Source organism: Anolis sagrei, chromosome 3 (assembly GCF_037176765.1).
Source record: "Anolis sagrei isolate rAnoSag1 chromosome 3, rAnoSag1.mat, whole genome shotgun sequence".
Lineage (NCBI taxonomy): Eukaryota > Metazoa > Chordata > Lepidosauria > Squamata > Dactyloidae > Anolis > Anolis sagrei.
In genome coordinates this window covers 5461526-5749883 of record NC_090023.1, presented here as the reverse complement: position 1 = coordinate 5749883, position 288358 = coordinate 5461526, and the positions used below count along the sequence as shown (strand labels likewise).

The 288358-nt window shown below is 44.0% G+C and overlaps 8 protein-coding genes across 10 annotated transcripts in view; 4 read left to right on the top strand and 4 right to left on the bottom strand.

Annotated features, from left to right (window-relative positions):
* MRPL48 (mitochondrial ribosomal protein L48) overlaps nucleotides 1–17178 on the top strand; it is a 26442-nt gene extending 9264 nt beyond the window's left edge. Inside the window, exons 5-8 of the mRNA XM_067466451.1 lie at nucleotides 1772–1944; nucleotides 11463–11565; nucleotides 13481–13570; nucleotides 16928–17178. Of these exons, the coding sequence (XP_067322552.1) occupies nucleotides 1772–1944; nucleotides 11463–11565; nucleotides 13481–13570; nucleotides 16928–17002 (441 nt within the window). The 3' untranslated portion in view covers nucleotides 17003–17178. The remainder of the gene's footprint in view (nucleotides 1–1771; nucleotides 1945–11462; nucleotides 11566–13480; nucleotides 13571–16927) is intronic.
* A 3408-nt stretch (nucleotides 17179–20586) lies between these two features.
* On the bottom strand, nucleotides 20587–22311 carry COA4 (cytochrome c oxidase assembly factor 4 homolog). Its single transcript, XM_060771278.2, has 2 exons — nucleotides 22228–22311; nucleotides 20587–21039 (listed from the first exon to the last, which is right to left on the bottom strand). Exon 2 carries the CDS (start codon nucleotides 21027–21029, stop codon nucleotides 20763–20765), a length of 267 nt encoding a protein of 88 aa, XP_060627261.2. The 5' UTR covers nucleotides 21030–21039; nucleotides 22228–22311; the 3' UTR covers nucleotides 20587–20762.
* PAAF1 (proteasomal ATPase associated factor 1) lies at nucleotides 22301–43097 on the top strand. The gene is made up of 12 exons (XM_067466450.1): nucleotides 22301–22384; nucleotides 23748–23788; nucleotides 24127–24230; nucleotides 25858–25947; nucleotides 28685–28783; nucleotides 31039–31189; nucleotides 31444–31638; nucleotides 33573–33664; nucleotides 35893–36008; nucleotides 38019–38101; nucleotides 40985–41067; nucleotides 42574–43097. Exons 1-12 carry the CDS (start codon nucleotides 22305–22307, stop codon nucleotides 42649–42651), a joined length of 1212 nt encoding a protein of 403 aa, XP_067322551.1. The 5' UTR covers nucleotides 22301–22304; the 3' UTR covers nucleotides 42652–43097.
* A 1421-nt stretch (nucleotides 43098–44518) lies between these two features.
* DNAJB13 (DnaJ heat shock protein family (Hsp40) member B13) lies at nucleotides 44519–60481 on the top strand. Of its 3 annotated transcripts, none has more exons than XM_067466449.1 (8): nucleotides 44519–44769; nucleotides 48202–48305; nucleotides 50786–50947; nucleotides 53414–53571; nucleotides 54243–54356; nucleotides 54623–54736; nucleotides 57067–57143; nucleotides 60263–60481. In XM_067466449.1, exons 1-8 carry the CDS (start codon nucleotides 44759–44761, stop codon nucleotides 60414–60416), a joined length of 894 nt encoding a protein of 297 aa, XP_067322550.1. In that variant the 5' UTR covers nucleotides 44519–44758; the 3' UTR covers nucleotides 60417–60481. The 3 variants fall into 3 exon arrangements, with proteins under 3 accessions (XP_067322550.1, XP_067322549.1, XP_067322548.1); XM_067466447.1 differs by having other exon boundaries at nucleotides 44525–44740; XM_067466448.1 differs by lacking the exon at nucleotides 57067–57143 and having other exon boundaries at nucleotides 44524–44740.
* Nucleotides 60482–65625: 5144 nt separating this feature from the next.
* Nucleotides 65626–83862, bottom strand: LOC132772312 (dicarboxylate carrier UCP2). Its single transcript, XM_067466446.1, has 7 exons — nucleotides 83585–83862; nucleotides 77477–77710; nucleotides 74974–75181; nucleotides 71838–72032; nucleotides 70275–70376; nucleotides 69072–69252; nucleotides 65626–66708 (listed from the first exon to the last, which is right to left on the bottom strand). The coding sequence occupies exons 2-7, from the start codon at nucleotides 77600–77602 to the stop codon at nucleotides 66594–66596; spliced, it is 927 nt and encodes a 308-aa protein (XP_067322547.1). The 5' UTR covers nucleotides 77603–77710; nucleotides 83585–83862; the 3' UTR covers nucleotides 65626–66593.
* Nucleotides 83863–104539: 20677 nt separating this feature from the next.
* UCP3 (uncoupling protein 3) lies at nucleotides 104540–124470 on the bottom strand. Its single transcript, XM_060771283.2, has 7 exons — nucleotides 124291–124470; nucleotides 117909–118123; nucleotides 112994–113204; nucleotides 109215–109412; nucleotides 107714–107815; nucleotides 107434–107614; nucleotides 104540–104902 (listed from the first exon to the last, which is right to left on the bottom strand). Exons 2-7 carry the CDS (start codon nucleotides 118032–118034, stop codon nucleotides 104788–104790), a joined length of 933 nt encoding a protein of 310 aa, XP_060627266.2. The 5' UTR covers nucleotides 118035–118123; nucleotides 124291–124470; the 3' UTR covers nucleotides 104540–104787.
* Nucleotides 124471–140021: 15551 nt separating this feature from the next.
* On the bottom strand, nucleotides 140022–235845 carry C2CD3 (C2 domain containing 3 centriole elongation regulator). Its single transcript, XM_067466445.1, has 33 exons — nucleotides 235666–235845; nucleotides 230944–231213; nucleotides 228408–228565; nucleotides 227345–227559; nucleotides 225079–225302; nucleotides 222654–222786; nucleotides 220968–221084; nucleotides 218041–218185; nucleotides 216336–216478; nucleotides 214388–214615; nucleotides 210787–210899; nucleotides 205632–205750; nucleotides 204916–205038; nucleotides 202038–202511; nucleotides 199696–199847; nucleotides 197396–197639; nucleotides 194517–194697; nucleotides 193205–193391; nucleotides 189663–189835; nucleotides 189410–189533; nucleotides 187098–187366; nucleotides 186461–186550; nucleotides 185578–186204; nucleotides 183790–184101; nucleotides 180138–180276; nucleotides 177392–177456; nucleotides 173680–173885; nucleotides 171024–171127; nucleotides 168505–168657; nucleotides 165672–165880; nucleotides 162970–163924; nucleotides 154854–154953; nucleotides 140022–142662 (listed from the first exon to the last, which is right to left on the bottom strand). The coding sequence occupies exons 1-33, from the start codon at nucleotides 235739–235741 to the stop codon at nucleotides 142495–142497; spliced, it is 6996 nt and encodes a 2331-aa protein (XP_067322546.1). The 5' UTR covers nucleotides 235742–235845; the 3' UTR covers nucleotides 140022–142494.
* Nucleotides 235846–236351: 506 nt separating this feature from the next.
* Nucleotides 236352–272000, top strand: PPME1 (protein phosphatase methylesterase 1). The gene is made up of 14 exons (XM_067466444.1): nucleotides 236352–236495; nucleotides 240162–240256; nucleotides 244197–244288; nucleotides 250635–250692; nucleotides 251855–251906; nucleotides 255883–256037; nucleotides 257464–257554; nucleotides 259952–260017; nucleotides 260919–261057; nucleotides 263989–264118; nucleotides 267740–267784; nucleotides 269690–269754; nucleotides 270751–270818; nucleotides 271567–272000. The coding sequence occupies exons 1-14, from the start codon at nucleotides 236395–236397 to the stop codon at nucleotides 271583–271585; spliced, it is 1176 nt and encodes a 391-aa protein (XP_067322545.1). The 5' UTR covers nucleotides 236352–236394; the 3' UTR covers nucleotides 271586–272000.
* The last annotated feature ends 16358 nt before the right edge of the window (nucleotides 272001–288358 follow it).

The window sequence follows — 288358 nt, the reverse complement described above, 5'->3', positions numbered from 1 at the left end:
GTCTTTGGTATCCCTTGTGACACCCCCCTCGCGACCCCCCCCCCCGGGTCCTGAACCCCAGGTTGAGAAACACTTATTTTAGTGCATTGTAACCCTCTCGCCCTGTGACATCTTGCACAGATGAAACAGCTATTTTCATGTTAATAATTTGCCAGTGAAATATACCTGTTGGCAACAGGTAGAGGAAGGAAACTGAAATCAGGTTTCTCCCCACGAATAAATAACATCACAATGCTTAAGATTTTTACATAAGATCCAGTCAATAAAGTATTTTGTCCTGATTCTGAGTTAGCTGCTATTTCTTGATTTCTTGATTTATTTTGTGGTGTATATTGGGTTAAAATCCATTTTGGCTGCCTGAATTGAGTCGTGCGCTGTTGCTCAGCAGTAGTAAAGAGAAAACCATTCCAATACTATTCCAGGGATCGTGCTCTCTGAAAAGAGGCCCTTTTAATTTGGAAAGATAATGAACCAATAATTCATCCGGGCAAGGTGCCTTGAAGGCAAAAGCCGAAATAGGGGCTATTTATCCTGGCTTGTCAAGAATCTTCTGGGGGAGAACCCTTTTTTTAGTTCTGCAAAGACAATTTCTTTCTGCCCCAACAATGGGCTGTGTTGAGTCCTCTGCAAGTGTCAGGCTTTTGCCCTTGGAAACCTCGGTTGGGAACATCACAAAACTGCAGTTTGGAACAGTGCAATAGCCGAATTATTAAGGAAGCAGAGGCTATATTGTGGCAAAGAGCCATAGCTCAGTGGTAGAGCACATGCTTTGCATGCAAAAGGTCCAAATCTCAATCCCCAGCCAAAGTTTGCATGGTTGTTTTGAATAAAAATGATTGTAATGTATTGTCGAAGGCTTTCATGGCCGGAATCACTGGGTTGTTGTAGGTTTTTTCGGGCTGTATGGCCATGTTGTAGAGGCATTCTCTCCTGACGTTTCGCCTGCATCTATGGCAAGCATCCTCAGAGGTAGTGAGGTCTGTTGGAACTAGGAAAAAGGGTTTATATATCTGGGGAATGACCAGGGTGGGGCAAAGGACTCCTGTCTGCTGGAGCTAGGTGTGAATGTTTCAACTGACCACCTTGATTAGCATATAATGGCCTGACAGTGCCTAGAGCAAACTTTTGTTGAGAGGTGATTAGATGTGCCTGGTTGTTTCCTCTCTGCTGTTTTGCTGTTGCAATTTTAGAGTTTTTAAATACTGGTAGCCAGATCTTGTTCATTTTCATGGTTTCCTCCTTTCTGTTGAAATTGTCCACATGCTTGTGTATTTCAATGGCTTCTCTGTGTAGTCTGACATGGTGGTTGTGAGAGTGGTCCATCATTTCTGTGTTCTCAAATAAAATGCTGTGTCCAGGTTGGTTCATCAGGTGCTCTGCTATGGCTGACTTCTCTGGTTGAAGTAGTCTGCAGAGAGGAAACAATCAAGGACATCTAATCTCCTCTCAAGAAAAGATTGCCCCAGGCACTGCCAGGCCATCAAATGCTAATCAAGGTGGTCAGTTGAAACATTCACACCTAGCTCCAACAGACAAGGGTTCTTTCTCCCACCCTGGTCATTCCTCAGATATATAAACCCCTTTTTCCTAGTTCCAACAGACCTCACTGCCTCTGAGGATGTATGCCATAGATGCAGGCGAAACGTCAGGAGAGAATACCTCTAGACCATGGCCATATAGCCCCAAAAAAACCTACAACCACCCAGTGATTCCGGCCATGAAAGCCTTCAACAATACATTAAACCATCTTTTCTGTTCCATGTTTTCACAGGGTCTCAAGAAAAAGAAGGAGCGATTGCAAATGAAGGAGATTGACCCCGGGACAGAACATGAATATGGGGCCATAAACATTGTGATGACTGGCTACGACATGACCGTGGTGGAGCACTATGCTCAGTACGTCCACAAGCTCTGCAACCGGCTGTCCGTCAGAGTGGATGAGAGGTAGGATGCTCATGCACAGGTGTGGCTTCATACTTTCAGGCTGGGATCCCTGTGTAAGTGGGAGGTTGAGTGTTAGGGTATTGGAGGTTTTAAGGCAGGATTCGGATGGCCATCTGGAGGGAAGTCTTGGATCATGAATTCCTGCCTGGTAGAAGAGGGTCAGATTGGATGATGGCCCTGGGGGTCTCTTCCAAACCTGATGTTTTAATTCTACCATGCAGAAATTCACAACTAAAGGTTAAGGTTTCACCTGATATTAAGTCTAGTTGTGTCCAACTCCGTGGGGTGGTGCTCATCTCCATTTCTGTTGCACTCCAGGACAGGAAAAGCCCTCTGACTGTAAACACCACACCGTTGATTGGAAAACAAACCTTTTATTGAAGATAGTTAAAAAGCAGCAAGTATTTATTTATCGTGTCATCAGCAACCATACCATTGTATTACATTTCTAACAGAACAAAACAAACAGATAAAAAAACACAAATTTTGCAAACTTGGTAGTTGATTAAATGTCACTTGACCAGTATCTGGCCACTTGGAGTGCCTCTGGTGTTGCCACGAGAAGGTCCTCCATTGTGCACGTGGCAGGGCTCAGGTTGCATTGCAGCAGGTGGTCAGTGCTTTGCTCTTCTCCACACTCGCATGTCGAGGATTCAACTTTGTGGCCCCATTTCTTAAGCTTGGCTCTGCATCTCGTGGTGCCAGAGTGCAGTCTGTTCAGCGCCTTCCAAGTCACCCAGTCTTCCGTGTGGCCAGGGGGGAGTCTCTAACTGGGATCAGCCATTGGTTGAGGTTCTGGGTTTGAGACTGCCACTTTTGGACTCTTGCTTGCTAGGGTGTTCCAGCAAGTGTCTCTGAAGATCTTAGAAAACTATGTCTTGATTTAAGTCGTTGACGTGCTGGCTGATACCCAAACAGAGGATTAGCTGGAGATGTCTCTGCCTTGGTCCTTTCACTATTGGCTGCTACTTCCCGGCGGATGTCAGGTGGTGCAATACCGGCTAAGCAGTGTAATTTCTCTAGTGGTGTAGGGCGCAGACACCCCGTGATAATGCGGCATGTCTCATTAAGAGCCACATCCACTGTTTTAGTGTGGTGAGATGTGTTCCACGCTGGGCATGCATACTCAGCAGCAGAGTAGCATAGCGCAAGGGCAGATGTCTTCACTGTGTCTGGTTGTGATCCCCAGGTTGTAAAGTAGCAGCAAGTAAAAAGCACTTTAAAGAAATAGGTAAATCCAATTAGGTAAGAAGGTAAGCAGGAGCAAAAATAGTCCAGGGGAAAGTTCAGCAAAAATCCATAAAAACAAAGTCCCCACTTCTCTAATATATTGTATATACTCGAGTATAAGCCTAGTTTTTCAGCCCTTTTTTTAGGCTGAAAAAGTCCCCCTCGGCTTATACTCGAGTCAAGGTTATTTATTATTTTCCTCTGTTATTATTTTTATTACATTTATAATTTTACTCTATTATTATTACATTTATAATTTTACTCTATTATTATTACATTTATAATTTTACTCTATTATTATTATTATTATTATATTTATTATTTACTCTATTTATTTTTGTTACTACATGAATTATTTTATGAAATTATTACTGGTATTATTATTATTATTACATTTATTATTTTACTCTATTAATTATTGTTATTGCATGTATTATTGGAGTGAGAAGGGCGGAATATAAATACTGTAATTAAATAAATTAACACAAATATTCACAATAATAATAATAAAAATATTCACAAAATATTCCAATAAACATTCACCAAAACATTCACAGAAATATTTGTATAAATATTCCTCAAAAATATACACAAAAATACTTGCATAAATATTTACTAAAATATTTGTATAAATATTCTTTAAAATATTCACAAATAATATTCTTTAAAATATCAGAAATAATATTCATGAAATATTCACAAAAATATCTGTAGAAATCTTCACACAAATATTCACAAAAATATTTGTAAATATTTTCACAGAAAATATTTATAAAAAGATTCATTAAAAGAATCATAAAAATATTCACAAAAATATTTGTATAAATATTCATGAAAAGTATTCACAGAAATATTTGCATAAATATTTACCAAAATATTTGTCTAAATATTCTTTGAAATATTCACAAATAATATTCACAAATAATATTCTTTAGAATATCAGAAATAATATTTATTAAATATTCACAAAAATATCCGTAGAAATCTTCACACGAATATTCACAAAAATATTTGTAAATATTTTCACAGAAAAATATTTACAAAAAGATTCATAAAAATATTCACAAAAATATTCGTAACAATATTCACAGAAAATAGTCTTTAAAATTCAGTCTAATTGTTTTATTTAGAAGAAACCGCTTTCCGTTCTATTATCCTGAAATCCTTTTCTTTAAAAAAGCATCCCTCTTGCTTGCATCTGACCTCTGGGTACTATTTGGAACATCTGAAAAAGGGACAAAAAATGTGGCTCACCTTTTTCGGCCCTTTTTGGATTCTGATTTCTGCCTCCTTCCCGAGTTCAGAGGCAAGGTCTCTGCTCCAGTCTGACTCTGTTTCCTCACTTGAGCGCTTCAAAATCCCAGGAGCGATGCTGAGATCAGAGCAGCAGCCTGGCTTTGTTCTCCCGGAAGGAGAAGCTTCCTAAAAATAGGACAAAGCAGCCTTCAAGAAGTAAGATTGAATGAATTTTGTTTAAAAGCAGCAGAGAAATTCTGGACAAAGCCCGGTTCAGGAGGAGTTGGTCTGAACTGAATGGGAAATTTGGCCTCTTCATTAAGTAAAATGCCAGTTTTATACTCATCTCTCTGTATCCACGGAGTCAGCATCCACTGATTCCACCTACCAGGCTTAAAATATCTTTTTAAAATCCAAAAGGCAAGCCTTAAATTTGTCATTTTATATAATACTAGCCGTATCTGCCACGCTTTGCTGTGGCCAAACTTCCCTCCCTCTTTCTCTCCTTCTTTCTTTCTCTCCTTCCTTCCCTCCCTCTTTCTCTCCTTCTTTCTTTCTCTCCTTTCTTTCTCTCCTTCCTTCCCTCCCTCTTTCTCTCCTTCTTTCTTTCTCTCCCTCCTTCCTCTTTCTCTCCTTCTTTCTTTCTCTCCTTCCTTCCTCTTTCTCTCCTTCTTTCTTTCTCTCCTTCTTTCTTTCTCTCCTTCCTTCCCTCCCTCTTTCTCTCCTTCTTTCTTTCTCTCCTTCTTTCTTTCTCTCCTTCCTTCCCTCCCTCTTTCTCTCCTTCTTTCTTTCTCTCCCTCCTTCCTTTTTCTCTCCTTCTTTCTTTCTCTCCTTCCTTCCTCTTTCTCTCCTTCTTTCTTTCTCCTTCCTTCCCTCCCTCTTTCTCTCCTTCTTTCTTTCTCTCCTTCCTTCCCTCCCTCTTTCTCTCCTTCTTTCTTTCTCTCCTTCCTTCCCTCCCTCTTTCTCTCCTTCTTTCTTTCTTTCTCTCCTTCTTTCTTTCTCTCCCTCTTTCCTTCCCTTCTTCTTTCTTCCTTCTCTCCCTGTTTCTTTCTCACTTCCTTTGCTCTTTAGTTCCATCCTTCCTTATCTCTTTCCTTCCTTCCTTCCCACCCTCTTTCTCTCTTTCGTTTCTTCTCTCCTTCCTTCCCTCTTTCTCTTTTTTATTTACTTCTCTCCTTCCTTCTCTACCTTTCTTTCTCTCCTTCCCTCCTTCTTTCCCTCTTTCTCTCCCCTTCTCTCCCTCCTTCGCTCCTTCCTTCCTTGTCTACCCTTCTTTCTTTCCTTCTTTCTCTCCTTCCCCCTTTCTTTCCCTTTTTCTTTCTCTCTTTCTCTCCCTCCTTCTCTCCTTCCATCTCTACCTTTCTTTCTTTCCTTCTTTCTCTCCCTCCATCTCTCCTTCCTTTCTTCTCTTCCCTTCTTTCTTCCCTTCTTTCCTTTTTTCTCTTCCTCATTCTCTCCTTCCTTCCTTCTCTACCCTTCTTTCTTTCCTTCTTTCTCTCCTTCCTGCTTTCTTTCCCTTCTTCATTCCCTCTTTCTCTTTCTCTCCCTCCTTCTCTCCTTCCTTCCTTCTCTACCCTTCTTTCTTTCCTTCTTTCTCTCCTTCCCCCTTTCTTTCCCTTCTTCTTTCTCTCTTTCTTTCTCCCTCCTTCTCTCCTTCCTTCCTTCTCTATCCTTCTTTCTTTCCTTCTTTCCCTCTTTCTTTCTCTCCTTCCTTCTCTCCCTTCTTCTCTCCTTCCTTCCTTCTCTACCCTTCTTTCCTTCCTTCTTTCTCACCTTGACCTGCTTAGGTAAACAAGGGTGCCTATGGTGGAGGAAACACATAAAACGTAGGATGGAAATGTCCCCCTATGAAAGCCTTCACTTGGGTGGTGGGCAGTCTGGTGTTTGTGGAGGCCTTTGGCATGTTCAACGCGCTCACTATAACATGCAATGTCATTGGAGGGAGGGCCATTGGTGTCTCCGGAGTAGTGGGAGCTAGAGCTGTTTGTAGAGGCAGGAGCTCGTCTGTGGAAGTGGGCATCCCAGCCACACACACACACATACATATTTCCACTTTTATTATGTGTATAGGTAGATTTTACTGTACTATACACATAACTTGAGCATCCAAAGATTTTGGTATCCACGAGGGATCCTGAAACCAGGGTCAACATACTTACTTACTTACTTACTTACTTAGGCGATCCCTCATTGGCCGAATAGGATAGTCTTCCAGGATCAGTGTTCTGGTGGGTCCATAGGTGACTGTGGAGCCCTCTTCTTGATCTGTGTCTTCTCCCGCAGTGAGGGCATTGGTTTCCAGGTGGAAGGCGGTCCCGGTCAGGGTTGGGTTGATGCACCTTCCTCTTCGCACATTTCTCTCTTTTGCCCTCTATTTGTGCCTCTTCAAATTCTGCAGCACTGCTGGTCACAGCTGACCTCCAGCTGTGGCGCTCAAGGGCCAGGGCTTCCCAGTTCTCAGTGTCTATGCCAGAGTTTTTAAGGTTGGCTTTGAGCCCATCTTTAAATCTCTTTTCCTGCCCACCAACATTCCGTTTTCCATTCTTGAGTTCGGAGTAGAGCAACTGCTTTGGGAGACGGTGGTCAGGCATCCGGACAACGTGGCCGGTGCAGTGGAGTTGATGGCGGAGGAGCATCGCTTCAATGCTGGTGGTCTTTGCTTCTTCCAGCACGCTGACATTTCCCCGCTTGTCTTCCCAAGAAATTTGCAGGATTTTTCGGAGGCAGCGCTGATGGAATCGTTCCAGGAGTTGCATGTGACGTCTGTAGACAGTCCACGTTTTGCAGGCCTATAGCAGAATTGGGAGGACAATAGCTTTATAGACAAGGACCTTGGTATCCCTACGAATGTCCCGGTCCTGAAACACTCTCTGCTTCATTCGGAAAAATGCTGCACTTGCAGAGCTCAGGCGGTGTTGTATTTCGGTGTCGATGTTGACTTTGGTGGAGAGGTGGCTGCCAAGGGAGCAGAAATGGTCAACATTTTCTAATGTTACACCCTTAGGCTGTATCTCTAGCATTGGAAAGGGTCAACATACTAAGGACCTATTGTATATTGAAATATGAGCCTAGTTTTAATTTTTCACCAATCTGAATGCTTAAGGTCGTCTATTTTGCAGACCTTTTGTGTGTAAATTAGACCATTTTCCAGAATGCAAATGGAAGATGTTAAAAGTATACATCTGCAGAAAGTGACCGAAGCCATTGTAGAATGGACAGGACATAAACAAGCATCCATCTCTCTTTATTGACAAATTGTTGTCAATTAGGCACAGATATCTATATCAAAATACTACAAAAAATGGTATGAGAGCATCGACTCTCTAGAACCACTTTAACACTGTAGTGTGAACTAAAAATTGTTTTTGAATTGTTTATTTCTATTGTTTATTTCATAGAATCATAGAATCCTAGGGTTGGAAGAGACCTCTTGGGCCATCCAGTCCAACCCCATTCTGCCAAGAAGCAGGAATATTGCATTCAAATCACCCCTGACAGATGGCCATCCAGCCTCTGCTTAAAAGCCTCCAAAGAAGGAGCCTCCACCACACTCCGGGGCAGAGAGTTCCACTGCTGAACGGCTCTCACAGTCAGGAAGTTCTTCCTTGTGTTCAGATGGAATCTTCTCTATTTCTAACAATTTCTATTGTTACCATTTTCATAGGATTGTTGTCAATTTCCATCAAGTTGACCTTGAATGAATGCAATCCGATAAATGAGAGCTTTCCAAATAATCCTGTTTTCAACAGCGCTGCTCAGGTCTTGCAAACTCAGGGCAGTCGCCACTTCCTTGATGGAGTCTGTCCAAATAGAGTGCAGTCAAATATAGTTTCTTTTCCAAAGGGCCTTCAAAGATGGCGAAAATGCCCTGCACGTTGCAAAGGGGTCAATCTGAAGCAACAAAAAAAGTAAATAAATTTGCATCCTTTGTGCAATGGATGTGGCCTAAGGCCTGAACTTTGCTTTGGAGCTTTCCCACTTGAATCACAACTATTTACATTCTGGGATTTTTGAACTATGTCAAATCAGTATATCTATTCTTAACGCTGTCAAGAGAGCCTATGTCATGACTATGTCCCCACGACACCAGGAAAGGAGGTCATGTCAACCAAGTTGGTCTTTCAGACCAAGGTTTGTTGGGCAGGGAATAGGGTCGGGTCATATTAAAAATGGCAGGAGTACAATCTTCTTTTGCATCTCCTCCTTCACCCCCATCATAACTAGAAACAGGAAAAAGGTTTGTAAAAATGTATAGAACTCTGTATCCTTTGTAGAGAAACTACAGTGTCTGGACCAGGCAATCATACCACACAAACAGACAAACATCCCGAGCTCTGAGGATCACCTGGGAAGGAATCCCACGGGAGCATTGCAGCGCACCCAAATACCTGGGAGTCACTCTGGACTGTGCTCTGACCTACAAGAAGCACTGTCTGAACATCAAGCAAAAAGTGGGTGCTAGAAACAATATCATATGAAAGCTGACTGGCACAACCTGGGGATCACAACCAGACACAGTGAAGACATCTGCAATGCGCGATGCTACTCTGCTTCTGAGTATGCATGCCCAGTGTGGAACACATCTTACCACGCTAAAACAGTGGATGTGGCTCTTAATGAGACATGCCGCATTATCATGGAGTGTCTGCGCCCTACACCACTGGAAAAATTACACTGCTTAGCCAGTATTGCACCACCTGACATCCGCCGGGAAGTAGCAGCCAATAGTGAAAGGACCAAGGCAGAGACATCTTCAGCTCATCCCCTGTTTGGGTATCAGCCAACATGTCAACGACTTAAATCTAGAAATTGTTTTCTACGATCTACAGAGACACTCACTGGAACACCTCAGCAAGCGAGAGTCCAAAAGTGGCAGGCTCAAACCCAGAACCTCAACCAATGGCTGATACCAAATGAAAGACTCCCCCCTGGGCACACAGAACACGGGGCGACTTGGAAGGCACTGAACAGGCTGTGCTCTGGCACCACGAGATGCAGAGCCAACCTTCAGAAATGGGGCTACAGGGTGGAATCCTCGGCATGCGAGTGTGGAGAAGAACAAACCCCTGACCACCTGCTGCAATGCAACCTGAGCCCTGCCACATGCACAAGGGAGGACCTTCTTGCAGCAACACCAGAGGCACTCCAAGGGGCCAGATACTGGTCAAAGGACATTTAATCGACTACCAAACTCGCAAATTTTGTATTTTGTCTGTTTGTTTTGTTCTGTTAGAAATGTAATACAATTGACTGGTTGCCCTGACACGACAAATAAATAAAATCCCTCAGAAATCATTTATAAACTCTTTCCTGACTCCAAAACTGCTAGGAACGGATTCTTTCTTAGTTTCAGTTTATAATCTATCTTTTGTATTGTCGAAGGCTTTGATGGCTGGGATCACTGGGTTGTTGTAGGTTTTTCCGGGCTATATGGCCATGTTCTAGAGGCAATTTTTCTCCTGACGTTTCGCCTGCATCTATGGCAAGCATCCTCAGAGGTCTTGGAACAGTTTCACCCCGTAGAGATGTTCAATGTATCGTCGAAGGCTTTCATGGCCGGGATCACTGGGTTGTTGTAGGTTTTTCCGGGCTATATAGCCATGTTCTGGAGGCAATTCGACAATACATTGAACATCTCTACGGGGAGAAACTGTTCCAAGACCTCTGAGGATGCTTGCCATAGATGCAGGCGAAACGTCAGGAGAAAAATTGCCTCCAGAACATGGCCATATAGCCCGGAAAAACCTACAACAACCCAATCTATCTTTTGTTGAAGCCTAGCTGAGCGTCTTAATTGCTGAACAGACTGTCTCTGTTTACTCAAACTTATTTTCCTGTTCAAGGTCTTGCTCCCATCATTAACTCCTGCACCTGATACCTCAAAATCAACTTCATTCTCAGATAACTGACCAGGGAACTGCGGTGAAAGGCTTTTCCCAAGCCCGGGACCTTGAGAATCCCCTTGCAGCAATTCAGGCCCAAGCAACTCCTCATCCCCAGACCCTGGCCCAGGAACCGAATCAACATCCCCATTCCCTTCATGAACATTAACATGAACAAACCCAAACGATCTCTTCATTCATCTGGAGAGGCCCTGCTCTCGATCCCACCAGCATCGCAGTCGCGATTGGTGAGGACGAGAGAGAGGGCCTTTTCGGTGGTGGCCCCTCGACTCTGGAACTCACTCCCTAAGGACATCAGGCAGGCCCCAACTCTGGCAGTCTTCAGGAGGAGCTTGAAGATGTGGTTGTTCCAATGTGCCTTCCCAGAATAATGATCCCATAGCACTTTGTCCCTCCAAAGCACTTTATACTTTTAGGCCTGCTCGTATGTCTTCCACAAACTCCACTATCACTTTTTCATCCATGCCTCGGCACTATTCCAATTTTAATTTTCACATTTGGCCTTCCCACAGTTTTAACTGTATGTTGTCTTATTGATAATGTTATATGTTTATTGTTTATGTTCTATTTTAATTGCTTGTATTGTTGTGATTATTGCCTGTATTGTTGTGTTTGGGCTCGGCCACATGAAAGCCGCACCGAGTCCCTTGGGGAGATGGTAGCAGGGTACAAATTAAGTGTTGTTGTTGTTGTTGTTGTTGTTGTTGTTGTTGTTATTATTATTATTATCATCATCATCCCCATTCCCATTATGAATATCAACATGTACATCAGACACAATCACAGGTTGAACAAGCTGATATACAACAGCAAGTATTGAAAAGAGTGCGCCTTTCGCTGATGCACATTACATTTGGAAATTGAGTTGCTCAGTAGATTGGATGGCACATTAGACTAGAGTCAATATGGGTATTTAAAAGTTCAAGATTCAGTACAAATGGACCTCTTTGGAAGAAGGAACTTGGGCTCATTTGAACCAAGGCAGCCCATCTTATTTGCAAGGCTGACTTGCCGCAAAAGCGTCCTCAGTTTGCTCCCTGAGTCAGAGAGTTCATTCCCCCTGCTTTCCTGAATCGCACTGGAAAGGCTCACCCCTAGCCTCGTTGTGATGTCTGGACTGCTGATGTGGAGTTGTGTCTCTCTCCACAGCTATGCCATGCCCACCAAGACCACGGAGGTGATGCTGGTGCAAGAGCAAGGGTCCAAGATGAAGCTGGATGCCGTCCTTACGACCCACCAGCGTGTGGTTCAGGTAAGGAAGGGGTGCTTTGATTGTGCTTTTCCTGCATGGCAGAATAGGGTTGGACTAGATGGCCCATGTGGTCTCTTCCAACTCTGTTATTCTATGAGGAAGGGCCTTGCCTGCCTCTCTCCTTTCCCTTTACTCTGCTCTTCAAATCGCATTGTGACAACAGGTGATCTTCAGCTGGAATTAAGATTCCCACTTACACTCTGCTTGTGTTGGAAATCGCAACCTTCTTCAAGCCTGCACTAGTAATTTGTTTGTATACGATTCTGTTTGCTTACTGTATTGTATATGCATGTTTTGGTATGCAGCTTTCCCTTTATGTTTCTTGAGTTTGTGGAAGGGGATGTAGACCACATGATAGGATCTGGGACTGTTCTGAGCTCAGACTCTATTTTAGAATACAGAGATGCCATGAGACTTTGGACCATTAAGAGCAAACTCGTGTTGATTATAAGATGCCCCGTGTTATCTGCACAGAGAAATCACTTCAAATCTTTATTTGTAACTGGATTGACAAGTTATGTTACTTACTGACTTACTGACTTATTTACTTGGGTGATCCCTCGTTGGCCGAGTAGGATAGTCTTCCAGTGTTCTGGTGGGTCCGTAGGTGACTGTGGAGCCCTATTCTTGATCTCCATCTTCTCCCGCAGTGAGGGCATTGGGTTCCAGGTAGAAGGCGGTCTCGGTCGGGGTTGGCTTGACGCGCCTTCCTCTTGACACATTTCTCTTTTTCACCCTCCATTCGTACCTCTTCAAATTCTGCAGCACTGCTGGTCACAGCTGATCTCCAGCTGGAGCGCTCAAGGGCCAGGGCTTCCCGGTTCTCAGTGTCTATGCCAGAGTTTTTAAGGTTGGATTTGAGCTCATCTTTAAATCTCTTTTCCTGCCCACCAACATTCCGTTTTCCATTCTTGAGTTTGAAGCAGAGCAACTACTTTGGGAGACGGTGGTCGGGCATCCGGACAACATGGTCAGTCCAGCGGAGTTGATGGCGGAGGAGCATTGCTTCAATGCTGGTGGTCTTTGCTTCTTCCAGCATGCTGACGTTTGTCCGCTTGTCTTCGCAAGAGATTTGCAGGATTTTTCCGGAGGCAGCACTGATGGAATCGTTCCAGGAGTTGCATGTGACGTTTGTAGACAGTCCATGTTTCACAGGCATATAGCAGGGTTGGGAGGACAATAGCTTTATAAACAAGCACCTTTGAATCCCTACAGATGTCCCGGTCCTCAAACATTCTCTGCTTCATTCGGGAAAATGCTGCACTCACAGAGCTCAGGCGGTGTTGTATTTTGGTGTCAATGTTGACTTTGGTGGAGAGGTGGCTGCCAAGGTAGCGGAAATGGTCAACATTTTCTAATGTTACACTATTGAGTTGTATCTCTGGCATTGGAGAGGGATTGGCTGGTGACTGCTGGAACAGCACTTTGGTTTTCTCGATGTTCAATGACAGGCTGAGCTTCTCCTATGCTTGTGCAAAGGTGTTTAGAGTGGTTTGTAGATCTTCTGAATGCGCACAGATGACGTTGTCATCAGCATACTGGAGTTCTATAACAGATGTTGTTTTAACCTTGGATTTGTACCTCTATGTTGAATACATGAAGGTTGTGAGTAAACCAGGTATGTTATTCTTAACAAGTCTATTTTATTTTTGTCTCTTGAGAGCATGATTTAGAAACAAGATGTTTTATGGGAGAGTAGATGATTGGGGGCACTGAAAAGAACACTTCTGAACAATTGCTATATTTGGTGCATTGGCATAATTTCTGTTCCTAACAGATCAGAGACAACCAGCTTATCAGTCTAACAAACTGAAAGCCAAATTGCCTTGCATAAGCATATGTGGATATATACCACTGAAGAGACGATTTTACTCAAACGAGTTTTCCATTCCTTTTTTCCTCTCCCCAAACCCAGATCCAAGGCTTGAAGGCCACCTTTGCTCCCGTCCTCTTAGAAATCATTCAGAGTAATCAGCCCGAAGGAGTCCATCTGCTAGTGAAAGAGGTAAGTCAATCCTTGCTGAAGCTTTCACATTTTGCAATCCTGGCATTGGCTTTTTCGCTGCCGCGACAGCAAAGCAACTGAAGTGTGCAGCAATCCCTCAATATACACAACATACATCCTTCTTAGCATATATTTGGGGGTGTTTTTCACCTCTTTGCAATCAAATCATCTGCACGCATGGCAGGGAGACCTGCTTGCCATACAGTGAAACCAGTTTTGGGCTCTGAATGCACACCTGGGCTTTTCTCCACACCTCAGAGAAAAGGTCAAAGATGTGCCATAATGCTGGAGGGACACACCTGAGTACAGCTACCTTGTGTTCCATGCTTTCAAGAAAAGCAGATATAAATTGCACAAATGGATGGATAGATGCTGTATAGACTCGTGCATAAGTCAATCCCATGTATAAGTCAACGGCAGGTTTGATGACTAAAATTATGGCTTTTGATATGATCTGTGGTGAAGTGAATAGTCATGCCAGTGAGATGGGAAATGGCAAGCATTTCCAAAAAGGCCAGAAGTAATGCCACAACAAAGAAAGCAGAAGGGGTTGGTGTTAAGGTACCCTACTTGCACTGACACATGGATAAGTCAACTCAGTTTTGGGAGGGGGGCTTAATATTTGACCAAAGTTTCTAGCCTTATGCATGAGTATATACAGAATGTGTCTTCAGATTTCCTGTTGACTTGTGGCCTCCCCATGAATTTAAAAGAGAGTGGGATATAAATTCCATGGGTGAGTTGGTGAATAGAGAGAGAGAGATGAATTTTGCCATTATTTTTTATAAACTGCTTTGAGTCCCCCCAGGGGTGAGAAAAGTAGTATATAAATACTGTAAATAAATAAATGGATGGATGGATGGATAGATTGATAGATAAATGGATGGATGCTTGAATGCATGGATGGATGGATGGATGGATGGATGGATGGATGGATAGATAGATAGATAGATGCATTGATGGATAGATGAATGGATCAATAAATAGATGGATGGATGGATGGATGGATGGATGGATGGATGGACGGACAGATAGATTAATGGGCGGATAGATGGATGGGATGCATGGATAGATTGATAGATAAATGGATGGATGCATGGATGGATAGATAGACAGAAAGACAGACAGACAGATAGATGCATGGATGCTTAGATGGATGGATGGATGGATAGATAGATAAATAGATGCATGGATGGATGGATAGATGGATAGATGAATGGATCAGTAGATGGATGGATGGATGGACAGATAGATTAATGGGTGGATAGATGGATGGGATGGATGGATAGATTGATAGATGGATGGATGGATGGATGGATGGATGGATGGATGGATGGATGGATGGATGGATAGATAGATAGATAGATACATAGATAGATAGATAGATAGATAGATACATAGATAGATAGATAGATAGATAGATAGATAGATAGATAGATGCATGGATGGTTAGATGGATGGATGGATGGATGGATGGATGGATGGATGGATGGATCAATAGATAGATGGATGGATGGATGGATGGATGGACAGATAGATTAATGGGCAGATAGATGGATGGGATGGATGGATGGGTAGGTAGGTAGGTAGATAGATAGATGAATGCATGGATGGCTAGATGGATGGATGGATGGCTAGATGGATGGATGGATAGATAGATAGATAGATAGATAGATAGATGCATTGATGGATAGATGAATGGATCAATGGATGGATGGATTAATGGGCAGATAGATAGAATGATGGATGGATGAATGGAGAGATAGATATATAGTTGAATGCATGGATGGCTAGATGGATGGATGGGTGGATAGATAGATGCATTGATGGATGGATGGACTGACAGATTAATGGGCGGATAGATGGATGGATGGATGGATGGATGGATGGATGGATGGATGGATAGATGAATGCATGGATGGCTAGATGGATAGATAGATGCATTGGTTGATGGATAGATGAATGGATCAATAGATGGATGGATGGATGGATGGATGGATGGATGGATGGATGGATGGGCGGGTGGACGGACAGATTAATGGGCAGATGGATGGATGGTTAGATAGATAGGAGCAAACTTGCAGAAAAGTCTAGAAGGACTAGAGAAATTTCTATGTCAGGCAGGAGAGGCCAAGAGAGGATAAATAGCAACTCCAGGTCACCAACAGCAGCATCTCACCAAGGTTATGCTTTTGCTTGCCATCTCGTAAGTGCTGCCTGGGAAGAGGATCTAAGGAAGAAAATGGTCCTCTTTTCTGCACAAATTCTCCTTTCTGTGCAGCTCAAATTGCAATGTCTGGAAGTCTTTGGTGCGGTGGAGCTCACATTGCAAGGGGACTAATCCTGAGCAACTGTTACTGGTTTCAATGGGTTTCCCTCAGGAAAAGTGTCTGCGAGGGCAGCATTTTTGTAATGTATTCTCCCCTCTCTCCAAGAAATTGCTTCTTTGGGATTTTGCTGGCTAGATTTTTTTTGCTTGGGAAGGCATTTCTTGTTTCCTAAGCAGCCTCAAATGCTTCGCGACTTGCCCTTCCTTTCCGTCTGTGTGTAATTTATGCCCCCTCAGGTATCCCTTTTCCGCATAAATCCTGGACTGCCCTGTGAAGCAGAACCTCAGCAGAGCTTTGGGAACGGAGCGTTTGCTGAGCAGGAAAAAAAAAGCATAGAAGCAGCAATTGCATGACGGTTCCATTCTACTGGTTAGGCTTGAATGTATTCTGCATCTGTATGCATTTGCAGAGATCTTTTATAGACTATGAATTGCAGAATGCTCCACTGCCCATGCTGGCTGGGGAGTGATGGAAGTTGTAGTCCAAAATTATTTTTCAAAGTAGCCAATTTGAGTCCCTTTTGGGGAGATAAAGTGACGTATAGTAAATAACAACAACAGGAAAAGTTGACACGATATGAGGATTTAAAGATCGAACTGCAAAGACTCTGGCACAAGCCAGTCAAGGTAGTCCCAATGGTGATCGGCACACTGGGTGCAGTGTCTAAAGACCTTGGCCTGCACTTAAAAACAATCAGTACTGACAAAATTACCACCTGCCAGCTGCAAAAGGCCACCTTGCTCAGATCTGCACGTATTATTCATCGATATATTACACAGTCCTAGACACTTGCGATCAAATACATAAGCGAATACAAATGTCTTCACTGTATCTGATTGTGATCCCCAGGTTGTGCCTATCGGCTGTTAGGAATTGTGAAAGTTGAAGTCCGAAACACCTGGAGGGACAAAGTTTGCCCATAGCTGCTGTATATGCTTTTAGGAATCTGTGAGCCCATTCTCCATTGGTCACTGGATGTCCTCAGAGGCCTGTCCTTAATGTTCTGCTCTCTTTCTTTCTTCCACAGCACACAGAGGAAGACTTCAGGAGCCGACTCAAAGCCCGGCCAGAGTTGGAAGAGCTGCTTGCCCAAATGAACTGAGCTTGCTGCAGTAAATGTCTGTCCAGCAGCAGCGTTCGGCTTCCTCTGGCAGATTGCCTTGCATTTTTCCTTTTCTACTAATTTTTATTCAGAAACTAGCTGTCCCCTGCCAGGCGTTGCTGTGGCCCAGTCTGGTGATCTGGAAAATAAAGTAATGAGAAAGTGTTGGTTTCTAATATATGTAATTCCTTTCTGCTTGTGAGTAAACAGTATTTCTTGTTGTTTCTTTGTCAGTGTTGATGTGGAGAGTGTCTGGTTTGCCTACTCAGGAACACACAACATATCATAGTCCTTCTTTAAGGGTCTCTTTCAAATCTATGATACTATATCTGTGCGTGTGTGTGAGAATCATATCTCTCTATCTATATTTATGACTAGATGGCTCTTTGTCAGGAGGGCTCTGATTCCATTTTCTTGCCCTGGTGAAGAGAGTTGGACTGGATGACCTTAAGTATTTTCTATTGGTCATGAGGGTTCCGTGTGGGAAGTTTGCCCCATTTCTGTCGTTTGTGGGTTTCAGAATGCTCTTTAATTGTAGTGAACTATAAATTCCAGTAACTACAAATCCCAAATGTCAAGGTCTATTTCCTCCAAACTCCATCTGTGTTCATATTTAGGCATATGGAATTTTTGTGTCAAGTTTGGTCCAGATCCAACATTGTTTGAGTCCACAGTGCTCTCTAGATGTAGGTGAACTACAACTCCCAAACTCAAGGTCAATGCCCACCAAACCCATTCCAGTGTGTTCTGTTGGTCATGGAAGTCCTGTATGCCATGTTTGGCTCAATTCCATCATTGGTGGAGTTCAGAATGCGCTTTGATTGTAGGTGAACTATAAATCCCAGCAACTACAACTCCCAAATGACAAAATCAATTTTTTTTTTGAGTTAAGGACATACATTGGGTAGTTAGGTGTATTGTGTCCAAATTTGGTGTCAATTCGCCCACTGGTTTTTGAGTTCTGTTAATCCCACAAACAAACATTACATTTTTATTTATATAGACTAGCTTATGTACCTGGCGATGCCCAGATTGGGCTTTTGTAAAGATAAACTTTAGAACTGGTCATTATTTGGCTTTGGGTTTTATGAATGGACCCACTGCAAAGTGTGCAAGGATATGAGTGAAGTACAACTCCCATCATTCGGCATCAGTTTGCCCCGCTTACTAATATTTACAGCTCAGCCGTTCTCAACCTGGGGGTCGCGACCACCAGGGGGGTCATTTGGCCATTTAGGAGGGGTCATAAAGCTATCTCCTTTGGCCGCACCCCCTTCACCTGCTCAAACTGGCCGCCTCCCTTGATGGCTTTTGCTGCGTGCCGGCCGACAGGGGTGCGAGCAAGGCGAAGGCTCCACACAAGGCACAGGAACAGAATTCAAAACGATCTTGACAGATTAGAGAGATGGGCCAAAACTAACAAAATGAAGTTCAACAGGGACAAATGCAAGATACTCCACTTAGGCAGAAAAAACAAAATGCAAAGATACAGAATGGGGGACAATGCCTGGCTCGAGAGCAGTACGTGTGAAAAAGATCTTGGAGTCCTCGTGGACAACAAGTTAAACATGAGCCAGGAATGTGATGTGGCGGCAAAAAAAGCCAATGGGATTTTGGCCTGCATCAATAGGAGCCTAGTGTCTAGATCTAGGGAAGTCACACTACCCCTCTATTCTGCTTTGGTTAGACCACACCTGGAATATTGTGTCCAATTCTGGGCACCACAATTCAAGAGAGATATTGACAAGCTGGAATGTGTCCAGAGGAGGGCGACTAAAATGATCAAGGGTCTGGAGAACAAGTCCTATGAGGAGCGGCTTAAGGAGCTGGGCATGTTTAGCCTGAAGAAGAGAAGGCTGAGAGGAGATATGATATCCATGTATAAATATGTGAGAGGAAGCCACAGGGAGGAGGGAGCAAGCTTGTTTTCTGCTTCCTTGGAGACTAGGACGCAATGGAACAATGGCTTCAAACTACAAGAGAGGAGATTCCAACTGAACATTAGGAAGAACTTCCTGACTGGGAGAGCCGTTCAGCAGTGGAACTCTCTGCCCCGGAGTGTGGTGGAGGCTCCTTCTTTGGAAGCTTTTAAACAGGGGCTGGATGGTCATCTGTCAGGGGTGATTTGAATGCAATATTCCTGCTTCTTGGCAGAATGGGGTTGGACTGGATGGCCCAGGAGGTCTCTTCCAACTCTTTGATTCTATGATTCTAAGGCCTGGCCTTGTGCGGAGCATCCTTCACCTGTCTTTCACCACATGCCAAGCCAGCACGGCCACGAGCCAGGCAAGGGCTTCACACAAGGCCTGGCCTTGTGCGAAGCCTCCCTTGCCTGGCTCTCTCCGTTTGCTGGCTGGTGGGGCCCCGAGCCAGACGAAGGCTCCTTAAAAGGCTAGGCCACGTGGTGGAACCTCCATTGCCAGGCTCTCACTGCCTGCTGGGCTCAGCAATGGCGTGAGCCTCCCCGCCAGACCCGGGCCCCTCCAGAATGCTCCAAGCAACTGCAACTCCCAAATGTCAAGGTATTTATATTTTCCCCAATATTTTCTGTTGGTCATGGGAGTTCTGTATGCCAGGTTTGGTTCAATTCCATGGTTGTTGGAGTTCAGAATGCTCTTTAATGGCAGGGGAACTATAACTCCAAGCAACTGCAACTCTCAAATGTCAATATGTATTTCACCCAAACTTCTCCAGTATTTTCTGTTGGTCATAGGATAATAATTAGATTTAGCTAAAACTAAGCAGCTAACTAACCACTACAACAGTGTTTCTCAACCTGGGGGTCGGGACCCCTGGGGGGGGTTGCGATGGGGTGTTGGAGGGGTTGCCAAAGATCATCAGGATACACAGTATTTTCTGCTGGTCATGCAAGTTCTGTGTGGGAAGTCTGGCCCAATTCTATCGTTGGTGGGGTTCAGAATGCTCTCTGATTGTAGGTGAACTATAAATCCCAGCAATTACAACTCCCAAATGTCAAGGTCTATTTTCCCCAAACTCCCAACAGAGTTCACATTTGGGCATATTGAGTATTCGTGCCAAGTTTAGTCCAGATCTATCATTGTTTGAGTCCACAGTGCTTTCTGGAGATAGGTGAACTACAACTCCCAAACTCAAGGCCAATGCTCACCTAACCCTTTCATTATTTTTTTGCTGGTCATGGGCGTTCTGTGTGCCAAGATTGGGTCAATTCCATCTCTGGTGTAGTTCAGAATGTTCTTTGATTGTAGGTGAACTATAAATCCCAGCAACTACAACTCCCAAGGTCCAGAGAATGAAAATACATTCACCTGTCAGATATTTACATGACAATTCATAACAATAGCAAAATTCCAGTTATGAAGTAGCAACAAAAATAATTTTAGGGTTGGGGGTCATCACAACATGAGGAACTATACAAAGGGGTCGCAGTGTTAGGAAGGTTGAGAACCACTGCTCTACAACTTACAACAAAACTACATCAAGTGAACATATACAACAAAATTACATACAGCTGTTAGGAACTCTGTGAGTTGAAGTCCAAAACACCGGATGGGCCAAAGTTTGCCAATGCCTAGTGTATTGCATAAAGAAAAGCAAGAAAATACTACTTTCATGTTTGTTTATTGTGCAAGAGAATATATCCTATTGCTCCTTTTGGAATCAAATATTGTATAATGGTATGCATGATAGAAAAAGAGTGCACATTTTGCCAGGATTAGGCCCCACAAGTCTCTGTTTGAAATAGGCACATGTTTCTGGTGCCTTGCGAAAGAATGTCTCTTCAGCCGGGGGCCTGGTGCATCTCCCGCCGCCTCCGATACTCTTCCGCTTGCTTCTTCTGGTGCTCCTTCATGCATTCCTTGAAGCCCTGCACTTGTGGCTGGCATTTCCTCCAGTCTTGGTGCTCCGCCATGCACTCCTGCACTGCGTAGTGGAAAGAGGCGCATCCGGTGCGGGCAATCATGCTGTCAAAAGCATCCTCCTCGCCTTCCTCCTCTTCTTTCGGTTTCCGGCTCCAATTGTGACCAGGGGGCTTGGCACCGGACATACTATGGAATCTGGAGGACACAATAAAAGTTATTAATCATCACCAACCACACTCTGTAACATGATTTTTGTTCCTAATTTCATAATTGGTTCTATCATAAAAACATGGAGAAAGTTTATAAAACTGCTAAAACTTTGTTTCTGCGGGAGGGACATCCTGCAGCAGCACATTTTGCTCTAGTTTTCCAGTGGATCTCATAGCATCTCAACCAATTCAACCTCAAAAAAGTTTCTGGAGTAGAATTACTAATTTCAAAGTAAGGGCCACACAACTAAACAGGAAATAATAACACGTTCAAACCAGGAACAGAAACGTTTTCAAATTTTGTACATAGTGTGATAATAATAATTCTCTCCTTCACTCACTCTGTCTTTATATAGGCACATTCAAGCTATCTGTCAGGTTATGGTATATTTTATATACATATAATATTTATAATATTTTAATGTAATACAATATAATACTAGTAAAAATAATTCCAATTTTGTGCCATCTACAAATCTGATTAGCATTGGCTTGTAAGTTTTCTGGGCTGTCCGGCCATGTTCCAGAAGCATTCTCTCCTGACGTTTCGCCTGCATCTATGGCAGGCATACAATATAATACTAGTAATAATAATTCCAATTTTGTGCCATCTACAAATCTGATTAGCATTGGCTTGTAAGTTTTCCGGGCTGTCTGGCCATGTTCCAGAAGCATTCTCTCCTGACGTTTCGCCTGCATCTATGGCAGGCATACAATATAATACTAGTAATAATAATTCCAATTTTGTGCCATCTACAAATCTGATTAGCATTGGCTTGTAAGTTTTCCGGGCTGTCTGGCCATGTTCCAGAAGCATTCTCTCCTGACGTTTCGCCTGCATCTATAGATGCAGGCGAAACGTCAGGAGAGAATGCTTCTGGAACATGGCCAGACAGCCCGGAAAACTCACAGCAACCCAGTGAAATCCGGCCATGAAAGCCTTCGACAAAACACTGATCAGCATTTCTATTTAAAAGCATTATTTCCCAATCTTTGCTCCTCCAGGGCTTTTGGACTTCATCCCCCAGAATCCCTCCTTATTGTCCGCATCAGCTGAGGCTTCTGGGAAATGAAGTCCTGGAATAAGAGCGCTTGGGAGCCACGGTCCCTTTAAGCCTTAAAGGGACAGGAGCCCCTTTTCGGCCTTCTTGATTTGGCTGAAAGCCGCTCTCACCTTCCCTTCTTCTAGACTCAGCCGTGAGCGGAAACACTGCGGGGACTACTTCCGGGGTGGGGCTTTCCGTGACCAAGATGGCGGACGCCGCTTCGCAAGGCTTTTCCTCCGCTGCCGCCGTGGTCCGGATCCAGAGCGACTGGGACCAAGTCCTGAGGTGAGCCAGGAGGGGAGTAAGCCACGCCCCTTGGTCACAAGCCCCTCCCACCCAGGGAGGGCGCTCTGCCTAAAATGCTCCCTGTGTGCGTCGATTCTATCCTTCCCCCGGAATTGAGTGCTCCTGACACAAGGTTCCGGCCTCTTTTATACCCTCCTTTTTATTATTATTCGTTTTCTTTTTTCAGTTCTTTAAAGCTCTCAAACCTTATAATAATCCTGGGCCATTTGAAATTAGGTCACAGTCTAAAATAATATAAACATATACAGGGTTAGTCAAAATGCATAGGCCAATAAGCCATTCAATTGAATGGCTTGTATATATATTTGTCGTGCCAGGAGCGACTTGAGAAACTGCAAGTCGCTTCTGGTGTGAGAGAATTGGCCGTCTACAAGGATGTTGCCCAGGAGACGCCCGGATGATTTGATGTTTTTATCATCCTTGTGGGAGGCTTCTCTCATGTCCCCCGCATGAGGAGCTAGAGCTGACAGAGGGAGCTCATCCACCTCTCCCCGGATTCGAACCTGCAACCTGTCGGTCTTCAGTCCTGCCGGCACAGGGGTTTAACCCACTGCGCCACCGGGGCTCCACAAATAATATTATCATCCGATTATTGTGTCCAATTCTGGGCACCACAATTGAAGAGAAATATTGACAAGCTGGAATGTGTCCAGAGGAGGGCGACTAAAATGATCAAGGGTCTGGAGAACAAGCCCTATGAGGAGCGGCTTAAGAAGCTGGGCATGTTTAGCCTGAAGAAGAGAAGGCCGAGAGAAGATATGATAACCATTTATAAATATGTGAGAGGAAGCCACAGGGAGGAGGAGGGAGCAAGCTTGTTTTCCGCTTCCTTGGAGACTAGGACGCAATGGAACAATGGCTTCAAACTACAAGAGAGGAGATTCCATCTGAACATGAGGAAGAACTTCCTGACTGTGAGAGCCATTCAGCAGTGGAACTCTCTGCCCCGGAGTGTGGTGGAGGCTCCTTCTTTGGAAGCTTTTAAACAGAGGCTGGATAGCCACCTGTCAGGGGTGATTTGAATGCAATATTCCTACTTCTTGGCAGAAAGGGGTTGGACTGGATGGCCCAGGAGGTCTCTTCCAACTCTTTGATTCTATGAAATGTTGTAATTTATGAATTTGTTTTATACGGGTTAGGAACTGTGTAGTCTGTTTCTTTTTGTCGAATTTTATGTTAGTAATTTCTGCTGCTTTTAACTCTGTATGCCACTTTGAATCCCACCCATGGCAGAAAATCAGGATGATGATGATGATAATGATAGTGTCAGAAAGATTTGTTTATCCTTAGCCCTAGGAGTCCTATTGTGATCCTTTATACTGGTCTTTTGTTGCCATTGTAGGAAGAACGAGGAAGAGGCTTGGCTGAGTTGCAGGAGCCCAGGTGAGCAGTCAAAGAAGCTGGAAGGGGCTGCAAGGAACATCTAGTCCAATCCTGTTCTGCCATGCAAGAATGGATAGCCACAGTGCTCCTGAAAGAGGCCCATCCAAAGTTGGTTTAAGGGCCTTCAAGAATGATCAATTCACCGACTTCTAAGGCAGTCTATTCTACTACTGAACAACTCTTATAGTTTTTTAACCATAGTATAACAGTCATGCTTATGCCTTTAATCAGGCTATGCAAAACATGGATTATATGGCAGTATAGATGCAGCCTTGGTTGCTTAATAGTGCTTCACTCATCTCCTCCTCTTCCTCCTTTTGTGTGTTATTGTGATCTAGGAAAAGCAACTCTGTATGGCACGTTGACCTGTCGGGGAATCAACTCAGATGGAATTCCTGAAATCACAGCCTCCGAAGGCTTCACTGTTAGCGAAATAACAAAGGTACTTTCACATAGAGTTGGAAGGGACCCCCCCCCCCCCCCCCGAGTCATCCAGTCCAACCCCTTTCTGCCAGGCAGGAAGACACAATCCAAGCTCTCCTGGCAGATGGTCATCGAGTCTCTGTTGAAAAGTTTCCAGAGGAGAATCCATAAGACTCCCAGGCAGCAGTATGGAGACCTTGTTGAAATTCAGTGTACCTCTTAAATTTGCAAAAAGATAATACAGCACAATAGTGAAGGGACAAGTTCCCTCTTTGGATTGGTTAATGGGTTGGTTGCCCTGCATCCAATGGATAAAATATTGTTTTCTGTTGTTCTGCTTCTTGGGATTGCTTACAGTGCTAGTGTGCTGCTTACCTATTATTGTTAAATTCCTTCAAAATACTCTTAATTGCTTTATTGCTCAAGACCATGAGAGGAGAGCCTTCCTTGCATGTCTGAATGTTTGCCTTATATGTTGGAAACCACCCTTTGTGTGAGTCCCTTTGTGGAGATACGGCGGTATACACATAATGTTTTATTATATTAGAATCATAGAATCCAGTCCAACCCCATTCTGCCAAGAAGCAGGAATATTGCATTCAAAGCACCCCTGACAGATGGCCATCCAGCCTCTGTTTAAAAGCTTCCAAAGAAGGAGCCTCCACCACACTCCGGGGCAGAGAGTTCCACTGCTGAATGGCTCTCACAGTCGGGAAGTTCTTCCTCATGTTCAGATGGAATCTCCTCTCTTGTAGTTTGAAGCCATTGTATTGTTGAAGGTTTTCATGGCCAGAATCACTGGATTGTTGTGAGTTTTTTGGGCTGTATGGCCATGTGAGAGGAAACCACAGGGAGGAGGGAGCAAGCTTGTTTTCTGCTTCCCTGGAGACTAGGACGCGGAACAATGGCTTCAAACTACAAGAGAGGAGATTCCATCTGAACATGAGGAAGAACTTCTTCCAACTCTTTGATTTTATGATTCTATGTTCCATGAGCATTCTCTCCTGACATTTCGTCTGCATCTATGGTAGGCATCGTAGTTTCCAACAGACCTCACAACCTCTTAGGATGCCTACCATAGATGGAGGCGAAACATCAGGAGAGAATGCTCATGGAACATGGCCATACATCTCGAAAAACTCACAACAACCCAAAGTTGTTGTTGTTATATTGCAATGTTTGCCAAACAAGGATGATGCTTCCTCCTAAAGGAGTCGGAGCATCAAAGGTGGGAGTGAAGGGATTAGTAAGATCATACGGACATTTTCACTTGCATGATGTTTATTTGAGACAGTAGGTGACGCCATGTGATCAGGGATTGAATAGGATTTGTTTATTTGTTTATTTACTGTATTTGTATACCGCCCTTCTCAGCCCTTAGGAGACATGCAAAAAAGGGGGATCCTTTGTGTACTTCACAGAATCCTAGAATCAAAGAGTTGGAAGAGACCTCATGGGCCATCCAGTCCAACCCCATTCTGCCAAGAAGCAGGAATATTGCATTGAAAGCACCCCCGACAGATGGCCATCCAGTCTCTGTTTAAAAGCCTCCAAAGAAGGAGCCAGATTAATATAGATAACTTACTTTTGGTAAAAAGAAAGTTGTTTCCTCCTTTCTTTCTTTCTTTCTTTCTTTCTCATTGCAGAAAAGTGTCCTTGTTTCTTGTCCTCGTGAAAAGGCATCCACCCGATTCCTCGCACCTTATACGTCCTTCTGCAGAATCCATCAAAAAAGTGTAAGTGATTTTTTTTTTTTTTTGCAACTATGGATAGGTTTTTATTTGGGTTTAAGGGCTTTAGCGGTTTTATTTTTAATACAGTATTGTGCCATTAATATTTAATTCTGTTTTAGTGTTTGTGTATTTTTAGGTTTTAATTTTATTGTATTGATTTTATTGTTAGCCATTTTTAGTCTCTTTTTTTAAAGAGAGAAATAGCAGGATTCAAATAATAATAATAATAATAATAATAATAATACACCGGACCTCATGATTGTGTTAAAAAACAGAGTTTGAATTGTCGACGTTGCAATCAAAGGCAACAGCAGGATTGAAGAGAAACAACTGGAAAAGATGACACGATAGGAGGATTCAAAGATCAAACTGCCAAGACTCTGGGACCACGAGTCAAGGTGGTCCCAGTGGTGATTGGCACACTGGGTGCAGTGCCTAAAGACCTTGGCCTGCACTTAAACACAATTGGTGCTGACAAAATCATCTTCTGCCAGCTGCAAAAAGCCACCTTACTGGGATCTGCGCTCATTATTCACCAATACATCACACAGTCCTAGACACTTGGGAAGTGTCCGACGTGTGATCCAATATAACAAAAGGCATAGTGATCTTGTTTGCTGTATACTAACCTTGTTATGTATCAAATAATAATAATAATAACAACAACAATAAAAATAGTAATAATAATGTCCAAAGGGTCCAGAGTGATCTTGTCTGCTATGGACTTGTTGTGTTCTAATAATAACAATAACAATAGCAATAATAATAATAATAATAATAATAATAAGAAGAAGAAGAAGAAGAAGAAGAAGAAGTGTTGGGACTTGGGAAATGTCCGATGTGTGATCCAATACAACAGCCAGCAGAGTGTCTGCTGTGGACTCATCTTGATGTGTTGTCGAAGGCTTTCATGGTCATAATCACTGGGTTGCTGCAAGTTTTCCAGTCTGTATGGCCATGTTTCATAATAATAATAATAATAATTAATAATAATAATAAACTTTATTTGTACCCCACTCGATATGGCTTATAAAGGCCAAGGCCTCCACAGAAGCATTCTCTCCTTATGTTTCACCTGCATCTGTAGCTAATGGCATCTTAAGATGCCTTTCATGTTCCCCACCTCCTCCAAGATGAACTGAACCACCTCAACTGGGCTCTCCAGGCCAAGGGAGACTCCACCTCAGACCTCAGAAGAGCTGCAAGACCAAGAACAAGCCACGAGAGTCAAGACCAAGATCCACCCAGAGGAAAAGTGTTCCTGCCATACATCAAGGGAACCACTGACCGCAGAGGGAAGCTGGAGAGGAAACACAACATACAAACAATCTACAGACCCACCAAGAAAATCCAACAAATGCTACGTTCAGCAAAGGACAAGAGGGATCCTCTCACCTCTGCAGGAGTCTACCATTGTATTCCATGCAGCTGTGGACAAGTCTACAGAGGGACCACCAAACGCAGCGCCCAGACACGCATCAAGGAACATGAAAGGCACTGCAGACTACTTCAACCAGAGAAGTCAGCCATAGCAGAGCACCTGATGAACCAGCCTGGACACAGCATATTATTTGAGAACACAGAAATGCTGGACTACTTTCACAACCACCAAGTCAGACTACACAGAGAAGCCATTGAAATCCACAAGCATGTGGACAATGTCAACAGAAAGGAAGAGACCATGAAAATGAACAAAATCTGGCTACCAGTATTAAAAAACTCAAAAATTACAACAGCAAAACAGCAGAGAGGAAACAACCAGGCACAGCTTAACTCCTCTCAACAAAAGATTTTCCCAGGCTCAGCCAGGCCTTCAAATGCTAATGAAGGTGGTCAGTTGAAACATTCACACCTAGCTCCAGCAGAGAAGAGCTCTTTGCCCCACCCCAGCCATTCCACAGATATATTAACCCATTGTCCTAATTCCAACAGACCTTACTACCTCTGAGGATGCTTGCCATAGATGCAGGCGAAACGTCAGGAGACAATGCCTCTAGAACATGGCCATATAGCCCTAAAAAACCCACAAAAACCTGGTACTTGATTGTTTGCTGTCTGGATTTCCCCTATTTCTGAGTAATATTATGTGTATTGACTTGTTGCCTGTAAATCGCCTTGAGTCCCTGAAAGGCTGAGAAAGGCGGTATACAAATACAGTAAATAAATACATAATAATAAATAAATAATGAAAATAAACCAAATCTTGTTGCCAGTATTTTTTAAAAAAAACACCAGAATCAAGACAGTAAATCAGGAACAGAAACAGGAGAACTCCAGACAGGAAGCAATCAAAGGCCAGTTAACACCTCCCAAACAGAGGGTGCCTCTAGGAAACAACAGCCAGGCCACCTCAATGCAGGTTACCCTCACTGACTGACTTCGCAGCTGCAAGGCTACTCAGTGCTAATCAAGCTCACTAATTGCAACATTAACATTTAAATAGACAAGGGTTTTTTCTCCCACCCAGGACATTATTCCATATGTGTGTGTGTGTATACACACACACATTCCACCTGCCTCACTGCCAACGGCACCTCTGAAAATGCTATTAGTCACAGATGCAGGCAAAAGGTCAGGAGAGAATGCTAGAACATGGCCATACAGTCCGAAAAACTTGCAGCAACCCAATAATAATATTAATACAATGTGATTTAAAGTGAGCAGATAAGTTTTAGCATGTTAACTATGAACTCCTATCATTTGTAAAAAAATATATGTCCTCCTCTTTCTCTGATTCCAGATCACTTGCCTTGACATTTCCAGTGGTGGCGGACTTGGGGTGTCGACCAGTGCTGATGGGACTATGAAAATTTGGCAGGCTGCAAACGGAGAAATAAGAGTAAGAATCAGATTCATTTGGGGGATTTCAAATCTTGCTTTTAAGAAATTAGAGAATTAGAGGTCTGCTGTGTCTATCTGTGGCCGCTGTGTCTCTCTGGATGAGAAAGAACAAGCTGAAGATCAATCCTGACAAGACAGAGGTCCTCCTGGTTGATCGCAAACCGGATTGGGGTATAGGGTGGCAACCTGTGCTGGACGGGGTTACACTCCCCCTGAAGCCACAGGTCCGCAGTCTGGGAGTCCTCTTGGATTCATCGCTTACGCTTGAGGCTCAGGCGTCGGCGGTGTCCGGGAGGGCTTTTGCACAATTGAGACTCGTGCGCCAATTGCGACCGTACCTCGCGAAGGCTGATCTGGCCGGGGTGGTCCATGCCTTGGTCACCTCTAGATTGGACTACTGTAATGCGCTCTACGTGGGGCTGCCCTTGAAAACTGCTCGGAAATTCCAACTGGTCCAACGGGCAGTGGCCAGGATGTTAACTGGGGCTCCTTACATAGAGAGGTCAACCCTTCTGTTCAAGGAGCTCCACTGGCTACCGTTCATTTTCCGATCCCAATTCAAGGTGCAGGTGCTTACCTACAAAGCCCTAAACAGTTTGGGACCATCCTACCTGCGTGACCGCTTCTCCGTTTATGAACCCACGCGCTCACTTCGTTCATCCGGAGAGGCCCTGCTCGTGATTCCGCCTGCATCACAGGCACGTTTGGTGGGGACGCGAGACAGGGCCTTTTCTGTGGTGGCCCCCCAACTCTGGAACACCCTCCCAAAAGATCTTAGACAGGCCCCTACACTGGCAGTCTTCAGAAAGAACTTGAAGACCTGGCTGTTCCAATGTGCCTTCCCAGAATAGGAAATCTCCAATACCAAGTCCCAGAAGCACTTTATTAGAACTAAGATTGCGGCACACTGCACACTGCACTTACCCTATAATCCTTACATATCACCTCTCACATCAGCACTTTTAATCTTGTACCCTTCACTCTGGCCCGGCCCAGTTTTATAGTGTCTTGATGTATTGTTTATTGTATTGTCGAAGGCTTTCATGGCTGGAATCACTCAGTTCTTGTGGGTTTTTCCGGGCTATATGGCCATGTTCTGGAGGCAATTTTTCTCCTGACGTTTCGCCTGCATCTATGGCAAGCATCCTCAGAGGTAGTGAGGTCTGTTAGAAGTAGGACAATGGGTTTATATATCTGTGGAAACAGAGGGGAAGTAATCAGGGACATCTAATCACCTCTCAACAAAAGATTGCTCCAGGCACTGCCAGGCCATCCAATGCTATTCAAGGTGGTCAGTTGACACATTCACACCTAACTCCAGCAGACAAGAGTCCTTTGCTCCACCCTGGTCATTATTCCACAGATATATAAACCCATTTTCCTAGTTCCAACAGACCTCACCACCTCTGAGGATGCTTGCCATAGATGCAGGCGAAACGTCAGGAGAAATGCCTCTAAAACATGGCCATATAGCCCCAAAAAACCCACAAGAACTGAGTATTGTTTATTGCTTGTTGTTTAATATTGCTTTAATTGTTCTTAATTTGCTTTAGGGTGTTGTATTGTTATGTTGTGTTTTGAGGCCTTGGCTTTTGTAAGCCGCATCGATTCCTTCGGGAGATGCTAGCGGGGTACAAATAAAGTTTATAATAATATAATAATAGGTCTTAAATTGCATATTGTTTTTATATCAATATAATAACAATAACAACAACAACAACATGACACTGTGGATTTACACAGTCCTACTTCAGCAGTGTTGGTAGACTATTGCACTGGAACGACGTCCGTTTAGGAGCCTATTTAGGGGTTTCTCTCATGAATCAAATCCGATGGCCAAACAACAAGGGGAACCTTATATTGGGCAATTAGAATCATAGAATCATAGAATCAAAGAGTTGGAAGAGACCTCCTGGGCCATCCAGTTCAACTCCTTTCTGCCAAGAAGCAGGAATATTGCATTCAAATCACCCCTGACAGATGGCCATCCAGCCTCTGTTTCAAAGCTTCCAAAGAAGGAGCCTCCACCACACTCCGGGGCAGAGAGTTCCACTGCTGAACGGCTCTCACAGTCAGGAAGTTCTTCCTCATGTTCAGATGGAATCTCCTCTCTTGTAGTTTGAAGCCATTGTTCCGTGTCCTAGTCTCCAGGGATGAGAATGAATGTGTGTTGTTAAATTCTCAGAAACGCATGCCCCAACATTGATGCGATCATGTCCTGTGTCACTAGCAACCCATTCTGTGTCGTTCCAGAGGTGTTTGGAAGGCCACGTGTACGACGTGAACTGCTGCAGGTTTTTCCCATCGGGCCTTGTGGTCTTGAGCGGAGGGATGGACGCCCGGCTCAAGATCTGGTCAGCGGAAGACGGCAAGTGCGCTGCGACGTTTCAAGGTCACAAAGCAGGTACAGAAAGGTCACAGTGGATAGAAATGCAGTTGGGTGGCTGGCAAGTGAAGACCATAGAAGTGGCATGAGCCAATTTGAGCCCTCCAGGTGTTTTGGACTACAACTCCCACAATTCCTAACAGTTGAAATCCAAAACACCTGGAGGGCCTAAGTTGTCGCATGCCTGGTTAACACAGTTCAAACTATATTACATTGCAGTGTAGATGGGGTCTGTTTCTTTCCCTGCTGCTTATCTTTCCTCTGTGTTGCAGGAATCCTCGACTTGGCGGTTATCGACCGCGGGAGGAATGTGGTCTCCGGCTCTCGGGACGGCACTGCCCGCCTCTGGGACTGTGGGAAGTCGGCCTGCCTAGGCGTTGTGGCGAATTGTGGCGCCCCAGTAAATGGAATTGCCGTGAATGACGCCGACAACACCTTGAACCTGGGCTCACCTGAACAACCTCCAAGTAAGTGGTGCAGGTGTCAGCCTTCGCACAATTTAAACTTGTGCGCCAACTGCGGCCTTACCTCGTGAAGTCTGACTTGACCATAGTGATCCATGACCTAGTTACCTCTAGGCTGGATTACTGTAATGCTCTCTACGTGGGGCTACCCTTGAAGACGGCCCAGAAATTACAACTTGTCCAACGTTCGGCAGCCAGATTAATAACTGGTGCTCCTTACAGGGAGAGGTCAACCCTCCTGTTTAAGGAGCTCCATTGGCTGTCGTTCATTTTCCGGTTCCAATTCAAGGTGCTGGTGCTTACCTACAAAGCCCTAAATGGTTTGGGACCTGCCTACCTGCATGACCGCATCTCCGTATATGAACCCACATGATCTCTCTGATCATCTGGAGAGGCCCTGCTCACGATCCCACCTGTGTCGCAAGTGCGTTCGGTGGGGACGAGGGACAGGGCCTTCTCTGTGGTAGCCCCCCAACTCTGGAACTCTCTCCCCAAGGACATCAGACAATGTTGGCAGTCTTTAGGAAGAGCTTGAAGACCTGGCTGTTCCAGTGTGCCTTTCTAGAATAGGAAACTCCTAGCATCACGTCCCAAACGCACTTTACTAGAGATTAAGATTGTCTGCACTTATCTCCAAAAACCATCCACCTGTCATCTTCAGCATTTTAAAATTTTAATCATTACATTTGGCCCGGCCTTAGTTTTAAATGTGTCGTGGTGTTATTGTCTAATGTTTATTGCTGTTGTTTTAATGTTTATTGCTTGTTTTATGAGTTTATTTATTGTTGTATTTGTTATGCTGTTGTTTTATTGATGTGTTGGGCCTCGGCCTCTTGTAAGCCGCACCGAGTCCTTTGGGAGATTTATTTATTTTTTTATTTATCAAGTCATCAGCAACCAGTCAATTATATTACATTTCTAACAGAACAAAGCAAACAAACAGACAAAATACAAAATACAGAATACAAAATTTGTGAGTTTGGTAGTTGATTAGATGTCCTTTGAACAGTATCTGGCCACTTAGAGTGCCTCTGGTGTTGCTGCAAGAAGGTCCTCCATTATGCAGGTGGCAGGGCTCAGGTTGCATTGCAGCAGGTGGTCAGTAGTTGGCTCCTCTCCACACTCGCACGTCGAGGATTCCACTTTGTGGCCCCATTTCTTGAGGTTGGCTCTGCATCTCGTGGTGCCAGAGCAGTCTGTTCAGTGCCTTCCAAGTCACCCAATCTTCTGTGTGCCCAGGGGAGAGTCTCTCATTTGGTATCAGCCATTGGTTGAGGTTCTGGGTGTGAGCCTGCCACTTTTGGACTCTCGCTTGCTGAGGTGTTCCAGCGAGTGTCTCTGTAGATCTTAGAAAACTATTTCTTGATTTGAGTCATTGACGTGCTGGCTGATACCCAAACAGGGGATGAGCTGGAGATGTCTCTGCCTTGGTCCTTTCACTATTGGCTGCTACTTCCCGGCGGATGTCAGGTGGTGCAATACCGGCTAAACAGTGTAATTTCTCCAGTGGTGTAGGGCGCAGACACCCCGTGATAATGCGGCATGTCTCATTCAGAGCCACATCCACTGTTTTAGTGTGGTGAGATGTGTTCCACACTGGGCATGCATACTCACCAGCAGAGTAGCACAGCGCAAGGGCAGATGTCTTCACTGTGTCTGGTTGTGATCCCCAGGTTGTGCCAGTCAGCTTTCGTATGATATTGTTTCTAGCACCCACTTTTTGCTTCTATGGAAGAGATAACATTGGTGTGTGTTTTTGTTCTTTTCATCACTTTGGCTTACCGGTGCTGGGTCACACTTCTGCTAATAATTTACTCTGCTGTACATTTATGGATAGGGTCTTTTGTTAATAAGCCCATCCACCCAACACACATCACATACATTAACTGCAGTCTACCTGTCTGTTGTGAGCCTAACAGTGTTCCTTTCCAACCCAGGTGAGCGCGAAGTTGGGACAGAAGGGAAACTCTTGCTTCTGGCCCGAGAAGACAAAAAGCTTCAAGGCGTGGGATTGCAAAGCAGGCAACCGGTTAGATTTTATTTGTTTACTTGAACCTTATATTGCAATCACATTTACCTAAATGGAAGCTAAGAAGATGTACAGAACTTTTTCACAAAGCAGCTCAGAGCTTTCTGGTAAACCTCTGTGGGACTAATTTTGTTGGTGCTAATTATTATTATTATTATTATTTGAAACACAACAAGATGAGTCCACAGCAGACAAGATCACTTTGCTGGCTGTTGTATTGGATTTGCAATTCAATCTTTAAATCCTCATATTGTATAAGCTTTTCCTGTTGTTGCTGCTGCTGCTATTATTATTATTATTATTATTATTATTATTATTATTATTATTTGAAACATAACAGGATTAGTACATAGTAAACAAGATCACTGGCTGTTGTATTGGTTCACACGTCGGACACTTCCCAAGTGTCTAGGACTGTGTGATGTATCGGCGAATATTGCGTGCAGATCCCAGTAAGATGGCCCTCTGCAGCTGGCAGATGGTAATTTTGTCAGCACCAATTGTGTTTAAGTGCAGGCCAAGGTTTTGAGGCACTGCACCCAGTGTGCCGATCACCACTGGGACCCCCTTGACTTACTTGTGCCACAATCTTTGCAGTTCGATCTTTCAATCCTCATATTGTGACAGCTTTTCCAGTTGTTTCTCTTCAATCCTGCTGACACCTGGGATTGCGATATCGACAATCCATACTTTGTGCTCCAGAACACTGTCAGTCAGAATCTGGAAGTCCCAGAGGAGTTTGACGTGTTCATTCTCTGTAACATTTTCCGGCTTGTGATCCCACCAGTTATTATTATTATTGTTATTATTCTTCTACTACTACTACTACTACTACTACTACGAGGGTTGAATGAAAAGTAATGCCTCCACCTTCATTACTTGGGTTTGGATGAGAATATTTTAATAAATCAAACACAGAATAATCCTTAGAACATGCTCTTTAACCACCACTATTTACTCTTCCACATAATCACCAGACAATTGGAGACATTTCTGCCAACGATGAACAAGTTTTCTAAAGCCGTCACAGAAGACGTTGACATTCTGTTTCCGCAACCCATCATGCACAGATCTTCTGATAGCCAAGCAAAGCAATAATGTGACCCACGTGTTCTTGTGAAATGCCAATTATGATTAAAATTTCTCTCTGAGAGATACGATGATCATCCTGAATCAATCTGTCAACCGAGATTGTGGCACAGCTGGCTGAGTGTCAGCTGCATTAAGATCACTCTGACCAAAAGGTAATGAGTTCGAAGCCAGCCCGGGTTGGAGTGGGTTTCCAACCAATTGTGTAGCCTGTTGTCGACCTTTGCAACCCAAAAGACAGTTGCATCTGTCAAGTAGGAAAATTAGGTACCACCTTAAAGTGTGGGGAGGCTAAATTAACTGATTTATGAGGCCAGTAAAAAGTATGCGGAGAATGCGGAAGTACTTCATCAGTGTCGCAGATGGACGATGAAAGTGACAGCTCCCCTGGCGGCCAGAAAAAGTTAAATAGCCTCTGTGTATGTCTGTGTATGTTGTATGTCAAAAATTGGCATTGAATGTTTGCCATATATGTGTACACTGTAATCCGCCCTGAGTCCCCTGTGGGGTGAGGAGAAGGGCGGAATATAAAAGCTGTAAATAAATAAATAAATAAATAAATTTGCTTGTGAAACTTGGTGGTTGCTGTCACAGGACATCCAACTGTTCGTTTGTCACGCAAGTCAGATGTTCCCACCTCAACATCTTTAAACTTTCTTGCCCAACAAAGCACAGTACTCACATCAACACAATCGCCATAAACAGCTTGCATTCTCTGATGAATCTCCTTTGGGTTGACACCTTCTGCTGTCAGGAATTCAATGACTGAACGTTGCTTAAGTCGGATTGACTGACCGTCTGCTGAGGATTCAACACTTCAACAACACAACCGTTCAATGCTAAGGCTTCCCGCCAAAATGGAACTGTAGAGGAGAGTCTACTGAACAAGCCAGTACCTGCCCCATACCAGTACTGCCATCTGTTGAGGAGTTACGAAAGTGGAGGCATTACTTTTCATTCAACCTTTGTATTTATATTCATACCCTGTTTTATCTCTCCTGAAGTAGACTGTAAGCAGCTTAACATAATTCCTACTGGCTGTGAGGAATTGTGGGAGTTGAAGTCCAAAATACCTGGAGGGAGGGCCCAAGTTTGCTCATGCCTGCTCTAACTTATTTTCCAATTTGCTTCTTCCTTAGGTTTTCCTTTTCATTGGCTCTGATGCATTCAACTGCTGCATGTTCCTCTCCGGCATCTACTTCCTGGGAGGGACTCAAGATGGAAATATATACCAACTGGATGTGAGAAATACCAGGTGAGCAGGATTTGAACATGGCTGTTGCATCACCCAAGCAGAACGATTGCTGCTTGCTCTGCAGCACAAATACCTGGGAGTTACCCTGAACCATGCTCTGACCTACAAGAAGCACTGCCTGAATGTCAAGCAAAAAGTGGGTGCTAGAAATAATATAATACAAAAGCTGACTGGCACAACCTGGGGATCACAACCAGACACAATGAAGACATCTGCCCTTGCGCTGTGCTACTCTGCTGCTGAGTACGCATGCCCAGTGTGGAACACATCTCACCACGCTAAAACAGTGGATGTGGCTCTTAATGAGACATGTCACATTATCACGGGGTGTCTTCTATGTGCAGCACATAGAAGATGGCTTTGAAAGGCAGCAGATCACAGGAGCTGTCTTCATAGACCTGTCAGCAACTTATGATACTGTGAACCACCGCCTCCTCCTGAGAAAAATGTATAGTATCACAAAGGACGACCACCTCACCCGCCTCATAGGAAACCTGCTACAAAACAGGAGCTTTTTTGTTGAGTTCCAGGGCCAGAGAAGCAGATGGCGGAAACAGAAGAACGGCCTGCCTCAGGGGAGCGTGCTTGCTCCATCCATGTTCAACATCTACACAAATGGCCAGCCACTGCCAGAAGGGACAGAGAGTTTCATCTATGCGGATGATTGTGCCATTACTGCTCAAGCAGGGAGCTTTGAGATGGTAGAACAGAAGCTCTCCGAAGCTCTAGGTGCTCTTACTGCCTATTACAGGGAAAACCAGCTGATCCCTAATCCATCTAAAACACAGACATGTGCTTTTCACCTCAAGAACAGACAAGCATCCTGAACTCTGAAGATCACCTGGGCAGGAATCCCACTGGAGCATTGCAGCGCACTCAAATACCTGGGAGTCACTCTGGACCATGCTCTGACCTACAAAAAGCACTGCCTGAACATCAAGCAAAAAGTGAGCGCTAGAAACAATATCATACGAAAGCTGACTGGCACAACCTGGGGATCACAACCAGACACAGTGAAGACATCTGCCCTTGCGCTGTGCTACTCTGCTGCTGAGCATGCATGCCCAGTGTGGAACACATCTCACCATGCTAAAACAGTGGATGTGGCTCTTAATGAGACATGTCACATTATCACGGGGTGTCTGCGCCCTACACCACTGGAGAAATTACACTGCTTAGCCGGTATTGCACCACCTGACATCCGCCGGGAAGGAGCAGCCAATAGTGAAAGGATCAAGGCAGAGTCATCTCCAGCCCATCCTCTGTTTGGGTATCAGCCAGCACATCAATGACTTAAATCAAGAAATAGTTTTCTAAGATCTACAGAGACACTCACTGGAACACCTCAGCAAGCGAGAGTCCAAAAGTGGCAGGCTCAAACCCAGAACCTCAATCCATGGCTGATACCAAATGAGAGATTCCCCCCGGGCACACAGAAAACTGGGCAACTTGGAAGGCGCTGAACAGACTGCGACCTGGCACCACAAGATGCAGAGCCAACCTTCAGAAATGGGGCCACAAAGTGGAATCCACGACATGCGAGTGTGGAGAAGAGCACACCACCCTGAGCCCTGCCACATGCACAAGGGAGGACCTTCTTGCGGCAACACCAGAGGCACTCCAAGTGGCCAGATACTGGTCAAAGGACATTTAATCAACTACCAAGCTTGCAAACTTTGTGTTTTGTTTGTTTGTTTGTAAAAAAATGCAATACAACTGTTTGGTTGTCTCCTGACACAATAAATTAATAATCATCCCATTTTTATCTCTCGGTTGAGATGCAAAGCAACTCACAACATTAAAAAACAATGCAATTTAAAATACAGGTAGTCCTCAAGTTATGAACAAGATAGGTTCTATGTGTTGTCAAAAGCTTTCATGGCTGGAATCACTGGGTTGCTGTGAGTTTTTTAGACGAGGGTTCTGTCCCCAGTGAGTATATATTGAAATATAATACTGATCAACATGTCCCTTTTTTGATTCACGTTCCTTCCTTGCTGCTGTTCCTAGGGCTCCAGTTCGAATTATTCGTCGGTCGGGGGCCCCTGTCCTCTCCCTGATGCCTTACAAAGATGGATTCATTGCCAGCCAAGGTAACGTTACTTTTTTGTTTTCATGTTGTCGTTAATTGCTTCCAGGTCTGCTTCTACTTTGACTGGGATACTCCCAAGGATGCATCTACACTGGAGAATTAATGCAGATTAACCCCACTTAAACTGCTACAGGGCCATGGGATTTATAGTTTCACAAGGCCTCTAGCCTTCTCTAATAAAGTACTAAAACCTCAATAGACTCCGAATTCCCAGGGTTCCATCACATTGAGCCATGGCAGCCATGCTGGCTGACCTACATTACCAGCTGCACATGCAAAAGACACACAGGCAAGAGGAAAAAGGAGCAGAGTAGCATAATGCTTCTCCAAACTGTATTCTAAAATCCATACAGTTATACCCCACCGGATGTGGCCCAAACATACTGGCTGACCTACATTACCAGCTGCACATGCAAAAGACACACAGGCAAGAGGAAAAAGGAGCAGAGTAGCATAATGCTTCTCCAAACTGTATTCTAAAATCCATACAGTTATACCCCACCGGATGTGGCCCAAACATACTGGCTGACCTACATTACCAGCTGCACATGCAAAAGACACACAGGCAAGAGGAAAAAGGAGCAGAGTAGCATAATGCTTCTCCAAACTGTATTCTAAAATCCATACAGTTATACCCCACCGGATGTGGCCCAAACAGGCTGGCTGGCCTACATTACCAGCTGCACATGCAAAAGACACACAGGCAAGAGGAAAAAGGAGCAGAGTAGCATAATGCTTCTCCAAACTGTATTCTAAAATCCATACAGTTATACCCCACCGGATGTGGCCCAAACAGGCTGGCTGACCTACATTACTAGCTGCACATGCAAAAGACACACAGGCAAGAGGAAAAAGGAGCAAAGTAGCATAAAGCTTCTCCAAACTGTATTCTAAAATCCATACAGTTATACCCCACCGGATGTGGCCCAAACAGGCTGGCTGGCCTACATTACCAGCTGCACATACAAAAGACACACAGGCAAGAGGAAAAAGGAGCAGAGTAGCATAATGCTTTTCCAAACTGTATTCTAAAATCCATACAGTTATACCCCACCGGATGTGGCCCAAACATACTGGCTGACCTACATTACTAGCTGCACATGCAAAAGACACACAGGCAAAAGGAAAAAGGAGCAGAGTAGCATAATGCTTCTCCAAACTGTATTCTAAAATCCATACAGTTATACCCCACCGGATGTGGCCCAAACAGGCTGACTGACCTACATTACTAGCTGCACATGCAAAAGACACACAGGCAAGAGGAAAAAGGAGCAGAGTAGCATAATGCTTCTCCAAACTGTATTCTAAAATCCATACAGTTATACCCCACCGGATGTGGCCCAAACAGGCTGGCTGACCTACATTACTAGCTGCACATGCAAAAGACACACAGGCAAGAGGAAAAAGGAGCAAAGTAGCATAAAGCTTCTCCAAACTGTATTCTAAAATCCATACAGTTATACCCCACCGGATGTGGCCCAAACAGGCTGGCTGGCCTACATTACCAGCTGCACATACAAAAGACACACAGGCAAAAGGAAAAAGGAGCAGAGTAGCATAATGCTTCTCCAAACTGTATTCTAAAATCCATACAGTTATACCCCACCGGATGTGGCCCAAACAGGCTGGCTGACCTACATTACTAGCTGCACATGCAAAAGGCACACAGGCAAGAGGAAAAAGGAGCAGAGTAGCATAATGCTTCTCCACACTGTATTCTAAAATCCATAAAGTTATACCCCTACCGATGTGGCCCAAACATGCTGACTGACCTACATTACCAGCTGCATATGCAAAAGACACACAGGCAAGAGGAAAAAGGAGCAGAGTAGCATAATGCTTTTCCAAACTGTATTCTAAAATCCATACAGTTATACCCCTACCGATGTGGCCCAAACAGGCTGGCTAACCTACATTACCAGCTGCACATGCAAAAGACACACAGGCAAGAGGCAAAAGGAGCAGAGTAGCATAATGCTTCTCCAAACTGTATTCTAAAATCCATACAGTTATACCCCACCGGATGTGGCCCAAACAGGCTGGCTGGCCTACATTACCAGCTGCACATACAAAAGACACACAGGCAAGAGGAAAAAGGAGCAGAGTAGCATAATGCTTTTCCAAACTGTATTCTAAAATCCATACAGTTATACCCCTACCGATGTGGCCCAAACAGGCTGGCTAACCTACATTACCAGCTGCACATGCAAAAGACACACAGGCAAGAGGCAAAAGGAGCAGAGTAGCATAATGCTTCTCCAAACTGTATTCTAAAATCCATACAGTTATACCCCACCGGATGTGGCCCAAACAGGCTGGCTGGCCTACATTACCAGCTGCACATACAAAAGACACACAGGCAAGAGGAAAAAGGAGAAGAGTAGCATAATGCTTTTCCAAACTGTATTCTAAAATCCATACAGTTATACCCCTACCGATGTGGCCCAAACATGCTGGCTGACCTACATTACTAGCTGCACATGCAAAAGACACACAGGCAAAAGGAAAAAGGAGCAGAGTAGCATAATGCTTCTCCACACTGTATTCTAAAATCCATACAGTTATACCCCTACCGATGTGGCCCAAACATGCTGGCTGACCTACATTACTAGCTGCACATGCAAAAGACACACAGGCAAAAGGAAAAAGGAGCAGAGTAGCATAATGCTTCTCCAAACTGTATTCTAAAATCCATACAGTTGCACCCCACTGGATGTGGCTCAAACATGCTGGCTGACCTACATTATCAGCTGCACATGCAAAAGACACACAGGCAAGAGGAAAAAGGAGCAGAGTAGCATAATATAGACATTCCATCATGTGTCAAGACTTTGAAAATAGATCAGAGTTGTTGATTTTTATCATATCCTGTCTCTGTTTCTAGGGGACGGGACCTGTTTTATCATGCAGCAAGACCTCGATCATATTGTTGAACTCACTGGACCAGACTGCGACCCTGTCTATAAGGTAACCCATGTTAGATGTGCCATGATACATTATTTTATTTTTATTTTGATTTTTTTAGTACCTTTTTTAAAATAACCGTCCTATGATTTTTCCAGTTTTTCACATCAACTCTGAACTTCTAATCTTCTAAACACAAGGAAAACTTTCTACTGTGAGAGCTGGAATGGATTTCCTCGAAGTGTGGTAGACTGCACCTGTAAATGTCTTGGAATTAGATGTCCTTGATTGTTTCCTCTCTGTTGTAATTTTAGAGTTTTTTTAATAGTAATAGCCAGATTTTGTTCATTTTAATGGTTTCCTCCTTTCTGTTGAAATTGTCCACATGCTTGTGTATTTCAATTGCTTCTCTGTGTAGTCTGACATGGTGGTTGTGAGAGTGGTCTAATCACCTCTCAACAAAAGTTTGCTCGAAGCACTGTCATAGAATCATAGAATCAAAGAGTTGGAAGAGACCTCATGGGCCATCCAATCCAACCCCATTCTGCCAAGAAGCAGGAATATTGCATTCAAATCACCCCTGACAGATGGCCATCCCGCCTCTGTTTAAAAGCTTCCAAAGAAGGAGCCTCCACCACACTCCGGGGCAGAGAGTTCCACTGCTGAACGGCTCTCACAGTCAGGAAGTTCTTCCTCATGTTCAGATGGAATCTCCTCTCTTGTAGTTTGAAGCCATTGTTCCATTGCGTCCTAATCTCCAAGGAAGCAGAAAACAAGCTTGCTCCCTCCTCCGTGGCTTCCTCTCACATATTTATACATGGCTATCATATCTCCTCTCAGCCTTCTCTTCTTCAGGCTAAACATGCCCAGCTCCTTAAGCCGCTCCTCATAGGGCTTGTTCTCCATACCCTGTCAGGCCATTATATATTAATCAAGGTGGTCAGTTGAAACATTCCCACCTAGCTCCAGCAGACAAGAGTCCTTTGTCCCACCCTGGTCATTCCACAGATATATAAGCCCTTTTTCCTAGTTCCAACAGACCTCACTACCTCTGGGGATGCTTGCCATAGATGCAGGCGAAACGTCAGGAGAGAATGTCTCTAGAACATGGCCATATAGCCCAAAAAACCTACAACAACGCATGTTATAGCTTGATTGCTATCTGTCGGGAGGGCTTGGATTGAGTCTTCCTGCCTGGCAGAATAAAAGGGGTCAGACTAGATGGCCTTTGGGGGTCCCTTAGAATCATAGAATCAAAGAGTTGGAAGAGACCTCATGGGCCATCCAGTCCAACCCCATTCTGCCAAGAAGCAGGAATATTGCATTCAAATCACCCCTGACAAATGGCCATCCAGCCTCTGTTTAAAAGCTTCCAAAGAAGGAGCCTCCACCACACTCCGGGGCAGAGAGTTCCACTGCTGAACGGCTCTCCCAGTCAGGAAGTTCTTCCTCATGTTCAGATGGAATCTCCTCTCTTGTAGGATTGTCTTCCCTTTGCTCTTGTACAATTAGTTGTGGATGTGACATCTATTTTCACTGTGGTGTGACTTGACATTATTATTTCCTTAGGTGGCCACCTGGGAGAAGCAGATCTATTCCTGTTGCCGAGACGGGACCGTAAGGAGATACCAACTTTCAGAACTTTGAACAAAGATAGAAATTATTTCTGAACTCTGGGCATTTTTCCAAATGCTGGGTGTATTTTGAAATTTCCATGGTTTTGTACTGTAAATACAACTGGAGGACACATTTGTTTGGGGACCTCATGAAGACACAATGATCCTGAATCGAACGGCTAGTGATCTTCAACACGAACCACAACCCACATTTATTTGGGTTATGGTCCAGTTTGCCTTTGCAGACAATATGTTGTTGGTCTCTCCTTGTTGTTTCTAAAAGGAGAAGGTAAATCAAGGCGAGAAGATGTTTTTGGTATGTTTTGTCTACCTCTCGACTAGAAAGGAAACCAATAAAAAATTGTTTGAAAACATCATGCCCTCCTAAACAGAAGGATCCTTTTTTTCTGGTGCTCCTCAATAAATATTGTTTCAGTTGTAAATTCCCATTCAAAATAAAGCTGATTTCATCTTGAATTATTTCATTGTATTGATGGCATCAAGAAAAGTATTGACTGATTCCTTTTTTAAATGCATTCTCTTAGCAGTTCTTCATTTATCACTCCGACTATTAATGGTCGGAGTGAGCTCCCGACCATTAATAGTCTAGCTTGCTGTTGACCTATGCAGCCCAAAAGACATTTGCATCTGTCAAGTAGGAAATTTAGGTACCGTTTTATGCAGGGAGGCTAATTCAACTAATTTTTGACATTTATATTATTTTAGACAATATCATATTTTAATAATATTTTATTTATTTATATAAAATATTATGTGTTATTTATTTATCATACTTTTATATGTTTTTTACAGAACAGCATATTTTTTATTTATTTATAATTTATTTGCACTGTTTTTATACAATATGGTATTTTTTTATTTTTTTATGCCTTTAATCATATTTCTATACTATTTATTTATTTTTAATATATTTATCTGTTTGGTTTTCATATAATATTTATTGATTTATAATACATTTATTTACATTGTTTTTATACAATTTAATATTTATTTATACTATATTTCTTTGTATTCTTTTATACAATATTTATTTATAATACATTTATTAGCATTGTTTTTATATAATTTAATATTTATACTATATTTCTTTTCTATTATTTTATACAATATTTATTTATAATACATTTATTTGCATTGTTTTTATACAATTTAATAATTATTTATACTATATTTTTGTATTATTTTTATACAATATTTTTTTATTTGTAATACATTTATTTGCATTTTTATACAGTTTACTATTTATACTATATTTCTTTGTATTATTTTATACAATATTCATTTATAATACATTTATTTGCATTGTTTTTATACAATTTAATATTTATACTATATTTCTTTGTATTATTTTTATACAATATTCATTTATAATACATTCATTTGCATTGTTTTTGTACAATTTAATATTTATTTACACTATATTTCTTTGTATTATTTTTATAAAATATTTCTTTATTTATAATATATTTACTTTCATTATTTTTATGCAATAGGATATAATGTTTATTTATTTATTAGATATTTATTTGAATTATTTTCATATAATATTTTATTCAATTGGCAAGGTCCATTCAGAAAAGATGAGGCCCCGCCCCCGTTTGCCGTAACCATAGCAACGGCAGGCAATGAGTCGGAGGCCCCGCCCCTTTAGCCTAGACATAGCAAGGAGCTTGAGGCCACGCCCCTTCAAGCCTCGACCAATAGTAATGGCAAGATCCATTCAGAAAAGGTTAGCCCTTCCACTGGGTGAGGCCCCGCCCCCTTTTCCCGTAACCATAGCAACGCCAGGCAAGGATCCGGAGGCTCCCCCCCCTTTAGCAGAGGCATGGCAAGGAGCTTGAGGCCACGCCCCTTCAAGCCTCGACCAATAGGAACGAGAGGCAGCCCCGTCATGCTTTGCGGCGGCCTGGGCTGAGGAAAGCGGCCTCCCGTTGCTAAGGCCGCGCGTCCCTAGCAACGGGAGGCCTGAGGCAGGCGGAGTAGGCCCGAGGCGGGAGAAGGAGGCGGCGGAGGAGGAGGAGGCCGGCCGCGATGGGGCAGGACTACTACGCCATCCTGGAGCTCACCCGCAGCGCCACCGACGCCCAGATCAAGAAGGCGTGAGGGCCTCTCTCTCTATGAAGGCGGGGTGGGACTGCAGCTCCCAGCATCCCCGGCCTGAGGGGAGGAGGAATGATGGTGGAGGTGGTGGTGGTGGCAGCACTCTCACTTTGGGGCCTCCTTTAAATACATCAGCTCATTAGATAGGATATTATTAGAATTCCAGTTTCTCAAGTTGCTCCTGACACGACTGACTAACTAAATAATAATAATAAAAATAATAAAATAAAATAAAATAAAATAAATAATAGTAATCACCCCAAATAAAAGCCTTATATGACCATCATCAGAATACACTATATTATGATGATGGTGAGGGACGAGGGACAGGGCCTTCTCGGTGGTGGCCCCCCAACTCTAGACAGCATAGTGTCTAGATCCAGGGAAGTAATGCTCCCCATGCTCTATTCCGCTTTGGTTAGACCACACCTGGAATATTGTGTCCAATTCTGGGCACCACAATTGAAGAGAGATATTGACAAGCTGGAATGTGTCCAGAGGAGGGCGACTAAAATGATCAAGGGTCTGGAGAACAAGCCCTATGAGGAGCGGCTTAAGGAGCTGGGCATGTTTAGCCTGAAGAAGAGAAGGCTGAGAGGAGATATGATAGCCATGTATAAATATGTGAGAGGAAGCCACAGGAAGGAGGGAGCAAGCTTGTTTTCTGCTTCCTTGGAGACTAGGACGCAATGGAACAATGGCTTCAAACTACAAGAAAGGAGATTCCATCTGAACATTAGGAAGAACTTCCTGACTGTGAGAGCCATTCAGCAGTGGAACTCTCTGCCCCGGAGTGTGGTGGAGGCTCCTTCTTTGGAAGCTTTTACACAGAGGCTGGATGGCCATCTGTCGGGTGATTTGAATGCAATATTCCTGCTTCTTGGCAGAATGGGGTTGGACTGGATGGCCCATGAGGTCTCTTCCAACTCTTTGATTCTATGATTCTATGATTAGATAGGATATTATTAATATTGCAGTTTCTCAAGTTGCTCCTGACATGCCAAAATAAATAAATAAATAAATAAATAAATAAAAATAAAATTAATAATAGTAATCACCCCAGATAAAAAGCATTATATGACCACCATCATAATACACTGTGTGTGTGTGTGTGTGTGTGTGTAATTACCCCAGGTAAAAGCATTATATGATAATCATATATATATATATATATATATATATACACACACATATATAATGATTATCATATAATGCTTTTATATATATATAGATATCGATAGATAGATTATCATATAATGCTATTATATATATAATAGTATTAGATAATAATAATCCCCCCAGGGGTGAGGAAAGTGGTATATAAATACTGTAAATAAAATAAAAATAAATAAATCCTCAATATCATCATATAATATATAATAGTAATAATCACCCTAGATAAAAGCATTATATGATTATCATCATCATCATATAATATTATATATATATGTATACATATGTATATATGTTTAATAATAATAGTAATCACACCAGATAAAAGTATTATATAATAATAATCCTCATTATCGTCATATAATATAATATATAATAGTAACAATCACCCCAGACAAAAGCATCATACTTACTTCTACTTAGGCGATCCCTCGTTGGACGAGTAAGATGGTCTTCCGTGATGTGTTTCCTTGTGGATTCGTAGGTGGCTGTGGAGCCCTATTCTTGACCCGCATCTTCTCCCACAGTGAAGGCATTGGTTTCCAGGTGGAAGGCGGTCCCGGTCGGGGTTGGCTTGACGCGCCTTCCTCCTGGCACATTTCTCTGTTTCACCCTCCACTCGTGCCTCCTCGAATTCTGCAGCACTGCTGGTCACAGCTGACCTCCAGCTGGAGCGTTCAAGGGCCAGGGCTCCCCAGTTCTTGGTGTCTATGCCAGAGTTTTAGAGGTTGGCTTTGAGCCCATCTTTAAATCTCTTTTCCTGTCCACCAGCGTTCCGTTTTCCATTCTTAAGTTCAGAGTAGAGCAACTGCTTTGGGAGACGGTGGTCAGGCATCCGGACAACGTGGCCGGCCCAGCAGAGTTGATGGCAGAGGACCATCGCTTCAATGCTGGTGGTCTTTGCTTCTTCCAGCACACTGACGTTTGTCCGCTTGTCCGATATATAATGCTATTATATATTTAATAGTATTAGATAATAATAATCCCCCCAGGGGTGAGAAAGGCAGTATATAAATAATGTAAATAAATAAATAAAATCCTCATTATCATCATATAATATATAATAGTAATAATCACCCCAGATAAAAGCATCATATTATTATTATTATTATTATTATTATTATCATCTGCTGGAAGAAACATTAACAACCTCAGATATGCAGATGACACCACTCTAATGGCCAAAAGCGAGGAGGAGCTGAGGAGCCTTCTAATCAAGGTGAAAGAAAAAAGCGCAAAAGCTGGGTTGCAGCTAAACATCAAAAGAAGACAATTATGCTGGGGAAAGTGGAAGGTAAAAGGAAGAGGGGCCGACCAAGGGCAAGATGGATGGATGGTATCCTTGAAGTGACTGGACTGACCTTGAAGGAGCTGGGGGTGGTGACGGCCGACAGGGAGCTCTGGCTGTGGGCTGGTCCATGAGGTCACGAAGAGTTGGAGACGACTGAATGAATGAACAACAACAAAGTAACAATCACCCCAGATAAAAGTATATGATTATCATCATCATATAATATTATATATGTGTATAATGATAGTAGTATTGTTACATATTATTATTATTATGTTTAATAATAATAGTAGTAATCATACCAGATGAATATTATATATATGTATGTATATGTGTCTGTGTGTGTATATATAGTAGTAATCACACCAGATAAAAACATTATATGATATCATCATCATATAATATTTGTTGTTTATTCGTTCAGTTGTTTCCGACTCTTCGTGACCTCCTGGACCATCCCAGGCCAAAGCTCCCTGTCGGCTGCCGCCACCCCCAGCTCCTTCAAGGTCAAGCTAGTCACTTCAAGGATGATGATGATGATCATATAATGCTTTTATCTCTTTACCAAAATGCAAAATAGCTCACAACTTTAAAAAATGTAATTTAAACCTCACAATAAACAATATTAAAATAGATTTCAATGAAAATCAATTAAAGCACATTAAAATTATTAAAATAATAACCTTACAGTGCCCCTTGGTGCTTTTGAAAAAACATACAAACCCCTGCAAGAACCCAAAGGATGCTTACAATGAAACCCATGCTCCCGAACTGCTTCCTTCACATAAAATAGCTGTGACATAATATGTGATTAAGGTTCTACTTTCTAATGGGACAAAAGGGTATGTGTAGCTTAACTTATTAATGCTTTCTGTCCCACAATGAGTCATGTACCATAGAAGTCATTAAATCTTAATTTGGGAGGTGGGGGGGGAGGGAGAGATAATGAAAACAGAGTGAGAATAAAGACAGGAGCTCCCCTGTTTTGTTTCTCAGTTACCGGAAACTGGCGTTGAAGTACCATCCTTTTAAGAATGATGCGCCTTGGGCTCAGGAGAAGTTCAAGCAAATTGCAGAAGCCTACGATGTTTTGAGCGACCGTGAGTAGAGGCAGTGCTGTTTATTATTTATTTGTTTTTTTGCCGTGTCAGGAGTGACTTGAGAAACTGCAATTCGCTTCTGGTGTGAGAGAATTGGCTGTCTGCAAGGACGTTGCCCAGGGGAACTGATGTTTTTATCATCCTTGTGGGAGGCTTCTCTCATGTCCCTGCATGAGGAGCTGGAGCTGATAGAGGGAGCTCATCCACCTCTCATTATCAGCACAAAAGGAAGACCTGGTTCCCTCCTATTGTAGCAACAGGACAGTTAGAGAATGTAGGGAATTTTACTTTGTAAGAGTGAACCAAGGCCCCTTCTACACTGCCATATAATCCAATTCAAAGCAGATAATCTGGATTTTATTTGGCAGTGTAGAAAGGGCCTGTCCCATCTCTAGTGCATGAAAGTGAACAGGCCCACTTGTGTGTATGTGTGTGTTTATCAATGTGTATGAGAATAAAGCATCTTGAATCTTTTCTATCTTGTCAATGACACTGTGGCCCCTTCCACGCAGCACGTTTTGCTCTAGTTTTTCAATTAATATTTCATAGAGTCTCATACCCCTTCTACACTGTTATACAATTCAGATTATCAAAGCACATAATTCACAGTGTTGAAGGGGCCTCAACCCATTCAAACTAGTTCGTGGCAGCCACAAAAACAAAATTTCTGAAGTAGAACAACTACTTTCAAAGTAAGGTCTGCACAATTAAACAGGAGATAACACTTTCCAACCAAATTTTTGTTACATAGACTAACAAGCCTTATGAGTAACAGCTTAAAGAGCTGGGCATGTTTAGCCTGCAGAAGAGAAGACAGAGACATGATGAAGGCCATGGATAAATATGTGAGGGGAAGTCATAGGAAGGAGGGAGCAGACTTGTTTTCTGCTGCCCTGGAGATGAGGACACAGAATAATGGCTTCAAATGACAGGAAAGAAAGGAGATTCCATCTGAACATGAGGAAGAACTTCCTGACTGTGAGAGCTATTCAGCAGTGGAACTCTCTGCCCCAGAGTGTGGTGGAAGCTCCTTCTTTGGAGGCTTTTAAACAGAGACTTGATGGCCATCCATCAGGGGTGCTTTGAATGTGATTTTCCTGCTTCTTGGCAGAATGGGGTTGGACTGGATATCCCACGAGGTCTCTTCCAACTCTATGTTTCTATGATCCTAATTTATTTTCAACCAGAACAGTTTAACGCATATATATATTGTGGGGCGTGTCGGCTTATTAATAAAAGGCCCTCCTCATAAATGCTCAGCAGAATAACTTATCAGCAGGAGCGTGACCCAGCACCAGTAACCCAAAGTGATTTAAAAAAACAACACACAGACCAATGTTATATCTTCCTTAGAAGGCTTTTCTTTATAGAAAAATAATATGGTTGCAATATTTACAAGAACAAGGTTTCCATGACACAAATAAAGTCCAACCTTCACACTGGAGCTTTACACACAAGGCCTTCTCATACCAAGGCTTACCTCCCACAGAGGCTTCTCTCACAGACTAAGGACTATTTATTTATTTATTTATTTACTTTATTCTACCCTGCCTTTCTTGCCCTGACAACTTAAGGTCTACCTCACAGTGTGAGACCTTCTCTCACAAACTAAACTCTACCTCACACTGTGAGGCCTTCTCGCAGACCAAGACCTTTCTCCCACTGAGGCAAACTAACACAGAGGCCTACTAAGCTACAGGCACATCTGCTTATATAGAACTGCAGTGTTTGTCCGAACGTATCTCCCTCTACGTCCCACCACAGAATTTAAGATCATCTGAGGGGGCCCTGCACTCGACTCCACCGCTTTCCCAAGCAAGGCTGGTGGGGACGAGGAGCAGGGCCTTCTCAGTGGTGGCCCCCCACCTGTGGAACTCACTCCCAGTGGATATCAGGGCATCGACATCACTCCTGTCCTTTAGGAGGAAGGCAAAGACGTGGTTGTGGGACCAGGCCTTCGGGCAATCTGCTAACTAGATAGGACAACCAGGCAATTAGGACCGGCAGGACTGATATATGTGGACTGATAAATGTGGAAGAAGACTCTGAACCATGAGATAGCGAACATTGACTGGCAATAAGGAAGAAGTGGTTTGTATCGGTTTGTATGAAATTTTATTGGTTTTATTGGTTTTAACGGGTTTAGATGCAATGTATTGTTGTTGTTTGCTAATTTGTGTTATTTTGCTTTATTGTTTATTATTGATGTATGCTATGGGCATCGAATTGTGCCTTGGATGTGTAAGCCGCCCTGAGTCCCCTTCGGGGTGAGAAGGGCGGGGTAAAAGTAAACCAAATAAATAAATAAATAATAAAAATTTGTGGAATCATTGTGTCCATTTAACTCTCAGTGCTTGACTCACATTTTTGTAATTAAAAATATCTAACTAATTTTTAATATTTCTAATATATATTCCCATGGAATCACTCTCTTCTTCTCTCCTCTCCTCTTCCCATGCCGTTCCCCCCTTGTTTCTTAGCGGTGAAGAAAGGAGTCTATGATAAATTTGCGGAAGAAGGCCTTAAAGGAGGGATTCCTCTGGAGTTTGGGATTGACACCCCCTGGACAGAAGGCTATGTATTCCATGGAAGGCCCGAGAAAGTCTTCCGGGATTTCTTTGGAGGAGACAACCCTTTTGCTGGTATGTCCACATCCTAATTTTTGTTCAGACAGCTCCATGTATATTGTTGTAGTAGAGTCTGCTGGCAACGATACTACTACTAGTGGGAGTAGTAGAGGAGGGAAACCAGGTGCTCAGGTGTTAGAAAAACAACAAAGGAAGGAGATACTTATGTCTCCCACAGACGAAGACTCCTTCGAAGGTTTCTCAGAGAGTGAAATGTGTGAGGAGGAGGAGGAGGAGGGAGATGGGAGTAGAGGTGTCAAACAAATTACTCAGGAACAGGAATCAGACGAAGAACGTCAAAGGAAAAGGATCCGGGACATACTTACTGCTCCCACTGAAGATGAGGATTTAATGGGCTTTACTGGAAGTAATGGGTCTGGGAGTAGCAAGGATGAAGGGGAAGCATTGGATTGGACTCAAGTGCAAGAAGTCAGGAATGTGTGCATGCAAACCACATCCAGTGATACGTTTGAGGGTTTTTTCTGGGGATTGGCAGTCTGGAGATACCAGGGATTAATAGGGAGACTTAAGTCCTGACAAGAGATGGAAGAGTTGGAGAGATGGGTGTTGGCGCTCAGCTGTAATGGGTAAGACAGCTGATAGCGATGAGGAAATGGCGGAGGGCAGCTTATCAACGGATGATGAGTTGTAGGATAAATGAAGTCACTGAAAGTATGGAACTTTGCAGTAGGCAAAGTGTTGGTTACATGCCTTGGCTTTGTTGCTGCCGCTTCTCTTGTTGGGTTTGGATCCTGGAACTGCAGGTTGCTATATTCTTCGTGTGCTGACTGGCTTGGACTCTCTTAAGTGTGGATTTCCCCTCACCTGGACCACGGACTGTTTCTGACGCTGCCGCTGCCTTTTGGACCTTAATATCTTCAACTGGGACTTCTTTGACTTTGGACTGCTTTTGGACAACGGCTTCTCTTCACAGCGTTTTGTTTTGGCTTTATCTTTGAACTGTGTGATTTGGTGCATTTTGCTAGAACTCTTGTTTAATCCGAATTTTTTGCCAGTTTAATCCGGTTTATTTGCTTAGTTCGTTTTTCAAGCTGCACATTGCTGCAAACTGAGTTTTGGCCAGAGACACTGAAGGAAGTGTCTCTGAGTCCTGTTTACTTTGACTTAATAGACTGTTGATTTGTTTACATTACTGTGTCTGGCTCTTTAAAGGCATCTGAGTTTCGACATATATATAGGAAAGACAGGATACAGTTAAGACCAGGCAGTGACTGTGTATCCTGAAGGTATTTGAGAAATTGGGTTGGTAAACCTGGGGTACATTTACACTGTAGAATTTACACAGCTTGACAATACTTTAACTGTCATGGCTCAGTAGTATGGAATGATTGAAGCTGTAGCATTACCAAGTGTTTGGCCTTCTCTGCCAAATCCCAGGATTATATAACATTGAGCCACAGCAGTTAAAGTGGGTTCAAACTGCATTCATTCTGCAAGTCATATATTGTGATGCACTTGCCTTTTAAAGAGCGACTCATCGTTTTCTGCAACATTATGAGAATAGTTGCACAACCGCATGCTATTTATCATGTCAGAAGCAGACCAAACAGTTGCATTGCATTTTTTAACAAACAAACCACAAAGTTTGCAAGCTTGGTAGTTGGTTAAATGTCCTTTGACCAGTATCTGGCCACTTGGAGTGATTCTGGTGTTGCTGCAAGAAGGTCCTCCATGGTGCATGTGGCAGGGCTCAGGGTGCATTGCAGCAGGCGGTCAGTGGTTTGCTCTTCTCCGCACTCGCATGTCGTGGATTCCACTTTGTAGACCCATTTCTGAAGGTTGGATCTGCATCTCGTGGTGCCAGAGCGCAGTCTGTTCAGCGCCTTCCAAGTCGCCCAGTTTTCTGTGTGCCCAGGGGGGAGTCTCTCATTTGGTATCAGCTATGGATTGAGGATCTGGGTTTGAGCCTGCCACTTTTGGACTCTCGCTTGCTGAGGTGTTCCAGCAAGTGTCTCTGTAGATCTTAGAAAACTATTTCTTGATTTAAGTCGTTGACATGCTGGCTGATACCCAAACGGGATGAGCTGGAGATGTCTCTGCCTTGGTCCTTTCACTATTGGCTGCTACTTCCCGGCGGATGCCAGGTGGTGCAATACCGGCTAAGCAGTGTAATTTCTCCAGTGGTGTAGACACTCCATGATAATGCAGCATGTCTCATTAAGAGCCACATCCACTGTTTTAGTATGGTGAGATGTGTTCCACACTGGGCATGCATACTCAGCAGCAGAGTAGCAAAGCGCAAGGGCAGATGTCTTCACTGTGTCTGGTTGTGAACCCCAGGTTGTGCCAGTCAGCTTTCGTATGATATTATTTTGTATAATATTATAACCGCATGCTGCTAGTCACATAGGGTTCTTGAAATTGTCCCAGGGAAAAAAACAACTTTTCCAAGCTAGTTTGAGGACTGATAAGCATTTTTATCCTCTATGTTTTCCCGTGTTTGTCATCCTCTTCTTCCAGAATTCTACACGGCTGAAGGGGCGGAAGTGAACATGGCCTTTGGGGGCCTGCGAGGGCGGGGAGTGAAGAAGCAAGACCCTCCCATCGAGCGAGACCTCTACCTCTCCCTGGAAGACCTGTTCTATGGATGCACCAAAAAAATCAAGATTTCACGTAGGGTAAGAGAAGGAACTCCACTGTTGGGCAAACCTTAGAGTAGGCATGAGCAGACTTCGGTCCTCCAGGTGTTTTGGACTTCAACTCCCACAATTCCTAGCAGCCAGCAGCCAGCCAAAACACCTGGAGGGTCAACATTTGCCCACACCTGCCTTAGAGTTTGAAGAGACTCCAAACCCCTGCCGTGCGGCTACTCCTGAAGCACCTCAAGAACCAGCTTCGGAGAGCGAGTGTACAGTAGTAAAGCCCAATATGCATCAGGAGCCTCTTGTCCTTGTGCCCCCATACTCATATTTACTAGAGAGGGTTACTTCATGCCCCTACTAGCAAGCTTGTTTTCTGCTTCCCTGGAGACTAGGATGCGAAACAATGGCTTCAAACTACAAGAAAGGAGATTCCATCTGAACATGAGGAAGAACTTCCTGACTGTGAGAGCCGTTCAGCAGTGGAACTCTCTGCCCCGGAGTGTGGTGGAGGCTCCTTCTTTGGAAGCTTTTAAGCAGAGGCTGGATGGCCATCTGTCAGGGGTGATTTGAATGCAATCTTCCTGCTTCTTGGCAGAATGGGGTTGGACTGGATGGCCCATGAGGTCTCTTCCAACTCTATGATTCTATGATTCTGTGATTCTATTTTCTCCTGGGAAACACAAGGGATTGCTCTCTAAACCCTCCAGGTGATGAATGAAGATGGCCACGCCTCCACCATCAAAGACAAAATCCTCACCATTGATGTCCAGCCAGGGTGGAAGCAAGGGACCAGGATCACCTTTCCACAAGAAGGGGACCAGGTAATGACCTGGGGTCCAAGGCAGAGGGCAGGGGGGCTGGGAAAACATCTTGTCCTCCCTGTCAGAGAGTGTGTGGTCCTCCCAAAGCTATTCTAAACCTTCTGCAGCTTTTGCCACCATCCAGTTGTAGTGTTACACCCCCTCCCTGTCCCAGGAATGAAGCTGTGTCTTGTTGATGAGCAGGTGGAAATTCACTGCACGTAATGGATGTCCTTGATGGCACCTGTCTGACTCAACCCCTGGCCTCCTTCCCGCCCTCTTCATAGGGCCCCAATATCATCCCGGCAGACATCATCTTCATCGTCAAGGAGAAGATCCACCCCCGGTTCAAGCGAGACGAGGACAACCTGATCTATGTGGCCAAGATCCCCCTGGGAAAGGTCAGCGCAGCGGGCATTGTTGCTGGAGGAACGTTAAAAAGAGTGGTGGTTCTCATGAAACTTTTCCTTGATTTAAGTCTACTTGGAGGTGGTTGGTAGCTATGCAGTGGGTGGCTTTCACGGTGTTCAAACTTACTTTTCCCACAGTTAGCAGCAACTTCCCATTGCACTTGGGGGGGGGGGGGGGCAATGCCAGCAAACTTGTAGAGTCTATCAACAGGTTTATTTTATTTTACTTATTTTGTATCAAAAGCATTGCATAAATTAGTATAAAACTAATAAAAATAGAAAGAGAGCAGGTGGCTAAATATCATTTGACCAAAAATGGGCAATAGCAACTGCATTGGGTTGTAGGTTTTTAAAATACATTATATTCTGAATTTGCTCCTGACACAATAAATAAATAGGACACATTTGCAACCAAAGAAAAGGAGGGTCATGTTCATGAAAGGTAAACCTCATAGTGAAAATGCAAGACTGTACCTTGGTCTTCCTCGTCCTACATTCACTACATCTCAGAGTGTCTACTGCCAACCTAGGGTCTTTATGCAACTGAATCATTATTCTGGGTTGTTGTAAGTTTTTTCGGGCTATATGGCCATGTTCTAGAGGCATTCTCTCCTGACGTTTCGCCTGCATCTATGGCAAGGATCTTCAGAGGTAGTGAGGTCTGTTGGAACTAGGAAAAAGGGTTTATATATCTGTGGAATGACCAGGGTGGGACAAAGGACTCTTGTCTGCTGGAGCCAGGTGTGAATGTTTCAACTGACCACCTTGATTAGCATTTGATTGCCTTGTCTGTAGCAACTGCGTTGTCTGTAGCCTCCAACAATTCTTCCTCTGTACATGAAGCAGGTCACAGTGGACACGCATACAGATTTGGAGTTGTCCACAGTCACACAAGATATGGGATTCTTTTAGGTAGTGCCATTTTGCCAGGTTGTCTTTTGATCTACCCACTCCACTTCTGAGTCTGTTCAAGGACATCCAAGTTGCCCATTCTTGGTTTGCCCCTGGAGGTAGACCCTCCCTCTTGGGGGGCCATCCACTGGGGATTTCCTGGTTCATCTGCCCAGACAGATACCCTTGCTGTTCCTGGGGGGACGCCAAGAGGAGTGGTAGTTCTCATGAAGCTTTTCCTTGATTTGAGTCTACTGGGAGGAGGCTGGGAGCCATGTAGTGGGTGGCTTTCACAAGGTTCAACCTTATTTCTCTCACATTTAACAGCAACTTCCCATCGCACATCGGGAGGGCAATGCCAGCTAGCTTGTGGAGTTTATCAACAGGTGCAGGTTTAAGACATCCTGTGATTATTCCGCATGTTTCATTCGATGCTATGTTCACCTGCTTTGCATGGGCAGACCTATGCCAAACAGGGCAGGCATACTCAGCAGCTGAGTAAAACAAAGCTAGGGCTGATGTTCTTACTAATTTTGGGTCTGCACCCCATACTGCAATGCCCTCCAGCCCCAGATAGTAATAATATCCTGTAGTAAGTTTCTGTAGGATATTATTGTGGGCAGCTACTCTGTGCTTGGTGTTCTCACCATGTTTCCTAAATGTTAAGTGTTCGATCTAAGGTGACACCGAGGTATTTAGGACGGAAAAAATGTTTGAGCTCTTGGACTTCCCAGGTAACTTTCAATATTTATTTAGTTACAGTATTTATATTCCACTCTTCTCACCCTGCAGGGGACTCAGGATGGATTACAATGTACATATACATGGCAAACATTCAATACCATAAACACACAACATATATAGACAGTAACTCAGAGGCTATTTAACATTCCAGCTACTGGCCACCAGGGGAGCTGTTGCTTTATTGTCTGTGACACGGATGAAGTACTTCCTCATTCTTTGCATACTTCCAGGAGATTTTTATGGCCTCGTAAATCAGTTAAATTAGCCTCCCCACATAAGTGGTACTTAAATTTCCTACTTGACAGATGCAACTGTCTTTCGGGCTGCAAAGGTCGACAACAAGCTACACAATTTTGGTCAAAAGCTCACTCCGACCCGGGCTGGCTTCAAACTCATGACCTTTCGGTTAGTAGTGATCTTAATGCAGCTGACTCCCAGCCAGCTGTACAATACTCTCATAAGCCCTCATGGGGCTGGAGGGCATTGCAGCCCAGCAACATCTGGAGCAGGAGGCATGGGCAAACTTCAGCCTTCCAGGTGTCTTGGACTCCAGCTCCCATAATACCTAGCAGCCTATCTAGTTACAGGTGCAGAGCTACATAAGCACACATAGAGGATCTTGCCTGTCTCAGAAATATTTGCAGAGCAGTAATCTCACTTGAGCCCTCACTCTTCCCATTCTGCAGGCTCTGATTGGCTGCACCATTGATGTGAGCACCCTGGACGAGCGCCTGCTCAACATCCCCATCAACGACATTGTCCAGTAAGTGAGGAAGTGGGAGGTGGGCTTGGCTGTGAGTCAAGAGAGACCAACCGAACACTTTCCACTACTCTTGGCAACAGCCAAGCCTTACTGATGAAAGCAGGTGTCTATTGTGTGTCACCACTCGTGGTCAATCTGTGCTTGGTGCATCATGTCTAGCTACATCCCTGTAGCCCAGGCATGGGCAAACTTCGGCCCTCCAGGTGTTTCTTAACAGACAGCCACTGTGGAGGAGCTTCAAAAACTCTATGATTGGTCCAAGGAGTGGTTAATGATTCAGTTTCATGGCCTTCTATAAGTAAAACAGCTCTTATCTGCTACAACAGTGGTTCTCAACCTCCCTAATGCTGTGACCCCTTCATGCAGTTCCTCCTGTTGTTGTGACCCCCAACCATAACATTATTTTCATTGCTATTCATAACTGTAATTTTGCTACTGTTATGAATCATAATGTCTGATATGCAGGATGTATTTTCATTCACTGGACCACATCTGGCACAAATACCTGATATGCCCAAATTTGAATACTGGCGAGGTGGGGGGGGGGGGATTAATTTTGTCATTTAGGAGTTGTAGTTGCTGGGCTTTATAGTTCACCTACAATCAAAGAGCATTCTGAACCCCACCAATGATGGATTTGAACCAAACTTGTCACACAGAACTCCCATGATCAACATAAAATACTGGAAGGGTTTGGTGGGCATTGACCTTGAGTTTGGAGTTGTAGTTCACCTACATCCAGAGAGCACTGTGAACTTAAACAATGATGTATCTAGGCCAAACTTGGCACGGATACTCAATATGGCGAAATATGAACACTAGTTAAGTTTGTGGAAACTAGATCTTGATGTTTGGGAATTATATTTGCTGGGATTTAAAGTTCACCTACAATCAAAGATCATTCTGAACCCACCAACAATAGAATTGGGTCAAACTTCCCACAGAGAACACCCAATATCAAGAGAAATACAGTGTTTTCTGATGGTCTTTGGTGACCCCTCTGACCTCCCCTCGTGACCCCCACAGGGGTCCCAACCCCCAGGTTGAGAAAGGCTGTGCTACAAGGAGGCCTGTAGTCACTGCAGTGCCTTGGAGGCATTCATGTAGATTTCCTTGAGTGGAGGGGTGGATGACAATGTCAATTACAGTATTTCATCACATAATAGTTGCCACTGTGTAATAGTTGCACCATTTGTGGGGTGTGTGTGGTATTTTTGTGTTCCTCGCATAATGGTCGCAGAGGCTTGTAAAGGCTTGTAAACCACCAAGCCTTTGGAGAAAGAAGGGAGAGAGAATAATAAAGTACAGTAATAAATGTATTGATAATAAAGTAGAATAATAAATGTATTAATAACAGTAATAATATAGTGAAATAATAAATGAAATAATAATAGAGTAAAAGAAAACATGTAATAATAATAATAATAATAATAATAAATATATTAAAATAATAAATGTAATAAAAATAACAGAGCAAATAATGGAAATGTAATAACAGTAATAATAGAGTAAAATAATAAATGTAATAATAAAAGTAGAGAAAATAATAAATGTAATAATAATAGAGTAAAATAATAAATGTAATAATAATAATAAATAGATTAAAATAATAAATGTAATAAAATAATAGAGTAAATAATGGAAATGTAATAACAGTAACAATAGAGTGAAATGATAAATGTAATAATAGAGTAAAATAACAAATATAATAATAAGAGTAAAATAACAAATGTAATAATAAAAATAGAGTAATATAATAAATGTAATAAAAATAATAGAGTAAATAATGGAAATGTAATAACAGTAACAATAGAGTGAAATAATAAATATAATAATAATAGAGTAAAATAACAAATGTAATAATAAGAGTAAAATAATAAATGTAATAATAAAAATAGAGTAAAATAATACATGTAATAAAAATAGTAATAATAGAGTAAAATAACAAATGTAAAAATAAAAGAATAAAATAATACATGTAATAATAATAATAGATTATTTATTTATTTACCACACTTTTATCCCGCCCTTTTCATCCTGAAGGCTATTAAAATAATAAATGTAATAATAATAGAATAAAATAATAAAAGTGATAACAATAATAAAAATAATAATAAATAGAGTAAAATAATAAGTGTAATAATAATAGAGTAAAATAAAAAATGTAATAAAAACAATAATAATAGGGTAAATAATGGAAATGTAATAACAGTAACAATAGAGTGAAATAATAAATATAATAATAATAATAGAGTAAAATAACAAATGAAATAATAATAATAATTTATTTATTTATTTTCCACACTTTTATCCCGCCCTTTTCATCCTGAAGGCAATTAAAATAATAAATGTAATAATAATAGAATAAAATAATAAAAGTATTTTATTACAATAATAAAAAATTATAAATGTAATAATCATAATAATAAATAGAGCAAAATAATAAATGTAATAAAAACAATAATAGGGTAAATAATAGAAATGTAATAACAGTAACAATAGAGTGAAATAATAAATATAATAATAATAATAGAGTAAAATAACAAATGAAATAATAATAATAAATAGATTATTTATTTATTTATTTATTTACCACACTTTTATCCCACCCTTTTCAGCCTGAAGGCGATTAAAATAATAAATGTAATAATAGAGTAAAATAACAAATGAAATAATAATAATAATAAATTATTTATTTATTTATTTGCCACACTTTTATCCCACCCTTTTCAGCCTGAAGGCGATTAAAATAATAAATGTAATAATAATAATAATAATAATAATAATAACAATAATAATAACAATAATATAGTAAAATAATAGTGATAGTAAAAATAATAAGAAAGTAAAATAATAAATGTAATAATCATAATAATAGAGCAAAATAATAAATGTAATAATCATAATAATAAATAGAGCAAAATAATAAATGTAATACAAATATTAATAATAACAGAGTAAAATAATAAATAACCTTGAGTATAAGCCAAAGGGGGCTTTTTCATCCTTAAAAAAGGGCTGAAAAACTCGGCTTATACTCGAGTGTCTATGGTACTCTAGTTTAGTGAGGGGCTTATTTTTTTAGGTTTGCTCAAAGTGTCCCTCTTCTGCCCTTCCAGCCCCAAATACTTCAAGATTGTGCCGGGAGAAGGGATGCCCCTGTCCCACGACCCCACCTGCAAAGGGGACCTCTACATGTACTTCGACATCGTCTTCCCCGCAAGGCTGACCCCGGCCAAGAAGGACCTCCTGCGGGAAGCCCTCCTGACGTGAGGACCACCCCCGTCTGCTTCATCTCACCTCCAAACAAGAAATAAAGGCCGTCTATTTTCTCCAGACCCATTCTCTTCTCTTGATGTTGGACAGAATTTGGAAGCAAGAAGTTGTGAGGCGTGCCACTAATTATATAACTCCTTGCCAAGGGCTCCGTGTAGTGTAAATTCCCTTGTTTGTGCAGTGGTGAATCTGCTCCAGGTTGTTGCCTGAACTTTTAAAAGGGCTTGAACCTATTTAGGAAGACAAGGTTCAGCCAACCTGGATAGTTCTGCATACAATTCAGGCTTAAAACTGGAGTGTATTCAGAGTCATCACTGGGATAATTCCACTAGCCTCTCAATCCAAGTGATGCTTTGTAAAGGTGCGTGTGGTAAAACACCCACTGCCACCTAATCTATGAGGGAAGCCGGGCAACGATCAATATCAACCTAGGAGCTATTTTATAAAGGGACTGTTAATTACAGAAGGCTTTATTCATTTGATAGCGTAGCATTTACTTTCCTGGCTTGACTTTACTTATGCAGGCTGTTCAACTTAGGAGAAACTGTATCAGGCAAGGGTTGAGGAAAACAATAACAAGTTTATTTTAACAGGAGTATAACATGTTTAACTGTTTCTTCACAAGAGGCACCAATCTTGATGGTTACATTGGTAAGGTTTCATGAGTAATCTCAGGCACAGACTTCAAAACGTTTCACAGCAGGCACAGCAGGCTCAAACCCAGCCAAACCTTGATTCTTAATTCAGAATCAACAACCCCCTGTAGTTCTATCACTACCGGGTCCTTCTCTGCAACCACTTTGGTCACCAATTGATTCCCTGAATCTCCACCCAGAGATTCAGTCTTTCCTATAGCACACCGGCTACAGACACATTCCCTGAATCTCCACCCAGAGACTCAGTCCTCTCAGTAGCTCACCGGCGTACTGACTGACTTTTTTTTAAAACAGCTGCCTCCTGAAGAGGCAGTTGGCTCCGCCCCTGTTGCTATGGCAACTCAGCTAACGCCAAGCCACCATCTCCAACAAAACATAATCTCCCATACTTACCATCCCTAAACCACTGTCCAAACTACACATAACCAAAGGAATAAAATTTACACATCGTCACATGCTTGAATTCATACAAGGCGTTGTGTAAATGAGGTTGAGAAAGGTATAACTTGTGCATGGGCAATCCCTGGCTCCCTCTCCAGGTGTTCTGGACTTGGACACCCAAAATTGGGTTGGACTTGGGAGTCCCATAATTTCTAACAGCCAATTGTGGGAGTTGAAGTCCAAAACACATGGAGGACCCAAGCTTGTCCTGCTATTTTGATTATGTGATTTAGCAGCGTTGTAACCCACGTCAAGCTGTGAGGTCAGGCCAGGTAAGAAAATTATCACTATCATCATTTGCAGGGTTGCGTCCTGGGCCCGGTCCTGTTCAACATCTTTATTAATGACTTAGATGACGGGTTAGAAGGCAGGATCATCAAGTTTGCAAATGACACCAAAATGGGAGGGAGAGCCAAGACTCCAGAGGACAGGAGCAGGATTCAAAACGATCTTGACAGATTAGAGAGATGAATGGCCAAAACTAACAAAATGAAGTTCAACAGGGACAAATGCAAGATACTCCACTTAGGCAGAAAAAACAAAATGCAAAGATACAGAATGGGGGACGATGAGGCCTGGCTTGAGAGCAGTACGTGTGAAAAAGATTTTGGAGTCCTCATGGACAACAAGTTAAACATGAGCCAGGAATGTGATGTGGCGGCAAAAAAAGCCAATGGGATTTTGGCCTGCATCAATAGGAGCATAGTGTCTAGATCTAAGGAAGTAATGCTACCCGTGCTCTATTCTGCTTTGGTTAGACCACATCTGGAATATTGTGTCCAATTCTGGGCACCACAATTCAAGAGAGATATTGACAAGCTGGAATGTGTCCAGAGGAGAGTGACTAAAATGATCAAGGGTCTGGAGAACAAGCCCTATGAGGAGCGGCTTAAGGAGCTGGGCATGTTTAGCCTGAAGAAGAGAAGGCTGAGAGGAGATATGATAGCCATGTATAAATATGTGAGAGGAAGCCACAGGGAGGAGGGAGCAAGCTTGTTTTCTGCTTCCTTGGAGACTAGGACGCGGAACAATGGCTTCAAACTACAAGAAAGGAGATTCCATCTGAACACGAGGAAGACTGTGAGAGCCATTCAGCAGTGGAACTCTCTGCCCCGGAGTGTGGTGGAGGCTCCTTCTTTGGAAGCTTTTAAACAGATGTTGTCAGGGGTGATTTGAATGCAATATTCCTGCTTGGCAGATGGTTGGACTGGATGGCCCATGAGGTCTCTTCCAACTCTTTGATTCTATGATATATAACAAGATTAGTACACAGCAAACAAGATCACTCTGCTGGCTTTTGTATTTGATGACACATCAGACACTTCCCAAGTGTCTAGGACCGAGTGATGTATCGGCAAATGATGCGTGCAGTTCCAAGTACGGTAGCCTTTTTGCAGCTGACAGGTGATGATTTTGTCAGCGCTGATTGTTTTTAAGTGCAGGCCAAGGGTTTTCAGGACTGCACCCAGTGTGCTGATCACCACTGGGACCACCTTGACTTTCTTGTGCCAGAGTCTTTGCAGTTCGATCTTTAAATCCTCATATTGTGTAAGCTTCCTCTTCTTAATATTATTATTATTACTACTCATCGCAGCTGCAGGGTGCAAGGCAGGTACAACACAAACTACATCAGGTTTGCTTTCTCTTTCAGCTTTATTTTTTAATATAAAAAACAAGTCATGCAACAACAAGAAATCTTTTTAAAAGGCGGGGGGAAAATAATTCCATCACCACTTTGCACCATCACAGATAGCAGCACAGAAGCAGGGTACAACATATAGGAAACCTCTAGGTCAGGCATAGGTAAACTTGGGCCCTTCCAGGTGTTTTGGACTTCAACTCCCACAATTCCTAACAGCCGGTAGGCTGTTAGGAATTGTGGGAGTTGAAGTCCAAAACACCTGGAAGGGCCCAAGTTTGCCTAGTCCTACTCTAGGGCCATGTTGGTTTGAAGTTTTTAGAAAAACACATATGTTACCAGCACATAAGACCTCCATTAAACTCTGGAGAAAACATTATTAAAACAGGGATGTGGAAAAGAAATAAATACTTACTAGGAGTGTCTAGTTTGCCAGGCTGTGGTCTACCATTTAACTGAGGCAGATGGCACTGTCTCAGCCTCTTCATCTCCAGCTCATTGAGCTGTGAGACCACACAGCTCAATCCCTTTCCTCACTATTGCAAACTGCAGGTGGGTTAGCCGAGAGTAGTGGTTCTCAACCCAAGTGTTTTGACCTACAACTCCCAGAAATCCCAGCCAGTTTACCAGCTTTTTCTGAGAGTTGAAGGCCAAAACATCTGGGGACCCACAGGTTGCGAACTACTGACTTAGAGGGAACATGATACCGTTGCTTCTGGAATGGCTACGAATTACTGTAGCTCTTGTTCACACCCTACATTACTGAATCCAGCCCGTTCCTCGTACCACCAATGACATATTTGTCCACTATAGTACACAAAGGGGCATTGCTTAGTCCAAAGGGAAGAACGTTGCCTCCAAAAACACAACCTGCTTTGGTCAGAGAGGAGAGAGCCACTTCCTCCATTTGCTTATTTCACTCTTAAGCAAAACTTAGGAGGAACTTTTATGGCTCACTTTACTGATATCACCATCCAGATTTTGCCAAACTGCAACTCCCAGCCTTTCACGTCTCTGTTGGCCAGCTGATGGGAGTTGTAGCCCGAGATCATCTATCTGGGAGGCTGCATTTGTGCCAGAACACCAAGTGCTTTCCAAAGCAAGTTGCATTACACGGACAAAGAATTTTCCATTTATTGTCTAAGGCTTTCATAGCTGGTATCACTGGGTTGTGAGTTTTCGGGGCTGTATGGCCATGCTCCAGAAGCATTCTTTCTTGACGTTTCACCTGCATATATGGCAAGTATCCTCACAACCTCTGGGGATGCCTGCCATAGATGCAGGTGAAACGTCAGGAGAGAATGCTTCTGGAACATGGCCTGGAAAACTCACAACAACCCAGTTTTCCATTTATTGTCGAAGGCTTTCATAGCTAGTATCACTGGGTTGTGAGTTTTTGGGGCTGTATGGCCATGTTCCAGAAGCATTATCTCCTGATGTTTCACCTGCATCTATGGCAGAGGTTGTGAGGTTTCTCACAACCTCTGAGGAAGCCTGCCATAGATGCAGGTCAGGAGAGAATGCTTCTGGAACATGGCCAGACAGCCTGGGTTGTGAATTTTCGGGGCTGTATGGCCATGGTCCAGAAGCATTTTCTCCAGAAGTTTCGTCTGCATCTATGGCAGGTATCCTCACAACCTCTGGGGATGCCTGCCATAGATGCAGGCGAAACATCAGGAGAGAATGCTTCTGGAACATGGCCTGGAAAACACAACGACCCAGCTTTCCATTTGCTGTCAGCTTTGCTGAAATAAGTTTCTCCAATTTTGCAAAAGCTTGCAACTCGTATTCCATAACCAAACAGGAGGGCTATTCACTACAGAGTTATCATGCTATTATTTCATTTTAGCAACCACGTTTCCTTCCCTTGGGATGCTGGGGTTTGCAGTCTGGCAAGACACTAGAGCTTTCTGGCTGAGCGTTCCAAGGACCGCTTCTTAAACTGCAAATCCCAGGAGTTGCCATTGGCAGTGAAGTGAAATCATAGCATTATAGCGTTGTTGTAGGTTTTTCGTGCTATATGTCCATGTTCTAGAAGCATTCTCTCCTGACGTTTCGCCTGCATCTATGGCAAGCATCCTCAGAGGTTGTGAGGTTCTCACAACCTCTGAGGATGCTTGCCACAGATGCAGGCGAAACGTCAAGAGAGAATGCTTCTAGAACATGGACATATAACACGAAAAACCTACAACAACCCAGTGATTCTGGCCATGAAAGCCTTCGACAATACATAGCATTATAGTTGTGTAGTGAGTGCAACTAGGTCCAAGGTTATAGGTATCATGAGCAGAAGGACACCTTTTAATCTTTTGCAAAAATGACCATACACTTGATCTTCCCCTTGCATACTGAGATCCACACTCCCACGCCTGGAGATTTACTTAATTCCCAGGATTATGATCTTCCGGCTAAGGCTGACCTTTCGTTATCAAGTGGGATCGAGTCCAGCAATGTGTATTTAATCAGGTGTCCGTGCGGGGGCGCCTCAAGAGCGCCCCTCAGGGATTCGCGCTATACGCAAATGCGTATCTTGCCTATTGCTTCAGCCGCCCCTGGTCAGAAGATACCATCTAATCCAACCCCCTGCTGCCATGCAAGAACACCCAATCTAAGCCCTCCTGACAGATGACCATGCAGTTCCCAAAACATTCTAGAGCATGCATGGGTAAACTGCAGCCTACTAGGTGTTTAAAGCAGTCCTGGGCCAAATTCGGCCCTCCGGGTGTTTTGGACTTCAACTCCCACAATTCCTAACAGCCGGTAGGCTGTTAGGAATTGTGGGAGTTGAAGTCCAAAACACCCGGAGGGCCAAAGTTGGCCCAGGCCTGCTTTAAAGAGTGCAATTATAAAATAATAATAATTTAAAAACAACAATAATAAATTAATGCCAATCGTTTGAGATTCAGGCACAGACCTCCCTTTCCTTCTCAATCACCTCGATCTCCCAACTTTCTAAAACTTTCATTTGGCCCTAATCAAAGCCCTGCAACAACTCTCAGATTATCTAATGCTGATTTTGGGGGATTCTGGGAACTGTAGTCCAAAGTCATGAACAGCAAAGCGATTCTCCAGAAGTGCTTTCTGCTGATCCTTTTGTGCAAATGATCAACACTGCTTTGACAGAATGCAGAACGTGGGATGCGTATGGAAAATCTGGATGGTGCTCGTACCGAAGCCAAGTTTCCCATTCCAGAACTTAACGAAGTGCTTCGACAAGAGGCAAATTTGACGAACACAGTAGAGAGCAGCACATCAATTTTTAAAAATCCACTAAAACGAGCGACCGGGGCACCTGCTCGTCTCGTACTAATGGCAAGACGTTTTCTAAGGACGACGTAAAGAGAACATAAGAGACGAGTTGGGAGAGGATCCAAATCGAAGACTTGCGATGTGCGGACGCATGATGAGATCTATCTGCAAAGTGCGGCTCCTCCTGGCTCAGAAGGGAGATTCCCATGATCCACGGGCCGCCATCAAGGCACGTTTCAGCTGCTCGTAGGTCACAAACATCACCACGTTCCAGGAGCCCAGCCGTAGAAAGGAGGGCGTGAAACTAATGGAAAGGGAGATATATTCAATAGGAAAAGAGTTAGTCCACTGGGTATAAACAGGATTATAGAGTCGGAACCCAGGACGTGCTCTTCCTGAGGGCCTGCGGGAGACCTCTGTGCGGGGGTGCCTCAATAGCACCCCTCGGGGATTTGCGCTATACGCAAATGCGTATCTTGCCTATTGCTTCAGCCGCCCCTGGTCGGAAGACACTACAAGGACCACCCAATCCAACCCCCTGCTGCCATGCAAGAACACCCAATCTAAGCCCTCCTGACAGATGATCATGCAGTTCCTAAAACATTCTAGAGTATGCATGGGTAAACTGTAGCCTACTAGGTGTTTCAGACTTCAACTCCCACAATTCCTAACAGCCTACTAAATCAGGAGTAGCTGCACGGCAGGGGTTTGGAGTCTCTTCAAACTCTAAGGCAGGTGTGGGAAAATTTTGACCTTCCAGGTGTTTTAGACATCAACTCCCACAATTCCTAGCAGCCCACTGGCTGTTAGGAATTGTGGGAGTTGAAGTCCAAAACACCTGGAGGGCTGAAGTTTGCCCATGCCTAGATTAAGACCTAGCAAAACTAGATTTCCCAAAATTCCATAGCATTGAGTGATGACAATTCAAGTGGACTCATAGTACAGGGTGTGACAAAAAAGTCACAAAGGGGTTTCAAATATTTAATAACGCCTTTGTTTTTAATTTACAGTAGATAGATATTGTGTGTGTGTGTGTGTGTGTGTGTGTAATGTTGGTTTGTGGGATTAACATAACTCAAAAACCACTGGACGAATAGACACCAAATCTGAACACAAGACACCTCTCAGGCCAACGAGTGACCATCACTCATAAAAACACTGAAAAACACAGCAGAAGAGACTTAAAAAGCCAAAAAAGAATGCATTACAACACATGTGCAAAACCACATATATACACAAGCACACATATATACACATATACACAGAAATATATACACACATATATACACATGCAAAACACATACACACAGAAAGGGGAAGGAGAGAAAGAGGGAAAGAAGGAGAGAAGAGAAAAAGTGAAAGAAAGAAGGAAAGAGAGGGAAGGAAGGAGAGACGAAACCAAAGAAAGAGTGAAGGAACAGGTAGAGTAGGAAGAAAGAAGGGAAAGAAAAAGAAGGAAGGAAGGAAAGAGGGAGAGGAGGAAGGAAGGAAGGAGAGAAAGAAAGAATGAGAGAAAGAGGGAGGGAAGCAATGTGTGGTGGTACAGCTAGTATATATGTGTGTGTGTATATGAAATAAAATTACATAATATTACATTACGTTATGTGTAAACAGTTTCAAAAAGGTTATCAAAATATAATACTAATACTAATATAATACTAACATTGTGCTGTACTAATAATATATTGTATACACATATAATACTGGTAAGAATATTACAGTATATTGGTATAGTAGAATATAGTAATATATATAATACTAATATTGTGCTGTGCTAAGAGTATAATATATTGTAAACACATATAAAATTGATAATATTATAATGTAATACAATGGCTTCAAACTACAAGAGAGGAGATTCCATCTGAACATGAGGAAGAACTTCCTGACTGTGAGAGCCGTTCAGCAGTGGAACTCTCTGCCCCAGAGTGTGGTGGAGGCTCCTTCTTTGGAAGCTTTTAAACAGAGGCTGGATGGCCATCTGTCAGGGGTGATTTGAATGCAATATTCCTGCTTCTTGGCAGAATGGGGTTGGACTGGATGGCCCAGGAGGTCTCTTCCAACTCTTTGATTCTTTGATTCTAATACAATATAATACTTATAATAATGGACTGGGTTGTGGCACAGCTGATTGGAAGTTAGCAGCATTTAAAATCACTACTGACTGAAAGGTCATAAATTCGAAGCCAGCCTGGGTCGGAGTAAGCTCCCGACCATTTGTCTAGCTTGTTGTCGAGATTTACATCCCGAAAGACAGTTGTACCTGTCAAGTAGGGAATTTAGGCATTGCTTATGCGGGAAGGCTAATATAACTAATTTACGACGCCGTAAAACTCTCCAGCAGCGTGCAAAAGAATGAGGAAGTACTCCAACGGTGTCACATGTGGAAAGTGAAGCAATAGCTCCCCCGGTGGCCGGAATTCAAAAACATACCCTCATGAAGCTGGAAAGTTAAATAGCCTCTGTGTGTCTGTCTATATATGTTGTGTGTCTATGGCATTGAATGTTTGCCATGTATATGTGCATTGTGATCTGCCCTGAGTCGCCTGGAGAGTGGGAAGGGCGGAATAGAAATACTGTAAGTAAATAACTAAAAATAGTATTGCAGTATAGTGGTATAGCCAAATGTTGACATCCTACATCATCGTGGAAAAGATTCCCGCTTACCCTTTGTAAAAAGCCAGCGGCCCTTCCTTCTGGAGCATGGTCAGAGCGCACTTCACGGCACTTCCGTATTGACCGGGCGCAGAGTTCATGTATCTGGTCTTGACGACATCGACAGGAGAGGCGATGACGGTGGTGCAGAAGCCGGCTCCAAACGCAGAGGTAAAGTGGCAAGGGAGGTTGTCTGCAAGGGAGAGAGAAGGAGAACCCATCATCCACCATTCACACGTTTACTGAAAGGAGCCAATCATATCTCTAATATGTAAACATCGCTTTGAATGTTATTAAACCATATTTAATAATCTAGAGCTGGTGTGGTGGTGGTAGTAATCTTTGTGCATAGTCAGCCTCTCCCCTCCCGACATCCCCGTTGCCTCGGCACTATAAGAGGGTTTTGCCAGTCCAGTCCCTCCTGTTGGCGTGTGGTTTCGAGGCAACTGTGTAGTAATGGTGAAGCTGCGGACCATATTTTCGTTCTTGCAGACCACTGGTGGTCCACGGAACACAGGTTGGGAACCACTGGTCTAACTCACCGTGCCACTGTGGCCCTTTCTTTAAACATACTGTACTCAGCCTCAGAGGAAAGCAATGGCAAGAAAGGAAGGGAGGAAAGAAGGAAGGGAGGAAGGGAGGAGGAAGGAAGGACAAAAGGAAGAGAGGGAGGGAGGAAAGAAAGAAAGAAAGAAAGGGAAGAAAGAGAAGGAAGGAAGGAAGGAAGGAAGGAAGGAAGGAAAGAAGAAAACAAAGAGAAGGAAGGAAATAATGACGTTAGGAAAGAAAGAATGAATGAAAGAAGGAAAGAAGAATAGAAAGGGAGGGAGGAAAGAATGAAGGAAGGAAGAAAATGAAGGAAGGAAGGAAGGAGGGAAGAAAAGAAAAGACTATGAAAAGAAAGAAAGAAAGAAGGAAAGGAAGGAAGGAAGGAAGGAAGGAGAAAAGAAAGGAAAGAAAGGAAAGAAAGAAAAAGAAAAGAAAGAAAAGAAAGAAAGGAAAGAAAGGAAAGAAAGAAAGGAAAGAAAGAAAGGAGGGAGGGGGGGAGGAAAGAAGGAAGAAAGGAAAGAAAGAATGAATGAAAGAAGGAAGAAAAGAAAGGGAGGGAGGGAGGAAAGAAGGAAGGAAGGAAGGGAAAAAAAGAAAGAAGGAAGGAAGGAAGAAAAAGGAAGGAAGGAAGGAAGATGCAACCCTTGTTCTGTCCGTCATCCTCACCTGTCATCAGGTTGTATCTCAGGATCATATCCTTGATCAGGTCATAGGTCACCAGTTCGGCACAGTTCACAAGGGCGTTCCGGGTGATATTAGGCGAAGTACCTAAAAACAAAAAATGGGAAGAAATAGGACATTTGAAAATAAGATAATTGTTTATGCAGTTAACAGCCATAATCTTGAATTCAGGCAAAGGAGAAGATGAATTCAGGCAAAGGAGAAAAACTACTCAGTGTTTTTCGGGCTATATGGCCATGTTCTAGAAGCATTCTCTCCTAACGTTTTGCCTGCATATCTATGGCAAGCATCCTCAGAGGTTGTGAGACCTCACAACCTCTGAAGATGCTTGCCATAGACGCAGGGGAAATGTCAGGAGAGAATGCTTCTAGAACATGGCCATATAGCCTTAAAAACCTACAACTCAGTGATTCCATCCATGAAAGCCTTCGACAATACTCAGTGGGGTTTTTTTTGACACACATGAATATTTACCAAGCCTCAATTTCTTTGGTCGCTTTCAAAGCGAAGATTCCAAACATCTTGACTTGAGGAGAAGAAACACAGAAGCAGCAGCCAAGAATCCAGAAACAGATGTCGTATTTCTATGCTGGAGCTGTTTGCAATTTGTAATGTAGATTTCAAAGTATGTATGCATGTTTGAAATGCAGTAGCTATGTGCCGAGTGTATTCCTGTGTGGAAAGAGTTAAATGAACCATGGAGGGAACAGCATTCCTAGAGAGGTCATAAATCAAGTGTATAGAGCAAATGGACGTGTCATGCGTCATACGTCATACGTCACTCTGGAATACAGGAGGTGTGGACTAGTGCTGATAACAGACTGTTCGTGTGTTCGCGAAGCTATGACCTGATGGGAGGAAGCAAGTTTTACGATGTTCTTAGTGTTAAGTAGCTTCTAATGTATATAGCTGTAAATAAAGTAGTTTGTAGCCTAAGGTGGCTGTGATTGATCTGTTTCCTGCCTTGCTGTGCAGACAATGCCACTGACAGGCAAAATGTCAGGAGATAATGCTTCTAGAACATGGCCATACAACCTGAAAAACCTACAACAACCAAGACAAAGAGTTCTTTCTCCCACCCTGGACATCATTCTACAGATATATAAACCCCACTTGCTTAGTTTCCAACAGACCTCACAACCTCTGAGGATGTCTGCCATAGATGTGGGTGAAACCCACAGAAGAATTCAGGAGAGAATGCTTCTGGAACATGGAAAACTCACAGCAACCCAATCCAGAAAGGAGATACTACCTAAATATTAAGTAGAACTTCCTGACGGTGGGAGCTGTTTGATAGTTGAATTTGTGTGTACCTTTCCATGAATGTTGAAATGTAGTACTCCTGCATGACATGGGGTTGGACTAGATGGCCTTTGTGTTTCCTTAAAACTCATTCTAAGTGACTGGAATCACACGAAGCACAGTCTACTTCCCAAAAAGAAGAGTCCTAGATCTTTTCCAAATCCTTTTGCAAGTCAATAACTCCACATACGGGCGTCTTAAGCTCTGCCCTTGACTCAGTGAATCCTATTACTCTCCTTCGCCTACCTTTCCAAAGGCCTCGGATGCCCTCCTCCCTGGCGATGGTCTTGTAGGCATCCAGTGTGCCTTGGTAGCGCTTGCTGCCCTCCATTCGGGCTTGTGCTTGGAAGCGCACTTTCACCACGTCCGTTGGCTGGGCCACTGCGACTGCCATGGCTCCCGTGGTGCAGCCTGCAAGGAGGCGGCTGCCGATCCCAGCATCTGGCCAAGTTAAAGAGAGAACCGTTTGGTTAAGAACAGGCAGCACAGGATCACAACCCACTCACTTACCCACTTGGGAAAACATACATTCTCTCTAAGCATTTTCTAGACCAGGCCTGGGCAAACTTGGGTCCTCCAGGTGTTTTGGACTCTAACTCCCACAATTCCTAACAGCCTATTGACTACTAGGAACTGTGGTAGTTGAAGTCCAAAATACCTGAAATACCTGGAGGTTTGCCCATGCCTGATCTACAGCAATCTATTTTTTCTGTTTGTATAGTTGGATGGATGATTGGGTGGGTGGGGTGGATGAATAGATAGATCTAGGCAGATGGATAGGTAGATGGATAGAGTGAAAGAGATAGTTGATAGATGAGTGGGTGGTTGGATAGGTGGATAGATAGATAGGCAGATTGATAAGAGTGAAAGAGATAGTTGATGGATGGGTGGATGGATGGATGGAGGGATAGGCAGATGGATATAGTGAAAGAGATAGTTGATGGATGGGTGAGTGGATAGATGGATGGATATGGATGGTTGGGTGAGTGGGTAGATGGATAGATAGATCTAGGCAGATGGATGGATGGATAGGGAGATAGATATAGTGAAAGAGATAGTTGATGGATGGGTGGATGGATAGGTGGATGGATGGATGGATAGATGGGTAGATGGATAGAGTGAAAGAGATACTTGATGGATCTGTGGATGGATAGATGGATGGATAGGCAGATGGATAGAGTGAAAGAGATAGTTGATGGATGGATGGGTGGTTGGTTGGATGATGGATAGATGGATGGATAGATAGATAGATAGATAGATAGATAGTTGATGGATAGAGTGAAAGAGATAGTTGATGGATGGGTGGATGGGCAGATGGATGAGTGAAAGAGATAGTTGATGGATGGGTGGATGGATGGATAGGTGGATGGATGGACTGACAGGCGGATTGATAGAGTGAAAGAGATAGTTGATGGATGGGTGGGTGGTTGGATAGGTGGATGGATGGATGGATAGATAGATAGTTGATGGATAGAGTGAAAGAGATAGTTGATGGATGGGTGAGTGGATAGATGGATGAATATGGATGGTTGGGTGGGTGGGTAGATGGATAGATAGATCTAGGCAGATGGATGGATGGATAGGGAGATAGATATAGTGAAAGAGATAGTTGATGGATGGGTGGATGGATAGGTGGATGGATGGATGGATAGATGGGCAGATGGATAGAGTGAAAGAGATACTTGATGGATCTGTGGATGGATAGATGGATGGATAGGCAGATGGATAGAGTCAAAGAGATAGTTGATGGATGGATGGGTGGTTGGTTGGATGATGGATAGATGGATGGATAGATAGATAGATAGATAGATAGATAGATAGTTGATGGATAGAGTGAAAGAGATAGTTGATGGATGGGTGGATGGGCAGATGGATGAGTGAAAGAGATAGTTGATGGATGGGTGGATGGATGGACTGACAGGCGGATTGATAGAGTGAAAGAGATAGTTGATGGATGGGTGGGTGGTTGGATAGGTGGATGGATGGATGGATAGATAGATAGTTGATGGATAGAGTGAAAGAGATAGTTGATGGGTGGGTGGATGGATAGATGGATGGATGGATGGATAGATAGATAGATAGATAGATAGATAGATAGATAGATAGGCAGATGGATAGAGTGAAAGAGATAGTTGATGGATGGGTGAGTGGATAGATGGATGGATATGGATGGTTGGGTGGGTGGGTAGATGGATAGATAGATCTAGGCAGATGGATGGATGGATAGGGAGATGGATATAGTGAAAGAGATAGTTGATGGATGGGTGGGTGGGTGGATAGATGGATAGACAGACAGATAGGCGGATTGATAGAGTGAAAGAAATAGTTGATGGATGGGTGGGTGGTTGGATAGGTGGATGGATAGATCAACAGACAAATAGACAGATGGATAGAGTGAAAGAGATAGTTGATGGATGGGTGGTTGGATGGATGGATTGATAGATAGAGAGATAGTTGATGGATAGAATGAAAGAGATAATTGATGGATGGGTGGATGGATGGATGGATTGATAGACAGATAGGCAGATGGATAGAGTGAAAGAGATAGTTGATCAGTGGGTGGGTGGATGGATAGATGGATGGATAGACAGACAAATAGGCGGATTGATAGAGTGAAAGAGATAGTTGATGGATGGGTGGGTGGTTGGATAGGTGGATGGATGGATGGATAGACAGACAGATAGGCAGATGGATAGAGTGAAAGAAATAGTTGATGGGGATGGGTGGATTGACAGACAGGCAGATAGACAGAGTGAAAGAGATTGACGATGGGTGGGTGGATACATGGATGCATAGACGGGTAGACAGATATTATAGATGAGAGAGAGAGGTGATGATGACAAATAAATAGAATCATGGATTGATAGATAGAATTGGAGACTCCTCGAATAAGAAGGAATCCCCAAAGGGCATCCAGTTCAACTTTGTTCAGCTATGCAAGAAGACACAACCCAATCCTTCCCAACAGGTGGCCATCCAGCCTGTGTAGATGGATGGATGGATAAGAGAGCAACGATAGATCGATCGAGATAGACAGATGGATAGATAGATTCCTAGACTCCTAGCGTTGGAAGGCCATCCAGTACAACCTCCTTCTGCCATTCAAGAAGATACAGTCTAAGTCTTCCCAACAGATGACTATCCAACCTGTGTGGGTAGATGGATGGGTGGATGGATGGAGGGATGGAGGGATGGATGGATAGATGGATAGATAGGCAGATCGATAGGCAGATCGACAGGCAGATCGATAGGCAGATAGACAGTGGAACTAGATGGATGAGTGAGTCAGTGAGAGAGCGATGGGCAGATAATAGAAGGATAACATAGATAGTCCTTTCTGCCTTGGTGCAGTGCAGCATACAAGGGGACTCAACCAACTTACGCTCTGAGCCTTTCGTGTAGAACTGCTTCACCGAATCGTAGAGTCCAATGCGGACTGAAGCAAAACTCATCTGGCGCTGGAGGCCGGCCACCAGGCCATTGTAAAGGCTTTTGGGCCCCTCGTTCTTCACCATGGTGGCCATGGTGCCAAAGACCCCCTTGTACTGGGCCGTTCTGGTGGTGACCGCCTGCTTCTTCTCTCCTTGGATCTGGACAGGAAAGAACAGAAAGGAAGGAGATGCTTCAGAGTGAGTGGGCAACAGAATGGGGCCCAGGGATCTTTTTTTATTCTATTCATCAATTTACCTATCCATCTATCCATCTATCCATCCACCTATCTATCCATCCACCTACCTATCGATCCATCCACCTACCTATCTATCCACCTATCTATCCATCCACCTACCTATCTATCCATCCACCTACCTATCTATCCATCCACCTACCTATCTATCCATCCACCTACCTATCTATCCATCCACCTACCTATCTATCCATCCACCTACCTATCTATCCATCCACCTACCTATCTATCCATCCACCTACCTATCTATCCATCCACCTACCTATCTATCCATCCACCTAGCTATCCATCCACCTATCTATCTATCCATCTATCCATCTTCTACCTGCAAAATAGAAGTCAAAACACATAGGTATGTGTGTATGTTTGCATTTTCCAAAATGGTTTGTGTATCCACAGTGGAACTCTCTGCCTCAGAGTCTGGTGGAAACTCCTTCCTTGGAAACTTTTAAGCAGAGGCTGGATGGCCATCTGTTGGGGGGTACTTTGATTATGCTTTTCCTGCATGGCAGGGGGTTGGACTAGATGGCCCATGGGGTCTCTTCCAACTCTTATTATTCTACGATTCTGCGAGGGAGTTCAAATACCTCCTCAGCCATAGAAATGCACCGGATGGACTTGGTTAAGTCACACTAGCCTCAGAGGAAAGCAATGGCAAAGAAAGAAGGACAGAAAGATGGAAGGAAGGAAGGACAGGAAGAAAGAAAGAAGAAAAGAAAGAAGAAAAGAAGGGAGAAAAGAAGGAAGAAAAGAAGGAAGGAACAAAAGGAGGGAGGAAAGAAGGAAAGTAGGAAGGATGGAAAGAAGGAAGGAAGGAACAAAAGAAGGAATGAAAGAAAGAATGAAAGAATGAAAGAAGGAAGAAAGGAAGGAAGGACAGAAAGAAAGAAAGAAGAAAAGAAGGGAGAAAAAAAAGGAAGAAAAGAAGGAAAGAAAGAAATAAGGAACAAAAGGAGGGAGGGAGGAAAGAAGGAAAGTAGGAAGGACGGAAAGAAGGAAGGAAGAAAGGAAGGAACAAAAGAAGGAATGAAAGAGAGAGAGAAAGAATGAAAGAAGGAAGGAAGGAAGGACAGAAAGAAAGAAAGAAGAAAAGAAGGAAGAAAAGAAGGAAAGAAAGAAATAAGGAACAAAAGGAGGGAGGGAGAAAAGAAGGAAAGTAGGAAGGACGGAAAAAAGGAAGGAAAGAACAAAAGAAGGAAGGAACAAAAGAAGGAAGTAATGAAAGAAAAAGGAAAGAAGGAACCAAAGAAGGAAGGAAGGAAGGAAAGAGTGAGAGAAAGAATGAAAGAAAGTAGGAAGGAAGGAAAGAAAGAAGGAAGGAAAGAAAGAAAGAAGGAACAAAAGAAGGAAAGAAGGAAGGAAGGAACAAGAGAAGGAAAGAAAGAAAGAATCAACCAAAGAAGGGAGTAAAGAGAGAGAGTGAGAAGGAAGGAAGGAAGGAAGGAAGGAAGGAAGGAAGGAAGGAAGGAAAGAAAGAAGGAGCAAAAGAAGGAAGGAAGGAAGGAAGGAAAGAACAAAAGGAAGGAAGGAAAGACTGAAAGAAGGAAAGAAAGAAGGAAGGAAAAAAGGAAGAAAGGAGCAAAAGAAGGAAGGAAAGAAAAGAAGCAAGGAGGGGAGGGAGGGAGGGAGGAAAGGCAGGCAAGCAAGCAATGCCAAGGTCCCACGGAACAAAACTTGCCAGGAAATGCCACGCCACATTCCTCTTTGCTTTGCTGCCTTACAGCTTTTGCAACAAGAGCAGCCCTTGGAAGAAGCCTCCTTTGTGAAAGTTGGGCCCTTGACTTCTGTGCAAATAAGACAAGACAGACCAGAGGGCGGACTGAGTCCCTCTTTCTAGGTCAGAGATGAATGTTGTTCCAAAGCCTCCTTGTCATCATATCCAAAGGCAAGGAAGATAAGGCCAGGCCGTGTTGAATCACATCTCCTGACAATGCTGGCAATGCCGAAATCACTGCTTCTGGGAACTTACAGGGAAATGAATCCAGGTCCTGGGATGGCTCATAACAATAAGCCTGCAGCAATGTTTCGTAAAAAATAGGGGAATGGAGGATTCAAACTGACCTGGCAAGCACTTCAGCCCTCCAGGTGTTTTGGACTCCAACTCCCACCATTCCTAACAGCCTACCGGCTGTTAGGAATGGTGGGAGTTGAAGTCCAAAACACCTGAAGACAACCAACCCCGCAGGAATGCAAAGCTCACCTGCAACCTGACTTTGGCGGTGTCCAGCGGGAAGGTGATGAGGTCCGCAATGCAGGCGGCTGTGCCAGCCCCCACAAACTTCACTGTGGCCGTGGGAGGGACATCAGTGGGCTTGAATCCAACCATCTTTGTCAATCTTCCCGCAGGTTATTTGGAAGAGATGAAGGAGCCAAAAGCAGAAAACTGCTGGGTGCGGATGTAGCAAAAGACGAGACAAATGAACTCTGGCCCTGTCTGGAAAGGAAGGAAGGAAGGAAGGAAGGAAGGAGAAAAGGAAGGAGGAAAGGAAGGAAGGAAGGAAGGAAGGAAGGAAGGAGAAAGAAAGAAAGAAAGAAAGAAAGAAAGAGAAAGAAAGAAAGAAAGAAAGATAAGATAGAAAGGAAGGAAGGAAGGAAGGAAGGAGGAAAGAAAGAAGGAAAGAAAGAAAGAAAAGAAGGAAAGAAAGAAAGAAGGAAGGAAGGAAAGAAGGAAGGAAAAAACAGAAGAAGGAAAGTAAGAAGGAAAGAAAGAAAAGGAAAGAAAGAAGGAAGGAAAGAAGGAAGGACGGAAAGATGGAAACACGGAAAGAAGGAAAGAAAAAAGAAAGGAAGGGAGGAAAGAAAGAAAGAAAGAAAGAAAGGAGAAAAGGAAGCAAGGAAATAACAAAAGGAGGAAGGAAAGAAAGAAAGAATGGAGGGAGGAAGGAAGGAAGGGAGGGAGGGAGGGAGGGAGGGAGTGAGGGAGGGAGGGAGGGAGAAAGAAGGAGGGAAGGGAAGGAAAGAAAGAAAGAAAGAATGAAAGAAGGGAGGGAGGAAAGAAGGAAAGAAAGAAAGGAAGAAAGTAGAAAGAAGGAAGGAATGAAGGAAAGAAGGAATGAAAAAAGAAAAGAAAGAAAGAAAGAAAAGGAAGGAAGGAAAGAAAGAAAGAATGGAGAAAGGAAGGAAGGGAGAAAGAAAGAAAGAAAGAGAGAGAGAGAAGGAAAGAAAGAAAGAATGAAAGAAGAAAGAAAGGAGGAAAGAAAGAAAGAAAGGAGGAATGAAGGAAAGAAAGAAAGAAAGAAGAAAAGGAAGGAAGGAAAGAAAAAAAAGAAGGAATGAAAGACAGAATGGAAGAAAGAAAGAAATAAAGAAACAACAAAAGAAGGAAGGAAAGAAAGAAAGAAAGAAAGAAAGAAGGAAGGAAAGAAAGAATGGAGAAAGGAAGGAAGGGAGAAAAAGAAAGAAAGAAAGAAAGAAAGAAAGAAAGAAAGAAAAAGAGAAGGAAAGAAAGAAAGAATGAAGGAAGGAAGAAAGAAAGGAGGAAAGAAGGGAAGAAAGGAGGAATGAAGGAAAGAAAGAAAGAAGAAAAGGAAGGAAGGAAAGAAAAAAAGAAGGAATGAAAGAAAGAATGAATGGAAGAAAGAAATAAAGAAACAACAAAAGAAGGAAAGAAAGAAAGAAAGAAAGAAAGAAAGAGGTGTTATTTCTCGTTTAACTGTGCAGTTTACACTTTGAAAGTAATTGTTCTACTCCAGAAACTTTGTTTTTGTGGCTGCCACAAACTTAGCTGAGACTCCATGGGATATGCATAAAAAAACTTGTGCTAAAGCAGGATGTCCCTCCTGCAGAAGCAAAGTTTTGGCATGTTTTTAATGATAGAACCAATTAGGAAACGACACTTATAATCCAGGAACAAAAAGCCTGTTACATAGTGTAATACTCCCATATCTCTGGAGAATATGTGCCAGGACTTTGTGTGGACGTGGGAAACCACAGATAATAGCAAAGGCTATTGCAATAAAGTGTCTTTCAACTATAGTTCAAGCCTGGTTAAACTGGGACCCTCCAGGTGTTTTGGACTCCAACTCCCACCATTCCTAACAGCCTCAGGCCCCTTCCTTTCCCCCCTCAGCCGCTTAAGCTGAACTATAGTGTCCGGGCTGATGGGAGCTGCAGTCCAGCCTCATTGCATAAAGAGACTTCCCATTAGCGATACATAATTATATCACACGTGATGGAAAGCGGCAACTCCCAAAAAGCAGAAGCAAGTTTGCAAGACCCTTTCACCCATGAGTCAGCAATAAACTTGGTTGCGCCGCCCAAATTATGCTCAGTGACGCATAGTAGACATTTCATCTCTTTGGTAAGTTTCCACACACTTGTCCTGTCACTGTTTCGTCAAAATACTCCTCCCTATCAATATGTGTTGAGTTATTTTTGCTGACAAGGGCTACTTTTGCATCTACTATGCTGACCTTGAGCAAAGACTCTCGTCATGGAAGATGTCCCACTTCCTTGCGCAAACTGAATCAGCAAAAGACTGGGAACTCTCCGAGTCATTTCTTTCATGCGAAAGATCAAAACCACCGCTTTTCTAGAAGACGTTCTTGAGTGCCTACTCACTAATGCAGTGTTTCTCAACCTTCCCCTTAATATAATTTAATATGATTCCATCTTAACATGAGGAAGAGCTTCCTGACTGTGAGAGCCGTTCAGCAGTGGAACTCTCTGCCCTGGAGTGTGGTGGAGGCTCCTTCTTTGGAAGCTTTTAAGCAGAGGCTGGATGGCCATCTGTTGGGGGTGCTTGAGTATTCATGCCAAGTTGGTCCAGATCCATAATTGTTTGAGTCCTCAGTGCTCTCTGGATGTAGGTGAACTACAACTCCCAAACTCAAGGTCAATGCCCACCAAACCCTTCCAGTATTTCCTATTGGCCATGGAAATTTGGTGGACTTCCATTGTTGGTGGGGTTCAATTCCATCATTGTTGGAGTTCAGAATGCTCTTTGATTGTAGGTGAACTATAAATTCCAGCAACTACAACTCCCAAATGACAAATACTGGGTTAGCAAGTGTCTTGTGGCCAAATTTGGTGGCAATTCCCCCAGTGGTTTTTGAGTTATGTTAATCCCACAAACGAACATTACATTTTTATTTATATAGATTACTAGCGGTCCCCTGCCACACGTTGCTGTGGCCCAGTCTGGTGATTTGGAAAATAAAGTAATTAGAAAGTGCTGGTTTCTAATATATGTAATGTCTTTCTGCTTGTGGGTCAACAGTATTTCTTGATGTTTCTTTGACAGTGTTGACATAGAGATTGTCTGGTTTGCCTACATGTAATTGTCAATCTTTAGGAGTCCCTTTCAAATCTATAATACTTTATCTGTGTGTGTGTGCGAATCATATATATCTATCTATATCTATGGCTTCATGGCTCTCTGTCAGGAGGGCTTTGATTACGTTTCTTGCCCTGGTGAAGGGAGTTGGACTGGATGGCCTTAAGTGTTTTCTGTTGGTCATGAGGGTTCTGTGTGGGAAGTTTGCCCCAGTTCTGTCATTTGTGGGGTTCATTCAGAATGGTCTTTGATTGTAGGTGAACTATAAATCCCAGTAACTACAACTCCCAAATGCCAAGGTCTATTTCCCCCAAACTCCACCTGTGTTCATATTTGGGCATATGGAATATTCATGCCAAGTTTGGTCCAGATCCATCATTGTTTGAGTCCACAGTGCTCTATGGATGTAGGTGAACTACAACTCCCAAACTCAAGGTCAATGCCCACAAAACGCTGCTAGTATTTTCCGTTGGTCATGGGAGACCTGTGTGCCAAGTTTGGTTCAATTCCATTGTTGGTGGAGTTCAGAATGCTCTTTGATTATAGGTGAACTGTAAATCCCAGCAACTACAACTCCCAAATGACAAAATCATAATTTTTTGAGTGATGGTCACTCCTTGTGTTGTGAGACGTTTTGTTGCCAAATTTGGAGTGATTTCGCTCATTGGTTCTTTTGTTTTTAAGGAACGCATTATGCACAGAGCATTTTTATATATATATATAGATTATTATTATTATTATTATTATTTAAAATGAGTCACTAATACTACAAAGATATTGTTCACATTAGTATGTAGTATTATTTCCCCTCTTGTCTGTATTTCTCTATATATTTCTTAATATAGCTTATACATACAATCGTTAAGCACGTAAACATTTTGCATAATAACTAATGTAGAATATGAATGACTATGACAATCCCCTCCTGTATTGTCGAAGGCTTTCATGGCTGGAATCACTAGGTTCTTGTGGGTTTTTTCGGGCTATATGGCCATGTTATAGAGGCATTCTCTCCTGACGTTTTGCCTGCATCTATGGCAAGCATCCTCAGAGGTAGTGAGGTCTGTTGGAACTAGGAAAAATCAGCTCTCAGCAAAAGTTTGCTCCAGGCACTTCCAGGCCATCAAATACTGTTGGAATTAGGAAAATGGGTTTATATATCTGAGGAATGACTGGGGTGGGGCAAAGAGCTCTTCTCTGCTGGAGCTAGGTGTGAATGTTTCAATTGACCACTTTCATTAGCATTGAAAGGCCTGGCTGAGCCTGGAGGAATCTTTTGTTGAGAGGTGTTAATATGTGCCTGGTTGTTTCTACACAGAGAAGCCATTCAAATACACAAGTATGTGGACAATTTCAACAGAAAGGAGGAAACCATGAAAATGAACAAAATCTGGCTACCAGTACTAAATAAACTCTAAAATTACAACGGCAAAGCAACAGAGGGGAAACAATCAGGGACATCTAATCAGCTTGTTTTCTGCTTCCCTGGAGACTAGGACGCAATGGAGCCATGGCTTCAAACTACAAGAGAGGAGATTCCACCTGAACACGAGGAAGAACTTCCTGACTGTGAGAGCCGTTCAGCAGTGGAACTCTCTGCCCTGGAGTGTGGTGGAGGCTCCTTCTTTGGAAGCTTTTAAGCAGGGACTGGATGGCCATCTGTCAGGGGTGATCTGAATGCAATATTCCTGCTTCCTGGCAGAATGGGGTTGGACTGGATGGCCCATGAGGTCTCTTCCAACTCTTTGATTCTATGGTCCATGCTCTTGTTACATCCCGAATAGATTACTGCAACGCCCTCTACGTGGGGTTGCCTTTGAAGACTGTTCGAAAACTTCAATTAGTCCAACGTGTGGCAGCTAGATTACTCACTTTTAAACGGAGGCTGGGTGGCCATCTGTCAGGGCTGATTTGAATGCAACATTCCTGCTTCTTGGCGGAATGGGGTTGGACTGGATGGCCCAGGAGGTCTCTTCCAACTCTATGATTCTACCTCTCAACAAAAGATTGCCCCAGGCACTAACAAGTCACACCTAACAACCGCCAGGCCATCAAATGCTAATCAAGGTGGTCAGTTGAAACATTCACACCTAGCTCCAGCAGACAAGAGCTCTTTGTCCCACCCTGGTCATTCCACAGATATATAAACCCATTTTTCCTAGTCCCAACAGACCTCACTACCTCTGAGGATGCTTGCCATAGATGCAGGCGAAACATCAGGAGAAAATGCCTCTAGAACATGGCCACGTAGCCCGAAAAAAACCTACAACAGCCCAGTGATTCCAGCCATGAAAGCCTTCGACAATACATTAATCTAGGTTCTTGTGGGTTTTTTCAGGCTATAGAGCCATGTTCTAGAGGCATTCTCTCCTGACGTTTTGCCTGCATCTATGGCAAGCATCCTCAGAGGTGGTGAGGTCTGTTGGAAGTAGGAAAATGGGTTTATATATCTGTGGAATGACCAGGGTGGGGCAAAGAGCTCTTGTCTGCTGGAGCTAGGTGTGAATGTTTCAACTGACCACCTCACTACCTCTGAGGATGCTTGCCATAGATGCAGGCGAAACGTCAGGAGAAATGCCTCTAGAACATGGCTCTATAGCCCGAAAAAACCCACAAGAACCTAGTGATTCCAGCCATGAGAGCCTTCGACAATACATTAATACATTAATCACTGGGTTGTTGTAGGTTTTGTCGGGCTATATGGCCATGTTGTAGAGGCATTCCCTCCTGACGTTTTGCCTGCATCTATGGCAAGCATCCTCAGAGGTAGTGAGGTCTGTTGGAACTAGGAAAAAATCACCTCTCAACAAAAGATTGCTCCAGGCACTGCCAGGTCATCAAATGGTAATCAGAAGAGAATGCCTCTAGACCATGGCCATATAGCCCGAAAAAAACCTACAACAACCCAGTGATGCAGGCGAAACGTCAGGAGAAAATGCCTCTAGAACATGGCCATATAGCCCGACAAAACCTACAATGACCTAATCCCCTGCTGCCCATCTCAATTTGAGCTTTCCCCAGACAAGGGATTACCTGGTTCAAGTCTGGCAGGATGCTATCCGTGGGATCAGGATTCTCTAAAGGCGTCCCGTTCTTCAAATTTGGTCAGCAGCACCACCACCACCGCGGTCCCTTGCTTTTCCATAGAAAGACGGGCTGAAAGAGGGCACCGAATAACCATACTACTGATCCTACGAAAGCAAAAAAAGGAACACAGAAAGGGAAGAAGAAAGGAAGAAAGGCCGGAATGCAGAGGCAGCAGAGCAGCTGGCCTCTCTTATAGCCTTCTTCCCAGGGATGATGCCGAGTCAGGATTCGCAAGGTGACAGCCAATGGCTGCAGCTCTGGCCTGGCCTTCCCACATTCCTTCATTTGCATGCAAAGCCAATTAGGCACTCACAGCTGATTGCACTCCAGAGAGAGAGAGAGAGAACCAGTTCAGGCTGGCCAAAGATTGGCCCCTTTCAGCAAAAGTGGCCAGGAGGAAATCCAGACTCATCTTCAGCATCACGATAAGCGAGCCAGATAAGCGCACTTGGATAAGGTGCCCATCGATCACTAGATAAGGAAAGCCTTGCAGGTGAACTTTGGAGCCAAAAGACTTCCTTATGAGGCCATTTCGCTCTTTGGCAAGGCGTTCGTCCGGCTTTCACAAGACCGAGTCTCAAGAGTATTTGTTATTAACTAGCCATCCCCTGCCACGCGTTGCTGTGGCCCACATGGGAGTTCTGTGTGGGAGTTTTGGCCCAATTGTTTTCTGCTTCCTTGGAGACTAGGATGCGGAACAATGGCTTCAGACTACAAGAGAGGAGATTCCACTTGAACATGAGGAAGAACTTCCTGACTGTGAGAGCCGTTCAGCAGTGGAACTCTCTGCCCCGGAGTATGGTGGAGGCTCCTTCTTTGGAAGCTTTTAAACAGAGGCTGGATGGCCATCTGTCAGGGGTGATTTGAATGCAATATTCCTGCTTCTTGGCAGAATGGGGTTGGACTGGATGGCCCCAGAGGTCTCTTCCAACTCTTTGATTCTATGATTCTATAATTCTATCGTTGGTGGGGTTCAGAATGCTCTTTGTAGATGAACTATAAATCCCAGCAACTACACCTCCCAAATTCCAAGATCCTATTTTCCCCAAACTCTACCAGTGTTCACATTTGGGCATATTGAGTATTCTTGTAGAGTTTGGTCCAAATCCATCCTTGTTTGAGTCCACAGTGATCTCTGGATGTAGGTGAACTACAACTCCATAATGAAAGGAAAGGCCCATCAAACCCTTCCAGTATTTTCTATTGGTCATGGGAGAACCGTGTGCCAAGTTTGGTTCAATTCCATCGTTGGTGAAGTTCAGAATGCTCTGTGATTGTAGATGAACTATAAATCCCAGCAACTACAACTCCCAAATGTCAAGATCCTATTTTCCCCAAACTCTACCAGTGTTCACATTTGGGCATATTGAGTATTCGTGCTAAGTTTGGTCCAGATCTATCATTGTTTGAGTTCACAGTGCTCTCTGGATGTAGGTGAACTACGACTCCAAAACCAAAGGACACAGCCCACCAAACCCTTCCAGTATTTTCTGTTAGTCATGGGAGACCTGCATGCCAAGTTTATTATTTATTTATTTATTTACTTACTTACAGTATTTATAGTTTGGTTCAATTCCATCTTTGGTGGGGTTCAGAATGCTCTTTGATTGTAGGTGAACTATAAATCCCAGCAATTACAACTCCCAAACATCAAAGTCTATTCTCCCCAAACTCCACCAATGTTGACATTTGAGCATATTGAGGATTCGTGCTAAGTTTGGTCCAGATCTATCATTGTTTGAGTTCACAGTGCTCTCTGGATGTAGGTGAACTACAACTCCCAAACTCAAGGTCAATGCCCACCAAACCCTTCCAGTATTTTCTATTGGTCATGGGAGAACTGTTTCCCAAGATTGGCTCAATTCCATCATTGGTGGGGTTCAGAATGCTCTTTGATTGTAGGTGAACTATAAATCCCAGTAACTACAACTCCCAAACGCCAAGGTCTATTTTGCCCAAACTCCATTTGTGTGCACATTTGGACATATGGAATATATGTGCCAAGTTTGGTCCAGATCCATCATTCTTTGAGTCCAAAGTGTTCTCTGGATGTTGGTGAACTACAACTCCCAAACTCATGGTAAATGCCCCCCCCCCCCCCAAACCCTTCAAGTGTTTTATGTTGGTTATGGGAGTTCTGTGTGCCAAGATTGGTTCAATTCCATCATTGATGGAGTTCAGAATGCTCTTTGATTGTGAGTGTACTATAAATCTCAGCAACTACAACTCCCAAATGACAAAAATCAATTTTTTTTGAGTGAAGGACATACATTGGGTTGTTAGATGTCTTGTGTCCAAATTTGGTGTCAATTCGTCCAGTGGTTTTTGAGTTCTGTTAATCCCACAAACGAACATGCCTCCACCTTCGTAACTCAACAGATGGCAGTACTGGTATGCGGCAGGTACTGGCTTGTTCAGTAGACTCTCCTCTAGAGTTCCATTTTGGCAGGAATAGTTAGCTTTGAACGGTTGTGTTGTTAAAGTTTGAAGTATGGAACCCTGCGCAGACGGTCAGTCAATGCGACTTAAGCAACATGTTGTGATGCCTCCCAACCATAGTATTATTTGCATTGCTACTTCATATCTGGGGGGGGGGGGGGGGGAGCGTATTGATTTTTTCATTTGGGAGTTGTAGTTGCTGGGATTCATAGTTCACCTACAATGGAAGAGCATTCTGAACCCCCACCAACGTTGGAATTGAACCAAACTTCCCACACAGAACTCCCATGACCAACAGGAAATACTGAAAGAGTTTGGTGGGCATTGACCTTGAGTTTGGGAGTTGTAGTTCACCTACATCCAGAGAGCACTGAGGACTCAAACAATGATGGATCTGGACCAAACTTGGCACAAATACTCAATATGCCCAAATGTGGTGGAGTTTGGTGAAAATAGACCTTGACACTTGGGAGTTGTAGTTGCTGGGATTTATAGTTCACCTACAATCAAAGAGCATCTGAACTCCACCAAGGATGGAACTGAATCAAACTTGGTGCACAGAACTCCCATGACCAACAGAAAATACTGGAAGGGTTCTGTGGGCATTGACCTTGAGTTTGGGAGTTGTAGTTCACCTCCATCCAGGCCTATCAAACAATGATAGGTGTGGACCAAACTTGGCACGAATACTCAATATGCCCAGACGTGAACACTGGTGGAGCTTGGGGAAAATAGACCTTGACACTTGGGAGTTGTAGTTGCTGGGATTTATAGTTCACCTACAATCAAAGAGCATTCTGAACTCCACCAAGGATGGAATTGAATCAAACTTGGTGCACAGAACTCCCATGACCAACAGGAAATACTGAAAGAGTTTGGTGGGCATTGACCTTGAGTTTGGGAGTTGTAGTTCACCTACATCCAGAGAGCACTGAGGACTCAAACAATGATGGATCTGGACCAAACTTGGCACAAATACTCAATATGCCCAAATGTGGTGGAGTTTGGTGAAAATAGACCTTGACACTTGGGAGTTGTAGTTGCTGGGATTTATAGTTCACCTACAATCAAAGAGCATTCTGAACTCCACCAAGGATGGAATTGAATCAAACTTGGTGCACAGAGCTCCCATGACCAACAGAAAATACTGGAAGGGTTCTGTAGGCATTGACCTTGAGTTTGGGAGTTGTAGTTCACCTCCATCCAGGTCTATCAAACAATGATAGGTGTGGACCAAACTTTGCATGGATACTCAATATGCCCAAATGTGAACACTGGTGGAGATTGGGGAAAATAGACCTTGACATTGGGAGTTGTAGTTGCTGGGATTTATAGCTCACCTACAATCAAAAAGCATTCTGAACTCCACCAAGGATGGAATTGAATCAAACTTGGTGCAAAGAACTCCCTTGACTAACAGAAAATACTGGAAAGGTTTGGTGGGCATTGATCTTGAGTTGGGAGTTGTAGTTCACCTACATCCAGGTCTATCAAACAATGATAGATAGAAATCCATCCTGGTCTAGACAGGTCAACAGTCTGACTCAGGATAAATTCCCTTTGCAAGACTTGCTTGTTAATTAAGGCCTGTTGACCAGCATGTGCTAATAATCTCTTAATTGGATCCAAGAAGCATGCAGCCAGGCTGAGTTTTAATTGAACCAGGCAGAGACTATTTAAGGACCTCTAACAGAAATTAATTAAATTGTAGTTGGGTCTTTGACTTGAGCAAACTCAAGTTTTCTCACCCATCTCCTGAGCTAATTTATTAGTTGCATATATATGTGTGTGTGTGTGTATTATATGTGTGTGTGTGTGAAACACACACACACATATATATCACAGCTAACTGAGCCAAAACAGGTTCGACAAAATAAATAAATAACTATAATATAGAAATAACAATAACAACAACCACACTGGGTTGCTGTGCGTTTTCCATGCTGTCTGGCCATGTTCCAGAAGCATTCTCTCCTGACGTTTCACCCAAATCTATGGCAGGCATCCTCAGAGGTTGTAAGGTCTGTTGGAAACTAGGCAAGTGAGGTTGATATATCTGTGGAATGACGTCCAGGGTGGGAGAAAGAACTCTTGTCTGTTGGAGGCAAGTGTGAATGTTGCAATTCCAGAAGCATTATCTCCTGAAGTTTCACCCACATCTATGGCAGGCATCCTCAGAGGTTGTGAGGTCTGTTGGTAACTAGGCAAGTGGGGTTTATATATCTGTGGAATAATGTCCTGGGTGGGAGAAAGAACTCTTGTCTGTGTGCATGTTGCAATTGGCCACCTGGATTAGCACTGAATGGCCTTGCAGCTTCAAAGCTTGGCTGCTTCCTGCCTAGAGGGGATCCTTTGTTGGGAGGTGGGTAGCTGGCCCTGATTGTTTCTTGTCTGGAATTCCAGTTTTCTGAGTGTTGCTTTTTATTTCCTGTCAACCAGAGAAATCAGCCATATATAGGTTTTTTGGGCTATATGGCCATGTTTTAGAAGCATTCTCACCTGACGTTTCATCTGCATCTATATCAAGCATCCTCAGAGATTGTGAGGGTTGATATTTTATTATTATTATTATTATTATTGTATTGTATTGTCGAAGGCTTTCATGGCCGGAATAACTGGGTTGTTGTAGGTTTTTTCAGGCTATATGGCCATGTTCTAGAGGCATTCTCTCCTGACATTTCGCCTGCATCTATGGCAAGCATCCTCAGAGGTAGTGAGGTCTGTTGGAACTAGGAAAAATCACCTCTCAACAAAAGATTGCTCCAGGCACTTCCAGGCCATCAAATGCTAATCAGGAGAGAATGCCTCTAGAACATGGCCATGTAGCCCGAAAAAACCTACAACAACCCAGTGATTTCGGCCATGAAAGCCTTCGACAATACATTAATCACTGCGTTGTTGTAGGTTTTTTGGGGCTATATGGCCATGTTCTAGAGGCATTCTCTCCTGACGTTTTGCCTGCATCTATGGCAAGCATCCTCAGAGATAGTGAGGTCTGTTGGAACTAGGAAAAAGGGTTTATATATTTGTGGAATGACCAGGATGGGACAAAGTACTCTTGTCTGTTGGAGCTAGATGTGAATGTTTCAACTGACCACCTTGATTAGCATTTGATGGCCTGGCAGTTGTTTGGTGTGGCTTGTTAGTACCTGGGGCAATCTTTTGTTGAGAGGTGATTAGATGTCCTTGATTGTTTCCTCCCTGTTGTTTTGCTATTGTAATTTTAGAGGGTTTTTTAAATACTGGTAGCCAGATTTTGGTCATTTTCATGGTTTCCTCCTTTCTGTTGAAATTGTCCACATGCTTGTGGATTTCAATGGCTTCTCTGTGTAGTCTGACATGGTGGTTGTTACATGGAAAAATCACCTCTCAACAAAAGTTTGCTCCAGGCACTGTCAGGCCATTATATGCTAATCAAGGTGGTCAGTTGAAACATTCACACCTGGCTCCAACAGACAAGAGTCCTTTGTCCCATTTTCCTAGTTCCAACAGACCTCACTACCTCTGAGGATGCTTGCCATAGATGCAGGCAAAATGTCAGGAGAGAATGCTTCCACAGATATATAAACCCAATTTTCCTAGTTCCAACAGACCTCACTACCTCTGAGGATGCTTGCCATAGATGCAGGCGAAACGTCAGGAGAGAATGCCTCTAGACCGTGGCCATATAGCCTGAAAAAACCTACAACAACCCAATTAATTATTATTACTACTAGTACTACTACTATAGTAATAATAATTAATTGGGTTGTTGTAGGTTTTTTCAGGCTATATGGCCACGGTCTAGAGGCATTCTCTCCTGACGTTTCGCCTGCATCTATGGCAAGCATCCTACTATACTACTACTACTATACTCCAGCAAAGGATCACCGCCTTGTCGGGGCGCTGGAGCTTGAGCACCTCAATGATGTCATGAGCGAAACCGTGAAGGGACACCCAAGACGGGACGGTTGTGGCAGAGAGGTCAGACCAAGCGTGATCCCTGGGGAAGGCAATGGCAAACCACTCCAGTATCCTTGCCAAGAAAACTAAATGGACCAGTACAACCAGAGATATGTCGGTATGCCATTGGAAGATGGGACTCCCAGGTCGGAAGATGGCCAAAATGCTACTGGGGAGGAGCAGAGGATAAGTTCAACTAGCCCCAGATGTGATGACGCAGCTAGCTCAAAGCCGAAAGGAAGGCTAGCGGCCGACGGTACTGGAGGTGAACGACGAATCCGATGCTCTAAAGATCAACACACCATAGGAACCTGGAATGTAAGATCTATGAGCCAGGGCAAATTGGATGTTGTTATTGGTGAGATGTCAAGACTAAAGATAGACATTCTGGGGGTCAGCGAACTGAAATGGACTGGAATGGGCCACTTCACATCAGATGACCACCAGATCTACTACTGCGGACAAGAGGAACATCGAAGAAATGGAGTAGCCTTCATAATTAATAAGAAATTCGCTAAAGCGGTGCTTGGATACAACCCAAAAAATGACAGAATGATCTCAATTCGAGTGCAAGGAAAGCCTTTCAACATTACAGTGATCCAAATATACACCCCAACCACAGCTGCTGAAGAAGCAGAAGTAGATCAGTTCTATGAGGATCTGCAGGACCTACTGGATAATACACCAAAAAGAGACATTATTCTCATTACAGGAGACTGGAATGCCAAGGTGGGAAGTCAAATGACAACTGGGATCACAGGCAAGCATGGTCTGGGAGAACAAAATGAAGCGGGACGCAGGCTGATAGAATTTTGCCAGGAAAACTCGCTGTGTATAACAAACACTCTCTTCCAACAACCTAAAAGACGGCTTTATACATGGACTTCACCAGATGGTCAGCACCGAAATCAGATTGACTACATCCTTTGCAGCCAAAGGTGGCGGACATCCATCCAGTCGGTGAAAACAAGACCTGGGGCTGACTGTAGCTCAGATCACGAACTTCTTATTGCCCAATTTAGAATAAAACTAAAGAGATCAGGGAAAATACACAGACCAGTTAGATATGATCTCACTAACATTCCTAGCGAATATACAGTGGAAGTGAAGAACAGATTTGAAGGACTAGATTTAGTAAACAGAGTCCCAGAAGAACTATGGACAGAAGTCCATGACATTGTTCAGGAGGCGGCAACAAAGTACGTCCCAAAGAAAAAGAAAACCAAGAAGGCAAAATGGTTGTCTGCTGAGACACTGGAAGTAGCCCAAGAAAGGAGGAAAGCAAAAGGAAACAGTGAAAAGGGGAGATATGCCCAGTTAAATGCGCAATTCCAGAGGTTAGCCAGAAGAGATAAGGAACTATTTTTAAATAAGCAATGCATGGAAGTGGAAGAAGACAACAGAATAGGAAGGACAAGAGACCTCTTCCAGAAAATTAGAAACATTGGAGGTAAATTTCAGGCAAAAATTGGTATGATAAGAAACAAAGATGGCAGGGACCTAACAGAAGCTGAAGAGATCAAGAGAAGGTGGCGAGACTATACAGAAGATCTGTATAGGAAGGATAACAATATCGAGGATAGTTTTGACGGTGTGGTGAATGAATTAGAACCAGACATCCTGAGGAGTGAGGTGGAATGGGCCTTAAGAAGCATTGCTAACAACAAGGCAGCAGGAGACGACGGGATCCCAGCTGAACTGTTTAAAATCTTAAAAGATGATGCTGTCAAGGTGATGCATGCCATTTGCCAGCAAATATGGAAAACACAAGAATGGCCATCAGACTGGAAAAAATCAACTTATATCCCCATACCAAAAAAGGGAAATGCAAAAGACTGCTCCAACTTCCGTACAGTGGTCCTTATTTCTCATGCCAGTAAGGTAATGCTCAAGATCCTGCAAGGAAGACTCCAGCAATACATGGAGCGAGAGTTGCCAGATGTTCAGGCTGGGTTTAGAAAAGGTAGAGGAACGAGAGACCAAATTGCCAATATCCGCTGGATAATGGAGAAAGGCAGGGAGTTTCAGAAAAACATCTACTTCTGCTTCATTGACTATTCTAAAGCCTTTGACTGTGTGGATCATAATAAATTGTGGCAAGTTCTTGGTGGGATGGGCATCCCAAGCCACCTTCCCTCTCTCCTGAGGAATCTGTACAAGGACCAAGGAGCAACAGTCAGAACTGACCACGGAACAGGAGACTGGTTCAAGATTGGGAAAGGCGTACGGCAAGGCTGCATCCTCTCACCCAACCTTTTTAACTTGTATGCAGAACACATCATGCGATGTGCGGGGCTGGATGAATGCAAAGCTGGGGTGAGAATTGCTGGAAGAAACATTAACAACCTCAGATATGCAGATGACACCACTCTGATGGCCGAAAGCGAGGAGGAGCTGAGGAGCCTTCTAATCAAGGTGAAAGAAGAAAGCGCAAAAGCCGGGTTGCAGCTAAACGTCAAAAAAACCAAGATTATGGCAACAAGAATGATTGACAACTGGGAAATAGAGGGAGAAACCGTGGAGGCCGTGACAGACTTTGTATTTCTAGGTGCAAAGATTACTGCAGATGCAGACTGTGGCCAGGAAATCAGAAGACGCTTACTTCTTGGGAGGAGAGCAATGTCCAATCTCGATAAAATAGTAAAGAGTAGAGACATCAGACTGGCAACCAAGATCCGCCTAGTCAAAGCCATGGTATTCCCTGTAGTCACCTACGGATGTGAGAGCTGGACCTTAGGGAAGGCTGAGCGAAGGAAGATCGATGCTTTTGAACTGTGGTGCTGGAGGAAAGTTCTGAGAGTGCCTTGGACTGCGAGAAGATCCAACCAGTCCATCCTCCAGGAAATAAAGCCCGACTGCTCACTGGAGGGAAAGATACTAGAGACAAAGTTGAAGTACTTTGGCCACATCATGAGGAGACAGGAAAGCCTAGAGAAGACAATTATGCTGGGGAAAGTGGAAGGCAAAAGGAAGAGGGGCCGACCAAGGGCAAGATGGATGGATGGCATCCTTGAAGTGACTGGACTGACCTTGAGAGAGCTGGGGGTGGTAACGGCCGACAGGGAGCTCTGGCGTGGGCTGGTCCATGAGGTCACGAAGAGTCGGAGACGACTGAACGAATAAACAACAACAACAACTACTACTATAAGAAAGCAGACTAAGACTCCACATTGTTCCTTTTGCAACAAACAAATACAGGCAGTCCCCAGGTTACGGACAAGATGGGTTCTGGAGGTTGGTTCTTAAGTTGAATTTGTATGTAAGTCGGGACAGGGACATATTTTAAGTGCTCACAAACCCTCTTTCTTTCTTCCCCGGGGTTTTATTTACGTGTATTCAGCTGATGAGTTTCCAGCCTCTTTTTTGCAAAGTTCCTGAACTTCCCACCATAAATTGTGGCTACAACACAAAGCAGGGACCTCCCCTTCTTGCCTTCTTTTTGGACAATCAACCAAAACAGAAGAGGAAACCACCTTGTTCCTCTTATGAGAATTATATACCCAGCTGTCTCTTCTCTCCTTAAGGACTACTGGCCTTTGTTGGGCTTCTCATCCTTTACACTTGCTCGCCATTTGCAGGTCAGAGGGCAACTGAAATCATGGAAAATAGGTTTGGAAAGGGATCCCCAGAGGTCATCTAGTCCGGCGTCAAGACCAGTGAAGGTAATCTACAGGTAAAGGCATCCTTGGCAGGCAGAAGTTGTGATGAAAAACTAATTTTCTCAAAAGAAAGAGAAAGAGCGAGAGAAAGAAAAAGGGAGAAGGAAGGAAAGTTAGATAAGGAAGGAAGGGGAGAAGGAAAGAAAAAAGGGAAAGGAGGAAGGAAAGAGGGAGCGAAGGAAGAGGGGAAGATGTAGAGAAAGAGGGAGGGAAGGAAAGAGAGAAGGAAGAAAAGAGAGACAGCAGAAGAGAAAGAAAAAGGGGGAAGGAAGGAAAGAGATAGAGAAGGAAGGAAGAAGAGAAGGAAAGACGGGAAGGAAGGAAGAAAAGAGGGAGTGAAGAAAGGAGGGAAAGAAGGAGAGAAAGAGGGAAGGTTAGCAACAGCAACGTGGGTACAGCTAGTATATATACATACACACACATACACATACACACACAATTGTTAATTTTATTATATAGAAATATTTATTTGTATTATTACCATTTGTATTATCTCATCTTACCTTATAGTACGTTTTTATATATAAATAATATTTATTATTATTATTATTATTATTATTATTATTATTAAGTTAGAACTTTTATAACCGTGGAGGGACTTATTTATGTTATACACACACACACACATATACACACTGGGTTGTTGTAGGTTTTTTCGGGCTATATGGCCATGGTCTAGAGGCATTCTCTCCTGACGTTTCGCCTGCATCTATGACAAGCATCTAGCTCCAGCAGACAAGAGTCCTTTGTCCCACCCTGGTCATTCCACAGATATATAAACCCTTTTTCCTAGTTCCAACAGACCTCACAACCTCTGAGGATGCTTGCCATAGATGCAGGCGAAATGTCAGGAGAGAATGCTTCCACAGATATATAAACCCTTTTTCCTAGTTCCAACAGACCTCACTACCGCTGAGGATGCTTGCCATAGATGCAGGCGAAATGTCAGGAGAGAATGCTTCCACAGATATATAAACCCTTTTTCCTAGTTCCAACAGCCCTCACTACCGCTGAGGATGCTTGCCATAGATGCAGGCAAAACGTCAGGAGAGAATGATGCCTCTAGAACATGGCCATATAGCCCGAAAAAACCTACAACAACCCAGTGATTCCGGCCATGAAACCCTTCGACAATATATATATATACACTGCCTTTCAGACGCAATGGGACTACAAATCCCATCCAACTTGGGTTTTAAGTAGAGATTGCACCCAGCATGCTGTAAGATAGCGATGGAAGACCCGTCCATATGCCATCATGTAATTGGATTGCATTTCTCATTTTCTTGTACTTGTTTGGAGTCGTTTTTAGGGATGATGGGAGTTGCAATCCCACATCATTGGGAGAATGATGTGGACTGAGTGGCTTTCTGAAATGCAGATACATTAGTCAAAGCATGGATCTGCATTGCTACATAATGCAGCTTGAATCTGCATTATGTGGCCAATGTAGACCCATATAATACACTTTGAACTGTAGTATATGCAATCTACACTGGCCATATAATGAGGATTCAAATTGGATTATCTGAAGTGTAGATCCAGCCTGAGTCTGTTGTTTGTTGTGAGCAAAATCCTTTGGAAGCCCTGGGATATCTGGAAAGTTTTGCATTCCTCTTGCATTGCACAAACCTATGCAAATAGTCACTGATCAATAGTAAACTTGTGTTTTTTCCATGTTTATTCCAAACCATTTGCCTGGATTGCAGACGCGACTGGAATTCTACCGATAACTGATTCAAGAGTGTGTGAAAGGGCATAAAAATAGCTTGGGAAATATAGTTTTCCTTGGACTGCAGATCCCAAAATCCTTCATCTAACACGGTTACACTGGACGAGAGGAGTTAAGATGCCATATAATCCAGTTTCCAAATGCAAATTAGCTTCTTTGAACTGGATTATACGAGACTCTACACCAGAAAATAGATCTTGACATTTAGGATTTGTAGTTGCTGGGATTTATAGTTCACCTACAATCAAAGAGCATTCTGAGCTCCACCAATGATGGAATTGGACCAAACTTGGCACACAGAACTCCCCTGACCAACAGGAAATACTGGAATGGTTAGGTGGGCATTGACTTTGAGTTTGGGAGTTGTAGTTCACCTACATCCAGAGAGCACTGTGGACTCAAAACAAGGATGGATCTGGACCAAGCTTGGCACAAATACTCAGTATACCCAAATGTGAACACTGGTGGAGTTTGGGGAAAATAGACCTTGACATTTGGGAGTTGTAATTACTGGGATTTATAGTTCACCTACAATCAGAGAGCATAGCTGAAGTCCACCAACAATGAAATTGTTGGCACATAGAACTCCCATGACCAACAGGAAATACTGGGTTTGGTGGGATTGACCTTGAGTTTGGGAGTTGTAGTTCACCTACATCCAGAGAGCACTGTGGACTTGAACAGTGATGGATCTGGACCAAACTTGGCACAAACACTCAATAGGTCCAAATGTGAACACTGGTGGTGTTTGGGGGAGATACACCTTGACATTTGGGAGTTGTAGTTGCTGGGATTTATAGTTCACCTACAAAGAGCATTCTGAACTCCACCAACGATGGAATTGAACCAAACTTGGCACACAGAACTCCCACGACCAACAGAAAATACTGGAAGAGTTGGTGGGCATTGACCTTGAGTTTGGGAGTTGTAGTTCACCTACATCCAGAAAGGACTGTGGACTCAAACAATGATGGATCTGGACCAAACTTGGTACGAATATTCAAGATGTCCACATGTGAACACTGGTGGAGTTTGAGGAAAATAGACCTTGACATTTGTGAGTTGTAGTTGCTGGGATTAATAGTTCACCTACAATCAAAGAACATTCTGAACCCTATCAGTGATTGAATTGGGGCAAACTTCCCACACAGAATCCCTGTGACCAACAAAAAATACTGTGTTTTCCGAAGGTCTTTGGTGACCCCGCTGATATCCCCTTGTGACCTCCCCCCCCAGGGGTCCCGACTCCCAAATTGAGAAACACTGCTACCGAACTAATGCAGGTTGGTATCCTGATAAGAGCCATGGCTGAATGCTTTGGAATCCTGGAAGCTGGACTTTTGCAAACTATTGAAACTTCTCTGCCTAAGACTGCTGGTGCCTCACCAAACTACAACTCCCAGGCTTCTTTTGCATGGAGCCATGATAGAGATGAAGATGAAAATTGTAGGTGAACATCTTACATTGCTTTGATACTTCACCTTGTTGATGGGAAGCTTCCCAGCAGAGTGGAAATCATCTATCGGACAGATGGCAAGCTATTTAACCTCAGCAGACTGAAAGCCAAACTAAGGTTACAACAACATCTATTATAGATCTTCAGTATGCTGATGACGACGTCATCTGTGTGCATTCAGAAGAAGACCTATAAGCCACTCTAAACACCTTTGCAGAAGCATAAGAGCAGCTCAGCCTGTCACTGAACATTGAGAAAACCAAAGTGCTGTTCCAGCACTCACCAGCCAATCCCTTTCCAATGCCAGAGATACAGCTTAATGGTGTAACATTAGAAAATGTTGACCATTTCCGCTACCTTGGCAGCCACCTCTCCACCAAAGTCAACATCGACACTGAATACAACACCACCTGAGCTCTGCGAGTGCAGCATTTTCCCGAATGAAGCAGAGAGTGTTTGAGGACCGGGACATCCGTAGGGAGACCAAGGGGCTTGTTTATAAAGTTATTGTCCTCCCAACCCTGCTCTATGCCTGTGAGACGTGGACTGTCTACAGATGTCACATGCAACTCCTGGAACAATTCCATCAGTTCTGAAATATCTGACAAATCTCTTGGGAAGACAGGCAGACAAACGTCAGCGTGCTGGAGGAAGCAAAGACCACCAGCATTGAAGCGATGGTCCTCCACCATCAAATCCGCTGGTCTGGCCACGTTGTCTGGACGCCCGACCACCGTCTCCCAAAGCAGTTGCTCTACTCCAAACTCAAGAACAGAAAACGGAATGTTGGTGGACAGGAAAAGAGATTTAAAGATGAGCTCCAAGCCAACCTTAAAATCTCTGGCATAGACACTGGGAACTGGGAAGTCTTGGCCCTTGAGTGCTCTAGTTGGAAGTCAGCTGTGACCAGCAGTGCTGCAGAATTTGAAGAGGCACGAATGGAGGGCGAAAGGGAGAAACGTGCCAAGAGGAAGGTGCGTCAAGCCAATCCCGACTGGGACGGCCTCCCACCTGGAAACCAATGCCCTTACTGCGGAAGAAGATGCAAATCAAGAATAGGGCTCCACAGTCACCTATGGACCCACCAGAACACTGATCCTGGAAGACTATCCTACTTGGCCAACGAGGGATCGCCTAAGTAGTAAGCTTGTTAAAGTGATATCGAATTGCATTCACTCTACAGTGTAGATGTGTAGCAGTAATGGACTGTTTAAAACTGGTTGTTTAGTATGCCGAAAGGAGTCTCTTTGGCCGCGGTGTGCCATATTTGGCCCATGAGTATCAGAACGCATATTGTCGAAGGCTTTCATGGCCGGAATCACTGGGTTGTTGTAGGTTTTTTCGGGCTATATGGCCATGGTCTAGAGGCATTCTCTCCTGACGTTTCACCTGCATCTATGGCAAGCATCCTCACTACCTCTGAGGTTGATTGCCATAGATGCAGGCAAAATGTCAGGAGAAAATGCCTCTAAAACATGGCCATATAGCCCGAAAAAACCTACAACAACCCAGAACGCATATTTTTCCATGATCCAAGGTGAAGATCCCAAGTTAATGGTTTTTAGTCTGTTCTTATCACTGTTGGAGTCCGTTCCATTGTAGGACCTGGAAAATAACCAAGTGGGCAGTGTTTTGCAAGAAATCAGTGACCTTCATAGCGGCAAGGAGTGCTTTTATTTTTGGCTTTGGTCAAGGTGTTTCTTCTAATGCTCCATCGAATTTTACCCTCCCGTTATTTAAAACTATTAGACTTGATCCGACTCTTAAGGGCAGCAGAAAGCAAACCTGCAGCTTTCCCTTGAGCTATTGGAAGATATCTAAACAGATACAGCAACCCATGATGATTGACATTATCCTGGGATGCATGTATGTCAGAGCATGTGAAAAATGTGTGTGTATCAACTGTAAAATAAGATGCACAAAGCTGATTGATCAGGCTATGCCTGGGAAGCACAAAGCTGATCGATCAGGCTGAGCCTGGGACTTTTGGATACTGTTACATTTTTGTTCAGGCTCAAGCTATACATGAGCTTAGAGAGAAGCAGAGAGAGACAGAGTTTGGCGTGTTCTCTCGTTTCATAAGCTGCTGAAGGAGTTCATCCACACGGACAAAGAAAGACCAGTTTTAAATCTCTCATAAAATAACATTATGTGAGTCACTGCAACTGATCACATGATTGTAAATATGTTCTGAATTAGGAAGAGTAAAACAATGTGTTCTTTATTGTTTACCTGTGTGGCATATTTTCTTTCTCTGGCAAGGCATATTTTCTTTCTCCAGCAAGGAATATTTTCTTTCTCCGGCAAGGCATATTTTCTTTCTCAGGCAAGGTATATTTTCCCCCCTGGCAAGGCATATTTTCTTTCCCTGGCAAGGCATATTTTCTTTCTCCAGCAAGGAATATTTTCTTTATTCAGCAAGGAATATTTTCTTTCTCCGGCAAGGCATATTTCCTTTTTCCAACAAGGCATATTTTCTTTCTCTGGCAAGGCATATTATCTTTCTCTGGCAAGGCATATTATCTTTCTCTGGCAAGGAATATTATCTTTCCCCGGCAAGGCATATTTTCTTTACTTGGCAAGGCATATTTTCTTTCCCTGGCAAGGCATATTATCTTTCTCTGGCAAGGAATATTATCTTTCCCCGGCAAGGCATATTTCCTTTCTCCGGCAAGGCATATTTCCTTTTTCCAACAAGGCATATTTTCTTTCACTGGAAAGGCATATTTTCTTTCTATGGCAAGGCATATTATCTTTCTCTGGCAAGGTATATTACCTTTCTCTGGCAAGGAATATTTTCTTTCCCCAGGAAGGCATATTTTCTTTACTTGGCAAGGAATATTTTCTTTCTCCAGCAAGGAATATTTTCTTTTTCTGGCAAGGCATATATTCTTTCCCCTGCAAGGTATATTTTCTTTCCCTGGCAAGTCAGTGTGTGTGCTGATCAAACATGAACTCCACATGGTTCATTTTACATTATACCACAATGTACACAATGGAAATAATGCAGTTTGACCCCGCTTTAATTGCTCTGAGTTCTCGGAGATGCACATTAGTGAGGTACCAGCCCTCTTTGGTAGAAAAGGCTAAAGACCTTGCAAAACTACAACTTTCAGTATTGCATAGCAGTGAACCCTGGAGATGCCATTATTTCTACCTTGTCAATGCACTCCAGTGCATTCAGTCCACAGTGCAAATGCACCCCCAGACTCTGTTCTAGACCATCACATTCTAATATCAAAGAGACATCTTGCAAAATAGAAAAGAATAACTTTATTGAAAATGGAACAACAATACTAAAAAATAACCCAGGGCTATTGTTGAAAGTCTTGGATGAGAGAAAAAGAGGAATTGCTGTCCTTATTGCTGTCTTTCTCTATAGTGAAGGTTTCTTCGTTTGCCAGAGAGATTTGTCTTTGTGTTTCATGGAAACTACCTCTAAGCAAAGAGAAAGAAAATGGGAATTTGCATTGAATTTACAATGTATTATATCATTAGCATAGCACAATATTAGTATTATATATTATTATATTGTATTATTATTAGTAATATATTCTATTGTGTTACAACATTATTATTATATGTATATACAATATATTGTATTATTAGCCTAGCACAATATTCATATCCTATTGTATTATCGTTAATATTATTTTGTATTACATTACATTATCATTAATATTATATGTATATACAATATATTGTCTCCAGCAAAGGGTCGCCGCCTTGTCAGGGCGCTGGAGCTTGAGCACCTCAATGATGTCATGAGCGAAACCGTGAAGGGCCACCCAAGACGGGACGGTTGTGGCAGAGAGGTCAGACCAAGCGTGATCCCTGGGGAAGGCAATGGCAAACCACCCCAGTATCCTTGCCAAGAAAACTAAATGGACCAGTACAACCAGAGATATGTCGGTATGCCATTGGAAGATGGGACTCCCAGGTCGGAAGATGGCCAAAATGCTACTGGGGAGGAGCAGAGGATAAGTTCAACTAGCCCCAGATGTGATGACGCAGCTAGCTCAAAGCCGAAAGGAAGGCTAGCGGCCGACGGTACTGGAGGTGAACGACGAATCCGATGCTCTAAAGATCAACACACCATAGGAACCTGGAATGTAAGATCTATGAGCCAGGGCAAATTGGATGTTGTCATTGGTGAGATGTCAAGACTAAAGATAGACATTCTGGGGGTCAGCGAACTGAAATGGACTGGAATGGGCCACTTCACATCAGATGACCACCACATCTACTACTGCGGACAAGAGGAACATCGAAGAAATGGAGTAGCCTTCATAATTAATAAGAAATTCGCTAAAGCGGTGCTTGGATACAACCCAAAAAATGACAGAATGATCTCAATTCGAGTGCAAGGAAAGCCTTTCAACATTACAGTGATCCAAATATACGCCCCAACCACAGCTGCTGAAGAAGCAGAAGTAGATCAGTTCTATGAGGATCTGCAGGACCTACTGGATAATACACCAAAAAGAGACATTATTCTCATTACAGGAGACTGGAATGCCAAGGTGGGAAGTCAAATGACAACTGGGATCACAGGCAAGCATGGTCTGGGAGAACAAAATGAAGCGGGACGCAGGCTGATAGAATTTTGCCAGGAAAACTCGCTGTGTATAACGAATACTCTCTTCCAACAACCTAAAAGGCGGCTTTACACATGGACCTCACCAGACGGTCAACACCGAAATCAGATTGACTACATCCTTTGCAGCCAAAGGTGGCGGACATCCATCCAGTCGGTGAAAACAAGACCTGGGGCTGACTGTAGCTCAGATCACGAACTTCTTATTGCCCAATTTAGAATAAAACTAAAGAGATCAGGGAAAATACACAGACCAGTTAGATATGATCTCACTAACATTCCTAGCGAATATACAGTGGAAGTGAAGAACAGATTTGAAGTACTAGATTTAGTAAACAGAGTCCCAGAAGAACTATGGACAGAAGTCCGCGACATTGTTCAGGAGGCGGCAACAAAGTACGTCCCAAAGAAAAAGAAAACCAAGAAGGCAAAATGGTTGTCTGCTGAGACACTGGAAGTAGCCCAAGAAAGGAGGAAAGCAAAAGGAAACAGGGATAAGGGGAGATATGCCCAGTTAAATGCGCAATTCCAGAGGTTAGCCAGAAGAGAGAAGGAACTATTTTTAAATAAGCAATGCATGGAAGTGGAAGAAGACAACAGAATAGGAAGGACAAGAGACCTCTTCCAGAAAATTAGAAACATTGGAGGTAAATTTCAGGCAAAAATTGGTATGATAAGAAACAAAGATGGCAGGGACCTAACAGAAGCTGAAGAGATCAAGAGAAGGTGGCGAGACTATACAGAAGATCTGTATAGGAAGGATAACAATATCGAGGATAGCTTTGACGGTGTGGTGAATGAATTAGAACCAGACATCCTGAGGAGTGAGGTTGAATGGGCCTTAAGAAGCATTGCTAACAACAAGGCAGCAGGAGACGACGGGATCCCAGCTGAACTGTTTAAAATCTTAAAAGATGATGCTGTCAAGGTGATGCATGCCATTTGCCAGCAAATATGGAAAACACAAGAATGGCCATCAGACTGGAAAAAATCAACTTATATCCCCATACCAAAAAAGGGAAATGCGAAAGACTGCTCACACTTCCGTACAGTGGCCCTTATTTCTCATGCCAGTAAGGTAATGCTCAAGATCCTGCAAGGAAGACTCCAGCAATACATGGAGAGAGAGTTGCCAGATGTTCAGGCTGGGTTTAGAAAAGGCAGAGGAACGAGAGACCAAATTGCCAATATCCGTATGCTGGATAATGGAGAAAGGCAGGGAGTTTCAGAAAAACATCTACTTCTGCTTCATTGACTATTCTAAAGCCTTTGACTGTGTGGATCATAATAAATTGTGGCAAGTTCTTGGTGGGATGGGCATCCCAAGCCACCTTGTCTCTCTCCTGAGGAATCTGTACAAGGACCAAGTAGCAACAGTCAGAACTGACCACGGAACAACAGACTGGTTCAAGATTGGGAAAGGCGTACGGCAAGGCTGTATCCTCTCACCCAACCTTTTTAACTTGTATGCAGAACACATCATGCGAAGTGCGGGGCTGGATGAATGCAAAGCTGGGGTGAAAATTGCTGGAAGAAATATTAACAACCTCAGATATGCAGATGACACCACTCTGATGGCCGAAAGCGAGGAGGAGCTGAGGTGCCTTCTAATCAAGGTGAAAGAAGAAAGCGCAAAAGCCGGGTTGCAACTAAACATCAAAAAAACCAAGATTATGGCAACAAGAATGATTGACAACTGGAAAATAGAGGGAGAAACCGTGGAGGCCGTGACAGACTTTGTATTTCTAGGTGCAAAGATTACTGCAGATGCAGACTGTGGCCAGGAAATCAGAAGACGCTTACTTCTTGGGAGGAGAGCAATGTCCAGTCTCGATAAAATAGTGAAGAGTAGAGACATCAGACTTGCAACAAAGATCCGCCTTGTCAAAGCCATGGTATTCCCTGTCGTCACCTACGGATGTGAGAGCTGGACCTTAGGGAAGGCTGAGCGAAGGAAGATCGATGCTTTTGAGCTGTGGTGCTGGAGGAAAGTGCTGAGAGTGCCTTGGACTGCGAGAAGATCCAACCAGTCCATCCTCCAGGAAATAAAGCCCGACTGCTCACTGGAGGGAAAGATACTAGAGACAAAGTTGAAGTCCTTTGGCCACATCATGAGGAGACAGGAAAGCCTAGAGAAGACAATTATGCTGGGGAAAGTGGAAGGCAAAAGGAAGAGGGGCCGACCAAGGGCAAGATGGATGGATGGCATCCTTGAAGTGACTGGACTGACCTTGAGGGAGCTGGGGGTGGTAACGGCCGACAGGGAGCTCAGGCGTAGGCTGGTCCATGAGGTCACGAAGAGTCGGAGACGACTGAACGAATGAACAACACACCTGGAATATTGTGTCCAATTCTGGGCACCACAATTCAAGAGAGATATTGACAAGCTGGAATGTGTCCAGAGGAGGGCGACTCAAATGATCAAGGGTCTGGAGAACAAGCCCTATGAGGAGCGGCTTAGGGAACTGGGCATGTTTAGCCTGAAGAAGAGAAGGCTGAGAGGAGATATGATAGCCATGTATCAATATGTGAGAGGAAGCCACAGGGAGGAGGGAGCAAGCTTGTTTTCTGCTTCCTTGGAGACTAGGACGCAATGGAACAATGGCTTCAAACTACAAGAGAGGAGATTCCATCTGAACATTAGGAAGAACTTTCTGAGAGCCGTTCAGCAGTGGAACTCTCTGCCCCAGAGTGTGGTGGAGGCTCCTTCTTTGGAGGCTTTTAAACAGAGGCTGGAGGGCCATCTGTCAGGGGTGATTTGAATGCAATATTCCTGCTTCTTGGCAGAATGGGGTTGGACTGGATGGCCCACGAGGTCTCTTCCAACTGTAGGATTCTATGTATATACAATATATTATATTATTAGCCTAGCACAATATTCATATTATTACACTGTATTATTGATAGTGTTATATTGTATTACATTACAATATCATACACACACATAAACACACACACACACACACTTACCCATCAATTAGAATCCTTTGGCCAGCTCAGTCTGAATGTGGTTGAAAGTCAAAATAACCTGCAACTCTTCATTCTTTATTTTAGTTTCTTTTTCCCTCTTTTTTGGGGGTATTATTATCAGTTCATTTGTTTTTTTGACAGTCTCCTCTTTTTAGCTCAAATATTACACACCATTGGACCCTGAAGCCTGTGACAAAGCAATTAATATAATTGATTCGTTTCACCTCTTGCTTCCATGGCAAGATCAGTTCCTCAAGGCTTTCCATCCAAAGCCGCACCTCGCATTTTCACTTCGTTGCTCCCCTTTGAGAAGTCCTTGGAGAAATCCAGCCACCCCAAAGTCAACGCCTGTGCTCAGAAAGGGGATTCCCAGGCCACCTGAGCCAGAACCATCATCCTTTTCAGCTGCTCAAAGGACACAAACATCACCACGTTCCACGACCCCAGCCTCAGGAATGAAGGGATGAAGCTGAAGGAGGAAAAGGACAAAACAAAGGAGGAATCCCATTAAGCCACAGAGTTCAGCACCTGGACAGCGCCTTGCCATACTGACATGGAAACCACAATAATAATAATAATAATAATAATAATAATAATAATAATAATCCATCAAAACCAGAATTGAAAAGTTGTCAACAGATCCCAAATGTAGACTCTGCAAGGAAGCAGATGAAACAACAGATCCCATCCTCAGCTGCTGCAAGAAGATCGCGCAGACAGACTACAAGCAGAGGCACAACACCGTTGCTCAGATGATTCATTGGAACTTGTGCCACAAATACCAGAGCCAGAATTGAAAGGTCGATGACAGATCCCAAATGTAGACTCTGCAAGGAAGCAGATGAAACAACAGATCCCATCCTCAGCCGCTGCAAGAAGATCATACAGACAGACTACAAGCAGAGGCACAACACCGTTGCCCAGATGATTCATTGGAACTTGTGCCACAAAGACCAAAGCCAGGATTGAAAGGTCAATGACAGATCCCAAATGTAGACTCTACAAGGAAGCAGACAAAACAACAGATCCCATCCTCAGCCGCTGCAAGAAGATCATACAGACAGACTACAAGCAGAGGCACAACACCATTGCTCAGATGATTCATTGGAACTTGTGCCACAAATACCAGAGCCAGAATTGAAAGGTCGACGACAGATCCCAAATGTAGACTCTGCAAGGAAGCAGATGAAACAATAGCTCACATCCTCAGCTGCTGCAAGAAGATCGTGCAGACAGACTACAAGCAGAGGCACAACACCGTTGCTCAGATGATTCATTGGAACTTGTGCCACAAATACCAAAGCCAGAATGGAAAGGTCGATGACAGATCCCAAATGCAGACTCTGCAAGGAAGCAGACGAAACAATAGATCACATGCTCAGCTGCTGCAAGAAGATCGCACAGACAGACTACAAGCAGAGGCACAACACCATTGCTCAGATGATTCATTGGAACTTGTGCCACAAACACCATCTGCCCGCAACAAAGAACTGATGGGATCACAAGCCGGAAAAAGTTACAGAAAATGAACACATTAAACTACTCTGGGACTTCCAAATTCAGACAGTCAAACAGTTTTGGAGCATAATACTCCTGACCTCACGATCGTGTTAAAAAGTATGGATCGTCAATGTTGCAATCCCAGGCGACAGCAGGATTGATGAGAAGCAACGGAAAAAGCTAACAAGATACAAGGATTTAAAGATCAAACTGCAAAAACTCTGGCACAAGCCAATCAAGGTGGTCCCAGTGGTGATTGGGACACTGGGTGCAGTGCCTAAAGACCTTGGCCTGCACTTAAACACAATCGGCGCTGACAAAATTACCATCTGCCAGCTGCAAAAGGCCACTTTACTGGGATCTGCACACATTATTCGCCGATACATCACACAGTCCTAGACACCTCGGAAGTGTCCGATGTGTGATCCAATACAACAGCCAGCAGAGTGATCATGTTTGCTGTGGACTCATCTTGTTGTGTTTCAAATAATAATAGTAACAACAACAACAACAACAACAACAACAACAACAACAATAATAACTTTATTATATGAGTCTCCACACCAGAAAATAGACCTTGACATTTAGGAGTTGTAGTTGCTGGGATTTATAGTTCACCTACAATCAGAGAGCATAGCTGAAGTCCACCAACAATGGAATTGAACCAAACTTGGTCCTTCTCCTTGAGGGGAGTCATCAGCGCTGCCTCTGAAAAATCCTGCAAATCTCTTGGGAAGACAAGCGGACAAATGACAGCGTGCTGGAAGAAGCAAAGACCACCAGCATTGAAGCAGTGGTCCTCCGCCATCATGTCCACTGGACTGGTCACGTTGTCCGAATGCCCAACCACTGTCTCCCAAAGAAGTTACTCTACTCCCAACTCAAGAATGGAAATTTGAATGGTGGTGGGCAGGAAAAGAGATTTAAAGATGGGCTCAAAGTCAACCATAAAAACTGTGGCATAGACACCGAGAACTGGGAAGCCCTGGCCCTTGAGTGTTCTAGTTGGAGGTCAGCTGTGACCAGCAGTGCTGTAAATTTGAAGAGGCACAAATGGAGGGCGAAAGAGAGAAACGTGTCAAGAGGAAGGCGCATCAAGTCAACCCTGACCGGGACCGCCTTCCACCTGGAAAACGATGTCCTCACTGCGGAATGAGATGCAGGTCATGAATAGGGCTCCACAGACACCTACGGACCCACTGCCAGTACACCGCACTTGGAGGACAATCTTACTCTGACTTCGAGGGATCACCTAAGTAAGTAAGTAAGGTGCTTTTAGAAAGGCAGAATTCGTTTTGTACCCAGAGAATAGCAGCACAGAGCAGCATGGCAATAGTTTCCCTCTTTTCACATTGCTCTATTGTGGAAGTCCAAAATACCTGAAGAGCTGGCATTTTCCCATACCTGCTTTAGATGGTACATTAGAGTCACAACTACCAAAGCATGTAGTATTGCTTAGTGGTTACACTATCAAAGTTCGGGCCTTTCACTCTCGCTCACCCTTTGTAAAAAGCTGTGGGTCCCTCTTTCATCACCATGGTCAGCGTACAATTCAGGGCGTTCTTGTACTGTCCTGGCTTGGAGTTCATGTACCGCGTTTTCACCACGTCCACGGGAGATGCCACCACCGTCGCACAGAAACCGGCTCCGAAGGCAGCAACAAAATGGCACGGAAAATTGTCTGTTGGAGACACGAAAACATGGAATTTAAGAGTTCGGGGACATCAAATCTGGGTGCCATCTCACCCTAGGAAACATCTCCATGCAGAGATCTTCTCACCTGTCATGAGATGGTATTTGAGAAGCGTCTCCTTTATAAGGTCGTACGTTACCATCTCCCCGCAGTTGACAATGGCATTACGAGTGATGTTTGGCAATGTTCCTACAAGGATCGGAAGCAAAAGGGTTAATTTTGGGATTGCCACCAAGATTAGGGAGACATCATCATCATCCTTGTTCTGTCGTGCGCTGGGCCTGTAAATAATTGTCTTTAAATAGGACCTGTGACTTGCCAGGGGCCCCCCGAAGAGAAGTTCTCAGAGGTTTTTCACCACAAATGATCTTTAGATGGCTTGTGAAGTATAGCAAAGTCCTTTATTCATGAACAATCAAACAGAAACTTCTCTTGTCTTCAGTAAAGATAAACAAATGATTCCAGGCTTTTATGCAACTGGTAGCTTCCTAAACTTGTCCACGAAGGACAGGCAATTGTCTTCAATAACTTCTTCTTTACTTTAAAGGAAAACCCCTTTTTTAACTTCTCCCAGGCTGACTGTAATCTAATCTTTACTGATGTGAGCTCCACTACCAGGTCGAACTGCATCTCGATCACCGAGTGGACCTACCAGTAAGGCAAGTAGACTCTCCAGCTGGAGTTCTTTGGTCTTCCAAACTGTTCACCTTCCGAAATTCCTCAAGCTTTGAGGATGTTTCCCTGGAAATCTTTGGAGATCTTTTGATGCTCTTAAGACTATTTCCCCCCGGAAAGTCTTCAGGGTTGAAGCTTTTGTACAGGGGAAGCTTGCACACGTCCTGTACATTAGCTTTCCTTGCTGAGACTAACTAAAAATGGCTCCCTTCCCTTCCCAATTGCCCTGCGCAAGGGGCGGAACCAAAACTTAACGATAATGGACAGGTGACTTGCCCTATGCCTGCAACCAAAGGAAGCCACCTTTCTGCAGAGCCCTGAAACCTTGTACTGCAAGCAAACATTTAAAACAAAGCAAATAGAGTTGGAGCTCCTGGTACAGCCGTACCAGCACAATCCTCCTTCCACCATCAACATCCTCATTGCAATGGTTGTGGCAATGTATTGTCGAAGGCTTTCATGGCCGGAATCCATGGGTTGTTGTAGGTTTTTCCGGGCTATATGGCCATGTTCTGGAGGCAATTTTTCTCCTGACGTTTCGCCTGCATCTATGGCAAGCATCCTCATTACCTCTGAGGATGCTTGCCATAGATGCAGGCGAAATGTCAGGAGAAAAATTACCTCCAGAACATGGCCATATAGCCCGGAAAAACCTACAACAACCCAATGGTTGTGGCAGTTTCTATTATTTTATTCATATATATATATATATATATATATATATATATTGCCATCCTGGAGACCCAATGCAACTCAGCACAGATTTGTAATAGTTGTTGTTGAGTGCCTTCAAGTTGTTTACAACACGATTTCTAAAGTGAGGTTTTCGTCACAAGATTTGTTCAGAGCAGGTCTGCTTTTGCCTTCCTCTGAGGCTGAGAGAATGTGATGGGACTGAAGGGAGGTAGTTTACCTTTCCAGAGGCCTCTGAATCCTTCCTCCCTGGCGATTGTCCGGTAGGCATCCACGGTCCCGTTGTACTTCTTGGGTCCTCCTGCGAGGCTGATGTGTGCTTGGAAGCGCACTTTCACCACATCTGTGGGCTGGGCACATGTGACCGCCATGGCTCCAGTGGTGCACCCAGCGAGCAACCGGGTGAGGATGCTGGCATCTGCGATGAGAAGTGAGTAGGAAAGAAAGACATTTAGATATACTGCATATTGGTACTGGTCTCTGGTGAGACCTGGGACTTCTTGGGATGTGTCCAAAGAAAGGTGGGTGAAATGGTTAAAGGCCTGAAAACCGGAAATCCCTCTGAGGAGCTGGAGATGTTTTGCCTGGAGATGACGAGGGGACAAGACCGGCATGCTTGGATATTTGAAAGGATACCATATGGCAGCAGATCACAGGAGCTGTCTTCATAGACTTGTCAGTAGCCTATGATACTGTGAACCACCACTGCCTCCTCCTGAGAAAAATGTATAATATCACAAAGCACGACCACCTCACCCGCCTCATAGGAAACCTGCTACAAAACAGGAGCTTTTTTGTTGAGTCCCAGGGCCAGAGAAGCAGATGGCGGAAACAGAAGAACGGCCTGCCTCAGGGGAGCGTGCTCGCTCCATCCATGTTCAACATCTACACAAATGACCAGCCACTGCCAGAAGGGACAGAGAGTTTCATCTATGCTGATGATCGTGCCATCACCACTCAAGCAGGGAGCTTTGAGATGGTTGAAAAGAAGCTCTCCGAAGCACTGCCTGAACATCAAGCAAAAAGTGGGCGCTAGAAACAACATCATACGAAAGCTGACTGGCACAACCTGGGGATCACAACCAGACACAGTGAAGACATCTGCCCTTGCGCTATGCTACTCTGCTGCTGAGTACGCATGCCCAGTGTGGAACACATCTCACCACACTAAAACAGTAGATGTGGCTCTTAATGAGACATGCCGCATTATCACGGGGTGTCTGCGCCCTACACCACTGGAGAAATTACACTGCTTAGCCGGTATTGCACCACCTGACATCCACCGGGAAGTAGCAGCCAATAGTGAAAGGAGCAAGGCAGAGACATCTCCAGCTCATCCCTTGTTTGGGCATCAGCCAGCATGTCAACGACTTAAATCAAGACATAGTTTTCTTCGATCTACAGAGACACTCGCTGGAACACCTCAGCAAGCGAGAGTCCAAAAGTGGCAGGCCCAAACCCAGCACCTGAATCCGTGGGTGATACCAGATGAGAGACTCCCCCTTGGGCACACAGAAGACTGGGCGACTTGGAAGGCGCTGAACAGACTGCGCTCTGGCACCACGAGATGCAGAGCCAACCTTCAGAAATGGGGCTACAAAGTGGAATCCACGACATGCGAGTGCAGAGAAGAGCAAACCACTGACCACCTGCTGCAATGCAACCTGAGCCCTGCCACATGCACAAGGGAGGACCTTCTTGCAGCAACACCAGAGGCACTCCAAGTGGCCAGATACTGGTCAAAGGACATTTAATCAACTACCAAGTTTGCAAAATCTGTGTTTTTTTTGGCTTTTTAAAAAATGTGTGTGTTTGTTTTGTTCTGTTAGAAATGTAATACAATGGTATGGTTGCTGATGACACGATAAATAAATAAATATGGAGAAGAAGGCAATCTTGTTTTGAGGCTACAACATGGAGCAATGGATTAAAGCTGCAGGAAAAGAGATTCCACCTAATCATTGGGAAGAACCTCCTGATGGTCACAGCTGTCCATCCAGCAGATAGCCTTCTGTGAGTCTGATGGAGTCTCTTTTTCTGGAGCCTTTTAAATGACACTGGCTGGCCATTATTTGGAAGGGCTTGGATTGTTATCAGACAGATGAGGGTTCGATCAGATGACTCTTCATAGAATCATAGAATCAAAGAGTTGGAAGAGACCTCATGGGCCATTCAGTCCAACCCCATTCTGCCAAGAAGCAGGAATATTGCATTCAAAGCACCCCTGACAGATGGCCATCCAACCTCTGTTTCAAAGCTTCCAAAGAAGGAGCCTCCACCACACTCCAAGGCAGAGAGTTCCACTGCTGAATGGCTCTCACAGTCAGGAAGTTCTTCCTCATGTTCAGGTGGAATCTCCTTTCCTGTAGTTTGAAGCCATTGTTCTGCATCCTAGTCTCCAGGGCAGCAGAAAGGAAGCCTGCTCCCTCCTCCCTATGACATATTCCCCTCACATATTTATACACGAATAACATGTCTCCTCTCAGCCTTCTCTTCTTCAGGTTAAATATGCCCAGTTCCTCAAGCCGCTCCTCATAGGGCTTGTTCTCCAGACCCTTGATCATTTTAGTCGCCCTCCTCTGGACATATTCCAGCTTGTCAACATCTCTCTTCAATTTTGTGGCCCAGAATTGGGCACAATTTTATTTATTTATTTACTGTATTTGTATACCTCCTTTCTCAGCCTATCGGCGACTCAAGGCAGTTTCCACAAAACAGTATACATAATTAAAACATTATAATAGCATAAAACACAACAAGGCAATAAAAACAACATCATTAGCATCTCCTTCTTTGGAAGCTTTTAAACAGAGGCTGGATGGCCATCTGTCAGGGGTGATTTGAATGCAATATTCCTGCTTCTTGGCAGAATGGGGTTGGACTGGATGGCCCATGAGGTCTCTTCCAACTCTTTGATTCTATGATTCCTTATTATCAAGCATTGTCCATTTCCATCGTCAAACTGTCAGATTTCCTGTATCAGTTACCTTTATCTTTTACTCTGCATTTGTGAACGCTTGATCAAATAGCCATGTTTTAACTTGCTTCCGAAACGTTAAGTGGGAGGGAGCAGATCTAATCTCTCTAGGGAGGGCGTTGCATAGCCAAGGGGCCACCACTGAGAAGGCCCTGTCTCTCGTCCCCGCCAGACGTACTTGTCACAAAGGCGGGACCGAGAGCAGGGCCTCCCCAGATGATCTCAAGGTCCTTGATGGTTTATAAGGGGAGATGCTTTCGGACAGGTAAATTGGGCCAGAACCGTTTAGGGCTTTATAGGCCAAAGCCAGCACTTTGAATTGTGCCCGGTAGCAAAGCAGCAGCCAGTGGAGCTCGTGCAACAAGGGAGTTGTATGCTCCCTAAGAGCCACTCCTGTTAGCAATCTGACTGCCGTTCGTTGGACTAGTTGAAGCTTTTGGACTGTCTTCAAAGGCAACCCCACGTAGAGCGCGTTGCAGTAGTCTATACGGGATGTAACCAGGGTGTGTACTACCATGGCCAAGTCAGACTTCCCAAGGTACGGGCGCAGCTGACGCACAAGCTTCAACTGTGCAAATTCTCCCCTGGTCACCGCCGAAACCTGAGGTTCCGGGCTCAGCGATGAGTCCAGGATCACACCCAAGCTGCGAATATTCCAGGTGTGGTCTCACTAAGGCAGAATACAGCATGGGGAGCATGACTTCCCTGGATCTAGGCAGGCCAAAATCCCATTAAATAAGAGACATCATTTCAATACAGTTCTCATGCTCTTAACCTCCTTCTTCAAACATCCCCATCTCCCTAAAGAGCTCCATATAGGGCTACCATTCCTTTGACCATTTTGGTTGTCTTTCTCTGGACACATCCCAGTTTGCCAATCCCAGATGTGACCTGATGCCTTCAGGTTATTGAGGCTTTAATAGCGCGCTACTTTCAAGCATTAGGACATTGTTTCAAAGCTCCCTCTTGTTCTGAATGCAATCCTAGCCATAGGTTATGGGTCCAGGCTGCCCCAGACTTACTGTCGGACCCCTTGGGGGTGTAGAACTGCTTCACGGAGTCGTACAGCCCGATGCGGATGGAGGCGAAGCTCATCTGGCGCTGGAGGCCGGCCACCAAGCCATTGTACAGGCTCCTGGGACCTTCCATCTTGACCATGGTGGTGATGGTGCCAAAGACGCCCTTGTACTTGACATTCTTGACCGCTCTGGAAGACTTGGATTCTCCTTGGATCTTCAAGGAAGATAGAGATTACACTACTACGTAACACAGTTTTTGTTCCTGGTTATCAATGTCATTTACGAATTGGTTCTATCACAAAAACAAGGGAAGAGTTGATTCAACTGCAAAAACTTTGTGTTTGTGGGAGGGACATTATCCTGCTATAGCATATAGCACGATTTGCAACCTCCGATATTCTGGGAGGTCATGTCTGAATCTTTCCTTGGTGCATTGAACCAGTTGGTCAACCTTACTGGTTCCCTTTGAAAGCATGTTAGGGCTTACAGAATCGCATCTCCAACTAGTTGCAATATGTTTGATTGATTGTTTATAGTCTTCTGTTCCTACTGACTTCTAAAAGCATATTGTTTCTACAATGGAGTCTGAGTCTGAATAGTCCCAGATCTGATCACATGGTCTGCTGCCCCTCCCACAACATAGAGTTAAGGAAAACTGCATACCAATACACAAATATATAATACAGTACATAATCTGAATTATTTATTTATGTATTATTTATTTACAGTATTTATATTCCGCCCTTCTCACCCCGCAGGGGACTCAGGGTGGATTACAATGTACACATATATGGCAAACATTCAATGCCAAAGACACACAACAGATATAGACAGACAGTCAGTGGCTATTTAACTTTTTCTGGCCGCCAGGGGAGCTGTCGCTTTCATCCTCCATCTGCGACACTGATGAAGTACTTCCGCATTCCCCGCATGCTTTTGCTGGAGTATTTTTTTATGGCCTCGTAAATTAATTAAATTAGCCTCCCCACACATAGGTGGTGTGATGATGTGTATTTTTATTTCTATGGTTATGTGTTGTTTAAACAGTAGTTAATAAATTGTAAGTATGTAGAATTATATTTTGTTAGAGATGGTGGCTGGCTTGGCCTGAGTTGCCATAGCAACGGGGGTGGAGCCAACTGTCACCTAGCTGCACTGCTGTTTGAAATAGGCAGTCTGTGACCATTAGAGTTACAGGGAAGACTGAAATCTCTGGTGGGAGATTCAGGGAACTAGTCTGTGACCATTAGAGTTGCAGAAAGGACTGATTTCTCTAGTGGGAGAAACAGGGAAGAGTCTGTGACTGTTAGAGTTGCAGAAAGGACTGATTTCTCTAGTGGGAGAAACAGGGAAGAGTCTGTGACCATTAGAACTACAGGGAAGACTGAAATCTCTGGGTGGAGATTCAGGGAACTAATTTGTGACTAAAGGGGTTACAGGAAAGGACCCGGTAGTGATAAAGCTACAGGGGGTTATTGATTCTGGGTTAAGAATCAAAGTTTGGCTGGGAGCCAATTCTGTTAAATAAGCCTTTTAGCTTATTTGTTTTATTAGGACAGTTGTCCAGGAAAGATACATTTGTTTACAGAAACCTCTTAAAGTCTGTACCTAAAGTTACTCATGAAACCTTACTAATGTAACCTATCAAGATTTGTGCCTCTAGAGAAGAAACATCGAATCTGTTATACCTTGCTTGTTCCAATAAACTTGTTACTGTTTCTTTAAGCATTGTTTTGATACAGTTTCTCCTAAGTCAAACAGCCTGCATAAGAAGTAAAACCAAACCAGGGACAGTAAACGCTATGCTATCAAATGAATAAATACTTCTGCAAATAATAGTCCCTTTATAAACCAGCTCCTAAGCTGATATTGATCATTGCCCGGCTTTCCTCACAAATTTGGTGGCAGTAATTTTACGCTCCTTTACAGGTGGTAACTAATTTTCCTACTTGACAGATGCAACTGTCTTTCGGGTTGCAAAGGTTGACAACAAGCTACACAATTGGTCGGAAGCTCACTCTGACCCAAGCTGGCTTCGAACTCATGACCTTGTGGTCAGAAGTGATCTTAATGCAGCTGAAACTCAAGACAGTTGCGCCACAGACCTGGTTATTAATATTTTGACGTCCAGTTACTTTTACTTCCTTGGTAGGCTTTCTGGAATAAGATTTTGCCTCTCGAGCTCCAGCACCAACTGTAACTTCAAACCACTTGATTCTGAACTGACCTGGCAATGTAGTCTGTGTGTATTCAGAAGAAGACCTACAAGCCACTCTAAACCCCTTCATAGAAGCACATTGTCAGCATCCATGATGGTTTCCCTCTGGCCAAAAGAAGGATCCCAAAGGTGCCAATCTGCAAAGACAACCTTCCCTTCCTCCCCACTCTCCACACCAGATCATTATTTGATACACAACAAGAGGAGTCCACAGCAAACAAGGCCACTCTGCTGACTGTTGTATTGGATCACAAGTCAGACCCTTCCCAAGTGGGAATAATGTGTGCGGATCCCAGTAGGGTGGCCTTTCGCCAGATGGTCATTTTGTCAGCTCCAGTTGTTTTTAAGTGCAGGCCAAGTTCTTGAGGCACTGAACCCAAGTGTGCCGATCACCACTGGGATCACCTTGACTGAGTCTTTGCACTTCTATCTTTAACAGACAGTAATTTTGTCAGCTCCAGTTGTTTTTAAGTGCAAGCCAAGGCTTTTAGGCACTGCACCCAGAGTGCCAATCTACACTGGGATCACCTTGACTGGCTTGTACCAGTCTATTCCTAACAGACAGACATTTTGTCAGCACCAATTGTTTTTAAGTGCAAGCCAAGGTCTTTAGGCACTGAACCCAAGTGTGCCAATCACCACTGGGACCACCTTGACTGAGTCTTTGCAGTTCTATCTCTAACAGACAGTAATTTTGTCAGTGCCAATTGTTTTTAAGTGCAGGCCAAGGTCTTGAGGCACTGAACCCAAGTGTGCCAGTCACCATTGGGACCACCTTGACTGGCTTGTTTGAGGACCGGGATATCCGTAGGGAGACCAAGGTGCTTGTTTATAAAGCCATTGTCCTCCCAACCTTGCTATATGCCTGCGAGACGTGGACTGTCTACAGACGTTACATGCAACTCCTGGAATGATACCATTAGCGCTGCCTCTGAAAAATCTTGCAAACCTCTTGGGAAGACAGGCGGACAAATGTCAGCGTGCTGGAAGAAGCAAAGACCACCAGCAGTGAAGCGATGGTCCTCCGCCATCAACTCCGCTGGACTGACCATGTTATCTGGATGCCCGACCACCATCTCCCAAAGCAGCTGCTCTACTCCGAACTCAAAAACAGAAAACGTAATGTTGGTGGGCAGGAAAAGAGATTGAAAGATGGGCTCAAAGCCAACCATTAAAACTCTGGCATAGACACTGAGAACTGGGAAGTCCTGGCCCTTGAGCGCTCCAGCTGGAGGACAGCTGTGACCAGCAGTGCTGCAGAATTTGAAGAGGCACAAATGGAGGGCGAAAGAGAGAAACGTGCCAAGAGGAAGGTACATCGAGCCAACCCTGACCGGGACTACCTTCCACCTGGAAACCAATGCCCTCACTGTGGGAGAAGATGCAGGTCAAGAATAGGGCTTCAAAGTCACCTATGGACCCACCACCAGAACACCGACCTTGGAGGACCATCATCCTCAGACAATAAGGGATCGCCGAAGTAAGTAAGGCCTCAGGAAGAGCCCATAATTGATGCCTTTTGTTGTTATGCACCTTCAAGTCATTTCTGACTTAAAGTAAAGCTATCATAGGGGTGTTTTTTAAATGAGATTTGTTCATAGGTGTTTGCCTTTGTCTTCCTTAGAGGCTGAGAGAATATGACTTCCACAGTGGATTTCAAAGGCTGAAGAGGATTTGAACCTTAGTCTCCAAAGGCTTTAGTCGAATGCTCAAACCACAACACCATGCTGGCAATTTTAATCTTTTTTGACCTTGCTCCAAAATGGTTCTCTCCCCATCACTCTTTCAGAAACTAGGAAATCTCACTTTCCGGACTACAACTCCCAGAATTCTCAAACCAGCATGGCTACTTAGAATCAGAGAATAATAGAGTTGGGAGAGACTCCATGGGCCATCTAGTCCATGCAGGAAAAGCACAACCAAATCTAGGTTGTTGCAGGTTTTTCAGGCTGCATGGCCAAATTCTAGAAGCATTCTCTCCTGACATTTCGCCTGCATCTGTGGCAGGCATCCACAGAGGTTGTGAGGTCTCTTGGAAACTAGGAAAATCATAACAGTAAATAAAGAACAAAACTCAAACACAGGGGAACTCCAGACAAGAAATAATCAGGAACAGCTAATCACCTCTCAACAAAGGATTTCCCCAGGCAGTAACAAGGCACACCTAAAACTGTCAGGCCATCAAATGCTAATCAGGGTAGTCAATTAAAACATTCACACGTCTCCAACAGAAAAGAGTTCTTTCTCCCACCCTGGACTTTGCACAGATATATAAATCCCATTTTCCTAGTTTCCAACAGACCTCACAACCTCTGAGGATGCCTGCCACAGATGCAGGCGAAATGTCAGGAGAGAATGCTTCTAGAACATGACCAACAGACCTCACTACCTCTGAGGATGCTTGCCATAGATGCAGGCGAAATGTCAGGAGATAATGCCTCTAGACCATGGCCATATAGCGCAAAAAAAACCTACAACAACCCACTTCTAGAACATGGCCATACAGCCCAAAAAACATACAACAACCCAGTGATTCCAGACACGAAAGCCTTTGACAATACACAGTCAAAGCATCCCTGACAGATGGCCATCCTGCTTCTGTTTGAAAGTTTCCACCTTATGTGCTTTGGCACATAAAGTGCTCTCAAGCAGCAGGAATTCTGCATTTTTCAATTGCACCTGCTGCATAATAAACCTTACCTGGAGCCGGACTTTAGCCGTGTCCAAAGGGAAAGTGCAGAGGTCAGCGATGCAGCCCGCCGTCCCAGCGCTGAGAAACTTGACCGCTGCCGAAGGAGGGATCTCCGTGGGTTTTAAGCCAACCATCCTGGTCTCCTGAACTGAAGGGACTCAGCCGGAGCTACATTCAGTCTGAGGTTGTTGTGTTAAGAAATAGCTTTGTCCTGGCAATACGTCTGGGAAAATAGAAAATATACATTATCGGTATAGTATAGCTCCAGATCTGCAGGGATATCTTTCCTGGCTTTGTGTGAAATTATGGAAAATTGCAAACCCTATTGAAAAAGAGGACCTCTGATGCGAGAATACTGTAGTGTCATTGTGTTGTCGAAGGCTTTCATGGCCAAAATTACTGAATTGCTGTGAGTTTTTTGGGCTGTCTGGCCATGTCCCAGAAGCATTCTCTCCTGACGTTTCGCCCACATCTATGGCAGAGGTTGTGAGGTCTGTTGGAAACTAGGCATGTGTGGTTTATATATATCTGTGGAATCATGTCCAGGATGAGAGAAAGAACTCTTGTCCGCTTGAGGCAAGTGTGAATGTTGCAATTATTATTATTATTATTATTATTATTATTATTATTAAACTTTATTTATACCCCGCTACCATCTCCCCAAGGGACTCGGTGCGGCTTACAGGAGACCGAGCCCACAACACATCAATATAAGCAATAACAACAGCAGTAAAACAGATTACAACTCATAACAAAAAAAGCAATGGCAATAATACAACACACAATTAAAATCTATGGCTGGGCCAAATGTAATTAGAGTTAAAAATAATGCTAGGCATGAATAAGGTAGGAGAGACGGGACGTTAGTGGGAACATACAACAATCCTAAATCAATGTAAAGTGCATTTGGAGGGCACAATGCTGAGAATTCATTATTCTGGGAAGGCACACTGGAACAACCACGTTTTCAGGCTCCTCCTAAAGACTGCCAGAGTTGGGGCAAACCTGATGTCTTTGAGAAGTGAATTCCTGAGTCGAGGGGCCACCACTGAGAAGGCCCTCTCCCTCGTCCACAGCAGTCGCGCCTGCGATGGAGCACAAGGAGGGCTGAGACGGTGCGAGTGGTGCCATCTATGTGTAGAACTGTTAGTTGCAAGATTTAAACTGTTGTATCATGCTTAATCCTGCCTTTTTCCCTGCTTATGTATAGTTGGATTAATTGGTTATTTTTTAGCTGTCAATCAGTGTTGTTTGCACCAGTTGAATTGCTTTCTCAAGCTCAATTGTTTGGCTCCACCTCTTCCTGGAGGAGGGGAGTGCTTCTCTTTTTTTAATTCATTTTGCCATCAGAGTTTCTTGAACATGAGTTTCTCTCATGTTTCTGGGGGACATGAGAGAAGCCTCCTCGCAGGATTGCAAGACATCCGGGCGTCCCCTGGGCAACGTCTTCGTAGACGGCCGATTCTCTCAACCCAGAAGCAACCGGAGACGACTTGAAGCATGCAAACAAGGAAGCAAAACAACCAACGGTCCTTTTCAGGACCAACCATGACAATAATCGCAATCAACATCGAAGGCATGTCAGCTGCCAAAGAACAACTGCTCTATGAACTGTGCCGAGATAAGAAATGTGACGTGCTGTGTGTCCAAGAAACACACAGGGATGAACGACAGAAACGACCCAAAGTTCCAGGAATGATCCTAGTAGCGGAAAGACCACATGCGCAGTATGGAAGTGCTGTCTTTGTCAAACCAGGCCTCCAAGTCAGCAGTGCCCACAACACTGAAGAAAACAATATCGAGGTTCTAACAGTAGAGCTTAATAACATCACCATCACCTCTGTGTACAAACCCCCAAATGAAGATTTCTGCTTCTCCTCCCCCGAGAACTTTGACAGGCACCAAAGGGCGGTAGTAATTGGTGACTTCAACAGCCATAGCCATGTATGGGGCTATGCCCAAGAGGACAGAAATGGAGAGGCTGTCCTGTCCTGGTCTGAACTGCACAAACTATCACTCATCCATGATAGCAAGCTCCCACCATCCTACAACAGCGGGAGATGGCACCGAGGTTATAACCCAGACCTCTTATTTGTGAGCGACAGCATCGTACAGCAATGCACCAAATCAGTGGGACCACCAATCCCAAACACACAGCACCGACCAATAATATGCCAACTGTTCCCAACAATAAGGCCTCAGGAAGTTCGATTTAAAAGAAGATACAACTTCAGAAAGGCAAATTGGACTAAATTCTCAGACATGTTAGACGACATGATCACATCGGTCGCGCCAATCCCTGAGGAATACGAACATTTTATTGAAATAGTGAAAACCTGCTCACGGGCCTCTACACCGAGAGGCTGCAGAACCCACTACCTCCAGGGCATTACTCCTGAAACAGCCGCCTTGTTGGAAAACTACTACAGGCTCCACAACGAAGACCCACTCAGTGAGCAGACTCTTCAGGCAGCGCAGAGCATTGTGTCCTCCATCTCTGAAGCCAAGAAAGAACAGTGGATCAAGTTGATCACAGAGGTCGACATGGGCAGGAGCAGCCAGAAGGCGTGGAGGCTGCTGAGACGGCTGAGCAACGATCCCTCACAAACTAATACCCATGCCAACATAAAGGCAGATCAGATAGCACACCAACTCTTGAAGAATGGGAAACCCAACCTTGCCACCAAAGTAGGAAAGAAACCAATAGCCAGACAACCAGAGATTGAGAACAACAACCTCCATGAACCCTTTACATCTACTGAATTGGACATGGCTCTCAACAAATGTAAGAATGGCAAAGCAGCTGGCTTGGATGATCTACGGATGGAACAAATCAAGAACTTTGGTCCAAAAGCAAGGCGCTGGCTGCTGGAGCTGATGAACAACTGCACGGCATCCTGTCAGATCCCCAAAATCTGGAGGAAAGCAAGAGTCATCGCCATCTTGAAGCCAGGCAAAGACCGTAATGACCCAAAAAGCTACAGACCAATCTCCCTGTTGTGCCACCTCTACAAAGTTCTGGAGAGACTTATTTTGCATAGAATTATGGAAAATATAGACCCCTGTCTGATCCCACAGCAAGCTGGCTTCAGAAAAGGCAAAAGCTGCACATCGCAAGTGCTGAACCTGACCCAGCACATAGAAGATGGCTTTGAAAGGCAACAGATCACAGGAGCTGTCTTCATAGACTTGTCAGCAGCCTATGATACTGTGAACCACCGCCTCCTCCTGAGAAAAATGTATAATATCACAAAGGACGACCACCTCACCCGCCTCATAGGAAACCTGCTACAAAACAGGAGCTTTTTTGTTGAGTTCCAGGGCCAGAGAAGCAGATGGCGGAAACAGAAGAACGGCCTGCCTCAGGGGAGCGTGCTTGCTCCATCCATGTTCAACATCTACACAAATGACCAGCCACTGCCAGAAGGGACAGAGAGTTTCATCTATGCTGATGATCGTGCCATTACTGCTCAAGCAGGGAGCTTTGAGATGGTAGAACAGAAGCTCTCCGAAGCTCTAGGTGCTCTTACTGCCTATTACAGGGAAAACCAGCTGATCCCTAATCCATCTAAAACACAGACATGCGCCTTTCACCTTAAGAACAGACAAGCATCCCGAGCTCTGAGGATTACCTGGGAAGGAATCCCACTGGAGCATTGCAGCGCACCCAAATACCTGGGAGTCACTTTGGACCGTGCTCTGACCTACAAGAAGCATTGCCTGAACATCAAACAAAAAGTGGGCGCTAGAAACAACATCATACGAAAGCTGACTGGCACAACCTGGGGATCACAACCAGACACAGTGAAGACATCTGCCCTTGCGCTATGCTACTCTGCTGCCGAGTATGCATGCCCAGTGTGGAACACATCTCATCACACTAAAACAGTGGATGTGGCTCTTAATGAGACATGCCGCATTATCACGGGGTGTCTGCGCCCCACACCACTGGAGAAATTACACTGCTTAGCCGGTATTGCACCACCTGACATCCGCCGGGAAGTAGCAGCCAATAGTGAAAGGACCAAGGCAGAGACATCTCCAGCTCATCCCCTGTTTGGGTATCAGCCAGCACGTCAACGACTTAAATCAAGACATAGTTTTCTTAGATCTACAGAGACACTCGCTGGAACACCCCAGCAAGCGAGAGTCCAAAAGTGGCAGGCTCAAACCCAGCACCTCAATTCATGGGTGATACCAGATGAGAGACTCCCCCCTGGGCACTCAGAAGACTGGGCAACTTGGAAGGCGCTGAACAGATTGCGCTCTGGCACCACGAGATGCAGAGCCAATCTTAAGAAATGGGGCTACAGGGTGGAATCCTCAGCATGCGAGTGCGGAGAAGAACAAACCACTGACCACCTGCTGCAATGCACCCTGAGCCCTGCCACATGCACGATGGAGGACCTTCTTGCGGCAACCCCAGAGGCACTCCAAGTGGCCAGATACTGGTCAAAGGACATTTAACCAAATACCAAATTTACAAAATCTGTGTGGTTTTTTTTTCTTTTTTCTTTTTTTTTCTTTTTTCTTTTTCTTTTTAATCTCTGTGTTTGTTTTGCTCTGTTAGAATTGTAATACAATGGTTGCTGATGACACGATAAATAAATAAATCAGAGTTTCTATCGGATGGACGTAAGAGACTTGGCTCTAAAAGCCCCTGCTGAAATTACCTCTCAGCACCAATTCTAAGGTTTTTTACCCTTGGGACTCATGCTTTATGTCCAGATCGTCCTGAACAACATTGAGAGACCCAAGCGCCTTCAAACCAGTTCTTTTGGCACCAGAGGAAGGTCTTGTCCCTTCAACATAGGCCATTGGACTGGGGTTGTGTTTATTCCGATATTCACAGCCATTGAGGAAAGAGGAAACAGGAAAAGCTTCTCAGCTGCAAACTCCTTGGACTTCAGAGATTGTAAAGTATATTTCCTTTATCCCTGTTGAAACATCAAGCTTATGCCTGAGAAAGATAACTCATTGTGAACAATCTGTTGTGTTTTGATCTTTGGGAGTTCCAGTTTCCTATAGGAGGGCAAGAAGCAATCCCCTGGGGAAAGATGCCACGTCCATGCCTCTTTCACTAAGAGCTAAAGCCCCAGGCATGACCGCACAAGGGCCTCTCCAGATGAATGAAGAGATCGTGAGGGTTCATACACAGAAATGCGGACCACCTTGATTAGCATTGAATAGCTTTGCAGTTTCAAAGCCCGGCTGCTTCTTGCCTGGGGAAATCCGTTGTTGACTATATAGGGAAGTTGATGAGGAAACACAACATACAAACTATCTACAGACCCGTGAAGAAAATCCAACAAATGCTCCGTTCAGCAAAGAACAAGAGGGATCCTCTCACCTCTGCAGGAGTCTACCGTGTACCATGCAGCTGTGGACACGTCTACAGAGGGACCACCAAACGCAGCAGCATTGCCCAAACACACATCAAGGAACATGAATGACACTGCAGACTACTTCAAGCAGAGAAGTCAGCCAGAGCAGAGCACCTGATGAACCATATTACTGGAGAACACAGAAATGCTGGACCACTCTCACAACCACCATGTCAGACTACACAGAGAAGCCATTGAAATCCACATGCATGTGGACAATGTCAACAGAAAGGAAGAAACCATGAAAATGAACAAAATCTGGCTACCAGTATTTTAAAAATCTCCAAAATCAGGACAGCAAATAAAGAACAACACTCATAAAACAGGAATTCCAGACAAGAAACAACGAGAGCCAGCTAACACCTTCCAACAAAGGATTTCCCCAGACAAGAAGCAGTCAGGCTTTGAACCTGAATAGAGAATAAAGTCACTCCTTGACCTTGGAAATGATGATTTCCTCAGAGGATGCTTGCCATAGATGCAGGCGAAACGTCAGGAGAAAATGCCTCTAGAACATGGCCATATAGCCCGAAAAAACCTACAACAACCCTATTATTGTATTGTCGAAGGCTTTCATGGCCGGGATTACTGGGTTGTTGTAGGTTTTTCCGGGCTATATGGCCATGTTCTGGAGGCAATTTTTCTCCTGACGTTTCGCCTGCATCTATGGCAAGCATCCTCAAATGCTTGCCATAGATGCAGGCGAAACGTCAGGAGAAAATGCCTCTAGAAGATGGCCATATAGCCCAAAAAAACCTACAACAACCCTATTATTGTTGTTGTTGTTGTTGTTGTTGTTGTTGTTGGTCTGTTTCCCCATCAAGCCTTCAAAATGAGGCTAATTGTGAAACTTTGCAAAAAAATTAGATCCCAAAGTGGTGTAAAGCAGCCTCCTACATTCCCTACAACAAAACTATAGGATGCATCTACACTGTGGAATTAATGCACTTTGATACCAATTCAACCTTTGAACCCAATAGCGGCAAAGAAGATAAACATTCCTTACTTGATCTCGGCTTTTCAAGCTTGCAATCGGACCCGCTTGGAGAGTATTCCTGATAGAAAATACTATCCGAAGTCTTATTTGGATTAGAAGATGCTAAGCAATCTGTGGCAATGGTTTCCGCATCTCTCTCTTGCTTCTCTAAACCACTCCGCATCTTTCCTGAACCCTTGCTTATATAAGACTCTTGGGTGGAATTTGAGCTGAGTGCGGACGGATGAAAACAGAGATCGGTCACAGGTTCGGCGAGTGCGAGGACACACACACATATATACATACCCCACCCCTCTCTCCTGGACGCCTAAAATAGGGCCAGGCTGGATTCTCACATTTGCAAACATCCACATCCCGTGGTGCCAATGAGAATCATTAAGTTGAAGGGGAACTCCAGGGGCCATCTAGTCCAGGGAAGTGTGCTTGCTCCATCCATGTTCAACATCTACAGAAATGACCAGCCACTGCCAGAAGGGACAGAGAGTTTCATCTATGCTGATGATCGTGCCATCACCGCTCAAGCAGGGAGCTTTGAGATGGTAGAACAGAAGCTCTCCGAAGCTGTAGGTGCTCTTACTGCCTATTACAAGGAAAACCAGCTGATCCCTAATCCATCTAAACCACAGACATGTGCCTTTCATCTCAAGAACAGAGAAGCATCCCGAACTCTGAAGCAAAAAGTGGGTGCTAGAAACAATATCATACGAAAACTGACTGACACAACTTGGGGATCACAACCAGACACAGTGAAGACATCTGCCCTTGTGCTATGCTACTCTGCTGCTGAGTATGCATAGAATCATAGAATCAAAGAGTTGGAAGAAACCACATGGGTCATCCAGTCCAACCCCATTACTGTTTTAAATTCATAGGTTGGGACAGGCATGGACCTTTCACCTTAAGAACAGACAAGCACCTGGGAAGGGATCCCACTGGAGCATTGCAGCGCACCCAAATACCTGGGAGTCACTCTGGACCGTGCTCTGACCTACAAGAAGCACTGCCTGAACATCAAGCAAAAAGTGGACGCTAGAAACAATATCATACGAAAGCTGACTGGCACAACCTGGGGATCACAACCAGTCACAGTGAAGACATCTGCCCTTGCGCTACACTACTCTGCTGCGGACTACGCATAGAATCATAGAATCAAAGAGTTGGAAGAGACATCCTGGGCCATCCAGTCCAACCCCATTCTGCCAAGAAGCAGGAATATTGCATTCAAATCACCCCTGACAGATGGCCATCCAGCCTCTGTTTAAAAGCTTCCAAAGAAGGAGCCTCCACCACACTCCGGGGCAGAGAGTTCCACTGCTGAACGGCTCTCACAGTCAGGAAGTTCTTCCTCATGTTCAGATGGAATCTCCTTTCTTGTAGTTTGAAGCCATTGTTCCTTGTCCTAATCTCCATGGAAGCAGAAAACAAGCTTGCTCCCTCCTCCCTGTGGCTTCCTCTCACATATTTATACATGGCTATCATATCCCCTCTCAGCCTTCTCTTCTTCAGGCTAAACATGCCCAGCTCCTTAAGCCGCTCCTCATAGGGCTTGTTCTCCAGACCTTTTATCATTTTAGTCGCTCTCTCTTGGAGGTGAGAAGATTGGTATAGAAAACTTTTAAATAAATAAATAAATAAACCCTAAGGGCCATCTAGTCCAGCCCCATTCCACCTCATTCCTTGTTGTCTCTGTTCCATTCTTAACTTGGAGTCATTCCTAAGTCGGGTGTTTGTAACTCGTGGACTGCCTTTATTCCACAGTATGGATGCATCCCAAGAGATGTTGAAACGACCTCCAAAGAAGGAGTGTCCATAAGACCCTCCAAAGCATCCCATTCCTCCCATGCTTTTTAATATCTACATGAAACCGCTGCGAGAGGTCATCTGGTGTTTTGGAGTTGGGTACCATCTCTACGTGGATGACGCCCAACTCTACTACTCCTTTCCATCTAATTCCAAGGAAGCCCCTTGAGTATTGGACGAGTGCCTGGTCACTGTGGTTGTCTGGATGAGGAGGAATAAGCTGAAGATCAATCCTGACAAGACAGAGGTCCTCCTGGTCGATCATAAGCTTGATCAGGGTATAGGGTGGCAACCTGTGCTGGATGGGTTTGCACTCCCCCTGAAGTCACAGGTACACAGCTTGAGTGTCCTCCTAGATACATTGCTAACGCTTGCAGCCCAGGCAGGATTTTCCAGAGGCAGCGCTGATGGAATCGTTCCAGGAGTTGCATGTGACGTCTGTAGACAGTCCATGTTTCGCAGGCAGTCTATGTTTTGCAAGGCTGGGAGGACAATAGCTTTATAAACAAGCCCCTTAGTATCCCTACGGATATCCCGGTCCTCAAACACTCTGCCAAGAAGCAGGAATATTGCATTCAAATCACCCCTGACAGATGGCCATCCAGCCTCTGTTTAAAAGCTTCCAAAGAAGGAGCCTCCACCACACTCGGGGTCACCCACTGATGAAGTTTACTTCGAAGGGTTTTCTGAAAGTGAAATGTGTGAGGAGGAGGAAGGAGATACAGTGGATGTGAATGGGGAACTAAGAGGATTACTCGGGAGCAGGAGTCGGATGAGGAGCGACAGAGGAAGAAGATTCGGGATATACTTACTGCTCCCACAGAAGAAGATGATTTCATTGGTTTTTCTGGGAATGATGGGTCTAGGAGTGATGGGGATGAGGATGAATCACTGGCTTGGACCAAGGTGCAAGAGGTTCGGGATGTGTGTACTCAACCAACGTCTAGTGACACGTTTGCAGGGTTTTCTGGTAGAGGGGATTGGCAATGGGGTGATACTGTGGGATCTTGGGAAGATCTAAGTCTTGACAAGAGGTGGAAGAGTTGGAGGGATGGGCGTTGGTGTTCAGCTGTAGAAGTTAAGCCAGCTGTAAGTGATGATGACAGGGTGGAGGGCAGCTCATCATCAGATGATGAGTTGGAAGATAAAAGTAGGTACAGAAGTGATAGAACTTTTGCAGTAGGCAAAGTGTTGGTTTCGTGCCTTGGGTCTTGTCGCTGCCGCTTTCCTGTTGGGCTTGGGTCCTGGATCTGCAGGTTGCTGTTTATTTTCGTGTTACAACTCGGCTTGGATTCTCGTAAATGCGGATTTCCCCTCTCCTTGATTTCGGATTGCTTTTGACGACTCTGCCTCATGGATTTTGGAAACTTGCAACTTTGGACTTGGTTTTCTTTGACTTAGACAACGGCTCTTCTTCACGGTTCTTTGTTTGTTTGTTTTCCTTTTGCTGTGTGATTTTGCGGCATTTTGGAAGTACTCCAGTTTAATCCAGGATTTGTTTTGCCTGGATAATACGGATTATTGCTTTAGTTTACTTTTCAAGCTAATAATTGCTGCTACTTTTGAGTTTTGACCAGAGGCACTGAAGCAAGTGTCTCTGAGTCTTTGTATTAATAAACTATTCTTTTGGACACATTCCTGAGTCTGGCTCTTTAAGGCGTCTGGGTTTCTACGGAGGTTGAGAAGATTGGGAAATAAAAGTTTTAAATAATAATAATAAAGAGACCCGGTGTCCCTCTTTGACTCCGCACTGAACAGTTCACCGACATAATTTGCTGACTCCAAAGACTGCAGCCTTGCCTTACACAACCCACCTTTCCTCCGAAGCTTAAGACTCAAGGGGTCTGGTCACCGTCGGCCTTAAAAATAGACCTTTGACACATTAAGGAGGCCTGGATTCCACCCAGGGTTCAACCATGCCGCACCTGCTTCGGCTATTTAGAGATGGAAGTGGCTTCCACGAACTGTACGGAGAGGAGATTAAGGGGAAAGGAGCTGACAGAAGGAAGGCCTCCCTCCTTCCCTGGGTGTAAGCAGCTTTTGTGCACAGCACATCCCTCGTGCCATGTGCTCTGGGGCAGCACATGCCGGGGCCGCAATGGTGTGAAAGGAAAGGTTAAGATGGGCTTAGGGATTGCCCGTATCCTTCTGTGCTGAGCTATATGTTGTGACTATGAAGGAAACCTGGTGCATGTATTCTCGATAGCCAGGTTGCTCAGCTTGAGTGCTGACAGCTTGACTAGCACGGTGTGATCTATCAACAGCTCTCTTCACTTCATGGAGTGGATGGCCCACAAGGTCTCTTCCAGCTCCGTAATTCTATGACTCTATGAATGAGGTTTTCATGCTTCTTGGCAGGGGTTGGGCTGGATGGCCCACAAGGTCTCTTCCAACTCTGTGATTCTATATTCTTGGACCTTGGTGGTCTCGAGGGAGAGAAGAGCAGTCAGGCAAAGCTCCATCAAACCTTGGTTTCAATGGCTGATGACTAATCTTTTCTCAAATACAAGTCATGCCAGACTCATCTCTTTTTTTTGATAGAGTTGCAAGCATGGTAGATGCAGGGAATGCTCTTGATGTAGTATATCCTGATTTCAGGAAAACCTTTGACAAAGTCCCCCGTGTCCTTCTTGCAAGCATACTAGTCCGATGTGGGCTAGGCAATGCTACTGTGAGGTGGATCTGGAATTGGTTAAGTGACCGAACCCAGAGGGCGTTCCTCACTAGTAGTTCCTCCTCTTCATCCTGGAAACAAGTTTGGTCCAGAACTGAAGGTCAATGCCCACCAAACCCTTCCAGTATGTTCTGTTGGTCATGGGAGTTCTGTGTGCCAAGTTTGGCTCATTTCCCCAATCTCCACTAATGTTCACATTTGGGCATATTGGTTATTCACACCAAGTTTGGTCCAGATCCATCATTGTTTGAGTCCACAGTGCTCTCTGGATGTAGGTGAACTACAACTCCAGAACTCAAGGTCAATACCCACCAAACCCTTCTAGTATTTTCTGTTGGTCATGGGAGTCCTGTGTGTCAAGTTTGGTTCAATTTCATCATTGGCGGAGTTGAGAATGCTCTTTGATTGTAGGTGAACTATAAATCCCAGCCACTACAACTCACAAATGCCAAGGTCTATTTTCCCCAAATTCCACCAATGTTCACATTTGGGCATATTGAGTATTCTCGCAAAGTTTGGTCCAGATCCATCATTGTTTGAGTCCACAGTGCTCTCTCGATATAGGTGAACTACAACTCCAAAACTCAAGGTACCCACCAAACCCTTCCAGTATTTTCTGTTGGTCATGGAAGTTCTGTGTATGAAGTTTGATTCAATTCCAATGTTGGTGGGGTTCAGAATGCTGTTTGATTGTAGGTGAACTATAAATCCCAGCAACTACAACTCCCAAATGACACAATCAACCCCCATGCAACCCCACCAGCATTCAAATTTGGGCATATTGGGTATTTGTGCCAAATGTGGTCCAGTGAATGAAAATTCATCCTGCATATCAGATAGTTACATTACGATTCAGAACAGTCCAAAATGACAGTTATGGAAGTAGCAACAGAAATAATGTTATGGTTGGGGATCACCACAACATGAGGAACTGTATTAAGGTGTCGCGGCATTAGGGAGATTGAGAAACACTGGTCTAGACTCTATACTTCTCCTGATGCATTCTAGAATTGCATTGGCTTTTTTTGATTGTGCATCACACTCTTGGCTCATCTTCAGCTTGTGGCCCACACAAGCTAATCCCCTTTCACATGAACTGTTTTCAAGTCAGGTGTCACTCATAGTGGGATCCATTGTGTACTACGCTTTTCATAGAATCATAGAATCAAAGAGTTGGAAGAGACCTCCTGGGCCATCCAGTCCAACCCCATTCTGCCAAGAAGCAGGAATATTGCATTCAAATCACCCCTGACAGATGGCCATCCAGCCTCTGTTTAAAAGCTTCCAAAGAAGGAGCCTCCACCACACTCCGAGGCAGAGAGTTCCACTGCTGAACGGCTCTCACAGTCAGGAAGTTCTTCCTCATGTTCAGATGGAATCTCCTCTCTTGTAGTTTGAAGCCATTGTATCACGTCCTAGTCTCCAAGGAAGCAGAAAACAAGCTTGCTCCCTCCTCCCTGTGGCTTCCTCTCACATATTGATACATGGCTATAATGTCTCCTCTCAGCCTTCTCTTCTTCAGGCTAAACATGCCCAGCTCCTTAAGCCGCTCCTCATAGGGCTTGTTCTCCAGACCCTTGATCATTTGAGTCGCTCTCCTCTGGACACATTCTAGCTTGTCAATATCTCTCTTGAATTGTGGTGCCCAGAATTGGACACAATAATCCAGGTAAAGTGGTCTAACCAAAACAGAATAGAGCATGGGGAGCATGACTTCCCTGGACCTAGACACTATGCTCCTATTGATGCAGGCCAAAATCCCATTGGCTTTTTTTGCTGCCACATCACATTTCTGACTCATGTTTAACTTGTTGTCCACGAGGACTCCAAGATCTTTTTCACACGTCCTGCTCTCGAGCCAGGCATGGTCCCCCATTCTGTATCTTTGCATTTCGTTTTTTCTGCCTAAGTGGAGTATCTTGCATTTGTCACTGTTGAACTTCATTTTGTTAGTTTTGGCCCATCATCTCTCTGATCTGTCAAGATTGTTTTGAATTCTGCTCCTGTCCTCTGGAGTATTGGCTATCCCTTCCAATTTGGTGTCATCTTCCATATGTGCAGACAATAAGATCTTTGGTATCTACATAGAATTGCTTTGCACAAAGGATCCGAGTTGTAGAATGCTCTCTGGCAGGGCTCTTAACCCAAGCCTGCAGCTGAATTGCACAAAGGTGTGAGGATTTTGAAGTTTGGACCATGCTTAAGGTAACAGTGCACCGTGAAGTCACTGTCCTTGAGCGCAGGAACAAAACAAGAGGACAATACCACCAGATTACCATGACACACAAATATTTTTCTGCAAGCCTTGTGGAAATTTCTGTTTGCAATCTCGACCGTTGCTGCTCCTCTTACTTCCAGTTCAAAAAACTCCACAACAAAGCTCTGGTGGCTTCTGGACTTCGGAAAGGAGTCGGAATATTTGGTAGGCCTTTGGATGAAAAATATAGGTACAATATCAGCTTTAGGATGGATAACTCATCTAACCTAGCATGTCCTACTCCTCCTGACAGCCACCCTTCTGACCCATTCCTCCTGAGCTAAAACTCAATGTCTTATGAAATGACAACTTCCATAATTCCACAGCATTGAGTTAAAGTGGTCTCAAACTGAATTAATGCTACACCCAAAGAAGAAAGTAAGAGTAACATGAACTCTACAGATTAAATCTACCAGTCTGCACAAAACTTTTCTTATAAAGCAGTGTTTTTCAACCTTCCTGATGCTGTGACCTCTTAATACAGTTCCTCAGGTTGTGGTGACCCCCAACCATCACATTATTTTGGTTGCTACTTCAGAACTAGGTTCTTGTGGGTTTTTTCGGGCTATATGGCCATGTTCTAGAGGCATTTTCTCCTGACATTTCGCCTGCATCTATGGCAAGCATCTTCAGAGGTAGTGAGGTCTGTTGCAGTTAGGAAAATGGAAAAATGGAGTTAGGAAAAACCCATTTTCCTAACTCCAACAGACCTCACTACCTCTGAGTATGCTTGCCATAGATGCAGGCGAAACGTCAGGAGAAAATGCCTCTAGAACATAGCCATATAGCCCAAAAAACCCCACAAGAACCTAGTGATTCCAGCCATGAAAGTCTTCAACAATACATACTTCAGAACTGTCATTTTTCTACTGTTATGAATCGTCATGTAAATATCTGATATGTAGTGTGTATTTTCATTCACTGGACCACATTTGGCACAAATACTCGATACGCCTGAATCTAAATACTGGTGGAGTTGGGGGGATTGATTTTGTCATTTGGGAGTTGTAGTTGTCGGGATTTATAGTTCACCTCCAATCAGAGAGCACAGCTGAAGTCCACCAACAATGGAATTGAACCAAACTTGGCACACTGAACTCCCATGACCAACGGAAAATACTGGAAGGGTTTGGTGGGCATTGACCTTGAGTTTTGGAGTTGTAGTTCACCTCCATCCAGAGAGCACTGTGGAATCAAATAATGATAGATCTGGACCAAACTTGGCACGGATACTCAATATGCTCAGATGTGACCATTGGCGGTGTTTGGGGAAAATAGAGCTTGACATTTGGGAGTTGTAGTTGCTGGGATTTATAGTTCACCTCCAATCAGAGAGCACAGCTGAAGTCCACCAACAATGGAATTGAACCAAACTTGGCACACTGAACTCCCATGACCAACAGAAAATACTGGAAGGGTCTGGTGGGCATTGACCTTGAGTTTTGGAGTTGTAGTTCACCTACATCTAGAGAGGATTGTGGACTCAAACAATGATGGATCTGGCACATATACTCACTATGTCCAAATGCGAATACTGGTGGAGTTTGGGGAAAATAGACCTTGACATTTGGGAGTTGTAGTTGCTGGGATTTATAGTTCACCTACAAAGAAAGAGCATACCTGAAGTCCACCAACAATGGAATTGAACTAAACTTGGCACACTGAACTCCCATGACCAACGGAAAATACTGTAAGGGTTTGGTGGGCATTGACCTTGAGTTTTGGAGTTGTAGTTCACCTACATCTAGAGAGGATTGTGGACTCAAACAATGATGGATCTGGCACATATACTCACTATGTCCAAATGCGAATACTGATGGAGTTTGGGGAAAATAGACCTTGACATTTGGGAGTTGTAGTTGCTGGGATTTATAGTTCACTTACAATCAGAGAGCACTCTGAACCCCATCAGCGATAGAATTGGGTCAAACTTTCCACACAGAACGCCCATGGACCAACAAAAAATACTGCATTTTCTGATGGTCTTTGGTGACCCCTCTGACAGCCCCTCGTGACCCCCCAGGGTCCTGACCCCCAGGTTGAGAAATTCTGTTACAAAGACATTACAAGCAGATGCACTCAAAGTACATTTAGTTTGCATTTTTTGATTTTCTCTAAAGTGTCTGCTTTAGAGAAAATTGGCTTTATCTGTCTTGCTAGACAATGGGTTAACTTTACATTTTGGACTACAACTCCCATCTTCCTCAAACCAGCCACATCCAAATATCCCAATGCCTAGGCAAAAATCCTTTTGGTTCCTATTACTAGAAGGCACCTCCAATCCATTGCAAAGGCCTCAGCAATCTTTCCTTTTCGGACTACAACTCCCATCTCATTTCTCTAGTCTGTTCTTGTTGTCTTCGTGACGTGTTGGACTGCAGCTCCCATAACTCCTGCAAATATATACTGATTTATATCCACTCCATGATAGACCTGCATCAATAGGAGCATAGTGTCTAGATCTAGGGAAGTCATGCTCCCCATGCTCTATTCCGCTTTAGTTAGACCACATCTGGAATATTGTGTCCAGTTCTGGGCACCACAATTGAAGAGAGATATTGACAAGCTGGAATGTGTCCAGAGGAGGGCAACTAAAATGATCAAGGGTCTGGAGAACAAGCCCTATGAGGAGCGGCTTAGGGAACTGGGCATGTTTAGCCTGAAGAAGAGAAGGCTGAGAGGAGACATGATAGCCATGTATAAATATGTGAGAGGAAGCCACAGGGAGGAGGGAGCAAGCTTGTTTTCTGCTTCCTTGGAGACTAGGACGCGGAACAATGGCTTCAAACTACAAGAGAGGAGATTCCATCTGAACATTAGGAAGAATTTCCTGACTGTGAGAGCCGTTCAGCAGTGGAACTCTCTGCCCCGGAGTGTGGTGGAGGCTCCTTCTTTGGAAGCTTTTAAACAGAGGCTGGATGGCCATCTGTCAGGGGTGATTTGAATGCAATATTCCTGCTTCTTGGCAGAATGGGGTTGGACTGGATGGCCCACGAGGTCTCTTCCAACTCTTTGATTCTATGATTCTATGATTCTATGTCCCTGCAGTTTGCAAAAAAGGTACATCTTTGCCCAAGGAAATGCGAATATTTTTGCAAAATTGCAGCCGCCGATGATAAACAATGGATGAGAAATGGAAAACAAGGGGCTGCAAAATACATCACGGCTGGCATTCTCCCTGGAAACAAGCTTATCTGGCTTTTTCCATCCCCTTCGCAGTGTTGCAAGGTTGTTCTTTGGATCTTGATTTTGTAATGGAAAGCCTGGGAAGGGGTTGAACCGAGGGACCCTTCTTGGGTTGCCGGGACGTCCAGTTCAGAGGCAGCATGTTGCTTGTTTATGGGACTCCGAGCTCTGTGATAGGATGGGTGCCAAAACCCAGTTGCGGGTCAGATGAAGCAGCAGATTCAAAGACTGCCCCATTGTTGTCGGACAATGCGTTTGCAACTGGGAAGGGAGAAAAAGGGGCCAAGGACGGCAAGGAAAACAATGCCAAATGCTACAGCCATTGCTGAGCATCTGCAGGTCTTGATTTCAGACTTACACAAGACCTTGCGGAGGACCCACAATGTCCACACTCAGCGATTTGGAAAATTAAGTCGTGTTGAGAGAATGTACCAATTCTTCACAGAGCTCTGCCCTTTTCTAGGTCAAGGAGCACAGTGTGGCAAAAGAGGAACAAAGGGGAATTGTTTTGCTGGACTCGGGTGGGCATCCGTCCAGGGAGAAAGGCAGCCTTTCATGCTTCCAAGGGCTTTGCACCTCTTCCTTTTTGGGGTCTCATAGAATCCTAGAATCAAAGAGTTGGAAGAGACCTCCTGGGCCATCCAGTCCAACCCCATTCTGCCAAGAAGCAGGAATATTGCAGTCAACTCACCCCTGACAGATGGCCATCCAGCCTCTGTTTAAAAGCTTCCAAAGGAGCCTCCACCACACTCCGGGGCAGAGAGTTCCACTGCTGAACGGCTCTCACAGTCAGGAAGTTCTTGCTCATGTTCAGATGGAATCTCCTTTCCTGTACTTTGAAGACATTGTTTTGTGTCCTAGTCTGCAGGGAAGCAGAAAGGAAGCTTGCTTCCTCTCATGTATTTATAAAAGGCTATCATGTCTCCTCTCAGTCTTCTCTTCTGCAGGCTAAACATGCCCAGCTCTTTAAGCCGCCTCTCATAGGGCTTGTTCTCCAGACCCTTTATCCTTTGTGTCGCCCTCCAGCTTAAAGTCAACCTCTCCCTTCACTTGTGGTGCCCAGAATTGGACACAGTATTCCAGGTGTGGTTTAACCAAGGGTCAGCGCTGCCTCCAGAAAATCCTGCAAATCTCTTGGGAAGACAAGCAGACAGCGTGCTGGAAGAAGCAAAGACCACCAGCATTGAAGCGATGGTCCTCTGCCATTAACTCCGCTGGATCGGCCATGTTGTCCGGATGCCTGACCACCGTTTCCTAAAGCAGTTGTTCTACTCCAAACTCAAGAACGGATAACGGCATGTGGGTGGACAGGAAAAGAGATTTAAAGATGGGCTCAAAGCCAACCTTAAAAACACTGAGAACTGGGAATCTCTGGCACGTGAGCACTCCAGTTGAAGGTCAGCTGTGGCCAGCAGTGCTGCAGAATTTGAAGAGGCACGAATGGAGGGCAAAAGAGAGAAACGTGCCAAGAGGAAGGTGCGTCAAGCCAACCCTGACCGGGATCGCCTTCCACCTGGAAACCTGATCAAGAATAGGGCTCCACAATCACGTACGGACCCACCCTGGAGGATTATCCTACTCCAGTCACAGACGACCTTTTGAACTGGGTGTGTCAAAAATGGTGTGTCACCATCGAGTGGGGTGTCACTTCAAGAAAAAACCCCCCGTAATTTCTCGATATTTATAGTTTAAATAACAAAAATGTATAATTGTAATACATAACTACATTTAATAAACCAAAAACATATATTTAACTCACCTGCTTAGTGACTTCTTTGTTCATCCATCAGTCGGTTTCTTTTGTTGGTCTTGATATCATTTAACTTGTGTAATAAGATAACTGAGGGGGAGGGGGACTTCTTTAACTAACCTGCCTATTAGTGACTTTTTTTGTTGCTGAATTTCATTGGCTAAACCTTCAATTGAAAGTTGATATTTTGTACACTTCAAGCCCAAGCAAGCGCTACTAACTTCATCTGTCAATCTGTCCCCCCCCCCCCCCAACTTATCTCAGTAATGATGGTCAATTAGAAATCCACGACACCCCAGAACAGTAGTTTGGATGATGGTCAGAACAGCCAGGTCTTCAAGTTCTTTCTGAAGACTGCCAGTGTAGGGGCCTGTCTAAGATCTTTGGGGAGGGTGTTCCAGAGTCGGGGGGCCACCACGGAAAAGGCCCTGTCTCATGTCCCCACCAAACGCGCTTGCGATGCAGGCGGGATCACAAGCAGGGCCTCTCCGGATGAACGAAGAGAGCGTGTGGGTTCCTAGATGGAGATGCGGTCACGCAGGTAGGGTGGTCCCAAACCGTTCAGGGCTTTGTAGGTCAGCACCTGCACCTTAAATTGGGCTCGGAAAATAAACGGCAGCCAGTGGAGCTCCTTGAACAGGGGGGTTGACCTCTCTCTGTAAGGGATCCCAGTTAACATCCTGGCCGCTGCTCGTTGGACCAGTTGGAACTTCCGAGCCGTTTTCAGGGGCAGACCCACGTAGAGCGCATTGCAGTAGTCTAATCTGGAGGTATCTGGAGCGCATTGCAGTAGTCTAATCTCGAGAGCAGTACGTGTGAAAAAGATCTTGGAGTCCTCGTGGACAACAAGTTAAACATGAGCCAACAATGTGATGTGGCGGCAAAAAAAGTCAATGGGATTTTGGCCTGCATCAATAGGAGCCTAGTGTCTAGATCTAGGGAAGTAATGCTCCCCATGTTCTATTCTGCTTTGGTTAGACCACACCTGGAATATTGTGTCCAATTCTGGGCACCACAATTCAAGAGAGATATTGACAAGCTGGAATGTGTCCAGAGGAGGGCGACTAAAATGATCAAGGGTCTGGAGAACAAGCCCTATGAGGAGCGGCTTAGGGAACTGGGCATGTTTAGCCTGAAGAAGAGAAGGCTGAGAGGAGATATGATAGCCATGTATACATATGTGAGAGGAAGCCACAGGGAGGAGGGAGCAAGCTTGTTTTCTGCTTCCCTGGAGACTAGGACGCGGAACAATGGCTTCAAACTACAAGAGAGGAGATTCCATCTGAACAGGAGGAAGAACTTCCTGACTGTGAGAGCCGTTCAGCAGTGGAACTCTCTGCCCCGGAGTGTGGTGGAGGCTCCTTCTTTGGAAGCTTTTAAGCAGAGGCTGGATGGCCATCTGTCAGGGGTGATTTGAATGCAATATTCCTGCTTCTTGGCAGAATGGGGTTGGACTGGATGGCCCATGAGGTCTCTTCCAACTCTTTGATTCTATGATTCTAGGTGACCAAGGCATGGACCACCCCGGCCAGATCAGCCTTCGCGAGGTACGGTCGCAGTTGGCGCATGAGTCTCAATTGTGCGAAAGCCCTCCCAGATACTGCCGACGCCTGAGCCTCAAGCGTAAGCAATGAATCCAAGAGGACTCCCAAACAGCGAAAGTTTCATCCTCGGCTACTGCACTTGGCCATGCAGGAGCCAAGGATGAAATGTCCTTCTTGGCACGTGGCCCTAGTTCTCTGTATGTGACTGCATGCGGCCACGTGTCATCGAAAATGGCTACGCATGTTTTTTTTTTTTTTTTTTTTAAAGATATTTTTATTATATTATACACACAGATCAATAAGCCAAATTCCAAGTGTTACACATATAAAACCTAAATAATTCAACAAATATTAAAGATATTATACTAATTTAGACTGGTGTATATTACCTTATCTCCACCCTCCCTCCCTCCCACCCTCCCTCCCTCTTCAACCACAGTATATTTCTAGCTAATCTTGCAGATCCAGCCACTGGTAGAGTCTTTGTGTTTTTTCTTTGATGTGATCGTTGGCTCCTCCATTTTTCACCCAGTTGAAGTAGACCTTCCATCTATTTGTAATGATCTTTTCTTTGTCCATTCTTGATGCTTGCTTGGTCATAATTCCCGTAATGTCTAACAGCACTTGATCGTACATATAGTCATTCCAATTAGTTAACGTCCATTTCGATTTGTCTTTCCATCCTCTGGCAATCACTGCATGGGCTGCTCTTATCATTACCTTAAATAACTCCTGGCAATTAATTATTATACTCGGATGATCCAACACTCCCCAAAGTAGCAAATCATTATTAATTTGAATTCTTATCTGGAATATCTCCTGAATTTTTACTTGTATGATTTGCCAGAATTTTTTTATTTCAGAACACTCCCACCACATGTGTGAATAAGTACCTTTTTCTTTATTACAATGCCAACACTTCGAATTCTTTCCTTTTAACATATAAGCCAATTGTTCAGGAGTTCTATACCATCTTAATATCATCTTTTTTTCTAATTCATTATATTTTTCTATTTTTATTTTATTCATATTCCTAATTATTTCCTCTATTTCTCTTGTCTGTAATGATTTAACTCCAATCCATTTATTACTTATTGCTCTAATCATAAACTCTTTATCTTCTACCATTAAATTATATATTTTTGCCACTGTTCCTTTACTTGTCTTTTCTCTTGCATTTAGCAATTTATCTACCTTTAGTTCTTCAGTGGGTTTTGCACCCTCTTTTTTTACTTTTTCCCAAATCCCTCTTAATTTTAACCAATTTTCTTTCCCCCCCCTTTTCCAAAAATTCTGGCCAATTAATTATCTCTCCATCTTGTTTCCACATATCTTGTACCCTCCTTAATCCCTTTTCTTCTAAGTTATTTGCTAACCTTTCAGGGAGTCCCATGCTCTTAATAGGGGTCTTTCCTGATATTTTATATGCCCAAAGTTTTTGCCATTTTTGCCAACAATCATATGCTACCTTTCTCGGCCCTGTTAGATTTTCCTTTATTTTGTTAATATCTCTGGTGTATAGCCCGTATTTTCCCCATCCTAGATTTATTTCATTCTCTACTTTTATCCATTTATCTTCTCCCTTTAAACTTATTTCTAGTAGTGCCCTTAATTGGAAAGCCTCATAATAACATTGTAGATTTGGAAACCCCCATCCAAGAATTCTCTTTGGGGTATATTGAATCTTTTTCATTATTCTGTTTCTCTTTTTCCCATATATCCATTCTCTCAAAGTGTTGTCCCATTCTTTTAATTGTTTATATTCTATTTTTATTGATAAAGTTTGGAAAAGATAAAGTAGTTTGGGAATTATGCACATTTTCAGAGCTTGTATTTTCCGTGGGATACTTAATTGCTTATCCCTCCAGGCTTTTATTTTTTCCTGAATTTTTTTCCATATTGCCCCATAGTTGGCCACTTTTAACTTGGTTATTTCTTTTGTAATAGTAATGCCTAAATATTTTATTCTATTTCTTATTATTTTTATTTCTCCCATTTTTGCCTGCAGCGCCTTCTGCTCCTTTTTCCCCATATTGTATATAAGCATTTCTGATTTGCTCATGTTGACTTTCAATCCTGAGTATCTTTCAAAATCTTTTAGAATTATTTGTATTTCCCTTATTGCTTCTATTGGGTTTTCCATTATTAATAAAATGTCATCCGCATAAAGATTTATCTTCAGTTCTTCGTTCTTAATCTGATAGCCCTTTATCCTGAATACGAAACAATGGCAGGAAATGGCTACGCATGTCAGTGCTGATACACGTGTCATAGGTTCGCCATCACGGTCCTACTCGGACAACAAGGGATCGCCTAAGTAAGTAACCAAGGTAGAATAGAGGGGTAGCATGACTTTCCTGGATGTAGACACTATACTCCTATTGATGCAGCCCAAAATCCCATTGGCTTGTTTTGCTGCCACATCACATTCCTGGCTCATGTTTAACTTGTTGTCCACGAGGACTCCAAGATCTTTTTCACACGTACTGTTCTCGAGCCACACGCCCCCCATGAGATAGTATGAGAAATGCAAAATCACAAAAATATACATGCATTTTTATTGTAAAAAAAGTGAATCACGATGGTAAAAAAATACTTATAAATATATCAATACAGTTCCATTTGTAAACAACCCTTTTCAAGGCTCGATGTGTCTTTAAAAACGGGTCTTAAAGTGGAATAATTTATATTCACAAAGTTACATACCTTAAACAAAAAAAGAAGAAGATATTTACAGTTGAATGTGAGTAGTAATTATGGGGCAGCCCATTCTGTGCAAAAGGTTGTACTCATTAGTATTCCTGCACAGCTTTAATCTAAAGCTTCACATCGACATTTTGCAGGTTGTCCAAATAAACACCAGGCCTGTGTTTAAGGAGAAGATGGTTATCTTGAGGAAGGAAGAAATGCAAAGCCTATTCCCGTACATCACCGCCAGCCTCACTCCAGATTGTGTTACACAACACTGCACTACACAACAACACTCTTCTGCCATTTCCTTTGAGAGAAGGAAATGTAGAAGCTGGCATTTTGGGGTTGAAACAAATGATTTATTTGAGAGGTGGGAAGAAGAAAGCCAAACTGGTATCAGATACACACAAAACCATGCAGGTCTCCAGAGATGTTGAACTACAACTCCCATCAACCGCAGTCAGTGGTGACGAATGCTGGGAGTAATATTCCACATTGGAAGACCACACAATTCCCATGCTGGGTGTATATAGTGACATCTGTGTGACTGACTTTCCAGATGTTTTTGGTTTAGGATTCCCACCAGTCGGCAAACACAATAGTGAGGGATTATGGGAGTTGTAGGGCTGCAGATTAGAGATGGGATCAAGGGATGATTGTGTCTGAAGGAAGAAGAAATGGAGGAGATGGCGTTTGGAAGAGGCTGCATTTCAGTTGCGTTGGTGCTCATGTCATGACGGAAGTATGGTATGAACTTCTGCTTTCCACAATGAGAAACTGGCTAAAAAAGGACTGGAAGGCTCTTCCCAAGTGGCTAAGGCCTTCAAGGATTGTTGTACGTTTTTTCAGGCTATATGGCCATGTTCTAGAGGCATTCTCTCCTGACGTTTTGCCTGCATCTATGGCAAGCATCCTCAGAGGTTGTGAGGTCTGTTGGAACTGGGAAAATGGGTTTATATATCTGTGGAATGACAAGAGTGGGACAAAGGACTCTTATCTGTTGGAGCTAGGTGTGAATGTTTCAACATTTGATGACCTGGCAGTGCCTGGGGCAATCTTTTGTTGAGAGGTGATTAGATGCCCTTGATTGTTTCCTCACTGTTGTAATTTTAGAGTATTTTTTAATACTGGTAGCCAGATTTTGTTCATTTTCATGGTTTCCTCCTTTCTGTTGACATTGTCCGTATGCTTGTGGATTTCAGTGGCTTCTTTGTGTACTGTGACATGATGGTTGTTAGAGTGGTCCAGCATTTCTGTGTTACATGTAACAATCACCATGTCAGACTGCCACTTTTGGACTCTTGCTTGCTGAGGTGTTCCAGCGAGTGTCTCTGTAGATCTTAGATAACCATGAAAATGAACAAAATCTGGCTACCAGTATTAAAAAACTCTAAAAGTATAACAAAACTCAAACACAGGGGAACTCCAAACAAGAAACAATCAGGAACAGCTAATCACCTCTAAACAAAAGATTCCTTCAGGCACTAAAAAGCCACACCAAACAATTGCCAGGCCATCAAATGCTAATTAAGGTGGTTGGTTGAAACATTCATACCTATCTCCAACAGACAAGAGTCATTGTCCCACCCTGGTCTTTCCACAGATATATAAACCCATTTTCCTAGTTCCAACAGACCTCACTACCTCTGAGGATGCTTGCCATAGATGCAGGCAAAACGTCAGGAGAGAATGCCTCTAGAACATGGCCATATAGCCTGAAAAAACCTACAACCCAGTGATTCCGGCCATGAAAGCCTTTGACAATGCCTTTAAGGATATTTGGAAATGTGGGGAAATGTGTTATGGATAGAGTAAGGCACAGAATTGGTCTGTGAAGTGGAAATAATACCAGCAACAGGGAGCGAAACTTGACCGGAAGAAGGTGTATTACATTGAGTCCAGAGCAAAACTCAAGCCAAGGCCCTTTTGACCGATTTACCCAGTTTGCATCTGACTAATCCAGAGTCCCTGTCTAGAAAGGACAGACAGACCTCGCCAATGCGAGAAAGGAATCCCTCTGAGGATGCTTGCCATAGATGCAGGCGAAACGTCAGGAGAAATGCCTCTAGAACATGGCCATATAGCCCGAAAAAACCCACAAGAACTGAGAGAATCCCTCTTCCTTACACAGTAAATGACAGCATCTCTGTGAGATGGAAGAATCACCAATGGAGGGCTCCTAGGCAGATGCAAGCATCACTTTTGCAACACTGGCCTCCCAATCACAACTCAAACCAATCTGCCTTTGCATCCAGCCCTGGATGGTGACTCCATTGAAGGTTGCACAGCTTGGGTCTCTCTCCGCCGGCTGCTATGTCCTTTTGGAGAACTGCATGGAAAATATTCTCGCTATCCTTTTCGTCTCCTCTTCTGGCAGCTCGGCCGGCATCAGGCTCAGCTTCTGGCGGCTCTGCCTTCCGGAAGCGGTCCCCGGAGCAGCAGCAGCATCCCCTCCGCCACAACTGCCACTGGTTCCAGGCTGAAAGAGAATAACACAACATTGAATTTGATGCAGGACCCAAAGATTTGCACAAAATGTACAGCAGTGCAGTTGTCCTTTTGGAAAACCTCTTCCTTTGCATAAACAAAGTAGGTATGATGTATTGTCGAAGGCTTTCATGGCCGGAATCACTGAGTTGTTGTAGGTTTTTTTGGGCTGTATGGCCATGGTCTAGAGGCATTCTCTCCTGACGTTTCGCCTGCATCTATGGCAAGCATCCTCAGGATGCTTGCCATAGATGCAGGCAAAACGTCAGGAGAGAATGCCTCTAGACCATGGCCATACAGCCCGAAAAAACCTACAACAACCCAAAGTAGGTATGGGTTGTTATAGGTTTTTCACGCTGTATGGCCATGTTCTAGAAGCATTCTCTCCTGACGTTTTGCCTGCATCTATGGCAGGCATCCTCAGACGTTGGGAGGTTTGTTGGAAACTAGGAAAATTGGGTTTATCTGTGGAGGCGCCCCGGCGGCACAGTGGGTTAAAGCTCTGAGCTGCTGAGCTTGTTGACTGAAAGGATACAGGTTTGATTCCAGGGAGCAGCGTGAGCTTCCGCTGTCAGCCCCAGCTTCTGCCAACCTAGCAGTTCGAAAACATGCAAATGTGAGTAGATCAATAGGTACCGCTCTGGCAGGAAGGTAATGGCGTTCCATGCAGTCATGCCGGCCACATGACCTTGGAGATGTCTACGGACAACACCGGCTCTTTGGCTTAGAAATGGAGATGAGCACCACACCCCAGAGTCGGACATGACTGGACTTAATATCAGGGGACAACCTTTACCTTTATCTATATCTGTGGAAGGTCGACAATTGGAGAAAGAACTCATGTGTGTTGGAGATAGGTGTGAATGTTTCCACTAGCCATCTTGGTTAGCATTTGATGGCTTGACAGTTTTTAGGTATGCCTTGTTACTTGCCTGGGGAAATTCTTTGTTGAGAGGTGATTAGCTGTCCCTGATTGTTTCTTGTCTGGAGTTCCCCTGTGTTTGAGTTTTGTTCTTTATTTACTGTTAGAATTTTATATTATAATTTTAGAGGGTTTTTTTAAAAAAATACTGTGTTCATTTTCATGGTTTCCTCCTTTCTGAGGAAACCATGAACTTCTCAACTCCAGAGAAGAAACAATCAGGGACAGCTAATCACCTCTCAACAAAGGATTCCCCCAGGCACTAACAAGCCACACCTAAAAACTGTCAGGCCATCAAATGCTAATCAGGGTGGACAACTGTATTATTCACACCTACCTCCAACAGAAAAGAGTTCTTTCTCCCACCCTGGACTTTCCACAGATCTATAAACCCCATTTTTCTAGTTTCCAACAGACCTCACAACCTTTGAGGATGCCTGCCATAGATGTGGGCGAAACGTAAGGAGAGAATGCTTCTGGAACATGGCCATATAACCTGAAAAAACCTACAACAACCCAGTGATTCTGGTCATGAAAGCCTTCGACACTACAGAGTAAGTATGTTTAGACCGGAGAAGAGACATGATAGCCCTGATCTGAAAGGATGCCCCATTGAGAAGGGGTCAACTTATTTTCTGCTGCTCCAGGAACCAGGAGGTAATGGATTCAAATAGCAGGAAAAGAGGTTCTACCTAAACATTAGTAAGAACGTTCAATGTATTGTCGAAGGGTTTCATGGCTGGAATCACTGGGTTGTTGTAGGTTTTTTTTTGGATTATATGTGCCTCTAGAACAGTGGTTCTCAACCTGGGGTCCCCAGATTTTTTTGGCCTTCAACTCCCAGAAATCCTAACAACTGGTAAACTGGCTGGGATTTCTGGGGGTTGTAGGCCAAAACACCTGGGGACCCCAGGTTGAGAACCACTGCTCTAGAACATGGCCATATAGCCCGAAAAAAATGTACAACAACCCATTAGTAAGAACGTTCTGTTGGTACAAACTTTGAGAGTGGGGTCTCCTTCTCTGGAGGTTTTTTTTTTAACAGAGGTTGGATGGCCATCTGTCAGGAAGGTTTGGATTGGTGTTCCTGAATAGCGGAATGGGGTTGAACTGGATGGCCCTTGGGTTGTCTTCCAACTCTATGATTCTAGTAGTGTTTTTCAAATACGGCAACTTGCCCTACGCTGAAAAGAATGGGTCGGAAAGCCAACATGATAGCTGTGCAACTCTCACCAGCCTTTAGTTTAGTGAGCAGAGTGAACTTGGATTCCCTCTGCTCTTAGGTTTCCTAAAGGACAGGTAAAGAGGCATCCTGTTCCCTTTCCATGCCGTCATCCAGGGCAAGAGCCGAAGGGGCAGCTGACAACACTCAGCAACCAGCTCAAGCCGGCTCCTCTCCTCCTCCTCCTGTTGACCTCTGCACAGCTTTGAGTCAGCAAACTATGGGATCGGCAAGCGCAGGCTTTCCCCAAACGCTCCTTTGCCCCCGGCATCTCCCACCTTTTCACTTCCAGGCCCAGCCTGTGTCTGCTTTCAACACCAGGTGCCTTCAGCCCAAGCGGGGCAGACAGGATCCGGCCTGTTCTTCAGCCTCCGTTTGCTTTCTGGGTCCTTTGAAGACTGGTCACCTGGCTGACCGCCAGCGAGGGCAGCTGCCTCTGGCTCTGAGGCCGCCCTGGGCAGCCCAGGAGAGTGGCCCACCCATCAACAAGCCATCCCTTCGCTGTACAAAGGGTAACTGGCGGGAGCCTCTTGCAGTGGGAACAAACCACTTCAAGGTGTACTGGGCTGTTAATGGAGTGTAGCTTCCCTTCCCCTTCCTTCCTTCCTTCCTTCCTTCCTTCCCCTCTCCCACCCTCCCACCCTTCTTTCCTTCCTTCCTTCCTTCCTTCCTTCCTTCCTTCCTTCCTTCCTTCCTTCCTTCCTGTCTTTCTTCCTTCCTGCCTGTCTTCCTTCCTTCCTTCCTTCCTTTTTCTTTCTTTTCTTTCTTTCTTTCTTTCTCTTCCTTCCTTCCTTTTGTCCTTCCTTCCTTCCTTCCTTCCTTCCTTTTTCTCTTTCTTTTTCTCTTTCTTTCTTTTTCTCTTCCTTCCTTCCTTCCTTCCTTCCTTCCTTTCGTCCTTCCTTCCTTTCTTTCGTCCTTCCTTCCTTCCTTCCTTCCTTCCTTCCTTCCTTCCTTCCTTCCTTCCTTCCTGTCCAAAGGAGGGTGACTAAAATGATCAAGGGTCTGGAGAACAAGCCCTATGAGGAGCGGCTTAAGGAGCTGGGCATGTTTAGCCTGAAGAAGAGAAGGATGAGAGGAGATATGATAGCCATGTATCAATATGTGAGAGGAAGCCACAGGGAGAAGGAGGGAGCAAGCTTGTTTTCTGCTTCTCTGGAGACTAGGATGCGAAACAATGGCTTCAAACTACAAGAGAGGAGATTCCATCTAAACATGAGGAAGAATTTCCTGACTGTGAGAGCCATTCAGCAGTGGAACTCTCTGCCCCAGAGTGTGGTGGAGGCTCCTTCTTTGGAAGCTTTTAAACAGAGGCTGGATGGCCATCTGTCAGGGTGATTTGAATGCAAAATTCCTGCTTCTTGGCAGAATGGGGTTGGACTGGATGGCCCATGAGGTCTCTTCCAACTCTTTGATTCTATGATTCCTCTTCCTTCCTTCCTTCCTTCCTTCCTTCCTTCCTTCCTTCCTTCCTCCCTCCCTTCCTCCCTTCCTCCCTTCCTCCCTTCCTCCCTTTCTCTGTTTTGGACAGAGCAAGAATGGGCTGGAGAAGATTCCCTCCATTCCTCAAAAACTGAGGAGATGAAAGGAAAGGAAAGGAAAGGAAAGGAAAGGAGAAGATTTGGGTGGTGGCAGAGTGCAAATGTCAGTGGCGGTATCGGCAAGTCTAAAGTTTAGGGTGGAGGCTGGGGGAAAAGATCATGGTGGGCCAGATCCGGCCCGCAAGCCGTAGTTTGAGGAAGCTTCACAACCTCTGAGGATGCTTGCCATAGATGCAGCCAAAACGTCAGGAGAGAATGCTTCTAGAACATTGCCATATAACCCAAAAAAACGACAACAACCTAGTGATTCCAGCCATGAAAGCCTTCGACAATACAACCCTGTATATTGTATTTGCAAACCAAATCTAGGCTGCCCAAATCCAGAAAAGTTCCCAGCACCAGGCAGCAGATTCTTTCAGCAGCATTGGCTTACGCCTGACCTGTTTTCAAGCTGCAAATTCCTTGCCTTGTTGCTCCTCCATAGTTTCCAGAGCACCACTTGGAATCCCTCCAAGCCTGGCCCTGTCCAGGTTCATTTTAGGACAAGAGTTGACATGACAGTTCAGCACCTGCCCTGCCTGGCCCATCCTTTAGAGAGGATTCAGCACTGGCAGCTTCCAAACTTTCCGGGATCACAGAAACGTATCATTATATAGTTGGAAGAGACGACAAGAGCCACCCAATGCAACTTGCTTCTGCTAGGCAGGAAGACACAATCAAAGCAGCCCTGACAGATGGACATCTGCTTCAAAGCCTCCACAGAAGGACTCCTAGGCAGCAGCATATTCCACTTTGAACTTCTACTACGCTTTGGAAGTTTTTCCTAATCTTCAGGTGGAATCTCTTTTCCTGCAGTTTGAATCCAGAGCAGCACAAAACAAGCCTGTTCCATCCACAATGGGACATCCTTCCAACTATTCCAGCATGGTTCTCATGCCCCCTTCTCTCAATCTTCTCTTCTCCAAGCTAAACATATTCAGCTCCCTAAGTAGCTCCTCAAAGGTTGCCAGGACATTGACTATTTTGGTCGTCTTTCTCTGCTTGTCCATATCCTCCTTGAATTGTGGTACCCAGAGCAGGACACAGTGTCATTCCAAGTGAGATCTGACCAAAGCCAAATAGAGCAGGACTATGACTTCCTTCCGTCCCAGACACTATCTTTCAGTTGAGGCAACCTAAAATCTCATTGGCCCTTTTTTTTACTCTATTTATATACTGTTTTTCTCAGCCCTCGGGAGACTCAAAGCGGTTTACAGTAGCAAAAATTCCATGCTCAAACATCATAAAACAATTTAAAACAATAGCATAAATATAGTTGCTGCATCAAACTCAGGTTCTGCTTATGATCTACCAAGACTCTTGGATCCATGGACTGTGATCAAGCCAGGTGTCACACATCCTATATCTGTGCATTTCATAGAATCATAGAATCATAGAATCATAGAATCAAAGAGTTGGAAGAGACCTCATGGGCCATCCAGTCCAACCCCCTGCCAAGAAGCAGGAATATTGCATTCAAATCACCCCTGACAAATGGCCATCCAGCCTCTGCTTAAAAGCTTCCAAAGAAGGAGCCTCCACCACACTCCGGGGCAGAGAGTTCCACTGCTGAACGGCTCTCACAGTCAGGAAGTTCTTCCTAATGTTCAGATGGAATCTCCTCTCTTGTAGTTTGAAGCCATTGTTCCGCGTCCTAGTCTCCAAGGAAGCAGAAAACAAGCTTGCTCCCTCCTCCCTGTGGCTTCCTCACATATTTATACATGGCTATCATATCTCCTCTCAGCCTTCTCTTCTTCAGGCTAAACATGCCCAGTTCCCTAAGCCGCTCCTCATAGGGCTTGTTCTCCAGACCCTTGATCATTTTAGTCGCCCTCCTCTGGACACATTCCAGCTTGTCAATATCTCTCTTGAATTGTGGTGCCCAGAATTGGACACAGTATTCCAGATGTGGTCTAACCAAAGCAGAATAGAGGGGTAGCATTACTTCCTTAGATCTAGACACTATGCTCCTATTGATGCAGGCCAAAATCCCATTGGCTTTTTTTGCTGCCACATCACATTGTTGGCTCATGTTTAACTTGTTGTCCACGAGGACTCCAAGATCTTTTTCACACGTACTGCTCTCGAGCCAGGCATTGTCCCCCATTCTGTATCTTTGCATTTCATTTTTTCTGCCAAAGTGGAGTATCTTGCATTTGTCACTGTTGAACTTCATTTTGTTAGTTTTGGCCCATCTCTCTAATCTGTCAAGATCGTTTTGAATTCTGCTCCTGTCCTCTGGACTATTGGCTATCCCTCCCAATTTGGTGTCATCTGCAAACTTGATGATTTCAATTTTTTCCTACTGAAGTATAATTTTCAAATCTGTTTTGGTAGCTTTGGCCCAGCTCGAGTCACTTTGGATCTACTGGGATATTAGCTCTACCTCCCAATTTGTTGTCCTCTGCTAATTTCTTAAGCATGGCCTCTATGCCATTATCCAAGTCATTAATAAATATGTTAATTAAGGGGTTGTGGCTTTAGGAAGGTTGAGAACACTGGCCTAGCCCATACTGGACTAGTTTGCTTGCAAGGAGGTCAGAGGGGACTCTGTCAAAGGCCTTCCTGGAATCTAGATCTGCTCCATCTACAGCCTTCCCTGCATCTACCAAGCTTGTAACTCTATCAAAAAAAGGGATGTCTGGCATGACTTGTATTTGAGAAAGCCATGTTGACTTTTAGCAATTACAGCATTCCTTTCTAAGTTATTACAGGTTGACTCCTTAAAGGAAACGTTCACTTAGAAAAGAAGTCCTTACTGAAATTAAGATATATATCCTGATTGCATTGTGTATCCTGCAACTGTCTCTAGGTAAAGGACTAGGAAAAGAGGGTAGATCACACAGCGGCAGAGGGTCTCTTGGCTTGGCAAGGTATTTTCTTGTCAAGTAGTCTTCATAATGCCTCAAAGATATCGATCTAATGCCAAAGTTTGTGTCCATGAACGTGTATGTGCCTTCAAGTTACCTGTCCCAAAATGGTGAACTCCCTATATCTCATAGGTTTTTCTTAACCAAGGAATACTCAGTGGCAGTTTCTCATCCCCTTTCTTTGAAGTAGGGGACACAGCACATGGTAAACATCAGAGGTCTCCCATCCAAGTCCTAACCAGACCTGACCATGCTTAGCTTCCAAGATCAGGCAGTATTTGGTTCTTTCAGAGTATAATCTGCCAGTTATTTTAGACCCCTCTTCAAGGCACATCCACCACACTAAAACAGTAGATGTGGCTCTTAATGAGACATGCCGCATTATCACAGGGTATCTGCGCCCCACACCACTGGAGAAATTACACTGCTTAGCCAGTATTACACCACCTGACATCCGCCGGGAAGTAGCAGCCAATAGTGAAAGGACCAAGGCAGAGACATCTCCAGCTCATCCCCTGTTTGGGTATCAGCCAGCACGTCGACGACTTAAATCAAGACATAGTTTTCCTAGATCTACAGAGACACTCGCTGGAACACCTCAGCAAGCGAGAGTCCAAAAGTGGCAGGCCCAAACCCAGTACCTCAATCCATGGGTGATACCAGATGAGAGACTCCCTCCTGGGCACACAGAATACTGGGCGACTTGGAAGGCGCTGAACAGACTGTGCTCTGGCACCACGAGACGCAGAGCCAACCTTCAGAAATGGGGCTACAAAGTGAAATCCTTGACATGCGAGTGTGGAGAGGAGCAAACCACCTGCTGCAATGCAACCTGAGCCCTGCCACATGCACAAGGGAGGACCTTCTTGCCACCAGAAGCACTCCAAGGGGCCAGATACTGGTCAAAGGACATTTAATCAACTACTAAACTCACAAATTTTGTATTTTGTTTGTTTGTTTGCTTTGTTCTGTTAGAAATGTAATATAATTTGACTGGTTGTCCTGACACGACAAATAAAATAAAATCCCCTTTCTCTGAAATAGGGGCCACAGCACTTGGTAAACATCAGAGGTCTCCCATCCAAGTCCTAACCAGACCTGACCATGCTAGGCTTCCAAGATCAGGCAGCATTTGGTTCTTTCAGAGTATAACCTGCCAGTTATTTTAGACCCCTCTTCAAGGCACTGTGTTGAAAAACCCTTTACTCCAGGCATCCTCAAACTGCGGCCCTCCAACTGTTTGGGCCTCCAACTCCCAGAAGCCCTAACGAGCTTGCTCAATTTTCAGGGATTCTGGGAATTGAAGGCCCAAACAGCTGGAGGCTGCAGTTTGAGGATGCCTGCTTTACTCAATCTTGTGCATGGATTAGTATAGTTCTCAGTGATTAAAATAGTTCTCTATGAATTGGAAAACCAGAGTTCTGATTCTGCCGCAGGTAAAAGAAACCCTGAGGTATTTGCTAATGGAATCTAAATGTCATGCTGCAGCAAAAAAGGCCAATAGGTATTTGACCTGCATCAACAGGAGTCTAGTGCCTAGATCTAGGGGAGTCATGCTCCCCATGCTCTATTCTGCCTTGGTCAGACCACACCTGGAATCACACTATGTCCAGTTCTGGGCACTGCAATTGAAGGAAGATGTTGACTCTAAGCTGGAATGTGTCCAGAGGAGGGTGACTCAAAGGATAAATGGTCTGGAAAACAAGCCCTATGAGGAGCGGCTTAAAGAGCTGGACATGTTTAGCCTGAAGAAAAGAAGGCTAGAGGAGACATGATGAGGGCATGTATCAAGATGTTTATTTGTTTATTTATTTATTTCACGCATTTCTACCCCGCCCTTCTCAACCCCCGAGGGGGGATTCAGGGCGGCTTACAAAAGGCACAATTCGATGCCAGCAATACAGATAATAAGATAAAATATAAATCAGCAACAATTATAACACAATTAAAACAATCTAGTTATACATCATAGCTAATAAAAACCAATCTAATGATCAACGTTTGCCGAGCTCAAAATCCGTAAGTTCATTCCGCATTGTCATAATCCTATCCAATTCTAGTCGTCATTGTCCTTTGTCTGTCTGCCAGATTACCCAAAGGCCTGGTCCCATATCCATGTTTTTAGTTTCCTTCTAAAAGAGAGGAGGGATGTCGATGACTTAATTTCCCCAGGAAGCGGGTTCCACAGGCGAGGGGCCACCACTGAGAAGGCCCTGCTCCTCGTCCCCACCAATCTCACTTGTGATAGAGGTGGGGCCAAGAGCAGGGCCTCTCCAGAGGTTCTTAAACTCCGAGGTGGGACATAGAAGGATATGCGTTCGGACAGGTACGCTGGGCCGGAGCCGTATAGGGTTTTGTAGGTCAAAAGCAGCACTTTGAATTGTGCTCGGAACTGGATCAGCAGCCAGTGGAGCTGACATAACAGAGGGGTGGTATGTTCCCTGTATGACGCTCTGGTGAGTAATCTGGCCTCCGCCCGTTGGACTAATTGAAGTTTCCGAACAGCCTTCAAGGCAACCCCACGTAGAGTGCGTTGCAGTAATGTATTCGGGATGTGACAAGATGTGCAGGGAAGTCATAGGGAGGAGGGAGCAAACTTGTTTTCTGCTGCCCTGGAGACTAGGACACAGAGCACTGGCTTCAAACTACAAGAAAGGAGATTCCACCTGAATATGAGGAAGAGCTGTTCAGCAGTGGAACTCTCTGCCCTGGAGTGTGGTGGGGGTTTTTAAACAGAGGCTGGATGGCCATCTCTTGGGGATGCTTTGAATGCGATTTTCCTGCTGCTTGGCAGAATGGGGTTGGACTGGATGGCCTACCAGGTCTTCTCCAATTCCAATGCCTACTTCTCAAAGTTTGATCATGTCACCACAACCTGGCTAAAGATGTTATGGAGACATGGGTTAAGTTAAAAAATAAGATATTTCCAGGAGTTTCCCCCCTAACTCCAATAGTGGTACTGGAAAACTTCCCAGAAGACCTAAGAATTAAACTTAAACATAAAAAATTAGTGGAGGGGGAAACTGCTCTTTCCTGGAAGGAATGGATACAAAACTCGATGGGCAAGTTTAATAAATTAGAAGAACAAGGTGCCTTGAATTGGTTTGAGAGGCAACAGCTGTATAACTGGAGAAAGGACTGGTTAGGTAAAAATCCCGGATGTAGAGCACTGAATAAATATGAGGAATGGTTAAGCAAGCTTAAAAACAAAGAAATAATGGGGAAAGGATTAATTGGGAAAATATATAAGGGATTAATTGGCGAAGAAATAGGGCTGAAGCAGTTAGAAAACGTATGGGAAGGAGACCTAGGGCCTCTGACAGATTTTGATTGGAAAGGAGTCCTGAAGTGGAGAGTGGCCAAGAACCTATCAATAAGATTAAAAGAAAATGTATACAAAGTTATATGGAGATGGTATACTACGCCAGTCAAACAACATCAGATGGATAGCAAGCAAAGTAACCTCTGCTGGAGATGTGGCAAACACAAAGGGACATATTTTCATCTATGGTGGGAATGCCCCCAAGTGAAGAATTTTTGGAAGGATATATTTATCGAAATAAACAACATTATAGGATTAAACATTATGCCGGATGCTAGGTTAGCATTATTAATGGACACCACGAAGCTGAATGTAGAAATAACTAAGAAAGAATTGGTGACTATTTTGCTCACAGTGGGAAGAATTATAATAGCAAAGAACTGGAAAATAATAACCAATCTAACACTGGATGCATGGTACAGGGAAGTTTGGAATGTAGCTTTAAACGATAAACTAACAATGGAAATGAGGGTATTCAGGGGGGAAATTAACAGGTCAGATTTTGAGACATACTGGTCGGTCTTTATTAAATATGTCTTAGAGAGCGAAAATGGAAAACAACAGAATTTGGTTGGTCAGGAATTTTGGAGATGACATTTGATTAATGGCTGATTTATAAATACATGGTGAAGGAAATTATACTTGTTCAGGCCTTGGTGGTGGGGTTATGTGTTTGTAAAATGTTCACTGTTTTGGGTTTTGTCTATTTTGTAAGTTGTTATTGTATTTAAATAAAATCTTTAAAAAAAAAATGTCACCACAAAATGCAGAAATGTTGATTATGGAAAATCCCATGGGCTCATTTCACACCTGATCCTGCTTGTGATGCCGGGGTCCTCGGGTTCTGCCCACGCAAGATGTTCCCTCTTTTCCAAATGTTCTTTATAAGTTTCCCTCCTCAAAAGGTCAAAGGGTGAGGATATGAACACACAAGCACTTTGGCTTTTATTAGGAGCAACAGCCAGCCAGTCATTTGCCCAGTGAAACCCACACCAGATTCCTGCGTTTACGGGACCGAAGTAAACAACATTCAGAGACAGACTATAAAAAAACATTAAGCAAACATTTGATGCCTTGAGAAAAGTTCTCTCCAAAGGAACCAACATTCACTTTCAAAGAAGTTGGTCGAAAATTTTGTCTTGTTGTCTTATTTTCCATCATTGGTTCCTTCCATTTGCAGCAATGCTATGTTGTCAGTCCCATTCAGAGCTGCTTCAGATCCTACAAACAAGCCAATACTATAGCCCAGACATGAGCCAACTTGGGCCCTCCTACAGGTGTTTTGGACTTCAACTCCCACAATTCCTAACAGCCTACCGGCTGTTAGGAATTGTGGGAGTTGAAGTCCAAAACACCTGGAGGAGGGCCCAAGTTGGCCCATGCCTGCTATAGCACTATCAATCCTGTTGTTGTTTTCATTCATTCAGTCATTTCTGACTCTTTGTCACCACCCCCAGCTCCTTCATAGAATCATAGAATAGAATCCAAGAGTTGGAAGAGACCTCATGGGCCATCCAGTCCAACCCCATTCTGCCAAGAAGCAGGAATATTGCATTCAAATCACCCCTGACAAATGGCCATCCAGCCTCTGCTTAAAAGCTTCCAAAGAAGGAGCCTCCACCACACTCCGGGGCAGAGAGTTCCACTGCTGAACGGCTCTCACAGTCAGGAAGTTCTTCCTTATGTTCAGATGGAATCTCCTCTCTTGTAGTTTGAAGCCACTGTTCCATTGCGTCCTAGTCTCTGTGGAAGCAGAAAACAAGCTTGCTCCCTCCCCCTCCCTGTGGCTTCCTCTCACATATTTATACATGGCTATCATATCTCCTCTCAGCCTTCTTTTCTTCAGGCTAAACATGCCCAGCTCCTTAAGACGCTCCTCATAGGGCTTGTTCTCCAGACCCTTGATCATTTTAGTCTCTCTCCTCTGGACACATTCCAGCTTGTCAGTATCTCTCTTGAATTGTGGTGCCCAAAATTGGACACAATATTCCAGGTGTGTTCTAGAGGGGTAGCATGACTTCCCTAGATCTAGACACTATGCTCCGATTGATGCAGGGCAAAATCCCATTGGCTTTTTTTGCCGCCACATCACATTTTGCCACCAAATCACAAGATTCTCAGGGGATGCTGTGCCTCTTACTAAAATTATTGAATTCCCAGGGTAATCTGGGCAGATGCTGGAATTTATGAATACACTCAACCCCTGTGATAAGGTTGAGGACCCATCTTTGTTCACCCTTGAAGGAAAGGAAAGGCACGACTATACTTACTTTTGTAGCAGGAGAAGAAGTAGAAACGCTGAGGAGTCGCATGGAGGCTTCCAAATGTTGAGGTGGGAGGAAGAAGTTGGGGATGACAATGGGGTCCGATCTGAAGGACAGGCTTAAGGAGGAAACTTCTTGATAATTAATGTACAGTGATGTATAGTAAGACCTGAAGATCCACTGAACTGGTAGCCATGATTTCATTTATCAACGTATCCCCTGTAGGCATTTTAAGGTCCTCCAGCATGACTCTATGGTACGCTTGGGTCAGATGTCCTTCATTCAATTCAATAGGATTTGTATTATTCATGGTTCTACACATCCACAAGAATTCTGGGAACATACCTCCACTTATATGCTGGTCATATTGAACCTAAGCTAGTTCAACTGGTAAAGAAAGGAAAGTGTGGCGGCTATGACGGGTTCTGTGACTACAAAAGGTGTTCTTTTATCCTTTTGTTTTTTCATGGTTGTCACTGTGCATTTAATGGGCAAATCCAATCTAAGGAGACTGCACGATCCCCAAATTAATTAAATAAAACTCCTATCAACCAGACATAAACATGTATAATACCACAAAGGATTACCATCTCACCTGTTTCATAGGAAATCTGCTACAAAACAGGAGCTTTTTTGTTGAGTTCCATGGCCAGAGAAACAGATGGCGAAGACAGAAGAATGGCCTGCCTCAAGGGAGCGTGCTTGCTCCAACAATGTTTAACATTTACACAAATAATCAGCCACTGCTGGAAGGGACAAAGAGTTTCATCTATGCTGACAATCGTGCCATCACTGCTCAAGCAGGGAGCTTTGAAATGGGTGAACAGAAGCTCTCTGAAGCTTTAGGTGCTCTTAACTGCCTATTACATAGGAAACCAGCTGATTGCTAATCCATCTAAAATGCAGATGTGTGATTTTCATCTTAAGAATAGACAAGCAACTCAAGTTCTGAAGATTATCTGGGAAGGAATCCCATTGGAGCATTGCAGCATGCCAATGCTCCTTGAGTCACTCTGGACTGTGCTCTGACTTACAAGAAGCACTGCTTGACTATCAAGCAAAAAATGGGTGCTAGAAATAATATCATATGTAAACTGACCGATACAATCTGGGGATCACAACCGGACACAGTGAAGACATCTGCCCTTGCGCTTTGCTACTCTGCTGCTGAATATACATGCCCAGTGTGGAATACATCTCACCATGTATAAATAGTGGAGGTGGCTCTTAATGAGACATGCTGCATTATCACAGGATGTCTACACACCACACTAGTGGAGAAATTACACTGTTTAGCTGGTATTGTACCACCTGACATCCGTTGGGAAGTATCAGTCAATAATGAAAGGACCAAGGCAGTGACATCTACGACCCATTCTCTGTTCAGATGTCAGCCAGCAAGCCAACGCCTTAAATCGAGAAATAGTTTTCTAAGATCTACAGATATACTCGCTGGAACACCTCAGTAAGCAAGAGTTCAAAAGTGGCAGGCTCAAACCTGGAAATTCAATCACTGGCTGATACCAAATGAGAGACTCCCTTCTGGGCACACAAAAAGCTGGGCAATTTGGAAGGCGCTGAACAGGCTGCGCTCTGGCACCACAAGATGCAGAGCCAAGCTTAAGAAATGGGGCTACAAAGTGGAATCCACGACATGCGATTGTGGAGAAGAGCAAACCACTGACCACCTGCTGCAATGCAACCTGAGCCCTGCCACATGCACAAGGGAGGACCTCCTTGCGGCAACCCTAGAGGCACTCCAAGTGGCCAGATACTGGTCAAAGGAACTACCAAGCTTGCAAACGTTGTGTTTTTGTTTGTTTGTTTGTTAAAAATGCAATACAACTGTTTGGTTTGCTCCTGACACGATAATTAAATAACTAACTGACATCCACGGGAAGTATCAGCCAATAATAAAAGGATCAAGGCAGTGACATCTCTGCCCCATCCCCTCTTTTCAGATATCAGCCAGAAAGCCAACATCTTAAATCAAGAAATAGCTTTCTAACATCTACAGAGATACTTGCAGAAACACCTCAGCAAGCGAGAGTCCAAAAGTGGCAGGCGAAAAAACCTGGAACCCATGGCTGATACCAGATGGGAAACTCCCTCCTGGGCACACAGAAAACTGGGCGACTTGGAAGGCGGTAAACAGATGCAGGGCCAACCTTAAGAAATGGGCCTACAATGTGGAGTCTACAATATGCGAGTGCAGAGAAAAGCAAACCACACGTCACTTACTACAATGCAACCTGAGCCCTGCCACAAACACTACGGAGGACCTTTTTATAGTGACGCCAGAGGCACTCCAAGTGGCCAGCTACTGGTTGAAAGATATCTAATGCCTAGTTTTTAACTTTGGTTGTGTTTTTAAATGAATTATAACCGTACCCTCAATTTGCTTCTGACACAATAAATAAATAAATGAACAAACCTGACAGCCTGGTTAAATCTCTGCTTGAGTTACTGTCATGACCTTGCTTTCATTTTTGCTGACTTCACGCAACAGAACTGGATATGAATTTAGTTACTTCCAAAGCAAAAGCACCATCCTTTTCCACCCTCAAGAGAAGAATATTTGTACAAAACCCCCCGAATCTAGAGCTCAATTCTCTTAAGCCTGGCAAACACAACCTTTTTCCATCTATATCTATATCTATATCTATATCTATATCTATATCTATATATATAAATGCTCTGTGCATAATGAGTACCTTAAAAACAAAAGAACCAATGAACAAAATCACGCCAAATTTGGCAACAAAACATCTCACAACACAAGGAGTGACCATCACTCAAAAAATTATGATTTTGTCATTTGGGAGTTGCAGTTGCTGGGATTTATAGTTCACCTATAATCAAAGAGCAGTCTGAACTCCTTCAACAATGGAATTGAACCACACTTGGCACACAGGATTCCCCTGACCAACAGAAAATTCTAGAAGGGTTTGATGGGCATTGACCTTGAGTTTGGGAGTTGTAGTTCACCAACATCTAGAGAGCACTGTGGACTCAAACAATGATGGATCTGGACCAAACTTGGCACAAATACTCAATATGCTGAAATATAAACACAGATGGAATTTGGGGGAAATAGACCTTGACACTTGAGAGTTGTACTTACTGGGATTTATAGTTCACCTACAATCGAGGAGCATTCTGAATCCCACCAATGACAGAATTGGGGCAAACTTCCCACACAGAAGTCCCATGACTTCCCAGGTTGAGAAATGCTGCCTGAAGGCCATCCATTCCAACTCCCTTCTCCAGGGCAAATAAACATAATCAAAGCCCTCCTGACAAAGGGCCATCCAGCCATTCACACACACACACACACATATGTATATGTCAGATGCAGTATCAAAGTTTTGAAAGGGACCCCTAAAGAAGGACAATTATATGTTGCATGTTCCAGAGTAAGCAAACCAGACACTCTCCACATCCACACTGGCAAAGAAACAGCAAGAAATACTGTTTACGCACAAGCATCAAGACATTACATATATTAGAAACCAACACTTTCTCATTACTTTATCTTCCAGATCACCAGACTGGGCCACAGCAACGCGTGGCAGGGGACCGCTAGTAGGTTATAGAGTCTTGGCCAAACTCCCAAGAGCTTTGAACAATGTGGGTCTCCTTCCACTATTGCTATGCTACGGTTATGTGTTATCAACCTATGTCTTTGAAGTTGTCCGTTAAAGGGAAAGGAGGAATCCATGGGGCAGTGAAGGCCTAGATCTTGCTGTTAGCTTACTGTGACTGTGGCTTTGTGAAATCTATGATGGTTTAATAGTGAAAAGGCTCACTTTTGGTTCCACTACCTTGACCCAGTTACAACCTCTGGCCAACTGGCTACATGGAAGAGGTATGACCTACATGTTATTGGACTGACTGTCCTCTTCCAACTCTGTGATTCTGACTATACCTTTGGGGACACACAGTTCTCCTTCAAAAAAGGATTAAAATGTAACTTGAATAAGGTGGGAATCATCATGTTAGTCAAGAGCATAAGGGCAATAATTCATAAAAATTGGCAATTGGAGTGGGGAAGTGTTTCCACCTACAACAAGACATGTACTGAGAGTTGTTTTCGACTGATTGCACAGATAGCATATCTGATTACAAAAAAACACACACCAAGGTTAGTCAGAGACTAAAGCAGAAGTTTCACCAGGAGTTTGGAAGGGAAGCACTGCCTGGCTCTTCTAACATTGGACTGAAATGTGAACCAGCCATACCTGCAGTTCTTTTTCTTTTCTGTATAGCTATTGTGGTTGTAACAGTCTCTAGACATTTTGACAGAATTTTTTCAAAGCAGATGAAAGGGGCCTAATTAACAGTATTGTAATGCTCTGTGAAATTCTTTGTGGCTGAAGAGCAGGATATAAATGCTATAAATATGAATACAAATAAATTAAATTTTATTTTTTATTTATTTAAAATAAATAAATATTTATAAATTAAAACATATAAATGTAAATAAAAATAATAAATAAATAAAATATTTGTTTGTTTGTTTGTTTGTTTATTTTCAGTATTTATATACTGCCTTTCTCACCCCTGGGGTGATCGTGCCATTACTGCTCAAGCAGGGGGCTTTGAGATGGTTGAACAGAAGCTCTCCGAAGCTCTAGGTGCTCTTACTGCCTATTACAGGGAAAACCAACTGATCCCTAATCCATCTAAAACACAGACATGCGCCCTTCACCTTAAGAACAGACAAGCATCCCGAGCTCTGAGGATTACCTGGGAAGGAATCCCACTGGAGCATTGCAACACACCCAAATACCTGGGAGTCACTTTGGACCGTGCTCTGACCTACAAGAAGCACTGCCTGAACATCAAACAAAAAGTGGGCGCTAGAAACAACATCATACGAAAGCTGACTGGCACAACCTGGGGATCACAACCAGACACAGTGAAGACATCTGCCCTTGCACTATGCTACTCTGCTGCTGAGTACGCATGCCCAGTGTGGAACACATCTCACCACACTAAAACAGTGGATGTGGCTCTTAATGAGACATGCCGCATTATCACTGGGTGTCTGCGCCCCACACCACTGGAGAAATTACACTGCTTAGCCGGTATTGCACCACCTGACATCCGCCGGGAAGTAGCAGCCAATAGTGAAAGGACCAAGGCAGAGACATCTCCAGATCACCCCCTGTTTGGGTATCAGCCAGCACGTCAACGACTTAAATCAAGACATAGTTTTCTTAGATCTACAGAGACACTCGCTGGAACACCCCAGCAAGCGAGAGTCCAAAAGTGGCAGGCCCAAACCCAGCACCTCAATTCATGGGTGATACCAGATGAGAGACTCCCCCCTGGGCACTCAGAAGACTGGGCGACTTGGAAGGCGCTGAACAGACTGCGCTCTGGCACCACGAGATGCAGAGCCAACCTTCAGAAATGGGGCTACAAAGTGGAATCCTCGGCATGCGAGTGCGGAGAAGAACAAACCACAGACCACCTGCTGCAATGCACCCTGAGCCCTGCCACATGCACGATGGAGGACCTTCTTGCGGCAACCCCAGAGGCACTCCAAGTGGCCAGATACTGGTCAAAGGACATTTAACCAAATACCAAATTTGCAAAATCTGTGGATGTGTGTGTGTTTTTTTTCCTTTTTCTTTTTAATCTGTGTGTTTGTTTTGCTCTGTTAGAATTGTAATACAATGGTTGCTGATGACACGATAAATAAATAATACCCCGGGGGGGGGGGGATGGGGGGACTCAAAGTGGTTTATATACCTCTCAGAGGTTGGGCCAGAACACCCAGAACTCCCAGCTCTCCTAGGGTTTTCCTGGTAAGATTTCTTCAGTAGTTTCCCAATGGCTTCGTCCGAGGCTGAGAACCGGCAACCTGTCCAAAGTCGCCAGTTGGGTTTTGCATGGCAGGACCCTGCTCTCTCAGGCCTAAATCCTGCCCATTAATTACAACTAGAGTGGACTAACTGAATAAATGGTTGGAAGGTAAGTCAATGCACAAGTTAATGCCACAGATTCAATGAGGTGCCCTAATTGGGGATAGTAAAGGTAAAGGTTTCCCCTGACATTAAGTCCAGTCGTTACCGACTCTGGGGTGTGGTGCTCATTTCCATTTCTAAGCCAAAGAGCCGGCATTGTCCGTAGACACCTCCAAGGTCATGTGGACGGCATAACTGCATGGAGCGCCGTTAATTGGGGATACCTTGTCAGAAATATTAAAAAATTAACTAGATAGTTTTAATGTATTGTCGAAGGTTTTCATGGCCAGAATCACTGGGTTGTTGTAGGTTTTTTTCAGACTATATGGCCATGGTCTAGAGACATTCTCTCCTGACGTTTCGCCTGCATCTATGGCAAGCATCCTCAGAGGTAATGAGGTCAGATCTCACTACCTCTGAGAATGCTTGCCATAGATGCAGGCGAAACGTCAGGAGAAAATGTCTCTAGACGATGGCCATATAGCCTGAAAAAACCTACAACAACCTAGATAGTTTTAATTACAAAAAGCACCGAAAGGGTTAAATGAAATCAATGACTCAGCAAAAAAGGTGCAGTTCTATATAAGCAGGCCTGCTTCTAGCTTAGTAGCCATCCATCTGAGAGAGAGTCCTCAGTGAGAAGACCTCAGTGGGAGAAAGGTCTCAGTCTGTGAGGCTTCACAGTGTGAGGAGATTCCATCTGGACATGAGGGAGAACTTCCTAACTGTACAAAAAGCTGTTCAGCAGTGGAACTTTCTGTCCTGAAGTGTGGTAGACGCTCCTTCTTTGGAGGCTTTTAAGCAAAGGTTGGATGTTGGGGCTGCTTTGAATGCAATTTTCCTGCTTTTTGGCAGGAAGTTGGACTGAATGGCTCATGAGGTTTCTTCCAACTCTATGATTCTAGGTAGGCCTTAGTCTGTGAGAGAAGCCTCTCTGTGAGGTAAGCCTCAGTATGAGAAGGCTTCGTGTGTGAAGCTCCAGTGTGAACGTTGAACTTTATTTGTGTCATGGAAACCTTGTTCTTGTGAATATTGCAACAATATTATTTCCCTATAAAGAAAAGTCTCCTATCATAGAATCAAAGAGTTGGAAGAGACCTCCTGGGCCATCCAGTCCAACCCCATTCTGCCAAGAAGCAGGAATACTGCATTCAAATCACCCCTGACAGATGGCCATCCAGCCTCTGTTTAAAAGCCTCCAAAGAAGGAGCCTCCACCACACTCCGGGGCAGAGAGTTCCACCGCTGAATGGCTCTCACAGTCAGGAAGTTCTTCCTCGTGTTCAGATGGAATCTCCTCTCTTGTAGTTTGAAGCCATTGTTCCATTGCATCCTAGTCTCTAAGGAAGCAGAAAACAAGCTTGCTCCCCCCCCCCCCCCCCGTGGCTTCCTCTCACATATTTATACATGGCTATCATATCCCCTCTCAGCCTTCTCTTCTTCAGGCTAAACATGCCCAGCTCCTTAAGCCGCTCCTCATAGGGCTTGTTCTCCAGACCTTTTATCATTTTAGTCGCTCTCCTCTGGACACATTCCAGCTTGTCAATATCTCTCTTGAATTGTGGTGCCCAGAATTGGACACAATATTCCAGGTGTGGTCTAACCAAAGCAGAATAGAGCATGGGGAGCATGACTTCTCTAGATCTAGACACTATGCTCCTATTGATGCAGGCCAAAATCTCTCCTATGGAAGAGATAACATTGGTCTGTGTATTTTTGTTCTTTTTATCACTTTGGGCTAGTGGTTAGGGTTAGAGTCACGCTGCTGCTGATAAGGTACTCTGCTGTATATTTATGAAGAGGGTCTTTTGTTAATAAGCCCACTCACCCAACATACCTTTAGTATTTGGTCCCCAGAGTTCTGGTCTAGCATTCAAATCACTATATCATGTTGACCCTCGCTACCTTTGCAACAGACATGGCAAACTTTGGCCCTCCAGGTGTTTTGGACTTCAAATCCCACAATTGTGTGAGATGAAGTCCAAAACACTCAGGGGGCTGAAGTTTGCTCATGCTTGTTCTACAATATGTCCTTGCAGAGGATCTATCTGCTTTCCTCAGCTACAACAAGCTGGGAAAAGGCAAAACCTTCCCAGAAGTCCCTCCTTATTTGTCCAAAATTTAGCTGATGGGACAAAAAAAGGATACAGCACAACAGTGGATTTGGGAATCCGATCAGACTCTTCTGTTGGTTCTTCGTGACCTTCTTCGTCGCAACTGCTTTCAGGACGTGAATGCCTCTCTTCACTCGGATCAGCTTCTTCTCCATCTTGGGAGTTGCTATGTAAACACTCACTTCCCTTTTCAGTGACTGCAGCTGTTGAAGAATTCCCATCCTCATGATCTGAAGCGCATGCTTCCTCTTCCATCCCCTTTCCCGGAGGATTGAGCACTCCTTTCTCATCAGCTATTGGGTCGCCTGCAGACTCGTTGTTTGTCTGCTCTACGGGTGAGAAGGCCGCAGGTTGGAGCAGCTCTTCTGTACAACTATGAAGGTCCTGTCTCATGACATGTTCATCATCATTAACATCTTCTCTGAAGGGGCTGTTATTGGATCTCACAGTGCTGGGCACGCTCTGCGACTCTTCTTGGGTTACGCTGGACTTAGAACTGATTCTAGGACTATCTTCTTTGAGTAAATGTTGAACAGCCTGGACTGTGATTTCCCTTTGCTCAGGCTCCTGCTCAGGTTCGGAGACAAGGCTGGACCAGGGGCTGGTTTTGTCTGTCACGGTGGTGATTTCATTCAGCATCCTTGGTTCCACAACATCCTCTTCGTACTCCTCTTCCTCACTATGGGACTGACTGGCACCTTCTTCTCTCTGGCTGGGAAAAGGAAGGTCGTCCTGAGAGCTGCCTTGGCCAAGGAACTCATAAAGCAAGTCTCTTCCAGAAGAGGATGGTCCAGGAGGCAACAAAGGCTCTTTCTCTACACAGGGGCTGCTCTCAGGTTTGTTTTCTTTTGGCACTTTTGTCCTGGCAGCTTCCTCTCTCTGGTTCAGGACACCAGAAAGTGGCTCCTTTGCATGAAAATACCTGGTCCCATCTTCATGAGCATCTAAAGACTCTTCAGTGGCATTTCTCAGCATATTGTTCTGCAAGTCTGGTGAAGGAAAATAGTTTTGATGTTTTAGATCAGCTTTGTGTAGAAGATGAAGTACAGCATCCTTGTGTAGGTTAGTAGAAGACCTACACCTATAGATGATTTCCACTACCAGAGTGGAAATCATTTATCGGACAGCTATTTAACCTCAGCAGACTGAAAGCCAAAACCAAGGTTACAACAACATCTGTTATAGAAACTCCAATATGCTGTTGACAACATCTTCTGTGCACATTTAGAAGAAGACCTACAAGCCACTCTAAACACCTTTGCAGAAGCATATGAGAAGCTTGGACTGTCATTGAACATTGAGAAAACCAAAGTGCTCTTCCAGAAGTCACCAGCCCATTCCTCTCCAATGCCAGAAATACAATTTAATGGTGTAAAATTAGAAAATGTTGACCATTTCCGCTCCCTTGGCAGCCACCTCTCCACAAAAGTCAACATTGACACTGAAATACAACACCTCGTGAGCTCTGCGAGTGCAGCATTTTTCTGAATGAAGCAGAGAGTGTTTGAGGACCAGGACATCTGTAGGGATACCAAGGTGCTTGTTTATAAAGCTATTGTCCTTCCAACCCTGCGAAACATGGACTGTCTACAGACGTCACATGCAACTCCTGGAATGATTCCATCAGCATTGCCTCTGAAAAATCCTGCAAATCTCTTGGGAAGACAAGCGGATAAATGTCAGCATCCTGGAAGAAGCAAAGACCACCAGCACTGAAGTGATGGTCCTCCGCCATCAACTCCGCTGGACTTTCCACGTTGTCCGGATGCCCGACCGCCATCTTCCAAAGCAGTTGCTCTACTCCAAACTCAAGAACAGAAAATGGAATGTTGGTGGGCAGGAGAAGAGATTTAAAGATGGGCTCAAAGCCAACCTTAAAAACTCTGGCATAGACACTGAGAACTGGGAAGCCCTGGCCCTTGAGCGCTCCAGCTGGAGGTCAGCTGTGGCCAGCAGTGCTGTAGAATTTGAAGAGGCATGAATGGAGGGCGAAAAAGAGAAACGTGCCAAGAGGAAGGCGTGTCAAGCCAACCCTGAGTAGGACCGCCCTTCCACCTGGAAACCAATGCCCTCACTGCGGGAGAACATGCAGGTCATGAATAGGGCTCCACAGTCACCTATGGACCCACCCTGGAGGATTATCCTACTCGGACAATGCCTAAGCAGTAAGTAGGTCAGTAATACCATTGGGTTAACAAGTAAGATAAATAAGTCAAATAATGGCACAAATGAAATTAGATTTTGGCCCAGCACAGAGGTAACACTCGCCTGCTAAGTTGGGATCTGCACATGGGATAAGGTACAGCTGGCTCTCGGAGAGGAAATCCTTATCACTTGGAATTGTTGGGTAATTTCAAAAAGGGAAAAGCATTTGAAATATAAATCAGCAGCAACAGCAGCAGTTTAGCAGATCAGAAGCTTCTTGAGCATAGCAGTAGAGCAAATGAGTTTCATCAATCGCAGGAGCAGAATCAAGCTTTAAAAGTTATATAACAGCCGGTAGGCTGTTAGGAATTGTGGGAGTTGAAGTCCAAAACACCTGAGGGCCCAAGTTTGCCCAGGCCTGCTCAAGAAGCTTCTGACCTGCTAAACCGCTGCTGTTGCTGCCAATTTCCCTTTTAAATGCTATTTTCTTTTTGCGATTACCAAACAGTCATCTTCCTCCAAAGCCTTGCTGAGGAATGCTGGAGCAATATGCCTGGAACCCACTTCTTCTCTGGTCACTTCACAACTCACCTATGATCAGGCTGCTCACTTGTGAAACCAGGTTATTAGACTTCTCCAGCAGCTGGCGTCCTTCTGGATCTACCAATCGCGTGGCAGAGTTTTGGCGACTTTGGCCGAGCTTATCCGTAGGTCGTTGCAGAAGATCAACGTCTGGGAAGGGCCTGGTCAGCTTTTGGCTAAAGTACTTCTGGATCTCATCCAGCTCGCACAAGTTTTTCCTGAAGGACAAGGCCAACACATCATTATGTACAGCAAAGGACAGATAAAAATACTCCTCATATTTAAGGATTTGACTCCTTGCTTAATTCGTTCTTGCGTGCGATTGCTCTCACATCCATCTCTTTGCTGAGTTAGGTTGCAATAAAACTTTTTGTACATATTAATAGCATTTTTTTTCACATTTCAGGACTTCTCTGTAAAACTTTAGCAAGTTTTTTTCCGTTTTCAAAAGTGAAACTATGTTTTTTGTGTGTGTGCAAAAAACCCTTCACGAAAGTCCTGAAATGCAGTGTGTCTGTCAATAGCTGGTGATACTTTTATGTTTTCTGGTTGAGGGTGAGAAAATTGCCACTATTCTATTATTATTATTATTATTATTATTATTATTATTTGATACAAACACAATATGAGTTGTATTGTCGAAGGGTTTCATGGCCGGAATCACTGGGTTGTTGTAGGTTTTTTTGGGCTATATGGCCATGTTCTAGAGGCATTTCTCCTGACGTTTCGCCTGCATCTATGGCAAGCATCCTCAGAGGTAGTGAGGTCTGTTGGAACTAGGAGAAAGGGTTTATATTTCTGTAGAATGACCAGCCCGAAAAAAACCTACAACAACCCAATAATTTAATAGTTAACAAATTTAACAAACACTCACAAAAGTGTGCGAAAAAAACCCTGAATGTACACCAGAGTTTTGTGGTTTGTGTCATCACCATCAGACCTCAAACTGGTTCCAGGGTTTCCTATTTAATCATTTGCACAGTGAAACCACCCTCTTCTATACTAGTCTGAAATTGCATCAAATGGCCAGTGTAGATGCCCCCCCCCCAACGTAATATTAGTTGATAGTCTTTAATAAAACGTATTTTCAATCTGTTTGCTTTTACACATACAATTGGTATCTTCCCAGGAAGGACTACTGTGACGATGTGTAAGTTTTATTCCTTTGGTTATGTGTAATTTAAACAGTAGTTTAGGGATGGGTAAGTATGGAGGATTATGTTTTGTTGGAGATGGTGGCTTGGCGTTAGCTGAGTTGCCATAGCAACAGGGGCGGAGCCAACTGCCTCTTCAGGAGGCAGCTGTTTTAAAAAGTCAGTCAGTGGCCGGAGAGCTACTGAGAGGACTGAGTCTCTGGGTGGAGATTCAGGAAATGTGTCTGTAGCCGGTGTGCTATAGGAAAGACTGAATCTCAGGGTGGGGATTCAGGGAATCAATTGGTGACCAAAGTGGTTGCAGAGAAGGACCTTGTAGTGAGAGAGCTACAGGGGGTTGTTGATTCTGAATTAAGAATCAAGGTTTGGCTAGGTTTAAGCCTGCTGTGCCTGCTGTGAAACGTTTTGAAGTCTGTGCCTGAGATTACTCATGAAACCTTTCCAATGTAACCATCAAGATTTGTGCCTCTTTTGAAGAAACAGTTAAACATGTTATACTCCTGTTCAAATAAACTTGTTACTGTTTTCCTCAAGCCTTGCCTGATACAGTTTCTTCTAAGTTGAACAGCCTGCAATAGTGAAGTCAGCCAGAGACAGTAAACGCTACGCTATAAACTGAATAAAACCTTCCGTAATTAACAGTCCCTTTATAAAGTAGTTCCTAGGCTGATATTGATCGTTGCCCGGCTTCCCTCACAGATTAGGTGGCAGTGGGTGTTTTACAACACGCACCTTCACAATTGGTGGCAGCAGTTTAACCACACCTTCACATTTGGTGGCATTCGGTGGCATTAAAACGGTATTCTTTACAACTACTAAGAGCAAATATAGTAGCAATGATCATTACAGATAATGTATTTGTGTATAAGTGCGCCATCAATAAGATCAAATAAACCTTCCACCAATCTTCTGGCAATTCTGCCTTTTTATTTGCATCAGCCATCAGCCAGAGGAGGACGACTCAAAGGATCAAGGGTCTGGAGAACAAGACCTATGAGGAGTGGCTTAAAGAGCTGGGCATGTTTAGCCTGAAGAAGAAAAGGCTGAGAGGAGATATGATAGCCATGTGTAAGTATGTGAGAGAAACTCATAGGGAGAAGGGAGCAAGCTTGTTTCCTGCTTCCCTGGAGACTAGGACGCGGAACAATGGCTTCAAACTACAGGAGAGGAGATTCCATCTGAACATGAGGAAGAACTTCCTGAGCCGTTCAGGAGTGGAACTCTCTGCCCCGGAGTGTGGTGGAGGCTCCTTCTTTGGAGGTTTTTAAGCAGAGGCTGAATGGCCATCTGTCAGGGGTGCTTTGAATACAATATTCCTGCTTCTTGGCAGAATGGGGTTGGACTGGATGGCCCATGAGGTCTCTTCCAACTCTAGGATTCTATGATTCTAGGCTTTTCCATCATTCCTACTATAAGAAGGTCTAAAGAATATTGGGCCATAATCACATGGTCTGATAGGAGATGTAATCCAACCTATTTAAATGTTACTTTTACCAGCAGACATGGGCAAACTTGGGCCTTCCTGGTGTTTTGAACTCCAACTCCCACAATTCCTAAGAGCTGGTAGGCTGTTAGGAATTGTGGGAGTTGACGTCCAAAATACCCAGAAGGCCCAAGTTTGCCCATGTGTGGTTTAGGGACTATTTCCATTTCCATTCTGTTTTCTGCAGTCTGCAAAATGGCTTTACCTGAGTGTCCCAAGGAGGGATGTCCGTGAAGAATGGGACAGCGAATCCAGCCTTCCAGCATGATAAACACTCCCTTCTGCTTGCTGCAGCGACTCATGGAACCGGCGGATGTTCTGCACATGTTCTTCATGACGAGGCGACCACGTCCCAGTCCTGCTAACAAGACAGTGAGCCATTTTTGTTCCTGCGCCCTTCCCGTCCTTTTCCTTCCTTCCCTCCCTCTCTCTTTCTCAAGGAATACTGACATTTACCCATCATCTTCGATGTCTCAAACACACACACAAAGTCATAGTCTTTGGGCTCTTATTTGAAACCATTGTTTCCATACTAAATACAGGCAGTCCCTGAGTTACGAACATTCAACTTGCAAATGACTCATAACACTGTTCAACGGAGAAAACGTTGCGGGCCTGAAAATAGTTGTCCTTTTATGATTTTGGGGTGCTGAAAACGAAAATGACATTTAAAAATGTATATTGGCTCTAGTTTTTATGATATGAGCAATCACGTGATCACGTATGGTTGAAAAAATGCATGTTGCGACTTACACTATGGAAGATTCTAGAATACTCTAGAAAGTTTGATGACGCAGTATTAGTGCCGTGTGCAAAAGCCAGAAAGCCCTCTATAAGGCCAGACCTTTGAACGGTGAGGGTCAGTCAGTTGAAGACTGAGACAGTCTCGTTAAACATCGTTTTACATTGTTTTTTTTACTGTAGTGATGCCTCCTCGCACGTGTGTAAATAAAGCACTATGGAAAAAAGAGATCAAGGCCAATGGACTCCGTCAATGCTGTCAGACTCCTGCTGGAGCATTGGAAGAGGGAATCCTTTCCTTGAATACAAAAGAAAAGTCAAGAGAAGCAAACAGGATATAAACTAAGGTCACGATTAAAGCGACATTTAAACTTTTCAACTGCATTAGGCCTACTAATATAGTTTCTTGCTGCACAAACATAAACAATAGACTAATTAAATAAATATTTCTCATGTATAAACTATTGGCAATATAATTTGACTAAAATTTAGTAAATATTCACGGTTTATATACATGCAGTAAGGTTAGGCGCATTATCATAATATTAACGAATTACCTATTGTGGAGAAAATTGAAATAGCTGTTGCATAAAAACCAGAGCCAATGAACACATTTAATTATTATGTTTGAATTCAGCATGTTAAATTTATTAAGAAATGGCACATTTCGTTTCCGTAACTGAGAAAAACTGAAAATTTGTAGGACAGTGTAATTAAGAATGGTAGTGAGACAACAGGAAGTGAGAGAAATCTACCTCTCAGAAGGGAAATTTACTCCCGAAAGAGTTATTATCATAGGGAAAATGTATCTCCACTGAAGCTTTATCTCCAATCCTTGTTTCCACAACAAACCACATTTTTCAAAATCCAATTCCCACAGAGACAGAAGGTGAAGTGGAATCTTCTAAACAGGGCACAAACAGGAAAGGATACACTATAGAAGTGTTGACCTTTCCCTATGCTCTCCAAAGATACGATGCTCATGTTATGTGGTAAGGTAAAGGTTATCCCCTGACATTAAGTCCAGTTATGTCCGACTCTGGGGGTTGGTGCTCATCTCCATTTCTAAACCGAAGAGCTGGCGTTGTCCATAGACACTTCCAAGGTCATGTGGCCAACATGACTGCATGGAGCGCCGTTCCCTTCCTACCAGGGTGGTACCTATTGATCTACTCAAAGCCACGTTGTCCGAATGCCTGATCATTTTTCTGAATGAAGCAGAGAGTGTTTGAGGACCGGGACATCCGTAGGGAGACCAAGGTGCTTGTTTATAAAGCCATTGTCCTCCCAACCCTGCTTTGTGCCTGCGAAACGTGGACTGTCTACAGATGTCACATGCAACTCCTAGAACGATTCCATCAGCTCTGAAAAATCCTGTAAATCTCTTGGGAAGACAGGCGGACAAATGTCAGCGTGCTGGAAGAAGCAAAGACCACCAGCACTGAAGTGATGCTCCTCCACCACAAACTGTGCTGGACCGGCCACGTTGTCCGGATGTTCAACCACCATCTCCTAAAGCAGTTGCTCTACTCCGAACTCAAGAATGGAAAACGGAATGTTGGTGGGCAGGAAAACAGATTTAAAGACGGGCTCAAAGCCAACCTTTAAAACTCAGGCATAGACACTGAGAGCTGGGAAGCCCTGGCCCTTGAGCGCTCCAGCTGGAGGTCAGCTGTGACCAGCAGTGCTGTAGAATTTGAAGAGGCACGAATGGAGGGTGAAAGAGAAAAACGTGCCAAGAGGAAGGCGCGTCAAGCCAACCCTGACCAGGACTGCCTTCCACCTGGAAACCAATGCCCTCACTGCAGAAGATGCAGATCAAGAATAGGGCTCCACAGCCACCTACAGAGTCACAAGAATTCTCATCCTGGAAGACTATCTTACTCGGCCAACGTAATTAAGTAAGTATATCTAAGCTAAACAGAAAGCAGTTCAGTGGTTTGTGAGAGCCACCCTACATCTGCTCCCTTTCTTCTTACTTACCCTTGGTGCGTTGGGACCTCGGTGCTTCTCAAGGAGGTGCTGAATGAGACCTCTGTGGCACTTCTAGAGGAGAACGCAGGAAATGCAGCATACAGATCCCTCACCTGGAAGGCAAAAAGGCTTGTTGGAATCCAGTTACAATAAAGGCAGAAACTGTGAAATTAAAACATTCTCTGAGCTATGACAGTTCTGGGCATTTCTACAATCATCTGCCAACAATGAATTCTTTCAACTATTTTATTTATTTATTTATTTACTTCATTTGTATACCGCTATTCCCAGCCCGTAGGCGACTCACAGCGGTTAACAACAGTAGTAGCAAAAATTCAAAGCTAACATCAAATAAGGTATTTAAAAACAATTAACACAATAGCAGACTAAGCAATTAACATCAATAAACACTCATTGGCGTCTCGTAACTAGAATCATGATCCAAACTCGTCATCCGTTGTTCCGTTTCCTATATTCATTGCACTGCCTATTCAAACGCCTGTTCAAATAACCAGTTTTTGACTTTTCTCCGAAATACCATTAGTGAGGGAGCCGATCTAATGTCCGTGGGAAGGGCGTTCCACAGCCGAGGGGCCACCACCGAGAAGGCCCTGGCTCTCGTCCCCGCCAACCGTGCCTGTGTTGCAGGCGGGATCGAGAGCAGGGCCTCCCCGGAAGATCTAGTGGGTTCGTAGGCGGAGATGCGATCGGATAGGTAACTTGGGCCAGAACCATTTAGGGCTTTATAGGCCAACACCTCTCACCTCTGCAAGAGTCAACCATATGCCATGCAGCTGTGGACAAGTCTACAGAGGGACCACCAAAGGCAGCATTGGCCAAACATGAATCAAGGAACATGAAAGGCACTGCAGACTACTTCAACCAGAGAAATCAGCCATAGCAGAGCACCTGAGGAACCAACCTGGACACAGCATTTTATTATTTGAGAACACAGAAATGCTGGACCACTCTCACAACCACCATGGCAGACTACACAGAGACGCCATTGAAATCCACAAGCATGTGGACAATTTCAACAGAAAGGAGGAAAGCATGAAAATGAACAAAATCTGGCTACCAGTATTAAAAAATTCTAAAATTGCAACAGCACAACAACAGAGAGGAAACAAACAAGGACATCTAATCACCTCTCAACAAAAGTTTGCTCCAGGCACAGTCAGGCCATTGTATGCTAATCAAGGTGGTCTGTTGAAACATTCACACCTAGCTCCAGCAAACAAGAGTCTTTTGTCCCACCCTGGTCATTCCACAGATATATAAACCCTTTTTCCTAGTTCCAACAGACCTCACTACCTCTGAGCATGCTTGCCATAAATGCAGGCAAAACGTCAGGAGAGAATGCCTCTAGACCATGGCCATATAGCCCGAAAAAACCTACAACAGCCCAAATCTGTGTGCACGTGAATAGTATCTATCTATATCTATGGCTGGATGGCTCTTTGTCACGAGGGCTTTGATTACGTTTTCTTGCCCTGATGAAGGGAGTTGGAATGGATGGTCTTAAATATTTTCTGTTCGTCATGGGGGTTCTATGTGGGAAGGTTGCCCCGATTCTGTTGTTCGTGAGGTTCAGAATGCTCTTTGATTGTAGGTGAACTGTGAATCCCAGTGACTACAAATCCCAAATGTCAAGGCCTATTTCCCCCAAACTCCATCTGTGTTCATATTTGGGCATATTGAGTGCTTGTGCCAAGTTTCGTCCAGATCCATCATTGTTTGAGTCCACAGTGCTCTCTGGATGTAGGTGAACTACAACTCCCAAACTCAAGGTCAATGCCCACCAAACCCTTCCAGTATTTTCTGTTGGTCATGGGAGTTCTGTGTGACAAGTTCAATTTGGTTCAATTCCATCATTGATAGAGTTGAGAACGCTCTTTGATTGTAGGTGAACTATAAATCCCAGCAACTACAACTCCCAAATGACAAAATCACAATTTTTGGAGTGATGGTCACTCCTTGTGTTGTGAGACATTTTGTTGTCAAATTTAGTGGGATTCCGTTCATTGGTTCTTTTGTTTTTAAGGTACTCATTATGCACAGAGCATTTAATATATATATATAGATTATTATTATTATTATTATTATTATTATTATTATTATTATTATTACCCTAGTTGAGATGGTGGTGGGACCGAGAGGAGGGCCTCCCACCTTGAATTGAGCTTGGAAACTTGTTGGAAGCCAGTGGAACTATTTCAGCAGGGGTGTGGTATGTTCCCTGTAGCTATCTCCAGTTCGTAATCTGGCAACCAACCATGGGCCTTATGCATGAATGGTCTAAGATGCATTCCATGACAAAACCATCAAAGGATCTCAGTTAGCTGAGCTTAATCTATAAGAGAACTTCATAAATTCTTGGTGTTCACCCAGAGCATGGTCAGTCAAGCAGAGATGGAGAAAGTTATTTCTGGAGCTATGACTCCTGTGACTCCTTTGCTAGATTTGGGTGCTTGTACTCCCAAGAATAAAGTTTGTAAAGCTTTGCAAACAACTCAATGTGAGCAAACAGTTGTCACTTCCGACAGCTGCCTATAGCTCTAGGCAGCCATTTGGCAAGACTTAATGCCCACTCAGTCAACCAAGCAAGTAGAAATTCAGAAATCCACGTGAGAAAAAAATGTGAAAAAAAAAACAAAACACATACTGATGATCCTGGAGCTCTTATCTTGCTTCTCTCCTGTCTTTCTTTTTTGAGATGGGTTATGTTTTCAAGGGGGGAGACCGCTACTTTGATCTGCCCCTGGCACTGTCCGCTGAAGTCCGTGATGTTGTACCAGCCGCAGACCAGCTGGAAACCGGAGAGGAGAGGGGAGAGATCCACCGAGGCGAATCCTATCACACGCTCAACATCTGCAGGGAAAGTGGGAGGCAAGACAAGAGCATGTTTACTTATAAGGATGGAGTCTTTTCAAGGTCTGGCCAACAAAACAGAATAGCAGCACACAGCTAGAGTAGCAAGGAACACAAGCCAAAGTCACAAGTCCAAGTAAAGTAGAGAAGTCGAGTATTACAAAGCCAGGTCAGGAGCAAGAATACAGTCCAATAGCCAGATGCCAGGAATTCACTTATTAGAGTTCATAAAACATGTCCAAGGGTACAAACGGTGAACTGTTTTAATGTATTTATAATTGTTTTAATGTATGCTAAATGTATATTATGCTTTGTTTTTATTTTTCGGCACCGAACGGGATAGAAATGCTCCTAATAATAATAATAATAATAATAATAATAATAGGTTGATGTAGGGTTTTTTCCCCTGGTGGTGCAGTGGGTTAAAGCACTGAGCTGCTGAGCTTGTTGATCGAAAGGTCACAGGTTCGATTCCGGGGAGCGGCGTGAGCTTCCGCTGTCAGCCCTAGCTTCTGCCAACCTAGCAGTTCGAAAACATGCAAATGTGAGTAGATCAATAGGTACCGCTACGGCGGGAAGGTAACGGCGCTCCATGCAGTCATGCCGGCCACATGACCTTGGAGGTGTCTACGGACAACGCTGGCTCTTCGGCTTAGAAATGGAGATGAGCACCACACCCCAGAGTCAGACATGACTGGACTTAATGTCAGGGGACTACCCTTACCTTACCCTTAGGGTTTTTTCGGGCTATATGACCATGGTCTAGAGGCATTCTTTTTCCTTTTTCCTAGTTCCAACAGACCTCACTACCTCTGAGGATGCTTGCCATAGATGCAGGCAAAATGTCAGGAGAGAATGCCTCTAGAACATGGCCATATAGCCCAAAAAAACCTACAACAACCCAGTGATTCCAGCCACGAAAGCCTTCGACAATAATAATAATAATAATAATAATAATAATAATAATAATAATTCTGGCAACCCAAGAACAAGCCATTAGAACAAAGGCCATCAAATCCAGAATTGAAAAGTCGACTACAGAGTCCAAATGTAAACTCTGCAAGGAAGCAGATGAAACCATAGGTCCCATCCTCAGCTGCTGCAAGAAGATCGCGCAGACAGACTACAAGCAGTGGCATAACACCGTTGCTCAGATGATTCATTGGAACTTCTGCCACAAAGACCATCTGCCTGTGACAAAGAACTGATGGGATCACAAAGAGTTACAGAAAAGGAGCACGTCAAACTCCTCTGGGACTTCTGAATTCAGACAGAGTTTTGGAACACAATACTCCTGACCTCACAATTGTGTTAAAAAGCAAAGTATGGATTGTTGATGTTGCCATCCCAGGTGACAGCAGGATTGAAGAGAAACATCTGGAAAAGCTGACACAATACGAGGATTTAAAGATCGATCATTCGCTGATACAACACACAGTCCTAGACACTTGGGAAGTGTCCGACGTGTGATCCAATGCAACAACCAGCAGAGTGATGTTGTATGCTGTGGACTCATCTTGTTGTGTTTCAAATAATAATAATAATAATAATAATAATAATAATAATAATAATAAGGATTTAAAGATCAAACTGCAAAGACTCTAGCACAGGCCAGTCAAGGGGGTCCCAGTGGTGATCGGCACACTGGGTGCAGTGCCTAAAGACCTTGGCCTGTACTTAAATGCAATCGGCGCTGACAAATTTACCATCTGTCAGTTGCAAAAGGCCACCCTACTGAGATCTGCACGTATTATTTGTCGATACATCACACAGTCCTAGACACTTGGGAAGTGTTCGATGTGTGATCCAATACAACAGCTGGCAGAGTGATCTTGTTTGCAGTGGACTCATCTTGTTGTGTTTCAAATAATAATAATAATAATAATAATAATAATAATAAGAAGAAGAAGAAGAAGAAGAAGAAGAAGAAGAAGAAGAAGAAGAATTGGAAATTACATTTATAACCCAGGAACAAAAATCGTGTTACATAGTGTTACTGGTCTGAGAAATCTTTTCATAACATTTGAATGAGTGCCCCCAAGTGGAAACGGACATAAAACAGCACTCTGAACGTAGCCTTACAATCAGGACTGCCTGCATCCTGTATATTTCCTCTAGCACTGCCTCCACCTCCATATGTTTGCCTGTTTTATTATGTGAGAGAATTCAAGGACCCTGAAAGGAACAGCCACATTTTTCCTCCGAAACAATATTTCGGTTTCCCTCCTCTGCCTTGAATCTGGTCCAAACAAGAAATGGATGTTCCTTCTCACAAACACAAGCGCTATCTTTGTTTGGACTATCTCTGGCAAGCTAAATTTTGTACTTTTTGTAGTGAAAGACACAGAACATTCACAGGCTAAATCGGGCATGGGCAGACTTCGGCCCTCCAGGTGTTTTGGACTTCAACTCCCACCATTCCTAACAACCAGGCTAAACATGTAACGTAAGTCCAGATAAATGCCTGAATTCAATCTTCATGACAAGACAGAATCTGAAACTTGTTGCCAAAGGAGCATTTTTGTGTAAAGTAATAAAGGATTAAAAAGCCAAACACCAACTGCCTAAAATGAAGGAGATTTGGCCAACCTTCCCTCCTTTTCTCTCTCTCTCTCTTTCTTTCCCTCCCTCCCTCCCTCTTTCCTTCTTTTCCTCTTTTTCTTTCCCTTCCTCTTTCTCCCTTCTCTACTTGTTTCTTTTCTCGCTTCCTTTGCTCTTTGGTTCCATCCTTCCTTGTCTCTTTCCTTCCTTCCTTGTCTCTTTCTCTCTTTCGTTCCTTCTCTCCTTCCTTCCCTCTTCCACTTTTTTATTTCATTCTCTCCCTCCTTCTCTCCTTCCTTCCTTCTCTACCCTTCTTTCCCTCTTTCTCTCCCTCCTTCTCTCCTTCCTTCCTTTTCTACCTTTCTTTCTTTCCTTCTCTCCCTTTCTTCTCTTTCTCTCCCTCCTTCCTTCTCTACCCTTCTTTTTTCCTTCTTTGTCTCCTTCTTTCCCTTCTTCTTTCCCTTTCTCTCTCTCCTTCTCTCCTTCCTTCCTTCCTTCTCTACCTTTCTTTCTTTCCTTCTCTCTTTCCCTCTTTCCCCCCTTCTCTCCTTCCTTCCTTCTCTACCCTTCTTTTTCCTTATTTCTCTCCTTCTTTCCCTTCTTCTTTCCCTTTCTCTCTCTCCTTCTCTCCTTCCTTCCTTCTCTACCTTTCTTTCTTTCCTTCTCTTTCCCTCTTTCTCCCCTCATTCTCTCCTTCCTTCCTTCTCTACCCTTTTTTCCCCTTCCTTCTCAACTTCCTCCCTCCCTCCCTTCTGTGTATGTGTTTTGTGTGTATATATGCATATATGTGTATACATGTGTTTGTGTATATATATGTGGTTTTGCGCGTGCATTGTAATGTTTTGTTTTTGTTTCTTTTGCTTTTTAAGTCCCTTCTGCTTAATTCAGGTTTTTTTTTCTTTAAAATGTTTGCAAGTTTTGAAAGAGTCTTTCTTAAAGTTTTTAGAATTGTGATTACAAAATACCTGCTTTGTGCCAGACTTTAAAGACGAGAGTTTGCTGGGAATCCAAAAGAAGTTCGTTGGAAAGCCTGTGAAGAAGAAGAAGAAGAATAAAAGAAACCATAAACAGGAAGGCAAAACATTATTGCAATTGCAAGGACGCGTCAAATGGGGAAAGTGGGAGGCCTTTTTTGTGCACAGGTCTTGAAAAACAATAGGATGTTTTCTTGAAAAATACACTTCTTATCACTACTTTGTCCTGAATTTGGACTGAAAATAAGCAAGGCCAAGCTGTGTTTTATCTCCCACTGTCTTCCCCTTTTCTCTGTTTCCCTTTCTTGTATTTTCTCTTGACTCCAGTTTTATAGTAAGCTTTATCATAAGATATCTAGGGTAGGGTCCTATTCTTTTGCTGTTAACTCTGTGTAAAGTGTCAGGCCAGAGAGTTGTATTACATGTTTGTATTTGTGACTAATGAGTTTCACAGGTATTTCCGTGGCAAGGAATCCTCGAAGGTGGTTTTTACAGTTCTTTCCTCTGGAATAAACCCTACAACATTGAGTCCTTATTTAATTATTAAAGAAATACAGCCTAGGGAGGGAAAATTTATTTATTATTTATTTATTTACTTTATTTATATACCGCTTTTCTCAGCCCTCAGGCGACTCAAAGCGGTGAACAACATCGATACAAAACATCATGAGACAAGTCTAGGGCAATTAAAAAAAACTGTAACATAAATCAAAAGATGCAAGACCAAGCTGGGTTGTCTTTCATTTTGACGGTTGCCTCTCTATTGCAAACTCCAGGCAGGGTGCATCTCTACACAATGCAGTTTGGTACCATTTTAACCACCACAGTTCAATGCTTTGGACTTGTGGGAGCTGTAGTTTTACAGGGTCTTTAGCCTTCTCTGCCAAAGAGGGTTGGAGCCTCACCAAGCCACAACTCTGGTAACATCCCATATGTTGTTGTTCATTCATTTAGTAGTCTCCGACTCTTTGTGACCTCATGGACCAGCCCACGCCAGAGCTCCCTGTCAGCCATCACCACCCCCAGCGCCTTCAAGGTCAGTCCAGTCACTTCAAGGATGCCATCCATCCATCTTGCCCTTGGTTGGCTCCTCTTCCTTTTACCTTCCACTTTCCCCAGCATAATTGTCTTCTCTATGCTTTGCTGTCTCCTCATGATGTGGAGTCCCATATAGACTACTGCAATGCGCTCTACGTGGGGCTGCCTTTGAAAACTGTTCAAAAGTGGGCGGCAGCCAGGCTACTAATGGGAACAAAGCTCAGGGAGCATACAACTCCACTGTTGCGCCAGCTCCACTTTGCTACCGGGCACAATTCAAAGTGCTGGCTTTAGCTTATAAAGCCCTAAATGGTTCCGGCCCAACTTACTATCTGAACGTGTCTCCCCTTACAAACCTTCCAGGAATTTAAGATCATCTGGGGAAGCCCTACTCTCGATCCCGCCTGTCTCACAGGCGTGCTTGGCGGGGATGAGGGACAGGGCCTTCTTAGTGGTAGCTCCTCAGCTGTGGCACTCCCTTTTTGGGGATATTAGATTGGCCCCCTCCCTCCTGAACTTCAGGAAAAGAGTAAAAACCTGGCTCTTCGAGGAAGATTTTGGAACCTCATTGTAACCAGATAAACTCAGCATTGTGAACAAATATGGAATGGCTTACCGATGCAAATGGATATGGATTTATTTATTTAAAGTATTTTGACCTGGCCCTTCTCAACCCCCTAAGGGGGACTCAGGGCGGCTTCCAACTGGCACAAATTCGATGCCTACAAATCAATAAGTAAAATACAAGCAGCAGTAATTATAAATAATTAAAACATTAAAATCTAATAGAAAAAAGCCAGCCTGGTGGCCGTCGTTTCTCCGAGTTCTGTAATTAGTGAGTCCATTCAGCTTATCATAGTCCATTTCCAAAGCTTTTGTCGTCATTGTCCTTGTCAGTCTGCCAGATTACCCAAAGGCCTGATCCCATATCCATGTTTTTAATTTTCTTCTATAAGAGAGGAGGGATGATGATGATCTAATTTCCCAGAGGAGTGAATTCCACAGGCGGGGGGCCAACACCGAGAAGGCCCTGTCCCTCGTCCCCGCCAATCTTGTTTGTGACAAGGGCGGGGCAGAGAGCAGGGCCCCTCCAGAAGATCTTAAATTCCTAGGCGGGACGTAGAAGGAGATACGTTCGGACAGGTATACTGGGCCGGCGCCGTATAGGGTTTTATAGGTCAGGGCCAGCACTTTGAATTTAAACCCACAAGTCATTGATTTTTAGAGTTATAAATTGCTTTTATATGAATTTTATTGTTATTATTTATTTTAAACACTGTATTTATGTGTGTTCAGCATCTAATTGTTGCCAGTCTATACGCCGCCCTGAGTCACCTTCGGGCTGAAAAGGATGGGATAAAAGTGTGGCAAATAAGTAAATAAATAAGTTCTCTTAGTCTCCTTGTGAAGAGGAAAAGTGGGATATAAATAAATATAACAAACATAATCATACTACGATTCCATAGCATTGAACCTCGGCAGTTAATCCGGTGTCTAATTGCATTAATTCTAAGTGGGAATATAGCTGCAGAAGAGGGAAAAGCAGAGTGTGGATGTCTGGGTGTTGTCCCGCTTTTTGCGAGTGTCCTTTTGCTTTTAATTGGAACAATTCTTCTCTCCTCTGCACGGTTCTGTCACAGGAAAACAATGACTCCCATGACCATACAGCCTTATCCATTACAAAGCCCTTCTTGCCTACCTGGTCTGCTGCTGGAAACCCCAAACAGGAGACTCAGTATTTTCAATGACATCTGTCGCAATGGGGTTGTTGGCATCGGCGGCGACAAAGGATACATAGCTGCTTGGGGAGGTCACTCCGTGCTCAGTGAGAGGGCTCCCTGTAAAACATAAATCAATGAGGAATGAAGTCATGTTGTAGTGATAGACATGCATGTAGCTCAAGTATGATCAAACTTCAGCCCTCCGGGTGTTTTGGACTTCAACTCCCACAATTCCTCACAGCCTACCGGCTGTGAGGAATTGTGGGAGCTGAAGTCCAAAACACCCGGAGGGCTGAAGTTTGCCCATGCTTGATCAGTGAGAAATTTATAGGAATAGATAAGATACAGGAGTTCAAAATGATGAAGACCTGTCCACACAACAGTATACAATCTCAGAAGGAGGCATAGAAATACACAGACAGCTTTAACCACTATTTATCAACAACTCCTTGGTGGAAACAGTAGGAAAGGTGCCCGTTTTTGGGAGAGGTGCTCGAAAATTTAACGACACCAAATTGGGAGGGATAGCCAATAGTCCAGAGGACAGGAGCAGGATTCAAAATGATCTTGACAGATTAGAGAGATGGGCCAAAACTAACAAAATGAAGTTCAACAGGGACAAATGCAAGATACTCCACTTTGGCAGAAAAAACGAAATGCAAAGAGACAGAATGGGGGACAATGCCTGGCTCGAGAGCAGTACGTGTGGAAAAGATCTTGGAGTCCTTGTGGACAGGAAAATGAACATGAGCCAACAATGTGATGTGGCGGCAAAAAAAGCCAATGGGATTTTGGGCTGCATTAATAGGAGCGTAGTGTCTAGATTCAGGGAAGTAATGCTACCCCTCTATTCTGCTCTGGTTAGACCACATCTGGAATATTGTGTCCAATTCTGGGCACTGCAGTTGAAGAGAGATATTGACAAGCTGGATGGTGTCCAGAGGAGGGCGACTAAAATGATAAAGGGTCTGGAGAACAAGCCCTATGAGGAGCGGCTTAAGGAGCTGGGCATGTTTAGCCTTAAGAAGAGAAGGCTGAGAGGAGATATGATAGCCATGTATAAATATGTGAGAGGAAGCCACAGGGAGGAGGGAGCAAGCTTGTTCTCTGCTTCCCTGGAGACTAGGACGCCATGGAACGAGAGCTTCAAACTACAAGAGAGGAGATTCCATCTGAACATGAGGAAGAACTTTCTGACTGTGAGAGCCGTTCAGCAGTGGAACTCTCTGCCCTGGAGTGTGGTGGAGGCTCCTTCTTTGGAAGCTTTGAAACAGGGGCTGGATGGCCATCTGTCAGGGGTGATTTGAATGCAATATTCCTGCTTCTTGGCAGAATGGGGTTGGACTGGATGGCCCATGGGGTCTCTTCCAACTCTTTGATTCTATGATTCTATGATTTTATGAAAACGAAAACGGGGCCTTATGGTGAAACAAACTGAAACGGATAGCGATTCTATACAAAAGCTCAAGACTACTACACAAGACATTACTAAATTACAGTACTGTGGTGGGCAACTGCAGTAGACTCAAGGGCACATTAATCCCTCTCCCAGAGGCACCTGCAAACAAAAAAGTCCCCAGTGATTGTGAATTACAGTTTCTGCAGTATAGGGCAAATAATAAATATCTTTCAATCTCTTATTTAAGTTTTTTAAATTTTTAAAATATATTTTTAGCCTTGAAAAATATTTTTTATGTTTAGTCTGGTTTAATATATGCTGCCCTGAGTTATTTAAACAGATATAAATATTGCAATAAACAAGTATCTTCCCTTAAAATAATCCGTTTCCTCCCCAATCCTGTTTTCTTAGTTGCCGACAATGAATGTTTGGTCTAGCTCGGTGTTTGAAGAAATACTTTGAAATGAAGAAGGACCACCAAAGTGGGTTTTTTGGAGGCAGGAGCAGACGCTTTGAAAATATTATTTTATGTGCTCTTCCAAAGCCAGGCTGCTATCTCGAAAAACAGGGGAAGAAGTCTGTGAGAAAAGAGATTAGCTAATCAGTTAATTGGCTTGACCCAGTTTGTCTGCTGCTCTGCACAAAGTGGCTCTTGTGCCTCCACAGAGAACAACAAGGTCATGCTTTGGAAAAAGGGACTCAATACCATTTCGGAGAATCTTACAATCCCCTTGTGGGTAAGAAGCAACTCAGGAGCACCCAATGATGCCTGAGTTGAGGATGGGGTGGGGTGGGGGGATAAAGACCCTTTTGATGACATGGCTTTTACATATGGCCAAAACCTATGCCTATATCTATAGTCAAAGTATGCATGTACCGGTATGTTTGTACCACAGACTCTCCTATGAGGCTTGATGGATCTGGACCAAACTTGGCACACACCTCCTTCATTACTCAACTTAAAATAATGGTATAGTTTCACCTACATGGATGCTTGCTCCATCCATGTTCAACATCTACACAAATGACCAGCCACTGCCAGAAGGGACAGAGAGTTTCATCTATGCTGATGATCGTGCCATTACTGCTCAAGCAGGGAGCTTTGAGATGGTAGAACAGAAGCTCTCCGAAGCTCTAGGTGCTCTTACTGCCTATTACAGGGAAAACCAGCTGATCCCCAACCCATCCAAAACACAGACATGTGCCTTTCATCTCAAGAACAGAGAAGCACCCCGAGCTTTGAAGATCACCTGGGAAGGAATCCCACTGGAGCATTGCAGCGCACCCAAGTACCTGGGAGTCACTCTGGACCGTGCTCTGACCTACAAGAAGCACTGCCTGAACATCAAGCAAAAAGTGGGTACTAGAAACAATGTCATACGAAAGTTGACTGGCACAACCTGGGGATCACAACCAGACACAGTGAAGACATCTGCCCTTGCGCTATGCTACTCTGCTGCTGAGTATGCATGCCCAGTGTGGAACACATCTCACCACGCTAAAACAGTGGATGTGGCTCTTAATAAGACATGCCGCATTATCACGGGGTGTCTGCGCCCCACACCACTGGAGAAATTACACTGCTTAGCCGGTATTGCACCACCTGACATCCGCCGGGAAGTAGCAGCCAATAGTGAAAGGACCAAGGCAGAGACATCTCCAGCTCATCCCCTGTTTGGGTATCAGCCAGCACGTCAATGACTTAAATCAAGAAATAGTTTCCTAAGATCTACAGAGACACTCGCTGGAACACCTCAGCAAGCAAGAGTCCAAAAGTGGCAGGTTCAAACCCAGAACCTAAACCCATGGCTGATACCACATGAGAGACTCCCCCCTGGGCACAGAGGACTGGGCGACTTGGAAGGCGCTGAACAGACTGTGCTCTGGCACTATGAGATGCAGAGCCAACCTTCAGAATTGGGGCCACAAAGTGGAATCCTCGACATGCGAGTGCGAAGAAGAGCAAACCACTGACCACCTGCTGCAATGCACCCTGAGCCCTGCCACATGCACAATGGAGGACCTCCTTGCGGCAACACCAGAGGCACTCCAAGTGGCGAGATACTGGTCAAAGGACATTTAATCAACTACCAAACTCACAAAATTTATATTTTGTCTGTTTGCTTTGTTCTGTTAGAAATGTAATATAATCGACTGGTTGCCCTGACATGACAAATAAATAAATCTCATTAAGTTATTTTGTAATGCAGAAACTCAAATATTTCACTTACCTTTTAAGCTCAAGTGCATGGCTCTTTCCACAAGGATGCTAACAGCAAATGTCTTCTCATGGTCCACAGCGGGAGGAGATGATTCGGATGACTTCTCGGTAAGAACGTCTGCAGCTGCAGGATTTGGTTCCAGAGGGACCTGGACATTTTGCTCAGGTGGCTCTTTGTTTTCTTCACCTTCACTGCTGCTGCTGTGGCTTCCCTCTTCACCAGACTCAAACCCATGGGAGGGAGTGGGAGCCAGCGCAATGTGAACCCGCACAGCAGCTCCCCACAGGTTTGAAGCATTGCGCCGGAACAAGGGGAAGACACCTGTAATAATGGGAGAAGCACGGCTCAGAAAACACAGGCAACTTTTGAGAAAAAGCTGCAGATTTTTATAAAACAGATATGGGCTATCTTTGGCCCTCCAGGTGTTTTGGACTTCAACTCCCACAATTCCTAACAGCCTATAAAAATAAAATAATATAAAAAATAAAATAAAAACAATAAATCTATATAAATAAAAATGTCATGTTCGTTTGTGGTATTAACAGAACTCAAAAACCACAGGACGAATTGACACCAAATTTGGACACAAGACACCTAACAACCCAATGTATGTCCTTCACTCAAAAAAAATATGATTTTGTCATTTGGGAGTTGGAGTTGCTGGGATTTATAGTTCACCTACAATCAAAGAGCATTCTGAACCCCACCAACGTTGGAATTGAACCAAACTTGGCACACAGAACTCCCACGACCAGCAGAAAATACTGGAAGGGTTTGGTGGGCAGTGTCCTTTGGTTTTGGAGTTGTAGTTCACCTACATCCAGAGATCACTATGAACTCAAACAATGATGGATCTGGACCAAACTCTACATGAATACTCAATATGCCCAAATGTGAACACTGGTGGAGTTTGGGGAAAATAGAATCTTGACATTTGGGAGTTGTAGTTGCTGGGATTTATAGTTCACCTACAATCACAGAGCATTCTGAACCCCACCAACGTTGGAATTGAGCCAAACTTGGCACACGGTTCTCCCATGACCAACAGAAAATACTGGAAGGGTTTGGTGGGCATTGTCCTTTGCTTTTGGAGTTGTAGTTCACCTACATCCAGAGATCACTGTGGACTCAAACAATGATGGATCTGGACCAAACTCTACACGAATACTCATTATGCCCAAATCTGAACCCTGGTGGAGTTTGGGGAAAATAGAATCTTGACATTTGGGAATTGTAGGTGCTGGGATTTATAGTACATCTACAATCACAGAGCATTCTGAACCCCACCAACGATAGAATTGAGCCAAACCTCCCACACAGAACCCCCATGTGGGCCACAGCAATGCGTGGCAGGGGACGGCTAGTGTAATAATAAATAGAGTAAAATAAATGTAATAAAATAATAATCGAGTAAAATAATGTAAATGTAAAAAAATTACTAATAATAGAGTAAAATAATATAAAAATATAAAATATGAAATAATATAAAAAATAAAAATGTAAAAAATACTAATAACAGAGTAAAATAATAAATAACTTTGACTCGAATATAAACCTAGGGGAGCCTTTTCAGTCTAAAAAAGGGGCTGAAAAATTAGGCTTATACTCGAGTATACACAGTATATCAATATGCCTAAGAGAATAGTAACCATTATTATTATTATTATTATTATTATTAAGAGATTATTCAGTTTGGGAAGGGGAGAGTGCAAGAGAGTGGAGAGTAAAGATCTACCAATTAATTAGTCCCCAAGGTAGCCTTCGACTGACTGCTTTTTAGGCAACTAAGGAACGTACCACTAACTGTTCTCTTCCTTCTCGCACTCCGTCCAAGCGCTGAGAGATCCACAAAGGCCGACCCAATCAGGCGGTCAGTGTCCAGCGGTCTCTCCACATGGCTCTCGTTCCCAAAGGCTCTCCACACCTGGAGCTCCAGCCTCTCCTCCCTGAAGTACCACCACAAAGCCTGGCTTGGTTGAAGGTCCATTTGCTGGCTTTTCTTGAAAGTCACCGTCACGTGTTTCTGGTCTTCAGTACATTTTGGCCTCCTTAGCGACGTCCAGGTGGCTTCTTGGTCGTACAGCTTGTAGCGAAGGTAGCAGTAGATGCTTCTATTCAAGTGTGTTTGTCCAGCTAGTAAGACACATTGCACTGGCAGCCACAGCCTTGGGATAGAAACTGTCACTGTGGCAGGTTTTGGAGCAGACTGGCATTCATCCTCACTGTCTTCCTGGAGTTTCTCACTGGAGAATCCCTCCCAATTCCAGCCCAAGAGCGCTGCAGCATCCAGAACACGTTCTCGGTCCCCAGGATGAGCAAAGGTGACAGAGAGCTCCAGGCCTCCAACGATGGTTTCCAAGAAGTTTCTACTATCTGAAGGCACCACATCTTCTGGGAGATTGACTGGGTACCAGCCTCTAATACCTTCAACATGGAATGGAGACACACAGGGAGAGAAAAAGAGAGGATTGTCTTTCTCTGATATTCATTGGATACATCTATATCAGCCATGGACAATCTTGGTCCTCCAGGTGTTTTGGACTTCAACTCCCACAATTCCTAACAGCCTACCGGCTGTTAGGAATTGTGGGAGTTGAAGTCCAAAACACCTGGAGGACCAAAGATTGTCCATACCTGATCTATATGATAAATCAGAGAAAGAGATAACTGAATCTATTACCTGATCTTCTGGCCAACAGATCTTTGGTCGCCACCTTGACGGTTCCTAAAAGGTAGTCTCTTAAAGCCGGAGCTTTTATTGCAGGTGAAGCTGGCAGGTCAAAGCAAAAATGATATAAACATTAAAAATGGAAGGCAAAAATCTGAGACTAGAAATACTAGTTGTTGTTTATTCATTCAGTTGCTTCCGACTCTTTGTGACCTCCTGGACCAGCCCACACCAGAGCCCCCAGTCAGCCGTCACCACCTCCAGCTCCTTCAGAGTCAAGCCAGTCACTTCAAGGATCCCATCCATCCATCTTGCCCTTGGTCGGCCCCTCTTCCTGAAATAACGTCATGGTTAGGGGTCACCACAACATGAAGAACTGTATTAAGGGGTTGTGGCATTAGGAAGGTTGAGAACCACTGGCTAAATCAAAGTTGCAATACCTTAACCACGGTTGTGACTCCCTCCCCACTCTCAATTTATATTTTGCCAGCCATCAGTTAGCTGTGTAGAAGGAAGGAGGTTGATTCTGCTGATGATGCCACAGTGGTCCATGCCTTAGTTACCTCTAGTTTGGATTATTGCAATGCGCTCTACCTGGGGCTGCCCTTGACCAGAACAACCCAGTCTGATTCTTACTCATCCTTCCTACCTGAATTCAGGTTCTGGTGGAAGACGGAGAACACGATTTCCGAATCCTGGAGGAGTTCCCCCAGGCAACAGGCTTCTCCGCTGCTCCTCTGGACCACAAGATTGCAAGGAAACTCCATGTGGTGCTCAAATTCAGGGCAGAAAGTGCGAGCCACGGGCCGTGTGTTGCGCCTCTCTGTCTCCGGGAGGAAGGGAATGTGGACCGAGACATAGGCGTTGACACCGACCTCGGCGCTGTACTGTAGCAAAGGGTTCTTTTCGGCCAAAGCTCTTCGTGGAAGGAAGAAAACATGCCAACAGCACATATAAGTAGCAGTCACAAACAAATGTTGTATAGTATTTGCATTTGGGCAGGGTTTATGTTGTCATATCAGAAAGAAAATAAGGAAAGAAAATATTATTCACTGGATCACAACATTTGTCCAGCGATTTTTATTCTGATGCCTTAGTAAAACACTTTCTTATCACCACTGTTGCAATAGTTGGAAAATGCCAGGGAATGAACATGGGATTTTATATGTAAGGAAAAAGATCTATTTAGGACCTTAAGATCGTCTGGAGAAGCCCTGCTCTCGTTACCACCTTTGTCACAAGTACATTTGGTGGAGACGAGAGACAGGGCCTTCTCGGTGGTGGCCCCTCGGCTGTGGAACCTTTTCTCCAAGAGCTTCACAAACCTGCTGGAGCCTAACTGCACTGTATACTCTCTTGATCAGTAGTTCAACCTGCAGGCCCCAAGGTATTTTGGCCTATAACTCCCAGAAATCCGAGCCAGTTTACCAGCTGCTAGGATTTCTGGGAGTTGAAGACCAAAACATCTGGGGACCCACAGGTTGAGAACCACTGCTCTTGATCAACAAACCCTATTTTGCACCAAGGGGGAAAAAACCTCCTATTAGTCACTTACTGGTCACTAGATGGTGACAAACAAACAAAATTTCTCTTTGCTAGTGAAAACTTGGCTGTGGAACGAAGCTTTTGCGGAATGATGTCTGAGACCAGCAATTGACCAAAGTTACTGACCACAATATATGGACTGAATATACGGACTGAGTTGACATGATTTTATCTTGGCGAACGGCTGTTATGTAATTTATCCTATACTAGCCACCCCCTGCCACGTGTTGCTGTGGCCCAGTCTGGTGATAAAGTAATGAGAAAGTGTTGGTTTCTAATATATGTAATTTCTTTATGCTTGTGTTGATGTAGAGATTGTCTGGTTTGCCTACTCTGGAACATGCAACATAAAATTGTCCTTGTTTAGGGGTCCCTTTCAAATCTATGATACTATATCTGTGTGTGTGAGCGTCATATATATCTCTCTATATCTATGGCTGGATGGCTCTTTGTCAGGAGGGCTTTGTTTACTTTTTTTGCCCTGGTGAAGAGAGTTGGACTGGATGGTCTTAAGTATTTTCTGTTGGTCATTGGGGTTATGTGTGGGGAATTTGCCCCAGTTCTGTCGTTGGTGGGGTTCAGAGTGCTCTTTGATTGTAGGTGAACTATAAATCCCAGTAATTACAACTCCCAAATGACAAGGTCTATTTTCCCCAAACTCCATCTGTGTTCATATTTGGGCATATGGAATATCCCTGCCAAGTTTGGTCCAGATCCATCATTGTTTAAGTCCACAGTGCTCTCTGGATGTAGGTGAACTACAACTCCCAAACTCAAGGTCAATGCCCATCAAAGTGTTTTCTGTTGGTCAAGGGAGTCCTGTGCGCCACGTTTGGTTCTCTTCCATAATTGGTGGAGTTCAGAATGCTTTTTGATTGTAGGTGAACTATAAATCCCAGCAGCTACAACTCCCAAATGGCAAAATCAAAAAAATTGAGTGAAGGACATGTATTGGGTTGTTAGGTGTCTTGTGTCCAAATTTGGTGTTAATTCGCCCACTGGTTTTTGAGTTCTGTTAATCTCACAAACGAACATTACACTTTTATTTATATAGATGTATTGGTTAATTTTAATGTTGATGTATGATACTTTAGATTTTAGTGTTATAGCATTGAATTTTTGCTGTCATCCGGTCTGAGTCCCTTTACGGAGGTAGAGAAGATCGGGATATAAAAGTTTTAAATAAATAAATAAATTTGCAATTCCCAATGCTTTATGTTTTATATTGCCTATGTTTGATGTTTTATAGTCTACTGGTTTTAATCTATTGTTATATGCTATTTTAATTGTATGTTTATATTTTGTGAGGCATTGGAATTTTGTTATTTTACTTTGTTGTGAACTGTTTTGAGTCTCCCACAGTGGTTGAGAAAAGTGGTATATAAATAAATAAATAAATATTTGATTCCTTCTTACCTCGCTGCTGCCTGCAAACCAGCTGCAGAGTGTATTTGAACAGAAATAGAAACAGTTTGAGCTGCTAGGATGCCTTTCGATACTTTCAGGGAACGTCTGTACCTGATGCTTACATCAAGGAAACCTGGAGAAAGGCATGGTGATGGGGTGGGGGGGAAAAAACACACACACACACATTTGGCTTTCTGTTCAGTTAGTTCTGGCTTGAACACTCATGCTCATAAGAAACATCCACCATTGCCTTCTAAATTACCTGAGGACCGGGGATGGTGTTCCCCCAAAGTATTGGTTCTGGGGATCAAGGGCAGACTGAAGGTCTGGATCCCGACTGCATCCCGGTGCTGCAGGGTCACCAGGGCACACAGGCGCGACAACGGCAGGGTTCCTCTGGCAACCATCTGGTCTCGGACATTCGGGTAGTAATACCTGTGCAAGAGATGGGGCCAAAGTGTCAGGGGGAAAAGAACTGCTCATCCCTTTGTTGTGTTGGGAAAATATCTTCTTAATGCAAAGAAGGCTCAGTTTAACTCAAACAACACTCAGCCAGGTATACACCAAGGTAACTGCAGGCATATACTGTAAGAGAGAAATTGGATATTTGGGGTTTTTTTTTTCTTGAAACACCCTTGTGCAGAAATTGTTGAATTATACAATTGGACTAAATAGTGGCCAGTGCACATTTTTTTCTATCTATCTATCTATCTATCTATCTATCTATCTATCTATCTAAGGGGGGCCCTGGTTAAACCACTGAGCTGCTGAACTTAGAATCATAGAATCAAAGAGTTGGAAGAGACCTCGTGGGCCATCCAGTCCAACCCCATTCTGCCAAGAAGCAGGAATATTGCATTCAAAGCACCCCTGACAGATGGCCATCCAGCCTAAGTTTAAAAGCTTCCAAAGAAGGAGCCTCCACCACACTCCGGGGCAGAGAGTTCCACTGCTGAACGGCTCTCACAGTCAGGAAGTTCTTCCTCATGTTCAGGTGGAATTTCCTCTCTTGTAGTTTGAAGTCATTGTTCCATTGCGTCCTAGTCTCCAAGGAAGCAGAAAACAAGCTTGCTCCCTCCTCCTCCCTGTGGCTTCCTCTCACATATTTATACATGGCTATCATATCTCCTCTCAGCCTTCTCTTCTTCAGGCTAAACATGCCCAGTTCCCTAAGCCGCTCCTCATAGGGCTTGTTCTCCAGACCCTTGATCATTTTAGTCACCCTCCGCTGGACACATTCCAGCTTAGAATCAATATCTCTCTTCAATTGTGGTGCCCAGAATTGGACACAATATTCCAGGTGTGGTCTAACCAAGGCGGAATAGAGCATGGGGAGCATGACTTCCCTGGACCTAGACACTATGCTTCTCTTGATACAGGACAAAATTCTATTGGCTTTTTTTGCCGCCACATCACATTGTTGGCTCATGTTTAACATGTTGTTCACGAGGACTCCAAGATCTTTTTCACACGTCCTGCTCTCGAGCCAGGCATTGTCCCCCATTCTGTCTCTTTGCCGACCGAAAGGTTGGTGGTTCGAATCTGGGGAGCAGGCTGAGCTCCCACTGTTAGCCCCAGCTTCTGCCAACCTAGCAGTTTGAGAATATGCAAATATGAGTAAATCAATAGGTACCGCTTCTGTGGGAAGGTAACAGCACTCCATGCAGTCATGCCGGCCACATGACCTTGGAGGTGTCTACAGACAACACTGGCTCTTTGGCTTAGAAATGGAGCACTAATCTCCAGTTAGACGTGACTAAACTTAATGTCAGGGGAAAACCTTTACCTCTATCTATCTATCTATCTATCTATCTATCTATCTATCTATAAATATATTTGGTTATGTAAGTGAATGAAAACGTTGTAACAGTCACCATTACAAAAAAAATTCTCATATATTCTCATACCATTCTAATGATTTGTTTTCCTATCCTTTCCATTTCTATTTATCTGCTACCATATACATATCTAATTTTCCCCTTCCCTCTTCCTCCTTCCCTCCGGAAACAGTTGTACCTCTGCTCTTTGTATTATTTTATATGTCCAATCAAGAAGATTGTCTGATTCAATTCCTTATATTTTCCTTTCCCTTTTACTCTGGCTATAAGTCGTTTCCATTTTGACTCCCAGTTCTCCTTAGGATGTCCATTTGTATATTTAATTCTCTTTTCAGTCATGTAATCTTGATGCATATAATTGGATAAATATTCATACCAGTTTTTATGTTCCCATTTCCTTTTCCAGTGCATAACTGGTGGCTGCTTTTTTTTGCTTGAAATGCCCATATTTAGAAAGCAGAAAATGGGAAAGATAGAGGTCCATTCCTCATTGGCCATAAAGGTCATGATATGATGCTAGCTGGAAGAGATAAAGTGAACTATAAAATGATTGTTCTAGCCGGCTTTAGCACAGCAAGTTAATCATCAACTACAGCTGCAGTAAATCTTGCCAACTGAAAGGCTGACAGTTCAAAGATGGGTCAGGGTGAGCTCCTGACATTCAGTCCAGCTCTCTCACCCACCTAGCAGATTGAAAACAGCAATGTGAGTAGATGAATAGCAACCGCATTAATCGGGGGGGGGGGGGGGGGGGGAGGGGGTATTTAGGCATGGCATTTTGGAGAAAAGTTTACAAACAAAGAAAGCTCTTTGGCAAGGAGATGGAGCAACAGTACCCCCTTGTGGCCAGAACTGAGAACAGCCTCCAAAAGATGCCAATGATGAGAAAAAAGCCTTAAAATATACCTCTATCTGTTGTCTGTCTTGTCATTGTATAATCGGTATTGAATGTTTGCCATATATGTGTTCTGACCCACCCTTATCCCCTTCAAGGTGAGAAGGGCGGAATAGAAGTATGGTAAATGATGATGATGATGATGATAATAATAATAATAATAATAATAGTGTATTGTCAAAATATTTTCATGGCCAGAACAACATGTTTGCCGTATATGTGTTCTGTGATCCACCATGAGTCCCCTTCGGGGTGAGAAAGGCGTAACAGAAGAATGGTAAATAGTAGTAAACTCATGACCAAAAGGTAAACTCATGACCAAAAGGTCATGAGTTCGAAGCCAGCCCGGGTTGGAGTGGGTTTCCAACCAATTGTGTAGCCTGTTGTCGACCTTTGCAACCCGAAAGACAGTTGCATCTGTCAAGTAGGAAAATTAGGTACCACCTTAAAGTGTGGGGAGGCTAAATTAACTGATTTATGAGGCCATAAAGAAGACTCCAGCAAAGCATTCCAGCGGGGAAGCATGCGGGGAATGTGGAAGTGCTTCATCAGCGTCACAGATGGACGATGAAAGCGACAGCTCCCCTGGCGGCCAGAAAAAAGTTAAATAGCCTCTGTGTATGTCTGTATATGTTTGTATGTCAAAAATTGGCATTGAATGTTTGCCATATATGTATACACTGTAATCCGCCCTGAGTCCCCTGCAGGGTGAGAAGGGCGGAATATAAAAGCTGTAAATAAATAAAATATAAATAAATAGTAATAATAATAATAATAATAATAATAATAATACAGCATACTGTTGAATATTTTCATAGCTGCAATCACTGGGTTGCTGTGAGTTTTTCAACCTGTATGGCAAATACAGCCTGAAAAATTCACAGCAATCCATTTTTCTTGTGTGAGGGTGACAGTACTATATACAGACTTCCAAGGGCTTGCTCTCCCCAATTGTGAAATTGAGGACAGGAGATTGGCGGCTGCTTCTAGACTGTGGAGTCTCCCTTCCGAAGAAGTCTTGCCGAGAAAGCCCTGCGATAAATTCAGAAATGACATGAAGGCACAGCATACCTGCACCAGACTTCAAACTGAATTCCTCCTCCTCCTCCTGCCATGCCCTGAGCAGAGAAAGCGCTGAGCAGAAGCCGCTGGACAGGGATGTCAGCAGGGACCAGCAAGGCGTGATGACGCTCCTCGCTGAAAGTGGGGTCCGGGACGCACAAGGTAGTGGCTGAGCGGAAAGGTTTTATTCCAAAACCTGTATCAGAAAAGGAAGTCAAGTAATAAAGGGCTCATATGACATGGGTTTTGTCTCACAATATGAGCCATCAAGTGCAGTCATTGTCTTATTCTGTTTTTTGGACACTCATATTTGTCTGGAAGCACACAGCTTGACATTTCTGTGCCAAAAATATTTCTTAGTAGGTTGTCTAGAACCATCAAGACCATTGATTTTGTTCTTTAAAGTGTGGGGAGTTGGAACTAGGAAAAAGGGTTTATATATCTGTAGAATGACCAGGGTGGGACAAAGAACTCTTGTCTGCTGGAGCTAGGTGTGAACGTTTCAACTGACCACCTTGATTAGCATTTGATGGCCTGGCAGTGCCTGGACAATTTCAACAGAAAGGAGGAAACCTTGATAATGAACAAAATCTGGCTATCAGTATTCAAAAACTATAAAATTACAACAGCAAAACAACAGAGAGGAAACAATCTGGGACATCTAATCACCTCTCTACAAAAGATTCCCCCAGGCACTGCCAGGCCATCAAATGCTAATCAAGGTGGTCAGTCGAAACATTCACACCTAGCTCCAGCAGACAAGAGTCCTTTGTCCCACCCTGGTCATTCCACAGATATATAAACCCATTTTCTTAGTTCCAACAGACCTCACTACCTCTGAGGATGCTTGCCATAGATGCAGGCGAAATGTCGGGAGGGAATGCCTCTAGAACATGGTCATATAGCCTGAAAAAACCTACAACAACTCAGTGATTCTGGCCATGAAAGCCTTCGACAATACAACTCATCTTGTGTTTGTATCAAATAATAATAATAATAATAATAATAATAATAATATAATATTGGCAATTTTCTAACCCTCAACAAGCAGACAAGAGTCCTTTGTCGCACCCTGGATATTATTCCACAGATATATAAACCCATTTCCCTCGTTCCTACAACAACCCATTCCTTGTACACATCGCCTGAAGGTAATGTTATATAACATTTTAAATAATCTTTTGCATGAAACAAAGCTTGAGTACTGAACTGCCAGAAAGCAATGGTGTCCTTATCTCAGCCAGGTATCTGAACAATTTTGGAATATTTCAGAATGCCAAACTAGGGATGCTCAACCTGTATTTTCAGAAACCAAGCTTACCGCTTTCGCTGAACTCTGCTCCACGTAAAACATCCAATGATTCTGACTCTTGAACTGGGAAGTGGTATTGCACGTAGCAGTCGGCCTCTCCCCAGACGGTGGACTGGAGGGGAGTGAGCCCTTTAATGCTCTCAATGTGGATCTCAAAGACGTGCTCCATCAAGCCTTCCTTTTCTGGCCGCTAAATAAGACAAAATGGAATCTTCATGAAAAAGGACAACCACCTGTGGAGGAAAGTCACCAAGAGTAATGTGCTGTTGTTGATGTGTGCCTTCAGGTCAACTCCAGCTTGTTGCAATCCATATCCTAATGCTTGATAGGCATGACTTCTTCTGAGGAGGATCACTACTGTCTACTTTTGCAGCTGAGAGAGTGTCCCTCTATTCTGCTTGGGTTAAAAACAACCTCTGGAATAATACTGTGTTCAGTTCTGGGCGCCACAATTCAAGAAGTATATTCACAAGCTGGGAGATGACCAGAGAAGGGTGATCAATTGATCCAAGGTCTAGACACCATGAATCCCTGAGGAGCAGCTTAGGGAGCTGGGGATGTTTAGCTTGGAGAAGGTTGAGAGAGAGGGAATGATTGCCATGCTTAAATGTTGAAAGCAGGCCACATTGAGGAGGGGGCAGACTTGTTTTTTGCTGCTCTAGAGACAACAATGGGCAATGGATTCAAGTTGCAGGAAAAGGGATTGCACCTGAACATTAGGAAGAACTTACTAATGGCAAGATCGGTGGTCCACGCTCTTGTTACATCCCGATTGGATTACTGCAACACACTCTACGTGGGGTTGTCTTTGAAGACTGTTCGGAAACTCCAACTAGTCCAGCGGGAGGCAGCCAGATTGCTCACCGGAGCGGCATACAGAGAGCATACCACCCCCCTGTTGTGTCAGCTCCACTGGCTGCCGATCCAATTCCGAGCACAATTCAAAGTGCTGGTTTTGACCTACAAAACCCTCTACGGTTCCGGCCCAGCGTATCTGTCCGAACGGATCTCCCTCTACGTCCCACCTCGGAGTTTAAGATCTTCTGGGGAGGCCCTGCTCTCGACCCCGCCTCTATCACAAGTGAGGCTGGCGGGGACGAGGAGCAGGGCCTTCTCGGTGGTGGCCCCTCACCTGTGGAACTCACTCCCCAGGGAGATTAGATCAGCAACTTCCCATTTCTCATTCACAAAAAAAATTGAAGACCTGGATGTGGGACCAGGCTTTTGGACATTCTGGCAGCTAAAGGAAAGACCTTGATGATGGGTAGGAATTGACGGAACGGAATGGATTTATGGAACTCTGAACACTGAACATGAGATTGTTTACTATTGTGTTATGTACTGATGATTTTAACCTGTTAACTGTTTAATTGCTTTTATGTATGTATGTATAATTAACATAGGCATCGAATTGTGCCTTCTTTTGTAAGCCGCCCTGAGTCCCCCCTCTGGGGTGAGAAGGGCGGGGTAGAAGTAACTGAAATAAATAAATCTGCTCGACAGTGGAATATGCTGCCTTGGACATTGGTGAAGTCGCCTTCTCTGAAGGAATTTAAACAGAGGCTGGATGGCTATCTTTTGGGAGGGCTTTGATGGTATTTTCCTGCCTGGTAGAAGGGGGTTGGACTGGATAGCCCTTATGAACTCTTCCAATTATATGATTTGATGACTTTTTCAAGGCTACCGCGTGGGAGTCCATTGGTTGTATTGGGGATTCAAACCATGGCCTCCCGGAATCCTAGTCCAACACTCCAAGTGAAAGGACCAAGGCAGTATTGCACCACTTGACATCTGCCGGGGAGTAGCAACCAATAGTAAAAGGACCAAGGCAGTGACATCTCTGGCACATCCTCTGTTTGGGTATCAGCCAGCACCCAGAACCTCAATCAATGGCTGATACCCAATGAGAGACTCCCCCCTGGGCACACAGAAAACTGGGTGACTTGGAAGGCGCTGAACAGACTGCGCTCTGGCACCACGAGATGCAGAGCCAACCTTAAGAAATGGGGCCACAAAGTGGAATCCGCGACATGTGAGTGTGGGGAAGAGCACACTACAGACCACCTGCTGCAATGCAACCTGAGCCCTGTCACATATGCAATGGAGGACCTCCTTATCGTAACACCAGAGGCACTCCAAGGGGCCAGATGCTGCTCAAAGGACATTTAATCAATTACCAAGCTTGCAAAGTTTGTGTTTTGTTTGTTTTGTTTGTTAAAAATGCAATACAACTGTTTGGTTTGCTCCTGACACGATAAATAAAATACTCAAAGCACATCAAGCTTCTCCAAGTGTATTCAGATTGTTCAATTTCAAAGGTTCCGGGACAGGGAGCAGCAATACATTACACTACACATTGAAAAATCAATTAATAGAAGTATTATATTATGTTGTGTGCCTTTAAATCATTTCTGACTTATGAGGGGTTTGCCTTTGCCTCTGACTCCTTCTGAGGCTGAGACAGTATGACTTGCCTAAGGTCACCCAGTGTGTTTCCATGCTCTAGCTGGAATTTAATCCCGTATCTCCAAAGTCACAGCCTAGTGCTGTCAGAAATATTCATTAAAATAGCCACAAAAGAGTTATAGAATTCGTAATACTTGCAGAAATATTCAAAAAAAATTCAACAAATTATTTAAAAATAATAATAATAAACACATTCCCAGGAATTATTCACACAAAAAATAGTCACAAAATACGTTCAGAAAAATATGTTCAGAAACTATTGAAAAAAAGTATGCTAGGCAGCCCCAGATTGTGAACATTTTTCAAAAACCACAGTTTTCAAAGACTTCATTGCAGTGAAAAATTACCTTAGTTTCTCATGGTTTCCTTTGAGAATAAAATCAGTGAAGACTTATATCCACAACAAAGTTATTTTGGACTACCTTTGGAAGAGGTGCAGCAAGAGGGTCCAGGGCATGTGGCGGGCGCAGAACCACGGCGGGCCCCATCCCTTCTTCGCTCTTGAGCCTCTGCAGGGCTGCAATCTGGTCAGCGGAACCCATGGCCAGGATGACCACCAGGCTCCCATTTTTCTTGCCTGAAAAGACATCAACCAACGGCATGGGGCCATCCACAGCTAAGACCGGATACTGAGCCTGAAGCAGCAGGCTGGAAATTGCAGGATCTCTGCAGAGGCAAGGGAAAAAGACATGGTGTGACACTTGCATTGTTATATGTGCTAAATTCACAATGTCAAGAACCATTAGCCCAGACAATTCTTGTTTTGCAGGGAAGGCAAATCTATGCACATGGCAATGAAATGAAGGACAAAGACCAAGGGGAATAGTTCTTGAGACTCTAGGGCAGGCATGATGATTCTTGGAGAATGGTTGAGATTCTAGACCGGGTTGTGATGCAGCTGGCTGGGAGTCAGCTGCATTAAAATCAAAATCACGACTAACCAAAAGGTCATGAGTTCAAGTAAGCTCCCGACCATTTGTCTAGCTTGCTGTTGACCTTTGCAGCCCCAAAGACAGTTGCATCTGTCAAGTAGGAAATTTAGGTACCGCTTTATGTATGGAGACTAATTTAACGACGCCATAAAAATCTCCAGCAGTGTGCAAAAAGAATGAAGAAGTACAGTGTTCCCTTACTATTTTGTGGTTCGCTTATGGCAGACTCACTGTTTTGTGGGTTTTCCTCCCAGCTACACTGGGAAAAGCCTGTGTAAAGAGGCTTATATTCAGGAAAATATGACAGATGATAGCTCCTGAGTAACAGCAGGGAGCATGGCCTAAAGTGCAGATACTTTGAGAAGACAAGCTTGCATATGAATATCTTTGATCCAAGGGACAGGAGGTCATTGCAACAGAATGGAATAGTGTATTATTTGGTAATGGTTGCAGGCACTGTTCAACAGTGTATTTATTTATTTACATTATTTCTATTCCACCCATATCAGCCCGAAGGCCACTCAGGGCAGCATACACAGTCGGCACAATTCGATGCCATAAAAATACATACATTGATAAGCAAAAAAGAAACATTATAGTGCATTTAAACATAAGGACAGTGTATAATAACAATAAAAAAACAAAGAACTATGTCCTATTGTTGAAATCCTCATCTGTTCCATCATCTTGGGCCGTTCCTGGGTCATTTTCCGATTCAAGTTTGTCTATTTATTTCGAAGTTCCAAATGCTTGCTTGAAGAGCCAAGTTTTTACTCTTATCCGAAAGATCAGGAGGGAGGGGCTAATCTAATATCCCTAGGCAGGGAGTTCCACAGCCGAGGGGCCACCACCGAGAAGGTTCTGTCTCTCGTCCCCACCAGACGTGCTTGCGAAGCAGGCGGGATCGAGAGCAGAGCCTCCTCGGACAATCTCAACTTCCTGGAGGGCTTGTAGGAAGAGATGTGTTCGGATAGATAAGCTGGGCCAGAACCGTTTAGGGCTTTATAGGCTAAAGCCAGCACTTTGAATTGAGTCCAGTAGCAAACTGGCAGCCAGTTGAGCTGATGCAGCAAAGGAGTTGTGTGCTCCCTGAGCGCCGCTCCTATTAACAACCTGGCTGCTGCACGCTGGACCATTTGAAGCTTCCGGGCCATCTTCAAAGGCAACCCCACGTAGAGCGCGTTGCAGTAATCTATATGGGATGTAACCAGAGCATGGACTACCATGGCCAAGTCAGACTTCCCAAGGTACGGGTGCAGTTGGCGCACAATATTTAACTGTGCAAATGCTCCCCTGGCTACCGCCGAAACCTGGGGTTCCAGGCTCAGCGATGAATCTAGGATCACACCCAAGCTGCAAACCTGTGTCTTCAGGAGGAGTGTAACCCCATCCAGCACAGGTTGTAACCCTATACCCTGTTCGGCCTTTCGACTGACCAGGAGTACCTCTGTCTTGTCTGGATTCAATTTCAATTTGTTCGCCCTCATCCAGACCGTCACAGCGGCCAAGCACCGGTTCAGGACCTGAACAGCCTGCTTAGTAGCAGGTGAGAAGGAGTGTGTTTATGTATTATTATTATTATTATCATCATCATCACTCCAACTGCTGGGTTTAACAGCTGCCAAGTGTAGTGGGGGAGGCATGTAGCTAAATGTGTGGAGCTTTAGCCCTACCTGCAACAATAGATCATGATCAAACAGATGCCAGGAAACTGATTGCATATGGAAAGAAGAAGAAGTGCAAAGCAAATATCTGCCAGATTAATAAAGAAACATAGGAAAGCTTTTTACTTGAATGAAACGTAGAACTGATGCAGCGGGAGCTTCACTAGTCCCAGCAGCCTATCTCCTCCAGGGCTGTGCACCTTATTCCAGGCCTCAATGACCATCACGTTATTCTTCAGCCTCTCCAGACATTTGGAATTTAAGGAAACAGGCATTACCTAGAGATATAGTCAGAAGGTCAGCAGAGCAGTTTCAGAAACAAGGATGGCCACAGATAAACAGCAAACCCAGAATTAACTGAAGGCCCTTGGGATAGATAAGAGCCAACACAGCGGATTTGCTTTGCTCCTTACTATAGTTGTACCTCCATATTTGCAGGTTAAGCATTTGCAGATTTGATTATCTGCTGGTTACTGTATTTGCCACACACCCTCCGCTGCTGCTCTATATACTGTAATCCCTCACTACTTCGTGGTTCACTTTTTGTGGACTCGCTTTTTCGCGGTTTTTCCTTTCTGAGGCCAACGGACCTCAGAAAGGGAGGCTGGTGTGTGGGTCGGGCCTGAGGCACGGCGGGGAAGGCCTGCTGGTCACGAAGTGTGGCCTACTGCACTACCGTGGCCCCGGAAGTACCTACGGAGGCATTTATTAGGTGGACTCGCAGCAGAGGCGGGTAAGGAAGCGCGAGGGCTAGACAGCACATGCATGCGTGAACGCTTCTTATATATGCCCAATGGAAGTGGAGTGCTTTCTAAAAGTTGCTGCTCAACTAAAGTGACTGAAGGATTTTGTTTATAAGGTAAAGGAAAAGGGTTACGTAGTGTATATGTGTGTGGGGAGGATTTATTAAGAATTAAAAGAGCATAACTACTAAAATAATGTATAAATATTAAAATAAATATAGTGTCTCTACTTTGCGGATTTTCACTTTCGTGGGTGGTCCTGGACCAAAACAACCCGCAATAAGTAAGGGAACACTGTTCAACTGCAAAAATCCATCAACTAGATACTTCTAGATCTTCCATGAGAACTTGGCTATAGAATTGAGCTGGAAGATCTAGAAATGTCCAAAGGTGTTCCACAGTGCACCTATATTTATGTTTTTCACACTTTTGAAGGGATGCTGTGCCCCTAAAGCCCACAAAAGTTGAGGGCTGATTGCCCTCAACTATTTTCAAATCTGTTTATTTTAAATCTATTTTAAAACATTATCTGTCACCTCTCAATTCATCAGGTCTCTGGATATAATGTATAAACAGATTTATTTATTTTATTTTTAATTTGTATTTTTTATTTACAGCATTTTTACCCCGCCCTTCTCAACCCCTGAGGGGGACTCAGAGCAGATACAAACATTTTAAAATTTTCTGGTTACTGTCTTTTGATATTGGCACAGAATGTTTACCTTTGTTGGAAATTGCCCTCAGTCCTCATGGGGAGATAGGATGGGATATAAATAAAGTTTTATTATTATTATTATATTACATTACATTATTATTATAAAAATTAACTCTACAAAAAGAACATTTAAGAACAGACTGAAACATCTCCTAGAATAGTTTTAAAACAAGCTTAGCAACTTTTAATGAATTTGGCCCTACCTGCAAAGGTCTGAAAATCTATGACCTTAAATACTAAGGTCAAAACCCAAATGTACTCAATGGTTCATCAACATGTATGTAAATCCCATTGATTCAATGTTATCTTGCTGGCTGGCCTTAGCTATTGGATTTAGGCTTAGCAAATGACCAGCTGTAGTCACTGAAAGATGATGTTATGATTCATCGATCAATCTTCATGTTATTCCAAGACTCTTTATAACTTTTAACCATCGTTTGATTTTTTTTAAAACCCTGAGAGTTCTCCTTATTATAGAAAAGACAACTAGTTTCAAAACTTTAAGTGAGTAACTAAATGTATAGAATAATACATCTACAAAGTTGCTGCACGTGTATTATCAAAGGCTTTGCTGCAGATTTTGATGTATATACTGATTGTCTTAATTGTTACAATTGCTGTTTACATGTTTTATCCATTGTTATGTTTATGCTGGCATCAAATTGTGCCTTTGTAAGCTGCCCTGAGTCCCCCCTCAGGGGTTGAGAAGGGCGGGGTAGAAATGCGCTAAATAAATAAAATAAATAGATCAGGCCTGGGCAAACTTTGGCCCTCCAGGGGTTTGAACTTCAATGCCCACAATTCCTAACAGCTGATTGGCTGTCAGGAATTGTGGAAGTCAAAGTCCAATTCCCCTGGAGGGCCTAAGTTTGCACATGCCTGATTTAGATGCTTTCCACTCTTCCGTGTTATGCTGTTCTGAATTTTGCAAGCAATGGCCTAGGTCTGTGCCCTGTGGCTGACCTAGTGATAGTGTTCCAACACCATCAGACAGAAAATGCTCAACTTGCCTGAGAAAAATGGAAGGCAGGTTGGGTGGTGCCCCAGATGACCGCCGACCTTGTTGCTTCTTTGGTGTTGAAGAGTTTGCAGTTCAAATACACATTGCAAGAGCCAAGGAGTCCGGCCTCTCGAGGGACAAAGACCTGACCCTCTGGGACCATTAGCAGGACATGCAGCAGCAAGCCTTCCTCTTCGGAGGCAACGATCTGGGCCAGGAGGTTACGGGACACGGGTCTGGGCTCTAAATACTGGCTTGATTCGACGCTGGGTTTTTCTGACGTCTCCTGTGTTCTCTTTAGGAACTGGCAACTACTTTGCTTCAGGAGATGAGGGCTTTCAGCAGATCTGGGGCTCTTGTCAGCATTCTGGAACTTGACCCCAAGGCTCCGAACAGAGTACACTGGAGCTTGTGAAGCCACATTCACTGCCCTGGTATTGGTGGCAGAGAAGTCTTTGTTGTCAGCAGCCAGTTCCAATGACACCTGTCACATAAAATTAGAAATATCATGTAAAGGGCACCAAATCCTGTTTGATCTTGGAAGTTAACTAGGGTCCGATTGTTGAAGTTGTTTGCAATTTATAATATAGTTTTCAAAGTATGTATGAATGTATGTTTAAAATGCAGCAGCTATGTGCCAAGTGTATGCATTCCTCTGTGGAAAGAGTTAACTGAACCATGGAGGGAACTGCATTCCTAGTGAGGTCATTAATCAAGTGTATAGAACAAATGGATGCAGTGTTGTGCGTTGTATCTCATACATCACTCTGGAAGATAAGAGGTGTGGACTAGTGCTGATAACAGTTAGTGAGTTCGCAATGTTACAATCGGATGGTAAAGAAGCAAGTTTATGATGTGCTGAGTGTTAAGTAGCTTCTAACGTATATAGCTGTAAAATAAAGTAGTTTATAGCCTAAAGTGGTTGTGATTGATCTGTTCCTGCCTTGCTGTGCTGGCGATGCCACTGACACAGATCTGGTCAGTACTTGGATGGGAGGAAGCCAACAAAAAACAGATGCAGAAGGTTATATTTCAGGTAAAGGAAGGAACTGGCAAAAAAGGTATAGTATTCCTTGCCTAAGAAAACCCCATGCAATTAACTGGAGTTGCTGTAAGTCACATGTGTCAAACTTAAGGCCTATGAGCCAAATGTGGTCCAACATATCATTTTATGTGGCCCTTCTCCAGATGCTGGACTACAACTCCTATATTCCTCATCATCAGGCATCATGACTTGAGCTAATGGAAGTTGGGATGCAGTAACATCTGGAAGGCTGCAATTTGTTCTGTTTAGTCAGGGGTGGGCTTTGGATTTAGATACAAGTTTTGTGAATATGATGCCCAGCACTGAAAACACCCTTTCACCTTTGCCCAACCTCAGATTTGTTGTTCAATAACTTCTGCGATACAAGCTGTATAAAAACTCAGCAACAAGATTAATAACAGATGGACAACCTTCTGTGAATGACAGCTACAAGCACAATGATACTTCTTGCAAGCATTTATTTGTCACAGTAGTGCAATCCATGAAAGACACCCTACAGCAGGCATGGGCAAACTTCGGCCATAGGCTGGTAGGAATTGTGGGAATTGAAGTCCAGAACACTCAGAGGGCTGAAGTTTGCCCATACACTTTGGCACACGGTCTCTAACTACACAGATATCTATAAGTACAATGTAAATACACAAATGTCCTGTTGCTATAAACTTCAGCAAAAGTATCAATTCAATTAATCATGAGAATACTCAATTAATTTGTATAATATACAAGCGTGGGGGACAAATACGATGGGACTATTTACAATAGTGTAACAAATATTCATGTTTACTAAATAATTAATCATGTGGACAAATTTTAACATAGTCCCATGTGAGTTCAAGATGAGATAAAAAGTCTTGGGGATACTAAAAGGATTCCCGGGTGTTTATCGTCTTTGTTTCAGGAGGAAGAGTATCCCTTCTTCAGGTTTCTTTCAAAGTTTCTTCAATCATTTGAAATAGCATCTTCTGAGGCTTTATAAACTAAACTTGAAGAGGACAAAGTAATAGATATGCTAACCAGCACCCAGTTGCAATATAATACACTATACACAATTTAACAAAATAACATACTCACTTCCACTCGCGGAATGAATGGCAAGATCTGACTAATTATTTGGAAAATATGAATATTATGTTTGTTAAACCATTGTAAATAGTCCCATTGTATTTGTCCCCCATGCTTGTATACTATATGAATTAATTGAGTATTCTCATGATTAATTGAATTGATACTTTGGCTGAAGTTCATAGCCATCAACTCCACTGGACTGGCCATGTTGTCTAGATGTCTGACCACCATCAACCAAAGCAGTTACTCAACTCAAGAACGGAAAACAGAATGTTGGAGGACAGGAAAAGAGATTGAAAGATGGGCTCAAAGCCAACCTTAAAAACTCTGGCATAGACACTGAGAACTGGGAAGCCCTGGCCTTTGAGCGCACCATTTGGAGTCAGCTGTGACCAGCAGTGCTGTAGAATTTGAAGAGGCATGAATTGAAGGCGAAAGAGAGAAACGTGCCAAGAGGAAGGCACGTCAAGCCAACCCCGACCGGGACCGCCTTCCACCTGGAAACCGATGTCCTCACTGTGGGAGAAGATGCAGATCAAGAATAGGGCTCACCTACGGACCCACCGCCAGAACACCAAACGTGGAGGACCATCATCCTCGGATTACGAGGGATCGCCTAAGTATAGCAACAGGACATTTGTGTATTTACATTAGGCACATGGTCCCCATAAAAATGAAAAATCACCAATTAAAAATGCTAAAAATGAAGAAACAATACCCAAGGATTGAATTATAAGGAGCGATAATACTTAAATTGACACATAAGCAAGCTATGTACCTTTAAAGGGCCCAGTTGTGCTGGGATACCCCCTTCTTTCACAGGCAAGTCACAACTGACCATCAGTAGCTCAGACTGAATGACATCTCGCAGGGATAAAGCAGCTGAACCAACCAGCAGGGGCTGAAAATAAAAGAAAACAAAAGGAGTACAATGAGTTTGGAACTGGAAAGAGACTGACTAATAAGATCTCATGTCTTGTCTTATACAGCATCAGAGAGCACGGAAACCTATGTTGCTCTGAGAGGATGCTTTGCCAAGCTTCTGGTTAAGCAAGTGGGCCTCTCACACAGAAAATAAATGGGACCAGTGCGTACCAGTGTCTTGTTTGGCTATGTCAGCTGACTTCATATTGTTTGGCTATGTCAGCTGACTTCATATTTAGAGATAATAACTGTATTGTGTTTGTTTGCTTGCTTAGACTTTGCCTTCTTCCTCTCACTGCTGGGACTAAACTCATCCCTCGTTCACAGCACTACTTGAACTCAAATGTTTGGGGAACTGAAATACATACAATCAGCTGTGCTTCTGTCAGCTGAAGGGACGTGTGAGGACTTAGTGCTGTTTATTTATTTTTGTGAGCATAGTTCGGGGCTGAAAAACTTGGATTATACTCGAGTACATACAGTATTTCATCTCATAACTAATCCTAAAGTCAGAATGAGATGAGTCTAGAGCTACTAAATAAACAGATTTTTTTTTGAAGTAATCATTACCTTTCTTTCTGTGCCCTTTTTCAGGAATATGTTAAACTCAAGGTCTGAGTTCCACCAGTGAGTTATCATGGAGCCACTGAAGTGAACAGGGAACACAGACCTTTGTTGAAATTTCACCACTGCAAAAGAAAATTGGTTGTGATATAGCGTCAGATTTGTTACGGGAAGCATTTCAAAGACATAAAGAAAAAGTGAGGGAGCAATGTATACGCAGACGTATACTATGCAGCTGTAGACAAACCGACTACCAAACGCAGCAATGCCCAGGCACAAATCATATTGGTCTGCATATCTTTTTTGGTAGGAATTGGGAGTTCAGCAGCCTCTGCATGCCTTCTATTTGCTTACTCTTTTCTTAAAATCACACAAAACATAATAATTTCATAAGAAATACTACCAATGCTTCTCACTACATCAGTGTTTCTCAACCTGGGGGTCGGGACCCCTGAGAGGGCCACGAGAGGGGTGTCAGAAGGGTCGCCAAAGACCATCAGAAAACATAGTATTTTCTGTTGGTCATAGGGGTGTGGGAGTTTTGGCCCAATTCTATCAGTGGGGTTCAGAATGCTCTTTGATTGTAGGTGAACTATAAATCCCAGCAACTACAACTCCCAAATGTCAAGGTCTATTTTCCCCAAACTCCACCAGTAATCACATTTGAGCATATTGAGTATTTGTGCCAAGTTTGGTCCAGATCCATCATTGTTTGAGTCCACAGTGCTCTCTGGATATAGGTGAACTACAACTCTCAAACTCAAGGTCAATGCCCATCAAACCCATTCTATTGGTCATGGGGGCCTGTGTGGGAAGTTTGGTTCAATTCTATTATTGGTAGGGTTCAGAATGCTCTTTGATTGTAGGTGAACTATAAATTGCAGCAACTACAACACCCAAATGACCAAATCAACCCCCCTCCCCCAACCCCACCAGTATTCAAATTTGAATGTATCGGGCATTTGTGTCAAATTTGGTCCAGCAAATAAAATGCATCCTGTATATCAGATATTTACATTATGATTCATAACAATTGCAAAATTGCAGTTATGAAGTAGAAACAGAAATAATTTTACAGTTGGGGGTCACCACATGAGGAACTTTATTTAGGGGTCGCAGCATTAGGAAGATTGAGAAGCACTGCACTACATGATCCTCCGATCAGCAGTGATGGATTTAGGCAAGTACCGTATCACCTGAACAATGCAGATTGTAAAATTTCACAAATGCAGCTTGTGAAAATACCCAGTTCTTTTTGGGATACATGACTAGGATATATTTTTAAATTCATGGATTTTGCACAACCAGATTTATATTGAAGATCTTTGAATTCAAGTCTTCATTGAGACATGAATGGGAAAATTCTGAGAGGGTGGGCATTGATTAATTGCATAATTATAAAGGGTCTGTGAATTATTTATAGAGCCCCTGAATTAAAGATACTATATTTCAAAAAGATGCACAACTTCAATATTCATAGAAGCAACATACAGTGTTCCCTTGCTACTTCGCGGTTCACTTTCTGCGAACTCGATGTTTTGCGGGTTTTTGCCTCCTGGCAACGATGGAGTGTGGAAGGGGGTTTCACCCTCTCCCTTGGGAGGGAGGCAGCCAATCATTAAAAAAGAGAGGAGATACAATCACAGCCTTATAGCCCTTTCCTTATAGCTAGTGGGGGAAAAGGTGTGTGGTGCCTTTAAATCTCTCCTCACTTCTGCCTCACCCTCTGAGTGCTCTCTCTCTATATATACATAGGGAGGAGGGAGAGGCTTCCGTTAACCGGGGAGCCCCCATAGAAATCGTGGTGGGGAGGGGGAGATACGGGAAAGGGAGACCTTTAATTCGGCCTAGGGAACGTGGAACAACATTAGTAATCCCAAATCGGTCTCCTGATACGGTAAGTTGGTGTAACCAGGATGGCGGTCCCTCCGGATTGAAAGTGGTGCTGTTGAACGCCAGATCTGTCAACGGTAAAACAACTTTCATCCAAGATTTAATCCTGGATGAACGAGCAGATCTGGCGTGCATCACAGAGACCTGGCTGGACGAAGCGGGAGGTGTAAATTTGACCCAGCTTTGTCCACCTGGGTTCTCTGTGCAGCACCAACCGAGATCCGGAGGGCGGGGAGGTGGGGTTGCAGTGGTCTATAGAGATTCCATTCCTCTGACCAGGGCCCCCATCCCGCAGTCAACAAATTTTGAATGCGTCCACCTGAGGGTGGGTGACCGGGACAGACTAGGGATTCTGTTAGTGTACCGTCCACCTCGCTGCACTACAGTCTCCCTACCTGAGCTTGCAGGGGTGGTCTCAGACCTGGCACTGGAGTCCCAACAGCTACTTGTGCTGGGGGACTTCAATGTCCACGCCGAGACCGCCTTATCGGGAGCGGCTCAGGACTTCATGTCTACCATGGCGACCATGGGGCTGTCCCAACAGGTATCTGGCCCCACCCACAGTGCTGGACATACATTGGACTTGGTTTTCTGTCAGGGATGGGAGGAAGGTGGCGGTATTGAGGAGTTAACCATCTCTCCGTTGCCATGGACCGACCACCACCTGGTCAGCTTTAGACTCACTGCACCCCCTAACCTCCGCAGAGGTGGAGGACCTATTAATTTGGTCCGCCCCAGGAGGCTTATGGATCCAGAGGGATTCCTGACGGCTCTTGGGGAATTCCCCGCCACCTCGGTTGGTGATCCTGTCGATGCCCTGGTCGCTCTCTGGAATAGGGAGATGACTAGGGCAATAGACACGATCGCTCCAGAACGTCCCCTCTCAAGTAGCCGAGCTAAACCAGCCCCTTGGTTTACTGAGGAGCTGGCAGCGTTGAAGCGAAAGAAGAGGGAACTAGAGGGCGTGTGGCGTTCGGATCCGAGCGAGCCAAATCGAACACGGTTTGTGTCCTTTTTAAGGTCATATGCCGCGGCAATAAGAGCCGCAAAGAAGACTTTCTTTGCGGCCACTATTGCGTCTGCAAAGAACCGTCCGGCTGAACTGTTCCGAGTTGTCAGAGGCCTGTTAAAACCCACCACTCAGGATGGGTGCCCTGATGACTCGGCAGCTCGCTGTGAAGCCTTTGCTCAGTTCTTTGCAGACAAAGTCGCTTTGATCCGCTCTGGACTGGACACCATATTAACGGCAGTCTCTGAGGATGTAACACGAGCATCTGCTTGTCCAATTTTGATGGATTCATTTCAATTGGTTCAATCCGAGGATGTGGACAAGATGCTTGGAGGAATGAGAGCTACCACATGCATCCTAGACCCCTGCCCATCCTGGCTTCTAAAGGAGGCCAGAGGGGGATTGGCCGAGTGGGTTAAGGTGGTGGTTAATGCCTCCCTTCGGGAGGGCAAAATTCCAGCCAGCTTAAAGCAAGCTGTTATAAAACCGCTGTTGAAGAAACCATCACTGGACTCCACTCAATTCGTCAACTATCGGCCTGTTTCCAATCTCCCCTTCTTGGGCAAAGTCATGGAACGTGTGGTGGCTTCACAACTCCAGGCATTCTTGGTAGACACAGATTATCTGGATCCGGCACAGTCTGGCTTTAGGCCGGGGCATGGTACGGAGACAGCCTTGGTCGCCTTAGTGGATGATCGCCGTCGAGAGCTTGACAGGGGGAGTGTGTCCCTGTTGGTGCTACTGGACCTCTCAGCGGCCTTCGATACCGTCGACCACGGTATCTTTCTGGGACGCCTCGCGGGAATGGGTCTCGGAGGTACTGCTCTGCAGTGGCTCCGGTCATTCCTCGAGGGTCGGTCTCAGAAGGTGTTACTGGGGGACTCCTGTTCTACCCCACAACCTTTGTTTTGTGGGGTTCCTCAGGGTTCAATACTGTCTCCCATGTTCTTTAACATCTACATGAAGCCGCTGGGCGAGATCATCCGGAGTTTCGGGGTGCGGTGTCATCTGTACGCAGATGATGTCCAACTCTGTCACTCCTTTCCACCTGCTTGGCCGCTGTGACGGTCTGGATGGGGGCGAACAAATTGAAATTGAATCCAGACAAGACAGAGGTACTCCTGGTCAGTCGCAGGGCCGAACAGGGTATAGGGTTACAGCCTGTGTTAGACGGGGTCGCACTCCCCCTGAAGACACAGGTTCGCAGTTTGGGTGTGATCCTGGACTCATCGCTGAGCCTGGATCCCCAGGTTTCGGCGGTGACCAGGGGAGCATTCGCACAGTTAAGACTCGTGCGCCAACTGCGACCGTACCTTGGGAAGTCTGACTTGGCCACGGTAGTCCACGCTCTGGTTACATCCCGCCTTGACTACTGCAACGCTCTCTACGTGGGGTTGCCTTTGAAGACGGCTCGGAAGCTCCAACTAGTCCAACGGGCGGCAGCCATGGTACTAACAGGAGCAGGGCGCAGGGAGCATACAACTCCTCTGCTGTACCAGCTCCATTGGCTGCCGATTAGCTACCGAGCCCAATTCAAAGTGCTGGCATTGGCCTTTAAAGCCCTAAACGGTTCTGGCCCAACATATCTATCCGAACGTATCTCGGCCTATCAGCCCACCAGGACCCTAAGATCTTCGGGAGAGGCCCTGCTCTCCATCCCACCTGCTTCACAGGTGCGGCTGGCGGGAACGAGAGACAGGGCCTTTTCTGTGGTGGCCCCGCGGCTTTGGAATGCCCTCCCTATAGAGATAAGATCAGCCGCTTCGCTGATGGTATTTCGAAAAAAACTGAAGACATGGATGTTTGAACAAGCATTCGGTTGACCCGGTGCGATGAAGTTCATGATCAAGGACTGGCAATCACAGACAACGAAATTGGATTATGATTTTAATTAAGAGATGCATTGGTTTGTATTGGTGGCCCAATACTGTGTACTGTATATGTGTTTTATGCTTTTAATCTGGATATTGTTGTTTTTAAGTGTTGTAAACCGCAATGAGTCGCCGATTTAGGCTGAGATATTAGCGGTATACAAGTGTACTAAATAAATAAATAAATATATATATATAGCGTCCCTACTTCACGGATTTTCACTTTTCGTGAGTGGTTCTGGAACGTAACACCCGCAATAAGTGAGGGAACACTGTAATCCAAAATCTGGATTGCTTATTATTCTCACCACTCACTGCTGGTAATTCCCATGGCAAGAGATGCAGGAAGGATGAGAGAAGAAGGGAGAAGGTTCCAACCCAGGCTTACCTTCCCCTGAGATCTTGCTAGAAGCTACCCGAACGACTTCCGTTGTTATGGCACCCTGTCCTGTGCTGGTCTTCAAAGTGCCTACTGGAAAGTGAAACTCCACAAAGTATGTCCTGTAGAAAGAAAGGAAGAAATGTTAAATATTTTATTTCTTTTATTCAGTGAATTCAAGCCATTTATATTATTCGAATATATTCTTAATTCTCCGTACATGTTGGTTCCTCTACTTCATCGTCTTCTTTTTCTCCTCCTCCTCCTCCATTTCTTCTTTGTTTTCATCCGATTGCCTTTCATCCTCTTTTTTGATATATTCTCTGTCCCTCCTCTTAGTTTTCTCTTATATTCTTCTATGTCTGTTTCCTCTCCGGCTGCGGTGTCTGTTTGTTGTTTTTTTATTCTTGTTTACAGTCCTCCTTTCTTTTTCTCTTTCCCTTTCTTTATCCCGTTTAATTTCCTTAAAGAATTCTCTAGCTCTTTCTTCGTTTGTGATCCAGTACCTTTGTTCCCTATATGTGGTCATTAATCCTTCTTCTTTTTCCCACCTGAATCGGATTTTTTGCTTTTTCAATTCTTCTGTAAGGAAAGTATATTTCTTTCTTCTTCTTGGGACTGTGTTCAGGAGTTCTTTTAGAATTATTACTTTATCTCCTTTATAGAAGATTGATTTTCCCCCCATTTATCCTCAGTATTTCGTCTCTTACCGTCTTTTTAACGAAATGTACAATTACATCTCTTGCTGTTTTATTTTTTTCTGGAGTAATTTGTATTTATTCTGTATATTCTGTCTGTCTGGGTTAGTCCTTCTTGTTCCGTCCATTCCAGTAATTCAGTCAATATCTCTGTTATTTTTACTGTATATCTTCTCCTTTCTTCAGGTATATTTCTCATTCTCAGTTGGAATTCTAAATTTTTCTGCTTCAATTGCTTCTTGCTTTAATTCCAGTTTTTCACTCTTTGTGTTCAAATTCTTAATTTTTTTCTGCAAGATCTTCTGGTCCATAAGTTGCACTCTTGGCTTTGGAGGAGGGCAAGGGCAAACTCCCTCTGAATACATTCGGCCAAGAAAACCCCTTGGATCTTCCAGAAGGTTCTGGAAGATCCAATGATAGGAAATTGTTCCTGAGGCACATGAGAATAACATATAAATAATGTAGGCCAGTAGTATCTGCTAGAGTTGGACCCGAATCAGTTTGAACAAAAAATATTTGTAATATTCAGTGGTCCGTTTCATATAATCTCCTAAGAGACTGGGTAGGAGGGAACCAAAAAGCTCTGCAAAATGGATTAAGAGAGCTGGATCCGATTGGCGGGAATGAGAGACAGGGCCTTCTCAGCGGTGGCCCTCCGGCTATGGAACACCCTCCCTAGGGACATTAGATTGGCCCCCTCCCTACCGACATTTCAAAAGAGAGTTAAGACCTGGCTGTTCAAGCAGGCATTTAAAGACGCAGTATAACTGATTAATTGAGACACATGGAACGACAGGAGTTTTAATGATGAGACGCTGAGAACTGTATTTTATGGTTTTAATTGTTTATTGTTTATTGTTACTGTTTTTATAAGGTTTATACTATATGTAATTGTTTTTGACTGTATTTTATCTTGTGGGGCATTGATTGCCAAATGTAAACTGCCTCAAGCAGAGTAAATGAATGAATGAATGAATTTATCAGCTTCTGGAGAGGATAGCATTAAGTCTGCAATATACTGGAAGCAGGGGTCTGATGCAGGGCTCCTGGAGAAGATGTTATTATTGCAGCGTCTTTTTATCCCGTCCATTCATTTCTTTTTGGAAAGTTCCCTAGGCTCCTCCTCCAGAGAGAACTCGATATCCCAGCAGCACTTGCATGGGGCGGGCATTGAAAAGTCTCTGAGTTCCTCTCAGAGCATGATGGGAGCTGTTTTTTTCCTCTCTCCCCATTTCTCAGCCAATAAAAAGCCTGGTTGTGTCCATGCTCTGATTGGCTGAGAGAGAATGGACACAACCAGCGACTGCAATTCCCAGAACCCTCTCTTGCGGTTTGTCTTATTTTTAAAAATGTGATTTTTAAAATTTAAAATAATTCTTTAAAAAATCTGTGGATTGGTTAATTGTTTTGAAACTTGGCAGGCTTGCAGTTGTAAATGGGGTCTAAAACCGAGGTAGGTTCGTGCAAGAGGCCATAAAATGACTGAGGATTGAGCCTTTAAAGTTTCTCATTGTAGCTAATGGGTCGAATCTTTGCCATATGATAACGACAACACCCATCCCGATTTGAGTAACTTCCCGGTAAGCAAAATGAGGGGTTAGGCAAAAATGGACCCCAAAATGCCATGCCTTTTGGCCCAATTGCACACCTCTAGTATCTGCCAAGGTTTGGTTCCTAGACTCCCTGTGGACACCAAAATCTATGGATGATCAAGTCCTATTACATACAACAGGACAAAATGGCATTGTCATATATTCTGCAGTTGATGGAAGGGTTAATGTAAGTATTAGTTCTAAAGGGTTTAGTAATCTGTAAGTAAGAGTTCATGGGTTCAAGCAATTAAGGGTGGAGGTATGCAAGAGATGGGTTGCAGCTGGGTGTTTCTGGATATAAGGAGCGAGCCTTGGAAGTGATATTCGGGAGAAAAATATTGTTATATTTTGGTGGTGGATGCTGCTGGTTTTTCCCCCAGGTCTGTTGGATTTTCGGTATACTGACCTGTAATCTTGGAACCCTGGGACCTTGAACCTTTGGACTGGCTTTTGACTACGGTATAGACTCTTGACCCCTGGAGTTTGTTTATTGAATGTATTGTCGAAGGCTTTCATGGCTGGAATCACTAGGTTCTTGTGGGTTTTTTCGGGCTATGGGGCCATGTTCTAGAGGCATTTTTTTCCTGACGTTTCGCCTGCATCTATGGCAAGCATCCTCTATAACTCCATTGTTTATTGAACTCTCAGCGTCTGACCATTCGACTGGACCCTTTTACTATAGTGTAGCTTTTGCTATCAGTTTTTGTTTATTCTGTGGCTGGGTGCTATCTTTATGCTTTATATTTTGGTCTATTAAAACAGCCAGCAAGTAAACTGTTTGATAAAACTGGGAGTTTGGTTCATCTCTACCTAAATAAGGCAGAGCCCTGGCAACGCGACAGGCATCCCTTATATAAAATGAGAAATCAAGGTTGGCTTTTTGAATTTTTTTCAAAAAATTGTTTTCAAGCTGTGAACACAGAGTCCTTAGATATAGGAAGCTGACTGTTGTTGTTCATTTGTTCAGTCGTCTCTGACTCTTCGTGACCTCATGGACCAGCCCACACCAGAGCTCCCTGTCGACCGTCACCACCCCCAGCTCCTTCAAGGTCAGTCCAGTCACTTCCATCCATCTTGCCCTTGGTTGGCCCCTCTTATTTTGAATAAATACTGTACTTACCCAAAGCTCTGCTCATGTTTCCCGATGCCATCCGGATGTGGCAGTGTGGGTAGTGAAACAAACAAGTTGCTCAGATCTGGGCTTCCAAAGCAATAGCTATTTCATATAAGTCATGCCATCGATTATGAAAACCAGAGCACTTCTGGTGAAAAGAGCAACTGCAAGAACTCTCGCTGTGTCAAGCAAATGAGCCCCCTTACCTCTTTTTTGCCAGCGTCGGCCGAGGAGGCTTCCCGGCAGAACTCCTTTTGCCTGGGGTGATCCTAGCACCGTCTTCTAGAGGGATCTTTAAACTCTCCACTACCATTCTTGCTAAGTGGATTCGACTCAGCACTGCCAGCCTGTCAAGACTCAAGTTGACGTGTTGTGTTTCCTCGGTTGACTCCGTGGAAGTCTCATGAGGAGGAAGTGGTCTAGCAGGAGAATGGCTGGAGGGAGGAGGGGAAAAAAAAACAAAGGAAAGACAAGACAAGAGACTAAAACAAGAATTCTGAGTATCTTTCCTCTGAGAGCTGGTCTCAATTCAGAGAAGAACCTGGGAAATGCATTTTAGTGGCACGTAGGATCAAAGACAAATGTTTGAAACCCAAAATACCAACATTAATAGATCATTTCAAAAGACAAACAAACTTTTCACAGAGAAGAGAGCACAGCAATTAGAAGAAGCATAGAGACCAGTCAGGGATACTAAAGGACTCAATGGTTAATAATAATAATAATAATAATAATAATAATAATAATCTTTATTTAATACCCCGCCACCATCTCCCCAATGGAGTTATAGAAGCAAACGGGAAGCTTGGCCTGTCATTGAACATCGAGAAAACCAAAGTGCTCTTCCAGCAGTTGCCAGCCAAACCCCTTTCCAATGCCAGAGATACAGCTTAATGGGGTAACAAGAAAATGTTGATCGTTCCTGCTCCCTTGGCAGCCACCTCTCCACCAAAGTCAACATCGACACTGAAATACAACACCTCCTGAGCTCTGCAAGTGCAGCATTTTCCCGAATGAAGCAGAGAGTGTTTGAGGACCGGGACATCCGTAGGGAGACCAAGGAGCTTGTTGATAAAGCTATTGTCCTCCTAACCCTGCTCTATGCCTGTGAAACGTGGACTGTCTACAGACGTCACATGCAACTCCTGGAACGATTCCATCAGCGCTGCCTCCGGAAAATCCTGCAAATCTCTTGGGAAGACAGGCGGAGAAATGTCAGCGTGCTGGAAGAAGCAAAGACCACCAGCATTGAAGCGATAGTCCTCCGCCATCAACTCCACTGGGCCAGCCATATTGTCAGGATACCCGACTACCATCTCCCAAAGCAGTTGCTCTACTCCGAACTCAAGAACGGAAAACGGAATGTTGGTGGACAGGAAAAGAAATTGAAAGATGGGCTCAAAAGCCAACCTTAAAAGCTCTGGCATAGACACTGAGAACTGGGAAGCCCTGGCCCTTGAGCGCTCCAGCTGGAGGTCAGCTGTGACCAACAGTGCTGAAGAATTTGAAGAGGCACGAATGAAGGGTGAAAGAGAGAAACGTGCCAAGAGGAAGGCGCGTCAAGCCAACCCCGACCGAGACCGCCTTCCCACCTCACTGTGGGAGAACATGCAGGTCAAGGATACGGCTCCACAGTCACCTACGGATCCACAAGAATACTGATCATGGAAGACTATCCTACTCATCCAACGAGGGATCGCCTAACTAACTCCCCAATGACTAGGGGTGGTTTACATGAGGCCAAGCCCAACAGCATATTACAATAAAGTAAAACCAAAACACAATAACAACACAGTAAAATACATACAACATATGAGTACAAAAACGATAAGCAAAACCATACACAGTAAAATAACATAACATAACAATGAGTGGGCTGCATGTGCAAGATAAAAACTAAAATACTAAAAATACTAAAATCAGGATGAGATAGGGATGGAGCAGATTGTCTGTGGGGAAGAAACTCATAAAGGAACAGGGTCATAAATATAGACCTTCATAACAGATGGGGAAATATACTCTGGGGACAAAAACCGTTGAGGGGGAGCAACCGTGTGTTAACACAGCTTTCTCCTAAGCCAGGCACTCAAACAGAAGCACATTGCAAAATGTTCTGCAGTGCTGTATAAATACAGCCCAAAGCAACAATTTTACCTGGCTTTTTTCTTCTTTTTTGGATCTGAAGGGCTAGACTTGGGTGACTTCTGGGACCGCCCTTTCCGAGATTGCTTTTGTTTTCCAGAAGCAACAGCACCCTCCTCTTCACTGAGAAAGTCACTTAAACTGCTGTCTGACTTCTAAAGAAAGACAGAGAACATTAAAAAAATTCCTTTCCAGTCAGTCCTCTATATTTACAGAGACACAAGTCCCCTATCAATCTGAATAAAAACTGCAAATAAAGAAATTGCTACTTTTTCAACATGAGGAATGTCTTGATCTTCCAGCATGACTCTACTGCAGGCATGGGCAAACTTTGGCCTTCCTCCAGGTGTTTTGGACTTCAATTCCCACAATACTCCACTTTGGCAGGAAAAACGAAATGCAAAGATACAGAATGGGGGATGCCTGGCTCGAGAGCAGTACGTGTGAAAAAGATCTTGAAGTCCTCGTGGACAACAAGTTAAACATGAGCCAACAATGTGATGTGGCGGCAAAAAAAGCCAATGGGATTTTGGCCTGCATTAATAGGAGCATAGTGTCTAGATCTAGGGAAGTAATGCTACCCCTCTATTCTGCTTTGGTTAGACCACACCTGGAATATTGTGTCCAGTTCTGGGCACCACAATTCAAGAGAGATATTGACAAGCTGGAATGTGTCCAGAGGAGAGCGACTAAAATGATAAAAGGTCTGGAGAACAAGCCCTATGAGGAGCGGCTTAAGGAGCTGGGAATGTTTAGCCTGAAGAAGAGAAGGCTGAGAGGGGATATGATAGCCATGTATAAATATGTGAGAGGAAGCCACAGGGAGGAGGGAGCAAGCTTGTTTTCTGCTTCCCTGGAGACTAGGACGCGGAACAATGGCTTCAAACTACAAGAGAGGAGATTCCATCTGAACATGAGGAAGAACTTCCTGACTGAGAGCCGTTCAGCAGTGGAACTCTCTGCCCCAGAGTGTGGTGGAGGCTCCTTCTTTGGAGGCTTTTAAGCAGAGGCTGGATGGCCATCTGTCAGGGGTGATTTGAATGCAATATTCCTGCTTCTTGGCAGAATGGGGTTGGACTGGATGGCCCATGATTCTATGATTCTAATTCCTAACAGCTGGCCTGGACCCTTTCCAGTCAGGTTTTCACCTGGGTCATGGGACGGAGACGGTCCTGGTTGCTATTACAAATGAACTTGGTTGTCAGTCTGATAGCGGCGGATCAGCGCTTCTGGTACTTCTCGATCTTACCGCAGTGTTTGACACCGTTGACTACGATTTAATGATCCACCGTCTCGCCATGTCCGGAGTTCGCGGTCAGGCCCTCAATTGGTTCAATTCATTCCTCCAAAACCGGAGTCAGTGCGTGGAATATTTGGACCAAGTCTCCGAAAGTTCCCCCCTCCTATGCGGGGTACCCCAAGGTGCAATTCTCTCCCCTCTTTTTTTCAACATCTACGTTAGACCCCTTGCCAGTTTGGCTTGGAGATTCGGCCTGGACTGCTATCAATATGCGGACGACACCCAACTCCTGTTGCGCTTGGAGCCTGTCAATACCTGACAATTTCACCATGTTTCTCATCACTACAGAACTATATACTTCCTCTCTAGGTAAGTGGCTCATGTAAACAGGACCTACAAGTAATGTGTTTGATTCACTGAAAACATTAATATAGGAACATGCCCAAACATACACAAGTCCTTCTTGTACTTCTATACCTGAGCTGTATAGAACAAATTCTCCAAGAGACTCTGGTCATACTGGGGGTCATTGAGCTCGCTGTCACAAATCTCACTCCCGAGAGAGAGAGACTCCAGAGGTGAGTGTGTTCCATCCAAAAGACGCGCAGAAGATAAATCAGAACTATGAGCAAAGAAAAAAAACAATCAGGGCCAGTTAACGCTTCCCAACAAAGGATTGGGGTTGGACTGGATGGCCCATGAGGTCTCTTCCAACTCTTTGATTCTATGATTCTATGATTCCCTCAGGCAGGAAGCAGCCAGGCTTTGAAGCTGCAAGGCCATTCAATGCTAATTAACGTGGCCAATTGCAACATTAACTCTTGCCTCCAACAGACAAGAGTTCTTTCTCCCACCCTGGACATCATTCCACAGATAGATAAACCCCATTTGCCTAGTTTCCAACAGACCTCACAACCTCTGAGGATGCCTTATAGATGTGGGCAAAACATCAGGAGAGAATGCTTCTGAAACATGGCTGATGCTGCTGTAGATTCCAGAATTCTTTCTGTTTTTACGTTTGCTATATACAGTCAGCACTCCGTATCCATGGATTCTGTATCCACGGTTTCAAAATATTACTTTGAAAAATCCCTAAAACATACCTTTTGCCATTTTATATAAACCATTTCAGTATATCATTTTTGTTTATAATGGGACTTCCACATCCATGAATTTTGATATCCATGGGGATGCTTGAACCAAACCCCAGCAGATACCAAGGGCCCATGGGAATATTAACATGGGAAAATACCAAATATGCAAGCCTCGTTGAACTCTGTAGAATATTGCCTCTTATTAATCACTAGCTGTCCCCTGCCATGCATTGCTGTGGCCCACATGGGGGTTCTGTGCGGGAGGTTTTGCCCATTTCTATCATTGGTGGGGTTCAGAATGCTCTGTGATTAAAGGTGAACTATAAATCCCAGCAACTACAACTCCCAAATGTCAAGATTCTATTTTTCCCCAAACTCCACCAATGTTCACATTTGGGTATATTGAGTATTCATGTAGAGTTTGGTCCAGATCCATCGTTGTTTGAGTCCATAATGCTCTCTGGATGTAGGTGAACTACAACTCCAAAACCAAAGGACACTGCCCACCAAACCCTTCCAGTATTTTCTGTTGGTCATGGGAGAACTGTGTGCCAAGTTTGGTTCAATTCCATCGTTGGTGGGGTTCAGAATGTTCTTTGATTGTAGGTGAACTATAAATCCCAGCAACTACAACTCCCAAATGACAAAATCATTTATTTTTTTTAGTGAAGGACATACATTGGGTTGTTAGTTGTCTCGTGTCCAAATTTGGTGTCAATTCATCCAGTGGTTTTTGAGTTCTGTTAGTCCCACAAACGAACTCAAATAAAAATGTACAATTTTTATTTATATAGATTAGCCGTCCCCTGCCACGTGTTGCTGTGGCCCAGTCTGTGTATATGCATTTTATGTGTGTATATATGTTTATGTACACACATAAAATGCAGACAAGACAGAGGTACTCCTGGTCAGTCGAAAGGCCGAACAGGGCATAGGGTTACAGCCTGTGCTGGATGGGGTTCCACTCCCCCTGAAGGCGCAGGTTCGCATCCTGGGAGTGACTCTGGACTCATCGCTGAGCCTGGAGCCCCAGGTTTCAGCGGTGGTCAGGGGAACTTTTGCACAATTAAAACTTGTGCGCCAGCTGCGCCTGTACCTTGGGAAGTCTGACTTGGCCACAGTGGTCCACGCTTTGGTTACATCCCGTTTAGATTACTGAAACGCTCTCTACGTGGGGTTGCCTCTGACGACTGCCCGGAAGCTACAACTAGTCCAACGTGCGGCAGCCAGAATGCTAACACGAGCAGGGTACGGGGAGCATACTACTCCTCTGTTGCACCAGCTCCACTGGCTGCCAATTAGCTTCCGAGCACAATTCAAAGTGCTAGTGTTAACCTATAAAGCCCTAAACGACTCCGGCCCAGTTTACCTGTCAGAACGTATTCTCCCCTAGGAACCATCTAGGTTGTTAAGATCGTCTGGAGGGGCCCTGCTCTCGGTCCCACCGGCCTCTCAGGCGTGTCTGGTGGGGACGAGGGACAGGGCCTTCTCGGTGGTGGCCCCTCAACTCTGGAACTCTCTCCCACTGGAGATCAGAACTGCCCCCTCCATTCTGTCGTTCAGAAAATGGGTGAAAACCTGGCTATGGGGTTTGGCTTTCGACGAGTGAATCAATATTTCTGTGATCGGATAGATGACGATGAATGATGGACAACGAATTCACTATGATGACTGACCATTGTTATTATGGGATTGCATTTCACTGTTATAACGTTTTAATTGAATATGTTACATGATGTTTTTAATGATTGTTTTGTGATTTTATTGTTGGAAACCAGCCCGAGTCCCCCGATAGAGGGGAGAAGACCGGTATATAAAATTGCTAAATAAATAAATGTGTGTAATATATTTGTGTATATGTGTATATATGTGTGTTTGCGTATATATATATATGTGGTTTTGTGTATGCGTTTTAATGTATTATTTTTTAAATTTTTGGCTTTTTAAGTCTCTTCTGCTGTGTTTCCCAGTGTTTTTCAGAGTGATGGTCACTCGTTGGCCTGATAGGTGTATTGTGTCCAAATTTGGTGTCCATTCGTCCAGTGGTTTTTGGGTTATGTTAATCCCACAAATGAACATTACATTTTTATTTATATAGATGTACTGAACCAGATTAATTGTGGGAGCTGAGGAGGAAGGGTGGCAGAAAAGATGCGGTTATCCTCTGAAAGGTTATCCTCTGAAGGCACCACTTTCGACCTTAAAACAAATGGATCTCTAAAATAATTTACATGTACAAGGAGCAAAGGAGTTAGAGAGTCCCCCAAATATCTTTCAGAACAGTTGCAGCAGCTACATATTGTATTTTACCTGCCCAACAAGAGCTGGACTGCTCTGTCTTCAACTTCCAAATCAAATTCTGAGTAGTCTGGCTGTTGATGGAGGGGATCTTCCGCAGCAAAGCCAGCATTCGGATTATTAATGCTTCTGGATAAAAAATCCCAATAAAGATGAATCAGGGGACGGTAGGAGGGTCGAACAGTTTTGCAAGACACCAATGCCTTCATCATTAAGGGAGTGATTAACACATTCACTGGGACTGAGACGGAGGCGGGAGAGAGAGAAGGGCATCCCCAGAAGATCTTACGGACCGCGTGGGCTCGTAAGGGAGGAGGCAGTCGCACAGATAGGCAGGTCCTGAACCGTTTAGAGCTTTATAGGTGATAACCTGCACCTTGTATTGGGACTGGAAACTTACTGGCAGCCAGTGGAGCTGTTTAAACAGGAGGGTTGACCGCTCTCTGTAACTTGCTCCAGTTAACAATCTGGCCGCCGATCTTTGCACCGAAGTTGACGGTAGTTTCCGAACCATCTTCAAGGGCAGCCCAACGTAGAGTGCATCACAGTAGTCTGATTTTGGGTAACTAAGGCGTGGACCACCATGGTCAAATCAGACTTCACGAGGTACGGTCGCACAAGTCTTAACTGTGCAAAGGCCCTCCCGGCCAGCGCCGACACCTGCGCATCAAGCATCAGCGCTGAATCCAGGAGGATCCCTGGACTGCAGACATGTGTCTTCAGGGGGAGTGTAACCCCATCAAACACAGGTAGCCACCCTATACCCCGTTCGGCCAAGCGACTGACCTGGAGGACCTCTGTCTTGTCAGTATTCAATTTCAACCTGTTAGCCCTCATCCAGCCCATCACAGTGGCCAGGCACTGGACCAGGACCCAAGGGACTTCCTTGGATGTTGGTGGAAAGGAGTAGTAGAGTTGCGTGTCATCTGCATAGAGATGGCAACAAATTCCAAAACTCCGGATGACCTCGCCCAGCGGTTTCATGTAGATGTTAAAGAGCATGGGGGAAATAATAGAACCTTGCGGGACCCCACAGGTCAAAGGCCAGGGGTCAGAGCAGTTATCTCCCAGCTTCACCAACTGGGTGTGGCCCTCCAGAAAGGACTGGAGCCACTGCAATGCAGTACCCCCAACACCCATTCCGGAGAGCTGTCCCAGAAGGATACCATGATTGATGGTATCGAAAGCCGCTGAGATGTTCAGGAGAACCAACAAGGTCACACTCCCCCTGTCAAGTTCAGTACAGCCTGAAAACTACACAACACCCAGAGGCTTACATATTTCTAGCCTGCCTTGGTGTAATGTTAACAGTTACCTGATCTCTTTATGAAATGCTAGTACCAGTCAATCTGAGAAAAAATGATTTTATCAACACTGCTTTGAGAAGACAATGGCTTCAAACTACAAGAGAGGAGATTCCCTCTGAACATGAGGAAGAACTTCCTGACTGTGAGAGCCGTTCAGCAGTGGAACTCTCTGCCCCGGAGTGTGGTGGAGGCTCCTTCTTTGGAAGCTTTTAAACAGAGGCTGGACGGCCACCTGTCAGGGGTGATTTGAATGCAATGTTCCTGCTTCTTGGCAGAATGGGGTTGGACTGGATGGCCCATGAGGTCTCTTCCAACTCTTTGATTCTATAAGTCTATGATTCTAAGACATGTTGAAAACTGACATTCTTGGGTCACGACAACAGAAACTTACTTTCCAACGAGCCTGTGGACCTCTCGCGTTATGGCAGGATGAGCCTCATGCAGTTCGACACCAGAGTCAGGACTGGATTTCATTGCAGACACAACCATGGCGTCTCGGAGCCGGCTACCCCGATCCAAAAGTGCTGTTGAGAAAAGGAAGAAGTGTAGACTCCAAACATAAAGGGAAAACTAAGAACTGCAGTTTAGAGGTAATGTGTGTTAATGTAAGATTAGTGTAATGTGAATGTTTAAATGTAATTTTGTGTAATGCCTGTGAATGCAACCTGATTGCATTAGCAGAGAGTGTATTGACTCTGAAAGAGTTAATCAGTCAAGCCTCTAATGAACTGTGAAGTTGTGACCCTGAGTGTGCCTGGAACGTGTAGGGAGGATCCAGAAATAAGATTCCGTTCGTCCTTCTTACTTCGGTGCTTTTGTCTTGTTTCTGCCTTTTTGGTTGGGTGCGAGTGTGTGCTATATATTTGCTCTACTCAGTAAAGCTGTAAGTTTGCTTTTACTGAAGTCTCAAAGTGTCCATTCTCCTAAGCTTCAAAGCTTCTGTCGCACTCTGACAATGTGTTCATTGATCATTCCTATAGAACAGGCATGGGGAACCTTCGGCCCTCCAGGTGTGGTGGACTTCAACTCCCACAATTCCTTGAGGCTCGGCATTTGCCCCAAAGGCTTACCTTGGCCCAAGGAATTGTGGGAGTTGAAGTCCACCACACCTGGAGGGCCGAAGGTTCCTGACCCCTGCTATAGAATAAGACTTGGGAACGCGAGGCTCACAAAGTCATTTCTGAAACTCCCAGCAGCTCCTATTCCCCCATTTTTAAAATTTTCTGTTTTGTTTGTTTTGTTTAAAGTATCCTTCTCCCCTTGTGCACACTGTCTTTTAAAATCAAGAAATTAAGTAGTTCCTCTGAAGATGCCAGCCACAGATGAAGGCAAAATGTCAGGAGAAAATGCTGCTAGTACATAGCCATACATACCGGAAACCACACAACACCTCAATAAACTAGTTTATATTCTGCTTCAAAACCAGACATCTCATGGGCCTAAAATAACCTGGGACTTACAAAACATATGATGAAATGTATTGTCGAAGGCTTTCGTAGCTGGAATCACTGGGTTGTTGTAGGTTTTTTCGGGCTATATGGCCATGTTCTAGAGCAGTGGTTCTCAACCTGTGGGTCCCCAGGTGTTTCGGCCTACAACTCCCAGAAATCGCAGCCAGTTTACCAGCTGTTAGGACTTCTGGGAATTGAAGGCCAAAACATCTGGGGACCCACAGGTTGAGAACCACTGTTCTAGAGGCATTTTCTCCTGACGTTTCGCCTGCATCTATGGCAAGCATCCTCAGAGGTAGTGAGGTCTCAGACCTCACTACCTCTGAGGATGCTTGCCATAGATGCAGGCGAAACGTCAGGAGAAAATGCCTCTAGAACATGGCCATATAGCCCAAAAAAACCTACAATAACCCATATGATGAAATCTTCCCTCAAGATGTGGGAACTTGCTGGAGATGTAAGAAGGCGAAGGGATCATTTTCCATGTATGGTGGACATGTAATGTAGTTAAAGAATTTTGGGGGAAAGTGGTGAAAACAAACAAACAATATGATTAAAAAAAACAAGCAATATGATTAACCAAAAGGTTAAGAAAAACCCGGAAATGTGCCTATTAGGACTATTTAGAATGCATATCAGTGCAGGAGATGAAGAAATTTTTCAATATTGCTTTGTTGCGGCAAGACTAATAATAGCCAAAACTTGGAAAGGGGAAAAAGAGTTATCTATTAAAGATTGGAGAGATAATTTAATAGATTATATCCAAATGGCCAAGCTGACAAATAGCAGCAGAGGAGGAAATAATGAAGAATTTGCAAACAAATGGAGGCTGGCACTTGGGTATTTGGAAAAGAAGTCAAAGGTAAACTTGAAGACTGCCATAAAGGGGATTCAGTGAAAGGAGATATTTGGGTAGTTGTTGTTGTTTAGTAGTGTGATCCTGTTTTGAGGGATTTCGGAGGTCAGGGGGTGGGGTTCACAGGTGGGGGGATAGAGGGTTATGAAATGTTAAGGTATAAATAATTGTACAACCAAATCTGATTGTTCATATGTTTAATGAGCACTGAATATTCACTCTTTTGTAAATCTTTTGCATATTTTTTTATTTTTTCCTTTTGTTTATCTGTTTTGTTTTCTATAAAACAATAAAAAAATTAAAAAAAAAGATGTGGGGATACATTATGAATAAAAGTATTTGTTTTGAAAAGGTCTTTTAAAAACTGGGTGGAAGGTCTGGTGAGGGGTGTTTATAGCCCAACCCCTGCCTTAGGTAGTTTCCAACTCCTTTTATAGAACAAAAAGTAAAGTAATAACATTTTAAAAATATTATATCCCTCAATGAAATCCAACAGCTGCCATGCATACCTGAAATGAGATCTTTTGCAGCTGCATTGTTTGAGGAAAGAACACGAACAGGGTTTGGGCTTCTTCCAGCTAGCCTCATTTGAGCCTCATGATCGGAGCTGCTGGGAAGCAATCCATGCTGCTTGGGATTGTTTCCTCTCATTATATCATTCTGTCCTACGACGAGGTGATGATGTGGTCCAAGGTTCTCAGAGTTCTCCTGAAAGTATAAATGGTCCTTTCCCCTATTCCAAAACAAAAGCACCCACAGGAAGTTTAGGTGAAGGCTGATATCCACTGAGCTCCTGCTGCTGTTGCAGACATGCATCCAAAATAGGGATATTACAGTGACTTGATATGGAACAAAACATGAATATCTGAGGAGTAACCAGAAGTAAAACCTTAACCATGATTAGGAGAAAATCACAAGCCCATTACAGGGACTGTACACAGAGAGTCAAGACAAAGATCCACCCAGAGGAGAAGTGTTCCTGCCATACATCAAGGGAACCACTGACCGCAGAGGGAAGCTGATGAGGAAACACAACATACAAACCATCTACAGACCCACCAAGGAAATTCAACAACTGCTAAGTTCAGCAAAGGACAAGAGGGATCCTCTAATTTCTGCAGGAGTCTACTGGATACCATGCAGCTATGGACAAGTCTACGTAGGGACCACCAAACGCAGCAGCATTGCCCAGACACGAATCAAGGAACATGAAAGGCACTGCAGACTACTTCAACCTGAGAAGTCAACCATAGCAGACCACCTGATGAACCAACCTGGACACAGCATATTAATTGAGAACACAGAAATGTTGGACCAATCCAACAACTACCATGTCGAACTACACAGAGAAGCCGTTGAAATCCACAAGAAGCAGGTGGACAATTTCAACAGAAAGGAGGAAACCATGAAAATGAACAAAATCTGGCTACCAGAATTAAAAAAATTCTCTAAAATAAGGACAGTAAATAAAGAGCAATACTGAAAAACTAGGGAATTTCAGACAGGAAACAATCAGGGACAGATAACACCTCCCAACAAATGATTCCCACAGGCAGGAAGCAGCAAGGCTTTGAAGCTGCAAGGCTATTAAATGTTGTCAAGCTGGATTTTTTTCTTTTGGCAGAATGGTGAAAGAGGACTGGAGGAATACAGACTTTTAATATTCAGCTGCACTGGCATAGTGAAAGATAAAACATAACAAAGCTTGAACTGAGATAGAAGAGAATTCTGCTGTAGCTGATCTTACTGCTGTATGCACCCAGCTGCAAATAGCAGCAGCCTCAGAGTCCTTTTGTGAGCATGGATGAACAGCAAATTAGAGAGGAAAGGAGACAATGGATAAGTCTGCATTACCAACAATCACAACATTTTTTAGAAAAAGCATAGATCTTTAAGCTTTACCAGCAAAATGCCTAATTGCTCTAGCTCCCTCACCCCACTCAATAGGGTAGCACAAACAAAAGAGTAGGCAGAGTTAAATATTGAGACCATCTTAGAGATAGTTGAACACCATACAAGAAAGAGACAATAAGAAGAAATAAAAATTCAAGAGCCTCCATTTATCTTGAACTGTGTCTATCTCTCAAAGACTTTATTGTTGTTCATTCGTTCAGTCGTCTCCGACTCTTCATGACCTCATGGACCAGCCCACGCCAGAGCTCCCTGTCGGCCGTCACCACCCCCAGCTCCTTCAAGGTCAGTCCAGTCACTTCAAGGATGCCATCCATCCATCTTGCCCTTGGTCGGCCCCTCTTCCTTTTCCTTTTCCTCAAAGACTTTACCTCTCCTCATAAAGACTTAGTAGTGAGACTCAGGAGGAAAGTCTAAAATTCTTGTCAGTTAATAAACTCTTGTTTGAGTCAACTATATAGTCTCTGTTCCCTGTGCAGCCAGTTCACCTTCCAAGTAGTTAAGACAGTGTGGGGGCAGAACAAGCTCTTTTCATTATACTATAATATGGACGTAAGAGTAAAAGAAGGAAGCTGAAAAACATTCTGTTAAAGCAATGCTACAAGTCATCCACCACAGACTAACCTTCTACACCAGTGGATCTCAACCTGGGGTCCACAGATGTTTTTGGCCTTCAACTCCCAGAAATCCTAACAGCTGGTAAACTGGCTGGGATTTTTGGGAGTTGTAGGCCAAAACACCTGGGGACACACAGGTTGAGAACCACTGTTCTACACAAATGTTCTCCTGAACCCCGCAAAGGCACGAGTGATTGGCAACCTCTTAGCAACTTACACGCATATAAGGAGGAAACAAAAACCTCACCTTGGTGTAGAGGCCCGACTACTGCTCAAAGATTCCCTTCCAATGACATTTGCGCTCAGTGGTCTATGATGGGGTGGTGGGGCAAGAAATTGGCTAGCCTCCAGTGTCTCTTTGGCCCCTGAGGCTGGCAATCCAGCACTGAAGCTCACGTCTGTGTTTGGGATGGAGCTGCTGCTATCATAGGTTTCAGACAAAGGTTCCAGAACGACTGATACCTACAAGAGGAGAACATGGAATATTTAATATTCATATAGCATATAGCCGCCCTGAGTCGGCTTCGGGCTGATATGGGCGGGATAGAAATAATGTAAATAAATAATAAATAAAATAGCATATTTTCTGAGTGGGATATGATCTTTTGAGGGACCCTTACAACAACCCAGAGGAAGGTGACTAAAATAACCAAAGGTCTGGAAACCGTGCCCAATGGGGAATGGCTTACAGAGCTTGGGATGTTTAGCCTGCAGAAAAGAAGGTTGAGATGAGACATCAGAGAAGTCATGTTTAAATATATGAAAGGATGTCACGTTGAAGAGGAAACAGGCTAGTTTTCTGCCTCCTTGGAGACTAGGACTCAGAGGAATAGGTTCAAATGACAGAAAAGGGAATTCCACTTGGACATTAGGAAGAACTTCCTGGGCGTAAGAGCTGTTCAAAAGTGGAACTCTGTCTCTGAGTCTCATTGGAGGCTTTTAAGCAGAGGCTGGATGCCCATCTGTCAGGGGTGTTTTAACGTGCTTTTCCTGCATGACAGATTGGGGTTGGACAGGATAGCCTTTGGTGTAGGTCAGTAATATTATCCCCCTATTGCAGACAGCATAAGATAGACACAGCTGTGTGCTGGCTTGCTTGAAGCTTCTGAACTGATGGCACAGGTATTTGCACAGGTGATTTGTAGTTCACATTAAAGGCCACTGTATATAACATCCCTTATATGTGACTGCCACATACCTTTTCTTCTCCTAGATCCTGAATTAAATGTGGAGGAATTACAATCACAATATATTCTGAGCATTGAGCATATCCCTGCTACTAAGAAAAAGCAGCAAAAGTTTTTAAATACCTGCAATTCTCCCATCTTTTCAGATGTTGGTGAAACAATGGTGAAAAACCCACTGATTGGGTGGCTAGGAGAGAGCTGCGCTAGCCCACTGATTTGAACCCGGCCGATTGGAAGGCGATCTGATTTGGTCATGACTTCCAGTATAAGAGCACCCATATCTAGAAGGAACAATAAAATAGCCAGTCACTCTGTGGCCCAACTTACATGTCTGAATGCATCTCCCCTTATGAATTATCTAGGACCTTAAGATCGTCTGAGGAGGCCCTGCTCTGGTTACTATCTTAGTCACAAGTATGTTTGGTGGAGACGAGAGACAGGGCCTTCTCGGTGGTGGCCCCTCGGCTGTGGAACGCCTTCCCTATAGATATTAGATCGGCCACCTCCCTTTTAACATTCCAGAAAAAAAGTCAAGATGTAGCTTTTTGCATGAGCGTTTGCAAATGCAGAGTAACTGACACAGGAAAATGGAACGCCTAGACTAGTGTTTCTCAACCTGGGGGTCGGGACCCCTGAGGGGGTCGCGAAGGGGTGTCAGAAGGGTCGCCAAAGACCATCAGAAAACACAGTATTTTCTGTTGGTCATGGGGGTTCTGAGTGGGAAGTTTGGCCCAATTCTATCATTGATGGGACTTAGAATGCTCCTTGATTGTAGGTGAACTATAAATCCCAGTATCTACAACTCCCAAATGTCAAAGTCTATTTTCCGCAAACCCCATCAGTGTTCACATTTGGGCATATTGAGTATGCATGCCAAGTTTGGTCCAGATCCATCATGGTTTGAGCCCACAGTGCTCTCTGGATGTAGGCGAACTACAACTCCCAAAGTCAAGGTCAATGCCCACCAAACCCTTCCAGTATTTTCTGTTGATCATGGGAGTTCTCTGTGCCAACTTTGTTTCAATTCCATTGTTGGTGGGTTTCACGATGCTCTTTGTTTACATGTTAACTATAAATCCCAGCAACTACAACTCCTAAATGGCAAAATCAATCCCCCCGCCAATCCCACCAGTATTCAAATTTGGGCATACCGGATATTTGTGCCAAATTTGCTCCAGTGAATGAAAATACATCCTGCAGATCATTATTTACATGGCGATTCATAATGTTAGGGTTATGGTTGGGGTCACCACAACATAAGGAACTGTATTAAGGGGTCGAGGAATTAGGAAGGTTGAGAACCACTGGACTAGACACTGAGTCCAGACAACACAGGAGACACTATGAATTTATATTTTATTGATTGTTTAGTTTTTAATAAATGTTATGCTTTTAATTGTATTTATGACATTGTAAGCACTGAATTTTGCCCTGTTAGCTGCCTTGAGTCGCCTACGGGCTGAGAAAGGAAGTATACAAATACAGTAAATAAATAAAGAATATATATATTCTCTTCCATTCCTGTTTAAATTATCAACTCTTCCCACAGTGTAAATAAAAGACTGGTGTGCAGACAGAGAACAAATCATAATGGGAATGTTTGGAATGAGGTGGAAGCAAAAGGAAGAATAGGAAGGATAAACTCAATAAATAAATGAATCACAACCATCAAAATTACCAAGCCACTGGTAATGGGATTGTTTAAAAACCACCAAAGAAGAGAACACAACTCCAAAGCAGCATATTCTACTGTCAAACTGTGAGAAAGTTCAACTTAATTATAAGGATACAATTCCAACGACAAGGCTGGGGAAAATGTTGCAGAAGACACTACAGAGGTGTCATTGATCAGAATACGCAGAGCTGGGCAGCCAATCAGCAAAGCAAATCTTGCAATTTCCTCCAAACTGGACCTCAAGGAAAGTCAGTTTCCTACTTATCACATTTAGTCAATCAAAGGAAGAAACCATGAAAATGAACAAAATCTGGCTACCAGTATTAAAAAACTCAAAAATTACAACAGCAAAACAACAGAGGGGAAACAAACAGGCACATAAAATCACTCTCAACAAAAGATTCCCCCCAGGCACTTCCAAGCCATTGAATGCTAATCAAGGTGATCAGCTGAAACATTCACACCTAGCCCCAGCAGACAAAAGTCCTTTGTATTGTCGAAGGCTTTCATGGCTGGAATCACTAGGTTCTTGTGGGTTTTTTTGGGCTATAGAGCCATGTTCTAGAGGCATTTCTCCTGACGTTTCGCCTGCATCTATGGCAAGCATCCTCAGACCTCACTACCTCTGAGGATGCTTGCCATAGATGCAAGCGAAACGTCAGGAGAAATGCCTCTAGAACATGGCTCTATAGCCCGAAAAAACCCACAAGAACCTAAAAGTCCTTTGTCTCACCCTGGTTATTCCACAGATATATAAACCCATTTTTTCTACTTCCAACAGACCTCACTACCTCTGAAGATGCTTGCCATAGATGCAGGCGAAACGTCAGGAGAAAAATTGCCTCCAGAACATGGCCATATAGCCTGGAAAAACCTACAACAACCCAGCAATTCCTGTCCGTTCTAGTTTTTGCTTTAAGAGTGAATTCCAATCCTAAAGCAAAAAAAATTTAGATACTTAAGCATCAAGGATCCAATCAGTACCTGTCAGGTAGGCGGTAAACTGTTTTGGTCCACACCGAACTGGGTAGCGAGTGGTAGTCTTCAGTGTCTTTTGCTCTGCTTGCGAGGGGTCACGGGGAGTGAAAACAGTGCCATCTGAGGTCTCTCCCCACCACCGCACCCGGATCAGGAAGGAAGATGGTGGCTTGGAAACCATCCATAGGATCTTGCTAACGGTCAGCTTCAGAAAGCAGCGTAGCTGTCCTTCCACGAGAGGCGGCAAGCTTGTCGAAGGGGTAATGTCACTGAGATCTGCGAAAAAGCATTAGAACACAGTTATTTAGACAATGTGAATGATTCATAGGAGCATAGTGCATCAATAGGAGCATAGTATCTAGAGATCTAGGGAAGTCGTGCTCCCCATGCTCTATTCTGCTTTGTTTAGACCACACCTGGAATATTGTGTCCAATTCTGGGCACCACAATTCAAGAGAGATATTGACAAGCTGGAATGTGTCCAGAGGAGGGCGACTAAAATGATCCAGGGTCTGGAGAACAGGCCCTATGAGGAGTGGCTTAAGGATCTGGGCCTGTTTAGACTGAAGAAGAGAAGGCTGAGAGGAGATATGATAGCCATGTATAAATATGTGAGAGGAAGCCACAGGGAGGAGGGAGCAAGCTTCCTTTCTGCTTCCTTGGAGACTAGGACACGGAACAATGGCTTCAAACTACAAGAGAGGAGATTCCATCTAAACATGAGGAAGAACTTCCTGACTGTGAGAGCCGTTCAGCAGTGGAACTCTCTGCCCCGGAGTGTGGTGGAGGCTCCTTCTTTGGAAGCTTTGAAACAGAGGCTGGATGACCATCTGTCAGGGGTGATTTGAATGCAATAAAGCTATCGTCCTCCCAACCCTGCTCTACGCCTGCAAAATGTGGACTGTCTACAGACGTCACATGCAACTCCTGGAACGATTCCATCAGCGCTGCCTCCGGAAAATCCTGCAAATCTCTTTGGAAGACAGGCGGAGAAATGTCAGTGTGCTGGAAGAAGCAAAGACCACCAGCATTGAAGTGATGGTCTTCCACCATCAACTCCGCTGGACCGGCCATGTTGTCCGGATGCCCGACCACCGTCTCCCAAAGCAGTTGTTCTACTTCGAACTTGGAAAACGGAATGTTGGTTGACAGGAAAAGAGATTTAAAGATGGGCTCAAAGCCAACCTTAAAAACTCTGGCATAGACATCGAGAACTGGGAAGCCCTGGTCCTTGAGCGCTCCAGCTGGAGGTCAGCTGTGACCAGCAGTGCTGCACAAATCGAAGAGGTGAGAATAGAGGGCGAAAGAGAGAAATGTGTCAAGTCCTAGACAACTGGGAGGTGTCCAACATGTGATCCAATACAGCAGCCAGCAGAGTGATCTTGTTCACTGTGTACTCATCTTGTTGTGCATCAGATAACAACAGCAACAACAAAACAACAAAGGTGTTAATAAGGTAGTAATAATAATAATAATAATAAAGCTGTGGCATAGACACTGTGAACTGGGAAGCCCTGGCCCTTGAGCGCTCTAGCTGGAGGTCAGCTGTGACCAGCAGTGCTGCAGAATTTGAAGAGGCACGAATGGAGAGCGAAAGAGAGAAACGTACCAAGAGGAAGGCACATCAAGCCAACCCTGACCAGGACCGTCAATCTCAAAAACTGTGGCAATGGGAAGCCCTGGCCCTTGAGTGCTCCAGTTGGAGGTCGGCTGTGACCAGCAGTGCTGCAGAATTCAAAGAGGCACGAATGGAGGGTGAAAGAGAGAAACGTGACATTATAGAATGACACAATGACATATCCATTCTATTCCACGCAGGCTATGGGGTGCATCTACACTGCGGGCTTAACGCGGTTTGATACCGCTTTAACGAAAGCGTCTACCTGAGGGTGGGTGACCGGGACAGTATAGGGATTCTAGTAGTGTACCGTCCACCTCGCTGCACTACAGTCTCCCTACCTGAGCTAGCGGGGGTGGTCTCGAGCCTGGCATTGAAGTCTCAACGGCTTCTTGTGCTGGGAGACTTCAACGTCCATGCCGAGACGACCCTCACAGGCGCGGCTCAGGACTTCATGTCTGCCATGGCAACCATGGGGCTGTCCCAACAAATATCTGGCCCCACCCACTGTGCTGGACACACATTGGATTTGGTTTTCTGTCAGGGATGGGAACAGGGTGGCGGTGTGGAGGAGTTGTCCATCTCTCCGTTGCCATGGACCGACCACTTCCTGATCAGATTTAGGCTCACTGCGCCCCCTAACCTCTGCAAAGGTGGAGGACCCATTAAGATGGTCCGCCCCAGGAGGCTTATGGATCCGAATGGCTTCCTGACGGCTCTTGGGGATTTTCCCGCCACCTCGGTAGGTGACCATGTCGAAGCCTTGGTCGCTCTCTGGAATGGGGAGATGACCAGGGCTATTGACATGATCGCTCCGGAACGTCCCCTCTCAAGTAGCCGAGCTAAACCAGCCCCTTGGTTTACTGAGGAGCTGGCAGCTATGAAGCGAAGGAAGAGGGAACTAGAGAGCGTGTGGCGTTCGGAACCGAGCGAGTCAAACCGAGCACGGTTTGTGTCCTTTCTTAGGGCATATGCCGCGGCAATAAAGACCGCAAAGAAAACTTTCTTTGCGGCCACTATTGCGTCTGCAAAGAACCGTCCGGCGGACCTGTTTCGGATTGTCAGAGGTCTTTTAACTCCCGCCTCTGCAGGTGGGAGCCCTGACAATTCGGTCGCGCGCTGTGAAGCATTTGCTCGGTTCTTCGCAGACAAAGTCGCCTTGATCCGTTCTGGGCTGGACGCCGCGTTAGATGCAGACTCTGTGGATGTAACGAGAGCACCTGCTTGTCCTATTTTGTTGGATTCTTTTCAGTTTGTGAAACCCGAGGATGTGGACAAGATACTTGGAGGAATGAGGCCCACCACGTCCATCCTAGACCCCTGCCCATCCTGGCTTCTGAGAGAGGCCAGAGGGGGATTGGCCGAGTGGGTAACAGTGGTGGTGAATGCCTCCCTTCGGGAAGGCAAGATTCCAGCGAGCCTAAAACAGGCTATTATAAAGCCGCTGTTGAAGAAGCCATCACTGGACCCCACTAAATTGGACAACTTTCGGCCTGTTTCCAATCTCCCCTTTTTGGGCAAAGTCATGGAAAGCGTGGTGGCCTCACAACTCCAGGTATTCTTGAGAGACACGGATTATCTGGATCCGGCACAGTCTGGTTTCAGACCGGGGCATGGTACCGAGACGGTCTTGGTCGCCTTAGTGGATGATCTGCGCCGGGAGCTAGACAGGGGGAGTGTGTCCCTGTTGGTGCTCCTGGACCTCTCAGCGGCCTTCGATACCGTCGACCACGGTATCCTTCTGGGGCGCCTTGCGGAAATGGGTCTTGGAGGCATTGCTTTGCGGTGGCTCCGGTCATTTCTGGAGGGTCGCACCCAGAAGGTGTTATTGGGGGACTCCTGTTCCGCACCACAACCTTTGACTTGTGGGGTGCCACAGGGTTCCATACTGTCCCCCATGCTGTTTAACATCTACATGAAGCCGCTGGGTGAGATCATCCGGAGTTTCGGGGTGCGGTGTCATCTGTACGCAGATGATGTCCAACTCTGTCACTCCTTCCCACCTGCTACTAAGGAGGCTGTCGAGGTCCTGAACCGGTGCCTGGCCGCTGTAACGGTCTGGATGAGGGCGAACAAACTGAAACTAAATCCAGACAAGACAGAGGTACTCCTGGTCAGTCGCAAGGCCGAACGGGATATAGGGTTACAGCCTGTGCTGGACGGGGTCGCACTCCCCTTGAAGGCGCAGGTTCGCAGCTTGGGTGTGACCCTGGACTCATCGTTGAGCCTGGATCCCCAGGTTTCAGCGGTGACCAGGGGAGCATTTGCACAGCTTAGGCTCGTGCGCCAGCTGCGCCCATATCTCGGGAAGTCTGACTTGGCCACGGTGGTACACGCTCTTGTCACATCCCGCCTGGATTACTGCAACGCTCTCTACGTGGGGCTGCCCTTGAAGATGGCCCGGAAGCTTCAGCTGGTCCAGCGTGCGGCAGCCATGTTACTAACTGGAGCGGGTAGCAGGGAGCACACAACGCCCTTGTTGTCCCAGCTTCACTGGCTGCCGATTTGCTACCGGACCCAATTCAAGGTGCTGGTCTTGGCCTACAAAGCCCTAAACGGTTCCGGCCCAAAATACCTTTCGGACCGCATCTTGGCCTACGAGCCCACGAGGACCTTGAGATCGTCTGGGGAGGCCCTTCTCTCGATCCCGCCTGCATCACAGGCACGGCTGGCGGGGACGAGGGAGAGGGCCTTCTCGGTGGTGGCCCCCCGGCTGTGGAACACTCTCCCGGCACACATCAGACAGGCGCCCTCCCTCATGTCCTTTCGAAAAAGCCTTAAGACCTGGCTGTTCGAGAGGGCATTTAATTAAGTGCTAAGCAACAACATTACGGTAATGAGAACTGGAATGGTATAAGGAAGATGAGACTGGCTATGATTCTACTAAGAGACGAAGCGGATTTTTATGTAGTTTGTAGTTTGTATTTGTTGTATAGTCATATGTTGTTGATACTGGCCTCTGTAACTGTCTTTTTATGTGTACTGTACACCGCCATGAGTCGCCCGTAAGGGCTGAGAATGGCGGTCAATAAGTGCATCTAATAAATAAATAAATAATAAATAACTGCCTTTTGCCCCATGGCGAATTGTAACTTCCCCCCGATTCTCACCCTTCCGCTTGCGCCCAGGCCGAGAGGAGAGGGACGGGGAGGAGAAGCCCTTCGCCGCCTTTTTCTTCTGCTTCATCCTTCTTCAACTACTCCCAGGAGGCTTCAACTACGACTAGGCCGCTTCGCGTTGCTTGGCAACGCAGGCCGCGGCTCGCAATGCTTCCTGGGAAACCGGCGGGAGGAAAGCCCGGCTGCGGCCATTCCCCGAACCGCGCATGCGCGAGTCTCTAAGCCGGCTCTTTCTTATCGGCCTCTCAGCCGCAGAGAACTCCATTTCCCGTGCTGCCCTGAACCGCGCATGCGTGTGTCTCTAAGCCGGCTCTTTCTTATCGGCCTCTCAGCCGCAGAGAACTCCATTTCCCGTGCTGCCCTGCGTGCACTTCCGGTCTACGTCAGAGACAGGCCGGGCGTAAAATGAAAGGAGGAGAAAGAAAGGACTCGATGTCCCGTGCTGCTCCGGGGCGGCGCTTCAAGCGAGGAGCAGCGTGCCGGGAGCGCGGGGCACGTCGGGAATTGTAGTCCCGATGCCCTTTTTCGCCGCTTCCGGTGTACGTCAGAGATAGACCCGGCGTAAAATGAAAGGAGGAAAAAGAAAGGACTCGCCATCCCGTGATGCTCCGGGGCGGGGCTTCAAAGGAGGAGCAGTGTGCCGGGAGCGCGGGGCATGCCGGGAGTTGTAGTCCCGGTGCCCTTTCTCGCCGCTTCCTGCCTTCCTGAGGGGTGGCAGCCATGTCGGCGCTGGAGAAGCAGCTGCAGTTGGGCCGCCTCCCGCCCCGAGGACCGGGCCCGGCCGGGATGGGCGCTCAAGGGGCCCCCAAGATGCGCATGGGGTGAGGCCCAAGATCTGGGTGAGGGGTGACGTCACGCGAGGGGAGGGGGCTGCGTGACGTCACGGGGAGGGAGGCAAAGGGTGACGTCATGGTGGGTTTTTTCACCTTTCAAAGGAATTCCACTACAATTACTATTATTGTTATTATTATTATGCATAAGAAGATTGATTAAGTATATGAAGATATTACTACTGGGTTTCTGTGAGTTTGATTAGCATTGCAAAGCCTTGCAGCTTCAAAGCCTGGCTGCTTCCTGCCTGGGGAAACCCTTTGTTGGGAGGTCTTAGCTGGCCCTGATTGGGTCAGGGGAATTCCAGGCAAGAAACAACCAGGGCCATTATTATTGGGTTTCTTTGAGTTTGATTAGCATTGCAAAGCCTTGCAGCTCCAAAGCCTGGCTGCTTCCTGCCTGGGGAAACCCTTTGTTGGGAAGTCTGAGCTGGCCTTGATTGGGTCATAGGAATTCCAGACAAGAAACAACCAGGGCCATTATTATTGGGTTTCTGTGAGTTTGATTAGCATTGGAAAGCCTTGCAGCTTCAAAGCCTGGCTGCTTCCTGCCTGGGGAAACCCTTTGTTGGGAGGTCTTAGCCAGCCCTAACTGGGTCATAGGAATTCCAGACAAGAATCAACCCAAGACCAACTAACAACACCCGACAAAGGATTCCCCCCCCCCCAGGCAGCAATCAGCCAGGCTTTGAAACTGCAAGGCCATTACATGCTAATCAAAGTGGCCAATTGTAACATTGACACCTACCTCAAACAGACAAGAGTTCTTTCTCCCACACTGGACCTTAATCCACAGGTATATAAAGCCCGACAAAGGATTCCCCCAGGCAGCAATCAGCCTGGCTTTGAAACTGCAAGGCCATTAAATGCTAATCGAGGTGGCCAATTGCAACATTCACACCTACCTCAAACAGACAAGAGTTCTTTTTCCCACACTGAACCTTAATCCACTTGCCTAGTTTCCAACAGACCTCAGAGGACAGGGCCTTCTCGGTGGTGGCCCCTCGACTCTGGAACTCTCTCCCGCTGGAGATCAGAACTGCCCCCTCCATTCTGTCGTTCAGAAAATGGGTGAAAACCTGGCTATGGGGTTTGGCTTTCAACGAGTGAATCAATATTTTTGTGATCGGATAGATGACGATGAATGATGGACAACGGATTCACTATGACGACTGACCATTGTTATTATGTGATTGCATTTTGCTGTTATAACGTTTTAATTGAATATGTCATAAGATGTTTTTAATGATTGTTTTGTGATTTTATTGTTGGAAACCGGCCCGAGTCCCCCGATAGAGGGGAGAAGACCGGTATACAAAATTGCTAAATAAAATAAATAAATAGATAAAATAGTTGTGGGCGAAACATCAGGAGAGAATGCTTCTGGAACATGGCTAGTCAGCTCAGAAAAATCACAATAACCCAGTGATTCCGGCCATGAAAGCCTTCGACAACACATTATTACAATTATTGTTGTTGTTATTAAATTGTGGATGCAGTTAAGTATATGAGAATATTATTATTATTATTTAATATGTAAGGTTATTATTATTATTATTATTATTATTATTATTAAGTTGGGGACGCAGTTAAGTATATGAGGATATTTATTTATTTATTTATTTGCAACATTCGTATCCCGCTCATATCAGCCCGAAGGCAACTCAGGGCGGCGTTATTATTATTATTATGATTTATTATTATTATTATTATTATTATTATTACAACATATATAAGGATGCAATTAGGTATTTGAGGATATTAAAATTATTATTAAATATATAAGGATATTATTAAGTTGGGGATGCAATTAGGTATTTGAGGATACTATTATTATTAAATATATAAGGCTAATGTTATTATTATTAAGTTGGGGGATGCAGTTAAGTATATGAGGATATTATTATTATTAAGTATATAAGGATATTATTAAGTTGGGGGTGCAATTAGGTATTTGAGGATATTATTATTATTAAATATATAAAGCTATTATTATTATTAAGTTGGGGGATGCAGTTAAGGATATGAGGATATTATTATTATTACCGGTAAATATATAAGGATATTATTATTAAGTTGGGGATGCAATTACGTATTTGAGGATATTATTATTATTACCGGTAAATATATAAGGATATTATTAAGTTGGAGATGCAGTTAAGGATATGAGGATATTCTTCTTAAGTTTGGGGATGTGCTGGTTAGATTTGCCGGGAATTACAGTCCAACAACCTTTTGTACGGACCTCATACTTTTCATTCTTTCTCCATTCGCAGCTATTTTAAGAAATATAATTGGGATATAATATAATTGGCAGGTCCTTTTTAGCTGTTGGCTGCGTGCGGATGGGGCATCCCTATAATTTGCTCTTGCTTTTGAGGTGCAGTTGTGTATTATCTATAGACTGTCCTGCTTTTCAGCTTGCGTTTCTTCAGTTGCAAGGTGCATCATTCCTTTCCTAGAAAAAGGCTCTTGAATGTAATAATAGTAATTACAATAGGCCCATTGGTATCCAGTGGGGTTGGTTTGGTTTCATCCCCAAATCCAGACCAGGAAAAGCCCTCTGAGTTTATTGAAGACAATTAAATCTGTTTATTGAAGACAATTAAAAAGCAGTAAAAGTAAAAAAGCACTTTAAAGGTATAGGTAAATCCAATTAGGTAGGAAGATAAGCCGGAACAAAATAGTCCAGGGAATTAGTCCATCAAAGTCCACACATATATACACAAATATATACACACATATACTGTCAAGGTCAGACGCCAGCCAATTAAAGAAGTATAGTTTATGGTCCATCATAGTCTTGCTCGCGAGTAGTTCTCCTGCCTTTCCTAATACAACTAGTGTTACTATCACTGCCAGCAGACTCTATCACAACATATACACCCATATATATATAAGCAAACACACATTTATACGCCCATGTATATATAAGCAAGCACACATATATACACAAATATATACATACACACACACACACATATATACACCCACATATATATATGCAAACACATATATACACACATATATACACACATATACACAATATGCATGTATACATATAAACACACAAATATATACACACATATATACACACACACACACACACATATATATATATATATATATACACCCACATATATATATGCAAACACACATATATACACAGATATATACACACAGACACATATACACACACAAAACACATATACGCAGACGGCCACAGCAGGGGATGGCTAATTTATTAATAATAATACTTTATTCATATAATAAAAATGATGATAATAATAATAATAATTTTAAAAACTGGAACGTGGGACAGAACAGAATAGGAGAAGAAGGTAAGGAGCTAGATAGCATTATCTTTACTAGAATTAATGATGCTATTGACAGTGCTTGGCAAAAAGGATTTGGCATTTCCTCTTCCAGACAAACAGACAGACGGAGGCACAGAATAATACATGCAATTAAATGGATGCCTTTCTAGGATTTTTTCTAGGTAAGCAGAAGTTTACCCTGGAATTGCCTGTAGGAGAAAGTCCCCAGTGAGGACATATTTTGTTGTGTGGGAAGATGAAACTGGGAATGCTGGTCTCACCGCTGTGAGAATGAATTGTACTGTCATTATATATAAACTATCCACGTTTCTTCTTTCAGACCTGGAAGGAAACGTGACTATTCCCCGGTCCCGTGGAGCCAGTACTTTGAATCTATGGAGGACGTGGTTGTCGAGAGCGACTCCGGCAAGGATATATCCTTTCCTCTTCTTTAATTGAATTGTCCCTTCTGATTAGATATAACGGTGAAGCTTTGAAGCAGGGGAAGGTAGCAGTCAGGGATTACAGTGTCTTTTAAAACATGTTAATCAGAATAATTTTTCTTTTTTTTTTCTTTTTGCTAATTTTATATGATTTTCTTTTTTTTCTTTTAATCGTGTTTTCTATTAACACACAAAAAGGTTTCATATAATTTAATTAATTTTATAACAATAATTAAAAATAATTTAATAATAAATAACAATAATTGAAATAGTTAATAATATTAATATAAGTTAAATTGTTGTTGTTGTTGGGTAAAGGTTTTCCCTTGACATTAAATCCAGTTGTTGTTGTTGTTGTTGTTGTTGTTGTTGTTGTTATATTTATTTATACCCCACTTTATCTCCCCAAAGGGGAGATAACTTGACATGTGACTTGACATAAAAGTATTAGTATACTTTTATGTATAATAAAGGGTAAAGGTTTTCCCCTGACATTAAGTCCAGTCATGTCTGACTCTGGGGGTTGGTGCGCATCTCTATTTCTAAGCCGAACAGCCAGCGTTGTCCATAGACACCTCCAAGGTCATGTGGTCAGCTTGACTGCATAGAGCGCCGTTGCATGTTTTCAAATTGCCAGGTTGGCAGAAGCTGGTGCTAACAGCGGGAGTTCACCCTGCTCCCCGGATTAGAACCTGCGACCTTTCGGTTAGCAAGTTCAGCAGCTCAGTGGTTTAACCCACTGCACCACCAGGGGCTCCATATATTAGTATATAATATTAATATATAGCAGGAAGCAGTGAGGCTTTGAAGCTGTAAGGCTGGCTGCAACATTCATACTTGCTTCAAGCAGACGAGTTCTTTCTCCCTCCCTGGACATTGCACAGATATATAAACCTCTCTTTCCCAGTTTCCAACAGACCTCACGACCTCTGAGGATGCCTGCCATAGATGTGGGCGAAACATCAGGAGAAAATGATGCTGGAACATGGCCAGACAGCCTGGAAAACTCAGAGCAACCCAGTAATTTCAGCCATGAAAGCCTTTGACAACACATTAATATAGAATTTAAAATATACAGAAATGCAGATATTAAAAAAGAATTAAATACATATAGCACTAAAATATTAATAGTCAAAAACTATAAAAATAGTTTTTAAAGTTAAATTGTTTAATTTAAAAAACAATTAAAATCAATAATAATTTTAATAATAACAATAATATTATTTCTAATAATAATTGAATATTATTAGTTGGAGGTGGTGACGGAGCTGGGGGTGGTGACGGCCAACAGGGAGCTCTGGCGTGGGCTGGTCCATGAGGTCACGAAGAGTCGGAAATGACTGAATGAATGAACAACAACAATAATAATAATCCCTACTCACCACTTCTCACGGCTCAAGAATAAAAAAAACATTAAGGGAATCTTACATATGTAAACTCTACACATTCCAAAGTACAAACAACACAACACACATATTTATTATTATTATTATTATTATTCAACAGGTGTCATAATTGTTTTGATAAGTTATGTACTGCAGGAAGTTTTAAAAATATGTTCTGGTCTTAATGCACCTTAATATAAGTTGAGCATCTTACCTGGAATTCCAATATTTTGAATTTTCCACACTTCAGCCACTTGTGTGGAAAATTCAAAATATTGGAATTCCAGGTAAGAGATGCTCAACTTACCGTATATACTAGAGTATAAGCCAACCCGAATATAAGCCGAGGCACCTAATTTTACCACAAAAAACTGGGAAAACATATTGACTCGAGTATAAGCCGAGGGTGGGAAATGAAGCCACTTGGGGTAAATTTCAATATAGAAATAAATACCAATAACATAGAATCATAGAATCAAAGAGTTGGAAGAGACCTCATGGGCCATCCAGTCCAACCCCATTCTGCCAAGAAGCAGGAATATTGCATTTAAAGCACCCCTGACAGATGGCCATCCAGCCTCTGCTTAAAAGCTTCCAAGAAAGGAGCCTCCACCACACTCCGGGGCAGAGAGTTCCACTGCTGAACGGCTCTCACAGTCAGGAAGTTCTTCCTCATGTTCAGATGGAACATTAATTGAGGCACCAGGAGGTGAAATGTTTTTGAATATTTACATAAAACTGTAATTTGAGACAAGACTGCCCAACTCTGATTAAATCATTATTTTAACTTTCTTCAATGTAAATATACTTGCACATCATTCCAACAATAATAAAGAGAATAAAATAACAAATGTAATAATAATAATAACAATAAAGTAAAATAATGGAAATGCAATAATAACAGTAATAATAGAGCAAAATAATAAATGTAATAATAGAGCAAAATAATCAATAATAAAGTATAATGCAATAATAATAAAGTGGCTGAAGTGTGGAAAATTGAAAATATTGGAATGTAAATGTAATAATATAAAGTAAAATAATACATGAAATAAAAATAATACTAATAACAGAATAAAATAATAAATAACCTTGACTCGAGTATAAGCCGAGGGGAGCTTTTTCAGCATAAAAAGGGGCTGAAAAACTAGGCTTATACTCAAGTAAATACAGTATATTAAGGTATTTATTCATCGTGTCATCAGCAAACATACCATTTTTTTACATTTCTAACAGAACAAAACAGACACACAGATTAAAAACAACAACACAGATTTTGCAAACTTGGTAGTTGGTTAAATGTCCTTTGACCAGTATCTTGCCACTTGGAGTGCCTCTGGTGTTGCCGCAAGAAGGTCCTCCCTTGTGCCTGTGGCAGGGCTCAGGTTGCATTGCAGCAGGTGGTCTGTGGTTTGCTCTTCTCCACACTCGCATGTCGAGGATTCCACCCTGTAGCCCCATTTCTGAAGGTTGGCTCTGCATCTCGTGGTGCCAGAGCGCAGTCTGTTCAGCGCCTTCCAAGTCGCCCAGTCTTCTGTGTGCCCAGGGGGGAGTCTCTCATCTGATATCACCCACGGATTGAGGTGCTGGGTTTGGGCCTGCCACTTTTGGACTCTCGCTTGCTGAGGTGTTCCAGTGAGTGTCTCTGTAGATCTAAGAAAACTATGTCTTGATTTAAGTCGTTGACGTGCTGGCTGATACCCAAACAAGGGATGAGTTGGAGATGTCTCTGCCTTGGTCCTTTCACTATTGGCTGCTACTTCCCGGCGGATGTCAGGTGGTGCAATACCGGCTAAGCAGTGTAATTTCTCCAGTAGTGTAGGGCGCAGACACCCCGTGATAATGTGGCATGTCTCATTAAGAGCCACATCTATCGTTTTAGCGTGGTGAGATGTGTTCCACACTGGGCATGCGTACTCAGCAGCAGAGTAGCATAGCGCAAGGGCAGATGTCTTCACTGTGTCTGGTTGTGATCCCCAGGTTGTGCCAGTCAGCTTTCATATGATTTTTTCTAGCGCCCACTTTTTGCTTGATGTTCAGGCAGTGCTTCTTGTAAGTCAGAGCACGGTCCAAAGTGACTCCCAGGTATTTGGGTGTGTTGCAATGCTCCAGTGGGATTCCTTCCCAGGTAATCCTCAGAGCTTGGGATGCTTCTCTGTTCTTAAGGTATATTAAGGTACATTAAGACCAGAACATATTTTCAAAACCTCCTGCAGTCCATAATTTTCCAAAAACAATTATGACACCCATAGAATAATAATAATAGTAATAAATATGTGTGTTGTATTATATAATGGCTCAACTTTGTTTCATACAAACACAAAATTATTATTTTTAAAATATTACGTGTAAATTTACATTGCGTTGGGTGACCCCCAAATGTCTCACCTTTTGCAAAGCATTGCGCTAGAGTTTTAATTGACAGGAAAATATGTTATGCAGAAGGAATAAGTTAAAGTTGGCAACTGGCAGCAAAGGTGGTTCACTTTGCATCTAAACTTTCTTGCATTTAAGATAGTGGTTACAACGTCCTTAACTGTTCATACACTTTTCGAATTTACAAGAGTGGCTCCGAAGGCCCTGTGTTGCTCCTATTACACGGAGGAGGACATTCTGCACTCTCCTGGGCTGTTTTCACTGTAAGTAAGCTGTTTTGTTCACATTTTCCTCATTTTTTAACATTACTAGGGTTTAAAGCAGGCATGGGCAAACTTGGGCCCTCCAGGAGTTTTGGACTTCAACTCCCACAATTCCTAACAGCCGGTAGGCTGTTAGGAATTGTGGGAGTTGAAGTCCAAAGCTCCTGGAGGGCCCAAGTTTGCCCATGCCTGCCTAAGACTATCTCTCACTTCAGTATGAAAGGCCTTTTTTGGCAAACATCTTCCATTGAGAGCGCTGACCCAGTTCTTGCTGGATTCCTGCAGTGCTCTCAACACCAAACCCGGCAACAGAACCCTTCGAAGCAAAAAGTTGTGCCATTTCCTTGGCCAAGAAAGGACGAGTGTTTGCCTGATCAGTTCTGACTTTTTCAGGAGTCTTTTCTCTCTGAAATACAGTACATTCGGTACTTTAAGACTTGCCTCCACAATTGTCTGCCAAATCAACGAGTCTCCATATAGCTGCTCATGTTGTTCTTCTCCCATCTGCCCCTTCCTTCTCTCTGTTTTCTCTTTCTTTCCCTCCTTTCTTCCTTCTCCGTTTCTCGTTCTTTCTTTCCCACCCTGAGATTTGGTACTGGGGTTCCTAATCTGAAAAGGCACATTGGAACAGCCAGGTTTTCAAATTCTTTCTGAAGACTGCCAATGTAGGGGCTTGTCTGAGATCTTTCGGGAGGGCATTTCAGAGGCGAGGGGCCACCACATAGAAGGCCCTGTCTCGCGTCCCCACCAAGCGCGCTTGTGACGCGGGCGGGATCACGAGCAGGGCCTCTCCAGATGACCGGAGTGAGCGTGTGGGTTCGTAGACAGCGAGACGGTCACACAGGTAGGGTGGTCCCAAACCATTCAGGGCTTTGTAGGTAAGCACCTGCACCTTAAATTGGGCTCGGAAAATCAATGGCAGCCAGTGGAGCTCCTTAAACAGGAGGGTTGACCTCTCTCTGTAAGGAGCACCAGTTAACATCCTGGCTGCTGCCCGTTGGACCAATTGGAATTTCCGAGCCGTTTTCAAGGGCAGCCCCACCTAGAGCGCATTGCAGTAATCCAGTCTAGAGGTGACTAAGGCATGGACCACCCCGGCCAGATCAGCCTTAGCGAGGTACGGGCGCAGCTGGCGCACAAGTCTCAATTGTGCAAAAGCCCTCCCGGCCACCGCCGACGCCTGAGCTTCAAGCGTGAGCGATGAGTCCAGGAGGACTCCCAAGCTGCGGACCTGTGGCTTCAGGGGAAGTGTAACCCCGTCCAGCAGAGGTTGCCACCCTATACCCCGATCTGGCTTACGATCGACCAGGAGGACCTCTGTCTTGTCGGGATTGATCTTCAGCTGTTCCTCCTCATCCAGATAGACACAGCGGCCAGGCACTCATCTAGCACCCGAGAGGCCTCCTTGGAATTAGGTGGAAAAGAGTAGTAGAGTTGTCCATGCCTTGGTCACCTCCAGATTGGATTACTGCAATGCGCTCTACGTGGGGCTGCCCTTGAAAACGGCTCGGAAATTTCAACTGGTCCAACGGGCAGCAGCCAGGATGTTAACTGGTGCTCCTTACAGAGAGAGGTCAACCCTCCTGTTCAAGGAGCTCCACTGGCTGCCGTTTATTTTCCGAGCCCAATTTAAGGTGCAGGTGCTCACCTACAAAGCCCTGAACGGTTTGGGACCATCCTACCTGCGTGACCGCATCTCCATCTCCGAACCCACGCGTTCACTTCGTTCATCTGGAGAGGCCCTGCTCGTGATCCCGCCTGCGTCGCAAGCGCAGTTGGTGGGGACACGAGACAGGGCCTTTTCTGTGGTGGCCCCCCGACTCTGGAACACCCTCCCCAAAGATCTGAGACAGGCTCCTACACTGGCAGTCTTCAGAAAGAACCTGGAGACCTGGCTGTTCCGATGTGCCTTCCCAGAATAGGAATTCTCCAATACCAAGTCCCAGACGCACTTTACTAGTATTAAGATTACTGCACGCCGCACACTGCACTTGCCCTATATGCCTTATATACCACCTGTCACATCAGCACTTTTAATCCTGTACCCCATTACTCTGTCCGGCCCAGTTTTATTGTGTCTTTGTGTTTTGTTTATTGCCTGTTGTTTATATTGCTTTATTTGTTTTAATTTGCTTTAGGTTTTGTATTGTTATATTGTGTATATAAATCCCATTAAAGCCAATGGGATTTTGGCCTGCATCAATAGGAGCCTAGTGTCTAGATCTAGGGAAGTCCTGCTCCCCATGCTCTATTCCGCTTTGGTTAGACCACACCTGGAATATTGTGTCCAATTCTGGGCCCCACAATTGAAGAGAGATATTGACATGCTGGAATGTGTCCAGAGGAGAGCGACTAAAATGGTAAAGGGTCTGGAGAACAAGCCCTATGAGGAGCGGCTTAAGGAGCTGGGCATGTTTAGCCTGAAGAAGAGAAGGCTGAGAGGAGACATGATAGCCATGTATAAATATGTGAGAGGAAGCCACAGGGAGGAGGAGGGAGCAAGCTTGTTTTCTGCTTCCCTGGAGACTAGGACGCAATGGAACAATGGCTTCAAACTACAAGAGAGGAGATTCCATCTGAACATTAGGAAGAGCTTCCTGACTGTGAGAGCCGTTCAGCAGTGGAACTCTCTGCCCCAGAGTGTGATGGAGGCTCCTTCTTTGGAAGCTTTTAAACAGAGGCTGGATGGCCATCTGTCGGGGGTGATTTGAATGCGATGTTCCTGCTTCTTGGCAGAATGGGGTTGGACTGGATGGCCCATGAGGTCTCTTCCAACTCTTTGATTCTATGATTCTATGTGTGTTGAGGCCTTGGCCTTTGTAAGCCGCATCGAGTCCCTCGGGAGATGCTAGCGGGGTACAAATAAAGTTTAATAATAATAATAATAATAATAATAATAATAATAATAACATCATTAGGCCGTGGTGGTCCGTGCCCTAGTCACCTCTGGGTTGGATTACTGCAACGTGCTCTACCTGGGCTCACTCTTGAAGACAGCCCGGAAACTACAGCTGGACCAAAGTTCTGTGGCGAGACTACTTACGGGAGCTGGTTACAGGGAGCAGTCTACTCCCTTGTTTAAACAGCTCCACTGGCTTCCAATAAGTTTCCGGTCCCAATTCAAGGTGCAGGCTATTACCAATAAAGCCCTAAACCAGTGGTTCTCAACCTGGGGTCCCCAGATGTTTTTGGCCTTCAACTCCCGTAAATCCTAACAGCTGGTAAACTGGCTGGGATTTCTGGGAGTTGTAGGCCAAAAACATCTTGAGAACCACTGCCCTAAACAGTTCAGGACCTGCTTATCCCGAACATTGAGGGAACATTGCTCCCTCAACGTTCTTGTCCTAGGAGTACACACTCCCTTGTACAAAGGTGTGTTTATTTCCCTGTCTCTCTATGAGTTCTCCCTTACAAATAGCTCTGCCCCTTTATCTCACTCTGAGTTTTTAAATCATTTTATGTACATGCGTCCCGCTCACTGTCATTATGTTTGGTTTACTGCTTTTTTTAATGTTTTGTGTATATTGTTTACTAGCCGTCCCCTGCCACGCGTTGCTGTGGCCCACATGGGAGTTCTGTGTGGGAGGATTGGCCCAATTCAATCGTTGGTGGGGTTCAGAGTGGTCTGTGATAAATCCCGGCAACTACAACTCCCAAATGTCAAGATTCTATTTTCCCCAAACTCCACCAGTGTTCACATATGGGCATATTGAGTATTCGTGTAGAGCAGTGTTTCTCAACCTTCCTAATGCTGAGACCCCTTAATACAGTTCCTCCTGTTGTGGTGACCCCCAAACATAACATTATATTTGTTGCTACTTCATAACTGTAATTTTGGTACTGTTATGAATCCTAATGTAAATATCTGATATGCAGGATGTATTTTCAAATCCCAAATACCTGATATGCCCAAATTTGAATACTGGTGGGATGGGGATGATTGATTTTGTCATCTGGGAATGTTGGAGTTGCTGGGATTTATAGTTCACCTACAATCAAAGAGCCTTCTGAACTCCACCAATGATGGAATTGAATCAAATTTGGCACACAGAACTCCCAGGACCAAGAGAAAATACTGGGAGGGTCTGGTGGACATTGACATTGGGTTTTTGGAGTTGTAGTTCACCTACACCCAGAGAGCACTGTGGACTCAAACAGTGGTGGATCTGGACCAAACTTGGCACAAATACTCAATATGCCCAAATGTGAACACTGGTGGAGGTTGGGGAAAATAGACCTTGACATTTGGGAGGTGTAATTGTTGGGATTTATAGTTCACCCACAATGAAATAGCATTCTGAATCCCACATGATAGAATTGGACCAAACTTCCCACACAGAACCCCCATGACCAACAGAAAATACTATGTTTTCTGATGGTCTTTGGTGACCCCTCTGACATCCTCTCATGACCCCCACAGGGGTCCCGACCCCCAAGTTGAGAAACACTGGTGTAGAGTTTGGTCCATCATTGTTTGAGTCCACAATGATCTCTGGATGTAGGGGAACTACAACTCCAAAACCAAAGGACCACCAAACTCTTCCAGTATTTTCTGTTGGTCATGGGAGAACTGCGTGCCAAGTTTGGTTCAATTCCATCGTTGGTGGGGTTCAGAATGCTCTTTGATTGTAGGTGAACTATAAATCCCAGCAACTATAACTCCCAAATGACAATCAATTTTGTTTGAGTGAAGGACATACATTGGGTTGTTAGGTGTCTTATGTCCAAATTTGGTGTCAATTCGTCCAGTGGTTTTTGAGTTCTGGTAATCCCACAAACAGACATTACATTTTTATTTATATAGATACACTTTTATGTTTTATACTTTAATGTTATGTTGTTTATTTTATTGCAATTTGTATCTTATTGTATTGCAATTTGTTGTTCAGGCATGGTCTCATGTCAGCTGCTCCGAGTCCCCGTTGGGGGAGATGGTGGCGGGGTATTAATAAAGATTATTATTATTATTATTATTATTATTATTATATTATCTCCTATGAACCAGTGCGTATCTCGAGATCATCTGGGGAGGCACTGCTCTCTCCCCCTCCGCTGTCTCAAACACGGTTGGTGGGGACGAGGCAGAGGGCCTTCTCAGTGGTGGCCCCCCGGCTCTGGAACTCCCTAGGAAGATCAGACAGGCTCCTACTTTGTCCTCTTTCTGGAGTCAACTAAAACCTGGATGTTCCGGTGTGCTTTTGATTAAGCAGTCCACCAATAATTTCCCTGTCCCTACTTTCAAATTGCCAATATCCGCTGGATAATGGAGAAAGGCAGGGAGTTTCAGAAAAACATCTATTTCTGTTTTATTGACTATTCTAAAGCCTTTGACTGTGTGGAGCATCATAAATTGTGGCAAGTTCTTGGTGGTCTGTATGGGGAGACCAAGTGTCACCTTACCTGTCTCCTGAGGAATCTGGATAAGGACCAAGTAGCAACAGTCAGAACTGACCATGGAAGAACAGACTGGTTCAAGATTGGGAAAGGCGTACAGATAGATAGATAGATAGATAGATAGATAGGGACAGATAGAGAGATAGAGAGAGGGAGAGAGACATATGGGGAGATAGAGACAGGTATAGATATAGATAGAAGTAGGGAGAGAGAGAGGAAGAGACAGATGGGGAGATATAGATAGATAAATAGATATAGATAGATAGATAGATAGATAGATAGATAGATACAAAGATAGATAGATAGATAGATACAAAGATAGATAGATAGATAGATAGATACAAAGATAGATAGATAGATATAAAGATAGATAGATAGATAGATAGATAGATAGATAGATACAAAGATAGATAGATAGATATAAAGATAGATAGATAGATATAAAGGTAGATAGATAGATAGATAGATAGATAGATAGATAGATACAAAGATAGATAGATACAGAGATAGATAGATAGATAGATAGATAGATAGATATAAAGATAGATAGATACAAAGATAGATAGATAGATAGATAGATAGATAGATAGATAGATAGATAGAAAGATAGAGAGGTAGATATAAAGATAGATAGATAGATACAAAGATAGATAGATACAAAGATAGATAGATACAAAGATAGATAGATACATAGATAGATAGATAGATAGATAGATACAAAGATAGATAGATACAAAGATAGATAGATAGATAGATAGATAGATACAGAGATAGATAGATAGATAGAAAGATAGAGAGGTAGATATAAAGAAAGATAGATAGATACAAAGATAGATAGATACAAAGATAGATAGACAGACAGACAGACAGACAGATAGATAGACAGATAAAAGGATGGATGCGTGACTTTACTTGATGCCCCTCTCTCTGTCTTGTTTTTCTCTCCTTCCAGTCTGCCATCATCAACCGGGTCCAGTGCAGGATCGTTGCTTTGGATCTGAGAGGACATGGTAAGCCATTCTTTCACTAAGTTTGCTTTAAAGGCAACATCCAGCTTTATTTTCTTTTTTGCGTGTGAAGTTTGGGCTCACTTCCTGCTGTTGCATCTGGGCTCAGCACATGCTGCAGTTGCCATATATTGCAAAGAAGTCGAAAGGCACAAAACAACAACAACATACATTATTGTTTACTGAGCATGAATATATAGCAAAACAAAGTGGAAAGAGCAGGACAGAGAAGTCTTCCCCCTAGTTTTTTCCTTAGTAGGAAACACAGGTATATAACTTTGGTCACCAAAATGGAATTCGTAAGAAAAGCTGAGTCTGGTGGAAGAAACAGTCATTCCTGGATGACTTCTCTTGATGTTTTGCACCTGTGGCAGGCATCTTCAGAGGGTCTAATGGTGGTCAAGCTAGTGGAGTATATATACCTGCGGAGTATCCAGGGTGGGAGAAGGAACCAGTGTCTGTTAACCAATTGCAAAGGGTGAATAGCCTTCTCAAACTCACATGCTAATGGATGGATCCTACTCAAACACTTGCAAACCAAGCTTGCTAATTGCACTTTTCACACATGGTTAATAGACATTGGTTGTAATATTATTATTATTTCACCCATCCTGGATATTCTACAGGTATATATATACTCCACTTGCTTTACCACCATCAGATCCTCTGAAGATGCCAATAGCCACAGATGCAGGTGAAACACCAGGAGAAAATGCTGCTAGAACCCATTGGTCATACATACCGGAAACGACACAACACCCACATGAAATATAAACAATGTATTGTCGAAGGCTTTCATGGCCAGAATCACTGGGTTATTGTAGGTGGTCCAGAATTTCTGTGTTCTCGAATAATATGCTGTGTCCAGGTTGGTTCCTCAGGTGCTCTGGTATGGCTGACTTCTCTGGTTGAAGGAGTCTGCAGTGCCTTTCATGTCCCTTGATTCGTGTCTGGGCAATGCTGCTGTGTTTGGAGGTCCCTGTGTAGACTTGTCCACAGCCTATTATTTGAGAACACAGAAATGCTGGACCATATTGGTATAGAATTTTGATATTGGTATAGAATTTTTTTTTCCTGACAAAGTATTGAAATATTGATTAGACAGAACAGATCATGAGAATTTGGATATTAATGTAATGTGGTTTGATCATCCTTTTCTTTGCAGGTGAGACCAAAGTGAGGAATCCTGAGGATCTCTCCGCAGAAACGATGTCCAAGTAGGTCATTTCCGTAACATTCTTGGTTGGCCATGTATATTTTTGATCAAGCAGGGGCAAACTTTAGCCCTCCCTCCAGGTGTTTTGGACTTCAACTCCCACAATTCCTAACAGCCTACCGGCTATTAGGAATTGTGGGAGTTGAAGTCCAAAACACCTGGAAGAGGTCCGAAGTTTGCCCATGCCTGGTTTGCTTGAAAATGTTTTTTTCCTGCTTATTTTTGGACCTAAAGTAGTTCTCGAGGTGATATTTTCCTCTCATCGGTGTCTCACTTTGGACGGCATCCACGGCATCCTTCATTTCCGCCTAGCTGAGCCATGAAGGTGATGAAGCCCTTCATCCGCCTCCTTCCAGGCCGGCCATCTGTGGCTCTTCAGCTCCCCCCTTTGCCTTGGAACGCTTTGGGCTCCCCATTGGCTTGCAAGATGCTTCTCTTCTCTTGTTTTCCTCTTGACAAGATTTTTAAATTTTAATTTTCACAATTTTATAACATAAAGAAAAGGATAAAGATAAAGAAATGGATGATTTTTGTGAGTCAATTAAATCCACACTATTGAATTGCCGGGGATGTGAAAGGGGAGCGTATTGTTGTGCATATTCTCTCCTGTATTCCACCTACAATATCTTTTATTCCAAGAACAGGGAGATTCTTATCATCTGATGTTTGCGTCAAATTTGTATTATCCCACCTTTTTCTTACTTTCTTCTCCAAGCCTGCATAATAAGCATTCCTTCTAATTGTACCACCTGCGTCGCAGGTGCGCTTGGTGGGGACGAGGGACAGGGCCTTCTCTGTGGTAGCCCCCCGACTCTGGAACTCTCTCCCCAAGGATATCAGACAAGCCCCAACGCTGGCTGTCTTTAGGAAGAGCCTGAAGACCTGGCTGTTTCAGTGTGCCTTTCCAGAATAGGAAACTCCTGGCCTCAAGTCCCAAATGCACCTTGTTAGAGACTCAGGATTGTCTGCACATTGCACCTACTTCCAACACCCTTCACATTTTACCTGTCAAGCTCAGCACTTTTAATTTTGTCCATTACATTTGGCCCGGCCTTTGGTTTTAATTGTGTCACAATGTTATTGTTTATTGTCTTGCTTGATTGTTTATTATTTGCTTATGAGTTTATTGTGTATTGTATGCTGTGTTGTCGGTGGCCTTGGCCATTGTAAGCCGCATCGAGTCCTTCGGGAGATTTCGCGGGGTATAAATAAAGTTACTAATAATAATAATAATTGTCAAAGGCTTTCATGGCTGGAATCACTGGGTTGTTGTTGGTTTTTTCAGGCTATATGGCCATGTTCTCTCCTGAGGCATTCTCTCCTGAGGTTTTTGTATTGGATCACATGTCGGACACTTCCCAAGTGTCTAGGACTATGAGATGTATCAGCGAATACTGCGTGCAGATCCCAGTAAGGTGGCCTTTTGCAGCTGGCAGATGATAATCTTGTCAGCGTCGATTGTGTTTAAGTGCAGGCCAAGGTCTTTAGGCATCACCACTGGGACCCCCTTGAGTGCCGATCACCACTGGGACCCCCTTGACTGGCTTATGCTAGAGTCTGTGCAGTTCGATCTTTAAATCCTCATATCGTGTCAGCTTTTCCAGTTGTTTCTCTTCAATCCTGCAACATCGACAGTCCATACTTGGTTTTTTAACACGATTGTGAGGTCAGGAGTATTGTGCTCCAAAACTCTGTCCGTCTGAATTCGGAAGTCCCAGAGTAGTTTGACGTGTTCATTCTCTGTAACTTTCTCAGGCTTGTGATCCCACCAGTTCTATGTTGCAGGTAGATGGTGTTTGTGGCACAAGTTCCAATGAATCATCTGAGCAATGGTGTTGTGCCTCTGCTTGTAGTCTGTCTGCGAGATCTTCTTGCAGCAGCTGAGTTTGTGGTTTATTGTTTCATCTGCTTTCTTGCAGAGTCTACATTTGGGATCTGTTGTTGATTTTTCAATTCTGGCTTTGATGGCCTTTGTTCTAATGGCTTCTTCTTGGGCTGCCAGAATCAGGCCCTCCTTTGTCTCCTTTTTCAAAGTTCCATTTGTGAGCCACAGCCAGGTTTTTCTTATTATTATTATATTTAGTTCTACCCTGCTTTATCTTTCCTGAGGGAGACTCTCTGCGGCTTAACATAAAAGCATTAGCATACCATTCAAAACTCAAGTTTTTGAGTTTTAGAATGCAGAATATATTCATATATTACTCATATTATTTTTAAGTTCACAAAACCTGTTGGGATCATCTGATTTTTTATAAAGTCCATCAAGGTGCTTCTGTTTGTGTCTTGTGTGCCAAGATCTTGTGGTGATCCCAAATGATTTTTGCCAAAGTTGTCATTGCAAAGCCACTATTTCCTCCCCAATTCATCCTGGATCCCTGGTGTAGCTTCTTTGAGGGAATTTCAGCATCTGTTATCAGAGTCGAAACCAACTTTTCAGAGTTCTTTCCGTAGCCAAGCTGTCCATAGGCATGCAGTATCGAATTAAAACAAGTCAATTATAGACTTGCAGGAAAACAATTCTGTTTCTACCAGTTTATTCTAGAAGTCCATCCAAGGCAAGGAGAAGTGAAAAGGGCTTTGGCAATTGCCTGGTTTTGGATTTGGATTTGTTTAATTTTTTAGTGGATGTTGTAATTTGCTGCTTTACTAATGTTTTAATTGTGATTTTATTGCTACTGTTTGTATATTTTAAGTTGTACTGAAATACTTTCATTTGTTAGCTACTTTGAGAAAAAAAGTGGGATATAAATAAATGTAATAATAATAATAATCTTTAATATAATTATAATAATAATACCTTTAATAATAATAATAATAATAATAACTTTGAAAAAGGAGACGAAGGAGGGCCTGATTCTGGCAGCCCAAGAACAAGCCATTAGAACCAATGCCATCAAAGCCAGAATTGAAAGGTCAACAACAGATCCCAAATGTAGACTCTGCAAGGAAGCAGATGAAACAATAGATCCCATCCTCAGCTGCTGCAAGAAGCGCAGACAGACTACAAGCAGAGGCACAACACCGTTGCTCAGATGATTCATTGGAACTTGTGCCACAAATACCTTCTGCCTGCGACAAAGAACTGGTGGGATCAGAAGTCGGAAGAAGTTACAGAGAATGAACACGTCAAGCTACTCTGGGACTTCTGGATTCATACAGACAGAGTTTTGGAGCATAATATTCCTGACCTCACGATCGTGTTAAAAAACAAAGTATGGATCGTCAATGTCGCAATCCCGGGCGACAAAAGGATTGCAGAGAAACAGCTGGAAAAGATATGAGGATTTAAAGACTGAACTGCAAAGACTGTGGCACAAGCCGGTCAAGGTGGTGATCGGCACACTGGGTGCAGTGCCTAAAGACCTTGGCCTGCACTTAAACACAATCGGCGCTGACAAGATTACCAGCTGCAGAAGGCCACCTTACTGGGATCTGCACACATTATTCACCAATACATCACACAGTCCTAGACACTTGGGAAGTGTCCGACGTGTGATCCAATACAACAGGTGTGGACTCACCTTGTGGTGTTTCAAATAATAATAATAATAATCTTAATTGACACACTGCAAAAAGAAAAAAGAACAATTTTAACCAACATAAACTTAATAGTATTTCAGTGGGAGACCCTCCCAAGTCCATCCAGTCCAACCCCCTTTATTCTACCATGCAAGAAAAACACAATCAAAGCACCCTCAACAGATGGCCACCCAACCTTTGTAATAATAATAACAACAATAGCAGAAACCCTAGAGGACGTAGGACTCCTCGGAGCACAGTTTGAGAACCGCAACTCTAAACAGAAAAATACTAGTATATAGAGTGAAAGATACAACACCAGAAAACTTAAGCAATGCATGCATTACCCTGTGTACCAAGATCGTGAAAATGAGTTTTAAAAAGACAGGAATGTTTTCATAAATGTATGGTAGGGATCAACCTTGTTGTGTCTTTCTTGTTTCCCTGTTGGTGTGTAGAGACATTGGGAACGTGGTGGAGGCCATGTACGGAGACCTTTCCCCTCCCATCATGTTGATCGGGCACAGCATGGGGGGCGCTATCGCGGTGCACACGGCGGCCTCCAACCTGATCCCCAGTTTGCTGGGCCTGTGCATGATCGATGTGGTGGAAGGTAAGCCTGGGTGGTGTCTTTTTGCCCTCCTTTGACATTCATCCAGCCATTTGCAGGGCAGGACAGCTTAACCCACGTGGATTGGGAGGCTCCATTCGCCTATTGGAGACTTTGGAGGCCATCTCTATTCATCTTACTCACTTTTTCGCCTTCAAATGCCCCTTTCGTACCCTAAAACATGGGTGACAAATTTGCCATGCTTTTAGGACCCCTCAGGGCTACTCTATTCCCAAGAGAAGCCCTTGATGAAGACAGGAAATTGTTTTCTCAAAAGCCTTACAATTGAGCAAGCATTACAGTATGTAACACATGTTTTTGTTTTTGTTTTACAAATGTCAGTTCCTAATTGTTTCTATCATAAAAACATGCAAAAGGTTTATTAAACTGTTATAAAGGGGTAGAGGCTTTATTTGGGAATAAATCCCACCAAGTATAATGGAATGTGAGGCTTCTGTGATTAAAAGCCAAAACAAAAAGCTGTAAAGAAAGCTGGAACTTTCTTCTGGACGAAAAACCCTTTTGAAAACCCTCTGGCCACCACCAAACTTAAAAGCACTAACAAGCCCTTGGCTTACTTGAAGTATCTTAGGCAAGAGTGTGTTGGATTAGCCCTCAAGCTTGTGTTTCTGAGGGAACACTAAAAGATTGTTCTTTAAGATATACGCTGCCACCAAAGACTCTTGATTGCTGCAAGAAACTGCTTTTAAAACTTCACCCACAGAGGCACACGTGAGGCAGATGTTGAGAACAACAAAACGATGGTGTTTATTTAAGAGAACTGGAACAATTCAGGTATAAAGCTTAGCTGTTTCAAAAAATTGACTTGAAAAGCGTGTGGTTACTTTTATTTATTTTTTATTGTATAATACATAGAAACATACCATCTTTGAAATTAACATTCAAAATACCAGTATTTTCCCCAATCCCACCACCACCTACAATGCCTTTTTTCTGCTCTGATCTGTAAATGAATACCTTTGTTGATCTCCATAACCCCAGGTGTTTTCTCCTGAAAGCCTTCTGTGACACTTATCTCTTCACCTGACTCCTTATTAATGTTGCAGTTTCTGGCTCCTCTGACTGACCTTGAAGCTCTGCTACTTTCTAAGTCAGATTTCTCACAGAGAGAAGTATCATTCCCCTGGCTTGAATCTTCATCACTTCGAGCCCCAGGAAATCCCACAGGCAATCCCACAGTACTCTCTAAATCATCAGTGAACCCATCAGGCTCAGGAGTCTCAGGCTGATCTCCAACAAATTACAACTTTCAAATTAAGTCCTGCACAATTAAATAGGAAATAACACTTTCAAACCAAGAACAGATTTTTTTTTTCAAATTTTGTTACATAGTGTTATCATTTTTCACTGTGAGCTATGAAGGTATTTGAGAAATAATACTTTCTTTCTTTTTTTCTCTTTAAAATAGGAACAGCCATGGATGCACTGAACAGCATGCAGAATTTCCTCCGGAGTCGCCCCAAAACATTCAAATCTCTTGAGAATGCCATTGAATGGAGGTAACATCATCATCATCATTTATATCCCGCTTTTTCTCTCTAAAAAAAGACTCAAAGCATCTCACAATAAAAGCAATACAATTAAAACCTTAAAATATACAAACATTAAAATGGAATTAAACGTGGAATTAAGGTGCAGGTTATCACCTATAAAGACCTAAACGGTTCGGGACCTGCCTATCTGTGCGACCGCATCTTCCCCTACGAACCCACACAATCTCTAAGATCTTCTAGGGAGGCTCTTCTCTCGCTCCCACACGTGTCTCAGGCTCAGTTGGTGGGGACAAGAGAGAGGGCCTTCTCGATGGTGGCCCCTCGGCTTTGGAACTCCCTCCCCAGGGAGATCAGGCTAGCTCCCTCCCTATCCACATTCTGGAAGGAACTAAAGATGTAGATGTTCTGTCTTGCATTTCATTAAACAAATCCTCTCACCGTTGGCCCAAATGTATGGCCCAAAAATATTATGTCCTTGCACTTTACTACTGCATTACTCAACGTTATAATGTCCCTGTTATAATTGCTCTTATCCTGCTGCTACATGATCCATGCACCTATTGATTAGCCGATTTTCTAACCTGTTGCACACCAGTCCGCCCTCCCACAGTGAGACCTGGAAGTTATGTCCTAGGTTGTGGCTTATGTTGTTTTGTTATATTGTTGTTATAATGTTGTTTTATGCTGTTTTATGTGATTGTTATATTTTTATATGCCATGTTTTTACTTTCTTTGACTGGGCTTGGCCCCAAGTAAGACGCCCCGAGTCCCTTCGGGGAGATGTAGGCAAGGTATAAAAATAAAATTATTATTAATAATAATAATAATAATAATTTATTTATGTCAAACACTTGTACTCTGCCTTCTCAACCCCTGGGAGTTGTTAATAATAATAATAATAATAATAATAATAATAATAATAATAATACCAACCCCTCCAGGGGTTGAGAAGGGCAGGGTACAAGTGTTTGACCTAAATAAATTATTATTATTATTATTATTATTATTATTATTATTATTATTATTAGAAACACAACAGGATGAGTCCACAACAGACACTCTGCTGGTTGTTGAATGGAATCACACGTCGGACACTTTCCAAGTGTCTAGGACTGTGATGCATCGGTGAATAATGCGTGCAGATCCCAGTAAGGTGGCCTTTTGCAGCTGGCAGATGGTAATTTTGTCAGCGCCGATTGTGTTCAAGTGCAGGCCAAATTTGGACGCAATACACCTATCAGGCCAACGAGTGACCATCACTCATAAAAACACTGGAAAACACAGCAGAAGAGACTTAAAAAGCCAAAAAAAATTTAAAAAATACAACACATGCGCAAAACCACATATATACAAATGTATACACACACATTTACACACATACATACACATATATACTCACACAAAATGCATATACATAGACTGGGCCACAGCAACACGTGATTAATAAGAGGCAATATTCTACAGAGTTCAACGAGGCTTGCGTATTTGGTATTTTCCCATGTTAATATTCCCATGGGCCCTTGGTATCTGCTGGGGTTTGGTTCCAGCATCCCCGTGGATATCAAAATGTATGGATGTTGAAGTCACAAACCCCAGAATTCTGCAGGAGGCAGCAACCGGATCTGAACATGAGGAAGAACTTCCTGACTGGGAGAGCCGTTCAGCAGTGGAACTCTCTGCCCCGGAGTGTGGTGGAGGCTCCTTCTTTGGAAGCTTTTAAGCAGAGGCTGGATGGCCATCTGTCAGGGGTGCTTTGAATGCAATATTCCTGCTTCTTGGCAGAATGGGGTTGGACTGGATGGCCCAGGAGGTCTCTTCCAACTCTTTGATTCTAGGATTTAAAGTGGATTCATTCCCTAGTGTTATGAGGTCCTTTCTTCATTTAAATGGCCCATTTTGAGAAGCCCTGTTTTCTGTGGTTATACAATGCGGCCACTTTGCTGAAGGGTTTGGATCCAAATGGGAGACCTCACTAGAAAAATCTCCTCCACATCTATCATCTTGAATTAGAGTATGTAACACAATTTTTGTTCCTGCGTTATCAGTGTCACTTCCTGGTTGGTTCTATCACAAAAACATGGGGAAACGTTTATTAAGTTGTAAAAACTTTGTTTTTGTGGGCAGGACATCCTGCTATAGCACATTTTGCTCTAATTTTCCAATGGATATTTCATCATCAGGTCTCAACCAACTCAACAGAGTGTGTGGCAGCCACAAAAACAACGTTTCTGGAGTATAACAACTACTTTCAAAGTATGTGCTGGACAATTAAACAGGAATTAATGCTTTCAAACCAGGAACAGAAATGTTATGTAATTGGCAGGGGACCTACCGATGTTCATTGCTGAATCTGGAAATAAATGCTTCTCTAAAAGAGTGTTCTTTTCTCTCTCAATCTTCTAGTGTCAAAAGCGGACAGATACGAAACCTTGAATCCGCCCGAGTGTCCATGGTTGGCCAAGTCAAACAGTAGGTTGGGCCTTCTAATCCTCCTTTACAAACCCAAATTGTTTCCAATTTAGGGAAACAAAGGAAAGGAAATATGTCTAATTAACTTAGTGTCTCGTATAATCAGTTCCCTTTGCTTTCAAATTTGTTACACACTTTATGAGTTTATTTTTTTTTTGTCTATTTTTGGTACCGTCTTTTAGTTTATTCAATATATTTTAATTACTTACCTTATTGCAATTATGAGAAAATGCAATGATGAAGAATAAAGCCAAACATTGTATCTCTATAGCAGGCATGGGCAAACTTGGGCCCTCCAGGTGTTTTGGTCTTCAACTCTCACAATTCCTAACACAGAGAGATATATAGATATAAGTACACACACACACACACATATAGGCCAGGCATGGGCAAACTTCAGCCCTCCAGGTGTTTTGGTCTTCTACTCCCACAATTTCTAACAGAGAGAGAGATATATAGATATAGGTACACACACACACACACACACACACACACACACACATATATATACCAGGCATGAGCAAACTTCAGCCCTCCAGGTGTTTTGGACTTCAACTCCACAATTCCTAACAGAAAGAGATATATAGATATAGGTACACACACATATATAGTCCAGGAATGGGCAAACTTTGGCCCTCCAAGTGTTTTGGTCTTCAACTCCCACAATTCTTAACAAAGAGAGAGATAGAGATATAGGTGTACACACACACACACACACATATATAGACCAGGCATGAGCAAACTTGGGCCCTCCAGGTGTTTTGGACTTCAACTCCCACAGTTCCCAACAGAGAGCGAAATCGAGCTATAGGTATAAAAATATGGTGAAAAATAGTATAGAACATTAGGAAAGAAAAATATATTGATTGGTTGTGTCTCTTTGTGTTCCCATTTAAATCAGGTGCGAAGGAGCCGCAAGCCCTGGAGGCCCCAAAGCCATTGTGGAAGGGATTATAGAGGAGGAGGAAGAAGAGGAGGAGGAGGAGGAAGGGGAAAACGGAGAATCGGTGAACAAAAGGAAGAAAGACGATGACGCGGAGGCAAGCGGTTTTTGCATTCAGCGTTAATTTAGTTGGACTTTAGGATTGTGGTGATGAGGGGAGAAACAACTTAGAAAATGTAATTGTCCTGGCTGGGGATTCTGGGTGTTTTAGTCCCAAAAAAGGTATCTTCTCTATGGGAATCTATTGCCTAAATCAGGCATGGGCAAACTTGGGCACTCCAGGTGTTTTGGACTTCAACTCCCACAATTCCTAACAGCGTACTGGCTCCCTATGCCTAATCTATATTGCATTTCATTTTTATTGCTGGAGACGTTGCTGAAATCAAGACTCAAACCACTGCAGTACGTTGGCTCTCTTATGGTTATATATTATCCTCTGCTGATTGAATGCCCTACAGTTACAGAGCTTATCACAGCTAGAGAGGTGCAAAAGGAGTTACTTGCTTACTTAAGCAATCCCTCGTTGGGATAGTCTTCCAGGATTAGTGTTCTGGTGGGTCCATAAGTGACTGTGGAGCCCTATTCTTGACCTGCATCTTCTCCTGCAGTGAGGGCATTGGTTTCCGGGTGGAAGGCGGTCTCGGTCGGGGTTGGTTTGACGCACCTTCCTCTTGGCATGTTTCTCTCTTTCGCCCTCCATTCATTCCTCTTCAAATTCTGCAGCACTGCTGGTCACAGCTGACTTCCAGCTGGAGCACTCAAGGGCCAGGGCTTCCCAGTTCTCAGTGTCTATAGCAGAGTTTTTGAGGTTGGCTTTGAGCCCATCTTTCAATCTCTTTTCCTGTCCTCCAACATTCCGTTTTCCATTTTTTAGTTCGGAGTAGAGCAACTGCTTTGGGAGATAGTGGTCGGGCATCCGGACAACGTGGCCGGTCCAGCAGAGTTGATGGCGGAGGACCATTGCTTCAATGCTGGTGGTCTTTGCTTCTTCCAGTACGCTGACATTTGTCCGCTTGTCTTCCCAAGAGATTTGCAGGATTTTACAGAGGCAGCGCTGGTGCAATCGTTCCAGGAGTTGAGTGTGACGTCTGTAGACAGTCCACGTTTCGCAGGCAATAGCTTTATAAACAAGCACCTTGGTATCCCTACGGATGTCCCGGTCCTCAAACACTCTCTGCTTCATTCGGAATGGAGACGGAATGGAAGGAGAGGACAACTGGGGAGGTGCTGCTTTGCATGGGGAATAATAATAATAATAATAATAATAATAATAATAATGAGCTGGATGATCTGGACAGAAAAACAAGAAAACTGATGACAATCCACTACTCATGACACCCGCATAGTGATGTCAAAAATCAGAGGGCTTCTGCAAGTGAAACAAACAGTAGAAGAGAAACATGGACTGGCAGATGATGAGAAAGGCAGTCAAGAACCAACATTGAGGGAAGTCAGTAGTAGAAAACTGCTCAAAGTGCAAAAGGCAAAGAGGGAATACCATAAAAACACAATCCAGAGCAGAAGAGAAAACTGGAGAAAGAAGGCTCTCCATGGACAGTTCCTGGGAAAAATTGAGAGCCAAATTGACAAAGAAAAAACATGGCTGTGGCTCACAAACGGGACTCTGAAAAAGGAGACAAAGGAGGGCCTGATTCTGGCAGCTCAAGAACAAGCCAATCGAACCAAGGCCATCAAAGCCAGAATTGAAAAGTCGGCAACAGATCCCAAGTGTAGACTCTGCAAGGAAACAGATGAAACAATAGATCCCATCCTCATCTGCTGCAAGAAGATCGCGCAGGCAGACTACAAGCAGAGGCACAACAACCTTGCTCAGATGATTCATTGGGACTTGTGCCACAACACCATCTGCTTGCGACAAAGAACTGGTGGGATCACAAGCCTGAAAAAGTTATAGAAAATGAACACCTCAGACTACTCTGGGACTTCCAAATTCAGACAGAGTTTTGGAGTATAAGACTCCTGATCGTGTTAAAAAACTCAAGTATGGATCGTTGATGTTGCAATCCCAGGCGACAGCAGGATTGAAGAGGAACAAATGGAAAAGCTGACACAATATGAGGATTTAAAGATCGGACTGCAAAGACTCTGGCACAAGCCAGTTAAGGTGGTTCCAGTGGTGATCAACACACTGGGTGCAGTGCCTAAAGACCTTGGCCTGCAGTTAAACACAATGGGCGCTGATAAGATTACCACCTGCCAGCTGCAGAAGGCCACCTTACTGGGATCTGCACGCATTATTCGCCAATACATCACACAGTCCTAGACACTTGGGAAGTGTCCGATGTGTGATCCAGTACTACAGCCAGCAGAGTGATCATGTCTGCTGTGGACTCATCTTGTTGTATTTCTAATAATAATAATAATAATAATAATAATAATAATAATAATATGTTCTGATGATTTACCTGTCATCTACGAATCATCAAGGAAGATAAGTTTGTTTGGGGAGGCCCTGCTCTTGGTCTCACCACCCTCACAAGTGCAACTGGTGGGGATGAAAGTCAGGGCCTTCTTAGTGATGACTCCTTGGCTGTGGAATTCAGTCCATCTTGGAAGGAGGCAGGTGGATAGGCTGCATTCCTCACGTATCTGCCACACTTGTCAAAAGTAAAAGCGTCTCTTTATGTAGCAGTTTTTCTGCTGCTGTTGTTCCTGATCGTTTTGACAACTTGCTATTCAACTCCAATTCTGAACAGATGTTGTTTTTCTTCCTTAACATAAGCAGCCATTGTTTTGGCTTTCTTAACTTAAGAGATAATTGTCTCTGACCACGTAAACATGTGTTATTTACACCTGAAAGTTCCCAGGTCAGTTATGTCAACTGTTTTGTTCATCAACACTTTTCTTCTCCTCCAGAATGCCATTTTTACCAGGTTTTAATTTTAGGATGGTGTCTTCAGCCTTGGCAAGCCTAAACAGGCTCTCAGCCAAACCCAAAAATGCAATTTCATTCATTTCCACTCTGCTTTGTAAGGTTTACAACCAGCCTCTTCTGTCCCCCTTGCAGCCCAAGAAGGACGTGGCCTACACGTGGCGGATCGAACTGGCCAAGACGGAGAAGTACTGGGACGGCTGGTTCAGGGGCCTCTCCAACCTCTTCCTCAACTGCTCTGCCCCCAAACTGCTGCTTTTAGCTGGTAGGCTGCTCTTGCTTTTATTCAGTCTGCAAGGCCCAAATATTGCCTTGCTCACTTGGGAGTATCTGCCCAATGCAGGCACTCTCCATTTACCTACAAGGTCATGTGGCTGACATGACTGCATGGAGCACCGTTACTTTCCCGCCAGAGCAGTACCGATTCATCTGCTCACATTTGCATGTTTTCGAACTGCTAGGTTGGCAGAAACTGGGGCTAACAGCAGGAGTGCACCCTGCTCCCTGGATTTGAACCGCCGACCTTTTAGTCAGTAATTTCAGTAGCTCAGCGGTTTAACCAACTGTGCCACTGGTTATTACATCCTGGTTATTGTCAAAAATGCCAAGCTTCATATATTTGTTAGCAGCACAGTTCAAATATATGCTCAGTATATGCTTCAATTTTTTTTTTGCTCTTTTGGAGCTGCAGTGGCGCAATGGGTTAAACCTTTGTGCTGCTGAACTGCTGACGTGAAGGTTGGCTGAACTGTTGACCTGAAGATTGGCAGTTCAAATCCACAAGACGGGTTGAGCTCCCGTCAGTCAGCTCCAGCCCCTCCCAACCTAGCAGATCAAAAACATGCACATGTGAGTAGATCAATAGGTATCGCTTTGGTGAGGAAAGGCAAAGAGACACTCCAAGCCATCTTGCTGACCACATAATCAGGAGGTAACATTGCAGGCTCCTTGGCTCGAAAATGGAGGAAAACACTTCTCCAGAGCCTGAGATGAACACTGCCTCCAGAAGCCAGAAATTAAAGGAGAAGCCTCTGCCTTTGTTTGCATTTGTGTGTCTCATTGTATATGATTGTAACGGCATTGAATGTTTGCCTGTGTATGTAAATGCCGTAATCCGCTCTGAGTCCCCTAGGCGAGAAGGGCGGAATAGAAATAAAGTATATTATTATTATTATTATTATTATTATTATTAGTTTCCCTAGGTTGTCAAAACATCTTTAGTTCTCACTCTCTCTGACTTTTCAAATGAGAAAAATACTTTGCTCATAACAATATGTAACAAAATTTGAAGAAAAAAATCTCCCTGGTTTGAAAGTGTTTTTTCCTGTTTAATTGTGTGGTCCTTACTTTGAAAGTAGTTGTTCTACTTCATAAACTTTGTTCTTATGGCTTGCACAAATTATGTTCAATTCATTGACACTCTTGTGAAAAACTGTAGCAACATGTGCTGCCGGATGTGCCTCCCTCCCGCAAAAACAAAGCTTTTGCAGTTTAATAAACTTTTCCCATGTCTTTAAGATAGATCCAATTAGTGGCCTATGTCAAAGGCCCATTTTGTCATATTTTCCTTTATCCTGTCCTTTTCCAGATCCCACTCCAGCAAGGTTTGATAAAGGATTTTTATTAGTTTCTGATCTTTTTTCATTACTCAATACTTTTGAAAGACTGGGAAGAGGTGTGGAAAAAGAAACTAAAATTCACAATATAGTTGAGGGCTGGTATAAGATCTATTTCAGAGGGTACTGGACACCTTCTAGCCTATCAAAATTTAACAAAAATTACAGCAATAGATGCTGGGGATGTGAAAAAGAGCTTGGCACCCACTACCACATGTGGTGGGGGTGTAAAATAATTAGGAAATACTGGTCGACAATACATAAATACACCCAAAAAATTATCAGCGTGAAATTTGAAATGAAACCGGAGTATTATCTCTTAAACATATCAGATCTGAACCTTCCAGAGAACGACGACAGGATTTTTTTCTATATAACAGCTGCAGCAAGAACTACAATTGCCCAAAAGTGGAAAGAAAAAGTATCTCCACAAATTGAAGATTGGATAAACAAAATTATGGACTACATGAGTTTGGACAATCTATCACAATATCTAAGCAATAAAAACAAGTCCAAACAAACGGACTGGGAACCCTTAAAAAGGTTCATGCAGGAAAAAGTACAAATACGATTATAGAGATGAAGGACACGGTAAACAAATTAGAAGAAAAATAATCAAAGATCTAAAAGAAACAGCATTGGACTAACAGTTTTTACTCCTTGCGACCCGAACCGGAAGTCAACATTTCCCCTCATTTTCCCCTCCTGAACTACCCACTCCCCCTCTCCCCTCTCCTCCTTCCCCCCCCCCACACCCCTCCCCTTAACCCCTCTCTTTAACCTCCACCTTCCTACCTTTCTTTATAACACATTGTTCTCCCTCTTTCACTGTACTCTTATGGAAAATGGAAATAAAAAAATTATTTAAAAAAATCCAATTAGGAAATGACATATGTAATGTGGCCAGGGCCCAGGGGAACAATACTTAACTAATATATTCCCTAGCACACACACCCACATGTTCCTTCAGCTGTTATATTGCCCACAGCTGGCCACCAATTTGAAGGATCAGAGTAAAGGATTTTATTTACTAAGGCTCCAACTGGACACCAACACAATCCAGTCACAAAGCTCGATGTGTGTTGAGGAAACGTGAATGTGCATTAGTAGAATTACTGCCACCACTCAAATGGATTTGAGAAAATTATCTTGATGTAAGATAAATGTAAGATAAGGTAAAGCTTGTTGTTCCCCAGCCCTTCCTTTAATTCCCTTTAAAATGTCTGAGGTAAAAAAATGTTAGAATCTACTGGAACAGATCTAATGGAATGAATCAATGTGGAGGCTCTATTGAAAGTTGAACTAGAACTAAGTTTATTTATATACCAGAACAAACAACTAAATTCTTCTTTGAGTTACACATGCATATTTGGTTATCACAGCACAATCTTCTCAAACGGTTTCTGGGTCCTAACAAGCTTGCTGGACTCCCTAACTGGGTATCTTTTCTTCAACGTGAGCAAATTCCCTCTGACAGACCAATCCTGTCTGTCCCCCAGCGTATCTAGCTTCCCTAGAATACCCTGTCCCTTAGAGAGTAAAAACAACACCCACACCAGTTCACAGGCAGCTATCGACCCTCCAGGCCACTCTCTATAGCCACACCTGCCTTCAGACACTCTCCCTCAGGAAAACTTCAGCTCTCTCGAAATCCACCCACTACCCTTCAGATCAAAATCCAATCTCTCTCTCTGTCAGAAGCTGCCTGGACTTCCGGTAGCGGCAAGATGGCGGGCGCCACGGTTTGTTGAGGCTCCTCAGCAACCCAACCTGTCGCGACCCTAGGTAGAGCATTTTGCTCCCCCAACCCAACAGCGAGAGGCGGGTTGGCGCGTTCAGCTGGTGGGCATTGCATGGTCACGATATTCGCAAGCTTGACCAGAGTGTTATACTAACCAGCTGCGTGGGGGGCGACAAGGATATCCGTCGAGCATATGCCCGCACAGGTGAACACCAGCCGCTATTTTGAACTTAAGAAATCATTGACAGAATTTAATAGGAAGAAAAAAGGAACCTGGACAGACACAACCAAGGTACGAGTCCATTACAACATTCATAACCCAGGAACAAAAATTGTGTTACATATTGATAATCAAGCCCAATATTCAACCTAAAATGAGGCCATGGTTGTACTGGCCTCCTAGCAAGAAACAACTCCTGAAAGAGGCCCATAGAAGTTGGTCCAGGTTTTGTATGAGTGCTAAAAAGGCCCAGAAAGGCAAGAATTTAAGACTGATGTTTGTTTTCTTTTTCCCAAATCATGTTTTAAGGTGTCGACAGACTGGATAAAGATCTAACAATTGGCCAAATGCAAGGTAAGCTGCGTTCTGTGTTGGGTTTCTGCATCTTGAGGCAAATTTCAGCCCTCCAGGTGTTTTGGACTTCAACTCCCACCATTCTTAACAGCCTCAGTGTTGCACTCCAGGACAGGAAAAGCCCTCTGACTTTAAACACAACATGCTGAATAGGAAAAAAATCCTTTTATTGGAGATAATTAAAAAGCAGCAAAGTAAAAAGCACTTTAAAGAAATAGGTAAATCCAATTAGGTAAGAAGATAAGCAGGAACAAAATAGTCCAGGGTAAAGTTCAGCAAAGTCCACACTTCTCTAATATAATCCAGAAAACCAGGAAACATTAATCCAAGGCATGAGTATGTAGTCATAAAATCCAAGAATCAAAACCATGAAACAAGAAATGTATTTATTTATTCTTTATTTACAGCATTTATATACCGCTTTTCTCACCCCGAGGGGGACTCAAAGCGGTTTACACATAGATAATGGCAAAAATTCAATGCCTTACAACTACAATAGTAAAACCACACTTTAAACATAAATCATATTAAAAACAGTACATCATCAAATATCAAAACAGTTATTAAAACCATAAAACGATCTCATCAGTCGAATCGCCATTCCTGTCCTTGTCCCTCTAAAAGCTGCATACATCTATTGTCCGAAGGCCTGGTCCCAAAACCATGATTTTAATTTTTTTCTAAAGGTCAGGAGTGAGGAAGCAGATCTTACCTCTTTGGGGAGGTAAATACTTAAGCATGAATCTTCCAAGCTAGGCTTCCATGAAACAAGGACGAGAACTTAACTTGATTCCAAACTATGCTTCCTCTGGCTACGTTTCCCATACTTGAGACTTTTATCCCCTCGTTAAGCTATCCCAAGCACCCAGAAATTGGTTTCGCTTTAATTGAGATTCCCTTATCTTTTTCTGTCGGAGCCTGGCAGAATGCCGAAGCCACTGTTCGGCTTGTCTGTTTTGACTAATCTCCTGCCATCTATCTATTTCAGTGGGGCCCCAAGATGTTTTTGGCCTACAACTCCCAGAATTCTCAGTCAGTTTATCAGTTGTTAGGATTTCTGGGAGTTGTAGGCCAAAAACATCTGGGGATCTCAGGTTGAGAACCACTGATCTATTTGCTCATTAACTTCTGCAGGTGCCAAGTTGTTTTCAAGCCCCAAATCCTGGGAACTCTCTAGTAGCAATTCAGGGAGTACACCATCATCCCCATACCCTTCAGGGACATTCTCATGGAAAACTACACTTTGAACAGGGATCTCCTTGTCATTTTCTGCATTGATATTATTGACCAAACCGTTGCCATCTTGAAACTCATTGACATCACTCCCCACATCCAAAGCACTCTGATCCTGAAACACAATCACACAACCAGAACCATTATTTTAATTTTTTTTCTAAAGGTCAGGAGCGAGGGAGCAGATCTTACCTCCTTTGGGAGGTAAATATTTAAGCATGAATCTTCCAAGCTAGGCTTCCATGAAACAAGGGCGAGAACTTAACTTGAATCCAAACAGTGCTTCCTCTGGCTACATTTCCCATACTTGAGACTTTTATCCCCTTGTTGAACTATCCCAAGCACTCAGAAATTGGTTTCGCTTTAATTCCCTTATCTTTTTCTCTCAGAGTCTGGCAGAACGCTGAAGCCACTGTTCGGCTTGTCTGTTTCGACTAATCTGCCATCTATCTATTTGCTCATTAACTTCTGCAGGTGCCGAGTTGTTTTCAAGCCCCAAATCCCGGGAACTCTCTGGTAGCAATTCAGGGAGTACACCATCATCCCCACACCCTTCAGGGACCTTCTCATGGGCCAAAGTTTACCCATGCCTGGTCTAATTGCTCTCTATATTCTAGTGTCGCTGCTTCTTCACTCCCAAAAGCCATTACATGCACTCTTTCCTCCTTGCAGGTAAATTCCAGATGCAAGTCCTTCCACAGTGCGGCCACGCGGTCCACGAGGATGCTCCGGACAAGGTGAGTCAACGGGTCTCGAGCCGTTTCTGGGGCAAAGCTTTCAGGAATGGGCACACAATCAGGATTTCACCACCAGCCTCACCTGGAATAACCTTGTGTCCAATTCTGGGCACTACAGATAGTAACTTGGGAAAAAGTTACTCTCTTTTGTACAGCAGTCCTTTACATCTCCCAAGGCAGCCACTGTCCTTTGTAGCTGAGGAAGTATGAGGAATTGGCATTACTTGGAAGTAACTTTTCCAAGTTCTGCTGTGAGTGTGTTGGAGTTCAGCCTGGGTCTGAACCTGAACCTGAACCTGTTTCTCTGATTGTATTTCCTGATGCTACTGAAAATGTATTTTCTGATGCTCCTGATGCTAATGAAAATGTTGATTCTGAGGTCAGTGTAGAAGAAACTCCTGCAGGCTTGGAAGGGTTGGAAAGTGAAAGTACACAATCTCCTGAGAATGTTTCAGGGTCAAGCGGTGATAGCTCTCCAGAGAGGCTAACACCTGGGATCCTTAATGAGGATAGAAGAGGACAGATTTAGAAAAGCAGGAGTGAAACGCAGAGTCTGCGAAGGTCAAGCAGATTAAAAGAAACAAGGGATTCAAAGCCTGGAGGCGTGTCACGAAACAGTTTCCTCGGCTTTAAATCTGGCATCGTTTTAGACTGAGGCATTACCTTGGCAGGTTTCCCGTGGCCTTCATCCCAAGAGGCTTCTAGTGCTCCAAGTACGGTTAGTGGATTGCTAACAGGTTCCAGGATTTTACAGTGTTGCTTTTGGTTTTTGATCTAGTTCATGGATATTTGTGATTGCTGATTTTTACTGTGGCTTTTTGACTTTGCATTTTCCTCTATTTTGTAACCATTTTTCATCAATAAAAAGGGATTGTTTTTCCCACAGTCAAGTGTGGTGGATTGTTATCTTAGGGTCTCGTTTCCTGCTCTGGGTTGCAACAGAGTGTTGCGTAACAGCCTCTTCTTCGTCACTGGCTGCTCTTCTTTCTGTTTCAGGTCGCCGAAGCCGTTGCAACATTCTTAATCCGTCACAGGTTTACAGAGCCCATTGGTGGATTCCAATGGTAAGTTGTTTGGGGTAATATAATAATAATAACAACAATAACAGCACTTTTATTATGTTGCTGAAGTCTTTCATGCCCAGAATTACTGGGTTGCTGTGAGTTTTTCCGGCTGTATGGCCATGTTCCAGCAGCATTCTCTCCTGACATTTCACCTGCAGCATTCTCTCCTGACATTTCACCCAGCTGGCCAGAAGTTGCAATACCATCTCTGCTGTGCAAGTGGTCCAGGAACTGCTGTGGGAGATCGTTACAATCTCCAGACAGTGTGTAGGAGCCAGGAACTTGACAGCCCTGATTTTTTGTGGCCCTGGGTGTGAGGGCCAGTATATTTATTATATACTGACAACTACTGAGCGTTATTTTTTAAAAGTATATATTTTATTGAGATTTGTAGAGCCTTTTACAAATTTAAGGATGGAATTAGATTGGCTCTTATAAGGTGTCTTTCTCTGTATGTGGCCGCATGTGTCTGCGTGTCATCAAAAATAGCCATGCGTGTCAATGCTGACACGCGTGTCATAGGTTCACCATCATGGTCCTAGCGCATCTTTGAGAGCAAAAATTAATACAAGACACTCTCTTATTTTCAGGGAAATCAGGTATTGCAGAATGTGCTGCAGAATGTTTCTCCTGCAAAAGCAAACTTTTGGCTACAATAGGAAATGGCATGTATAACCCAGTAATGATAGCAACAGTGACATTCTCTTGAAAATGTACCAACCACTCCTTCTTCTTCTTCTCTTCACAGCGTTTTCCCCGCTTGTTAATAACCCGGAGGTCCACCAACGACCACTTTCCGTTGTAAATAAAACTGCACCAGAGGGCCCCCCCTTCCGTGGCGTGTTCTGTATCCTCTCCATCCGACCCCCCTTCCGTTTGGTTCCCCCAATGCCGAGCGATGGGCGCGGAGCTCGCCCGAAGCAGAGCTCCTCCGGCGTCCGGCTGGACCTCGTCCACCCCTTGCCCTTTCCTCCAATTCCTTCCCCTGGATGTCGGTTTCTTTTCCTCCCATTTCCCCCGTCCGTCAGTCCGTCCCGAGGAAGTCCGGTTGTGTGTGGAATCGTGGGGGGATGCGAGGGACTTTGGGGGGGCGGGCAGGTAGAAGGCTGGTTCCTCCAGTTGTATCAAAACCTGAAAAACATTAAAGAGATTTCTTCCCCGGAAGAAGCACTCCGAAGCCCACCCACTTCTACCTTCTTGTGCTTGAGGACCTTTTGGGATGCCTAGAACACCGACCAAACCATGAAACTGGGTTGTAGGTTTTTCCGGACTATATGGCCATGATCTAGAGCAGTGGTTCTCAACCTGAGGGTCGGGACCCCTGGAGGGGTCGCCAAAGACCATCAGAAAACACAACACCTCTGAGGATGCTTGCCATAGATGCAGGCGAAACGTCAGGAGAAATGCCTCTAGAACATGGCTCTATAGCCTGAAAAAACCCACAAGAACCTAGAAAACACAACATTTTCTGTTGGTCATGGGGGTTCTATGTGGGGAGTTTCACCCAATTCTATCATTGGTGCGGTTCATAATTCTCTTGATTGTAGGTGAACTATAAATCCCAGCAACTACAACTCCCAAATATCAATCAAGGACTATTTTCACCAAACTCCACCAGTGTTCATATTTGGGCATATTGAGTATTCATGCCAAGTTTGGTCCAGATCCATCATTGTTTGAGTCCACAGTGCTCTCTGGATGTAGGTGAACTACAACTCCAAAGCTCAAGGTCAATGTCCACCAAACCCTTCCAGTATTTTCTGTAGGCCATGGGAGTTCTGTGTGCCTAGTTTGCTTCAATTCCATCGTTGGTGGAGTAAAGCATGCTCTTTGATTGTAGGTGAACTATAAATCCCAGCAACTACAACTCCCAAATGTCAATCAAGGACTATTTTCACCAAACTCCACCAGTGTTCATATTTGGGCATATTGAGTATTCATGCCAAGTTTGGTCCAGATCCATCATTGTTTGAGTCCACAGTGCTCTCTGGATGTAGGTGAACTACAACTCCAAAACTCAAGGTCAATGTCCACCAAACCCTTCCAGTATTTTCTGTAGGCCATGGGAGTTCTGTGTGCCTAGTTTGCTTCAATTCCATCGTTGGTGGAGTAAAGCATGCTCTTTGATTGTAGGTGAACTATAAATCCCAGCAACTACAACTCCCAAATGTCAAGGACTATTTTCACCAAACTCCACCAGTGTTCATATTTGGGCATATTGAGTATTCATGCCAAGTTTGGTCCAGATCCATCATTGTTTGAGTCCACAGTGCTCTCTGGATGTAGGTGAACTACAACTCCAAAACTCAAGGTCAATGTCCACCAAACCCTTCCAGTATTTTCTGTAGGCCATGGGAGTTCTGTGTGCCTAGTTTGCTTCAATTCCATTGTTGGTGGAGTAAAGCATGCTCTTTGATTGTAGGTGAACTATAAATCCCAGCAACTACAACTCCCAAATGACAAAATTAATCCCCTCAACCCCCCCCCCCCCTAGTATTCAAATTTGGTCCAGTGATGAAAATACATCCTGTAATATCAGATATTTACATAATAACAGTAGCAAAGTTGCAGATATGAAGTAGCAATAACAATAATTTTTTGCTTGGGGGTCACCACAACATGAAAAACTATATTAAGGGGTCGTGACATTAAGAAGGTTGAGAACCACTGATCTAGAAGCATTCTCTCCTGATGTTTCGCCTGCATCTATGGCAAGCATCCTCAGAGGTAGTGAGGTCTGTTGGAACTAGGAAAATGGGTTTATATATCTGTGGAAGCATTCTCTCCTGACATTTCACCTGCATCTATGGCAAGCATCCTCAGAGGTAGTGAGGTCTGTTGGAACTAGGAAAAAGGGTTTATATATCTGTGGAATGGCCAGGGTGGGACAAAGGACTCTTGTCTGCTGGAGCTAGGTGTGAATGTTTCAACTCACCACCTTGATTAGCTTACTTAATTTCCATACCACCCAACTGTGCCACCTATCAGGCCAACAAGTGACTTCTAAAAACACTGAAAAACACAGCAGAAGAGACTTAAAAAGCCAAAAATTAAAAATTACATTACAATGCATGAATAAAACCACATATACACAAATATACACACACACAATACACATATACACAGACTGGGCCACAGCGACGTGTGGCAGGGGATAGCTAGTGTAGTCATAAAATCCAAGAATCAAAACCATGAAACAAGAAGTACTTAAGCATGAATCTTCCAAGCTAGGCTTCCATGAAACAAGGACGAGAACTTAACTTGATTCCACATGATGCTTCATCTGGCTACATTTCCCATACTTGAGACTTTTATCCCCCCGTTGGTTTCGCTTTAATTGAGATTCCCTTGTCTTTCTCTGTCGAAGCCTGGCAGAACGCCGAAGCCACTGTGGAATGACCAGGGTGGGACAAAGGACTCTTGTCTGCTGGAGCTAGGTGTGAATGTTTCAACTGACCACCTTGATTAGCATTTAATGGCCTGACAGTGTCTGGAGCAAACTTTTGTTGAGAGGTGATTAGATGTCCTTGTTTGTTTCCTCACTGTTGTGCTGTTGTAATTTTAGAGTTTTTTTTAAATACTGGTAGCCAGACTTTTTTCATGAAATCCTCATAGAGTTGAACCATGAAACCCTCCTATAGTTGGAAGAGACACCCCCCCCCCCCAGGGCCATCCAGTCCAACACATTTCTGCACAATCTAAGCCTTCTTAAATAATTGTGAATTCTACATATGTGGTGTTGGAGGAAAGTGCTGAGAGTGCCTTGGACTGCGAGAAGATCCAATGCATGACAAGGTCCCCAAAAATCAAGATCAAAACCAAAGTCCCAAAGAGCTAGAAGCTTTTCCCAAAAGCCGAGGTAATTTCAGAGAAGTTAGCAGGGTGTAAGCAACATTGTGGTGCTGGAGGAAAGTTCTGAGAGTGCCTTGGATTGCGAGAAGATCCAACCAGTCCATCCTCCAGGAAATAAAGCCCGACTGCTCACTGGAGGGAAGGATACTAGAGACAAAGTGGAAGTCCTTTGGCCACATCATGAGGAGACAGCAAAGCCTAGAGAAGACAATGATGCTGGGGAAAGTGGAAGGTAAAAGGAAGAGGGGCCGACCAAGGGCAAGATGGATGGATGGCATCCTTGAAGGGACTGGACTGACCTTGAAGGAGCTGGGGGTGGTGACGGCCGACAGGGAGCTCTGGCGTGGGCTGGTCCATGAGGTCACGAAGAGTCAGACGACTGAACGAATGAACAACAACAACATATCCAGTGCTTTAACATTCATAGACATCCCACTTCCCTATAACAGATTTCTAATACAGAAATATATACAGTAGGATCTCGCTTAGCCGACATAAACGTGCCGGCGGAACATCAGATAAATGAAAATGTCGGATAATACGGAGTCGCCTGTTGTTACCCGTCCAACGTGGTGCTAGACACCTAAAAGACTAACAACAGGGACTCAATGGGTTACGGCAAGGCAATGATGGATACAGGTTAAAAGTGCTGGGTGTGAGAGGTGATATGTTGGGATTCTGGGCAAGTGCAGAGTGCAGAGTCTTAAACTCTAATAAAGTGTTTCTGGGACGTAGTGCTGGGGGTTATCCTATTCCGGAAAGGCACATCGGAATAGCCAGGTCTTCAAGTTCTTCCTAAAGACTGCCAACGTGGGTGCTAGTCTAATGTCTTTGGGGAGGGTGTTCCAAAGTCGGGGGGCCACCACCGAGAAGGCCCTGTCCCTCGTCCCCACCAATCGCGCTTGCGACGCAGGTGGGATCGCGAGCAGGGCCTCTCTGGATGAACGGAGGGAGCGCGTGGGTTCATAAACGGAGATGCGGTCACGCAGGTAGGCAGGTCCCAAACCGTTTAGGGCTTTGTAGGTAAGCACCTGCACCTTGAATTGGGCTCGGTAGGTAAACAGCAACCAGTGGAGCTCCTTAAACAGGAGGGTTGACCTCTCTGTAAGGAGCGCCAGTTAACATCCTGGCCACCGCCCGTTGAACCAGTTGGAATATTGACAAGCTGGAATGTGTCCAGAGGAGAGCAACTAAAATGACAAAAGGTCTGGAGAACAAGCCCTATGAGGAGCGGCTTAAGGAGCTGGGCATGTTTAGCCTGAAGAAAAGAAGGCTGAGAGGGGATATGATAGCCATGTATAAATATGTGAGAGGAAGCCACAGGGAGGAGGAGGGAGCAAGCTTGTTTTCTGCTTCCCTGGAGACTAGGACGCAAAGGAACAATGGCTTCAAACTACAAGAGAGGAGATTCCACCTGAACATGAAGAAGAACTTCCTGACTGTGGGAGCCATTCAACAGTGGAACTCTCTGCCCCGGAGTGTGGTGAAGGCTCCTTCTTTGGAGGCTTTTCAACAGAGGCTGGATGGCCATCTGTCAGGGGTGATTTGAATGCAATATTCCTGCTTCTTGGCAGAATGGGGTTGGACTGGATGGCCCAGGAGGTCTCTTCCAACTCTTGGATTCTATGATTCTATGATTCAAGGGCAGCCCCACGTAGAGCGCATTACAGTAATCCAATCTAGAGGAAATCACAGCGGGAAGGAGGGAGGATGCTTCCGCTTCCAGTCCTTCCTCTTTTCTTTTGCACATCAGCGGATTTTACCCAAAGCCCAAATGCAATAGACTCACAGACAAGAGGAAAAATGAACAGAAAAATCTTTACTCAGCAGATGAAACATAAACTTTTGTTGTTATTATTATTATTGATATTCCGCCCTTCTCACCCTGAAGGGGACTCAGTGCGGATCACAATACACATACATGGCAAACATTCAATGCCGCTTTGTATAGACAATACACAGAACAGAAAGAGGTGGTTTGTTTCGTGGCATCAGCTGTTTTTGGTGCCACAGAAGGTGGGGCTTGAGTCTAGGTAGTGCTGTTGCTCTATCCTCTATGACGAAGAGCCGTCAGGACTTCTTCCTTCCCTTTGGTCGCCCAGCATTTTCTGATATTTTCTCTTTATGGCGTCGTAAAACATCTCCCCTCCTTTTAGCGGTACCTAATTTCTCTAATCACAGCTAAAACTGTTTTCGAATTGCTTAGGTAAACAATGAGCCAGGCTGACAGTTGGCAGCTCACGTCAACCTGGGGCTTCGAACTTGCAATCTTTTGGTTGATAGAACTTACAATTGCTGATGATTTACCAGCTGTGCTAAACCTCCGGCCTATAAAATGATTGGGTTGCTGTGGGTTTTTTCGGGCTGTATGGCCATGGTCTAGAGCAGTGTTTCTCAACCTGGGGGTCGGGACCCCTGAGGGGGTCGCAAAGGGGTGTCAGAGGGGTCGCCAAAGACCATCAGAAAGCACAGTATTTTCTGTTGGTCATGGGGTTCTGTGTGGGAAGTTTGGCCCAATTCTATCATTGGTGGGGTTCAGAACGCTCCTTAATTGTAGATGAACTATAAATCCCAATATCTACAACTCCCAAATGTCAAAGTCTATTGTCCCCAAACCCCATCAGTGTTCACATTTGGGCATATTGAGTATCCGTGCCAAGTTTGGTCCGGATCCATCATTGTTTGAGCCCACAGTGCTCTCTGGATGTAGGCAAACTACAACTCCCAAACTCAAGGTCAATGCCTACCAAGCCCTTCCAGTATTTTCTGTTGATCATGGGAGTTCTCTGTGCCAACTTTGGTTCAATTCCATTGTTGGTGGGGTTCAGAATGCTCTTTGCTTACATGTTAACTATAAATCCCAGCAACTACAACTCCCAAATGACAAAATCAATACCCCCGCCAACCCCACCAGTATTCAAATTTGGACATACCATGTATTTGTGCCAAATTTGCTCCAGTAAATGAAAATACATCCTGCAGATCATTATTTACATGACGATTCATAATGTTAGGGTTATGGTTGGGGGTCACCACAACATGAGGAACTGTATTAAGGGGTCGCGGCATTAGGAAGGTTGAGAACCACTGCTCTAGAGGCATTCTCTCCTGACGTTTCGCCTGCATCTATGGCAAGCATCCTCAATATAAAATAATTGTTTATGGGTTTTATTTATAGGGTCTCTCTAAGGATCTCTTGGTTTTCCAGTCTTGATTCTGCAATCAGACTGCAGAGGAAGTTGACCGCAGAGTTGTGATCGAGGACCTATGTTGTGTCTCCGCTGCAGGATTATATCAATTCGACACCACATTAAGCTGCCATGGGTCAATGCTATGGAATCCTGCCATTTGTAACTTTGTGAGACAGCTATTCTCTATCAAAGAGCTTTGGTGCAACAATAGCCTACAAATCCCAAAATTCTATAGCAGGCATGGGCCAACTTGGGCCCTCCCTCCAGGTGTTTTGGACTCCAACTCCCACAATTCCTAACAGCCGGTAGGCTGTTAGGAATTGTGGGAGTTGGAGTCCAAAACACCTGGAGGGAGGGCCCAAGTTGGCCCATGCCTGTTGTATTGGGTGGAGTTACTGGTGTCAAACTGCTGTAATTCTCCAGTGTGGATGGGAGGCTTGAGATTCATAGAGACAACACTTCTCAAGGCATTTTGGGGATCCTCCTAGTTCAGTAAGGCATCCAAACCAACAGTCCAGAAACTTGGGAGAACTACATGGGCCAAATCCACATATACACCGCACGAGACCCATCAGAATGCAAAGCATGGTTTTGTATTTATTGCAGTATCACAACAATAACAAACTCCGACTAACCCATCCCTCTGCAGTGCCAGAAACAAAGCTTAACGGTGTAATGTTGGAAAGCTCCTTAAGACAACCACCTCTCCACAAAATGCAGCATTTCCCTGAACGAAACAAAGAGTATTTTCTGTTGGTCATGGGGGTTCTGTGTGGGAGGTTTGCCCCAATTCTGTTGTTTGTGGAGTTCAGAATGCTCTTTGGTTGTAGGTGAACTATAAATCCCAGTAACTACAACTCCCAAATGTCAAGGTCTATTTCCCTCAAACTCCATCTGTGTTCTTACTTGGGCATATGGAGTATTCGTGCCAAGTTTGGTCCAGATCCATCGTTGTTTGAGTCCACAGTGCTCTCTGAATGTGGGTGAACTACAGCTCCCAAACTCAAGGTAAATGCCCATGAAACCCTTGTAGTGTTTTCTGTTGGTCATGGGAGAACTGTGTGCCAAGTTTGGTTCAATTCCATCATTGGTGGAGTTCAGAATTCTCTTTGATTATAGGTGAACTATAAATCCTAGCAACCAGGGCCGTAGCCAGAAAAAAATTTCGGGGAGGGTTGACAATTTCGGCGGGGGAGAGGGGGTAAAAATTTCAGGGGGGGGGGTTGAAAATTTCGGGGGGGGGGTTGAAACCTGCCTCCTAGCTCACGCTGAAGCAACCTTCAATAGCCCGCAGCTCCGCCCCTGTCAACCACCTCCACCAAGTCTGGCCTCCTTAATGAGAGCATTCAACACACATACACACAACTTGGTTGCTTCACTACATCGGCTATTGCTGCAAGTAATGACAGTGTGAATAAATTGTCAATTTTTGCTTGAGATAGTGCTTACAGTTCTGGAGGGACTCTTAATTTTTTTTCATCTCATAGACTTAGCAGCATGGGGATTTGGTTAACCAGTTAAAATTCATGAGTAAACCAGGTTTTTTTGTAAAAAAAATCTGAAACATTTGGGGGGGGGGTTGAACCCCTAAAACCACCCCCTCGCTACAGGCCTGCTAGCAACTACAAATGACAAAATCAATTTTTTAGAGTGAAGGACATACATTGGGCTGTTAGGTGTATTGTGTCCAAATTTGGTGTCAATTCGTCCAGTGATTTTTGAGTTATGTTAATCCCACAAACGAACATTATATTTTTATTTATATAGACTAGCCGTCCCCTGCCACGTGTTGCTGTGGCCCACATGGGGGACTGTGTGGGAGGTTTGGCCCAATTCTATCGTTGGTGGGGTTCACCAATTCTATCGTTGGTAGGTAAACTACAATTCTAAAACTCAAGGTCAATGCCCACCAAACCCTTCCAATACTTTCTGTTGTTCATGGGAGTTCTGTGTGCTAGGTCTGGTTCAATTCCATCGTTGGTGGAGTTCAGAATGCTCTTTGATTGTAGGTGAACTATAAATCCCAGCAACTACGACTCCCAAATGTGAAGATTCTATTTTCCCCAAACTTCACCAGTGTTCACATTTGGGCATATTGTGTCTTCGTGTAGAGTTTGGTCCAGATCCATCATTGTTTGAGTCTACATGATCTCTGGATGTAGGTGAACTACAACTCCAAAACCAAAGGACACTGCCCACCAAACCCTTCCAGTATTTTCTGTTGGTCATGGGAGAACTGTGTGCCAAGTTTGGTTCAATTCCATCGTTGGTGGGGTTCAGAATGCTCTTTGATTGTGGATGAACTATAAATCCTAGCAACTACAACTCCCAAATGACAAAATCAATTTTTGAGTGAAGGACATACATTGAGTTGTTAGGTGTCTTGTGTCCAAATTTGGTGACAATTCGTCCAGTGGTTTTTGAGTTCTGTTAATCCCACAAACGAACATGAATCATAGAATCATAGAATCAAAGAGTTGGAAGAGACCTCATGGGCCATCCAGTCCAACCCCATTCTGCCAAGAAGCAGGAATATTGCATTCAAATCACCCCTGACAAATGGCCATCCAGCCTCTGCTTAAAAGCTTCCAAAGAAGGAGCCTCCACCACACTCCGGGACAGAGAGTTCCACTGCTGAACGGCTCTCACAGTCAGGAAGTTCTTCCTAATGTTCAGATGGAATCTCCTCTCTTGTAGTTTGACATTTTTATTTATATAGATTGCCCTCCCAGCTCCGTAGTATGAAACGTGGACTGTCTACAAACGTCACTCTCGACTTCTGGAACAATTCCATCAGCGTTGCCTTTGGAAGACAATCAGACTCATGGGCCGCCAAGGAACGCCCATGATATGACACGAGAGTGTGACAACAAGACCATCCACTATGTGTGTTCTTTCTTACCTATAGCGCACCACTTGATGGCAGTCTAATCCAGGATTTCAGATGCAGTGAAATATTTTGCATGTTTCCAAAAAATTGTCTTTGGACCTCACCCTCTGAGGAAGCTTGCCATAGATGCAGGCGAAACGTCAGGAGAAATGCCTCTAGAACATGGCCATATAGCCCGAAAAAACCCACAAGAACTGAGTGATCCTGTCCATGAAAGCCTTCGACAATACATTGTCTTTGGATGCTTCTCGAAATGAGCATCGCTCATTTGTGGCTTTTTACCTTGACTTAAGGTACTTCTACACTGGAGAATTAATACACTTGAGCACCACTTTATCTGCCATGTCTTAATGCTATTGAAACATCTGAGTTCATAGAAATTATTATTATTATTATTATTATTATTATTATTATTATTATTATTTGAAACACAACAAGATGAGTCCAGAGCAGACACTCTGCTGGCTGTAGTATTGGATCACACGTCGGACACTTCCCAAGCGTCTAGGATTGTGTGATGTATCAGTGAATAATGCATGCATATTATTATTATTATTATTATTATTTATTTATTTATTTATTTATTTATTATTTATTTACTTTGCTTCTATACCGCTGTATCTCAAGCCCGAAGGCGACTCACGGCGGTTCACAAACAGTAAAAACAGTAGAAACAGCAGTGGTTCCATACAACATATAACAATTGACTTAACACATTATCCATAAATTGCCAATAAGCAATTACAATGCACAATTATTACAAAAAACAACCGTACCCAATCTTCTCATCATCCAAGCGTAGTCCAGGTTCGTCGTCCATTGTTCCATTCCTATGTTCCATTACCAGATTGCACTAAATTACTCAAACGCCTGCACAAACATCCAGGTCTTCGCCTTTTTGCGGAATACCATGAGAGATGGTGCTAGTCTAAGGTGCGTAGGAAGGGCGTTCCACAGCCGAGGAGCCACCACCGAGAAGGCCCTATCTCTCGTCCCCGCCAGCCGAGCTTGAGAAGCAGGCGGGATCGAGAGCAGGGTCTTCCCGGAAGATCTCAAAGTCCTGGTGGGTTCATAGGCAGAGAGCACTGTGGACTCAAACAAGGATGGATCTGGACCAAACTTGACACAAATATTCTATATGCCCAAATATGAACACAGATGGAGTTTAAGGGAAATAGACCTTGACATTTGGGAGTTGTAGTTGCTGGGATTTGTAGTTCGCCTACAATCAAAGAGTATTCTAGACTCTACCAATGATGGAATTGGGCCAAACAAAGCACACAGGACTCCCATGACCAACACAACATACTGGAAGGGTTTGGTGCGCATTGAGCTTGAGTTTGGGAGTTGTAGTTCACCTACATCCAGAGAGCACTGTGGACTCAAGCAATGATGGATCTGGACCAAACTTGGCACGAATATTCCATATCCCTAAATATGAACACAGATGGAATTTGGAGGAAATACACCTTTATATTTGGGAGTTGTAGATGCTGGGATTTATAGTTCACATACAGTCACAGAGCATTCTGAACTCCACCAATGATGGAATTGGGCCAAACTTAGCACACGGGACTCCCATGACTAACAGAAAAAAACTGGGTTTGGTGGGCATTGACCTTGACTTTGGGAATTGTAGTTCACTGTGGACTCACACAATGATGAATCTGGACCAAACTTGGCACGGATATTCCATATGGCCAAATATGAACACAGATGGAGTTTGGAGGAAATAGACCTTGACATTTGCAATTTGTACTTACTGGGATTTATAGTTCATAGGCAGAGATGCGGTCAGATAGGTAGCTTGGGCCGGAACCGTTCAGGGCTTTAAAGGCCAACGCCAGCACTTTGAATTCAGCCCGGTAGCAGATCGGTAGCCAGTGGAGTTGGCGCAACAGGGGGGTTGTATGCTCCCTGCGCTCCGCTCCTGTTAACAACATGGCTGCCGAGCGTTGGACTAGTTGGAGCTTCCGAGCTGTCTTCAAAGGCAACCCCACGTAGAGAGCGTTGCAGTAGTCTAAACGGGATGTAACCAGAGCGTGGACTACCGTGGCCAAGTCAGACTTCCCAAGGTACAGGCGCAGCTGGCGCACGAGCCTAAGCTGTGCAAATGCTCCCCTGGTCACCGCCGAAACCTGGGCTTCCAGGCTCAGCGATGAGTCCAGGGTCACACCCAAGCTGCGAACCTGCGTCTTCAGGGGGAGTGCGACCCCATCCAACACAGGCTGTAACCCTATACCCTGTTCGGCCTTGCGACTGACCAGGAGTACCTCTGTCTTGTCTGGATTCAATTTCAATTTGTTCTCCCCCATCCAGACCGTCACAGCGGCCAGGCACCGGTTCAGGACCTGGACAGCCTCCTTAGTAGCAGGTGGGAAGGAGTGACAGAGTTGGACATCATCCGCGTACAGGTGACACCGTACCCCGAAACTCCGGATGATCTCCCCCAGCGGCTTCATGTAGATGTTAAACAACATGGGAGACAATATTGAGCCCTGAGGAATAATATTATTATTATTTGCCAATACATCCCACAGTCCTAAACACTTGGGAAGTGTCTGACGTGTGATCCAATACAACAACCAGCACAGTGACCTTGTTTACTGTGTACTCATCTTGTTGTGTTTCTACAATAAACATCGACAAAATCACGATCTGTCAACTGCGAAAGACCACCTTACTTGTATCTGTGCACATCATTCGAAAATACATCACACAGTCCTAGACACTTGGGAAGTATCACAAATTCTATCACAATTTCGTATCACAAATTCGACTTGTGATTTTGCGATACGAAATCCATCATATAGATCTAATTTGCTGTGACATACTGTGCTTTTGTGTCAATAATAATAATAATAATAATAATAATAATAATAATAATCCAGCATATAGATGTCATTTGCTGTGCCATACTGTGTTTTTGAGCTGGACCTGAGGGAAGGCTGAGCGAAGGAAGATCGATGCTTTTGAGCTGTGGTGTTGGAGGAAAGTGCTGAGAGTGCCTTGGACTGCGAGAAGATCCAACCAGTCCATCCTCCAGGAAATAAAGCCAGGCTGCTCACTGGAGGGAAAGATACTAGAGACAAAGTTGAAGTACTTTGGCCACATCATGAGGAGACAGGAAAGCCTAGAGAAGACAATTATGCTGGGGAAAGTGGAAGGCAAAAGGAAGAGGGGCCGACCAAGGGCAAGATGGATGGATGGCATCCTTGAAGTGACTGGACTGACCTTGAGGGAGCTGGGGGTGGTAACGGCCGACAGGGAGCTCTGGCGTAGGCTGGTCCATGAGGTCACGAAGAGTCGGAGATGACTGAACGAATGAACAACAACTGTGTTTTTGTGTCAGTAAAATAATAATAATAATAATAATAATAATAATAATAATAATTTCTTGTTGTTGAGACATGCATTCACTGGGAGCATTTCTTCTTTGCTCCCAAAGTCTGGGATGGCCAGACTCGAAAACGAAATGTGGGAGAGGAATAAAGAAGCTCTTCTTTGCACCGGAACGAAGGTGTCTGCAACCTCTCCGCTTCCCAATGCCATCCTACCTGGACGGAGAAGGCATGCCCATCGCTGCTCTTGCTTAACCACAGTCACACTTTCCCAAATATTGACTCGGTTGGCATTGGGCCACAAGGAAGGTGTGTAGGCACCTTCTCAGGAGGGAAAAAGGGGGCTTTCTTCCATCCTCTTCCTCCTCCGTTGCCACCGGATCGACTGGCAGTTGGAGCTGCCAGCTTTTCATAGGAAGAATCATAGAATCAAAGAGTTGGAAGAGACCTCATGGGCCATCCAGTCCAACCCCATTCTGCCAAGAAGCAGGAATATTGCATTCAAACCATCCCTGACAGATGGCCATCCAGCCTCTGCTTAATAGCTTCCAAAGAAGGAGCCTCCACCACACTCCGGGGCAGAGAGTTCCACTGCTGAACGGCTCTCACAGTCAGGAAGTTCTTCCTCATGTTCAGATGGAATCTCCTTCCTTGTAGTTTGAAGCCATTGTCCCATTGCGTCCCAGTCTCCAGGGAAGCAGAAAACAAGCTTGCTCCCTCCTCCCTGTGGCTTCCTCTCACATATTTATACATGGCTATCATGTCTCCTCTCAGCCTTCTCTTCTTCAGGCTAAACATGCCCAGCTCCTTAAGCCGCTCCTCATAGGGCTTGTTCTCCAGACCCTTGATCATTTTAGTCGCCCTCCTCTGGACACATTCCAGCTTGTCAATATCTCTCTTCAATTGTGGGGCCCAGAATTGGACACAATATTCTAACCAAAGCGGAATAGAGGGGTAGCATGACTTCCCTAGATCTAGACACTACGCTCCTCTTGATGCAGGCCAAAATCCCATTGGCTTTTTTTGCCGCCACATCACGTTCCTGGCTCATGTTTAACTTGTTGTCCACGAGGACTCCAAGATCTTTTTCACATGTACTGCTCTCGAGCCAGGCATTGTCCCCCATTCTGTATCTTTGCATTTCGTTTTTCCTGACAAAGTGGAGTATCTTGCATTTGTCACTGTTGAACTTCATTTTGTTAGTTTTGGCCAATCATCTCTCTAATCTGTCAAAATCGTTTTGAATCCTGCTCCTGTCCTCTGGAGTCTTGGCTCTCCCTCCCAATTTGGTGTCGTCTGCAAACTTGATGATCATGCCTTCTAACCCTTCATCTAAGTCATTAATAAAGATGTTGAACAGGACCGGGCCCAGGACGGAACCCTGCGGCACTCCACTTGTCACTTCTTTCCAGGATGAAGAGGAAGCCTTGGGGAGAATCACCCTCTGGGTTCGTCCACTTAACCAATTCCAGATCCACCTCACTGTAGTTTTGCCTCGCCCACATTGGACTAGTTTCCTTGCCAGAAGGTCATGGGGGACCTTGTCAAAGAAGGCCTTACTGAAATCCAGGTACGCTACATCCACAGCATCATTCCCCGTTTCTACCCAGCTTGTAACTGGCTGACATACGGAAAGCACACAGGTGAGGCTCTTTCCATCATGCATAATTATATCAGGACGCAAAGAGGTCTAAGCAAGACAGCATCTACACTGAAGAATTGATGTAATTTGGTACCCCTTTAATTGCCCTGGTATTGTGGCTCACTCTGAGCCTTATTATTATTATTATTATTATTATTATTATTATTATTAAACTTTATTTGTACCCCGCTAGCATCTCCCGAAGGACTCGATGTGGCTTACAAAGGCCAAGGCCTCAACACAACAACAGCAGACAATAACAATACGATACAAAGCAAATTAAAAACATAAGCAATAACAAACATTACATCATTACGCAATAAAAACCAGGGCCGGGCCAGTGATGGGTACTGTTGGGGTTCAGCCTGAGTTTGAACTTGAACCTGATTCTCTGTTTGTTCCTCCTGATGCTAATGAAAATATATTTACTGATGCTAATGAAAATGTACCTCTTGATGCCAATGCTCCTGAAATTAGTGAGGAAGGAACTTCTGTAGATTTGGAAAATGAAAGTACCAGTGTTCATGAGAATGTTTCAGAGGGAAGCCATGACCTTTCACTCCCTTCTGCACCTGGTAACTTTAATGAGAACAGAAGGGGCCAGATTTGGCAAGACAGGAGTAAATCACTCAGCTTGCGAAGGTCTTCCCGATTAAAAGAAATACAAACAATGGCTTCAAAGCAGAGGGGCGGTTCACGGAACCAATTCTTCGGCTTTAAGTATTTTCCGCCGGGCTGACTTTCTCAGTTCAGGCATCGTTTCAGATTGATGAAGACCTTGGCAGTTCTCCCGGTTTCCCTGGCCACGGTCTTGAAAGATTTCTAGGATATCAAGTACGGTTAGTGGATTGCTAACAGGTTCCAGTATTTCCCAGTGAGGCTTTTGGTTTTGCTTTATCCATTTAAATTCATGTTTGCTGATTTTGCTGTGGCTTTTGACTTGCATTTCTCCTTTATTTTGTAACCATTTTTCTTCAATAAAAAAGGATTGTTTTTCACAGTCAAGTGTGGTGGATGGTTATCTTAGGGCCTTGTTCCCTGCTCTGGATTGCAACAGGTACAAGTTAAAAAGTGCTGGGTGTGGCAGGTGGTATGTTGGGATTCTGGGCAAGTGCAGAGTGCAGAGAGTCTTAAACTCTAATAAAGTGCTTCTGGGACGTAGTGCTGGGGGTTATCCTATTCTGGAAAGGCACATCGGAATAGCCAGGTCTTCAAGTTCTTCCTAAAGACTGCCAACATGGGTGCTAGTCTAATGTCTTTGGGGAGGGTGTTCCAAAGTCGAGGGGCAACCACAGAGAAGGCCCTGTCCCTCGTCCCCACCAAACAAGCCTGTGACGCAGGTGGGATCGCGAGCAGGGCCTCTCCGGATGAACGAAGGGAGCGTGTGGGTTCATATACGGAGATGCAGTCACGCAGGTAGGCTGGTCCCAAACAGTTTAGGGGTTTGTAGGTAAGCACCTGCACCTTGAATTGGGTTCGGTAGGTGAACGGCAGCCAATGGAGCTCCTTAAACAGGAGGGTTGACCTCTTTCTGTAAGGAGCGCCACTTAACATCCTGGCCGTTGCCCATTGAACCAGTTGCAATATTGACAAGCTGGAATGTGTCCGGAGGAGGGCGACTAAAATGATCCAGGGTCTGGAGAACAAGCCCTATGAGGAGCGGCTTAAGGAGCTGGGCATGTTTAGCCTGAAGAAGAGAAGGATGAGAGGAGATTTGATAGCCATGTATAAATATGTGAGAGGAAGCCACAGGGAGGAGGGAGCAAGCTTGTCTTCTGCTTCCTTGGAGACTAGGACGCAATGGAACAATGGCTTCAAACTACAAGAGAGGAGATTCCATCTGAACACGAGGAAGAACTTCCTGACTGTGAGAGCCGTTCAGCAGTGGAACTCTCTACCCCGGAGTGTGGTGGAGGCTCCTTCTTTGGAAGCTTTTAAACAGAGGCTGGATGGCCATCTGTCAGGGGTGATTTGAATGCAATATTCCTGCTTCTTGGCAGAATGGGGTTGGACTGGATGGCCCAGGAGGTCTCTTCCAACTCTTTGATTCTATCATTCTATGAGAGCATCTACACTGAAGAATTGATGTAGTTTGGTACCCCTTTAACTTCCCCGGTGTTGTGGCTCACTCTGAGCTTTCTGAGCCTGAGTTTACTCAGGACGAGGAGGATGATGGGTTACAGATTTCTGAACATGTCCCTGTTATTGAGGCAGATAGTGTTGATCTGAAGAAGAGACGGCATTTCTGTTTCCCAGAGAAAGGGATGTTGTTTGAGATAAGGATAGTGAAACTTCACAGTTGCAGGTGGAGGCTCCCTCTGGGAGTTCACTGCCTCTCGGTTCCCAGTGTAACCAGTCCCAGGATAGTGAGTTATCTGGCCTTGAAGATGGTGGAGATTTGATTAGGGAGGACCATTTGCAATTAAGGATTCGCCGAAGTGAGCGGCTTGCCAACAAACGTGAAGTTCGAGGTCAACGTAATGCTTTCATGTTAGGGAAGGAGCCCTCAGTAGTTAAATCCCAGTGCCGGCAGGACTGAAGACCAACAGGTCACAAGTTCGAATCCAGGGAAAGGTGGATGAGCTCCCTCTATCAGCTCCAGCTCCTCATGCGGGGACATAGAA

Excerpts from the sequence above, each read along its gene's own strand:
- C2CD3 (XM_067466445.1), bottom strand. The coding sequence starts at position 235,741 with ATGAAGCAGAAGAAAAAGGCGGCGAAGGGCTTCTCCTCCCCGTCCCTC. Across the intron at positions 228,566-230,943 it reads GTTTACCGCCTACCTGACAG|ATATGGGTGCTCTTATACTG; the intron begins GTACTGATTGGA and ends TGTTCCTTCTAG. Across the intron at positions 189,534-189,662 it reads ACACCATCCCCGGTCCTCAG|GTTTCCTTGATGTAAGCATC; the intron begins GTAATTTAGAAG and ends GCCTTTCTCCAG.
- LOC132772312 (XM_067466446.1), bottom strand. The coding sequence starts at position 77,602 with ATGGTTGGATTCAAGCCCACTGATGTCCCTCCCACGGCCACAGTGAAG. Across the intron at positions 75,182-77,476 it reads CCGCCAAAGTCAGGTTGCAG|ATCCAAGGAGAGAAGAAGCA; the intron begins GTGAGCTTTGCA and ends TTTCCTGTCCAG. Across the intron at positions 72,033-74,973 it reads CTACACGAAAGGCTCAGAGC|ATGCTGGGATCGGCAGCCGC; the intron begins GTAAGTTGGTTG and ends TAACTTGGCCAG.
- UCP3 (XM_060771283.2), bottom strand. The coding sequence starts at position 118,034 with ATGGTTGGCTTAAAACCCACGGAGATCCCTCCTTCGGCAGCGGTCAAG. Across the intron at positions 109,413-112,993 it reads CACCCCCAAGGGGTCCGACA|ATGCCAGCATCCTCACCCGG; the intron begins GTAAGTCTGGGG and ends TTCTCATCGCAG. Across the intron at positions 107,615-107,713 it reads CAAATACCATCTCATGACAG|ACAATTTTCCGTGCCATTTT; the intron begins GTGAGAAGATCT and ends TGTCTCCAACAG.
- PAAF1 (XM_067466450.1), top strand. The coding sequence starts at position 22,305 with ATGGCGGACGCCGCTTCGCAAGGCTTTTCCTCCGCTGCCGCCGTGGTC. Across the intron at positions 25,948-28,684 it reads GCAGAATCCATCAAAAAAGT|ATCACTTGCCTTGACATTTC; the intron begins GTAAGTGATTTT and ends CTCTGATTCCAG. Across the intron at positions 38,102-40,984 it reads TGGATTCATTGCCAGCCAAG|GGGACGGGACCTGTTTTATC; the intron begins GTAACGTTACTT and ends CTCTGTTTCTAG.
- DNAJB13 (XM_067466447.1), top strand. The coding sequence starts at position 44,673 with ATGGGGCAGGACTACTACGCCATCCTGGAGCTCACCCGCAGCGCCACC. Across the intron at positions 50,948-53,413 it reads AGGAGACAACCCTTTTGCTG|AATTCTACACGGCTGAAGGG; the intron begins GTATGTCCACAT and ends CTCTTCTTCCAG. Across the intron at positions 54,357-54,622 it reads TTCCACAAGAAGGGGACCAG|GGCCCCAATATCATCCCGGC; the intron begins GTAATGACCTGG and ends CCCTCTTCATAG.
- PPME1 (XM_067466444.1), top strand. The coding sequence starts at position 236,395 with ATGTCGGCGCTGGAGAAGCAGCTGCAGTTGGGCCGCCTCCCGCCCCGA. Across the intron at positions 240,257-244,196 it reads GAGCGACTCCGGCAAGGATA|CTTTTCGAATTTACAAGAGT; the intron begins TATCCTTTCCTC and ends ACTGTTCATACA. Across the intron at positions 256,038-257,463 it reads CATGATCGATGTGGTGGAAG|GAACAGCCATGGATGCACTG; the intron begins GTAAGCCTGGGT and ends TCTTTAAAATAG.
- COA4 (XM_060771278.2), bottom strand. The coding sequence starts at position 21,029 with ATGTCCGGTGCCAAGCCCCCTGGTCACAATTGGAGCCGGAAACCGAAA.